This window comes from Coffea eugenioides, chromosome 4 (assembly GCF_003713205.1).
Source record: "Coffea eugenioides isolate CCC68of chromosome 4, Ceug_1.0, whole genome shotgun sequence".
In the NCBI taxonomy this organism is placed as follows: Eukaryota; Viridiplantae; Streptophyta; class Magnoliopsida; order Gentianales; family Rubiaceae; genus Coffea; species Coffea eugenioides.
This window is the reverse complement of record NC_040038.1, coordinates 27,840,307-28,128,664: the sequence shown is the minus strand read 5'-3', so window position 1 is coordinate 28,128,664 and position 288,358 is coordinate 27,840,307. Positions and strand designations below refer to the sequence as shown.

Here is a 288,358-nt window from a genome sequence, read left to right as displayed (position 1 = left end):
CCGACAGAACCCAACCGAAAAAGCACGCAAACATTCACATCTGAACTTTAGCGATTACAATCCAAAATGACATACAAAAGTTTTGAAAAGTTAATACATATACACGGTTTGCCAAATCAAAAGAGAAAACGCCCCAAAAGTACACTTAGGGTTTTACTACATGAGCTATACAAAAGATATGTTCAACTAGCTCAATTTGGCAGCCATTTGTCAAATCCAGACCAAAAGGGTTTATTTTCCTGTAAGGAAAACAAAAGGAACAGAAAGGGGTGAGCTTGCGCTCAATGAGGTACCAAACATATAGCAGAAAAATCATGGCATTTCACATTTAACAAATCAGATACACATGCCAGATGTAAAGCAAAGGAACCAATGATTCAAATCAGAAGGATACGGGTGGCTCTCAGGAGCCAAATTTCCAGCGCAGTACTTGATCCAAACCGGTTGACTCTCCGTCAACGTATATAGAACCAAAACGTCCGTAGACTCCTCTTTACACCGAATTCCGTCCACCAAACACCCCTTTACCGGGCCCGCTCACCTCAAACGAACAAAATGGTAATACTCGAGTATACCGGAATCAAGGGTCTCAATACCCAAAAATCTCCGAACAGACTACCGTGGTTCGTTATCTAATCGTCCAGGCCCTTGCCGGCCCGACTCGAATAACTTAGCCACAGGATTGAGCTCATAGGTCATAGAAATCCGAACAGATGCAGACACAGATAACAGATTCAGATACAGATACAGAATAGCAGATTCAGATAGCAGATTCAGACGGCAGATTCAGATAGGCATTAAAAAGTGGCATATGAACAGATAGAAGAACGAGTGTGATAAAGTACACCCTCGCCTCCATTTTATCAAAACAGTATTTGGCTTCAATAGTCATAAATCAAGTATTCAGATATTCAGATATTTCACATAATGGGTAGCAGGTAGTGGAACACTCACCGGCTCAACTTCAAAAGTTTTCACTTCAGATTGGCCGTAATCGCCAAGAAATCCTAAAATAATCAAAATAAACCAATTGAAGGTTTTACTTCCAGAATCGAGTAAACGGAATGCACAAGTGAGGCTCGACTACACGTCGTACGCCTTGTCAAATAAATACTAATGCAAGGGTGCAAAAACATGATTTTCTTGGAAACGAAAAGGTAACATGGAGGCCTAGGCGGAAACAACCCAAAAGCCCTTTGCTCAAATCACAAGTAAATCCAACTAGCCTTCAAGTAAAATTTCGGCAACATATCCCTTGTTTTTACCTATTTTCCAGCCATCATGGCTTCATTATTTCCTCGAATCAGTCCCAACATCTCACACAAAATTCACCTCATTTCCAAAAGCCATTCACTAGGCCCAAAGTAAAAGTTAACTAGGAAATGACCGGAATAAAAGTAAGCCTTAAAACACACAAACAAGTACAATGAGACTCGATAACGCATCATAAAGCCATGCCAACCACAACCCCAATAGGGTTTCATATGCATCTATAGACATATAAGCAAACCAGAAAATCAGGAAATGGAACTCATTTGTCCCAACACCAAAAACAGTTTTGGCCTCCTAATGCGGTAATGGCACTAAATGCACTACGTTTATCGGATGGGGGTGTAAGACCCACCGTCTCGAAGCTAAAAGACAGAGCTACAACAATGTAGAAGGCCTCTCAGTCCCAATCCTAGCACAACTAGGTCAAAAATGCAGAAAACCCAGCCAGACCCGCAATTGCAGGTTCCCAAATCACACAACACTGTAATACGTCTATCTCAGCCTACACAGGTCCAATTGCATTGATTCCAAAGGCACATGAAAGATACGACATCAAGCTACATTTCATCAGAAGACACCAACAACCAAATCCAAACCAATTCCAGTCAAAACAGACAATTACTATCGCAGTTCGCACATTCTGTTCACCAAAAACAGCAACAGTAAAAACGGCATAACTCACTTTATACTACTCCAAATGCCCTGAAATTTTGTAGGCACTACAAACTCATCAATACCTACAACTTTCATGTTTTGAGAAAAGTCCAATTCGGCCTCTATCTATGACCTAAAATTTCGGACAGATTAGGGGTTCATGAACCCTAACTTTTCACATTTCATTCCAAATCCAAAATTGATTGCATTTATCATCAATTCACACCTACTAGAGTCAAAGCCCCTTATTACCAACCATCAAAAACAACCACACCATCAAGATCATATGAAACCAGAAAATTCCTCATAAAATTGAAAACTTCACCAAATCAAGTCAAATAAAGAAATAAATCACCAAATACTTCACTATCACTTCCAATAGGCACAATTTAAGCATCATTAAGTGTAAGGGAGTAGGCAAACATCACTTACCTAAGAGACAAGAGATGTAGAGATGTTGGCCACCTTAAACCTTCAAATAAACTTCACTAAGACACTTAGTAGCACTAGAAGAAAGGATGTTATGGAGTAGAAATGGATGTAAGCAAATGTTTTTGGGTGATTTGCACCAAGTAGTAGCTAGAACTTGAAGAGTTTCTTCTTCCTTCCTTGCACAAGATGGCCGGCCAACAAGAGGTAAGAAATGGTAATTTTTTTGTGATTTTTGAAGATATTTAACCAATTTTGGTCCAAGGTCAAAATAGTGAATAGTAAATCTTAAAGTAAAACCAATGAGATAGTGACACTTGTCACCACCATAAATGTATTCCTATCCTTTCTTTTCTCTCTCACATCAATCAAATCTCACTCTCTACTTATCTCTTAACACCCGATAAATTTTGCACAGTATCCGAAACTTAACCTTATTGGCCGAATTTTTCCGAACTTTTCACACTAGTGGGTCCCACGTCCGATATACGTTCTTAATTTCTCAAAATCTATTCGATACTAGAAAAATCATCTAAAAACTATATTTACTCGTAAAATAATCTAGAAAATTTTCCGGATACAGAAAGTGTAGAAAACAAGCCATTGAAAATAAGAAAGCCTAGAAAGATTATAAAACCTAACAAATGGAAAAGTTACGGGTTCTCACACTCTCTCCCCCTTAAAAGAATTTCGTCCTCGAAATTCCTTATCATATATACAGCCAGTTAAGTCAAGTACAAACATAAACGATCCACCGAGGAATGGCCTTTCTAGTTCACCAAATCCTTTCTAACCTAGGCCCTCATATCTTTCGTATTCGGGCGCAAGAATCCCATCTAAGATAATTCACAACTCGAGCCGGCCGGTCCCAAGCGTAAATCATCCTTATTAAAGTTTCCTACCCGACATGCATACTTAACTTCCTCATGTCCCATGTTAATGATCCTTACACTAATGACATGCACAGTTCATAGCTTACGCTCAAAAGAGCACTGATACCTTTAAACACTTTCACCACAAGCAGGACCATAACATCCCTTGGCCCCAAGCTCGCTCCGCGCAGAGACCACGCGATGTGGCTCTGATACCACTTGTAACAGCCCCACCTTCCCCTAAGGCGAACCAAAGGGGTTAGCGGACTGCCTGCCCAGCTCTCGCCAGGACTATGGATCCGTTTACGTCAATCTAACACGTTCCGAAACTTACCAACGAGCGTAAGCAAGTCAAAATGGCAACATAACCCAAAATAAGAAAATGAAATCCGGAGTCGGCCATGATAGTAACCGCCCCGACAGAACCCAACCGAAAAAGCACGCAAACATTCACATCTGAACTTTAGCGATTACAATCCAAAATGACATACAAAAGTTTTCAAAAGTTAATACATATACACGGTTTGCCAAATCAAAAGAGAAAATGCCCCAAAAGTACACTTAGGGTTTTACTACATGAGCTATACAAAAGATATGTTCAACTAGCTCAATTTGGCAGCCATTTGTCAAATCCAGACCAAAAGGGTTTATTTTCCTGTAAGGAAAACAAAAGGAACAGAAAGGGGTGAGCTTGCGCTCAATGAGGTACCAAACATATAGCAGAAAAATCATGGCATTTCACATTTAACAAATCAGATACACATGCCAGATGTAAAGCAAAGGAACCAATGATTCAAATCAGAAGGATACGGGTGGCTCTCAGGAGCCAAATTTCCAGCGCAGTACTTGATCCAAACCGGTTGACTCTCCGTCGACGTATATAGAACCAAAACGTCCGTAGACTCCTCTTTACACCGAATTCCGTCCACCAAACACCCCTTTACCGGGCCCGCTCACCTGAAACGAACAAAATGATAATACTCGAGTATACCGGAATCAAGGGTCTCAATACCCAAAAATCCCCGAACAGACTACCGTGGTTCGTTATCTAATCGTCCAGGCCCTTGCCGGCCCGACTCGAATAACTTAGCCACAGGATTGAGCTCATAGGTCATAGAAATCCGAACAGATGCAGACACAGATAACAGATTCAGATACAGATACAGAATAGCAGATTCAGATAGCAGATTCAGACGGCAGATTCAGATAGGCACTCAAAATTGGCATATGAACAGATAGAAGAACGAGTGTGATAAAGTACACCCTCGCCTCCATTTTATCAAAACAGTATTTGGCTTCAATAGTCATAAATCAAGTATTCAGATATTCAGATATTTCACATAATGGGTAGCAGGTAGTGGAACACTCACCGGCTCAACTTCAAAAGTTTTCACTTCAGATTGGCCGTAATCGCCAAGAAATCCTAAAATAATCAAAATAAACCAATTGAAGGTTTTACTTCCAGAATCGAGTAAACGGAATGCACAAGTGAGGCTCGACTACACGTCGTACGCCTTGTCAAATAAATACTAATGCAAGGGTGCAAAAACATGATTTTCTTGGAAACGAAAAGGTAACATGGAGACCTAGGCGCAAACAACCCAAAAGCCATTTGCTCAAATCACAAGTAAATCCAACTAGCCTTCAAGTAAAATTTTGGCAGCATATCCCTTGTTTTTACCTAATTTCCAGCCATCATGGCCTCATTTTTTCCTCGAATCAGTCCCAACATCTCACACAAAATTCACCTCATTTCCAAAAGCCATTCACTAGGCCCAAAGTAAAAGTTAACTAGGAAATGACCGGAATAAAAGTAAGCCTTAAAACACACAAACAAGTACAATGAGACTCGATAACGCGTCATAAAGCCATGCCAACCACAACCCCAATAGGGTTTCATATGCATCTATAGACATATAAGCAAACCAGAAAATCAGGAAATGGAACTCATTTGTCCCAACACCAAAAACAGTTTTGGCCTCCTAATGCGGTAATGGCACTAAATGCACTACGTTTATCGGATGGGGTGTAAGACCCACCGTCTCGAAGCTAAAAGACAGAGCTACAACAATGTATAAGGCCTCTCAGTCCCAATCCTAGCACAACTAGGTCAAAAATGCAGAAAACCCAGCCAGAACCGCAATTGCAGGTTCCCAAATCACACAAAACTGTAATACGTCTATCTCAGCCTACACAGGTCCAATTGCATTGATTCCAAAGGCACATGAAATATAAGACATCAAGCTACATTTCATCAGAAGACACCAACAACCAAATCCAAACCAATTCCAGTCAAAACAGACAATTACTATCGCAGTTCGCACATTCTGTTCACCAAAAACAGCAACAGTAAAAACGGCATAACTCACTTTATACTACTCCAAATGCCCTGAAATTTTGTAGGCACTACAAACTCATCAATACCTACAACTTTCATGTTTTGAGAAAAGTCCAATTCGGCCTCTATCTATGACCTAAAATTTCGGACAGATTAGGGGTTCATGAACCCTAACTTTTCACATTTCATTCCAAATCCAAAATTGATTGCATTTATCATCAATTCACACCTACTAGAGTCAAAGCCCCTTATTACCAACCATGAAAAACAACCACACCATCAAGATCATAAGAAACCAGAAAATTCCTCATAAAATTGAAAACTTCACCAAATCAAGTCAAATAAAGAAATAAATCACCAAATACTTCACTATCACTTCCAATAGGCACAATTTAAGCATCATTAAGTGTAAGGGAGTAGGCAAACATCACTTACCTAAGAGACAAGAGATGTAGAGATGCTGGCCACCTTAAACCTTCAAATAAACTTCACTAAGACACTTAGTAGCACTAGAAGAAAGGATGTTATGGAGTAGAAATGGATGTAAGCAAATGTTTTTGGGTGATTTGCACCAAGTAGTAGCTAGAACTTGAAGAGTTTCTTCTTCCTTCCTTGCACAAGATGGCCGGCCAACAAGAGGTAAGAAATGGTAATTTTTTTGTGATTTTTGAAGCTATTTAACCAATTTTGGTCCAAGGTCAAAATAGTGAATAGTAAATCTTAAAGTAAAACCAATGAGATAGTGACACTTGTCACCACCATAAATGTATTCCTATCCTTTCTTTTCTCTCTCACATCAATCAAATCTCACTCTCTACTTATCTCTTAACACCCGATAAATTTTGCACAGTATCCGAAACTTAACCTTATTGGCCGAATTTTTCCGAACTTTTCGCACTAGTGGGTCCCACGTCCGATATACGTTCTTAATTTCTCAAAATCTATTCGATACTAGAAAAATCATCTAAAAACTATATTTACTCGTAAAATAATCTAGAAAATTTTTCGGATACAGAAAGTGTAGAAAACAAGCCATTAAAAATAAGAAAGCCTAGAAAGATTATAAAACCTAACAAATGGAAAAGTTACGGGTTCTCACACTCTCTCCCCCTTAAAAGAATTTCGTCCTCGAAATTCCTTATCATATATACAGCCAGTTAAGTCAAGTACAAACATAAACGATCCACCGAGGAATGGCCTTTCTAGTTCACCAAATCCTTTCTAACCTAGGCCCTCATATCTTTCGTATCCGGGCGCAAGAATCCCATCTAAGATAATTCACAACTCGAGCCGGCCGGTCCCAAGCGTAAATCATCCTTATTAAAGATTCCTACCCGACATACATACTTAACTTCCTCATGTCCCATGTTAATGATCCTTACACTAATGACATGCACAGTTCATAGCTTACGCTCAAAAGAGCACTGATACCTTTAAACACTTTCACCACAAGCAGGACCATAACATCCCTTGGCCCCAAGCTCGCTCCGCGCAGAGACCACACGATGTGGCTCTGATACCACTTGTAACAGGCCCACTTCCTAAAGGCGAACCAAAGGTTAGCGGACTGCCTGCCACTCATCGCCAAGGACTACGGATCCGTTTAACGTCAATCTAACACGTTCCAGAAACTTCCAACGGCGTAAGCAAGTCAAATGGCAACATAACCCAAAATAAGAAAATGAAATCCGGGTCGGCCATTGATAGTAAACCGCCCCGCAGAACCCACCGAAAAAAGCACGCAAACATTCACAGTCTGAACTTTAGCGATTACAATCCAAAATGACATACAAAAGTTTTGAAAAGTTAATACCATATACCACGGTTTGCCAAATCAAAAAGAAACGCCCCAAAAGTACACTTAGGGTTTTACTACAGTGACCTATAAAAAAGATATGGTTCAACTAGCTCAATTTGGCAGCCATTTGTCAAATCACAGACAAAAGTGTTTTATTTTCCTGTAAGGAACCCGAAAAGGAACAGAAAGGGGTGAAGCTTGCGCTCAATGAGGTACCACCCAACATATAGCAGAAAAATCATGGCATTTCACATTTAAAATCAGAATACACATGCCAGATGTAAAGCAAAGGAACCAATGATTCAAATCAGAAGGATACGGGTGGCTCTCAGGAGCCAAATTTCCAGCGCAGTACTTGATCCAAACCGGTTGACTCTCCGTCAACGTATATAGAACCAAAACGTCCGTAGACTCCTCTTTACACCGAATTCCGTCCACCAAACACCCCTTTACCGGGCCCGCTCACCTCAAACGAACAAAATGGTAATACTCGAGTATACCGGAATCAAGGGTCTCAATACCCAAAAATCCCCGAACAGACTACCGTGGTTCGTTATCTAATCGTCCAGGCCCTTGCCGGCCCGACTCGAATAACTTAGCCACAGGATTGAGCTCATAGGTCATAGAAATCCGAACAGATGCAGACACAGATAACAGATTCAGATACAGATACAGAATAGCAGATTCAGATAGCAGATTCAGACGGCAGATTCAGATAGGCATTAAAAAGTGGCATATGAACAGATAGAAGAACGAGTGTGATAAAGTACACCCTCGCCTCCATTTTATCAAAACAGTATTTGGCTTCAATAGTCATAAATCAAGTATTCAGATATTCAGATATTTCACATAATGGGTAGCAGGTAGTGGAACACTCACCGGCTCAACTTCAAAAGTTTTCACTTCAGATTGGCCGTAATCGCCAAGAAATCCTAAAATAATCAAAATAAACCAATTGAAGGTTTTACTTCCAGAATCGAGTAAACGGAATGCACAAGTGAGGCTCGACTACACGTCGTACGCCTTGTCAAATAAATACTAATGCAAGGGTGCAAAAACATGATTTTCTTGGAAACGAAAAGGTAACATGGAGACCTAGGCGCAAACAACCCAAAAGCCCTTTGCTCAAATCACAAGTAAATCCAACTAGCCTTCAAGTAAAATTTTGGCAGCATATCCCTTGTTTTTACCTATTTTCCAGCCATCATGGCCTCATTTTTTCCTCGAATCAGTCCCAACATCTCACACAAAATTCACCTCATTTCCAAAAGCCATTCAATAGGCCCAAAGTAAAAGTTAACTAGGAAATGACCGTAATAAAAGTAAGCCTTAAAACACACAAACAAGTACAATGAGACTCGATAACGCGTCATAAAGCCATGCCAACCACAACCCCAATAGGGTTTCATATGCATCTATAGACATATAAGCAAACCAGAAAATCAGGAAATGGAACTCATTTGTCCCAACACCAAAAACAGTTTTGGCCTCCTAATGCGGTAATGGCACTAAATGCACTACGTTTATCGGATGGGGGTGTAAGACCCACCGTCTCGAAGCTAAAAGACAGAGCTACAACAATGTATAAGGCCTCTCAGTCCCAATCCAAGCACAACTAGGTCAAAAATGCAGAAAACCCAGCCAGAACCGCAATTGCAGGTTCCCAAATCACACAAAACTGTAATACGTCTATCTCAGCCTACACAGGTCCAATTGCATTGATTCCAAAGGCACATGAAATATAAGACATCAAGCTACATTTCATCAGAAGACACCAACAACCAAATCCAAACCAATTCCAGTCAAAACAGACAATTACTATCGCAGTTCGCACATTCTGTTCACCAAAAACAGCAACAGTAAAAACGGCATAACTCACTTTATACTACTCCAAATGCCCTGTAATTTTGTAGGCACTACAAAATCATCAATACCTACAACTTTCATGTTTTGAGAAAAAAATCCAATTCGGCCTCTATCTATGACCTAAAATTTCGGACAGATTAGGGGTTCATGAACCCTAACTTTTCACATTTCATTCCAAATCCAAAATTGATTGCATTTATCATCAATTCACACCTACTCGAGTCAAAGCCCCTTATTACCAACCATCAAAAACAACCACACCATCAAGATCATATGAAACCAGAAAATTCCTCATAAAATTGAAAACTTCACCAAATCAAGTCAAATAAAGAAATAAATCACCAAATACTTCACTATCACTTCCAATAGGCACAATTTAAGCATCATTAAGTGTAAGGGAGTAGGCAAACATCACTTACCTAAGAGACAAGAGATGTAGAGATGCTGGCCACCTTAAACCTTCAAATAAACTTCACTAAGACAATTAGTAGCACTAGAAGAAAGGATGTTATGGAGTAGAAATGGATGTAAGCAAATGTTTTTGGGTGATTTGCACCAAGTAGTAGCTAGAACTTGAAGAGTTTCTTCTTCCTTCCTTGCACAAGATGGCCGGCCAACAAGAGGTAAGAAATGGTAATTTTTTTGTGATTTTTGAAGATATTTAACCAATTTTGGTCCAAGGTCAAAATAGTGAATAGTAAATCTTAAAGTAAAACCAATGAGATAGTGACACTTGTCACCACCATAAATGTATTCATATCCTTTCTTTTCTCTCTCACATCAATCAAATCTCACTCTCTACTTATCTCTTAACACCCGATAAATTTTGCACAGTATCCGAAACTTAACCTTATTGGCCGAATTTTTCCGAACTTTTCGCACTAGTGGGTCCCACGTCCGATATACGTTCTTAATTTCTCAAAATCTATTCGATACTAGAAAAATCATCTAAAAACTATATTTACTCGTAAAATAATCTAGAAAATTTTTCGGATACAGATACAGAAGTGTAGGAAACAAGCCATTGAAAATAAGAAGCCTAGAAAGATTATAAAACCTAACAAATGGAAAAGTTAGGGTTCTCACACTTCTCCCCTTAAAAAGAATTTCGTCCTCGAAATTCCTTATCATATATACAGCCAGTTAAGTCAAGTACAAACATAAACGATCCACCGAGGAATGGCCTTTCTAGTTCACCAAATCCTTTCTAACCTAGGCCCTCATATCTTTCGTATCCGGGCGCAAGAATCCCATCTAAGATAATTCACAACTCGAGCCGGCCGGTCCCAAGCGTAAATCATCCTTATTAAAGTTTCCTACCCGACATGCATACATAACTTCCTCATGTCCCATGTTAATGATCCTTACACTAATGACATGCACAGTTCATAGCTTACGCTCAAAAGAGCACTGATACCTTTAAACACTTTCACCACAAGCAGGACCATAACATCCCTTGGCCCCAAGCTCGCTCCGCGCAGAGACCACGCGATGTGGCTCTGATACCACTTGTAACAGCCCCACCTTCCCCTAAGGCGAACCAAAGGGGTTAGCGGACTGCCTGCCCAGCTCTCGCCAGGACTACGGATCCGTTTACGTCAATCTACCACGTGTCCGAAAACTTACAAAACGAGCGTATGCAAGCAAATGGCACATACCAAATAAGAAAATGAAATCCGGAGTCGGCCATGATAGTAACCGCCCCGACAGAACCCAACCGAAAAAGCACGCAAACATTCACATCTGAACTTTAGCGATTACAATCCAAAATGACATACAAAAGTTTTCAAAAGTTAATACATATACACGGTTTGCCAAATCAAAAGAGAAAATGCCCCAAAAGTACACTTAGGGTTTTACTACATGAGCTATACAAAAGATATGTTCAACTAGCTCAATTTGGCAGCCATTTGTCAAATCCAGACCAAAAGGGTTTATTTTCCTGTAAGGAAAACAAAAGGAACAGAAAGGGGTGAGCTTGCGCTCAATGAGGTACCAAACATATAGCAGAAAAATCATGGCATTTCAAATTTAACAAATCAGATACACATGCCAGATGTAAAGCAAAGGAACCAATGATTCAAATCAGAAGGATACGGGTGGCTCTCAGGAGCCAAATTTCCAGCGCAGTACTTGATCCAAACCGGTTGACTCTCCGTCAACGTATATAGAACTAAAACGTCCGTAGACTCCTCTTTACACCGAATTCCGTCCACCAAACACCCCTTTACCGGGCCCGCTCACCTCAAACGAACAAAATGATAATACTCGAGTATACCGGAATCAAGGGTCTCAATACCCAAAAATCCCCGAACAGACTACCGTGGTTCGTTATCTAATCGTCCAGGCCCTTGCCGGCCCGACTCGAATAACTTAGCCACAGGATTGAGCTCATAGGTCATAGAAATCTGAACAGATGCAGACACAGATAACAGATTCAGATACAGATACAGAATAGCAGATTCAGATAGCAGATTCAGACGGCAGATTCAGATAGGCATTAAAAAGTGGCATATGAACAGATAGAAGAACGAGTGTGATAAAGTACACCCTCGCCTCCATTTTATCAAAACAGTATTTGGCTTCAATAGTCATAAATCAAGTATTCAGATATTCAGATATTTCACATAATGGGTAGCAGGTAGTGGAACACTCACCGGCTCAACTTCAAAAGTTTTCACTTCAGATTGGCCGTAATCGCCAAGAAATCCTAAAATAATCAAAATAAACCAATTGAAGGTTTTACTTCCAGAATCGAGTAAACGGAATGCACAAGTGAGGCTTGACTACACGTCGTACGCCTTGTCAAATAAATACTAATGCAAGGGTGCAAAAACATGATTTTCTTGGAAACGAAAAGGTAACATGGAGACCTAGGCGCAAACAACCCAAAAGCCCTTTGCTCAAATCACAAGTAAATCCAACTAGCCTTCAAGTAAAATTTTGGCAGCATATCCCTTGTTTTTACCTATTTTCCAGCCATCATGGCCTCATTTTTTCCTCGAATCAGTCCCAACATCTCACACAAAATTCACCTCATTTCCAAAAGCCATTCACTAGGCCCAAAGTAAAAGTTAACTAGGAAATGACCGGAATAAAAGTAAGCCTTAAAACACACAAACAAGTACAATGAGACTCGATAACACGTCATAAAGCCATGCCAACCACAACCCCAATAGGGTTTCATATGCATCTATAGACATATAAGCAAACCAGAAAATCAGGAAATGGAACTCATTTGTCCCAACACCAAAAACAGTTTTGGCCTCCTAATGCGGTAATGGCACTAAATGCACTACGTTTATCGGATGGGGTGTAAGACCCACCGTCTCGAAGCTAAAAGACAGAGCTACAACAATGTATAAGGCCTCTCAGTCCCAATCCTAGCACAACTAGGTCAAAAATGCAGAAAACCCAGCCAGAACCGCAATTGCAGGTTCCCAAATCACACAAAACTGTAATACGTCTATCTCAGCCTACACAGGTCCAATTGCATTGATTCCAAAGGCACATGAAAGCTAAGACATCAAGCTACATTTCATCAGAAGACACCAACAACCAAATCCAAACCAATTCCAGTCAAAACAGACAATTACTATCGCAGTTCGCACATTCTGTTCACCAAAAACAGCAACAGTAAAAACGGCATAACTCACTTTATACTACTCCAAATGCCCTGAAATTTTGTAGGCACTACAAACTCATCAATACCTACAACTTTCATGTTTTGAGAAAAGTCCAATTCGGCCTCTATCTATGACCTAAAATTTCGGACAGATTAGGGGTTCATGAACCCTAACTTTTCACATTTCATTCCAAATCCAAAATTGATTGCATTTATCATCAATTCACACCTACTAGAGTCAAAGCCCCTTATACCAACATTAAAAACAACCACACCATCAAGATAATTGAAACCAAAAAATTCCGCAATTAAATTGAAAACTTCACCAAATCAAGTTCAATAAAGAAATAAATCACCAAATACTTCACTATCATTCCAATGGCACATTTAAGCATCATTAAGTGTAAGGAGTAGGCAAACATCACTTACCCTAAGAGACAAAGATGTTCAGAGATGTTGGCCACCTTAAACCTTCAAATAAACTTCACTAAGACACTTAGTAGCACTAGAAGAAAGGAATGTTATGGAGTAGAAATGGATGTAGCAAATGTTTTTGGGTATTTTGCACAAGTAGTAGCTAGAACTTGAAGAGTTTCTTCTCGCTTCCTTGCACCAAGAGGGACCGGCACAAGAGGTAAGAAATGGTAATTTTTTTGTGATTTTTTGAAGCTATTTAACCAATTTGTCCAAGGTCAAAATAGTGATAGTAAACTAATGTAAAACCAATGAGATAGTGACCACTTGTCCACAATAAATGATATTTCCTATCTTTCTGTTCTCTCTTCACATCAATCAAATCTCACTCTTACTTAATCTTTAACACCCGATAAATTTTGCACAGTATCCGAACTAACCTTATTGCCGAATTTTTCCGAACTTTTCACACTAGTGCGGTCCCCGATCCGATATCGTTCTTTTTAAATTTCTCAAAAATCTATTCGATACTAGAAAAATCAGTCTAAAACTATATTTACTCGTTAAATAATCTAGAAAATTTCGGATACAGAAAGTGGGGTAGAAACAAGCCATTTGAAATAAGAAAGCCTAGAAAGATTATTAAAACTAAAAAATGACAAGTTACGGGTTTCACACTCTCTCCCCCTTTAAAAGATTTTCGTCCTCGATTCTTATCATATTATTACAGGCAGTTAAGTCAGTACAAACATTAACGATCCACGAGGAATGGCCCTTAGTTCACAATCTCTTTCAACCTAGGCCCTCATATCTTTCGTATCCGGGCAGCAAGAATCCATCTAAGATAATTCACAACTCGAGCGGACGGTCCAAGCGTAATCATCCTTAATTAAAGTTTCCTACCCGACATACATACTTAACTTCCTCATGTCCCATGTTAATGATCCTTACACTAATGACATGCACAGTTCATAGCTTACGCTCAAAAGAGCACTGATACCTTTAAACACTTTCACCACAAGCAGGACCATAACATCCCTTGGCCCCAAACTCGCTCCGCGCAGAGACCACGCGATGTGGCTCTGATACCACGCGATGTGGCTCTGATACCACTTGTAACAGCCCCACCTTCCCCTAAGGCGAACCAAAGGGGTTAGCGGACTGCCTGCCCAGCTCTCGCCAGGACTACGGATCCGTTTACGTCAATCTAACACGTTCCGAAACTTACCAACGAGCGTATGCAAGTCAAAATGGCAACATAACCCAAAATAAGAAAATGAAATCCGTAGTCGGCCATGATAGTAACCGCCCCGACAGAAGCCAACCGAAAAAGCACGCAAACATTCACATCTGAACTTTAGCGATTACAATCCAAAATGACATACAAAAGTTTTGAAAAGTTAATACATATACACGGTTTGCCAAATCAAAAGAGAAAACGCCCCAAAAGTACACTTAGGGTTTTACTACATGAGCTATACAAAAGATATGTTCAACTAGCTCAATTTGGCAGCCATTTGTCAAATCCAGACCAAAAGGGTTTATTTTCCTGTAAGGAAAACAAAAGGAACAGAAAGGGGTGAGCTTGCGCTCAATGAGGTACCAAACATATAGCAGAAAAATCATGGCATTTCAAATTTAACAAATCAGATACACATGCCAGATGTAAAGCAAAGGAACCAATGATTCAAATCAGAAGGATACGGGTGGCTCTCAGGAGCCAAATTTCCAGCGCAGTACTTGATCCAAACCGGTTGACTCTCCGTCAACGTATATAGAACTAAAACGTCCGTAGACTCCTCTTTACACCGAATTCGTCCACCAAAACTTTACCGGGCCGCTCACTCAACGAACAAATGATAATACTCGATATACCGGAATCAAGGGTCTCAATACCCAAAAATCCCCGAAAACAGACTCCGTGGTTCGTTATATCTAACGTCCAGCCCCTTGCCGGCCCGACTCGGTAACTTAGCAGGATTGAGCTCATTAGTGTCATAGAAATACCGAACAATATGCAGACCACAGATAAAAGACTTCAGTACAGATACAGAAATAGCAGATTTCAGATAGCATTCAAGACCGGCAGATTTCAGATAGGCATTAAAAAGTGGCATATGAACAGATAGAAGAACGAGTGTGATAAAGTACACCCTCGCCTCCATTTTATCAAAACAGTATTTGGCTTCAATAGTCATAAATCAAGTATTCAGATATTCAGATATTTCACATAATGGGTAGCAGGTAGTGGAACACTCACCGGCTCAACTTCAAAAGTTTTCACTTCAGATTGGCCGTAATCGCCAAGAAATCCTAAAATAATCAAAATAAACCAATTGAAGGTTTTACTTCCAGAATCGAGTAAACGGAATGCACAAGTGAGGCTTGACTACACGTCGTACGCCTTGTCAAATAAATACTAATGCAAGGGTGCAAAAACATGATTTTCTTGGAAACGAAAAGGTAACATGGAGACCTAGGCGCAAACAACCCAAAAGCCCTTTGCTCAAATCACAAGTAAATCCAACTAGCCTTCAAGTAAAATTTTGGCAGCATATCCCTTGTTTTTACCTATTTTCCAGCCATCATGGCCTCATTTTTTCCTCGAATCAGTCCCAACATCTCACACAAAATTCACCTCATTTCCAAAAGCCATTCAATAGGCCCAAAGTAAAAGTTAACTAGGAAATGACCGTAATAAAAGTAAGCCTTAAAACACACAAACAAGTACAATGACTCGTAAGCGGTCATAAAGCCACATGCCAACCACAACCCCCAATAAGGTTTCATATGATCTCTTAGACATATAAGCAAACCAGAAAACTCAGGAATGGAACTCATTTGTTCCCAAACACAAAAAAAGTTGCCTCTAATCGGTAATGGCACTAAATTGACTACGTTTATCGATGGGTGTAGACCCACCGTCTCAAGCTAAAAACAGCGTAAAACAATGTATAAGGCCTCTCAGTCCAATCTAGCACACTAGGATCAAAAAATGCAGAAACCAGCCAGAAACCGCAATTGGCAGGTTCCCAAATCACACAAAACTGTATAGCTATTCACCTACACAGGGTCCAATTGCATTGATTCCAAGGCACATGAAATATAAGGACCAAAAGCTACATTCATCAGAAGACACCAACAACCAAAACCAAACCAATTCCAGTCAAAACAGATAATTTAACTATCGCAGTTCGCAACATTCTGTTCACCAAAAAACAGCAACAGTTAAAAAACGGCATTAACTCCTTTATACTACTCCCAAATGCCCTGAAATTTGTAGGCCTACAAAATCAATCAATACCTACAACTTTCATGTTTTTGAGCAAAGTCCAATTGGCCTTATCTATGACCCTAAAATTTCGGACAGCATAGAGTTCATGACCCTAACTTTTCACATTCATTCCAAAGATTCCAAAATTGATTGCATTTATCATCAATTACACTACTAGAGTCAAAGCCCCTTATTACCAAACATCAAAAACAACCACACCTCAAGATCATAGGAAACCAGAAAATTACCTCATTAAAATTGAAAAACTTACCAAATTCAAGTCCAAATAAGAAATAAATCCACCAATACTTCACTATCACTTCAATAGGCACAAATTTAAGCATCATTTAAGTGTAAGGGAGTATGGGCAAACATCACTTACCTAAGAGACAAGAGATGTAGAGTGCTGGCCACCTTAAACCTTCAAATAAACTTCACTAAGACACTTTAGTAGCACTAGAAGAAACGGATGTTATGTGAGAGAATTGATGTACAGCAAATGCTTTTTGGGTTGATTCTGCCGACCAAGTAGTAGCTAGAACATTGAGGAGTTTCTTACTTCCTTCCTTGCACAAGATTGGCCGGCCAACAGAGGTAGAAATGGTAATTTTTTCTGTGATTTTTGAAGATATTTAACCAATTTTGGTCCAAGGTCAAAATAGTGAATAGTAAATCTTAAAGTAAAACCAATGAGATAGTGACACTTGTCACCACCATAAATGTATTCATATCCTTTCTTTTCTCTCTCACATCAATCAAATCTCACTCTCTACTTATCTCTTAACACCCGATAAATTTTGCACAGTATCCGAAACTTAACCTTATTGGCCGAATTTTTCCGAACTTTTCGCACTAGTGGGTCCCACGTCCGATATACGTTCTTAATTTCTCAAAATCCATTCGATACTAGAAAAATCGTCTAAAAACTATATTTACTCGTAAAATAATCTAGAAAATTTTCCGGATACAGAAAGTGTAGAAAACAAGCCATTGAAAATAAGAAAGCCTAGAAAGATTATAAAACCTAACAAATGGAAAAGTTACGGGTTCTCACACTCTCTCCCCCTTAAAAGAATTTCGTCCTCGAAATTCCTTATCATATATACAGCCAGTTAAGTCAAGTACAAACATAAACGATCCACCGAGGAATGGCCTTTCTAGTTCACCAAATCCTTTCTAACCTAGGCCCTCATATCTTTCGTATCCGGGCGCAAGAATCCCATCTAAGATAATTCACAACTCGAGCCGGCCGGTCCCAAGCGTAAATCATCCTTATTAAAGATTCCTACCCGACATATATACTTAACTTCCTCATGTCCCATGTTAATGATCCTTACACTAATGACATGCACAGTTCATAGCTTACGCTCAAAAGAGCACTGATACCTTTAAACACTTTCACCACAAGCAGGACCATAACATCCCTTGGCCCCAAGCTCGCTCCGCGCAGAGACCACACGATGTGGCTCTGATACCACTTGTAACAGCCCCACCTTCCCCTAAGGCGAACCAAAGGGGTTAGCGGACTGCCTGCCCAGCTCTCGCCAGGACTACGGATCCGTTTACGTCAATCTAACACGTTCCGAAACTTACCAACGAGCGTAAGCAAGTCAAAATGGCAACATAACCCAAAATAAGAAAATGAAATCCGGAGTCGGCCATGATAGTAACCGCCCCGACAGAACCCAACCGAAAAAGCACGCAAACATTCACATCTGAACTTTAGCGATTACAATCCAAAATGACATACAAAAGTTTTGAAAAGTTAATACATATACACGGTTTGCCAAATCAAAAGAGAAAACGCCCCAAAAGTACACTTAGGGTTTTACTACATGAGCTATAAAAAAGATATGTTCAACTAGCTCAATTTGGCAGCCATTTGTCAAATCCAGACCAAAAGTGTTTATTTTCCTGTAAGGAAAACAAAAGGAACAGAAAGGGGTGAGCTTGCGCTCAATGAGGTACCAAACATATAGCAGAAAAATCATGGCATTTCACATTTAACAAATCAGATACACATGCCAGATGTAAAGCAAAGGAACCAATGATTCAAATCAGAAGGATACGGGTGGCTCTCAGGAGCCAAATTTCCAGCGCAGTACTTGATCCAAACCGGTTGACTCTCCGTCGACGTATATAGAACCAAAACGTCCGTAGACTCCTCTTTACACCGAATTCCGTCCACCAAACACCCCTTTACCGGGCCCGCTCACCTCAAACGAACAAAATGGTAATACTCGAGTATACCGGAATCAAGGGTCTCAATACCCAAAAATCCCCGAACAGACTACCGTGGTTCGTTATCTAATCGTCCAGGCCCTTGCCGGCCCGACTCGAATAACTTAGCCACAGGATTGAGCTCATAGGTCATAGAAATCCGAACAGATGCAGACACAGATAACAGATTCAGATATAGATACAGAATAGCAGATTCAGATAGCAGATTCAGACGGCAGATTCAGATAGGCATTAAAAAGTGGCATATGAACAGATAGAAGAACGAGTGTGATAAAGTACACCCTCGCCTCCATTTTATCAAAACAGTATTTGGCTTCAATAGTCATAAATCAAGTATTCAGATATTCAGATATTTCACATAATGGGTAGCAGGTAGTGGAACACTCACCGGCTCAACTTCAAAAGTTTTCACTTCAGATTGGCCGTAATCGCCAAGAAATCCTAAAATAATCAAAATAAACCAATTGAAGGTTTTACTTCCAGAATCGAGTAAACGGAATGCACAAGTGAGGCTCGACTACACGTCGTACGCCTTGTCAAATAAATACTAATGCAAGGGTGCAAAAACATGATTTTCTTGGAAACGAAAAGGTAACATGGAGACCTAGGCGCAAACAACCCAAAAGCCCTTTGCTCAAATCACAAGTAAATCCAACTAGCCTTCAAGTAAAATTTCGGCAGCATATCCCTTGTTTTTACCTATTTTCCAGCCATCATGGCTTCATTATTTCCTCGAATCAGTCCCAACATCTCACACAAAATTCACCTCATTTCCAAAAGCCATTCACTAGGCCCAAAGTAAAAGTTAACTAGGAAATGACAGGAATAAAAGTAAGCCTTAAAACACACAAACAAGTACAATGAGACTCGATAACGCGTCATAAAGCCATGCCAACCACAACCCCAATAGGGTTTCATATGCATCTATAGACATATAAGCAAACCAGAAAATCAGGAAATGGAACTCATTTGTCCCAACACCAAAAATAGTTTTGGCCTCCTAATGCGGTAATGGCACTAAATGCACTACGTTTATCGGATGGGGGTGTAAGACCCACCGTCTCGAAGCTGAAAGACAGAGCTACAACAATGTAGAAGGCCTCTCAGTCCCAATCCTAGCACAACTAGGTCAAAAATGCAGAAAACCCAGCCAGAACCGCAATTGCAGGTTCCCAAATCACACAAAACTGTAATACGTCTATCTCAGCCTACACAGGTCCAATTGCATTGATTCTAAAGGCACATGAAATCTACGACATCAAGCTACATTTCATCAGAAGACACCAACAACCAAATCCAAACCAATTCCAGTCAAAACAGACAATTACTATCGCAGTTCGCACATTCTGTTCACCAAAAACAGCAACAGTAAAAACGGCATAATTCACTTTATACTATTCTAAATGCCCTGAAATTTTGCAGGCACTACAAACTCGTCAATACCTACAACTTTCATGTTTTGAGCAAAGTCCAATTCGGCCTCTATCTATGACCTAAAATTTCGGACAGATTAGGGGTTCATGAAACCTAACTTTTCACATTTCATTCCAAATCCAAAATTGATTGCATTTATCATCAATTCACACCTACTAGAGTCAAAGCCCCTTATTACCAACCATCAAAAACAACCACACCATCAAGATCATATGAAACCAGAAAATTCCTCATAAAATTGAAAACTTCACCAAATCAAGTCAAATAAAGAAATAAATCACCAAATACTTCACTATCAGTTCAATAGGCCAATTTTAAGCAGTCATTAAAGTGTAAGGGAGTAGGCATAACATCACTTACCTAAGAGACAACTAAGAGATGTAGAGATGTTGGCACCTTAAACCTTCAAAATAAACTTCAACTAAGACACTAGTAGCACTAGAAGAAAGGATGTTATGGAGTAGAAATGGATGTAAGCAAATGTTTTTGGGTGATTTGCACCAAGTAGCTAGCTAGAAACTTGAAGAGTTTCTTTCTTCCTTCTTGCACAAGATTGGCCGGCCAACAAGAGGTAAAGAAATGGTAAATTTTTTGTGAATTTTTGAAGATATTTAACCAATTTTGGTCCAAGGTCAAAAAAGTGAATAGTAAATCTTAAAAGAAAACCAATTGAGATAGTGACACTTGTCACAACGCATAATGTATTCCTATCCTTTCCTTTTCCTCTCTCACATCAAATCAAATCTTCACTCTCTACTTATCATCTTAACACCCGATAAATTTTGCACAGTATCCCGAAACTTAACCTTATTGGCCGAATTTTTCCAACTTTTCGCACTAGAGGTGGGTCCCACGTCCGAATATAAACGTTTCTTAATTTCCTCAAAATCTATTCAGATACTAAGAAAAATCATTCTAAAAACTATATTACTCGTAAAATAATCTAGAAAATTTTCCGGAAACAGGAAAATGTAGAAAACAAGCCATTGAAAATAAGAAAGGGCATAGAAAGATATAAAACCTAAAAATGGAAAAAGTTACGGGTTCTCACACTCTCTCCCCCTTAAAAGAATTTCGTCCTCGAAATTCCTTATCATATATACAGCCAGTTAAGTCAAGTAACAGAAACAATAAAACGATCCACCGAGAAGGCCTTCTAGTTCACCAAATCCTTTCTAAACTAGGCCCTCATATCTTCGTATCCGGGCGCAAGAAATCCATTTAAGATAAATTCAAACTCGAGCCGGCCGGTCCAAAGCGTAAATCATCCTTATTAAAGTTTTCCTACCCGAACATACATAACTTAACTTCCTCATGTCCCCATGTTAATGATCCTTACACTAATGACAATGGCACAGTTCATGACTTAAACGCTCAAGAAGCACTGATATCTTTAAACACTTTCAACCACAAGCAGGACAAACATCCCTTGGCCAAGCCTCGCTCCGCGCAGAGACCCAACGATGTGGCTCTGATACAACTGTAACAGCCCCACCGTTCCCTAAAGGCGAAACCAAAGGGGTTAGCGGACTGCCTGCCAGCTCTCTGCCCAGGAACTACGGATCCGTTTACGTCAATCTAAACGTTCCAAACTTACCGAACGGAGCGTAAGCAAGTTCAAAATGGCAACATAAACCCAAAATAAGAAAATGAAATCCGGAGTCGGCCATGATAGTAACCGCCCCGACAGAACCCAACCGAAAAAGCACGCAAACATTCACATCTGAACTTTAGCGATTACAATCCAAAATGACATACAAAAGTTTTCAAAAATTAATACATATACACGGTTTGCCAAATCAAAAGAGAAAACGCCCCAAAAGTACACTTAGGGTTTTACTACATGAGCTATACAAAAGATATGTTCAACTAGCTCAATTTGGCAGCCATTTGTCAAATCCAGACCAAAAGAGTTTATTTTCCTGTAAGGAAAACAAAAGGAACAGAAAGGGGTGAGCTTGCGCTCAATGAGGTACCAAACATATAAGCAGAAAAATCATGGCATTTCACATTTAACAAATCAGATACACAATGCCAGATGTAAAGCAAAGAACCAATGATTCAAAATCAGAGGATACGGTGGCTCTCAGGAGCCAAATTTCCAGCGCAGTACTTGATACCCACGGTTTTACTCTCAGGAGCCAAATTTCCAGCGCAGTACTTGATCCAAACCGGTTGACTCTCCGTCGACGTATATAGAACCAAAACGTCCGTAGACTCCTCTTTACACCGAATTCCGTCCACCAAACACCCCTTTACCGGGCCCGCTCACCTCAAACGAACAAAATGGTAATACTCGAGTATACCGGAATCAAGGGTCTCAATACCCAAAAATCCCCGAACAGACTACCGTGGTTCGTTATCTAATCGTCCAGGCCCTTGCCGGCCCGACTCGAATAACTTAGCCACAGGATTGAGCTCATAGGTCATAGAAATCCGAACAGATGCAGACACAGATAACAGATTCAGATACAGATACAGAATAGCAGATTCAGATAGCAGATTCAGACGTCAGATTCAGCTAGGCATTAAAAAGTGGCATATGAACAGATAGAAGAACGAGTGTGATAAAGTACACCCTCGCCTCCAATTTATCAAAACAGTATTTGGCTTCAATAGTCATAAATCAAGTATTCAGATATTCAGATATTTCACATAATGGGTAGCAGGTAGTGGAACACTCACCGGCTCAACTTCAAAAGTTTTCACTTCAGATTGGCCGTAATCGCCAAGAAATCCTAAAATAATCAAAATAAACCAATTGAAGGTTTTACTTCCAGAATCGAGTAAACGGAATGCACAAGTGAGGCTCGACTACACGTCGTACGCCTTGTCAAATAAATACTAATGCAAGGGTGCAAAAACATGATTTTCTTGGAAACGAAAAGGTAACATGGAGACCTAGGCGCAAACAACCCAAAAGCCCTTTGCTCAAATCACAAGTAAATCCAACTAGCCTTCAAGTAAAATTTCGGCAGCATATCCCTTGTTTTTACCTATTTTCCAGCCATCATGGCTTCATTATTTCCTCGAATCAGTCCCAACATCTCACACAAAATTCACCTCATTTCCAAAAGCCATTCACTAGGCCCAAAGTAAAAGTTAAGTAGGAAATGACCGGAATAAAAGTAAGCCTTAAAACACACAAACAAGTACAATGAGACTCGATAACGCGTCATAAAGCCATGCCAACCACAACCCCAATAGGGTTTCATATGCATCTATAGACATATAAGCAAACCAGAAAATCAGGAAATGGAACTCATTTGTCCCAACACCAAAAACAGTTTTGGCCTCCTAATGCGGTAATGGCACTAAATGCACTACGTTTATCGGATGGGGGTGTAAGACCCACCGTCTCGAAGCTGAAAGACAGAGCTACAACAATGTAGAAGGCCTCTCAGTCCCAATCCTAGCACAACTAGGTCAAAAATGCAGAAAACCCAGCCAGACCCGCAATTGCAGGTTCCCAAATCACACAAAACTGTAATACGTCTATCTCAGCCTACACAGGTCCAATTGCATTGATTCTAAAGGCACATGAAATCTACGACATCAAGCTACATTTCATCAGAAGACACCAACAACCAAATCCAAACCAATTCCAGTCAAAACAGACAATTACTATCGCAGTTCGCACATTCTGTTCACCAAAAACAGCAACAGTAAAAACGGCATAATTCACTTTATACTATTCTAAATGCCCTGAAATTTTGCAGGCACTACAAACTCGTCAATACCTACAACTTTCATGTTTTGAGCAAAGTCCAATTCGGCCTCTATCTATGACCTAAAATTTCGGACAGATTAGGGGTTCATGAAACCTAACTTTTCACATTTCATTCCAAATCCAAAATTGATTGCATTTATCATCAATTCACACCTACTAGAGTCAAAGCCCCTTATTACCAACCATCAAAAACAACCACACCATCAAGATCATATGAAACCAGAAAATTCCTCATAAAATTGAAAAACTTCACCAAATCAAGTCAAATAAAGAAATAAATCACCAAATACTTCACTATCACTTCCAATAGGCACAATTTAAGCATCATTAAGTGTAAGGGAGTAGGCAAACATCACTTACCTAAGAGACAAGAGATGTAGAGATGTTGGCCACCTTAAACCTTCAAATAAACTTCACTAAGACACTTAGTAGCACTAGAAGAAAGGATGTTATGGAGTAGAAATGGATGTAAGCAAATGTTTTTGGGTGATTTGCACCAAGTAGTAGCTAGAACTTGAAGAGTTTCTTCTTCTTCCTTGCACAAGATGGCCGGCCAACAAGAGGTAAGAAATGGTAATTTTTTTGTGATTTTTGAAGATATTTAACCAATTTTGGGTCCAAGGTCAAAATAGTGAATAGTAAATCTTAAAGTAAAACCAATGAGAATAGTGACACTTGTCACCACCATAAATGTATTCCTATCCTTTCTTTTCTCTCTCACATCAATCAAAATCTCACTCTCTACTTATCTCTTAACACCCGATAAATTTTGCACAGTATCCGAAACTTAACCTTATTGGCCGAATTTTTCCGAACTTTTCGCACTAGTGGGTCCACGTCCGATAATACGTTCTTAATTTCTCAAATCTATTCGATACTAGAAAAATCATCTAAAAACTATATTTACTCGTAAAATAATCTAGAAATTTTTCCGGATACAGAAAGTGTAGAAAACAAGCAATTGAAAATAAGAAAGCCTAGAAAGATATAAAACCTAACAAATGGAAAAGTTACGGGTTCTCACACTCTCTCCCCCTTAAAGAATTTCGTCCTCGAAATTCCTTATCATATATACAGCCAGTTAAGTCAAGTACAAACATAAACGATCCACCGAGGAATGGCCTTTCTAGTTCACCAAATCCTTTCTAACCTAGGCCCTCATATCTTTCGTATCCGGGCGCAAGAATCCCATCTAAGATAATTCACAACTCGAGCCGGCCGGTCCCAAGCGTAAATCATCCTTATTAAAGATTCCTACCCGACATACATACTTAACTTCCTCATGTCCCATGTTAATGATCCTTACACTAATGACATGCACAGTTCATAGCTTACGCTCAAAAGAGCACTGATACCTTTAAACACTTTCACCACAAGCAGGACCATAACATCCCTTGGCCCCAAGCTCGCTCCGCGCAGAGACCACGCGATGTGGCTCTGATACCACTTGTAACAGCCCCACCTTCCCCTAAGGCGAACCAAAGGGGTTAGCGGACTGCCTGCCCAGCTCTCGCCAGGACTACGGATCCGTTTACGTCAATCTAACACGTTCCGAAACTTACCAACGAGCGTAAGCAAGTCAAAATGGCAACATAACCCAAAATAAGAAAATGAAATCCGGAGTCGGCCATGATAGTAACCGCCCCGACAGAACCCAACCGAAAAAGCACGCAAACATTCACATCTGAACTTTAGCGATTACAATCCAAAATGACATACAAAAGTTTTCAAAAGTTAATACATATACACGGTTTGCCAAATCAAAAGAGAAAACGCCCCAAAAGTACACTTAGGGTTTTACTACATGAGCTATACAAAAGATATGTTCAACTAGCTCAATTTGGCAGCCATTTGTCAAATCCAGACCAAAAGGGTTTATTTTCCTGTAAGGAAAACAAAAGGAACAGAAAGGGGTGAGCTTGCGCTCAATGAGGTACCAAACATATAGCAGAAAAATCATGGCATTTCACATTTAACAAATCAGATACACATGCCAGATGTAAAGCAAAGGAACCAATGATTCAAATCAGAAGGATACGGGTGGCTCTCAGGAGCCAAATTTCCAGCGCAGTACTTGATCCAAACCGGTTGACTCTCCGTCGACGTATATAGAACCAAAACGTCCGTAGACTCCTCTTTACACCGAATTCCGTCCACCAAACACCCCTTTACCGGGCCCGCTCACCTCAAACGAACAAAATGGTAATACTCGAGTATACCGGAATCAAGGGTCTCAATACCCAAAAATCCCCGAACAGACTACCGTGGTTCGTTATCTAATCGTCCAGGCCCTTGCCGGCCCGACTCGAATAACTTAGCCACAGGATTGAGCTCATAGGTCATAGAAATCCGAACAGATGCAGACACAGATAACAGATTCAGATACAGATACAGAATAGCAGATTCAGATAGCAGATTCAGACGGCAGATTCAGATAGGCACTCAAAATTGGCATATGAACAGATAGAAGAACGAGTGTGATAAAGTACACCCTCGCCTCCATTTTATCAAAACAGTATTTGGCTTCAATAGTCATAAATCAAGTATTCAGATATTCAGATATTTCACATAATGGGTAGCAGGTAGTGGAACACTCACCGGCTCAACTTCAAAAGTTTTCACTTCAGATTGGCCGTAATCGCCAAGAAATCCTAAAATAATCAAAATAAACCAATTGAAGGTTTTACTTCCAGAATCGAGTAAACGGAATGCACAAGTGAGGCTCGACTACACGTCGTACGCCTTGTCAAATAAATACTAATGCAAGGGTGCAAAAACATGATTTTCTTGGAAACGAAAAGGTAACATGGAGACCTAGGCGCAAACAACCCAAAAGCCCTTTGCTCAAATCACAAGTAAATCCAACTAGCCTTCAAGTAAAATTTCGGCAGCATATCCCTTGTTTTTACCTATTTTCCAGCCATCATGGCTTCATTATTTCCTCGAATCAGTCCCAACATCTCACACAAAATTCACCTCATTTCCAAAAGCCATTCACTAGGCCCAAAGTAAAAGTTAACTAGGAAATGACCGGAATAAAAGTAAGCCTTAAAACACACAAACAAGTACAATGAGACTCGATAACGCATCATAAAGCCATGCCAACCACAACCCCAATAGGGTTTCATATGCATCTATAGACATATAAGCAAACCAGAAAATCAGGAAATGGAACTCATTTGTCCCAACACCAAAAACAGTTTTGGCCTCCTAATGCGGTAATGGCACTAAATGCACTACGTTTATCGGATGGGGGTGTAAGACCCACCGTCTCGAAGCTGAAAGACAGAGCTACAACAATGTAGAAGGCCTCTCAGTCCCAATCCTAGCACAACTAGGTCAAAAATGCAGAAAACCCAGCCAGAACCGCAATTGCAGGTTCCCAAATCACACAAAACTGTAATACGTCTATCTCAGCCTACACAGGTCCAATTGCATTGATTCCAAAGGCACATGAAATCTAAGACATCAAGATACATTTCATCAGAAGACACCAACAACCAAATCCAAACCAATTCCAGTCAAAACAGACAATTACTATCGCAGTTCGCACATTCTGTTCACCAAAAACAGCAACAGTAAAAACGGCATAAATCACTTTATACTACTCTAAATACCCTGAAATTTTGCAGGAACTACAAACTCATCAATACCTACAACTTTCATGTTTTGAGAAAAGTCCAATTCGGCCTCTATCTATGACCTAAAATTTCGGACAGATTAGGGGTTCATGAACCCTAACTTTTCACATTTCATTCCAAATCCAAAATTGATTGCATTTATCATCAATTCACACCTGCTAGAGTCAAAGCCCCTTATTACCAACCATCAAAAACAACCACACCATCAAGATCATATGAAACCAGAAAATTCCTCATAAAATTGAAAACTTCACCAAATCAAGTCAAATAAAGAAATAAATCACCAAATACTTCACTATCACTTCCAATAGGCACAATTTAAGCATCATTAAGTGTAAGGGAGTAGGCAAACATCACTTACCTAAGAGACAAGAGATGTAGAGATGCTGGCCACCTTAAACCTTCAAATAAACTTCACTAAGACACTTAGTAGCACTAGAAGAAAGGATGTTATGGAGTAGAAATGGATGTAAGCAAATGTTTTTGGGTGATTTGCACCAAGTAGTAGCTAGAACTTGAAGAGTTTCTTCTTCCTTCCTTGCACAAGATGGCCGGCCAACAAGAGGTAAGAAATGGTAATTTTTTTGTGATTTTTTGAAGATATTTAACCAATTTTGGTCCAAGGTCAAAATAGTGAATAGTAAATCTTAAAGTAAAACCAATGAGATAGTAACACTTGTCACCACCATAAATGTATTCCTATCCTTTCTTTTCTCTCTCACATCAATCAAATCTCACTCTCTACTTATCTCTTAACACCCGATAAATTTTGCACAGTATCCGAAACTTAACCTTATTGGCCGAATTTTTCCGAACTTTTCGCACTAGTGGGTCCCACGTCCGATATACGTTCTTAATTTCTCAAAATCTATTCGATACTAGAAAAATCATCTAAAAACTATATTTACTCGTAAAATAATCTAGAAAATTTTCCGGATACAGAAAGTGTAGAAAACAAGCCATTGAAAATAAGAAAGCCTAGAAAGATTATAAAACCTAACAAATGGAAAAGTTACGGGTTCTCACAATTTTGATAATGACTCTTTCTGATGAAATGTAGAATTTTGAACCTAGTTTACAACGCCATAAACCATTCTTAATTTGAACTTGTATTGAGTGAGATGTGGTCTGATTTCGAAAGTGCAACAAAGCTGGAAACTGGAAAGTTTTTCCCTTCTTGCTAGCCGAATGGTCACCTTGTTTTGGGATGTTTTGTTTCAAAAATTTTGATGTCAATTACCCATCAATTGCTTATTAAATGTTTTTAGAACCTTGGTTTCAAAAATAGAGTGAATTGGGGTTGAGTTCATTAGATAAAACCTTTGGAAAGGGAGAAGGAGTGGGTTGGCAGATTTGCTTTGAAAAATTCACGAACTTTAGTCGCTTCGTTAACCACCTTCCCACGTGAGTTTTTGCCTATAATTTGATAGAAAAGTAGTCCACATATGGACGTCTAAGTGTACCAAATTTGGTGTAATTTCAATACCATTTCGGTACCCAAATAACGCCCCAAATATTGCTCTTCAAATCTGGAAATTTACCGACCAGTTTGCAAGATTCAACTGACTTTAAACTATTATATCTTGATGCTCAAGACTATGAATTTAGTTCTGTTTATTGTGTCTGAAAGCTTGTTTGGAACTCTTATTGTGTTACGAATTTCAAGGTCTGATTCACTATCTGTGAATTTTACCGAATTTCCAAAGATGGCTGGAAAACCAAGACTGATTCAAACCTGTCTTCTTGGAACTGAAACTTTGAGCTGAAAAATGAATACTTTTCGTTTAGAATCTTGAAAAAATATCTTCTAGGAACTTTTTGTGACGCCCCCACTTCTCCCTATGGCGAACCAAGGGGTATCGGCGGGACGCCTGCTCAACTCTCGCCAGGATTCAGTACAATTCCAGTTCAAAATTAAAGGATAACGACTAATAACGAAAGTCGAAATAAAGACAAGAAGTCATTTCCATGCATGAATATTCAATCTTTCATCATAAGTTTCAAAATACAACCACTTTCCCAAAATATACAACTTCCAAAAAATGTCTAGTCAAATACATTCAAAACCCTAATCAAAAGTGCCTCAAGTCGGCTTCTCCATAACTCTTTCCATCTCGGCCCCTGCTAAGGAAAACAAATCTAATGGGATGGGCTAATGCTCAGTGAGGCCAAGGAAACATACAAATACATAGTTCAAGTACCAATAGCATTTAAGCGAGAAATAAAGCTGTAACATTCAAGCAATTCACAATTTTCAATTAAACACATTCAATAAGGATACAAGAGCTCTTAGGAGCTATGTTCCACTTTCTTTGCGAAGGATTGATCAAATACCTCCCCGCGATGACACTTCGTCAACCGTCAGCATTAAGTCCGTAGAATTCCACTTTCTTCACAATTCCCATTCACCATTTCAACCCCTGTCCCGGGCCCGCACTTCTATAAAAGGCACTACTACTCGAGTAGGCCAAGCGAGATCTCTTAATAGATCAAACTTACAGTTATCTCATGGTTCACCAAGGTTCTCGACCAAGCCCTTGCTGGCTCGAGTCACAAGGTCGGCCAATTGAGATTTGGGCGTCCACCTGTTCAGTTATAGGTCGAGTAGATTCACTCCAAATGACATCCAGTCAATCAATTACAATTCAGACATGGGCAATTCAGTTATACAATCAATTAAAAGAGAATGAGTGCGATAACGTACACACTCGACTCAACAATTATCAATCATTCAATCCATAATAAGCAATTCACATAATTGCAATAAGTCATGCACTTGACACTTACCAAATCACAATAAGGGAGTAAGTGCACAAGATCTTTAATGGTCGGCTCCGGGATTCTCTTCGAGATCCTCTTGAGTGCCTGAAAACATAACAATTAACTATTACCCATAAATACTTACAAACTCCTTGCCAAACAAGGAAGAATGTACGTTCGTTTTCAAATTAAAACAATGTCTCGAAAAGCCTCAATATCTCGAAAATCGAGATTCAAAAGTGAGGGTTTAACAACACAAGAGAAACTGATTTCCTTCATGAAATCGAGTTTAAAACGATCAATCAATATCCAGAAAGAGTAACGAGTTCCCAAAAGCTCATTTTCATAAGAACTCGGGAAATTTCAGCTTTGCACGATAATTTTTGGAAAATTGAATCTTGAGTTTGGGAAGCCCAAAAATGAAAAATTTTATACCGTTGGAAACTAGGTTCAAAGTTCTAAAAGTTCCTAGAAGACAATTTTCCAAGATTCTAAATGGAAGGCATTCAATTTTCAAATCAAAGTGGCTGTTCTGAACAAGCAAGGCAGTTCAGTCATGTTTTTTGGCAATATTTGGAAATTCGGCAAAATTCACAGAAAGTGAACTAGCGTTTGAAATTTGTAACACAATATGATTTCCAAACAAAAGTTTCAAACAAAACTAACGAAACTAAATTTGGAGTTTTGAGCGTAAAGATATAGTAGCTTAAAGTCGGCTGAAATTTGAACACTGATCAGGAATTTTCCAGATTTGAAAAGCAAACTTTGGGATATCATTTGGGTATCGAAATGATCTTAGAATAACACCAAATTTGGTACACTTAAACTTCCATATGAGGACTACTTCTCTCTCAAATTTCACACAAAAAATCATGTGGGAAGGTAGTTAACAAAACTACCAAAGTTTAGGAAATTCACAAAGCAAATCTGTCCTCTTGCTTTTCTTTCCTTTTCCAAACATTTTGCACCATGAAATCAGTCCCAATTCGGTTCATTTTCAAACCAAGGTCCTATGAAAATCTAATAAGAAATTGGTAGGTAATTGACACCAAAATTTTTGAAACAAAACGTCCCAAATCAAACCTAACCATTCGGCTAGCAAGAAGAGAAAGATTTCCAGATTTCCAGCTTTGTCACTGTTTGGAAATTGAACCATATCTCACTCAATACAACTTGAAATTAAGAATGGTTGGTGGCGTTAGAAAATAGATTCAAAAATCTACATTTCATCAGATTAAGTTGTTTTCAAAATTGTGACGCCCCCGCTTCTCCCAAGGGCGAACCCTAGGGTATCGGCGGGACGCCTGCCTAGCTCGCACCAGGACTCGAAATTTTAAAACAATAAAAACTAGATAAACCAAAAGCGTACGATTCACAATAGCCAACTCCAAAAAAAATTCTATTTACATCCCCAAAAGCAGCTAGTCAATCCACTATATTACATTGTGATAACAACTAGCAGAAACTAGACCCTAAGGAGGGTCCTTATACAAACCACCAAAACAATAACAACCATCTTAATTGTCCAACTATTACAAGCAAACCTAACTATACTAGTGAATGTGCCAAAGAGTTCCCCGCGTCAGCCCCTGCTAAGGAAAACAAAGGAAACGGGGTAAGCTATGTGCTTAGTAAGTAAACAGGGGTAAAATCATAAATTACACATTTAGATAAACAACTATTTCACAAAATGTCAAGTCAAGTGCAAAAGTAACAATACAAATGAAGGATACAGGTTGGCTCCAAAGCCAAGTCGTTTGCCATGCGTGACCTCCTGCCGACACTCCGTCGACCACAAATAAGGTCCGTAGAACTCCACTTGTACTCCCACCTAACACCTTATCACCCTCACTGGCCAGTCACCTCACAAACTTGCTCGAGCGAACGAAATCACAAACTTGAGCTTGAGTCACAAGCTCGGGTCGCAAACTTGGTTCACATTCTCGGTGAACCGGATTCACAAACTTGGTGACCTCATACTAAGTTGGACTGGCTTCGACCAAGCCCTGACCGGCTCGAATAGTCTATCTAGGTCGGAAGATCAACCCCAACTTACAAACGTCACCCCGAGCTACAAGCTCAAGGGGTTCAAACCCAAAATAATTCATGTATACACATCTCATAAAGAAATATAGGTACAAACTAGAGTTTAGGTTGAGTGTGATAAAGTACACCCTCGCCTAAGTCCCACTTTTATTCACATCAAAACACATAAGCAGTTTATACACATAAACGGTCTGAATACTTACAACGAAAGTACGTATAGCAAAAATGCAAGGATCACGTCACGTATACAGCTAGTAGGCCCCACTGGCACCGTCTAACCCGTCACCGTCTGAAATAGAAGATTGCATCACAATATATCACAAACGGCCACTAACATGCATAACTCAAGTAAAACGGCAAAATTGGCACATGCAAGTGCGGAAACGGCACACGGAAATGGAGACGGACACGGAAACGGAAACGGAAACGGCCAGATTTGCCATCCCAAACCATTTTGATCAAAAGTTAGGCTAGGAATGTCGGATCAAGGTGGCTGAGACACCTTTTTGAAGCTACGAGGAAGGGCTACAACTTTTATTTAGACATCTCAACCCAGATCTCAATAGGTATTGGTCAAAAATGCACAAAATAGTTCCAGCCATTTCATTTCGGGTTACCAAACAGGCCCTGTTTGAAAGACCGTAACTCACGACTCAGAAATCAAAATCAAGAAATTCTAGAGGCGTTAGAAATCTCATTCATAAGGCTATAACTTTCATGTTTTGACCAAAGGCTGAATCAATACGGAGCATGGGGAAAAACGGGTCCAAACATCCCTGTCAGAACTGTCCAAATTCGAAGGCAGTTCTGACAACTGATCTTGTTTTGGTCATAACTGGAGCTATGGAACTCGGATTGGAATGCACTTTATACTGTTTCTAAGCTAAGACCAATATCTACATTTCTTATGAAGGAATCAACACCCAGTTCGCACGTTATCAAAACGGACAGAGCATGGTCAGAAGCAAAATTCAAAAACGTAACACAATCCAGTGTACAAAACAGGTGCAAGTGTTTTGGCTATAACTCGGGTTACACTGATCCGTTTGACCTGACATTTTGCAAGAATATTCAGGACTTAAGAGGCTACAACTTTCATGTTTTGAGAAACTTCTGAATCAGCACGCAGCATAAAGAAAAATGGAACTCAAATTCGGATTTGTGGACTGCCTTGTTTTTCCAGATTTGCCGGTTTTGCGCGCCGCAACCGCATGGTCCGTTCTATGATTGTTATGCAGGTTTTCTAACCAAGTTCATACCAAAGAAACACATATATACCAGCTTCTAAAAGACCTACTAATGGTTCGAAACTTTCCCTCTAAGACATCATAAAATTCTCAAACACTAACCATAATCCCTAACCTTACTTCAATTGCACCAATGAACTTATTCTAACAACTTATTAACCAAACCCTAACCAAGTTAATCCTTAACCAAGCTTATACTCCTTGCTTTAGCCTAGGGTTTCTTAACCCAAATCAGTTTTTACCATTCACTCACCAAACAAATGAAGCCAATCATCAAACACAACCACTATAAGTTCACTAACACAAGATTAGAGCTAACTAAAATGTTTAGCATGAAACCCTAATTCTTTCTTATCTTAACCGAAATTCCAGCAGCAATAAATCACTAAAATTAACATTGAACAACTCAATAATCACTACATAAACCACACAAGTTCATCATCATAACAAAACATCACTTTCATGGCTTCAAAGCTTAATCACTAATCTTTAACTTCCAAGAGAGAGATATTTACCTTCAAGCAAGCTTTGTTGATGATCAAACCTCAACAATCAAGTACCCAAGATGTTGTCTTAAACTCCAAGACCAAGATGGAAGCTAGATGAAGTTGGATTTGGAAGAGATTTTCCTCCTTTCTTTCTTTCTTTCTCTCGGCCCTCTCTTTCTTTTTTTCTCTTAGTTTTGTTTTGTTTTGTTTCTCTTGTTTCTCTTATAAATCCTATGATAACATGTTAGTCAAAGCTTTGGGAGATATTTTCTAACACCACCAATCACATAAAAGCTCCCAATTTTCCTCTTTAGCCCTTACTCTCCAACTTTGTATATAATCAACTCTAGCCCTTAAACATTTGAAAAGCTTTCAATTAACTCCATAGGTTATAACTTACTTTAGTCCAAAACATGTAATTACACTTAATTGCTTCACTAATCACTTTCCTTTCTTAATCACCTATACTTAATCATACTTTATCCATAATGGAACCCACTAACCAACAACCTTTATAACATTGGCAAAATTAGGGTTTTAAACCCAACTTAAGCTTTCTAATGGATTGTAACACTAGAGGTTTGACTAGTTTGGGATTTTCTATCTCTCAAACCTACCTAATGTGACAGCCCCACCTCCCCCTAAGGCGAACCAGAGGGTTCGGCGGGCCGCCTGCCTAGCTCTCGCCGGGACTCAGTCGTTCACTACAATCCTCAAATGAATTACAATATAAATCTCAAATATTACATCAAATTCTCCAATAATTACATGTCAAAAGCAAAGCGGAAATAATTCCCAACTATACCTAAAATGATTCCAAATCCAAACTGTACAAGATATAGGCCATCCAGACATGTGAATAAGCACAACAAGACCTTCCTTCGCTTTGAGCCTTGTGGAGGGGAATAAAATATTTTTGGGGTGAGCTAGAAGCTCAGCGAGTAATCAGTAAAATCCTTAAACAAATATATTTCACAATGTTGCATTTCGATCATTTCGATGATGTCATGATTCAGAGATCAAATGTTCGTTTAGTGCTCTCGTGAGCCAGGGAAATCATAGCACTTGAACACCCAACGCTCAAATAGATCATTTAACATTAACATTAACATTCAGAGGGAGCCCCTTCTTGAGCTCCAGATAAACATGAACATGAACCATAAACAGAGTGGAGACGTTGGTGTCCAGCACAAGACTTTCCCAGAACTCATTGAAGCCAAACATGTCATGAACTCACATGCAAGCACGCATGATATGCAATCGAGTACATAATGCAAGAAACATTTCACAAGTACTTTGGAAATAGTTTAGGGTCACTCACCTCCACGGCTCAGAAATCATCCAGCATATAACATTGCCTTACTCAAATCCAAGTCTTAGATCACAAACTCAATGCAAACAAATCCCTTCAAAGTTCAGACAGCACTTCCCCTGAATTTGCTAACTTTTCCAGCCATCATGGCTTCATTATTTCCTCATTCCAACCCAAAGGTACACACACAACAACAAGTTCATCCAATAGCCATTCAGCAAGCTCCAAGTAGTACTAGTACAAGTCAGGCTAGAGAAAAGTCCGGAAATGAAAGTTAAGCTCAAAACCAGAAAAATAGTTTTGACGTCATTTTGCGGTAATGGTACCAAAGGCGCTACGATTGTCGGATGAAGGTGCAAGATACACCGTTTCGAAGCTAAAAGACAGGGCTACAATATTGTAGAAGGTCACTCAACCCAGTTTCGAGTGTAACCAGGTCAAAAATGCAAGATACCATACCTGAATCACAAAAACAGATTCACAGAACGCATTCTAGCGGAAACATCATAAAGCAGGCTATCCAAGTCCAAATCCAGAAATTCCAAAACCAGCTGAAAGCTAAGAAACAGGGATAAATTTCATCAGAAGGCCTCAACAACCAATTCGGAAGAAATTCCAGCCAAAACAACCAATTACATACGCAATTCTTACATTCGGGTAAAACCAGAACAGCAATAGTAATTTTGACTTTTCTCACTCTACGGTACTCCGATTGACCTGAAATTTTGCAGGAACATCTAAAATATCATTCCCTAAAACTTTCATGTTTTAATCCAAGGTCAATTCGGCCTCTATCTAGGAGCTAAAAATTCGGGCAGAATGTTCCTTCACAAAACCTAATTTTCTGAAATTTCTTCCAAAACAGAAATTGATTGCAATTGTCCACTTTTTCCACCTTCCAGAATCATTATATACCATTTCCAATCATCATAGATAGCCACACAACCATGCTTATATTAAAACTGAAAAATCCCCAAAAATAATAAAACTTCATCAAGTCAACCACAACTCAAGATATAATCCATCAAACCATCTCTTTAGCCATCACAAGTCACTAATTTAGCATAATCAAGAACAAAGAAAGGATTGCTAGACATGAACCTTGAAATATCAAGAAAGTTGATGGCTTAGTCCTTTGCCTTCTCTAATCACTCCACCACAACCTTCAATCTTCCTAAACAAGTGACTTTTGTGGAGGAATTTGAAAGTTTAACGGTTGATTCACAAGATTGAGCAAGAAATGGAGTTGGAGTTGAAGGCTTTCTTCTTGTATTTTTGCTCCAAGAGGTTCGGCCAAGACAAGCTTAAAATGGAGAGAAATTGGTCAATTTTTGAGGTTTAGTAAAGGTGATGCAAATTAGTCAAAGTCCAACTTTGAATAAGAAGGTGACACATGTCACCTTTTGGTTTAAAACTTATCTTTTTATCTCTCCAATACAAATATCTTAACACTTTGTCAAATAATATCACTTAATACAAAATTCCAACAAGTTGTCAAAAATATAATGCATTTACCGCACTAGCGGGTCCCACGTCCAAAATACGCTCTTAATTTCTCAAAAACTAACTGATACTAGAAAAATAATTTTAAAACTATCTTTGCTCATAAACTTTATCTGGGGAATTTTTCTAATAAAGAAAATGTAGAAAAGGCGGGCGATTAAATAAAATAAACCCTAGAAAATTAGAAAATTTCCGGGTTCTCACTCTCATTCTTTTCGGGGCGTCACACCTAACCTTTGCTAAAAGAATCGAAACCGATACTGACCTGCATGAGAACATATTGTGGCATGCCTATTACTGTAATAGCACAACTTGTAATTCATTACAAAAACTAGGGTTTTGATAATAACCCAAATTAGGGTTTTCATAGTATATAGATGAAATAACCTTTTAAAGTATCACCACCAACCTTAAAACCAAATTTTATAGCAAAATAATGATAATACTGCTTATTCACATACTATCAAAATTAAGGACCAACCGGGGTCTCACAAAAATTAGTTCACAAGTGAGAGAAAATAGAGCCACAAAATACAGTTTCTACCTTTCTCTAGGATAGACAGTCAGAACAGGACAACAACTTTGATGAATCACTACGGTTTACTCAGTTCGAACTAGAAAGTGATTTTTATACTGTTAGAAATCTACAAATGTCTAATTTAAAATGCCACAAATGGCACTCGATTTTGACTTTTGTACAAAGAGATACGTTCGATCAAAGAGTTACTGTTCGGACAGCCAAAACCCATTTGTAGATTTCTTCCAAATTTCGAAAATTCAAGTTTTGCTCAACCAAATCAAATGATTTTTGGTAGACACTCTCTACACACAATATACAACATATGCCAACCAATTTCACAGCCAAACAACCAATAAAAATTTGAAATACATGCATGATAACAACAGGGCAGTTTCGACCATCTTCATGCACCAACTTCCTTCGATTTTTCCGTCACTTTCTAACCATATTCACCTCAAATAACACATAAACAACCACAATCAACTAATTACACCTCAAGTCAACTACCTAAAGGCATCACCAAGTCCGCTAGCCTAGTGTTAAAACAAGATAAAATAGATTTCCTCAAGTGCTCTACCTATATCATGCTTAGGGTTTCAAACCCTTGCACAACCAACCATAAATCTTAAATTAAATAGAAGGATTGGATGAGTTGATGGGTTTACCTCTAGCCTTGGATGAAACCAGAAAATTTCACCACTAAACCTCCAAGAAATCCCCCAATATGAAGCCTTTCTCCAAGCTAAAGTTAATCTCCAAGGTGTTTAGGAGTTGGGTGATGAATTTCAAGTGGAATGGAAGCCAAAATGGTGCAAGATGAAGAAGCTTTCTTCTCTTCTTTTTCCCTATACTGTTCGGCTGAGAAAGGTGAGGAGAGAGAGAGAGTTTTGTGTTGTGTGAAGCTTCTCTTGGAAGCTTGTTGAATTTGTGGCCAAAAGTTGTACAAAAGTCAACTAGGAATAGTGCGCGTATAGTGTCCCGAACTACCACTTTTCTCTCTTGTTTGCTATACTTGTGCACTAATCCTCAAATGTAATTCCTTTATTACTATAAGTATTCACTCTTAGTAGTCTAGTATAAATTTCTCAAATCTTCACTTAGTCGTTTTGACGCGAAATACGCGAATTTCCAATTCGAGCGTGATAAGGCGAAATTTAAAAGGAATTCATGTAACGATAATATAATTAACTAATACTAGGATAATTAATTGTAGAAATAAAACATGAGTCCTCACATCCTCTCCCCCTTAAGAGAATTTTGTCATTGAAATTTATACCTTGATTTGGGAATAGATCTGGATATTTTCCTCGAATTTCTTCTTCTACTTCCCAAGTTGGTTCCTCTAGTCCGTGGTTTCTCCAAAGAACTTTCACCAATAGAATTTACTTATTCCTCAATTCTTTCACCTTACGATCTAGAAGTTTTATCGGTTTCTCCTCATAGGTCAGTGCCTCATCGATCTCGATATTTTCCGATTGCAAAACATGAGACGGATCCAGATGATATTTCTTGGGCATCTATACATGAAAAACATTATGGATCCGAGATAGACTTGATGGCAATTCCAACTTATAAGCCACATTCCCTACACGTTGAATAATCTTGTACGGTCCTACAAATCTCGGTTGCAACTTCTTTCCTTTACCTGCCAACAAACTCGCTTTAAGAGGAGTAATCTTGAGAAACACTTGGTCTCCAACCGCAAACTCTAAATCCTTCCTTCGATTGTCGGCATAACTCTTCTGATGACTCTGTGCGGTTTGTATCCTCTGGCGTATTAACTTCACTTTTTCTCGCACCTCATCAATCCAAGGAACTGCAGTTGGGTCTAAAATCTTTCTTTCACCTACTTCATCCCAACAGATCGGAGATCTACACTTCCGACCATATAGAGTTTCGTACGGAGCCATTTGAATGGATGAATGGAAACTATTATTATAGGCAAACTCTACCAAAGTCAAATACTTACTCCAACTTTTCCCAAAATCCAAAATACAAGTTCTCAACATGTCCTCAAGAGTTTGAATCGTCCTCTCAGACTGTCCATTGGTCTGGGGATGGTAAGTAGTGATAAAATTCAATTTAGTCCCCAACACTTCTTGCATCTTTTGCCAGAACCGCGAGATAAATCTAGGGTCTCGATCGGACACAATACTTACAGGTATCCCGTCTAGCCTTATAGTCTCATCCAAATATAACATAGCTAACTTTTCCAACAGGTATTTCATACTAATCGGCAGAAAGTGAGCCTATTTGGTCAACCTATCCGCTATTACCCAAATGGCATCATGACCCCTTTGTATTCTAGGTAATCCAGATACAAAATCCATGGTGATATTTTCCCATTTCCACTCGGGTATCGCTAAAGGTTGCAAAAGACCTGATGGTTTCTAATGTTCAGCTTTAACCTGTTGGCAAATCAAGTAGGTTTGGACAAACTGAGCAATTTCCTTCTTCATTCTCTCCCACTAGTACAAACTCTTCAAGTCCTGGTACATTTTATTCCCTCCAAGATGTACCGTATACTTAGATCGGTGTGCTTCCTCCAAAATTTCCTTCTTAAGCCCTTCGTCCTTAGACACTACTATACGATTCCGAAACCTTAATATACCATTCACTTCCAAATTAAAATCTGACTTTTCTCCCTTTTTGGCTCTTTCCAACCACTTTTGCACTTCAAGGTCCTTTTCCTGAGTTTCCTTGATACATTCCAACAAATTGGATTTCACGACAATATTCCCAAGGATCACTTTTCTCGGATCAAGTCAGGGATTCCAATACCTAACCTCTTCCAACAAGTGCAATTCTTTAATCATCAATCCTGCCACTTGCACTTGACGACTTAAAGCATCAGCCACTATATTGGCTTTTCCTGGATGGTACTTTATCGTGCAATCATAGTCTTCCAAGAATTTCATCCACCTACGTTGTCTCAAATTCAGCTCCTTATGAGAAAATAAATACTTAAGGCTCCTGTGGTCTGTAAAAACCTCAACCGTCACTCCATATAGGTAATGCCTCCACTTCTTTAATGCAAACACCACAGCCGCTAACTCCAAGTCATGAGTTGGATAATTTGTGATGCCCTACTTCTCCTAAGGGCGAACCCAAGGGTATCCGCGGAACGTCTGCCCAACTCTCGTCAGGACTCGGTACAAATTTAACTCAAACTTAAGAATAACCAATCGATACTTAAAGTCGAAGATAAAAAAAAGAAGGTCAATTTCTTAATATCGTTCAAGTCTTACATCATGAGCTACCAAAAATATCTTACATTCCCAAAATATATAGCTTCCAAAAGTTGTCTAAACAAATACATTCCAAATTCTAATCAAAAGGGCCACCAAGTCGACCTCTCCATAATTCCTTCCATTTCAGCTCCTGTTAAGGAAAACAAATCTAACGGGGTGAGCGAATGCTCGTGAGGTCAAGAAAACATGTAAAACACGTAGTTCAAATAACAATAGCACTTACACAATAATGAAAGCTATAACATTCGAGTAATTCACAATTTATAATAAAATACACATGAGTAGGATGCAGGAGCTCTCAGGAGCTAATTTCCAATTGCTTTGCCCAAGCTCAATTCAATACCTCCATTTATGGTTCTGAGTCGACATGAGAGGTACCTCTCACCCGAATTGGTGTGGCACATGCTATCACTCAGGGAATCGACTATGTGTTTACAGTTCTAAGGTGTGGATCGGTGTGGCACATACTATTGCTCAGTGGTCGATGAGACATCGCTCCAATCGATTTATATTTTGTTTATGATTCTGAGTCGACATGAGAGGTATCTCCCACTCGAATCGATGTGGTACATACTATCGCCCAGTAGTCGATGAGACATTGCTCCAATGGACTTAGAAAGGTTTATGGTTCTGAGACGACATGAGAGGTACCTCCCACCTGAATCAGTGTGGTACATGCTATCACTCAGAGAACCGATCATTTATTTAGGGTTTTGAGCCGACATGAGAGGTACCTCCCACCCGAATCGGTGTGGTACATGCTATATCTCAGAGACCCGATTATACGATTATAATTATAAGGGTTAATGACATTCAGTCCAATCGACAAATACCTTTATAAGCCGACGAGCGCACTCCAATCGGCAATCATACAGTTCAATTACGAGTCGAGGAGATTCACTCCAACGACATATGCAGCCATAGCATATAATTCAATTAAATTTAGGCAATTCAATTACAATTCATTTAAAAGAGAATGCGTTCGATAAGGTACACACTCGACTCGGCAGTTATAAACCATCCATTTCATAATGAGCAATTCACATAATTTCCAAATATTCATGCACTTGACACTCACCTAGGCAAAATAAGAGAGTGTGGTGCACAATTCAAGTGTCTAAGCGTCCGTTGTGAGGTCCTCTTGAAGGTCTCCTTGAGTGCCTGAGTAACTAATAATTATCTATCACACACAATCCCTTAAAAACCCCTGGTTATCAAGGTAGATTGTACACTTGTACATCCTAAGAAAATATCATGAAAATGAGCATTAATTATTCATAAATCGAGGCTCAAAAGTGGGGTTTAATAATACAAGAAAAAACTAATTTTCATCTTTGAAATCAAGTGTAAAACGGTCAGGCAATATCGAAGGAAAATGGAGAGTTTCTAAAAACTTAATTCCCTTTAAGTTCAGAAATTCCAGATTTGAGGTGCAATCTTTGAAAAATCATATCTCACTCTCCGTAGGTCCAAAATTAAAAAACTTAGTACCGTTGGAAACTCCTTCCAAAGTACTAAAAGTTCCTAGAAGACAATTTTCCATGATTCTAAATGGAAGACACTCAAATTTTGGTTTAAAGCTACTAATTTGAACTCCCAAGACAGATTTGGGGTTAGTTTTTGGTAAACTTTGGAAATTCGAAAAAATTTACAGAATACGAACTAGCCTCTGAAATTTGGGACTCAATTAGAGTTACAATCAAAGTTTAAAACTCAACAAACGGAACAAGAATCGGAGTTTTGAGCGCCAAGATATAGCAGCTCAAAGTTGCTGAAACTTTCTCACTGAACAAGAATTTTCCAGATTTGAAACATGAATTTTGAGACTTTGGTTGGGCATCGAAATGGACTTGGAATGGCACCAAAGGTTTAACAAGAACAGGGCAGATTCGGCCCTTCTGAATGCATCACTTCCTTTGATTTTCTTTTCACTTTTTCCACTTATCTCTACTAGATTAACACTTAATCAACAAAAATAAAATCCAAACTCATCAAATCAGATCATCAAGTCCATTGTGGGATTTCATAGAGCCCACTCACATGATTTTCAATAATCCAAAGCTACCCACATGAAGCTACAAGCTTCTAAGTGTAATCTAACTTACAAAAGCTAAGATTCAAGTGTTGGATGATTAGCTACCTCCTTAGATGATGAACTCAGAAATTTTTGGTCCTTTGAGCTCCAAGAAAACTGTGAGAATGAATCTCTTCCGTGAGAATGAATCTCTTCTCCTAGCCCAAGATGATCTCCAAGTTATTTGCAAGGTGTGGTAGGAATTTGAGATGATTTGGTGCAAGATTGAGTGAGATGAGATGAAGAAATTTTTGCTCCTTCTTCCTTGGTGTTGCACGGCTGCTTAGAGAGAGAAAGGAGAGAGTTGTGGCTGATGGAAAAGCTTCTAGAGTAAGCTTGGTAGTTGGCTCTAAGGTGTACAAAAGTCAACTCTCCAATAGTGCGCGTACACGCGCGTTTCGTGTCTGTTTCCTCTCGGGTTTGTTTCACTTGTGCACTAAACCTCTAATGCACTTCCATTGACATTATTATTATTCACTCTTAATATTTTAAAAATAAATGTCCAAAGTCCCTCAATTAATCACGCGCGCGAAAACGCGTACTTCCGATTTATGCGCGATAGAGTGAAATTTCAAAAAAATTCTTGTAACGATGATATAACTAACTAATACTAGGGTATATAATCATGAAAATAACTATTTTCGAAATAAAAACATGATTCCTCACATGAGTCTAGTATTAATTTCTCAAATCTCCAATTAATTTGTACCAGCGCGTCTTTCGGAAAGCTTTCGACGCGCGCACGGTGTAAGCTTGATTTTAACTTACTCACATCTAATCTCTCAATTAATTTTTCTTAATCTACTATTGATCATTCTTAATTCTCCAAGACTAATGTACTTCGGATCGAACATAGACTCGAAAAATGTGTACTCCTTATTTTCCATTAAACAAGCCCTAGAAAAAATTAATTTTACTAACAAGACGTGTTAAAAATATAATTAAGATATTATTCCATGTAAATAAGTTTAAAATGATTGAAATAAATTATTTGAAGAAAACGGGTGAGTAAATAATTAATTAAGCCAGTAAAATAAAATAAAATGAGAAAAATTCAGGTCCTCACAACCTTCCCTCCTTAAAATGAATTTCATCCTCGAAATTCATACATTGATTTATGAATAACCCCAAATACTTTTTTTTTTGGTCTCCTCTTTAACTTCTCAAATTGCTTCCTCGATTCCATAATGTCTCTATAAAACCTTTATTAGAGGGGTCTACTTGCATTTTAACTTTTTCACTTTTCTATCAAAATCTTTACCGGCCCTATCCTCATGTGAACAATTTTCATCACTTTTATTTCTTCCCTTCAAAACTCACACTTATTGAACTCAACTACTCTCAGGTGCCATTCATGAGCTTATTACAGGTCTAGAGGCTTGGAGCAATAGATTACATATACATATAAACTATAAAATCAATTAAAATCAAGGTAAATTTTCATATGCCATAAAAGATCATAATGGTTACACTAAATTATAATAAGTTTATCAAATCATTTCAAAAGAATATGGCAAACAACAGGATCAAAATGTGCTAAGTCGCAATATACCACAAAAGGATGTCATCCTCTATACAAAAGATTACCACCTCTAAAAGTGTCAGTCTATGCTAGGGTAAAACTACGATCCCTATTTGTCGAGTGGAGTTAGATTCACCCATACTCGTAGAGTTTCCACTACTTGGATTCGGTGTTCTACAATCATCAGCGTTAATCACTCCTTCTGGCACTTGAATGATTTGCAGTGGATTTAGCAGGTTGTTGAGAATTTCCTTCTCCCTTAGAAGCTCTAGGGCAATTCGAAAACTTATGCTCGGTACTACCGTACCTTAGACATTTTCCTTGCTTTCTCCAGCACTCGGCCTCAGTGTGGTTAATCTTGCCACAGTATCCACAAGTTACGTGAGGAGTCACGGCTTGACTAGTTTGAGATTTTCCCTTTTGTTGACCTCGCCTACTCTGATTTCCTTCTAGCGGGTCTTCGTTTGATGGAGTTTCTCCAAGTTTTTCGGGCATCTTCACTCCTCCAACCCCTTTTCTCATTTTAAGGGGTTGGGTAGACCTCTCGGACTGTTTATGGGTATCGCTTGGGTTACCCCTCTTTCTAGCATGAAAACCTTTAGATTGAAATTTAGCACTTTCTACCCTCTGTGTCTTATCCAAGGCATCAGTAAAAGTGGTAATCTGGGCTGCTACTAGGGATTCTTGGATTACTACATTTAACCCCTGAATAAACCTCCTTATCCTTTTCCGTTCGGTGACTACAAGCTCAGGGGCAAATTTGGAAAGTTTGGTGAACCGCTCCTCATATTCGGCCACACTTAATAATCCTTGTTTCAACTTAATAAAGTCATCCTCCCTCTTTTCTTGTATAATTGGCGGGAGGAACTTGACATTAAACTCCCTCCCAAAGTTTACCCAAGTCCAAGGGGTTTGTTCTCTTTCCCACTTTGCACTAACAACATTCCACCACGAGCGTGCCATCCCCTCAAATTGGAAAACGGTAAAATTCACTTGCCTTTCCTCGGTATAATCTAAAGCATCAAAAATATCAACCATCCTTTGAAACCAATTTTCCGCTACCTCGGGATCAGACTGTGAGAACTCGAAAATTTTCACATTTTCTAGGCATTATTTTATTTTTGCCTACATTTTTATACTTGTCTTTAAAATATTAAAGTTTCTATGCATTTTTATAAGCAAGTACAGTTTTAAATCATTTTCCTAGCATAAGTTAGTGTACGTTAAATTTGAAACGCATTATAGACGTGGGACCCGCTAGTGCGATAAAATTTTGGTGATTAAGTGATTTTTGTGCTAAGTGTTATTATTTTACAAGGTGCTAGGAGACAATTAGAAGTTAGCTAGATAAATTACCATTGGTAGACAAAAGGATAGGATTGAAACCCTAAAGGACCATTTGTCACAAAACTATTGGAACTTGGACTTTGACCAACCTTTCTTACCTTTCTTAAAATCAATTTTGACCAACATTTCTGTTCATTTTTTTGAGCTTGCTTGGCCGAAACTTTGAGGGAGAGAAAGGGAGAGAAACCATCATCTTCTACTTCAAATTCTTGTCCAAATCTTAAGTTCCAACCGATTAAATCACAAACTACTCCATAAAAGTGCTAGTTAGGGTAGTTTCCAAGGTATTTGTAGAGCTAATTTGGGAAGAAGAACTCTAAACCACCATATTTCTTGAGGATCCAAGGTACTTTGCTTGCAAGATCCCTCTTTGTTTCTAATAGTTGCCAATTAGTGGTTTAAAGTTGTAGTTTTGGTAGTTTTATGAGCATATTTCATAGTTTGAAGTAGTATTATGGAAATTTCAGTTTTTATGGTGATTTTTCTGCCTCATGAGATGAGTAATGGTTGGCCATGGAATGATAGCTTTATATTGGGTCAAATGAAGCTTTGGTATGCTAGTTTTGGTTACCTAAAGAAATTTCAGCTTATGTGCACAAATTCCAGCTTAGGGTTAGTAATCTACCCTGATTTTTCACTGCATGTTCGTCCTTGAGAGAGACCGAATTAGACCTTTCTCAAAACATAAAAGTTGTAGGTAATTGAGTTACCTAGCTACCTGTAAAGTTTCAGTTCAATCGGAGCACTGTATCATGTGAAATGACTGAAATACCCTTGACTGGCCATAAGCCCTATTTCGCGGACAATTTTCTATTTTTGTGGAGATTTCCATTTTTTACCATGAAAATGCATGATTTGGCTTTGAAGGTCTTCATAAGGAATGTAGGTATATGTCTTGGCTTCGAAACGCCATAAGATTCGTTTCAATCCGATAAGTGTAGCTTCAGTTGTGGTTTTTATGCCGAAAGGTGTGTTTTATCCCCTATGATTTGTATATGTGAAATTGTGGTTGAATTGGGATGAGATTCGGTGTTTGATTGTAGGATGGAAAGTGAAGAAACTAAGGGGAAATGCTGTCCGTTTATTTTTTTGAAGTTTGAGTGAGTAAAAGTGAGATGTGAAATGTGATTTGGTGATGCGTTGGACTTACTTTGCTTGGACATACTTAGGTCCACTTTAATGGTGTTATTTGAGCTAGATTTCATTTGAACTTGTACATTTTCGCATGGTGAATGTGACAACCATTTTAAACATGATACTTAGATACAAATGTCAAGTTTTGAACTTCAAACGTTTACTCATTTCCTTTCGAAGGCAAAGAAGAGTTGCATAAGGTTTCTCGGCCGCAAAACCTAATTTTATCAAGCGAGGCTTTGGGTGTGAATTTAGGGTTTGTTTATCTTCCTTTTCATATGATTTTACCCAAAACACTTGTTATACGTTATTTCTTTCCATATGTGTTAGTTTTGAGTCAAACAAAAAGCTTTACGAAAATTTGAAAAAAAATGTTTCTTCAAATCCGGCAGTGTATCCGGCCAAGTCTTGGCCAGATTGCTGGCCGGATTGACAGGGGAAGAAGAAAAAAAATTGGGATTGCTCACTGCCTTGAATCCGGCCGAATTCTCGACCGGATATCCGGCCAAGTTCTGGCCGGATTGTGACGTGACACTGTTCATTTGTTTTCCACGGGAATTTTCTAAAAACATTTTTTGAGTATAGTTCCATGTTTGGTTTAGAAAACCCTTAGTTACTCATATCCTTTGATCTAAAGGTACTCTTTTCATCCCAACAACCATGTATATACATTGTACTTCAGATTTCCTTCGAATCACCTAACTTTTGCTAGATGAACTGTAATATATGCTCTTGATTAATTTTAGGATTCATCGGTGATTGAGGGTATTATCCGGAAGGATACTTTGGTTGTTATTTTGCGTAAATAGGTGAGTGTTCTTGGTATGTTATGTTTCCATTGACTATGTGGCTTGTTGTGGATGTATGATTAAATGATAAATGTTTGTTAAAAATGAATTTTTCTAGGCGAGTGTGTACTTTATCGCACTCGACCTAATTGAATGTGAAATTTTCAATGATTAAATGATTAAATGCTGGTTGCTCATGAATGTAAGCCGTTTGGCTGAACTGGGCCCTTGCCCTTTGTTACCTATCGACTCGAGCTAGAAGCGGACTCGGTCGGGCGATTTGGTGACCCTGGGTGAAAGTTTGTATACTCGAGTATTACCACGTTGTCGGGTGGAGTCTGGCCAATGTCCAGAAGGGGGAAGAATGAAATGAATGAACGAGTGACAATGTCAACGGAGGGGTTTTCACTTACAAAATGCATTTTAAAATGATTGGAGGAATAAGGAAATGAAAGGTGAATGAACGAACGAAAGGCTCCATGTGAGCATGTATCCTTCTAGTGAATGTGTTATCATTGTTTTATATTGTAAATGTTTCCTGGATTACTTGTTATTACATGACTGATGTCCTTGTTTAAGTTGATTATGTGTCTGGAACCTCACTGAGCTTTTAGCTCATTCCGTTAGTTTTGTTTTCCTAAACAGGGGATGCGAACAAGGACGAGAGATCTGTACAGACTAGCCTAGTCTAGTTCTTTTGAATTTTTGTAATGGTTCTCGCCCTAGCGCTTGGCAATGGTTGGATGTATGAAGAATTGAGAACCTTTGTATATTTGAGTTGTATTCCTTTTGAGATCGATGTTCTTGTGGTATTATTTTCATTTTTTTTACTTGAGGTATATGATTGAGTCTCGGCGAGAGCTGGGCAGGCGACCCGCAGAACCCTGGGGTACGCCCTAGGGGGAGATGGGGCCGTCACACAGACCCTCCATGGAACTTAGGTGGAGTGAACTTCAAGAATCGCTCTAGGGCTCTATCCTCGCCCCTCTCTTGGTTCTTAGGTTGGTTGACTGGTTCAGGTCCTTGGCGCTCAGCTAAGCGCTCAAGAATATCGGTCATGCGGTTAATGGCCATAACCACTTGGTTACCCTCTTCATTTCTAGGGTTTTGGTTTGGTCCAGTCACGGATCCCTCACCTCTCTCGGGAGTGCGGGGTTGCCGAAACCCACTTCCACACCCCCATCCACGTCCTCGCCGATCCATTTAGCAAGATTCTAAACGCATAATAAAAGTGGAAAGTATAAGCGCATGAATTGAAAAACATGTACACATTGCAAGAACACTTTAAATCAAAGCATAGCTATTTGCATAAGCTAAAGTCATGTCACATGTCAATGTGTATACAAGGAGTTAATAATATCAAATACAGGTCATAGGCAACTAAGTGCCACAAATATAGGAGTGCATACAGGCAAAATACAAAAGGTCTCACGGCGAGCCCCGCCCCTACTATACTAGGCAGGATCAAAAGAAAAACCATAAACCTAGTTAGGGACAAAACTAGAAGAATCCATGATACCAAACCACATCATTCAAATGATTATAAACTCCAAATTCCATCCAAAAGCCTAAGCTACTTTCTAAATTCTTAGCCTCCTCACTAGATTCAAGGTGAAAGTTCTTATACAGCCTATGGTAATAAGTCAAACCAAACGGAATGCAATAGATGTCTCATTTTCAAGTTCAAAGTGGAGCCCAAAATTGTTCAAATGATTCAACCTTTCTTTCGGAAAGTTCGGCAAGCAAAATAATGGAGGAAGCAAGGTTTCTAACCCTTAAACTCACCAAATGGCTATTTAAATTTCCTAAATTTGACTCACCTCCAACCTAACTTAAAGAGTAAAGTCTTATAGTATTTTGTGAGCAAAAATGGTGCTACAACCTCAAGCACCAAGATCACATTGCACACAATACACAATCAAATCCCACAGTCCGACATCCTAAACTTTTAAGCCTAGGACTCTCTACAAAGATCTGAAGCCTAAGCTCTAATACCAACTGTGACGCCCCACTTCTCCCAAGGGCGAACCCAAGGGTATCCGCGGAACGCCTGCCCAGCTCTCGCCAGGACTCGGTACAAATTCAATTCAAACTTACAAATAACCAATCGATACTAAAAGTCGAAGATAAAAAAAAAGAAGGTCAATTCCTTAATAATCGTTCAAGTCTTACATCATGAGCTACCAAAAATATCTTACATTCCCAAAATATATAGCTTCCATAAGTTGTCTAAACAAATACATTCAAAATTCTAATAAAAAAGGGCCATCAAATTGACCTCTCCATAATTCCTTCAATTTCAGCTCCTGTTAAGGAAAACAAATCAACGGGGTGAGCGAATGCTCGAGAGGCCAAGAAAACATGTAAAACACGTAGTTCAAATAACAATAGCACTTACACAATAATGAAAGCTATAACATTCGAGTAATTCACAATTTATAATAAAATACACTTGAGTAGGATGCAGGAGCTCTCAGGAGCTAATTTTCAATTGCTTTGCCCAAGTTCAATTCAATACCTCCATTTATGGTTCTGAGTCGACATGAGAGGTACCTCCCACCCGAATTGGTGTGGTACATGCTATCACTCAGGGAATCAACTACGTGTTTAAATTTCTGAGACGACATGAGAAAAACCTCCCACCTGGATCGGTGTGGTACATACTATCGCTCAGTGGTCGATGAGACATCGCTCCAATCGACTTATACTTTGTTTATGATTCTGAGTCGACATGAGAGGTACCTCCCACCCGAATCGGTGTGGTGCATACTATCGCCCAGTAGTCGATGAGACATCGCTCCAATCGACTTAGAAAGGTTTATGGTTCTGAGACGACATGAGAGGTACCTCCCACCCGAATCAGTGTGGTACATTCTATCGCTCAGAGAACCGATCATTTATTTAGGATTTTGAGCCGACATGAGAGGTACCTCCCACCCGAATCGGTGTGGTACAAGCTATCGCTCAGAGACCCGATTATACGATTATAATTATAAGGATTAATGACATTTAGTCGAATCGACAAATACCTTTATAGGCCGATGAGCGTACTCCAATCGGCAATCATACAGTTCAATTACGAGTCGAGGAGATTCACTCCAACAACATATGCAGCCATAGCATATAATTCAATTCAATTTAGGCAATTCAATTACAATTCATTTAAATGAGAACGCATTCGATAAGGTACACACTCGACTCCGCAGTTATAAACCATCCATTTCATAATGAGCAATTCACATAATTTCCAAATATTCATGCACTTGACACTCACCTAGGCAAAATAAGAGAGTGTGGTGCACAATTCAAGTGTTTAAGCGTCCGTTGTGAGGTCCTCTTGAAGGGCTGGAAGAGTGAAGAGGTCTACCCAACCCCTTAAAATGGGAAAAGGGCTGGAAGAGTGAAGATGCCTGAAATACCCGGAGAAACTCCATCAAACGAAGCCTCGCCAGAAGGAAATCAGAGTAGGCAAAATCAACAAAAGGAAAAATCTCAAACTAGTCAAGTCGTGACTCCTCACGTAACTTGTGGATACTGTGGCAAGATTAACCACACCGAAGCCGAGGGCTGGAGAAAGCAAGGAAAATGTCTGAGGTGCGGTAGTACCGAGCATAAGTTTTCGAATTGTCCTAGAGCTTCTAAGGGAGAAGGAAATTCTCAACAACCTGCTAAATCCACTGCAAATCATTCGAGTGCCAGAAGGAGTGATTAATGCTGATGATTGTAAGAGGAATCCAAGTAGTGGAAACTCTACGAGTAGGGGTGAATCTGACTCCACTCGACAAATAGGGATCGTAGTTTTACCCTAGCATGGACTGGCACTTTTAGAGGTTATAATCTTTTGTATAGGGGATGACATCCTTTTGTTGTATATTGCGACTTAGCACATTTTGATCTTGTTGTTTCCCCTTTTTTTTTGAATTGGTTTGAGGAACTTATTATAACTTAGTGTAACCATTATGATCTTTTTGGCATATGAAAATCTACCTTGCTTCTAATTGATTTTACAGTTTATATGTATATGTAATCTATTGCTCCACGCCTCTAGACCTGTAATAAGATCATGAATGGCACCTGAAAATAGTTAAGTTCTATAAATGTGAGTTTTGAAAGGGAGAATTAAAAGTGATGAAAATTGGTCACGGGAGGAGAAAGTATTTGGGGTTATTCATAAATCAAAGTATGAATTTCGAGGACGAAATTCTTTTTAAGGAGGGAAGGATGTGAGGACCCGAATTTTTACTTATTTTAATGGCTTAATTAATTATTTATCCACCCGTTTTCTCCAAATAATTTATTTCAACCATTTTAAGTCCATTCATATGGAACAATGTCTTCCTTATATTTTGAAAACGTCCCGTTAGCAAATTTAATTTTCGGAGGTTCGTTTAAGTGAGAAATAATGAGTACATGTGTTTCGAGGTGATATTCTATTCGAGAGTGTAATTATCTTGGGGAAATTAAGAATGATCAATAGAAGATTAAGAAAAGTTAATTGAGGAGTTAAAGGTGAATGAGTTCTAATTAAGTGCATACCGCTCGCGCGTCGTTAGTTTTCCGAAAGACGCGCTAATACAAATTTATTGGAGATTTGAGGAGGTAATACTAGACTCATGCGAGGACCCGCAAATTCTCCTTATTTTAAATTCCTATTGCTACCTTATTTAAATATTTAATTGCCCGTTTGCTCTGAATATTTTATTTCAATCTTTTTAGACCCAATTGCATGGAACTATGACTTGCTTATATTTTTAAAAATGACTCGTTTCAAAATTTAATTTTTGAAAGCTCGTTAAGTGAGAATAGTGAATACGCGTTTGGAGACAATAATCGATTCGAGGATACAATAAGCTTGGAAAATTGGAGACTTGCACATTAGTCTTCAAATAGGTATTTTTATGTTTATGTTTAAGTCTTGAAAGAGGATACATTAGTCTTGTACATTACTGTCTCGGGCCCGCATTTCTATAAAAGGCACTACTACTCGAGTAGGTCAAGCGAGATCTCTTAATAGATCAAACTTACAGTTATCTCATGGTTCACCAAGGTTCTCGACCAAGCCCTTGCTGGCTCGAGTCGCAAGGTCGGCCAATTGAGATTTGGGCGTCCACCTGTTGAGTTATAGGTCGAGTAGATTCACTCCAAATGACATCCAGTCAGTCAATTACAATTCAGACATGGACAATTCAGTTATACAATCAGTTAAAAGAGAATGAGTGCGATAACGTACACACTCGACTCAACAATTATCAATCATTCAATCCACAAGAAGCAAATCACATAATTACAATAAGTCATGCACTTGACACTCACCAAATCACAATGAGGGAGTAAGTGCACAAGATCTTTAATGGTCGGCTCCGGGATTCTCTTCAAGATCCTCTTGAGCGCCTGGAAACATAACAATTAACTATTACCCAAAAATACTTACAAACTCCTTGCCAAACAAAGAAGAATATACGTTCATTTTCAAATTAAAACAATGTCTCGAAAAGCCTCAATATCTTGAAAATCGAGATTCAAAAGTGAGGGTTTAATAACACAAGAGAAACTGATTTCCTTCATGAAATCAAGTTTAAAACGATCAATCAATATCAAGAAAGAGTAACGAGTTCTCAAAGACTCATTTTCATAAGAACTCGGGAAATTTCAGCTTTGCGCGATAATCTTTGGAAAATTGAATCCTGAGTTTGGCATGTCAAAAAATGGAAAAATTTACACCGTTGGAAACTAGGTTCAAAATACTAAAAGTTCCTAGAAGACACTTTTCCAAGATTCTAAATGGAAGGCATTCAATTTTCAACTCAAAGTGGCTGTTCTGAACAAGCAAGGCAGTTTCAGTCATGTTTTTCGGCAATCTTTGGAAATTCGGAAACATTCACAGAAAGTGAACTAGCCTTTGAAATTTGTAACAAAATATGAGTTCCAAACAAAGTTTCAAACAAGACAAACAAAACTAAATTCAGATTTTTGAGCGTAAAGATATAGTAGCTTAAAGTCGGCTGAAATTTGAACACTGATAAGGAATTTTCCAGATTTGAAAAGCAAACTTTGGGACATCATTTGGGTATCGAAATGGTCTTAGAATAACACCAAATTTGGTACACTTAAACGTCCGTATGAGGACTACTATTTTATCAAATTTCACACAAAAAATCACCTGGGAAGGTAGTTAACAAACTACCAAAGTTCAGGAAATTCTCAAAGCAAATCTGTCCTCTTGCTTTTCTTTCCTTTTCCAAACATTTTGCACCATGAAATCAGTCCCAATTCGGTTCATTTTGGAAACCAAGGTCCTATGAACATCTTATAAGAAATTGGTAGGTAATTGAAACCAAAAGTTTCGAAACAAAACGTCCCAAATCAAGCCTAACCATTCGGCTAGCAAGAAGAGAAAAATTTCCAGATTTCCTGCTTTGTCACAGTTCAGAAATTGAACCATATCTCACTCAATACAACTTGAAATTGAGAATGGTTGGTGGCATTGGAAAATAGATTCAAAAGTTTACATTTCATCAGAACAAGTCATTTTCAAAATCAGTTCACAAGTGAGAAGAAATAGAACCACAAAAATGCAGCTTCTACCTTTCTCTCGGATAGACAGTTAGAACAGGACAGCAACTTTGATGAATCACTACGGTTCACTCAGTTCGAACTAGAAAATGATTTTTATACCGTTAGAAAGGTATAAATGTCTAGTTTCAAATGCCAGAAACGGTACTCAATTTTGACTTTTGTACAAAGAGATACGTTCGATCAAAGAGTTACTGTTTGGACAGCCAGAACCCATTTCCAGACTTCTTCCAAATTTCGAAAATTCAAGTTTTACTCAACCAAATCAAATGATTTTTGGTAGACACTCTGTGAGACCCCGAAAATTTTCTTATTTTCCGGGCAGTTATTTTGGGACTTTTGAGTATATTTTAGGGTTTTCTATTATATGTAGGTTTTCTGGGGAATTTTATGGTAAAATGTGAATTTTATAGCATATTCTGGGTTTAGGTCAAGTTTGGGCTATTAGAGGTGTACAGTGCATGTGGGACCCGCTAAAATGATCGGTACCGGGAAAGGTAACTTTGGGAAATTTTATTTACGGAAGCCTAGTACTTAGTGTTAGGAGTTAATTAGATGTGAGTCTTTAATTAAGTGTTACAAGACACAAGTTGAGATAAGCTTGAAGAACACATGTTGCAATTTCATTGGCCCTTGAATTTTTGACTTTTCCTACACCTTTACTAAAACAAAAAAATGTACCCAAAATTCTTTATTTTTCTCCTCCTCTTTGCCGACCAACAAGGAAGAAAGAAAGAAAGAAAGTTCTTCAATTTTTGCTTCAATCTCTTGCCAAATCTTGAAATCTAACCGGTTAATTCACAAATTCTTCCATAAAACTTGCTTGCTAGGAGTGTTTGAGGTGTTTGGTGGATTTGGTTTGAAGAGAGAGGCCTCATCTACCTTGTATCCAACATTTGTAAGGTAAGCAAGTTAGGAAATGCTTATTTCTTGGTTGTAAGATGAAATTTATTGGTGATAGAGGTTAAAGATGCAATTTTATGGGCTATTTGAAGAGTTATGGTTGAGTGGTGGAAATTTTCTATTTATGGAGGAATTTTCTGTTTTATATGATAACTTATGGTTGAGTTGGGTGTGGTGGATTTATATGGCTTGATTTAGAGCCTTGGTGTGTTAATGGTGTTTAATTGTAGAAAATTTCGGCATTTGTAGGATTTTCGGTTTTTAGGTTTTGGTATAATTGGGGTTTTTCTATATATGGTATATATGCTAGTAATTTGATTGTATTGTGGCTTAAATGGGATGAATGGACTAAATTGTGAGATATAAGTGTATTGGTATCAGTTGAATGTTTGTGGTTAGGTTGGAAATGTGAAGAAATTAAGGGGTTATGCCGTCCAAATGGTTAGAAATATAGATGGTTTTGTCTTGAGAAGGATTTGAGTAGAAATGGATAAGTTTTGGGCTTTTACTCACATTCCACACCTTAATGTTTCATTGTATTGGCTTTTGAGCAACTTGCATTAGTAAGTTAAACTTGTACGTTGAATTGTATTTGAGTCTTCAATATGGTTATTTGCTTGTTTTAGGTCGTACCGGTGGGCCGAGACCTACACCTGATTCAAACGTGTGACTTGCTTGAAAATTTGGTGAGTGTACCAGTATATGATGAACATACTTGTTATGTGATTATAAATGTCTTGATTTGGGTCGAGAGTGTACTTGATCGCTTTTGACCACTTACTTGCCTTTACCATTATTGTTTGGAGGTGAAGTGGTATATATACATGCTTTGACATTTGATGGGGCAATGCCTTAATATTAATGTGAAATTGAGCTCATGCCCTTAGACCGTTATTCGAGTCGAGCCGGCAAGGGCTTGGGCGATTCGTTAATGAGCCTTTGGGTTCTTGATAGGCGAGTGGAGTGTTAACTCCTCGACCTTGTGGTATACTCGAGTAGTACCCTTTTGGAGCTATGAGGCGGCGGGCCCGAATAGGGGGTGAATGGTGGAAGGAAATGGTGCGAAGTGGTGTCTACGGATCTTGGTTTGTTTAAATGGTTGACGGAGTGTCAACATGTGCGATCAAGTATGGCAAACGGAAACCGGCCCTTGAGGGTCACATGTATCCTTTTATATGTGTATGGTTGTATGAAGGTGTTTATGTATGTGTTACTAGTTGTATCATGAAATTGTACATTTGGTACCTCACGAGCGTAAGCTCACCCCCGTTGTTTTGTTTTCCTTACAGGAGCAGGATTGGAAACAAGTTTTGATTGAGTTGAGCTAGATAGATAGCTAGTTTTGTAAAGCTCCTCTAGAACTTGCAACTTGAATGTATTTGAATTCAAGTATCTTTTGGACTTGTATAAGTGATTCCTTTTCTTGTATATATGCCTTTATTAAGTCTTGGCTTAACTGTATTCTGTGTTTGGTGTGTTTGGGGCGAACAACGATTTTCGAACGAAGGAAGAAAAGATTTTAGCAAAACTGTCGCCCAGAATCCGGCCAAGAATCCGGCCAGTTTCTGGCCGGATACAAGGCCGGATATGCAGGGGGGAAAAAAAAAATTTGGCATTTTGGCCACTGGACGCAATCCGGCCAGTGTAATCCGGCCAACTTCCGGCCGGATTGCCGGCCGGATTGACAGGGGAATTTCGACCCCTTCGGGGTCCAGCCACTGCCTCCTATCCGGCCTAGAATCCGGCCGGATAGTGACGCAGTCAGTTACTGTTCATACGCGGCAAATTTTTCTGTTTCCTTTTCTTGACCAATTCAAGTGCTCGCGAGCTATACTTTCTTCCGTGATGACTTTGTGGTGATAAGAACCTTTTAAGAAGGTTTGTACGCTTGTTTTATTGATTTTTCTCTTTGCAAGTTCGGTTCGTTTTGCTTGTTTTGGGTTGGTAGTCCTGGCGAGAGCTGGGCAGGCGGTCCGTCGACCCCTCTGGTTCGCCTTAGGGGAAGATGGGGTCGTCACAAGTGGTATCAGAGCCTAGGTTTAGATTAACCTGGGCATGCTTGTATTTGCTTGTTTTCCTGAGAGTGTTTGAGTTTGACTACGCTTTTGTGTAGGATGGATGCGCCTAGTGGATCTAGTGGGAGGCCGACTGTGAAGCAGGGCCGGAGAGTACTTCCTATGATCAAGTACCAGATCCGGTCGAGAGGGGCAGCGGTACGTTGGAGTCCTGCTAGTCGCCTTCGGCGTTGTGAGTGTCGTGACAGGTTTGCCTACCCCACTACCCTCGTATTGGCTGTAGATAAAGAAAGGAAGGAGTTGGCCAAGGATTGTACAAGGCTAGAGGCCGAAGTGAAGCAACTAAGAGAGGCCAACAAGAGGCAAGCTGAACGAATGAAGGAATTGGAATATGACCTGGGAGAAGGTCAAGCTAGGGTGGACGACCTGTGTACGCAACTGGGAGAGGCACGTGAGCGAATGGTTAAGAGGGCAAGGCAACTGAAGGAGAGAGCCGGATCGATTCTGAACCTTTGTGATGACCTATTAGAGGACGAGAGTGACGAGTGCTCTAGTGTACGAGGCGGGGTTGGTGGTGGATCCACTCAAGCGAGTGGGTCCTCTAGTCCCACGGTAGGCTAGGGCCTGGCTTTCAAGCCATTTTGGATGTTTTTGACTCTTGTATATATAGGAACGACGGAATGGTAGGTCGGGAAGAACCTTAGCTAGTCATGTTGCATAGTGGACTAGTTTTGTGTATATGACTTTTGTATGGCCATTCCGCAAGAGGCTTTCCTCGTTTGTACTTGAACGACTGTTTTGGTATATATATGGTTAATCTTGGTGAAAATGTTATGACTATGTGTTATGTGTTTAAGTGTTTTATGAAGTACCTATTGGCTAAGTGTTCATGTTTATTGTTATGCACAGGAATGTGTACCTTTTCATGTTATATTTCTACTTATGTGTTTATCTTGGTTATTTGGTTAAGCTAGAACGATGGAAGGCACGCGTAGTGGCCGAGGTAGAGGACGTGGGGGTAGACAGCCCACCCCTGAACAGGGTACGGGAACTACAGTGCCCGAACCCAATCCTGAACTCCAAGTCGATCCCAATATTCAGGTAGCCGCTGCTATCCAGCGGATGACCGATCTATTAGCCCAGGTAGTACAGCAACAGGGCCCCAATCCTAATCCTCCAGTTGGAAACCCCGGAAACCCTGGAAATCATGTCGAGAGCGAAGATCGAGCTCTCGAACGATTCCAAAAATTTTCTCCACCTAAATTTCTCGGAGGGCCCGATTCGGATGTGGCAGAACAATGGTTGGAGAAGATGATAGACATTTTTGCCGCCCTACGCTACTCGGAAGAGAGACAAGTGACCTTTGCGGTTTTCCAACTCGAAGGGGCTGCTCGCTCGTGGTGGAACCTTATCCGGACAAAATGGGAGCGAGAACAGACACCAAGGACTTGGACGAATTTTGTAAGGGAATTCTATGCCAAGTATTTTCCGCCGTTGGTTCAGGAGAAAAAAGAAGACGAATTTATTCGTCTACGCCAAGGCGCACAATCAGTGGCCGAATATGAGAGCCAATTTACGCGCTTGTCTAAGTTTGCCCCTGAGCTCATCTTGACGGAACAAAGAAGGGCGAGGCGTTTTCTTCAAGGGCTTAATGTAGAGATCCAAAAGGATTTGGCCGTGGCCCAAATCACTACTTTTAGTGATGCTGTTGAGAAGGCCTTACGATCCGAGAATGCGAGGCTCCAGGTAAGAAACTTCCAAAATCGAAAGCGGGGAGCTGCTGGGAGTAGCTCAACTCAAGGGGATAAGAGTACCCCCCCTCCTAAATTTGGAAGGGGAGCTGGAGGGGGACGGTTTTCGAGTCCTGCTAGAGGGGCTTCTTTCCGAGGAAGCCAACCAGGTCGAGGGCCGCCGAGAAACACCACCCAAGGGAGTTCCGCCACTGTAGCGCGTGGTCCGTGTAACTTCTGTGGAAAACCCAATCACACGGAGGACGACTGCTGGAGGAAGCAGAATAAATGTTTGCGGTGCGGAAGTGCGGAGCACCGGTTCGCCAACTGTCCGGTCCAGGCACGTGACGCGAGAGGAACTACCCCGGTGACATCTAAGGCTACCTCAAGCCAATCCCGGGTAGACAGTACCAAACCAAAGGTACCTGCACGGGTGTACTCCATTGAACAACGGCCAGTCCCTGACTCCGCCGAGGTAGTGGAAGGTACGATTCCTGTCTTCCACCGCCTAGCTAGAATTTTGATAGATCCTGGAGCTACCCATTCTTTCGTTAACCCCGAGTTTATGTGCGGACTTGATATAAACCCTGTTATTCTTCCCTTTGAGCTGGAAGTTAGTACTCCTACGGGGGACCAATGTTTGATTTCTAGCAAGATGTATACGAATTGTGAGATCTGGGTAGGTGAGAGGAAGTTACTGGGAAATTTGATAAGTTTAGCCATAAAGGGATACGATGTGATATTGGGCATGGATTGGTTGGCTCGCTACGATGCCCAACTGGATTGTAAGAGGAAAATAGTAGAATTTCGTATTCCTGGGGAGGCAACTTTGAGGTTAGATGTGAGGGGTAGTCTAGCCTCATCCGCTATGATCTCGGGTATTCGCGCTAGGAAATTATTGAGTAGAGGGGCGCAAGGGTTCCTAGCTTTTCTTATAAACACGCCGGTCGACAGATTGAAAATAGAAGATGTTCCAGTAGTGAGTGAGTACCCCGATGTCTTTCCTGACGAGTTAGTGAATCTGCCTCCAGAACGAGAGATTGAGTTTGAGGTCAACCTTTTGCCAGGGGTTTCCCCTATTTCCAAAACTCCTTACCGAATGGCACCTGCGGAACTCAAAGAGCTGAAATTACAGCTGCAAGACCTTCTGGAGCGAGGGTTTATTCACGAGAGTGGATCACCTTGGGGGGCACCTGTTCTTTTTGTGAAGAAGAAGGACGGGACCTTGAGACTATGTATCGACTACCGAGGGTTGAACAACGTGACCATTAAGAATAAGTACCCCCTTCCCCACATTGACGAGTTATTTGATCAGTTACAAGGTGCAGTGATCTTCTCGAAATTAGATCTTCGACAGGGGTATTACCAACTATTGATTAGAAAAGAAGATGTGCCTAAAACCGCCTTTAATTCTCGGTATGGGCACTACGAATTTGCCGTGATGCCTTTTGGACTGACCAATGCCCCTGCTGCTTTCATGGACCTCATGCATCGAATTTTCAAACCTTATCTCGACCGATTTGTCGTTGTTTTTATCGATGACATATTGGTTTATTCAAAAACCCGTGAGGAACATGAAAAACATTTGAGAGAGGTCCTACAAACCCTGAGGGAGCACCGGTTGTATGCCAAATTTAGCAAATGTGAGTTCTGGTTAGAAAGAGTTGCTTTTCTGGGGCACGTGATTTCAAAGGAAGGGATTGCTGTGGATCCGGCCAAGGTAGAAGCGGTAACTGAGTGGAAGAGACCCAATAACCCTACGGAGATCCGGAGTTTCCTAGGGTTGGCAGGTTATTACCGGCGATTTATCCAAGATTTTTCGAAACTTGCCAGTCCCTTAACCGATCTAACCAAAAAGGGTGGACAATTCCTGTGGAGTGATAAGTGTGAGATCAGTTTTCAAGAGCTGAAAAGGAGATTAACTATGGCCCCTATTCTAGCTTTACCTAACGGTCCGGACGGTTTTACTGTTTACACTGACGCCTCCAAAGAAGGTTTGGGGTGTGTATTAATGCAACATCAAAATGTAATAGCTTACGCTTCCCGGAAGTTGAAAACTCATGAGCAAAATTATCCCATTCATGACCTAGAATTGGCCGCAGTTGTCTTCGCTCTGAAAAAGTGGAGACACTATCTGTACGGAGTAACTTTTGAAGTTTATTCGGACCACAAGAGCCTTAGATACCTCTTCTCCCAGAAGGAGTTGAACATGAGACAACGTCGTTGGATGGAATTCTTGGAGGATTACGATTATACGATTAATTACCATCCTGGTAAGGCTAATGTGGTAGCCGATGCCTTAAGTAGAAAAATTCAAATTTCTGGATTGATGGTGAAAGAATGGGAATTATTGGGAGCTGTAGGAGAATGGAATCCAAAGCTGGAGCCTAATCGGATAATCTTTGGGAACATCCAAGTGACGTCGGTGTTTTTGGAAAAGATCAAGGAAGCTCAAATTAAAGATCCGACGGTTCAAAATTGGATAGAAAAGGTGAAGAAAGGGGAAATTTCCGATTTTAATTTGAGCTCTGAAGGGATTTTAAGATTTAGAAATCGAATCGTAGTACCTGATGATAGAGATTTGAGAAGGGAAATTTTGGAGGAAGCTCATCGATCTAAGTATACGATCCATCCAGGAAGTAACAAGATGTATCGTGACTTGCGGCAATTGTACTGGTGGGACAAGATGAAGAAAGAGATAGCTCAGTACGTGCAAACCTGCCTAGTGTGTCAGCAAGTTAAGGCTGAACATCAGAAGCCTTCGGGATTGCTACAACCTTTGGAAATACCTGAATGGAAATGGGAACATATCACTATGGACTTCGTTTCTGGACTACCTAGGACTCAAAGAGGACATGATGCCGTATGGGTGATCGTTGATCGATTGACCAAGTCGGCTCATTTCCTACCTGTGAATATGAAGTATTCCATGGATAAGTTAGCCCAAGTATATCTGGAGGAGATTGTGCGATTACATGGAGTACCCGTGAGTATCGTTTCTGACCGAGACCCTCGTTTCGTGTCTAGATTTTGGCAAAAGTTTCAGGAGACCTTAGGGACGAAGCTGAATCTGAGTACTACTTACCATCCTCAGACGGATGGACAGTCAGAGCGGACGATTCAGACCCTCGAAGATATGTTACGCACGTGTATCCAAGATTTCGGGGGCAATTGGGGACAACACATGACTTTAGTTGAGTTCGCCTATAATAACAGTTACCATTCGTCAATCCAAATGGCACCGTACGAAGCTCTTTATGGGCGAAAGTGTCGTTCACCAATTTATTGGGATGAAGTTGGAGAGAAAAGGATCTTAGACCCTACCATTATCCCTTGGATGGAGGATGCTCAAGAAAAGGTCAAGTTAATTCGTCAAAGACTCCAGACAGCCCAAAGTCGTCAGAAGTGCTACGCCGATAATCGAAGGAAAGATTTAGAATTCGAAATAGGAGACCAAGTATTCTTGAAGATTACCCCGTTGCGGAGTGTCACTGCTGGCAGAGGAAAGAAACTCCAACCCAGATTCGTAGGACCTTTTCCGATCCTCCAGCGGGTTGGAAAAGTAGCATACCGACTTGAGTTACCGCCGAGCCTGTCACGGATTCACGATGTATTTCATGTGTCCATGCTCAAAAAGTATTACCCCGATCCCACTCACCTGGTTCAGCCGGAAGAGATTGAAATTGACGAGGCCCTTACTTACGAAGAAAAACCTGTGCAAATACTGGATAGGAAAGTTAAGGAGCTGAGGAATAAACAAATTCCCTTGGTGAAAATTCTGTGGAAGAACCACGGAGTTGAGGAGGCAACCTGGGAGATGGAAAACGAGATGAAAACCAAATATCCAGAGCTGTTTACTGACTCAGGTGAGAAATTTCGAGGACGAAATTCCTTAAGGGGGAAAGAGTGTGAGACCCCGAAAATTTTCTTATTTTCCGGGCAGTTATTTTGGGACTTTTGAGTATATTTTAGGGTTTTCTATTATATGTAGGTTTTCTGGGGAATTTTATGGTAAAATGTGAATTTTATAGCATATTCTGGGTTTAGGTCAAGTTTGGGCTATTAGAGGTGTACAGTGCATGTGGGACCCGCTAAAATGATCGGTACCGGGAAAGGTAACTTTGGGAAATTTTATTTACGGAAGCCTAGTACTTAGTGTTAGGAGTTAATTAGATGTGAGTCTTTAATTAAGTGTTACAAGACACAAGTTGAGATAAGCTTGAAGAACACATGTTGCAATTTCATTGGCCCTTGAATTTTTGACTTTTCCTACACCTTTACTAAAACAAAAATTGACCCAAAATTCTTTATTTTTCTCCTCCTCTTTGCCGACCAACAAGGAAGAAAGAAAGAAAGAAAGTTCTTCAATTTTTGCTTCAATCTCTTGCCAAATCTTGAAATCCAACCGGTTAATTCACAAATTCTTCCATAAAACTTGCTTGCTAGGAGTGTTTGAGGTGTTTGGTGGATTTGGTTTGAAGAGAGAGGCCTCATCTACCTTGTATCCAACATTTGTAAGGTAAGCAAGTTAGGAAATGCTTATTTCTTGGTTGTAAGATGAAATTTATTGGTGATAGAGGTTAAAGATGCAATTTTATGGGCTATTTGAAGAGTTATGGTTGAGTTGTGGAAATTTTCTATTTATGGAGGAATTTTCTGTTTTATATGATAACTTATGGTTGAGTTGGGTGTGGTGGATTTATATGGCTTGATTTAGAGCCTTGGTGTGTTAATGGTGTTTAATTGTAGAAAATTTCGGCATTTGTAGGATTTTCGGTTTTTAGGTTTTGGTATAATTGGGGTTTTTCTATATATGGTATATATGCTAGTAATTTGATTGTATTGTGGCTTAAATGGGATGAATGGACTAAATTGTGAGATATAAGTGTATTGGTATCAGTTGAATGTTTGTGGTTAGGTTGGAAATGTGAAGAAATTAAGGGGTTATGCCGTCCAAATGGTTAGAAATATAGATGGTTTTGTCTTGAGAAGGATTTGAGTAGAAATGGATAAGTTTTGGGCTTTTACTCACATTCCACACCTTAATGTTTCATTGTATTGGCTTTTGAGCAACTTGCATTAGTAAGTTAAACTTGTACGTTGAATTGTATTTGAGTCTTCAATATGGTTATTTGCTTGTTTTAGGTCGTACCGGTGGGCCGAGACCTACACCTGATTCAAACGTGTGACTTGCTTGAAAATTTGGTGAGTGTACCAGTATATGATGAACATACTTGTTATGTGATTATAAATGTCTTGATTTGGGTCGAGAGTGTACTTGATCGCTCTTGACCACTTACTTGCCTTTACCATTATTGTTTGGAGGTGAAGTGGTATATATACATGCTTTGACATTTGATGGGGCAATGCCTTAATATTAATGTGAAATTGAGCTCATGCCCTTAGACCGTTATTCGAGTCGAGCCGGCAAGGGCTTGGGCGATTCGTTAATGAGCCTTTGGGTTCTTGATAGGCGAGTGGAGTGTTAACTCCTCGACCTTGTGGTATACTCGAGTAGTACCCTTTTGGAGCTATGAGGCGGCGGGCCCGAATAGGGGGTGAATGGTGGAAGGAAATGGTGCGAAGTGGTGTCTACGGATCTTGGTTTGCTTAAATGGTTGACGGAGTGTCAACATGTGCGATCAAGTATGGCAAACGGAAACCGGCCCTTGAGGGTCACATGTATCCTTTTATATGTGTATGGTTGTATGAAGGTGTTTATGTATGTGTTACTAGTTGTATCATGAAATTGTGCATTTGGTACCTCACGAGCGTAAGCTCACCCCCGTTGTTTTGTTTTCCTTACAGGAGCAGGATTGGAAACAAGTTTTGATTGAGTTGAGCTAGATAGATAGCTAGTTTTGTAAAGCTCCTCTAGAACTTGCAACTTGAATGTATTTGAATTCAAGTATCTTTTGGACTTGTATAAGTGATTCCTTTTCTTGTATATATGCCTTTATTAAGTCTTGGCTTAACTGTATTCTGTGTTTGGTGTGTTTGGGGCGAACAACGATTTTCGAACGAAGGAAGAAAAGATTTTAGCAAAACTGTCGCCCAGAATCCGGCCAAGAATCCGGCCAGTTTCTGGCCGGATACAAGGCCGGATATGCAGGGGGGAAAAAAAAAATTTGGCATTTTGGCCACTGGACGCAATCCGGCCAGTGTAATCCGGCCAACTTCCGGCCGGATTGCCGGCCGGATTGACAGGGGAATTTCGACCCCTTCGGGGTCCAGCCACTGCCTCCTATCCGGCCTAGAATCCGGCCGGATAGTGACGCAGTCAGTTACTGTTCATACGCGGCAAATTTTTCTGTTTCCTTTTCTTGACCAATTCAAGTGCTCGCGAGCTATACTTTCTTCCGTGATGACTTTGTGGTGATAAGAACCTTTTAAGAAGGTTTGTACGCTTGTTTTATTGATTTTTCTCTTTGCAAGTTCGGTTCGTTTTGCTTGTTTTGGGTTGGTAGTCCTGGCGAGAGCTGGGCAGGCGGTCCGTCGACCCCTCTGGTTCGCCTTAGGGGAAGATGGGGTCGTCACACACTCTCTACACACAATATACAACATATATCAACCAATTTCACTGCCAAACAATCAACAAAAATTCAAAATGCATGCAAGATAACAACAGGGCAGTTTCAGCCATCTTCATGCACCAACTTCCTTCGATTTTTCCGTCACTTTCTAACTGTATTCACCTCAACTAACACATAAACAACCACAATCAACTAATTACACCTCAAGCCACTACCTAAAGGCATCACCAAGTCTGCTAGCCTAGTTTTAAGACAAGATAAAATAGATTTCCTCAAGTGCTCTACCTATTTCAAGCTTAGGGTTTCAAACCCTTGCACAACCAACCATAAATCTTGAATTAAATAGAAGGATTGGATGAGTTGATGGGTTTACCTCTAGCCTTGGATGAAACCAGAAAATTTCACCACTAAACCTCCAAGAAATTCCCCAAGACGAAGCCTTTCTCCAAGGTGTTTAGGAGTTGGGTGATGAATTTCAAGTGGAATGGAAGCCAAAATGGTGCAAGATGAAGAAGCCGTCTTCTCTTCTTTTTCCCTATGCTGTTCGGCTGAGAAAGGTGAGGAGAGAGAGAGAGTTTTTTGTTGTGTGAAGCTTGTCTTGGAAGCTTGTTGAATTTGTGGCCAAAGGTTGTACAAAAGTCAACTAGGAATAGTGCGCGTATAGTGTCTCGAACTACCACTTTTCTCTCTTGTTTGCTATACGTGTGCACTAATCCTCAAATATAATTCCTTTATTACTATAAGTATTCACTCTCAGTAGTCTAGTATAAATTTCTCAAATCTCCACTTAGTCGTTTAGACGCGAAATATGAGAATTTCCAATTCGCGTCCGATAAGGCGAAATTTAAAAAAAATTAATGTAACGATAATATAATTAACTAATACTGTGACGCCCCGAAAGAATGAGAGTGAGAACCCGGAAATTTTCTAATTTTCTAGGGTTTATTTTTTTTTTAATCGCCCGCCTTTTCTACATTTCTTTATTAGAAAAATTCCCCAGATAAAGTTTATGAGCAAAGATAGTTTTAAAATGATTTTTCTAGTATCGGTTAGTTTTTGAGAAATTAAGAGAGTATTTTGAACGTGGGACCCGCAAGTGCGGTAAATGCATTATATTTTTGACAACTTGTTGGAATTTTGTATTAAGTGATATTATTTTACAAAGTGTTAAGATATTTGCATTGGAGAGACAAAAAGATAAGTTTTAAACCTAAAGGTGACAAGTGTCACCATAAGATTTAGTCTTGAGTTTGACTACTATTCATAACTTTACCATTTAATTGAAATTGACCAAAAATCTCTTCATCTTGCAAGCTTCTTGGCCGAATTCTCTTGCTCAAAAAAGGGAAGAAAAGCTCTCAATTTTCTAGTCTCCAATCTTGCCCAATCTTTCAATTAAACCGATTAATCTTCCAATTACTCCATAAAACCTCTTAGTTTGGTGGAGTTGAGCTTGGTTGTGAAGTTGTTTGGAAAGCTAAGGTGACTAGTTGCTCTATCTCTTGTATTGCTAAGGTGAGTTGTGAAGGACCCCTCTCCTTCCTCTAATGATGTTCAATTCATGATTGGTGGTGGTATAAGATGCACTTTTATGGATTATATCTTGAGTTTGGTTGAATTGGTGAAGTTTTATAATTTTTGGGGATTTTTCTGTTTTAATATGAACATGATTGTGTGGCTATGTATGATGATTGGAAATGATATAGAATGAAGCTAGAAGGTGTATTTGGTGGTTAATTGCAACCAATTTCCGTTTTGGAAGAAATCTTGGAAAGTTAGGGTTTGATGTTCTTCATTCTGTCCGAATTTGTAGCTCCTATTTAAAGGCCGAATTGGCCTTATATTAAAACATGAAAGTTATAGGGAATGACATTTTGGAGGTTCCTACAAAATTTCAGCTCAATCGGAGTAGTGTAGAATGAGAAAAGTCGAAATTACTATTGCTGTTCTGGTTTTACCCGAATGTAAGAATTGCGCCTGTAATTGGTTGTTTTGGCTGGAATTGCTTCCGAATTGGTTGTTGAGGTCTTCTGATGAAATTTATCCCTGTTTCTTATCTTTCAGCTGGTTTTGGAATTTCTGGATTTGGACTTGGATAGCCTGCTTTATGATGTTTCCGCTAGAATGCGTTCTGTGAATCTGTTTTTGTGATTCTGGTATGGTATCTTGCATTTTTGACCTGGTTAAAATCGAAACTGGGTTGAGTGACCTTCTGCAATATTGTAACCCTGTCTCTTAGCTTCGAAACGGTGGGTCTTTAACCTTCATCCGACAATCGTAGCGCCTTTGGTACCATTACCGTAAAATGACGTCAAAAACTGTTTTTCTGGTTTTGAGCTTAACTTTCATTTCCGGACTTTTCCCTAGCTTGACTTGTACTAGTACTACTTGGAGCTTGCTGAATGGATATTGGATGAACTTGTTGTTGTGTGTGTACCTTTGGGATGGAATGAGGAAATAATGAAGCCATGATGGCTGGAAAAGTTAGCAAATTCAGGGGAAGTGCTGTCCGAACTTTGAAGGGATTTGTTTGCATTGAGTTTGTGATCTAAGACTCGGATTTGAGCAAGACAATGATATATGATGGATGGTTTCTGAGCCATGGAGGTGAGTGACCCTAAACTATTTCCAAAGTACTTGTGAAATGTTTCTTACATTATTTACTTTTGAACTGTTTCCAAAGCTACTTTTGAACTGTTTTCTTGCATATCATTCGTGCTTATATGAAAGTGTTCCTTGTTTGATATATTTCCTTGACTTCATGACTTGTATTATTGATTGATAACGTGTTACGTGCTTTGAATGATTTCCAAAACGAGCTTTCTAGGCGAGTGTGTATTTTATCGCACTCGACCTAAATCAATGTGAAATTTTCATGATAAATGATTAAATGCTACTTGCGCATGAATGTAAGCCTTTTGGGCTGAACTGGCCATTGCCCCTTGTTACCGGTCGTCTCGAGCCAGAAACGGACTCGGTCGGGCGATTAGGGACCTGGGTGAACGTTTGGTATACTCGAGTATTACCTTTGTAGGTTGGTGGAGGTTGGTGGAAAATGATGCAATTTCAAATGAGAAAAAAGAAAAGGAAATGACAGGAGAACGAACGTATCTTTTTCATGAATGTTACTATCGCTTTCCATTGTACATGTTTCTTGAATTATTGATACTCCATATTTAATGTTTTGTAAATGTCGTAATTGTTTCTGGACTCATCATTTGATTTATGACATCATTGAAAAGAAATATTGTTAAACCGATTTGATTACTGATTTTCTGGTTACTCGCTGAGCTTCTAGCTCACCCCAAAAATATTTTATTCCCCTCCACAGGGCTCAAAGCGAAGGAAGGACTTGTTGTGCTTATTCACATGTCTGGATGGCCTATATCTTGTACAGTTTGGATTTGGATGGCCTAGTTGGGAATTGTTTCCGCTTCGCTTATGACATGTAATTAGTGGAGAATTTGATGTACATTGGAGATTTATATTGTAATATTTGAGATTTATCTTGTAATCTGTTTGAAGAATGTAGTGAACGACTGAGTCCCGGCGAGAGCTGGGCAGGCGGCCCGCCGAACCCTCTGGTTCGCCCTAGGGGAAAGTGGGGTCGTCACAAATACTAGGATAATTAATTGTATTATTTTAGAAATAAAAATGAGTCCTCACACTTTTAGTATTTCGAACCTAGATTCCAATCATATAAAGTTTTTCATTTTTGAACGTGTCAAACTCAAGATTTGATTTTCCAAATATTGTCGCGCAAAGCTGAAATTTCCCGATTTCTTAGGGAATGAGTTTTTAAGAACTTGTTACTTTCTTTTGAGATCGATAGACCATTTTAAACTCGATTTCATGGAAGAGGCAAGTCTCTCTTGGGACTTTAACTCCTCACTTTTGAACCTCGATTTTCGAGAGTTAAGGTTCTCTTTTAAGACATTGACTTAGTCTAAACAAGTATACATTCTTCCTTGGTTGATGCATGGTTGTGAGTGATAGAAAATCGTTATTTCTTCAGGCGCTCAAGGGGATCTTCAAGAGAATCTCAGAGCGGACGCCTAAAAGCTTGTTTAATCACTTACTCACTTTTGACTTGGTGAGTGTCAAGTGCATGATTTGTTGTGGAATACGTGAATTGCTTCTTGTTAATTATGTGAATTTGAATTGTCCAGACAAGTGTGTACTTTATTGCACTCGTTCTCTTTTAAATGAAATTATGATCGAATTTCGCTATGTGAATTGATATTCGACTTGTGTGAATTGATATCAGACTCGTGTGAAGTGATGTGGTTGTGAATTGTATTTGTGATCGTCGATTGGAACGTTGTCGCATCGACTTATATTCGTATTTGGGGGACGCCCAAACTCATAGGCTAACCTTGTGACTCAAGCCGGCATGGGCTTGATCGAGAAGTTTGGTGAACCATGAGATATTCGTAAAGCTTGATCTATTTGAGAGATCTCGCTTGGCATACTCGAGTAGTATCGCCTTTCTAAATGATGAGTGGGCCCGGGAGAGGGGGTGTAACGGTGAACGGGATTCGTGAAGTAAAGCGGTGTTCTACGGACTAAATATACTTACCCGGTTGATGGAGTATCATCATGCGGCGGTATATGATCGAGACTCGGCAAAGCAAGTGGAATCTAGCTCCTGAGACCTCCTGTATCCTTATTGAGTGTGTTTTATGTTAAATTGTGAATTACTTGAATGTTATAATTTTATTTCTCGCATAAGTGCTATTGCTTAAACTACATGTTTGCATGTGTCTTTCTTGGCCTCACGAGCATTCGCTCACCCCATTAGCTTTGTTTTCCTTAACAGGAGTCGAAATGGAAAGAATTATGGAGAAGCCAACTTGATGGACTTTTGGTTAGGGTTTGAATGTAATTGTTTAGACAACTTTTGGAGGTTGTATATTTTGGGGAATGTTGATGTACTTTTGGTAATTTGTAATGTAAGATTTGAATGTTTATTAAGGAAGTGACCCTTTCTTTATATTTTTGACTTTTAATATTGATCGATTAACCATAAGTTGAATTCGTCTCGTAGTAAGTCCTGGCGAGAGTTGGGCAGGCATCCCACAGATACCCTTGAGTTCGCCTTTGTGAGAAGTGGGGGCGTCACAAGTTATACCTTTTCAAAAAATGTCCACAAAGTTGGAAATTTGTTTGAAACTGGTTGAGAGAGAGAGAGCAATTGCGTTTGGCTTTTCTCTTGGTTTTATATGGTGAAATTCTCTTGCTAATGCCCTAAATGCTTGATTATACCATAATCCTAGCATGAGAGTGAAAATGATAAGTTTTAGGAGGTAACAATTTTTCTTGTTTCAAGTTTTAAATTTTCAGCTTAGATATATGTTGAAGATATGCTTGGTACATGCCTACTTTAGTTGGTTTTGTAGCTTAGAATAAGAACCTCTTGTATCTTATCACTTGTGAACTTGTTTGGGGCTGTTTGGCTATTAAAGTTAGCTTTGAAATTGGAGGGAAAATGTAAGAAAAAATAGGGGAAATGCTATTCGTTTATTTTCTTGTAGTATAAGTGAGTGAAAGTGAAAGTGAGAATGTGATTTTTGGATGACTTGGACTTAGTTTGCTTAGGGATGCTTGAGTCCACTCCAGTGGTGGTATATGAGCTGAAATTTGCCAAAATCCATACATTTTACATGGTGAACGCGATGACCCATTTAAACATGATTTCTAGTTGCATATGCCAAGTTTTAAACTCAAAGATTTTAATCGTTATCTTTCCAAAGACAAAAAGAACTTGTACATATCTTGCATAGGGTTACTAATCCATGAGGTCTATTTATATAAGTTCTATTTACATGATTTTCCTTTGATATTAACAAGCGAGGGTTGAGGTGTGAATTTAGGGCATTTTTGTTTTCCCTTGTATATGATTTTACTTAAAACCCTTGTTACAATCTCTTTCTTTACATGTGTTTTAGTTTTGAGCCAAGACAAGAGATTTAAATGAATGGAAATGAATTTCTTCAAATCATTTTCTAGTCGGACAATGTCCAACGTTGCACTTTGAAAGTCTTAACCTAATTTCTTCAAACGTTTGACTATAATTGATGCTTGTGTGCTTCAAATGCCTCTTGAAACATTGATTTAGTGTACACATGAGGATCTCTCCTTGATTTGAACACGAAAATGTTATATTTTTGATAAGTTATATGGGCATAAAATTTGTAAATTGATACATTTTTTAAATGAAGTTTTGAAACCTCAATTTCTTCATGTAATTTGGCTTTGTATTGCTAGTCTTTTAATATAGTATATAACCACAGGATTCGAGAGAGTTCAAGAGGACGAACCAGGGTTAAAGTGAAGGATTGCGATTGATTGGTGAGTGTTCCTTGCATGTTGTGCTTCCAATGACTATGTGGAATGTTATGAATATTTGCTTGAATGTTAAATGCTTTTCAATGATTGTTAAATGGATTTACAATGGATGAGTGTGTACTTTATCGCACTCGACCTAAGTGAATGTGAATTTTCAATGATCAAATGATTTAATGTTACTTGTGCATGAATGTAAGCTTTTGGCTGAACTGGGCCCTTGCCTTTGTTGCCAGTCGACTTGAGCCAGAAGCGGACTCAGTCGAGTAGCTGGTGATCCTAGGACACTGTTTGGTATACTCGAGTATGACCACGAAATCTGGTGGAGTATTGGCCAATGAATGAAATGCAATGAATGAAATGATTGATTGAATGAAATGATAACTGTTGGAGTTTTATTTCAAATGTTTTCACATGTTGAAGGTATAAAGGAGAAATGGTTGGAGACTGAATGACTGAATGAATGAATGACTCCAAGTGAGCACGTATCCTTCCAATGATTGAATGTTTACTTTTTGAATGACTGCTTATTATTGTGCAAAGCGTGTGAAGTGTTAAATGTAATATTTCCGTGCTTTACCTACTTGACTGTTGGTTTGGGAACCTCACTAAACTTTTAGCCCATTCTTTTAGTTTTGTTTTCTTTACAGGAATGGAGGCTGGAGCAAGTAAGCGTGAAATAGTGTGTATAATCTTCATGTACTTGTACTTTTATAGATGAAATGTAGTTGGGATCTTTGTTAATGAAATCCTATGTTACACTTTTGGATTGTAAATTAAGTTGGAATTTTTGGATGAATGGAGCTTTTATGTTAATCTAGAGACGTGAAAGAATATTTCAAGAATGTTAGTGAGTGAGTCCTGGCGAGAGCAAGACAAGCAGTCCGCTGAATCCTTTGGTTCGCCTTAGGGGGAGGTGGGATCGTCACATATATAACTTGCAACTAGGCTATGCACTTCATGTACCAAAACTGGAAATTGATTAGTTAACTTGAAAACAACATGAAACCTTCCATAGAAATCCTTCCTTCTTATCCTAGACCAACATACATCAAGCAAACTCAAAACCTAGTAAGAAAACCTAGTAGATCATCATACATCAAGAAAACCTAGGAGTTCCATAAGTACATCTAGTAGATCATCATGTAAATATCAAGAAAAATAGGTTTCCTAGCAAAATTTACCTCTTTACCTCCAAACCCAAGAATGGTAAGCAAATCAACAAAGATACAAGGTTTTCTTCCTCCAAAAACTTCACCAAGAGCTTCCCTCTAAACTTGATTGAAAGTTCTACAGAGTAGATTTAGGTTTTTCTTTTGTTTTCTCACCAAATAAGCAAGAATCAAGGCTTGAAATTGAGTTCATTTTCTTTCCTTTTCCTCTCTCATATTTCGGCCAAGAAGAAAGAAAAACACGGAGCTTTATGTGATATAAAAGCTTGATTTGGATAAGGATGAACTCTTAATCTTGGTCAGGGTTTCATGGATAAGCGACAAGTGGCACAACAAGGTGAATGTCTATCTATTTGTCTCTAATCACCAAGATATTTATTGCTTCTCCAATTAATTCTTAACACTTCTTGTCATATAATTCCTTTTGCACAAAATTCCCTCTAATTCACCAAATTTGTTGCACACACTTCACTAGTTGGTCACATTAGCATAACACTCTATGAAATTCAACATGCACCAAATTAAATAAGGTAAATATGACGCCCCCACTTCTCCCAAGGACGAACCCAAGGGTATCTGCAGGACGCATTCCCAACTCTCGCTAGGACTCAAGACAATTCAATCCAAACTTAATGATACATACCAAATAATACAAGTCTAAAATGAAGAAAAGTCACTTCCTTAACTGAATATCCAAATCTTACATCACGTTCTCAAAATATACATCAAGTCCCAAAATACAACCATTAAAAGTCGACTAAACATTTACAACCAAGATTCCAATAAAAAATATAACCTAGTCGGCTTTTCCAAAATCTTCCAATCCACCTGTTAAGGAAAACAAATCTACGGGGTGAGCGATTGCTCGTGAGGCCAAGAAACACACATGCAGGCACATAATTCAAGTAGCAATCACAATTTAGCAAGTAAAACAGTAATATTCAGGCAATTAACAATTCGAGTGAGAAAAGTAAACAGAAACAATTCAAGGATATAAGAGCTCTCAGGAGCTAATTTTCACTTGCTTTGCCAATGCTCGATCAATCACCTCCCTGCCATGACACTCCGTCAACCGGGTCGGTATTTAGTCCGTAGAAACTCCACTTACCCATTCCCCGTCCACCATACATACCCCACCGGGCCCGAACAGCTATAAAGGCACTACTATATGAGTAGGCCAAGCATGATCTCTTGTGATAGCCCCACCTTCCCTTAAGGCGTACCAAAGGGGTTAGCGAACTGCCTGCCCAACTCTCGCCAGGACTACTAGACGGTAATACACAAACAAAATGATCTAAAATATATATATTAGTGCTCCTAAACAATTCACCAATCACAAAGCGGAAAAACGAAAGTCGAAACTAAAAGTGAATAGTGACTGCCACGTCACAATCCGGCCGGAACCCAATCTAATACAGATAATGTTACATAACTCTAGAGAATGAACATTTCCAAACCAAATACAATGCATGAACATGATTAAACATTTTTATATGCATACGTTTGTAATTTACAACCCAAAAGGGAACTATTTGAATCAAGGTACATTTAGGGTTTTCCAACTCCCGAGGAGCTATACAAAAGTATTTATACTAGCTCAATTCACTCTTCAAAATGATCATTGGTCCAAAAGAGGGTTCCCTATAAGGAAAACAAAGGTAACGGGGTGAGCTTTCGCCCAATGAGGTACCATCACTCAAGCATTCAAGGATCACCAAAATACAATGCTATTTCAACTGCAACTGCAATTTCAACTCCTTTAGTTCAGCAGTTGCCATTCGATAGGGGGTCTTAGAGATAGGTGACGTCCCCGGTAATAAGTCAATCTTAAACTCTATCTCTCTCTCTGGAGGTAAAGCTACTAATTCATCAGGAAATATATCCGGATATTCACTCACTACCGATACATCTTCTACCTTCAACTTATCAGTGGGGGTGTTTATAAGAAAAGCTAGGAACCCTTGTGCCCCTTTATTAAGTAGTTTCCTTGCCCGAATACCCGAAATCATTGCAGATGAGGCTAAACTACCCCTTATATCTAGCCTTAAAGTCGCCTCCCCCTGTATATGAAATTTCACTACTGTCCTCTTACAGTCAAGTTGTGCATCGTATTTAGCTAATCAGTCCATACCCAATATAACGTCGTATCCCTTAATAGCTAAACTTATAAGATTCCCGAAAAGATTCCTCTCTCCTACCCAAATTTCAAAATTAGCATACATTATACCAGTAATCACACGTTGATCCCCCGTAGGAGTACTAACTTCTAAGTCATAAGGCAAGCTAACAGGTTTTATATCAATTCCGCACATAAAATCGGGGTTAACAAAGGAATGGGTAGCACCAGGGTCTATCAAAATCCTTGCTAGACGATGGAAGACATGGATCGTACCTTCTACGACCCCAGATGAATCATGGACTTGATGTTGCTCAAGGGAGTATACCCGAGCTGGCACCTTCGGCTTTGTCCCTTCCACCTTGGACTGTCCCGAGTTGGCCTTCGATGATTGGGTGGTTACTCTTGCCTCCCGAGGTAATACCGGGCAGTTGGCTATTTGATGCTCCGCACTCCCACAGCGTAAGCATTTTCTTTCCTTCCTCCAACAATTGTCCTCGGTGTGGTTTGGTTTTCCACAAAATCCACAAGGTCCACGAGAAACTGAGGCCGAACTTCCCTGTGAGGCACTTCTCTGTAGGCCCCGTCCATTTTGACCACCTCTTGGCGGAGTACCTCGTGCCATTCCCGGTAGCCTTCCTCCTCCGGCTCCCCTTCCAAACTTGGGAGGGGTACTTTTATCCCCTTGAGTCGAACTACTCGCAGAAAATCCCCGTTTTTTCACCTGGAAGTTCCTAACTTGAAGCCTTGCATTTTCAACTCGCAAATCTTTCTCCACGGCTTCACTAAAGGTATTGATCTGGGCTAGGGTTACAAACGAGTCGAGTCGAGTCGAGCTTTGGGCTAATCGAGTCGAGCCTCGACTAAATTTTACCAAGCTCGAACTCGAGCTCGAGCTCGACGAGCCGGCAATTTCGAGCTCGAGCTCGGCTCGAACTGAGCTAGGGCTGCAAACGAGTCGAGTCGAGTCGAGCATTGGGCTAATCGAGCCGAGCCTCGACTAAATTTTACCATGCTCGAACTCGAGCTCGAGCTCGACGAGCCGGCAATTTCGAGCTCGAGCTCGACTCGAATCAATTCGAGCCGAGCCCCAGCTCGAAAAAAATAAAAAAATAATTATTTTATTTTTTAAAAATAAATAAAATAATATTTTTTAACAAATAATAAAAATATTAAGGATATATATGTAATTTAACTAAAAAAAATAAAAAATATATATATACTTAAAATAGAAAAATAAAAAATATTATATATATATATACTCGAGCTCGCGAGCCGGCTCGCGAGCTAACGAGTTTAATATTTTGAGCTCGAGTTCGAGTTCGATTTCGACTCAAGCCAGCTTGAGTCGAGCTTGAATCGAGCCGCTCGCGAGCGGCTCGATTCGTTTGCAGCCCTAATCTGGGCTACCGCCAGATCCTTTTGAATTTCCACATTTAACCCCTGAATAAAACGCCGAACCCTCCTTTGCTCTGTCAGAATGAGTTCAGGAGAGAACTTGGATAATCGAATAAACTGGCTCTCGTACTCAGCCACCGTTTCAGTCCCCTGACGGAGCCTATTGAACTCGTCCTCCTTCTTTTCCTAGTTTACAGGTGGAAAGTATTTCGCGTTGAAGTCCCTCATGAAATTCACTCATGTTCTTGGTGTTTGCTCCCGGTCCCACTTCATCCGTATCACGTTCCACCAAGAACGGGCGGCCCCTTCCAACTGGAAGACAGCGAAAGTAACCTATCTTTCCTCTGAATAGTGTAGGGCGGCGAAAATGTCTATCATTTTCTCCAACCACCTTTCGGCCACGTCCGGATCTGGCCCTCCCAGAAATTTTGGTGGAGAGAACTTTTGAAATCTCTCGAGGGCCCGATCTTCACCCTCTACTGGATTGCCAGGGTTCCCAGGTTGCTGGACAGGATGTTGGCCCTGGTGTTGCACTACGTGGGCTAACAAGTTAGTCGTTTGCTGCATAGCAGCAACTATTTGAACATTAGGATCAATCCTAGGTTCAAGGTTTGGTTCAGACGTAGTTTCCCTATTACCCCCTTCAGTTGCGGGTTGTCACGGCCCCACCTCCCCCTGAGGCGAACCAGAGGGTTCGGCGGGCCGCTTGCCCGGCTCTCGCCGGGACTCAGTCGTTCACTACAATCCTCAATTGAATTTCAAGATACAATCTCAAATATAAATCAAATATTCCAACATTTACATATCAAAAGCGAAGCGTCCACGCTTCCGCAGCGCCACTCTGATCCTTGATCACAATTAATACAGGAGGAAGTCCAAAACTAGACTATTACACATCCAAGCAATTCTAAACGTTCAATACAATCGCAATATGAACGATTACACAAAAAGGAAATCCAAATTCAATCCATACATGAGATAATCCATGAATAAACACTACAAGCCCTTCCTTCGCCTTGAGCCCTGTGGAGGGGAATCAAACATTTTTGGGGTGAGCTAGAAGCTCAGCGAGTAACCAGTAAAATCAGTAATCAAATCTGTTTAACAATAGTTCATTTCAATGATGTCATTTCAATATGGAGTATCAATAATTCAAGAAACATTTACAATGGAAAGCGACAGTAACATTCATGAGAAGGATACGTTCGTTCTCCTGTCATTTCATTGCATTTGGTTTCATTCGTGCATTCATTCACCCTGTCCCTGGCTTTTGGCCAGGCTCCACCAACCTACAAGGTAATACTCGAGTATACCGAAACGTTCACCCAAGTTCCTAGTCGCCCGACCGAGTCCGCTTCTGGCTCGAGACGACCGGTAACAAGGGGCAATGGCCAGTTCAGCCCAAAAGGCTTACATTCATGCACAATTAACATTTCAATCGCTCAATCATTAAAATTTCACAATCACTTAGGCTAAGTGCGATAAAGTACACACTCGCCTCGAAAACTCGTTTAGCAATCATTGAAGAAAAATCAATAATAACAAGACACTGATATGCAAGCACGCATGATATGTAAGAAAACAGTTCCAAAATTAACTTGAAAACAGTTCAAAAGTAAATAATGCGGGAAAGCGGTTCAAGAGTAAATTTGGAAACAGTTCAAAAGTCACTAATGCAAGAAACGGTTCATAAATAATTTTAGAAAGAGTTTGAGGTCACTCACCTCCACGGCTCACAATCCTCGTCCAATATAGCCAATTCCATCATTCAAGTCCAAGCCTTTCACTTGAAACTTAAGGTAACCAACGCTATTAAAAAATCGGACAGCATTTCCCCTTAATTCCTTTATTTTCCAACCTACAATCAAACCCAATCACATAGCAATTAACCACAATTGCTCAAAACCAGTAAACAGTTTTGACGTCCTTTTGCGGTAATGGCACCAAAGGCGCTACGATTGTCGGATGAAGGTGTAAAACCCACCGTTTCGAAGCTAAGAGATAGGGTTACAACAATGTAGAAGGCCACTCAGTCCAAATCCCAGCACAACTAGGTCAAATATGCAAAATACCAATCCAGAACCGTAATTGCAGGTTTACAAATCACACTATGCTGTAATTAGTCCAACTCAGTCTATACAGGTCCAAATGCATTGATTCCAAAGGTATACGGTAGCTAAGACATCAAGCTACATTTTATCAGAAGACACCAACATCCAAATCCAAAGAAATTCCAGTCAAAACAGACGATTACAAGCGCAGTTCGCACATTCTGATCAACCCAGAACAGCAACAGTAAAATCGACATATCTCATTCTACACTACTCCAATTGCCCTGAAATTTAACAGGCACCTCAAACACATCAATACCTACAACTTTCATGTTTTAAGGAAAGGCCAATTCGGCCTCTAACCATATGATAAAAAACCGGACAGAAAGGGGGTTATGAAACCCTAACTTTTCACATTTCCTTCCAAATCCAAAATTGGTTGGAATTTCCAATCATTTACACCTACTAGAGTCATTAACCATCAATTCCCATCATCAAAGATATCCACAACATCACATTCATATTAAACCAGAAAATTCCTCAATAAATTGAAAACTTCACTATCAATTCCTTCAACCCATGAAATACTCCACAAAATAACACACATGGCCACCACAAACCATTAATTAACCAATACTAGAACAAAAGTAACTTGTATATTCAACTCACCTCAAATTCAAGAGAGCTACCAACTTAGAGCTTCCCTTCAAAAACCAATCCATCCAAAGCTTTAAACCACCATAGAGAGCACTTGTGTGAAATATTTGCCAAAACCACCGATTAAAACTCAAGATTCAAAGAAGGAAATCAAAGGAAAGAAATGGAGTTTTTTCTTTTCTCTCAAAGCTCACGGAAGAACCAGGGAAGAAATGAGATATTTTGGGTGCAAAAGTGGAATAAAAAGGGAGGAAACAGCCGGTCAAAGCTCATGACCGACTCTGCCACGTCAGAATCCGGCCGGAATCTGGCCGGATTCTTGGCCGGATTCAAGGCAGTGGCCAATTCAATTTTTTTTTCAAAACTGCAAGGCAATCCGGCCAGCTATCCGGCCAGAAACTGGCCGGATTTCCGGCCGGATTTGGCCCCTGTCGTTTTTCAAAACGTTTCTTTTCTTTTCCAAGTTGAAAAACTGTGCCACTCCGCTCGAACAACAACGATATATATAAAATGAAAACCCTCCTTCATACGGGGCGTCACATGGGTTGCCTAGTACCGCCCCCACGGCCTCGTCCACTACGAGTGCCCTCCATTGATTTAAGTCAATCGAAGGTCGAGGCACAAATATAATATTAAAGGGGCATATAAACATAGTCATATAAGCATGAACAAATAACCAAGAGTAAACACCACATAAGGCATGTATACACATAGAGCATTTATACATAGAACACATAATTGTTTCAAACAGTCATACAAGAGCGGTCAAGCAAGTATATACAAAAGTAATCCCAGGAAGCTAAAAGAGGGTCTTCCAAAATACAATGTACAACTTAGGTCCCAAAAGTGCAAAACAACTAACCAAAAGCTTTTCCTAGGTATCCCTCACACGGGATCAAAACATGGCCCAAAGAACTCTAACCTAGTTCTCACCTGAGCCAACCGACTCCTCCCCAGAGCTAGAGCTAGGGGCGCCTCCCTCGCCTAGAGCTCCGTCACCCGGAACTCCCCCTGGCACATTAGCGCCAATCACTCCCTGGATTAGCGCCTCACACTCGTTGATAATACCACCGGACCGGTCTCTAACCTCCCGGACCACCCTGGTGAGACGGCCGTTGACTACGTGTAACTGCTCTCTAAGAGCATTCATCCACTCCTGCTCCATGGCTACGTCCCCCGGAAGCTTCTGAATCCGATTCGCCTGCATCCTCATGATGCACCTCACACGCTGCAGCTCAGTGTGATCTCTGGCGGCGGCACGCCTGAGCCTCCTCCTCTCATCCAACACGACCACGACCACATGGTCAGCGTAGGAGTAATGCTGGCAACGACCACAGCGCCTAGTCTGACTGGCCGTGCTCCAGCGCCGAATCGGTCCTCTGGGCCTCTCCTCATAATCGACGACGCGAAAACGCCTCCGAGGCAGCCCACCTCCGCTCCCACTAGCTCGGTCCATGACCTATAAGGATATCCACAGTTTACAACTTAGACAGAGTAATCATACTTAAACATACCGTAACACAATCCCCAAAAGTTCTAAGAATTAGGTTTCGAGTTCGCCCAGGTTATTTCTAACCTAGGCTCTGATACCAACTGTGACAGCCCCACCTTCCCCTAAGGCGTACCAAAAGGGTTAGCGACCTGCCTGCCCAACTCTCGTCAGGACTACTAGACGGTAATACACAAACAAAATGATCTAAAATATACATATTAGCGCTCCTAAACGATTCACCAATCACAAAGCGAAAAAATGAAAAACGAAACTAAAAGTAAATAGTGACTGCCACGTCACAATCAGGCCGGAACCCAATCTAATACAGATAACGTCATATAACTCTAGAGAATGAACATTTCCAAACCAAATACAATGCATGAACATGATTAAATAGTTTTATATACATACGTTTGTAATTTACAACCCAAAAGGGAACTATTTGGATCAAGGTATATTTAGGGTTTTCCAACTCCCGAGGAGCTATACAAAAGTATTTATACTAGCTCAATTCATTCTTCAAAATGATCATTGGTCCAAAAGAGGGTTCCCTGTAAGGAAAACGAAGGTAACGGGATGAGCCTTCGCCCAATGAGATACCATCACTCAAGCATTCAAGGATCACCAAAATACAATGCTACTCATGTCAAATACATTCATCAAATAAGCAGGAACAACCATTGTACATCATTTAGAGAGTAAAAGGATACGGACGGCCCTCAAGAGCCCTCTTCCTCTTTTGTCGTACTTGATCTCATCTCGTTGACTCTCCGTCAACGCTTAAGAGTAACCATTACCGTAGACCCCACTTTACTCCGATTTTCGTCCACCACACATACCCCTTAATACTCGAGTATACCGGAATCAAGAGTTTCATACCCAAAGATCCCCAAAACAGTCCCCATGGCTTGTCAATTTCCTTCGACCAACCCCTTGCTGGCTCGAGTCAATTGACTACCAGTGAGGTTGAGCTCAAGTACAATCAAGAGAATTCCAAGTGATACAGTAAACGGTCAAATAAGCCATAGAGTACGAGAGTGGTAAAGTACACCCTCGTCTCATCTATCATAAACAGTAATCACAAGTAATCCAATCACAGATTTCAAGTACAATGAAGCTACAGAATAACAATCATGTGAGTAGTATACTCACCAAGTCAAACAAAGCAATTTCACAAGTTTTCGCCCGACGTAAGCCTCAGATCACCGGCACGCCCTATAACAATCAAGAAAGCACAATTGAGACTGAGACACGAGTCGAATACCTCTTAAATGAACTATTAAGGCAAAACCAAATATAGCTTGGAAATGGAAAATACATAACATTTAGGGCTAAAAGTAGAAACAAACCCCAAAACCTTTCATTTCTATCCAACCTCAACCTAAACTCACAAGAATCCAATATCTTACAAACAACCATTTAAATTCATCCAAAACAACCACAAGCACACTAACAATTCATAGGCCATTCAACACACTTCATCAGGGTCACAATACCCCTCAATCATAGCCAATTAGAAGCTCAACAACCAACCATAATAAAGCCCTAATTAAAAGCCCTAAATCTGAAATTTTCTGTACAAGCTGAAATTTTTCGTAAATAATCGCAATTAACGCACAAAGGCTCCATTTAACACAATTTAAAGCTATCAATCCAAAGCCAACCATAACCATCATATGAAAACAGAAAAATTCCCAAAAAAATCAGAAATTTAGCTAACTCCACTTTAATCTATGAAATCTTCCATAAAACAACCTATTTAGCCACCATAAATCACTAATTTACCATTATTAGGAACAAAGAGTGAGTTTCCAAGCAAAATACCTTAACTCCTCAAGAAAGGTAGTAGCTTAGGGGTTTCTCCTCCAAAACAACTCCACCAAGACCTTTAATCTTCCTTAGCAAATCACTTTTGTGGGCAAATTCAAGATTTAATCGGTTGGATTGCAATATATAAGCAAGAATTGGAAGCCAAAAGTTGAAGCTCACTCTCTTTTCTCTCCTTAAGAGGTTCGGCCAAGAAGGGTAAAAAATGAAGATGATTTGGGTCAAAATTGATCTTTTAGTAAAGGTAAGAAAGTTAGGCAAGTCCAACTTCGAATAAAAAAAGGACAAGTGGCACCTTTTATGCTTTAAAGTTATCTTCTTGTCTCCCCATGGTTAATCCATCTAGGTAACCTCTAATTATCTCCTAACACCTAGTAATTAACCCCCTTTATGCACAACTTAACCTAATTGGCCGAATTTCTCTCACTTAACGCACTAGCGGGTCCCACGTCCAATATACACTTCTAATTTCTCATGAACTAACTTATACTAGAAAAAGATTTAAAAACTATATTTACTTATAAAAATATCTATAAAATTAATATAATAAAGCAAATATAGAAAATGTGTGCAAAGAAATAAAATAATGCCTAAAATTTTTTTTTTCCGGGTTCTCACATCTCTCTAATAGATTATGCTTTTAGTTTTTCTCAGGGCTCACCAAGCTTCCCGACCAAGCCCTTGCCGGCTCGAGTCGCAAGGTCAGCCGATGAGTTTGGGTATCCCCCAGTTCAGTTATGTATCGAGGAGATTCACTCCAACGATATGTATACAGTTCAGTTAAAGGTCGAGGAGATTCACTCCAATGACATATGCAGCCATAGCATATAATTCAGTTCAGGTAATTCAATTCAGTTCAGGCAATTTAATTTCAATTCATTTAAATGAGAACGAGTGCGATAAAGTACACACTCGACTCAGCAGTTATCAATTATTCAGTCCAATAGGAGCAATTCACATAATTGCAACAAAACATGCACTTGACACTCACCTAGTCAAAATAAGAGAGTGGTGCACAATCAAGTATTTAGGCGTCCCTTGTGAGATCCTCTTGAAGGTCTCCTTGAGTGCCTGAGCAATTAATAATTGACTATCATACACCATTGTTTAAAACCCCTAGTTAACAAGGGAGATTGTGCACTTGTACAATCTAAGAAAATATCATGAAAGAGAGCCTTAATTACTCGTAAATCGAGACTCAAAAGTGGGGTTTAATAATACAAGAAAAAACTGTTTTCCTTCAAGAAATCAAGTCTAAAACGGTCATTCAATATCGAAGGGTAGTGAAGAGTTTCTAAAATCTCAATTCACTTCAAGTTCAAAATTCCAGATTAAAGGTGGAATTTTTGAAAAATCATATCTTACACTCCGTAGTTCCAAAATTGGAAAACTTGGTACCGTTGGAAACTAGTTTCAAAGTACTAAAAGTTCCTAGAAGACACTTTTCTAAGATTCAAAATGAAAGACACTCAAATTTTGGCCTAAAGGGGCTGACTTGGACTCCCAAGACAATTTCAGCCTTAGTTTTCGGTAATTTTGGATATTCGATAAAATTCACAAAAAGTGAACTAGCCTCTGAAATTTGTACTCAATTAGAATTCCAAACAAGGTTTAAAACACAACAAGTTGAACTAAAATCGGAGTTTCGAGCATCAATATATAGCAGTCCAAAGTTAGCTAAAAAAATGAGGATTGATTGAACATTTTCCAGATTTGAAAGGCTATCTTTGAAATATCATTTGGCCATCGACTTGGCATTGGAACTACACCAAACTTGGTACGCTAAATCGTCCATGTATGAAAAATATTTCTACCATGTTTCATGGAAAAACTCCCACGGAAAGGCAGTCATTAAAACAACTAAAGTTCAAGAAATATTCTAAGGCTAAACTGCCTTCTCACGTTTCCTTCCTTTTTCAAAAGCTTTGTTCCACACAATCAACCTCGATTAATTCAAATATTGAAACCAATGTTCCATAAACATCCGATAAGCAATTTAGAGGTAATTAACATCAAGGTTTTTGAAATATAACCTCCCAAATCAGGTTTGACCATTCGGCCAAGAGAAAGGAAGAGTTTTCCAGTTTCGAAAAGCAAATTTGGGACATCATTTGTATATCAAAATGGCCTTCGATTAACACCAAAATTGGTACAATTCAACTTCCATATGAGGACTACTCCTCTACCAAATTTCATTTGAAAATTCACACGGGAAGGTAGTGAACCAAACTACCAAAATTCAAGAAAATCCCAAGACCAATCTGTCTTTTGCTTTCTTCTTCCTTTTCAAACATTTCGCCCAATGAAAACGACTCAAATCTGGCTCATTTGTGAAACAAAAGTCTAAGAAACATCCAATATGCATTTGGTAGGTGATTGATGTGACAGCCCCACTTCCCCCTTAGGCGAACCAGAGGGTTCAGCGGACCGCCTGCCCAGCTCTCGCCGGGACTCAGTCGTTCACTCACACAAATCAGAAATAGAACCACAAGAAAGAGCAAAACGAGGATCCACAACTTAAAACAAAACTTATATATATTGCTATCTCAGAAAGAAGTACAACCATCGAGAATACAAAAGTTCTCAAGTCACCATACAACCAACCCGTGCCAAGCACTAGGGGGAGAACCAAAACAAAACCAAAACTAGACCCAGCCAGTCGGTACAGAGTTCTAGCCCTTGCTCGCCTTCCCCTTTTAAGGAAAACAAAATTAAAGGGATGAGCTAAAAGCTCAGTGAGGTTCCGAACATAGAATCAAGTCATAAATCAAATGATAAATCAAGAAACAGTTACATCATTTACAATAAACTATACATGAAAAAGATACGTTCGTTCGTTCATTTGTTCGTTCGTTCGTTCTCCTGTCATTCCCCTTTCCTTCATTCATTTGAAAATGCATTTTTCGTTTATACATAAAACCCTCGTTCGTTCGTTCATTCGTTCTTTTCATTCACCTTCTCCTGGACATTGGCCAGGCTCCACCAACCTCCACCAACCTACAGGGTAATACTCGAGTATACCAAACGTTCACCCAGGTCACCAAATCGCCCGACCGAGTCCGCTTCTGGCTCGAGTCGATCGGTAACAAGGGGCAGGGCCTAGTTCAGCCAAAAGGCTTACATTCATGCACAAGTACGTTCCAATCATTCAATCTTTGAAAATTTCACATTTATTTAGGTCGAGTGCGATAAAGTACACACTCGCCTAGAGAACTCGTTTTGGAAATCATTGAAAGCACTTAACACGTTATCAAACAATAATACAAGTCATGAAGTCAAGAAATTACAACAAACAAGGAACACTCACCGAATTATGCTAAATAACGTCCAAAATGTCCTATCGGATCTTACCCTCGGTCACCGAGAAAACCTATGATTCAACGAGAAAGAATATTTCAATTCATCTAGCAAAACAAGTAAGTGGAATCAAGGGACTCGACTAGTTACGAGTAAAACGGATAAAGGTGACTTTAAAGTGAAAATAAAGCCATTTGGATCTGTGGACGGAAACAACTAGGGTGTCATAAACCAAACTCAAAGGGTTATAACAGTTCCAATGGAAAACACTTGAATCAAAGTCAAGTCGGAATCCAACCAGATAGGCTCAGAAATATTATTTTTCGGAATCGTTTATGTGGTTCAAAATCAATATACATTCAAGTAGGTATTATGGGCTACATGTCTTGACTGAGAAAACCTTAGGTCATACCTCGATATTTTGGTATGAAGTAGTAAATAAACATTTGAAGGTTCAAATGGAAAAGGTATCATGTTTTAAGATGGAAAACGGGCATAGTATTTGCCAAACGAAAATATACAAGTTCAAATAGAAGCTTAGCCCTTGAGCGAAAATTTGGGCAGCACCTTTGTATTTTTCCTATTTCCAGCCATTTATGGCTTCATTATTTTTCTTATTCAAACCCAAAGGTGCACACACAACAATTTAATTTCAATAGCCGTTCAGTAAGCTCCAAGTAGTACCAGTACAATTCAAGCTAGGGAAAAGTCTGGAAATGAAAGTTAAGCTCTAAACCATAAAACAGTTTTTGACATCATTTTTGCGGTTTTGGCACCATTGGCACTACGATTATCAGATGGAGGTGCAAGATACACTGTTTCGAATCTAAGAGATAGTGGTACAATGTTGAAGAAGGCTACTCAGTCCAGTTTCTAGTAAAATCAGGTAAAAAATTCAATATAGTAAACCAGAACCGCAAAAACAGGTTCACCAACCGCATTCTGGTTGAAACATCATAAGTGAGGCTACCTAAGTCCAAATCAAGTGATTCCAAAGCCATACGAAAGCTAAGATACAAGGATACAATTCTTAAGAAGACATCAACAACCAAATCAGAAGCATTCCCAATCAAATTAGCCAATAACAGAAGCAATTCTCAAGTTCGGGTAGAAACAGGGCAGCAGGGGTATTTCAGTCTTTTCTCAAGCTACATTGCTCCGATTGACCTGAAATTTTGTAGGCATCTCTAAAATATCATTCCCTACAACTTTCATGTTTTAATCAAAGGCTAATTCGGCCTCTAACTATGATGAACAGTGCCAGGCAGAATTGGGGAAAATGAAACCCTAATCTCGAAATTTTTGCTTCAAACCAGAAATTTTCCACTAATCATTACAATTATCATACCAAAGCTTCATTCTAACCCATACTAGACCATCATACATGATCAAACAATATTAATCATATGAAAACAGAAAAATTCCCAATAAATAGAAAACTTAGACAACACAACCATAGTTCATGAAATACTCCACAAAATTGCATCTTTAACTACCAACCTCTACTAATTTCACATCAAAACCAACAAAGGGATAATTTCTTAACCACTCACCTTTGTAACCTCAAGAAACAAGATAGCTAGGGCTTGTTCTTCCCAAATGGCTCCACCAATCCCCTTAAACTAGTTTAGCAACTCACTTTTGTGGAGAATTTTGGAATTTAAACGGTTGATTTGTGAGATTCAAGCAAGAAATTGAAGAAAGAAGTTGGGAGTTTTTCTCTTCTTTTCCACCAAGAAATTCGGCCAAAGAGGGAGAAATGGAAGATGATTGTTGGTCAAAATTAGTTTTAAGAAGGAAAGAAAATATCTTTGTCAAAAGTCCACCCTCGAATAGAAACGCGACATGTGGCGCCTTTTATGTGTAAGCTTATCTTCTTGTCTCTCCACTCTCATCCATATAACAACCTTCAATTATCTCTTAACACCTGATAAAATAAATCCGATATCCAAAACTTAACCTAACTGGCCGAATTTTTTCGAACTTTCCGCACTAGCGGGTCCAACGTCCGGTATACGTCCTTAATTTCTCAAAAACTAACCGATACTAGAAAAATAATTTTAAATTACTATTTGCTCATAAAAATTATCTAGAAAATTTTCCTAATAAAGAAAATGCAGAAAATATGCCATTAAATAGAATAAAACCCAGAAAATGAGAAAATGAGAAAATTACGGGGTCTTACAATTAACATCAAAATTTGGAAAACAACAAGTCCCAAGTCAAGCTAGGCCATTCGGCTAGCCAAAATTAGGGTTTTCTATCATTGGTGCAGTTCGGTAATTTGACCACATCTCACTCAATTCAACTTGAAATTCAGCATGGTTGGTGGCGTTAGAAGCTACATTCATAAGGCTACAATTCATCAGAGAAATCATTTTGAAATTCAGTTCATAACTAGCTCAAATTCAAGCAACAAGCCTCAGCTCATCACTGACCCTCTAGCAAAGCCATAAAACAGAACAGGTAATTTTTGTGAACTAGTACGGCTCACTCACTTCGAATCAGGGCATGCATTTTATACCGTTAGAAATTTATGGATGTCTAGTTTCAAATGCCACTAACGGCACTTGATTTGAACATCTGAGGAAAGAGTTATGATCGTTCAAAATTTACTGCTAGAGAGCCCTTGTTACCTATTTTCCAGATTTGAAGATTTTCGAAATTCTAACTTTTATCCAACCAAATCAAGTGATTTTTGGTGGAACATTTCCACACATCCTATACAACATATCTACATTAGATTCAAGGTCATTTGATCACAAAAAATTCGAGTTATGGCTTCAAGAAAAACAGGGCAGAATTCGGCCTCTCTCCATGCAACTTCCCTTTGATTTTTCTTCCACTCTTCCAACTTATATCCACTTATTTAACACATAATTAACACCAAAAACACACATAATCACCATATCAGTCCAATATATCCATTGTGGGATTTCATAGAGCCCACTCCAATCATTTTCAACCAAATAACAACACCCACATGAAGCTACAAGCTCCAAGGCCAAATTTAACTCACTAAAACCAAGTTTCAAGGGTTGGATGATTACTACCTCTTAGATGATGAAAAACCAGAAATTTTGGGTCACCAAAACCTCCAAGAAACCGTGAGAACGATGCTTCCTTCCTAGTCCAAGTGAATCTCCAAGTGAAGTGTGTGACACCCCAACTTTTAAGATGCTATTGTTTCACGGTTTCTTTAGTTCATTTTATTTTAAAACATTATTTTGTTTTAGGGAAGATACTAAAGTTATTTCTTTGGGTTTGATTTAAAACCTTGTTTGTTTTGAAAGACTAGAAACCCTAAAAGTTAATCAAAACCCTAGTTTCACTTGTGACTAACCGTTTTCTCAAATTTCTCATATTTCAACTGAAACCCTAAATTCAATTTATGGAATTGTAAAATCCCTCACGTTTTCTTAAAAATGCCCTTTTTATTAGAAATTATGATTTTATAATAGCCCTACCACCCAATCATCTCACAATAAGTGCAAATGAACATGAAAGTAAAGGTTTTCACTTTTGGTTTCAAGATTGGAGCAAAATTAGGGTTTTCGCGATTTTCGCCGGATGAATTTTTGGTACGGAGCAAGGATAAAATTTGGTGATTAAAAGTGGCTTTTAAGTGAGAAATAATATGTGATTAGGAGCAATGATACAAGGGTAGCAAATAGGAAGTAAAAACCCTAGTACATGTGTTTTTAAGAAAAACGGCGCGAACCGACGAGTCCCGCGCACTACCGTTTGAACGCACCACTTGACCACCACTTTCTTACCATACAAACTCATTAATACTTGAGCAAAATATCTTCTCATTTGCCAGCTAGTTTGACCGAAATTTAGGGCTCAAAATAGCAAGGAAAAGAAAGAGAAAAATGAAAGGTGGTGGTGGCGACACTTGTCGTCACCTAAGAGTTTCTTGACCAAGAGAGTAACCATCCTTCTTATCCCATTTTTTGCACCTTTCCTCTTCATTATTTCAGCAGCTTGGCCGACCAAAGAGAGAGAGAAAAGAGAGAACAAGAACAACTTTCTTCTTCTTGATCTTAGCTATCCAAGTGAGAAATCAAACTTCCAAACCGATTAAAGTGCTAGTTGTGGGCTTAAGAAGCTAGGGCAAACAAAAATTTCCAAAGGAAGTGGAGTATCACTCTTGCAAGCTTGTCTTTGAGGTATAAGATCTGATTATGGTTTTTGGTCTTTTAAATTTTGGTTTAAGATGACATCTAGTTCATGTTTTGGCTTGATTACAAGATATGCAGGTGGATGTGATGATTTTTGGATGATATATGCAAGTTAGGGTTTAATAAATTTCTACCTAAACTTGTTGTATAGTTAGTATATGTTGTATATAAGCTTATATAAGGGGTTTTGGTAGCAAGTGTAGCAAGAAATTAAGAAAACTATCATTGAAACCAAAAGATTTCAGATTTCTGGAAATTTTCACCCTATTCTGCCCGGTTTTGGTACTCATATTTAGAGGCCAAATTAGGCTTGGCCTAAAAAATGAAAGTTGTATAGAATAGTATTTTATAGGTGCCTACAAAAGTTCAACTCAATCGGAGCATCGTAGCTTATGAAAAGATGAAAATACCCTCACTGTTTTAAGGTTTTTCCCAGTAGTCCGTTTGGTCAGTTTATCCAGTTTATCACGTTTATTCACTAGGATCCGTACTGATTTAGCCTTTTTCCAAAACATGAAAGTTTTAGTACTCTGCCTAATATTTTCAACGCCTACAAGAACACCCTAAATGGACCTTGGTAGCTTGAGATATGACCATTCTAGTATAGTGCGGTTAATTAGCCGTCAAGTTGGAAGTTGATTCTGTAAATTGGGAATTTGACCAGGTTACCCTGGAACTCTGACTAAGTGACCTTCATGAAAGTTGTATACCTTTGTCTTAGCTTCGAAATGGTATAATTTACATACTAATCCGATAAGCGTAGCCTCAGATATGCCTGTTCCGTAAAAACCCGTCAAAACTGTTTTTTTGTAAACGTTGTTTCCGCACTTGATATTAGCTTAAGTGTTGTTCTCGTATTGTTTTTGAGCCTATGGAATGGCTATTGAAATGGAATTGTGTTATGGATAACTTTGGGTTGGATTGAGTAAAATATTGAAGCCATAAATGGCTGGAAAATGGGTAAACACAAGGGGCATGCCGCCAAATTTTCACGAGAAAGATAAACTAGTCTTCGGAGTCCTAGTTTTATATTTTGCAAATTTAACTTGGATACACTGAAAAATGGATTGAGTTATCTTCATGGAAGTTGTAACCTTTTGTCTAAGTTGAGACACTATCTAGTACATTTTGATCCGATAACCCTAGCTCCCGTTATGGACAAGATCGTGTAACTGTTTTGGTTATTTTGACCGTTTTCAACTGTATTCGATCGTTTCAGTTATAAATTGTTGTTGTATGGCCGTTTCATTCATGTGTGTATATAATCTGCCCATACAGATCTTGAGGCTTTTGACGGTGACGGTGAAGCTCCGTGAATTGTATCATTTTCGTGCCAAGTTGTATCAAGTGAGTAATTGGGTGGTTATTGATGTGAAATTGTTAAAGTGTTTTGTACATGTTAAATGGGTACATAGGCGAGGGTGTACTTTATCTCACTCGACCTAAGCCCATCCTTTGTTTTGATTTCCTATGTGAGAATACATGCTTTATGTTGAGTATCACCCTCTTGCTGTGTGCTGAGGAGGGGAATTACATGACTTGAGTATCACCCTTTTGCTGTGTGCTGATAGGGGTGATCTCATGACTTGAATTAAACCCCATTTGCTGTGTGCTGTTTGGGGTAAGTATCTTGTTGTGCACTTGTTGAGAGATACCATCTATTGAGAGATCGGATATCTCAGGGCTTGGTTCCAGCCCGGTTCCAAGGGTTAGATGAACTATTCGAGCCAGTTGGGGCTTGGTCGAAAATAGTTCCATGCTAAACTTGGGATTTAGTTTCTTGTTATAGCTTTGACGAAAGCTAAGTTACTTTATTTCGCTCGAGCTGCTGTGTGCTGTTGACTGGCCAGCGGGGGTTGATAAGGTGAACGGGGAACGTTTAAGTGGAGTCTACGGACCATGAGTACTTGGTTGACGGAGTGTCAACAGGCGTTCAAGTTCGGGGAATTGAACTGGCTGTGGAGCCACCCGTATCCTACACTTGTGATGTTACTTTTCTGTTATTGATGTGAAATATCCTGATTTACTTGTTTAATTATGTGAGTTTTATTTTTCCCCCTGATTGCTCACTAAGCATATAGCTTACCCCATTCCATTTGTTTTCCTTAGCAGGGGGCCGACGCGGGGGATCGCTCGGGAAGGTGTTTAGTGTTTCGATTTTAGATGAGTGAGCTTGTACTTGTTATAAGTTAACTGGCTAGATGTATATAGTTGTTGTGGTGGTTATAATTATCAACTTTTCTAGGGTTTACTTTCTGGTACTCGGGGTATGTATGATTTGATGTATATTTGACATTTATATTGCAATTTGTTTGAGGTTTGTAGTGAGGGAATGAGTCCCGGTGAGAGCTGGGCAGGCGACTCGCCGAACCCTGGGGTACGCCCTAGGGGGAGGTGGGGCCGTCACAAAGTGGAAGTTGTGTGGTGAATTTGGAGTGAAATGGTGAGAAGATTTGAAGTAAAATGAGGTGGAATGATGAAGAGTTCTTCTTCTTCTTTGCCTTGAGAATTTCAGCCAGCTTGAGAGGGAAGAGAGAGAGTGTAAAGGCTGATGGTGAAGCTTCTCTTGGAACCTTGGTAGTTGGTGGTTTAAATTTGGCACAAAAGTCAACTTTGAATAGTGCGCGTACGCGCGCGTTTCGTGGCCATTTTTTTCTTGGGTTCGTTTCACTTGTGCACTAAACCTCTAATGCACTTCCTTTAACACTAATATTATTCGTTCTTAGTAGTCTAGAATAAATTTCTTAAATCTCCAATTAACTGCTCCGGCTCTATATACGCGAACTTCCAATTCGCACGCGATAAAGTGAAACTTAAAAGAAATTCCGATAACGATAGTATAAGTAATTAATACTAGGGTAATTAATCATAAAAATAACTAATTTAGAAATAAAAACATGAGTCCTCACATCTCCAAGATCACTGTACTCTCAAATCGAATATTGCCTCCAAACGCATATTAGCTAAATCTCACTAAATGGCTTCCGAAAATTAAATTTATTAACGGAACATTTTAAAAATATATGCAAGTCATAGTTCCATGTAAATGGTTCTAAAAGGGTTGAAATAAATTATTCGGAGAAAATGGGTAATTAATTATTTAAATAAGCCAGTAATATGAGTTTAAAATAAGTAAATTTTTGGGTCCTCACATCCTTCCCTCCTTAAAAGGAATTTCGTTCTCGAAATTCACACTTAGGACAATATCATTCCCTTAATGGTTAAGCCTATCAGATCACTCACTAACTTACTTTTCCAACCCATACTCTGCAATTTCTATTCATCCAACTAGCAATCAAACCTTGATTTTTCCCCAATAAGCATTTTAACTTCCAAGTCATAGAATAACTTAATCGACCTCATGTCTACCTTACTCATGAATTTAGGGTTTTCAAAAGAATGTGTCATATGATAGTTACTTAGAATCTTAGCTAAGCAAATTCCACCGATGTCAATTACTTTCTCCAAAATCCAAGATACATGATCCCAACATGTCCTCAAGGTTCTGAATTGCCTTTTCTGACTGTCCATTAGTCTATGGGTGGTAAATGATCGTACAGTCATAGTCCTCCGAAACCCCACCCATCTTCGTTACCTCAAGTTCAACTCTTTTGGGGAAAACAAGTACTTAAGACTCTTGTGATCCATGAAATCCTCAAAAGTCACTCCATTCAAATAAGATCTTCATTTTTCAATCTAAAATCTTTACCGGCCCCTTGTCATAGGTCAAATTCTCATCAAGTCCTATTTCTTTCATTCAAACTCACGCTTATTGAACTTAACAAAAATTGGTGCTCCCTCGGGGTTTGTAAAACTGTCATCAGGTGTCTTTCATGATTTTCTCTAACCTTAGAGTATACCAATATAACATTAATAAATGCCACCACAAACTGATCCAAATACGGTTTAAAACCTTGATGCGTTAAGTCCATAATTGCTGCTAGTGCATTAGTCAGCCCAAAGGGCGTAACTGTGAATTCAAAATGTCATGTTTTAAATTGAAAGCGGTCTTGAGTACATCAGTTTCTAGGATCCTCAATTGGTAACAACTCTACTTTAAATCCGACTTGAATAATACTACGGTCTTAATGGTCACATTGTTCAAGTCTCGGGAGTCTATGTATAGCCTCAAACTTCCATTCCAAATATTATATCATGTCTCTTAATTGTTAGGCTTATTAAATCTATCAAATATTTCCTTTCACTGACCCAAATCTCACAATTTTAATATATCAAGTATGATCTCAGGGTTGTCTATATTCTTAAGTATGATCACGATCATGTCTACTACCGTTCATGTCTTATTATAAATCTAAAAGTGTGGGGCAAAGTTTAAATTTACCTGTAAGTCATAAAATCAATTAAAAACGAAGTAAATTTCCATATGTCATAAAGATCATAATAGTTACATTAAGTTGGAATAGGTTTATCAAATCAGTTCAAAAGGGAAAAGGGAAACAACAAGATCCTAACGGAACGTGCCAAGTTGCCAAGATACAAACAACAAAGGGACTTTCCCTTATACAAAAGATTATCACCTCCAAAAGTGCCAGTCTAGACTAGGGTAAAACTACAACCTCTATCCCTCGAGCGGAGTCAAACCATCTCGACTTGTGAAACCTTCGCTACTTGGACCCTTCTCACATCCATTATCCGGTACTCGATGGCTTTATAGCGGATCTAGTTGGTTGCTGAGTATTTCTTCTTTTTATTAGGGTTACTAGGGCAACTTGCAATCTGATGTTCAGTACTACCACATTGTAGACATTTTTCTTGTTTTCTTCAGCACTCGGCCTCAGTGTGGTCAACCTTGCCATAATGTCCACAAGTCACACGAGAAGTTACGGCATGACCAGTTTGAGAATTTCCTTTGTATTTCTTCTCTAGTTCCACATTCTTGCATAGCATGTGAGAACCCGTAAATTTTCGTATTTTCTAGGGTTTTATTTTATTTAATCGCACGTTTTTCTGTAATTTCTTTATTAGGAAATTTTCTAACTCGTTTTATGAGTAAATAGGATTTTAAATCATTTTTCTAGTATAAGTTAGTTCATGAGATTTTAGAAGTGTATACCGGGCATGGGACCTGCTAGTGCGGAAAGTTCGATAAAATTCGGCGTGTTCGGTTAAGTTTCGTATACCGGGATTAATTTAGCAGGTGTTAAGAGATAACTAGAGGTTACTAGATGAATTGGTGTGAGAGGGACAAAAGGATAGCCATGCATTAATTAAGGTGACAAGTGTCACCTCCCTATTTCATCTTGGACTTTGACTAATTGGCCAACTTTACCAAATAATCCCAAAATTCACCAAAAATTTATCATTTCTCTCCCTCTCTTGGCCGACTCTCTCCACAAGAAAAGAAAAGAAAACTCTCAACTCTTTGGCTTCCAATCTTGCTTAATCCTCAAATCTAACCGATTAAACTTGGATTCTCTCCATAAAAACCCCTAGTCTAGTGGTTGCAATGTTGGTTATCAAGTGGTTTGGAAGATTAAGGTGCTAAGTTGCTTCCTTTCTTGGGTTGGTAAGGTGAGTAGCCAAGAAATTCTTTCTTTTTCATGATAATGCTAAATTGGTGCCTTGTGGTAGTTGAATAAGTGATTTTTTGGATGATTTCATGACTTGTGGTGAAGATTGATGGATTTTTATTTTATGCTTGATTTTTATAATTTCATATGTTTAGTGTTGGTTAGTCATGGATTGTTGGTTAGTTATTGTGTAAAATGGGGTTGATATATGTTGGATATGGTTGATTGTGCAAAAATTCTGGTTTGGGGCAAAATTTCCAGGTTAGGGTTGCAAACAGGCCTGTTCTGTCTGAATTTATTTGAGCAGGTTAGAGGCCGAATTAACTTAAGGTTAAAACATGAAAGTTGTAGAAAATGATGTTTTATAGTTGCCTACAAAATTTCAGCCCAATCGGAGCAATGTAGCATATGAAAAGACTGAAATATCCCTGCTACCCTGTTTCTGTCCGAAACTGATAATCAGCTTTGGTAATTGGTTAGGTTGTCTCGGAATACTGCTGATTTAGTTGTTGATGTCTTCTTAACATTTATAGATTGGTATCTTAGCGTTCAGATGGCTTTGGAATCACTTGAATTGGAGTCGTAGGTACTGAGATATGAGTGAATGAATCAGGACTACTGGTTGCATTTCGTAGTAAACTTCAAACTGGAAGTTTTGGTATATTTGACCTAGATACATTGCAAACTGGACTGAGTGGCCTACTTCAACATTGTAACCCTTTCTCTTAGCTTCGAAATGGTATAAATTACACCTCAATCTGACAAGGATAGCTTTAGTTGTGTTAATTCCGCTAAGCAACAGCAAATCTGCCTTTTGTTTCCCAACCCAAACTTCGTTTCCGCATATGTCCTAGTTTGATTTTGCACTTATACGTTACATAAGATTTTACTCTAGTGATATGTGGATTCGGTTTATGACTCATATTCGAGCCTTATTGTGGCTTTAATTAAAGGTGTTTGATAGCTTGTGATTTGTGGGTGTTGAGGTTTGGTTGGAAAGTAAAGAAAGACAAGGGAAATGCTGTCAAAATTTTCGCGGAGCTTCTGCACAGTCTAGGGAAATTTGCTATATCTTGATGTAGGAATGTCGGAATTGAGTTCCGTTTGTTGTATTTTAAACTAGATTCATAGGAATATAAACCATGTAAATTTCAGACTCTGTTTATGTCTGTACCATTTATGGTGATTTTTCAAAATTGACTAAAATATTGTACCTGTTCTGTCTTTCACTGGATAAAGTAGCAATTTGAGGCTTGAATTTGACTGACTTACGTTCTGAATCTTATGAGGGTGTTCTCTGGAAAGTTATAGCCCTTTGAAGGTATTTTCCAACGGTATAACTTTTACTAATTTTGGACTTACAAAACTTGAGATATGATTTTTCATATAGGGTTGTGCGAAACTGGAAAATCCTGTTTTCCTAGTATCGATCTTACTTTCATTTTCTACTTCAAATTTGGAGTTGGTCAGTCATTGTAGGTAGGGTTTTGAGGTTGTTCATACCTTTAGGACTAATCGTTATCATTTCACTCCAAAGTCACCTCTTCGCTTTACATTAATGGTTCATTTGGATAGGCACCTGACTTGTAATCGAGTTTTACTTGCGAATTCCCCTTATTAGGTCTTGGAGTCCAGCCTTAAGTGTTTGCCTTGATTGTTCTAGGAGGTGCCGGCGAGTAAAGCCATACTTGGGATGAAAACTTTTGAAATTATCCTTGTTTGATCAGGTGAGTGTCCCACTCCCCTGCCTTGTTGCTTAATTGGTCCATCTATACTTGAAATGTGTGACCTGGATACTATGAACTCTGTTATTTTGAATGAGATGAGAGTGTACTTTATCACACTCGTTCTCTTGCCTGTGTTGTATAAACTGAAATCTATTACTTGTACTTGTTATGAATTTGAACCTGTTACTTGCACTTGTTATAAGAGCGTTTGGAAGTGTGTCCAACGACCTTCTTGTTAAACCTGAGCTCAACCTCATGGGGAGTTAATTAAATCGAGCCAGCAAGGGCTTGGTCGAGGTGTTTGACAATCCATGAGTGCCTGTTTCTAGGGAATCTTTGAGTATTGAGACTCTTGATTCTGGTATACTCGAGTATTACCAGTTTCATTCTTGTTTAGCGTTCGGGCCCGGTAAGGGGGTATGATTGGTGAACGGGATTTGGCGTTAAAGTGGTGTTCTACTAGACTGGTTTCCTTATTTGAAAGTTGACGGAGGGTCAATGTAGTCGGATCAAGTACTGCAACGGGGATTTGGCTCCTGAGAGCCACCTGTATCCTTTCTATCTAAGATGTTTGGCTCCTCTCCTTATTTGGTACACCTATGTGATTAATTGAGCATGAAGTTCCTTGGTTCTTGCCTGTTATTATTTTGGGTACCTCATTGAACGTAAACTCACCTCCTTCCCATTATCTTTGTTTTCCTTACAGGGAACAAACTATGAACTCATGGGTTTGGAAGAAAAGGGTCGAGCTATTGTATATGAAATTTTGTTAAGCTCTTTCGCAACCGAAACCCTAATTGTATTTTGAATAGTAGGAATACTTTGGCTTGTACTTTCGTTAATTTGTTCAAGACTCTAATGTAAATATATGTAAGCAAGTATTTAACCTTGTTTCTTAATTGTATTTGTTTGAGATTCTATGTTTTATAGCTCTGGTGAATTTTTATGTCACTGTTGGGAAGATCGGACGGGCGCGGCTTTTGAGCGAGGGAAAAAGAAAATTTTGGCGGTTACTGTTCATTTTCGTTTCTATTTTTCTTTCGTTGCAGTACTTAATTAAAGCATCATTGTACCTGAAGGTTAGGAATCATGTCTCCAATGTAATAGTTTCTGACGGATTGTTTCTTGGGTTTCTATCATGCGTGCTCTAGGGTTTACGAGATTTGATTCCGTAGTTCTGGCGAGAGCTGGGCAGGCGGTCCGTCGAACCCTTTGGTTCGCCTTAGGGGAAGGTGGGGCCGTCACAGGTGGTATCAGAGCTGCTTCGCGTGGTCTCTGCGCGGAGTGAGCTTGGGCCAAGTGGTGTTATGGTCCTGATTCCGTGAATGTGTACGAATGTATAAGTGCTCTTTGAGCATAAGCTATGGATCGTGAAGTGTTATAATATATAAACCTTTATCATGGTGCTTTGGGATAGTAGATCTGTAGGTCAGGTAAGAATCTCGATTGTAGATGAATTACTCTTTGGACTGGCCAGCCCGAGTTGTGAAGTTATCTTATTTTGGGATTCTTGTACCCGACTATTAAATAGATAAGAGCCTAGGTTAGAAATGACTTGGGCAGACTTGAAATTTTATTCTATGGAACGTCTTGTGATGTGTTAGGGTAAAACTAAGGATGATTGACCCTGCCTAAGACATAAGTTAGGTTATTCTCGTAAATTGTGCCTGGAACCCTAGAGAGGGACAGCTCTTAGTTGGTTGGTCTTGTACCATTGGCCTAGTTAGCAATATTCAGGATGATTCCTTGTGCTTGTATCTAATTGACTACTACTGTGTGATCTGTCTGTGTTAGATATGCTATATGTATATTGCCTACTTTTATCACTTATACCTGCATACTTTGTTTTAATATTGTATTCGCGCTTCATCCCTAGACTGGTTAAGCCGAATGGACGGTCCTCGTAGTGGACGGGGACGGGGCCGTGGAACCTCAAATGAAGGAGGAAATCGGGAACTAATGCCTGGACTTAATCCCGAACTTGGAATGGACCCTAACGTTCAGGTAGCTGCCGCTATCCAACGTATGACTGACCTTTTGGCACACGTAATAGAACATCAGGGTCAAAATCCTAATCATCAGCCGGGAAACCCTGGTAATCACATAAAGGGTGAGGATAAAGCCCTCGAAAGATTTCAGAAGTTCTCGCCGCCGAAATTCCTGGGGGGACCAGACCCTGATGTGGCCGAGAGATGGCTAGAGAAGATGATTGATATATTTGCCGCCTTACATTATACTGAGGAGCGACAGGTCACATTTGCTATCTTCCAACTGGAGGGAGCGGCCCGTTCTTGGTGGAACATCATAAGACTGAAATGGGAAAGAGAACAAACCCCAAGGACGTGGGTGAATTTCATGAGAGAGTTCAAGATGAAGTATTTTCCACCCCTGATCCAGGAAAAGAAAGAAGATGAGTTTATTAGGCTCCGTCATGGAACTCAAACCGTCGCCGAATATGAGATCCAGTTCACCAAGTTGTCCAAGTTCGCTCCCGAACTAATCGTGACTGAGCAAAGGAGGATAAGGCGTTTTGTCCAAGGATTAAACGTTGAGATCCAGAAAGACCTGGCTGTAGCCCAACTCAATACCTTTAGTGATACGGTAGAGAAAGCTCAACGAGTTGAAAGCGCAAGATTTCAAGTTAGAAACTTTCAAGCTAAAAAAAAGGGATTTCCTGGAAGTACCTTAGTGCAAGGGGATAAGGGTACGCCTCCTAAGATTGGAAGGGGAAACGGGGGAGTACAATTACCGAGAATGTCAAGTGGTGCCTCACAGAGAGGCTCAGTCTCTGCTTCTCGTGGTCCCTGCGGGTACTATGGGAAGCCGAATCACACGGAGAACATCTGCTGGAAGAAAGGAAGAAAATGCCTGCATTGTGGAAGCGCAGACCATCAAATTACAAATTGCCCAGGCCGATCTTGAGAAGGGAGTAGGAGCCAACAGCCAACCACCACCAACCCTGACCAGTCGAAGGGGGAAAAGAATGGATCAAAAGTGTCAGCTCGGGTGTACTCCTTAGAATAACATCAAGTCTCTAACCCATTTGAGGACGTGGAAGGTAAGATTCTAGTATCCCACTGTTTGCCCGCTAGAATGGTGTATAAGAATTGCAATTTGGCAAGGAAGTAGAAACTATACCAAAGAATTCAATGAACCTGGTTAGTGAAGGGGTACAGATTGGTTAGCTAAGTATGATACTCAATTTAACCGTGAGAAGGAAGCAGTAAAATTTTTGTATTCCGAAGAAGGCGATGACAAGGAATTTCGAGGACGAAATTCTTTTAAGGGGGAGAGAGTGTGAGAACCCGTAAATTTTCGTATTTTCTAGGGTTTTATTTTATTTAATCGCACGTTTTTCTGTAATTTCTTTATTAGGAAATTTTCTAACTCGTTTTATGAGTAAATAGGATTTTAAATCATTTTTCTAGTATAAGTTAGTTCATGAGATTTTAGAAGTGTATACCGGGCATGGGACCTGCTAGTGCGGAAAGTTCGATAAAATTCGGCGTGTTCGGTTAAGTTTCGTATACCGGGATTAATTTAGCAGGTGTTAAGAGATAACTAGAGGTTACTAGATGAATTGGTGTGAGAGGGACAAAAGGATAGCCATGCATTAATTAAGGTGACAAGTGTCACCTCCCTATTTCATCTTGGACTTTGACTAATTGGCCAACTTTACCAAATAATCCCAAAATTCACCAAAAATTTATCATTTCTCTCCCTCTCTTGGCCGACTCTCTCCACAAGAAAAGAAAAGAAAACTCTCAACTCTTTGGCTTCCAATCTTGCTTAATCCTCAAATCTAACCGATTAAACTTGGATTCTCTCCATAAAAACCCCTAGTCTAGTGGTTGCAAGGTTGGTTATCAAGTGGTTTGAAAGATTAAGGTGCTAAGTTGCTTCCTTTCTTGGGTTGGTAAGGTGAGTAGCCAATAAATTCTTTCTTGTTCATGATAATGCTAAATTGGTGCCTTGTGGTAGTTGAATAAGTGATTTTTTGGATGATTTCATGACTTGTGGTGAAGATTGATGGATTTTTATTTTATGCTTGATTTTTATGATTTCATATGTTTAGTGTTGGTTAGTCATGGATTGTTGGTTAGTTATTGTGTAAAATGGAGTTGATATATGTTGGATATGGTTGATTGTGCAAAAATTCTGGTTTGGGGCAAAATTTCCAGGTTAGGGTTTCAAACAGGCCTGTTCTGTCCGAATTTATTTGAGCAGGTTAGAGGCCAAATTAGCTTAACGTTAAAACATGAAAGTTGTATAGAATGAAGTTTTATAGTTTCCTACAAAATGTAAACCCAATCGGAGTAACGTAGCCTGTGAAAAGACTGAAATACCCCTGCTGCCCTGTTTCTGTCCGAAACTGATAATCAGCTTTGGTAATTGGTTAGGTTGACTGGGAATACTACTGATTTAGTTGTTGATGTCTTCTTAACATTTATAGCTTGGTATATTAGCATTCATATGGCTTTGGAATCACTTGAATTGGAGTCATAGGTGCTGAGATATGAGTGAATGAATCAGGATTGCTGGTTGCATTTCATAGTAAACTTCAAACTGGAAAAACTGGGGGTTGTTTTGGTAAATTTGACCTAGATACATTGCAAACTGGGCTGAGTGGCCTTCTTCAACATTGTAGCCCTTTCTCTTAGCTTCGAAATGGTATAAATTACACCTCAATCTGACAAGGATAGCTTTAGTTGTATTAATTCCGCTAAGCAACAGCAAATCTGCCTTTTGTTTCCCAACCCAAACTTCGTTTCCGCATATGTCCTAGTTTGATTTTGCACTTATACGTTCCATAAGATTTTACTCTAGTGATATGTGGATTCGGTTTATGACTCGTATTCGAGCCTTATTGTGGCTTTAATTAAAGGTGTTTGATAGCTTGTGATTTGTGGGTGTTGAGGTTTGGTTGGAAAGTAAAGAAAGACAAGGGAAATGCTGTCAAAATTTTCGCGGGGCTTCTGCACAGTCTCGGGAAATTTGCTATATCTTGATGTAGGAATGTCAGAATTGAGTTCCGTTGGTTGCGTTTTAAAATAGATTCATAGGGCTATAAACCATGTAAATTTTAGACCCTGTTTATGTCTTTACCATTTATGGTGATTTTTCAAATTTGACTGAAATATTGTACCTGTTCTGTCTTTCACTGGATAAAGCAGCAACTTGAGGCTTGAGTTTGACTGACTTGCATTCTGAATCTTATGAGGGTGTTCTCTGGAAAGTTATAGCTCTTTGAATGTATTTTCCAACGGTATAACTTTTACTAATTTTGGACTTACAAAACTTGAGATATGATTTTTCATATAGGGTTGTGCGAAACTGGAAAATCCTGTTTTCCTAGTATCGATCTTACTTTCATTTTCCACTTCAAATTTGGAGTTGGTCAGTCATTGTAGGTAGGGTTTTGTGGTTGTTCATGCCTTTAGAACTAATCGTTATCTTTTCACTCCAAAGTCACCTCTTCGCTTTACATTAATGGTTCATTTGGATAGGCACCTGACTTGTAATCGTGTTTTACTTGCGAGTTCCACTTATTAGGTCTTGGAGTCCAGTCTTAAGTGTTTGCCTTGAGGCTTGAGTTTGACTGACTTGCATTCTGAATCTTATGAGGGTGTTCTCTGGAAAGTTATAGCTCTTTGAATGTATTTTCCAACGGTATAACTTTTACTAATTTTGGACTTACAAAACTTGAGATATGATTTTTCATATAGGGTTGTGCGAAACTGGAAAATCCTGTTTTCCTAGTATCGATCTTACTTTCATTTTCCACTTCAAATTTGGAGTTGGTCAGTCATTGTAGGTAGGGTTTTGTGGTTGTTCATGCCTTTAGAACTAATCGTTATCTTTTCACTCCAAAGTCACCTCTTCGCTTTACATTAATGGTTCATTTGGATAGGCACCTGACTTGTAATCGTGTTTTACTTGCGAATTCCACTTATTAGGTCTTGGAGTCCAGTCTTAAGTGTTTGCCTTGATTGTTCTAGGAGGTGGCGGCGAGTAAAGCCATACTTGGGATGGAAACTTTTGAAATTATCCTTGTTTGATTAGGTGAGTGTCCCACTCCCCTGCCTTGTTGCTTAATTGGTCCATCTATACTTGAAATGTGTGACCTGGATACTATGAACTCTGTTATTTTGAATGAGACGAGAGTGTACTTTATCACTCTCGTTCTCTTGCCTGTGTTGTATAAACTGAAATCTATTACTTGTACTTGTTATGAATTTGAACCTGTTACTTGCACTTGTTATAAGAGCGTTTGGAAGTATGTCCAACGACCTTCTTGTTAAACCTGAGCTCAACCTCATGGGGAGTTAATTAAATCGAGCCAGCAAGGGCTTGGTCGAGGTATTTGACAATCCATGAGTGCCTGTTTCTAGGGAATCTTTGAGTATTGAGACTCTTGATTCCAATATACTCGAGTATTACCAGTTTCATTCTTGTTTGGCGTTCGGGCCCGGTAAGGGGGTATGATTGGTGAACGGGATTTATTGTTTGGCTATATGAAGTGTTGTTACCCATTTCTTGACTTGTTTTGCTCGCTATTTCACTATTATGCTACTTTTACTTTATTTGATGGACAATTTGATATTTGGAACTTCATTGAGCTTTAGCTCACTCCATTAGTTTTGTTTTCCTTACAGGGGTACGAGCGAGGCGTGAGACGTGTACAGACTAGCATAGGCTAGTTGTTTTGACTTTTGATTTGTACTCGCGCTATCACTCTCTTAGGATGATTTGTACTTGGACCGTATACATTTTGAAGTATTTTGGGTATACAGAAGCTTTGTATCTTGATTTGTGTTGTGCATCGATGTATATTATAAGTGTGAATTGTGATGTTATTTATTACCTATGGATGAATGTGTGAGGTACGAGTGAGTGAGTCCGGCCGAGAGCTGGGCAGGCGGTCCGCCGAACCCTTTGGTACGCCTTAAGGGGAGGTGGGGTCGTCGCAGGTGGTATTAGAGCTCTTATCGAGCTCCTGCCGAGCGAGGGTTCTCGAACTGTGAGGATTGACTTGTTAAGTGTGGAACAAATGTCTATTGTTGGGGACATTAGATATGTATGTTGGGTAGGAATCTCAAAAGTGGTTGATTTTCTCTTGAACTTGGCCAGTTCGAGTGGTGAATTATCACATTTTTGGATTCTTGTACCCGAGTACCAAAGAGTGATACCTTTCTGATAAGTCGATATCTCGAGTACTATTTGGATAAGTTTGGATGGCGAAAGCCAAGGCATGGGGAATGCAAATACTCTGGACGTGAGATATTAGTGAGAATTGGAACCCTTAGCATGCAAGTGTACATACTTGGTTGTACTTCTTCAAGTTTGATTAAGTGTAGTGCCTGAGCAATATCTAGGGTTAATGTCCCATAGGATATGTGAATTACTATGATATGTATATAAAGAAAGTATGTTTTTCAATGTGTTTTATGATTTGACAATGCTTTTATCGAACTTTATAGTTAATTTATTTTGCTTGTACTCCTATAGGTTATTAAAGAGGTATGGAGGGTAGACGGAGTCAAGGACGTGGAACTACCCTAGGACGCGGCTCTAGCCGTGGCCGTGGGGGTAGACAGGCACAGGAACCAATGCAAGAACCGAGAGGGGAAAGAGGTGAAACGGTTGGACTGCAACCTGGACCCCGGATGGACGGGGGGGATCAGGTGGCAACCGTAATTCAGCAAATGACTAATATCCTGGCCCATTTGGTAGAGCAACAGGGTCAAGCCCCTGTAAATCAACCTAGGGATCCTGAAATGGGGCAAGATAGGGCCCTCGAGAGATTTCAAAAGTTCTCTCCTCCTAAGTTCTTGGGAGGACCGGACCCTGAGGGAGAGGAGAAATGGTTTGAAACCATGATCAATATATTCGCCGCTCTAAACTATGCGGAGGATAGACAAGTGCAATTCGTTGTCTTTCAGTTTTAGGGTCCAGCCAGGGCTTTGTGGAATGTAGTTAGAGCTAAGTGGGAGAGAGAGGGAACCGCATGGACCTAGTTGAATTTCGTGCGGGAGTTTAACGAAAAATACCTCCCACCTATCGTCCAAGAGAAGAGAGAGGATGATTTTATTAAACTCCATCAAGGAACTTCGAGTGTAGCTGAGTATGAGACTCAGTTTACAAAACTATCCAAATTTGCTCCCGAATTGATAACTACGGAGCAAAGGAAAGTAAGGAGGTTTGTGCAAGGGCTCAATGTAGAGATACAAGAGGCCTTGGCGGCAGCCCAGATTAACACTTTTACGGAGGTTTTGGAAAAGGCCCAAAGAATAGAGACTGCCAGGGCACAAGTGAGAAATTTTCATGCAAAAAGGAGAGGTGCGCCTAGTGGAAGTCAAGGGCAGGGACAAGGTGATCTAGATATGCCACCCTCTAAGATGAGTCGAGGAGCTGGTGGTGTACGAATTTCGGGGACACCCAAGGAAGTTACTTGAAGAGATACCTCACAATTAGACCAAACCTCAACCCCTCCCTTATTTTGTGCATATTGTGGGAAGACGAACCATACCGAAGATAACTGCTGGAGAAAGGCTCCGAAGTGTTTAAGGTGTGGGAGTACGGAGCACCAGATTGCCAATTGCCCACTAATCAGCGATACTCAGTCGGCTGGCAAATCAAACCCGAAACCGACCAATGTAAGAGGGACCAGGTCAAGGGTGCCAGCCAGAGTGTATTCGTTGGACCAGCAATCGGTACCTGAACTGACGGAGGTAGTGGAAGGTACGATTCGTGTTTTCCATTGTTTAACTAAATTTTGATTACGGTGAGACCTGGGATGTGATACCCCGAATTTTAGGACAATGTTTTTCCCTCGTTCTTTTAAAATTTTCATTTATTTCTTTTGTTTTGTTTAAAAACATTATTTTTTTTCTTGGACACTTTAAATTTAAATCAAAACCCTAGTTTTATTTGTTACTAAAAGGTTATTATGTAATTGAGTTTATGTATGACAATACATATTTTATTATAGGTAATTATAGTGATTGGGTGATTAGTGGAGTTGTGACGCCCCCACTTCTCCCTAAGGCGAACCATAGGGTATCCGTGGGACGCCTGCCCAGCTCTCGCCAGGACTCACGCAAAACATTCAAGCTTATAACTAATCTAATAGTCACAAGTACAAAACATAAATACAGTGATGCGGAAGCGTTCAACTTAACAAGTCACTTAACATGTAACCAGTACATCGGGTAGTCATAATACGACTTAAATTCTAATTACACGTCAGGGCCCAAAATTTTACATTTCAATTCCAAAAGTACAGTCCAAACCAGGGCCTCGCCAAAATATAGAAGAAATCCTAAACAAAAGTACAACCAAAGGTTTCTTCATACTTCTCCGAGATTCGGTCCTGTTAAGGAAAACAAAACTATGGGGTGAGCTAAACGCTCGTGAGGCCAAGAACACACATTCAAGCATATTGTTCAAATAGCAATCTCAAATTTATTAAATAAAACCGTGATAATTCCAATAATCAACCATTTGAGCAGGAAAAGTAATCAGAAACAATTCAAGGATATAGAAGCTCTCAGGAGCTAAGTTCCACTCGCTCTGCTGATGTCATTCGTATACCTTCCCGCGATGACCCTCCGTCAACCGGGTCGGTATTTCCATTTCCGTAGATCACCACTTACTTCCCTCCGTCCACCGTACACCTCCAGGGCCCACAAGTCATTTATAAGGCGATACTCCACGAGTATGCCAAGCAAAACCTCTCATTAGGTCGAGCTTATATATCTCATGGCTCGCCCAGGTTCCCGACCAAGCCCATTGCCGGCTCGAGTCCAAGGTCGGCCTATGAGTTTGGGCGTCCCCTATTCATTTGAAAGTCGAGGAGATTCACTCCAACGATGTATGTAGTTATAACATACCATTGCATTTAATTCATTCATTCAATACATTTCATTCATTCATTTGAAATTAGAACGAGTGTGTGATAAAGTACACACCCGCCCTTATTTTTAAAATGTCCTACAATTATCACAATTAAGCAAGTATCAAGGATTCACACACTTGACACTCACCGAGCAATTCAATAGAATTATTTTCTGGAAGTTCAAGTGTCCACTGTGAGATCCTCTTGAAGGTCTCCTTGTGCGCCTGGCAATTAATAGTGGATAATCACTCAAATATCCCAATTATCAAGGAAGACTGTACACTAGTACAATCTAAGGAATATTACACAAAAATGAACCTCAATTACTCGTAAATCGAGGTTCAACTTGCATTTTTTTAAGTACAATATTATTTGAGTTTTTATGATGAAAATCGAGGGCAAAACGTTTGAATGATACTAAGAGAATTAAGAGTTTTGGAAAAACTCCTTTGCCTTGAAAATTGAAAATTTTCAGTTTTATTATAACTCTTTGAAAATTCGTATCTCTCTCGATATAAGTCCAAAATTAGAAACCTTTATACCGTTGGAAACCTTTTGGAAAGTGTTAAAAGTTCTTAGAAGACACTTTTCCATGAATCTAAGTGGAAAGTGCTCAAAAATGAGCTTGAAGGTACAGGCTCGGTTTACAAGGCAGAATTAAGTTGGATTTCGGCCAACTTTGAAAATTCGGCACGATTCACACGTTGCAAACTGGCCTCTGAAACTTGTAACTCAATTAGAGTTGCAAGTGAGGTTTATAACAAAGCAAGCGGATCAAGAATCGGAGTTTCGAGTACCGAGATACGGTAGCTCAAAGTTGGGGAAATTCAAGACTGGAGAAGAATTTCCAGATTTGAACCTCCAACACTTGAAATTTAATTAGGTATCGAAACGAACTTGGATTGGTACCAAAATTGGCAGTATTTTACTCCAATATGAAAGGTATCTCTCTATCAAATTTCAGGGAAAAATACCCTCGGAAAGGTAGCTAACTAATCATCCAAAGTTCCGGAAAATTTCTAAGGCAATCTGCCTTTTGACTTTCATTTCCCAATTCAAATCGTTTAACCAAGAAAGCTATCCAACCATGGTTCATTTGTGAAATAAAGATCTAAAATACATCCATGATACCTTTGGTAATGGTTTAGTATCAAAAATTTCAATTAATAAGATCACTCCCGGGTTTTGTCCCAAATCAGTCCAAATATTACGTTTTTCCAAAACAGGGCAGTCCTCTTGTTTTGGTCACAACTCAGTCAAATTAGCTCGGATTTGAGCATGGTTTATGGCGTTGGAAAATACGTTCATAGGAATAAAAATTCACAGAAGGAAACGTTCTGAAATTTGGCAAGCAACCAGCTCGAAATTGAGCCTCAAGTTGCTGCCTCTACAAACCATTCCAGCAGATCCGAGAGACAGGACAGCTATCTTAAAACGAATGGTTTGGCTCCTACACATGGAATCAGAATATAAATTTTACATCGTTGGAAAGGTATGGATGTCTAGTTTCGGATTCCACCGACGGCACTCAATTTCGACGTCGGAGGACAAAATTATGGTCAAACTGCTACCGCTGGGCAGGGTTATCCGAAAATAATTTTCCAGCTTGCCTAGTTCACGAATAAATTCATTTGCCCATCTAAACGTTAATGTTTTCCAATGAAAATTTTTACACATATAACATAACATATAAGCATCAGGTTCACGCCAATAAATCACCAAAAATTGGCCTTATCATGGCCGAACAAAACAGGGGCAGTTTCGGAAATTTCTTGTCATGTCCTCAACTTTGAGTTTCCAACAATAATACTCCATAAATCCATCATTTTAACCACTAAACTACCATTAAATCCAACATCAATCCTCTAATCAGCAACAACCCAAGTGTGGCAATTCATAGAGCCCACTTTTCAAATTTTCCAACAATATCAAGCCATCCATACACATGCAATAGCTTAAAGATGTATTTCTACCATCATAATCCAAGTTTAAGGTGTAGGATGAGGTTATACCTCCTTAGTGCTTTAAACCAGAAATTTTCGGTCCTCAAGAGGCTCCAAGAAACCGTGAAATGCAGCCCTTTAGTTAGCTAGATCCAACCTCCAAGTAGTTTGCTAGATGGTCTTCAAGTTTGGTGAAGATTGATTGAAGTTTTGTGGTTAATTTGATGAAGAAATTTGTGAAGCAAGGGAGTGAGAGAGAGGGAAGGCTGGCCGGCTGTTGGTGAGAGAAGAAAGAGTGAAATTTGATCAAGGTTAGCTTCCAAGAGAAGATTAAAATGAGTGGTGTAAATTCACTCCAAAGTCAACCCTCATTAGGGCTCGTTTGGTGCGTTTAGGGCTCGTTTTCTCCCGCGTTTGGTTCACTAGTGCACTAAACCTCTAATGTACTTATGTTCATATAAATATTATTCACTCTTAATTGTCTCGAAATAAGGGTCTAAAGTCCCTCAAATAAAGCCGCGCGTATGAAAACGCGTACCGACAATTTTAACGCTATTACGCGAAATCCCCAAGAAATTCTTATAACGATAATATTATTAACTATCACTTAAGTACTTAAATCTAAAATTACCTATTTTAAAACCATAGGACAAGTCTCCAATATTCCAAACTTATTGCACTCTCAAGCGGATAAAATCTCCAAGCACTATTCACTATTTTTACTAAACGCACTCCAGGAAATTAATTTTTGAGACGGGTCACTTTAAAAATATAACGAAGTTATATTATCATGTATTTAGGTCTAATAAGACTAGAAAATATTCCTCGTGGTAAAAATCCAATTAAATAATTTATTAAGCCATAAGTTAGGCCTAAAAAAAAAAATTGTTTTCACGAGTCCTCACAGGAGTAATTGAGGTGTAATTAGGTTTTTGGCATATATCAAGTATGTAAATTGTGGAGTAAATTCGTAGGATTGTGAATTTAATTGGGCCATAGTGTGACTTGTGGTTAATTACAAGTTGCTAGACTTCCTAAAGGTTCCATGATATTCCTAAGCTTAATTTTGATTGGCTAATCAAAAAGGTAGTGGACTTTGACCAAGGGACTTAGTATTAATCTTCTTAGCAAGACAAAAGGCAAAAGAAACAAGCAAAGTTTCGGCCAGCTTGTGGAAGAAATGAAGAAAGGAAAAAATCGAGAGACATAAGAGGAAGAACAAGAGAAAAATTATGGTTTTGTGCAACTCATCCAACAAGCTTGGGAGTTAGAGCAAAAGAAAGCTAAGGAACTTGGTTCTTGAAGTGCAACCTTGTGAACCCATCTTTGGAAGGTAAAGCAGCCTTGAACTCTTGTAAAAGCTTATAGCAATTGAGTAGAAATGTTGATTTTGATGTTGTAAGATGCTAATAAGGGTTAATGATGGTTTATATATCACTTTTGTGGGTTTGTGTGGAGGATTTGGTGATTTCTATGGTGGTTTGAGAAAATTCCAGAATTGAGATTTCTTATGGTTCAGTTCTGCCTGTTTCTGTTTGAGTATGTTAAAGACCGAATTAGCCTTAGCTCAAAACATGAAAGTTGTATGGAATTATGTTTTATAGTCTCCTGTAAAATTTCAGCTCAATCGGAGCAACGTATCCTGTGAAAAGACCGAAATACCCTGATTGCCAAAGGAGTAAAGTCAGTGGACAGTTTTGACAGTGCACCAAGTTGGTCGTATTTTTTCACCTTGATACGTACTGAACTAGCATTTAGTCAAAACACGAAAATTGTAGTACTATGTCTTAGCTTTCCAACGCCCCTAGAATCACCTCAATCGGACTTTGGTAACCTGAGTTATTATCATTTACGCATAATACAGTTAACTAGCCCGAATGTGAGATTTTGGTTCTGTAATCCGGACCTTTGACTTAGATACACTACAAAATGGACTGAGTTGTCTTCACCAAAGTTGTAGGCCTTTGTATTAGCTTCGAAACAGTATAAATTTCACCCCAATCCGATAAGCGTACCTTTGGTTGTGCCCGTTACGCTAAGTGACGGCAAATCTGTCTTTTAGTTTGTAACTTCAACTTCATTTCCGGACATTTTCCTAGTTTGATTTCGTACTTGTATGACTTTGGGCCTATTGAACGGCTATTGAAATAAGATGATTTTGTGTATGACTCTGGGGCTTTATTGTGATTGAGTTGAGATGTGATTTGTAATGTCTTGTAGGATGGAAAATAAGGAATTTAAGGGGAAGTGCTGTCCAATCATTGAGAACGTTTAATCGCTGTGAGTTTGGGTTAATTCTTGGTAGAATGAAGAGCTTGGACTTGATCGAGGAAAACTGTCTATGATGGATGAGGATTAAGAGCCGTGGTTGGTGAGTGACCCCAAACTATTTCCAAAGCTCCTTATGAACTGTTTCTTGCATTATTTACTCGATTGCATATCATGTGTGCTTGCATGTGAATTCATGACATGATTTGGCTACAATGAGTTCTTGGGAAGTCTTGTGCTGAACACCAACGTCTCCACCACTGTTTACTTGGAGCAAGTGGCTCCCTATCATTGTTTCACTGTTACTGAATCAATTTGAGCGTTGGATGTTTAAGTACAATGATTTCACTGGCTCACGAGAGCAATAAACGTACATTGGATTACTGATTCATGACATCATTGAAATGAACTATTGAGAAACTGATTTGATGACTGCTTTTACTGGTTACTCGCTAAGCTTCTAGCTCACCCCAAAACGTTTTATTTCCCCTCCATAGGGCTCGAGGCGAAGGAAGCGCTTGTATCACGTTATTCGTGTGACTGGAATCTTGTATAGTTTAGATTTGGACTCATATGTGTAATAGTTGGACCAGTGTGACTGTTTGGAATTGAAGTGGATGTATGTGTACGTTCCACGCTTACAATTAGTTTCCGCTTCGCTTATGATATGTGAATTTATGGAACATTTCATGTGATATTGGAGTTTAATTTGTAATTTATTTGAGGATTGTAGTGAACGACTGAGTCCTGGCGAGAGTTGGGCAGGCGGTCCGCCGAACCCTTTGGTTCGCCTTAGGGTGAGGTGGGGCTGTCACATTGGAGCTAGAAACGAATAGGCAAGGAAAATACCTTGAGTTATTTATGAATACATGTATGAATTTCGAGGTCGAAATTCTCTTAAGGGGAAGAGAGTGTGAGAACTTCCAAATTCCTTATATTTTTCTTAAAAATTCCCTTTTATTTGGAACTTATTACTTTATAATAGCTCGACCACCCAATCACCCCACAATAAGTGCAAATGAATATAGAATTAAGGGTTTGCCCTTTTCGTTTTCAAGGTAGGCGCGAATTAGGGTTTTTTCGCTTATCCGTAGTGTGACTATCCGGTACGGAGTGTGGATCAAATCTGGTGATTAAGAGTGAGTTTTAAATGATATTAAGTGTGTGATTAGAAGTGATAATAATAAGTTAGTGAATTATAAGTTAAAACCCTAGTATACGCGATTTAAGAAAAAATCGGCTTGAACCGACGGGTATCGCTCACTATCGATTGAACACCCCACTTGACTACCACTTCCCTACCTTAACATATCCTTGATATTGTTGCAAAATATCTCCCTCATCCTCAGCTCTCTTGGCCGAAATTTTTGACTCAAAATACAAGGAAAAGAAAAAAATTGAGATGGATTTTGGTGGCGACAAGTGGCGGCCATCCATGGATTCTTGCCTAACTAATTTTCCTCCATATTTATCATCACAAAACACACAATTGCTCCTCATTTCTTCCTACCAGCCGTGAGCATAAGAGAGAGACAGCAAGAGAAAGCAACTTCAATTCATCTTGAGTTTGAACCATTTGAGTGAAAAAAAAAACAAGATTCTAAACCGATTAAATCCTTCTTTGAGCACTTGGAAAGCTTGGGGTGCAAAAGGTTTACAAAGGAGGTGGTGGATAACTCTTATAAGCATTTTTGAGAGGTATATGGGCTGACCATCACATTTATTTCCCTTAGTCTTGTCTAAGTTGAGTAGTAACTTGTAATCATGCTTGTGATGCTTAATTCATGTGATTTTGGATGATTGTAATAATGAATTTTGAGTTAGGGTTTTGAATGGTTCACTTGAAATTCCTATTGTTTGGATGGTATATGGTATATGTAATCTTGTATAAGAGGTTGTGGTAGTGATTTAAGCAAGAAATGAAGAGATTTTCCTTTGAAACCCCAAATGCCGGATTTCAGTTTTTCACCTCCCCTGTTCTGACTGGTTCTGTTTGACTAGGTTGGAGGCCGAACTAGGCTTGGCATAAAACATGAAAGTTGTAAAGAATGATGTTTTATATCTTCCTATAAAATATCATCTCTATACGAATATTGTAGCATGTCAAAAGATAAAAATACCCCTGACTGCCATAGGTAGAACTTTAGGGACACTTTTGACATTTCACCAATCTGACCGCGTCTGTGCGTACTGACTTAGCATTTGGCCGAAACACAGAAGTTGTAGTGCTATGTCTTAGCTTTCCAACGCCCCTGAAATGCCTCAATCGGACTTCGGTAGCCTGAGTTATTGTCATTTAACCATAGAGCGGTTAGCTAACCTGTTAGTGAGATTTTGGTTTTGTACATTGCAATTTTGACCTAGCTACACTACGAACTGGACTGAGTGGTCTTCACCAAAGTCGTAGCCCTTTATCTTAGCTTCGAAACGATATAAATTTCATCCCAATCTGATAAGCGTAGCCTTGGTTGTGCTCGTTAGTCTAAGTGACGGCAAATCTGTCTTTTGATTTATGCCTTAAACTTCATTTCCGGACATTTTCCTAGTTTGATTTTGTACTTGTATGACTTGGAGCCTATTGAACGGCTATTGAAATGAGATGATTTTGTTTATGACTTTGGAACTAACTGAGGAAAAGAATAAAGCCATAAATAGTTGGAAAATAGGCAAATACAAAGGGCGTGCTGCCCAAATTTACGCTCAAGCCCTAGGTAGATATACTTGCGACTTGAGTAAGGTTTTGAAGCGAATATCACTTGAACCATCTAGGATCTTTGCGTCTTCTTTTATCGAGGGATATAAGTTAGAACTTGGCCGAGCTTGTACCCTTGGGAAATGAAACAACGACTACTAAAAATATGTTTTTCCTCGTTCTTTCAACTCCAATGGTATTTCCAAATATAATTGCTACAAAAGTTCACAGTTTGAAAAGCGAGCAAGTGTTTCACGAATATTCTCCAAATGAATTTCAATTACTTGAATCTTATTGAAAGAAACGTTTCAGTTTCGAACCATAGTCGCTTTTCAAAGTTCTTAAACAAAGTTTTATCGCAGATTTGGACTCCAAACCCGGAGTACAACCCGGACGTGATCACTGAGGCACTACATTTTGGTGAGTGCTTCCAAATATCTGATTGAAATTGACATTTGTGTGTAACACTTGTCCAATGTGATTACATGATATATATAAGTGAATTGATAGGGCAAGAGTGTACTTTATCGCACTTGCCCTAATGTGATGTGTTCTTGTTCATAGATTGCAATTAACTTGCTATATATGCATATGGACTGTATCTTGCTTGGAATTCCAGAAACCCTGTGGCTAGTTAGTCGAGTCGAGCCGGCAAGGGCCTGGTCGATTAGATAACGAACCCTGGGTAGTTAGTGATGTTGAGTGGAGTGTTATCTCCTCGACTAATCGGTATACTCGAGTATTACTACAAGTGTTTATTATGGAGTTCAGACCCGGTAAGGGGTTTGGTCGGTGGATGGAGATTGGAGTTAAGTGGTGTTCTACTGGACTAGTTTCTTACTTGAAAGTTGATGGAGTGTCAACTACCAATCGATCAAGCTATGGTGGAGCCAATATATGAGCAACTGTATCCTTATATGTGAAATGCGAAAAATTTATTGTTTGGTTATATGAATTGTTGTTACCCATTTCTTGACTTGTTTTGCTCGCTATTTCACTATTATGTTACTTTTACTTTATTTGATGGACAATTTGATATTTGGAACTTCACTGAACTTTAGCTCACTCCATTAGTTTTGTTTTCCTTACAGGGGTACGAACGAGGCGTGAGACGTGTACAGACTAGCATAGGCTTGTTGTTTTGACTTTTGATTTGTACTCGCGCTATCACTCTCTTAGGATGATTTGTACTTGGACTGTATACATTTTGAAGTATTTTGGGTATACAGAAGCTTTGTATCTTGATTTGTGTTGTGCATCGATGTATATTATAAGTGTGAATTGCGATGTTATTTATTGCCTATGGATGAATGCGTGAGGTACGAGTGAGTGAGACCTGGTGAGAGTTGGGCAGGCGATCCGCCGAACCCTTTGGTACGCCTTAGGGGGAGGTGGGGTCGTCACAAGTCCTCTGGCAATCATATGGGGTCCTAATTCAGTGAGTTGGATTATATCTTCAATGAATTTCCCCTAGGCTTTTCTTGATAACGGATCACCGGAAGGCGTCCCCGAGACGGCTCAATACCATCATTACCTTCCCTAAATTACAATTAAAGTTAAAAGCTTAGATGGATCCAAGTATACTAAATAAACTAGGTCCGATCATTTTCTACTATCCCACATATCTCTTACAAGATCGAGACTCCAAATTATCCACTAATTCAAACCTAGGTTCTAATTTTCATCCCTACAAGCGGTCACTTAACTTCCAAATCAGTTCCACAGTCCGGCATCCTAAACTTTTAAGCCTAGGATACACTACAAAGATCTGAAGCCTAAGCTCTGATACCAACTGTGACACCCCCACTTCTCCCAAGAGCGAACCCAAGGTATCCGCAGGACGCCTGCTCAACTCTCGCCAGGAATCAAGACAATTCAATCCAAACTTAATGATACATACCAATTAATACAAGTCTAAAATGAAGAAAAGTCACTTCCTTAACTAAATATCCAAATCTTACATCACGTTCTCAAAATATACATCAAGTCCCAAAATACAACCATTAAAAGTCGACTAAACATTTACCACTAAGATTCCAATAAAAAATATAACCTAGTCGGCTTTTCCAAAATCTTCCAATCCACCTGTTAAGGAAAATAAATCTATGGGGTGAGCGATTACTCATGAGGCCAAGAAACACACATGCAGGCACATAGTTCAAGTATCAATCACAATTTAGCAAGTAAAACAGTAATATTCAGGTAATTAACAATTCGAGTGAGAAAAGTAAACAGAAACAATTCAAGGATATGGGAGCTCTCAAGAGCTAATTTCCACTTGCTTTGCCAATGCTCGATCAATTACCTCCCCGCGATGACACTCCGTCAACCGGGTCGGTATTTAGTCCGCAGAAACTCCACTTACCCGTTCCCCGTCCACCATACATACCCCATCGAGCCTAAACTGCTATAAAGGCACTACTATATGAGTAGGCCAAGCATGATTTCTCCAATAGATCATACTTTTAGTTTTTCTCAGGGCTCACCAAACTTTCCGACCAAGCCCTTGCCAGCTCGAGTCGCAAGGTCGGCCGATGAGTTTGGGCGTATTCCAGTTCAGTTGTGTATCGAGAAGATTCACTCCAATGATATGTATACAGTTCAGTTAATGGTCGAGGAGATTCACTCCAACGATATATGCAGCCATAGCATATAATTCAGTTCAGGTAATTCAATTCAGTTCAGGCAATTTAATTTCAATTCATTTAAATGAGAACAGGTGCGATAAAGTACACACTCGACTCAGCAGTTATCAATTATTCAGTCCAATAGGAGCAATTCACATAATTGTAAGACTTACTTGGAAAATTATCCAAAGATTTGCCCCAGTGTGATAGATTGGTCAGTGGGATTAAACCCGAGCCTGCCATGGTGATCGGTCAGTGGGATTGAACCCGAGTCTGCCTTGATAATCGGTCAGTGGGATCAACACCCGAGCCTGCCACCCTCTTGATCATTCACTTGGTCAGATTGGTCGGTCAGTGGGATAGCACCCGAGCCTGCCATTCGCTTGATCATTCACTTGGTCAGATTGGTCGGTTAGTGGGATAGCACCCAAGCCTGCCTTCACTTGGTTGGTCACTTGGCAAATTGGTCAGTGGGATAACACCCGACCTGCCATTCGCTTGATCATTTACTTGGCAAATTGGTCAGTGGGATCAACACCCGAGCCTGCCTTCAATTGGTTGGTCAGTGGGATCAACACCCGAGCCTGCCGTCACTTGGTTGGTCAGTGGGATCAACACCCGAGCCTGCCGTCACTTGGTCAGTGGGATGAATACCCGAGCCTGCCTTTGACAAATTGGTCAGTGGGATTAAACCCAAGCCTGCCTTTCAATTAGCCCCAAAAATGAAGTGTGATTGTCAAAAGGGGAAGATAGAAGGGAGCGCGGCGGATGCTGAGACATCGCCAACAAGAATTCAATTTGATTTTTCAAGAAACAAGAAATTGAATTTGATGATTTTTTTTGATTTTTTTTTTGATTCTTGATTTTTCTGACTTTTGATTTTGATTTTTTTTGGATTTTCTATTTTTTTATTTTTTTGGTTTTTTCCTTTGATTTTTGAAAATTTTTTTTTTTTGGAATCTTTTTCAAAAATAATTTGCCCCAGTGTAGGGCCCTTCTTTCTTTTCTTTTTCCGGTATCGGTCTTCCACATTACTTGATGCTTCTCCATCGATTTCAGCTATGAATACCTGCACAGGGGGCTTGTCAAAGTACAATATGCACTTGAACTTCTTATTTTGAAAATTAATGCAACTACTACTCATGAAAAGAGCAGCGTGATTGATTCGAAATTCTCAAATGTATGACAAAAAATCTGCCCCAGTGTGAGCTTATTTTGTGAAGTCTCATGAATAAAAATTTGCCCAAATGTGGGCCCCTTTTGCAAAATCTCTCAAATGAAAATTTGCCCCAGTGTGGATCCATTTAATTGCAAAAAATTTGTTTGGATGACTCTCCATTTATTTGAACAAGGTAAGAAACTATGTTTCCTAACAGACAAATTCATGATGACTTTCTCAAAATAATACCAAATTACAAATGATTCCTTCCTTATTTTTAGCATCTGTGCTTAGAGTAGCGGGTCACCACTCCTTGTTGGCTCATCTTTCCGGACCAATCAAGTGGGGCGTTATTTCTGATTGGAAAATGGGAGGTCAAGATTTGTCTTATTTTTGTGCCCAAATTGTATGTAATCCCTTCAATACCACATCTTAGTGAAAGCAAATAGTTTGTCACCCCTATTTCTTAAGAAAATTTAGTCAACATATAAGCTTTAAGCTTGCAACAAATGGGTAGAAACGATAGCTAAACATGTGAAAACTGGTTATACCCTTATGATCATGAGTGATTGATGGATTTCTTATGAGCATAATCCTCACTTTGGGTTGTCATGAAGGAATAAGTCAACGATGGACTTTATGAGCTTGTAATGTGGCTTGAAAATGATAGTTAAAGAAATAAGATTCTCAAGGACATTGCACCGAAGATCGCACTTTTCCAAAATTGCCCATATTTTGAACTCAAAGATCTCAGACTTTGTTTGCATTTTTCTCATCATTCCCCAGGGACTTCAGCGTCGAATTTTTCTGTATTTTTCTTGCATTTACTTTTCTTGCTTTGCTTTTGCTTCTTTTTTTTCTTTTTCCTCGACCTGGTGGGTTTTCACATGATGAGTAGCGTCAACCCCATACCCAAGCAATTCAGAAATACAGTTAAAATTTTTCGACATCAGAAATTTTCTTGACATGGCCATTGCAAAGAACAGAAGTCAGGACTTTCGGCTTTTGTAATCGGGTCAGGTGAGGTGTTTAGAAAAGTTAAGGCTTGAAAGCAGATTTCAAAAGCGGTTTGAAGAATCCGAGATCGCATTGTTGCGCCAACCCTATTTTAGGGCTAAATCAGAATTTGCCCCAGTTTATGCTCAATTGAGGCTTTTCTCTTTCATTTTCTTTCTTCTTTTGATTTTTCGGCCTTCTGCCATTCTTTTGAACTTTTCACAAAATTTATCCCAATTTATTTTTGAACTGAGGTTCTTTTTTCTTCTTTTGTCTTTTGATTTTGTTGCATTATCACTTTTCACTTCTTGAAACTTTTTCCTTTTCAACTCAAACTTGCCCCAGTGTGGGGTTTACGATTCTCAGGGGTTGCCAAACGAAATAATTTATTCTGAAGGCTCAAAAGGGATAACTAGGGATAGAATGTCTGATTGGAAAAGAAAAGGGCCTGACTTTTATTCCGTTCCTTACATTAACTCTGAAAGGAAACTTTCATTAATGGGAAATTTCTTGCTTGTATCTGAATTAACTGACTGAGGAAGACCCTTGTTCACCCATATCTGTGACACATAGGTGATCCACCGGACAAAACTCTTCCTTTTCTTTTCCCTTTCTTCTTCTTTTCTTTTCTTCTCTTTTTTATAATTGAAGCCCAGGTAGAGTCAAATTTCTCCAATTTGTGATTCCCTCTTTTCTTTTAATTTTAGCATTTTCTCTTTTTTGGAAAATTCTCCAATCTCCCACCCCAATATGGGGTGCGATCGTAAGTGCTTTTGAAAACAACCACCAATTTTAGCTCAAATGAGGATGCAAGGGATAAATGGTGTTTAGGTTGTAGAAACGATGGCCAAAGTATCATTCTTACGTTTCATGACAACCATAGAAAAGAATAGCTCATTGAGAACCCACTCCCTTTTGAAAATTTCCCAATGTAGGGTAATGATCATTAAGGCTCTTATTTGAAAGGAAATTATTCTTTTAAAGGCTCAAATGGGAGAGCAAATGATAAAGTCTGTATAGATAGAGAAACGAAAGTTTGAAGTGTCATTCCAAATTTTCAAAACAAACAAGAATAATGTACATTTTTGCTTTCACTGAGATGTGAATTGAATCTGGTTGGACCAGTGGGCATTTTTCCAAGCAAAGATTGCCCCAATTTGCAATTTATCAATCAATGCGACTACTTTTAGGGAAGCTAATAGAAGTGGGCAAAAATATGAATTGTACAGTAAAGGAGGAAAAGGTATCATGACCTCTTTTAATTTTGAGCACTCTTATTGTGTAGCTCGGATCACCAATCTAGTGTACACGAGGATTTTAGAAAGCATACACTTGCGAATTTTCAGGCTGGAGGTTGGAAAAATCTCAATTTAGTCTTATTTCTTAAAATTCATCACGAAATCTCCAATGAGCAAAAATAAACAATGAAATGTACATGAATATATACAAAACAATAATTGTCCAAAACTTTATTGCTGAAAAAGTTTAAAACAAAAATTCTCGTTCAATTATAATACAAATGAGAAGAGAAAAACTTCTAAAAAGCTCCACATATATACACTTTTTGTCTCCATTTCTTTTGGAACAAAATGTATTAATAAATCAAATAAACAGAATTTCCCTTTGAACAACCATTATAAAGTCTCTCAGAGACTTTAGCCTAGAGCTTTCAGATGGATCTTTCATGTTTTCATTGCAAGGTCTGCCCAAGAATCAAGTAATACTTGTAATTTTCAAACTTTATTAGATCAAAATTATCATCAGATATAGAAAAATGTTTTCGCCTTATTGAAACATTTTTTATGAATGCAGGGGAGGGGGAAAGCAAAAGAAAAAAATATCATGAGTTAGTAAGCAAGACCATAAAATCGGTATGCATGTCCTATGGGGGAACCCTTTTATGCCAAGGGTAAGCCTAACATGAAAATGCAATCCTCTAGGGTAGGCACCATACAATACCTGATGGATCCGATCAACTTATTTGAGTGAAAAATAATTTAAAAAAATTTGGTCAATTGAAGTGACGAGAGACATTTGTCACAATGAGGACAATGTCCGAATGGATCGATCACTTCGATCGATCCTAGAATTTGCAAAAAAATGCACCGGTTTGACCCTGACGAACTTCCTATCAGAGAGATTGAAATTCGTTGACAAATTTTCTCATAAAGCACGAGTCAAAACCCCAACCGATCAAATGACTGGATACAATGGATGGTTTTCTCAAAATCGACTAGGTTTTCCAATTTGAAATTTGACATTGAAACCCTAATTGGTCAAGTGGATTGAATGAAATTGATGATTTATTAAAAAATTGACCAGATCACCTTAAAAAGGGTAAAATGGTCAAATGTGTCGAATGAAATTAATTATTTATTCAAAATTGAATGGATAACCCTATAAATGAATTAAACTAATCAGATGAATTGAATGAAATCAATTGATCAAACAGATCGAGTGAAATGATGATTTATTCAAAATCGATAAGATTGCCCTAAGAATAGGTAAACTAATCAAATGTATTGAATGAAATTAGTGATCTATTCAAAATCGACTAGATTGCCCTAAAATAGGTAAACTAGTCAAATGAATTCAAAATCGACTATGTTGCCCTAAAAATGAACAAATTGATAAAATGAATTGGATGGAATTGATGAATAAATTGGTCAAATGGATTGAATGAAATTGACAGCTTATTTAAAAAAAAATCAATCTATCCATTGGTAGTTTCAAAAATTTATTGCTATGCATTAGTCTATGAGCCTTCTAAAATTCAATTTTGGCCTCAATTTATTTATCGTCTCAACAGTGACAAATTATTCGTAAATTTATTCAAATTAACGTCCTTTATGCCAGGGAATTTTTACCAATTTTGCTTAGAATGGCCAAAAGATGATTGTTAGATGCCCATATTCTATTGTGCAAAAATCGCTTTGCCGTCTTTGAAAAGATCGGATACTACCTTACCTTGTGCACTACCCCTTTTGGATGGGACAGGAAATATAAACGTGCAAGTCTCATTGGATTATATATCCGAGACACATGGCGATTTATTCCTAACGTGGGATCCCCTAAATGGCATTCCCTTTCTATGGTTTATGCATGATGCCAGTTCATTAAAACGGTAAAACATATAATTTAAATGAAATCATGACCTAAAAAAGGTTTATACGCCAGGATAGGCCTAGGATGATATGCAATTATTAATCCAAAATCTTTAAACGTGCAATAGTCCATTTTCAAGGGTAGGTTCTAAAAGAAGGTCATGCCAGACCTCTTATTTGCTAGGGTTTGTGAATGCAATGGGGACAAAACCAAGAAAAGTTAGTTCAGCCAGATAAATACACATAACACATTGTAGCAACGAGATAAAGCAATAAAATCAATACAAAGAAATAAAGCAATAAAAGGGAAAAAGGGGTTGGATCCCTCCCCTCGTGAATAGTGTCCCTAATAAGGCAAGGCAGACTTTACCCTAGGCAAGCTATCATGGATGCATGAGGTATTGGCTCACTAATGCATCTAGACTCGATAGGTTTTAGGTCCCCGAGCCTTCAGACTTAGAAACCAAAGGTCATCAATCCCAAGGTTCTTTGTCGGTGGCTCGAACGATTCCCCAGACATTGCTACGCACACGTCGTGTCACGGCCACATGTCTGAGCGAATCTATCAAAAATCCTAAACCTTCGACTAAAAGCTAAAGGCTATTAACCCAAAGCTTAAAGCGGAAGATTGAGTGACCCCTCGGACCATGCTACGCACACGTCGTGTCACGGTCACACGTCCAAGCGGGTCGCCTAAAATCCTAATAAGATGGAGTGGCGTGACAAGCCACTAAAAGAAAAATAAATGAGGGGTAAAGAATAATAAAAAGCGTATGCACGTATGCTAGTGCTCGTTTGGAGGGGAGGGATCAAGAACCCAATGCAAGGCTCTAGGGAAATATCCCCCCACCCAAATGCAATGCAAAGCGCGGGATCACATAAACCATCTATACATCAAATCAATCGTACGCAAATGGGCGAGGGTGTGAGTTGATATGCGCGAAATGTAAAACCCTAAAAAAGAAAAAATGCAACCCTAAACATCCAAATGCGATATATGGAAAGGTTAAAAGAAGAAAAAGATTGACTAAATCAAATTTGCTCAGACTCTCTAAATCCCCAGTGGAGTCGCCAGCTGTCGCGCCCCATTATTTATATGAAAAATAAATGGTTTAAAAAAGTGAATTTCAATTTGATTTGAAAAATGAATTTTTGATTTATGAAGAAAAATATGGGTCTAAATGGGACTTGAAAATGCGACGATTTGACCCAAAATATAGTTTAAAAAGGGTTTTTTGAATGAAAAATGGAGTCGCCACTTGGTATAGAGTTAAGGTGTACCAAGTCACCTAAAAATGAATTTTTTAAAGGAAAAGGTAGAAAGAAACCCCTTTTAAACGACTCCTAGTCTACGTAAACCAACGAAAAAGGTTCGAGAGTCACATTTGATGAAGGGGAAGGCAAGGATAAAAATCCAAGGCACTCCTTCGACCTAGCCAAGGCTAGTTGCGTGATTTAGTCAAAGATTTTCTTAATTTAACCTAAAATTTATCACATTTGGATGTACTATATGAATGCAAACCCTAGACCTAGGAGGGTGTCGAGGGGTCGAAATGTAACTTCAAAGCTCGAATGGTGCCAATCACATTAATTGTGATACCCAATAGTGACTCTTTGGAGAGGTCACGAATAATGTAAAAATACGAGACTCTAAGAAAAAAAAGGAAAATAAAAATAATTATACAAATATACATGACCTAAAGGAATGCATCATGTCGGGTGCGGGGGACTAATGTTTGTGACTCAATTTTCCCTTTAATAGAGGGAATACGAGCGTGCTAAGGCTAGAGAGCCAAACTCGTCCATATCCCATATCCAAGGGGTGTTCCCTAATCTAATCAAGCAAATGCACTACCCTAATCCTAATTCTAAAATGAAATGCAAGTCTAATGTTATGTATCATGCAAAGGGGCAAGTAATATACATATAAGGGAAAATAAGGGGGAAGGGGTATACATATATAAGGAAAGTGTCATGCAATATGGTGAAAGAGGCCCTAAAAAATAAAGGTATGCATGAGATGAAGTGATTTTATCACACAATCATGATCTAACGCGTGAATGGGCTCCTAAGGGTCTAGCATTGGACTAGCCCATATTTCTACTTTCTCACTAGCGTTGGACTAGTGAGAAATCGGACAAGGAAACCACGACTAGTGTGACAGCCCCACCTCCCCCTAAGGCGAACCAGAGGGTTCGGCAGGCCGCCTGCCCAGCTCTCGCCGGGACTCAGTCGTTCACTACCTTCCTCAAACAGATTACAAGATAAAACTCAAATATTACATCAAATTCTCCAATAAATAATTACATATCAAAAGCGAAGCATCCATGCTTCCACTGCGCCACTCTGATCCATGATCCAACTATTATACAAGAGGAAGTCCAAATTCAAAGTACACATGAGATAATTCATCCGATCACAGGAATAAGTACTACAAGCCTTCCTTCGCCTTGAGCCCTGTAGAGGGAATAAAATATTTTTGGGGTGAGCTAGAAGCTCAGCGAGTAACCAGTAAAATCAGTAATCAAATCGGTTTAACAATAGTTCATTTCAATGATGTCATAAATCAATGATGTCATAATTCAAATGATGATAAGTCAAGAAACAATTACAACGTTTACAATGCCGTATCAATAATTCAAGAAACATTTACAATGGAAAGCGATAGTAACATTCATGAAAAGGATACATTCGTTCTCCTGTCATTCCCCTTTTCTTCATTCATTTGAAATTGCATTTTTTTCATTCAACCTTTCCCGGACATCGTCCAGGCTCCACCAACCTCCACCAACCTACAAAGGTAATACTCGAGTATACCAAAACGTTCACCCAGGTCACCATATCGCCCGACCGAGTCCGCTTCTGGCTCGAGTCGATCGGTAACAAGGGGCAATGGCCAGTTCAGCCCAAAAGGCTTACATTCATGCGCAACTAGTATTTAATCATTAATCATGAAAATTTCACATTTATTTAGGTCGAGTGCGATAAAGTACACACTCGCCCAAAAAACTCGTTTTAACAATCATTGAAAGCACTTAACACCTTGTCAATCCATAATCACAAGCCAATAAGTCAAGGAAATATAACAAACAAGGAACACTCTCATATAAGCACGCATGATATGCAAGAAAACAGTTCAAAAGTAACTTTGGAAACAGTTCAAAAGTAAATAGTGCAAGAAACGTTTCACAAGTACTTTGGAAATAGTTTAGGGTCACTCACCTCCATGGCTCAGAAATCATCCATCATATAACATTGCCTTGCTCAAATCCAAGTCTTAGATCACAAACTCAATGCAAACAAATCCCTTCAAAGTTCGGACAGCACTTCCCCTGAATTTGCTAACTTTTCCAGCCATCATAGCTTCATTATTTCCTCATTCCAACCCAAAGGTACACACACAACAAAAAGTTCATCCAATAGCCATTCAGCAAGCTCCAAGTAGTACTAGTACAAGTCAAGCTAGGGAAAAGTCCGGAAATGAAAGTTAAGCTCAAAACCAGAAAAACAGTTTTGGACGTCATTTTGCGGTAATGGTACCAAAGGCGCTACCATTGTCGGATGAAGGTTCAAGACCCACCTTTTCGAAGCTAAGAGATAGGGCTACAATATTGCAGAAGGTCACTCAACCCAGTTTTGTGACACCCCAACTTTTAAGATGCTATTGTTTTACGGTTTCTTTAGTTCATTTTATTTTAAAACATTATTTTGTTTCAGGGAAGATACTAAAGTTATTTCTTTGGGTTTGATTTAAAATCTTATTTTGTTTTAAAAGACTAGAAACCCTAAAATTTTAATCAAAAAACCCTAGTTTACTTGTGACTATGTTTAAATCCCTCATATTTGACTCAAAACCCTAATTTTATTCTATGGAATTGTAAAATTCATCACACTTTTCTTAAAATTCCTTTTATTTGGAAATTATTTATTTAATATGATCCTCCTACTCAAGTACTCCACAATAAGTGTAAATAAACCTAGAAAGTAGGGTTTCACTCTTCGTTTTCAAGATTGGAGTATTAGGGTTTTCGCGATTTTTCGTCGGATGATTTTTCGATACGGAGCAAGGATCAAATTTGGTGATTAAAAATGACTTTTAAGTGAGAAATAATATGTGATTAGAAGCAATGATACAAGGTTAGTGAATAGGAAGTAAAAACCCTAGTACGTGTGTTTTTAAGAAAAACGGCGCGAACCGGCGGGTCCCGCGCACTACCGATTGAACGCACCACTTGACCACCACTTTCTTACCATACAAGCTTATTGATATTTGAGCAAAATATCCTCTTAATTTTCAGCTGCTTTGACCGAAAATAGAGGTTAAAAATAACAAGGAAAGGAAAGAGAAAAATGAAAGGTGGTGGTTGCGACAAGTGTCGCCACCCTAGAGTTTCTTGGCCAAGAGAGCAACTAACCTTCTTATTTCCAATTTTGCACTTTCCTCTTCATCTATTTTCTGCATCTTGGCCGAGTAAGGAGAGAGAGAAAGGGAGAGCAAGAGTTGCACCATTTTCTTCTTGAATTACACCAACCAAGTGCTGAAATCGAATTCTAAACCGATTGATCGTAAGTTTGGAAGCTTGGGAAGCTAAGGGAACCAAAAATTTCAAGAAATAGTGGAGGATCACTCTTGCAAGCCTTCTTTTTGAGGTATAAAATCTGATCTATGGCTTTGATCCTTTTATTCTTGTTTAAGATGTTAAATAGTTCATGTTTTGGTTAGATTACAAGTTATGCAAGTTGATGTGATGATTTTGGATGAGATAGGTAAGTTAGGGTTTGATTAATTTCTGCCTATACTTGATGTATGATTGATATATGTTGTATCCAAAGTTATATAGGGGGTTTTGGTAGCAAGTGTAGCAAGAAATTAAGAAAACTATCATTGAAACCAAAAGATTCCTGATTTCTGGAAAATTTTTCCCCTTTCTGTCCGTTTTTGTTGCACCATGTTAGAAGCCGAATTTGTCTTAGCTTAAAACATGAAAGTTGTAGGGAATGACATTTTAGATGTGCCTACAAAATTTCAGGACAATCGGAGTAGCGTAGAATGAGAAAAGTTGAAATTATCCTTGCTGTCCTGTTTCTACCCGAACCTGAGAACTGCGATTGTAATTGGTTATTTTGGTTTGGACTGTTTCAGAATTGGTTGTTGAGGCCTTCTGATAGAATTTATCCCTGTTTCTTAGCTTTCAGCTGATTTTGGAATTTCTGTATTTGGACTTATGTAGGCTGTTTTATGATGTTTGTACTAGATTACGGTTTGTGAACCTGTTTTGCGATTCTGGTGTAGTATGTTACATTTTTGACGTAGTTACACTCGAAATTTGACTAAGTGGCCTTCTTCAACATTGTAGCCTCTTAATTCCTGAATATTCCTGTAAAATTTCGGGTCAAACGGATTAGTGTATCATGAGTTATAGATGAAATACTCAAGCCTGTTTTGAACATCAGGTTCTGTGCGTTTTTAGTTTAGCTTCTGTCCGTGACTTTTTCGGTTTTGATCCCGTACGATCTGGGTTTTGACTCCTTCATAAGAAATGTAGATCTTGGTTTTGGCTTCGAAACGGTATAAAGTGAATCGAAATCCGAGTTCCGTAGCTCCTGTTATGACCAAAACAAAATCGATCGTCAGAACTGCCTTGAATCTGGACAGTTCTGACGAGTACTTTGACACTCAAATTTCGTTCTGTTCTGAGTGGATTCAGGTCTTGGCCAAAACATCAAAGTTTTAGCCTTATGTCTCAGCTTTCTAATACCTTTGGAATTTCCTGATTTGGATTTGTGAACTGGGAGTTATAGTCCAGCAAACATACCCTGTCCGTTACTCTGGAGTGCAAATTCCTGGAACAGTTTTCTGCACTTTCGACCTATTTCTGTTCAGATCCGGATTTAGGTGTCTTCATGAAAATTGTAGACTTTTCTCTTAGCTTCGCAACGGTACCACATGTACCTTGATCCGACACTTGTAACCTCGATTGTGCTCAAAACAGTTTTGACGGCAAAACGGCTAGGCCGCCATTCCCGTTTCCGTATGCCGTTTCCGCACATGCATGTGCCAATTTTGTCGTTTTGCTTGTTTTAGGCATATTAGTAGCCGTTTGTGATACTATGTGATGCAATCTTCTATTTCAGACGGTGGTGAGCTAGGTGGAGCCGGTGCGGCCTACTAGCTACTTTTCGCGACGAGAATTTCGTCCTTTTGTTATCCTTGTTCGTTGTGTAAGTATTCAGGCCGCTCTTGTGTGTTAGTTGCTTATGTGTTTCGATATGTATGAAGAGGGTACCTAGGCGAGGGTGTACTTTATCGCACTCGACCTAAACCCTAACTTGCGCACATATTTGTACATGGCTTGTGTATATGAGCAATTTTGAAACTAAAACCCTTGAGCTTGTGGCTCGGGGTGACTTTTGAATAATTTTGTGAAGTTTGTGAGTTTGGGGTTGATCTTCCGACCTAGATGGACTATTTGAGCCGGTCAGGGCTTGGTCGAAGCCAGTCCAACTTAGTCTGAGGTCACCAAGTTTGTGAATCCGGTTCACCGAGAATGTGGACCAAGTTTGTGACCCGAGCTTGTGAACCAAGCTCAAGTTTGTGATTTCGTTCGCTCGAGCAAGTTTGTGAGGTGCCTGGCCAGAGAGGGTGATAAGGTGTACGGTGGGTGTACAAGTGAAGTTCTACGGACCATTATTTGAGGTCGACGGAGTGTCGGCAGGAGGTCACACATGGCAAACGATCTGGCTTTGGAGCCACCCGTATCCTTACTATGTGATGTTATCTTTCTGCTTTTGCTTTACTCTTACCATATAATTGGTTGATACGTGAAAATTTACGCTTTTGCTCCTGTTTACTTACTAAGCATATAGCTTACCCCGTTCCATTTGTTTTCCTTAGCAGGGGGCCAACGCGGGGATCGCTCGGGAAGGTGGTTAGATTTTGAGTTATAGAATACTTGAATTTGTATTTGTTAAAAGTTGACGAGTAAGATGTACATAGTTGGCGTGGTGGTTGTAGTTATCAGTTTTTCTAGGTTTTACTTTCTGGTACTTGTGATATGTAATTCTTGGAGAATTGAATGTAATATTTGAGATTTATCTTATACTTCATTGGATGAACTTGTTGTTGTGTGTGTACCTTTGGGTTGGAATGAGGAAATAATGAAGCCTTGATGGCTGGAAAAGTAAAGAAAGATAAGAGGAAGTGCTGTCCGAATTTTGAAAGGACTTGTTTGCATTGAGTTTGTGAACTAAGACTTGGATTTGAGCAAGGCAATGATATATGATGGATGGTTCCTGAGCCATGGAGGTGAGTGACCCCAAACTATTGTTAAAGCTTCTTATGAAATGTTTCTTGCATTATTTACTCGACTGCATCTCATGCGTGCTTGCATGGGAATTCATGATATGAGTTTGGCTTCAATGAGTTCTTGGGGAGTCTTGTGCTGGACACCAACGTCTCCACCTCTGTGTACTTGGAGCAAATGGCTCCGGAGCTCAAAAAGGGGCTCCCTCTAAATGTTAATGTTAATGTTAATGTTAAATGATCTATTTGAGCATTGGGTGTTCAAGTGCTATGACTTCACTGGCTCACGAGAGCAATAAACGGACATTTGTTCTTTGAATCATGACATCATCCAAAGGATCGAAATGCAATATTGTGAAATATATTTGATTACCGATTTTACTGGTTACTCGCTGAGCTTCTAGCTCACCCCAAAAATGTTTTATTCCCCTCCACAGGGCTCGAGGCGAAGGAAACGTTGGTATTAAAGTTCTCCGTGTGAATGGTTGGTATCAAGGGTCAGAGTGGCGCAGCGGAAGCGTGGACGCTTCGCTTTTGATATGTAATTATTGAAAAATTTGATGTAATATTTGAGTTTTATCTTGTAATCTGTTTGAGAAATGTAGTGAACGACTGAGTCCCGGCGAGAGTTGGGCAGGCGGCCCGCCGAAACCTCTGGTTCGACTTAGGGGGAGGTGGGACTGTCACAAGTTTCGAGTGTAACCAGGTCATAAATGCAAGATACTATACCAGAATCACAAAAACAGATTCACAGAACGCATTCTAGCGAAAACATCATAAATCAGGTTATCCAAGTCCAAATCAAGAAATTCCAAAACCAGATGAAAGCTAAGAAATAGGGATAAATTTCATCAGCATACCTCAACAACCAATTCGGAAGCAATTCCAGCCAAAACAACCAATTACAGGCGCAATTCTTACATTCGGGTAAAACCAGGACAGCAAGGGTAAATCCATCTTTTCTCAAGCTACGCTGCTCCGATTAACCTGAAATTTTGTAGGAACCTCTAAAATATCATTCCCTACAACTTTCATGTTTTCATACAAGGCCAATTCGGCCTCTATCTATGAGCTATAAATTCGGGCAGAATGCACAATCATAAACCCTAACTTTCCAAAATTTCTTCCAAAACAGAAATTGTTTGCAATTTACCACTTTTTCCACCTCATAGAGTCCTTAAATATCATGTCCAATCATCATATATAACCACACAATCATATTCATATGAAAACAGAAAAATCCCCAATAATTATAAAACTTCACCAATTCAACCAAAACCAAGATATAATCCATAAAAGTGCATCTTATACCACCACCAATCATGAATTGAACATCATTAGAGGAAGGAAAGTGGTTCTTCACAACTCACCTTAGCAATACAAGAGATAGAGCAACTAGTCACCTTAGCTTTCCAAACAACTTCACAACCAAGCTCAACTCCACCAAACTAAGAGGTTTTATGGAGTAATTGGAAGATTAATCGGTTTAATTGAAAGATTGGGCAAGATTGGAGACTAGAAAATTGAGAGCTTTTCTTTCTTTTTTTGAGCAAGAGAATTCGGCCAAGAAGCTTGCAAAATGAAGAGATTTTTGGCCAATTTTACTTAAATGGTAAAGTTATGAATAGTAGTCAAACTCAAGACTAAATCTTATGGTGACACTTGTCACCTTTAGGTTTAAAACTTATCTTTTTGTCTCTCCAATACAAATATCATAACATATCTTAACACCTTGTAAAATAATATCACTTAATACAAAATTCCAACAAGTTGTCAAAAATATAATGCATTTACCGCACTAGCGGGTCCCACGTCCAAAATACGCTCTTAATTTCTCAAAAACTAACTGATACTAGAAAAATCATTTTAAAACTATATTTGCTCATAAACTTTATCTGGGGAATTTTTGTAATAAAGAAACTGTAGAAAAGGCGGGCGATTAAATAAAATAAACCATAGAAAATTAGAAAATTTCCGGGTTCTCACTCTCATTCTTTCGGGGCGTCACAAACTTCCCTCCTTAAAAGAATGTCGTCCTCGACATTCCATCTTGTACCAATCAAGTCAAGACATCCCGCAAAAATCACTCAAGCATTCCAAGCAAACACTAAGAGTCAAACCAAACCCACAGTCCGGCATCCTAAACTTCAAGCCTAGGATACACTACAGAGATCTGAAGCCTAAGCTCTGATACCAACTGTGACAGCCCCACCTCCCCCTAAGGCGAACCAGAGGGTTCGGCAGGCCGCCTGCCCAGCTCTCGCCGGGACTCAGTCGTTCACTACCTTCCTCAAACAGATTACAAGATAAAACTCAAATATTACATCAAATTCTCCAATAAATAATTACATATCAAAAGCGAAGTGTCCATGCTTCCACTGCGCCACTCTGATCCATGATCCAACTATTATACAAGAGGAAGTCCAAATTCAAAGTACACATGAGATAATTCATCCGATCACAGGAATAAGTACTACAAGCCTTCCTTCGCCTTGAGCCCTGTGGAGGGAATAAAATATTTTCGGGGTGAGCTAGAAGCTCAGCGAGTAACCAGTAATTTCAGTAATCAAATCGGTTTAACAATAGTTCATTTCAATGATGTCATAATTCAAATGATGATAAGTCAAGAAACAATTACAACATTTACAATGCCGTATCAATAATTCAAGAAACATTTACAATGGAAAGCGATAGTAACATTCATGAAAAGGATACATTCGTTCTCCTGTCATTCCCCTTTTCTTCATTCATTTGAAATTGCATTTTTTTCATTCAACCTTTCCCGGACATCGTCCAGGCTCCACCAACCTCCACCAACCTACAAAGGTAATACTCGAGTATACCAAAACGTTCACCCAGGTCACCATATCGCCCGACCGAGTCCGCTTCTGGCTCGAGTCGATCGGTAACAAGGGGCAATGGCCAGTTCAGCCCAAAAGGCTTACATTCATGCGCAACTAGTATTTAATCATTAATCATGAAAATTTCACATTTATTTAGGTCGAGTGCGATAAAGTACACACTCGCCCAAAAAACTCGTTTTAACAATCATTGATAGCACTTAACACCTTGTCAATCCATAATCACAAGCCAATAAGTCAAGGAAATATATCAAACAAGGAACACTCTCATATAAGCACGCATGATATGCAAGAAAACAGTTCAAAAGTAACTTTGGAAACAGTTCAAAAGTAAATAATGCAAGAAACGTTTCACAAGTACTTTGAAAATAGTTTAGGGTCACTCACCTCCATGGCTCAGAAATCATCCATCATATAACATTGCCTTGCTCAAATCCAAGTCTTAGATCACAAACTCAATGCAAACAAATTCCTTCAAATTTCGGACAGCACTTCCCCTGAATTTGCTAACTTTTCCAGCCATCATGGCTTCATTATTTCCTCATTCCAACCCAAAGGTACACACACAACAAAAAGTTCATCCAATAGCCATTCAGCAAGCTCCAAGTAGTACTAGTACAAGTCAAGCTAGGGAAAAGTCCGGAAATGAAAGTTAAGCTCAAAACCAGAAAAATAGTTTTGGACGTCATTTTGCGGTAATGGTACCAAAGGCGCTACCATTGTCGGATGAAGGTTCAAGACCCCCCATTTTGAAGCTAAGAGATAGGGCTACAATATTACAGAAGGGCACTCAACCCAGTTTCGAGTGTAACCAGGTAAAAAATGTAAGATACTATACCAGAATCACAAATACAGATTCACAGAACGCATTCTAGCGAAAACATCATAAATCAGGCTATCCAAGTCCAAATCCAGAAATTCCAAAACCAGATGAAAGCTAAGAAACAGGGTTAAATTTCACCAGAAGACCTCAACAACCAATTCGGAAGACATTTCAGCCAAAACAACCAATTACTGGCGCAATTCTTACATTCGGGTAAAACCAGGACAGCAAGGGTAAATCCTTCTTTTCTCAAGCTACGCCGCTCCGATTAACCTGAAATTTTGTAGGAACCTCTAAAATATCATTCCCTACAACTTTCATGTTTTCATACAAGGCCAATTCGGCCTCTATATATGAGCTATAAATTCGGGCAGAATGCACTATCATAAACCCTAACTTTCCAAAATTTCTTCCAAAACAGAAATTGTTTGCAATTTACCACTTTTTCCACCTCATAGAGTCCTTAAATATCATGTCCAATCATCATATATAACCAAACAATCATATTCATATGAAAACAGAAAAATCCCCAATAATTAGAAAACTTCACCAATTCAACCAAAACCAAGATATAATCCATAAAAGTGCATCTTATACCACCACCAATCATGAATTGAACATCATTAGAGGAAGAAAAGTGGTTCTTCACAACTCACCTTAGCAATACAAGAGATAGAGCAACTATACCAAAACGTTCACCCAGGTCACCATATCGCCCGACCGAGTCCGCTTCTGGCTCGAGTCGATCGGTAACAAGGGGCAATGGCCAGTTCAGCCCAAAAGGCTTACATTCATGCGCAACTAGTATTTAATCATTAATCATGAAAATTTCACATTTATTTAGGTCGAGTGCGATAAAATACACACTCGCCCAAAAAACTCGTTTTAACAATCATTGAAAGCACTTAACACCTTGTCAATCCATAATCACAAGCCAATAAGTCAAGGAAATATAACAAACAAGGAACACTCTCATATAAGCACGCATGATATGCAAGAAAACAGTTCAAAAGTAACTTTGGAAACAGTTCAAAAGTAAATAATGCAAGAAACGTTTCACAAGTACTTTGGAAATAGTTTAGGGTCACTCACCTCCATGGCTCAGAAATCATCCATCATATAAAATTGCCTTGCTCAAATCCAAGTCTTAGATCACAAACTCAATGCAAACAAATCCCTTCAAAGTTCGGACTGCACTTCCCCTGAATTTGCTAACTTTTCCAGCCATCATGGCTTCATTATTTCCTCATTCCAACCCAAAGGTACACACACAACAACAAGTTCATCCAATAGCCATTCAGCAAGCTCCAAGTAGTACTAGTACAAGTCAACCTAGGGAAAAGTCCGGAAATGAAAGTTAAGCTCAAAACCAGAAAAATAGTTTTGGACGTCATTTTACGGTAATGGTACCAAAGGCGTCACCATTGTCGGATGAAGGATCAAGACCCACCGTTTCGAAGCTAAGAGATAGGGTTACAATATTGCAGAAGGTCACTCAACCCAGTTTCGAGTATAACCAGGTCAAAAATGCAAGATACTATGCCGGAATCACAAAAACAGATTACATTGTTTCAAAGTATAAGGATACGGATGGCTCTCAGGAACCAAGTTCCCATTGCTTCACTAGAGCTTGATAAAGTAGTAGTTGACACTCCGTCAACTTTCAAGCAAAGTAACCATTCCAATAGAGCACCACTTAGCTACAATCTCCGTCCACCATCCAAACCCCCTACTGGGCCCAAAATCCTCGATAAACACTGGTGGTAATACTCGAGCATACCGATTAGTCGAGGAGATAACACTCCACTCGACAACACTAGATATCCATGGTTCGTTATCTAATCGACCAAACCCTTGCCGGCTCGACTCGATTAACTAGCCAGTGGGGTTTGGGGTCCCCAAGAAGTCGATGAGATAACATCTCCAATCGACTGAATCAAGATTAAAGTACGGAGACGGGAATGAGAGGCACCTCCCACTCGGATTGTGTGGTACATACTGCCATTCAGCACTTACAAATCAAGCACAAGTATATCAAGTCAATTGCAACAATAAACAAGTACATATCACATTAGGGCAAGTGCGATAAAGTACACCCTTGCCCGACCATACCAATCAAATATCATTCGATCACATTGGTCAAGTATTGAAAACAAGTGTCAAGTTCAATCAGGTATTTGGAAGTATCAGCAAAGATGTAGTGCTTCTACGGATCACGTTCAGGTATTACTCCTTGTTGGAAGTCCAAATCTGCGATAAAACATCGTTTAAGAGCTTTGAAATCACTAAGGTTCGAAACTTAAACGTTTCATTTAACGAGAATCAAGTGATTGAAACTCATTTGGAGAATATTCGTAAAACTCATGCTCGCTCTTAAAACTTTGAAACTTTGAAGCGATTAAACTTTGAAATCACCATTTGAGTCAAAGAGACGAGGAAAACGTATTTCTATTAGTCGTTACTTTCATTTTTCCAAGGGTACAAGTTTCGGCCGAATTCTAGCTTACATACCTCCTTGAAAGAGGACTTGAATAACCTAGACAATTCAAGCTCAATTCAACTCCAACTCTTCGCTCAAACTACAAGTGCACACGTCTAGTCCTCGAATGAAAATTTGGGCAGCACGCCCTTTGTATTTACCTATTTTTCAGCCATTTATGACTTTATTATTTTTCTCAGATCAGCTCCAAAGTCCACACAAGTAATGTTACCATCATAGCCCTTTAATTAGGCTCCAAAATCATCCAATTATAACACAAGTCTAATAATACAACCAGAAATCAATTTTGAAGACAAAGGCTAAACAATAGATTTGACATCTTATAGTATTTTGGTCAGAACTAGAGCTACGTTTATCGGATTTGGATACACTTTATATCATTTCGAAGCTAAGACAAAGGGTTACAACTTTTATGAAGACAAGTCAACCCAGTTCACATTTGATCCCGGTCGAATTTGCAGATTACAGAACCAGAATTTCAATGTCAGTCTGGTTGTCAGCACTGGATTTGAATGGTAATAACTCAAACTACAAAATTTTGATTGATGTGTTTTTAGATGCGTTGGAAAGCTGAAACATAGGGCTAAAATTTTCATGTTTTGACCAAATGCCGATTTGATACGGATCAAAGTGAAAAATGAAACAAAAAATGTGAAATCTCAAAATTGTTCGTAAAACAGTACATTTGGCAGTTAAGGGTATTTTTGTCATATCACATGATACAGTGCTCCGATTGAGCTGAAATTTTCAGGCAACTATATAACACCATTTCCTACAACTTTCATGTTTTGACCTCAGCCTGATTCGGTGCCTCTAACATGGACGAATTAAACGGGTCAGAAGCAGGACAGTTTCAATCTTAAAGCTGAAAATTTGATGAATTCAAGGTTTAAAATTCTCATGCATGTCTTGAACCACTATGCCAACTCCCTATCCAAGCTTATAAACATCATATGCTATATAAACAACAAGAAATACAATTGAACAACTTAAACCCTAGCTCAAAAATTCACCACATCCATCAAACTACTTAAATAACCATCCTTAGCCAAGAGTATGAATTGCTAGCCAAACTTAAACAAGATTAAGGGAGAGAAATAGAAAAAACAGCCATAATACCTCACCAAGATGCTTGCAAGAGAAATCCACACCCTTTCCTTCAAAAACTTTGCCACACAAAGCTTTAAACTTCCCTAAAGAGCAACTTATATGGAGTGGTTTGCAAGATTTGTGGTTGGAGTTCAAGATTGAAGCAAGAAAGGATGGTGCAAGATGAAGTCTTTCCTCTCTTTTCTCTTCCTCAAGAATTCAGCCAAGCAAGGAAAGAAATGAAGAAAATTGGGTCAAATTGTTGTTTTAGGAAAGTTAAAACAGTTGGTCAAAGTTCAACTTCCATAGGTGTCATGACACTTGTTTTTTTTTCTAGACTTTTCTCTCATTTCTTTTGGTCAAATATTGTGGCTGATTTAAGAGATATTCTTAGGGTTAATTAGCTGAAATAAAGTGAGAAGATTAAGGTAATAAAATAGTGGTCAAGTGGTGTACACACTCGGTAACAAACGGTACACTTCGGTTCACACCGTTTTTCCTTAATTCGCACGTACTAGGGTTTTCACTTATAATTCACTAACTTATTATTATTACTTCTACTCAAACACTTTTTCTCATCTAAAACTCACTCTTAACTACCAAATTTAGTATACACTCTATACCGAGTAATCACACTACCGAAAGACGTAAAAACCCTAGTTTACGCTAACGATGAAAGTAAAGGGGAAACTCTTCATTCTATTCTATATTCCAACTATTGAGGGAGTAAATAAGTAGTAAAAATGTTATAAAGTAATTTAATAAAAATAAGAAGGCATTTTAAGAAAATAGAAGTGAATTTTCCAGTCGTCACAACCCATAACATCATTTGTGTTTTTCTTGTATAACCTAAATGATGTTAACCTATATTTGGAAACCTACACGACCCATAACCTTATTAGTTGCATATATTTGTGTTACACAACCCATATTTGGAAACCTACACAACCCATAACCTAATTCCTTGTATAAACAGTTCAAATATTGTGCTCTATTGTCCATGCAATTCATGTCAAAGAACTCTATAAGCATTATGCTAAGTGCTCTTAAAACTAAGAAAGTACTTGAATTACAATAGCCACAATCCTTGGGCAATAGTATTAACTATTACAGCCATAATATTTCAAATACAAATGGAATCTACACTTCTAACTGTCCAAAAGTCGCTCAGGGAATTACACTAGTTCTAAACAAAAGCTAGATAGTCTAGTGCCTCTAATTCTTCACTTCAAATTCATGTTAAGGAATAACAAACTTAAAGGGATGAGCGGATGCTCAGTGAGGCTAAGAAAGCATGCAAATAAGTAAAGCAAGTACCATAAATCAACTCAAGTAGCACATGTATAGAATAACAATAATAGTTTCACGTAAAGCCAAAAAATGACTAAAATACGTTCATTAAGAGGATACAGGAGCTCTCAGGAGCTAATCCACAAGCTTGCCATTTTCACGATCTTGGATATCATTTTCTTTTGTTGACACTCCGCCAACCACGCAAGTAAAAAGTTCATAGAATTCACTTGACACGAATTCCCATCCACCGTTTCACCCTCTACCGGGCCCGAACGTCCATAAGGGTTTTGGTAATACTCGAGTATACCCACACAAGAACAAGTATGGTCGATGCGATAACTCTCCAATCAACTTAATCAAGATAATGGTACTGAGACCGGATGAGAGGCACCTCTCACTCGAATTGAATGTGGTACATGCTGCCGCTCAGAACTTACAAATCAAGCACAAGCACAAGTCAAGCAAGTTCAAGAAAGTACATGATCATTCAAGAAGGAGAGGATGGGTGTGATAAAGTACACCCTCACCTCATCAAGTTCAATATTCCAACACATAACACGTGGCAACATGTATCATTCAAATCAAGATATCAAGAAACATGCACTTGACACTCACCAACGAGTTACTGCTTAGCAACATCAAGGTTAGACCTTACACCTTGGTCACTCTGAAATCTGCGAGTGAAAATCATATAGCAAGTTACAATCAAACAGTGTTTCAAAATGTCCAACTTGTCTCGTCAATATCAAAGGAAAGATTTATGAAAAAGAATAACCCATACAGCTTAGCAAAACATAAGTGAGGCATACTCACTATTTTGGTAAAAAACCAATTAGAGTGTTCAAGTTAACCATTGGGTACAAGTTACTAGAACCCATCGTTTTTCCCTCCTTGTGAAAATGCACAATTTTGGTACACAAAATCAAGCTTATGGTTCAAACAAGGTGAATTCAAACAACTTTAAACAAGCTTAGGCCAAACCAGCCTAAATCCACACTACAACCCTCGTCTTTACTCATCTATGCTGCATTAAAGAAAACGGACAACACCTCCCCTTGTTTGGCCTTGACTTTCCCTTCCAATTCCCAGGCTAAACATCATGGTAAAACAGTTTCAACCAAAGCCACAAATGATAGGAGGCACTTGACACATATTCTAGGTTACAAGGCTATCCAAGTTCACATATATATATATATATATATGTTACACAAACAATCACACCAAGCTGGAATTTTGTAACTAAGGTTGGATATTTGGTACTAAAGCTGGAAAATCCTTATTTAGAAACTAAAAACAGTCATATTAAAGCTAGAAATCCTCATACCAACTCATTCAAGTCTATATCAAAACTAGATATCAACATATCATGGCTGAAAATACAAAGCAAAGTTGGAAAATTTCATTTTGAGGAAAAAAAATGCATACTCTAACTAGAAGTTCCCATGTTAAATTAAAAGAGCAAATCGAGGATGAAAGTAACATCCCAAGGCTGCCATATACATAACAAGGTTGGAAATTTGAACATATCCTATCACAACCTCACCAAACCCTAACAAATCCCTAAAACTGCCATAGACATGCTTCTTATCCACATATATAGGATAAACAGCCCAAAACAATTGGAGAAAAGGAGATTTTCTAGCAAAATACCTCAAACCTCAAGAATAAGGAACAAAACAAGGCAGCCTATTCCAACTCTCTTCACCTCAAGCTTCCTTTCTGTGAGGACTCGCAAATTTCTTATATTTTTCTCAAAAATGCCTTTTTATTTAGAAATTATTCATTTATTATAGCCCTACTACCCAATCATTCCCCAATAAGTGCAAATGAACCTAGAAAGTAGGGTTTCACTTTTCGTTTTCAGTTGGAGCAAGTTAGGGTTTTCGCGATTTTCCGAAGGATGATTTTTCGGTACGGAGCAAGGATTCAAATTTGGTGATTAAGAGTGACTTTTAGGTGAGAAATAATATGTGATTAGGAGCCATGATAAAAAGTTAGTGATTGGGAAGAAAAAAACCCTAGTACGTGTGATTTAAGGAAAAACGGTGCGAACCGACGTGTACCGCGCACTACCGATTGAACGCACCACTGGACCACCACATTCTTACCACATGAGCTCATTGATATTTGAGCAAAATATCCCCTCATTTCCAGCTTCCTTTGACCAAAATTTGTGGCCAAAAATGCAAGGGAGAGAGAGAAAAATTTGCATGGCTTTGGTGGTGCCAAGTGTCACCACCTCATGGCTCCTTGATTAATTTTTTTTCTTGCCTTTTTATCCTTCATTTCAGCCATCTTTCTTCTTCATTTTTTCTGGTCTTGGCTGAGAGAGAGAGAGAGAAAAACCCCAAGAGAGAGTTCACCATTTCTTCTTGAAATCTAGTCACCAAGTGAGGAAGAAAGAAAACTAAACCGATTAAAGTCATCCTTGAGTGTTTATCTAGTGAGGTGTTGGTGAAATTTTGAAGGGGAAAGCAAGAGTTGCTCTTGGTAGACACTAAGCAAGGTAAGGATGATGATTTCCCCATTTCTTACTCTTAATCTTGTTTAAATTAGCTTAGCATCTCAAATTTGTGGTGAATAATGGTTGTTATCATGTCTTGGGTGTTGTTTTCCTTGTGGATACATGAATTAGGGTTTGATGAATTGCTGCCAAACTTGATGTATGATTAATATATGTTGTATCCAAGATTGTATAGGGGGTTTTGGTAGCAAGTGAAGCAAGAAATCAAGAAAGGTTGCATTGAATCCCAAAATTCCAGATTTCTGGAAAATTTCAGCTCTATTCTGTCCGGTTTTATTGCACCATGTTAGAGGCCGAATTACGCTTGGAATAAAACATGAAAGTTGTATAGAATAGTATTTTATAGTTGCCTACAAAATTTCACCTCAATCGGAGTAACGTAACCTGAGAAAAGACCAAATTACCCCTGCTGCCCTGTTTCTACCCGAATTTGAGAATTGCTTCTGTAATGGGTTATTTTGGTTGGGAATATTTCTGAATTGGTTGTTGAGGTCTTCTGAAGAAATGTAGCCTAATGTCTTAGATTTCTAATGGCTTTGGAATCACTTGATTTGGACTTAGGTATCCTGACTTACAGTTTATTAACCAGAATGCGGTTTGTTCACCTGTTTTTGCGGTTCTGGTTTAGTCTCCTGCATTTTTGGCCTAGTTGCATTAGAAACTGGACTGAGTGGCCTTCTTCAACATTGTAGCTCTATCTCTTAGATTCAAAACAGTGTGTATTGCACCTCCATCCGATAATCGTAGTGCCAATGGTGCCAAAACCGCAAAATGATGTCAAAACTGTCTTTTGTAAACTTCATTTCCGCACTTGATATTAGCTTAATTTTGTTCTTGTATTGTTTGAGCCTATGGAATGGCTATTGAACTGAAATTGTGTTATGGATAACTTTGGGTTTGATTGAGGAAATAATTAAGCCATAAATGGCTGGAAAATTAGGTAAACACAAAGGGCGGGCTGCCCAAATTTTCGCTCAAGGACTAAGTTTCTATTTGAACTAGTATATTTTCGTTTGGCAAATACTATGACCGTTTTTCCATTTTAAAACATGGTCCTTCTTCAATTGGAAACTCCAAATGTTTACTTACTCTTATCAAATAAAGAAAAGTGGTTTAGGGTTTGCTTGGGTATTTTGACCAAATACTAGTATAATTGTCGCGTTTCTTTGATTGCACCTAATTGTTGTGCTAGATGAGCTGTAATATTCTTTCTCGTTTAATTTAGGTTTTCTCGGTGACTGAGGATAATATCTGGAAGGATATTTTACCCGTTGTTTTGCGTACATAGGTAAGTGTTTCTTGTTTGTTATATTCTCCATAACTTCATGACTTGTTGTTGTTGTTTGATGATGTGTTAAGTGTTTTCAATGATTTCCAAAACGAATTTTCTAGGCGAGCGTGTACTTTATCGCACTCGACCTAAATGAAATGTGAAATTTTTAATGATTTAACGATTGAAACATTAGTTGCGCATGATGTAAGCCTTTTGGCTGAATTGGGCCCTGCCCTTCGTTACCGATCGACTCGAGCCAGAAGCAGACTCGGTCGAGCGATATGGTGACCCTGGGTGAATTTGGTGTACTCGAGTATTACCTTGTAGTCCGGCCACGTCCGGATGGGTAGAGTCCGGCCAACGTCCGGATGGGTGGAATCCGGTCAACGTCCGGAAGGGGATGAATGAACGAACGAAGGCACGAGGGTTTTACTTCTCAAAAAGGAAATTTTCAAATAATTGGAGGAATAAGGGGAAATGTTAGGGGAACGAACGAACGAACGAATAGCTCCATGTGAGCCCGTATCCTTTTAATGAATGTGTTATTATCGCTTTCCATTGTAAAAATTTCTTGAATTATTGATACTCCATGTTTAACGTATTGAATTGACTATCTGACTATGTGTTCGGAACCTCACTGAGCATTTAGCTCACCCCTTTAGTTTTGTTTTCCTTAACAGGGGACGGCGAGCGGGATGAGAGCATAGACTAGCCTAGTCTAGTTCTTTTGTTATTCTTTGTAATGGTTCTCGCCCTAGTGCTTGGCACGGGCTGGACGTATGAAGGATTGAGAACCTTTGTATATTCGATCTTTATACTCCCTTTTGGGATGACAATGTATATAAGTTCCGCTTTAAGTTTGAATCGCTGCCCTATTTATTCTTGTGATTTATTCTGATTTTAATTGAGGACTATAGTGAACGACTGAGTCCCGGCGAGAGCTGGACAGGCGACCCGCCGAACCCTGGGGTACGCCCTAGGGGGAGGTGGGGCCGTCACACTTTCTCCCTTGTTGCAAGTTTCTCTGGAGTAAATCAAGAGTTCATGTGGATTTCTCTCCAAATCAAGCAAAACCAAGATGAAATTTGAAGTTTCGCCTCTCATTTCCCCTCTCTCCAGTTCTACCAAAAAGGGGAAAGAAATGAAGGCTAACGACTACTATTAGGAAGATAAATACTAGAAGGCATCTTGGTCAAAGTTGGTTTGGATGATCAACACTTGTCACTTACTCATTTCTTCTCGCTTTGTTGTGTTTTTTTTTCTTTTCTTTCCTCTCTTTTTTCTTCTAAAATTCAGCCAGCACCTCTCAAAATAAGAAAGGAATGTTTTAAAACAAAAAATGAAGGAATTAAAGAAAGAAAAATCTTGGTCAAGTAAGGGTTTTGACCGGTGTCAAATGATACGGTTTGGTTCAATCTTGTTTCCTTGTTTCTTTTGTGTTTTTAACTTATGTTTCACTAATGTACTCTTAGCACTTTTAATCCCATAATTCCTCTTACCTAAAACCCCTCTTCAAATTTAGTGCACACACATCACCAATTAATCACACTACCACTATGTACCATAATTCCTAGCATGCACCATTCCTTTAGAAAAATCATAACTTGAGTTTCGCAAGTCTAAAAATCATAAATCTTATACCGTTAGAAAATAGATTCAAAAGAGTACAACTCTCTAAATACACCTTTTAAAATTCAGCCTATAAATTAGTCAAATCTCCGTCTCAATTCACTGCTCAACTAAGTGCAAAAATAGGACAGTCTTGGATTTTCAGTCAAATTTGAAATTTTGCTGGTATTTATAGAAAGTGAACCAAACCATGAAGTTTATACAATTAAAAGAGCTATGAGTCTAGTTTCAAAAGCAATAAACAGGACTCAATTCAGATTTTTCTACACCAAGATATAATAGATTTTCCAAGACTGCTCAGAGTCTCCTGTGGGAAAAATTTTCAGCAAGCATCACTCGTTTGAAAAATCAAAACTTGAGTTACAAATGTCAAAAAATCATACAACTTCCCCCGTTCAAAATTAGACTCGAAGTACTAACAATCCTTAAAAGACTCCTCAAAGAGATTCAGTTCATAAATTGGTCCAAATTGAGCCGCAAGCTACTACAACATTCCAGTTTTTTACTTGTGCAGAGCAGAATTTTCAGTCAACTTTGCTGATTTTGTGGTGTGCATATAAAATAAACCACAACCCTAATTTTATACCGATAGAAAGATCTCTGAGTCTAGTTTCAAACACAATTGATAGAACTCAATTTTGATTTTTCTATACTAAGTCATGATCATTTTACTAAACCTGTCCAGGGGTAACTGTCATCCAAAATTTCAACCTTTCAGTTGTTTAAAAACACCAAATGCAGCACCTTTCTTACTTTCATCCATATATGACACAATAACATGTTTATAACATAAAGTGAGGTATTAATCAAGTATTTCATAGCAAAACTCAACAAAAGTTGCAACTAAGAGCTAAAAATTCACAGCTCAACTCTCTCAGCTTCCTCCTGAAAATTTCAGCAGCCAAAAACCTTGCCTATATGCCATATTTCTGCCAACCTTTATCTATCAAAGGAATAATTCATTCCCTACAACTTGCAGCAAAACAAGATCCAATATCTGGAAAAAAATGGTCATCTCTAGCTTGGTTCAAGTTGGGAAATTTTCAGCTATAAAACAAGTTTCTACTACCAATTTCTTCTTCAATCCAACCTCAACCAAACATACATCAAAAGCACTCTAAAATATATGAAAAGAAATGAAATTTTCAAGTCATGTTACCTTTAAAACTGTTGATCTTGATTGTGACGCCCCCACTTCTCCCAAGGGCGAACCCAAGGGTATCCACAGAACGCCTGTCCAGCTCTCGTCAGGATTCGAAACAAATTCAATTCAAACTTAAGAATAACCAATCTATACTAAAAGTCGAAGATAAAAAAAGAAGGTCAATTCCTTAATAATCGTTCAAGTTTTACATCATGAGCTACCAAAAATATCTTACATTCCCAAAATATACAGCTTTCAAAAGTTGTCTAAACAAATACATTCAAAATTCTAAACAAAAGGGCCATCAAGTTGACCTCTCCATAATTCCTTTCATTTCAGCTCTTGTTAAGGAAAATAAATCTAACAGGGTGAGCGAATGCTCGTGAGACCAAGAAAACAAGCAAAACGTGTAGTTCAAATAACAATAGCACTTACACAATAATGAAAGCTATAACGTTCAAGTAATTCACAATTTATAATAAAATACACTTGAGTAGGATGCAAGAGATCTCAGGAGCTAATTTCTAATTGCTTTGCCCAAGTTCAATTCAATACCTCCATTTATGGTTCTGAGTCGACATGAGAGGTACCTCCCACCCGAATTAGTATGGTACATGCTATCGCTCAGGGAATCGACTATGTGTTTATAGTTTTGAGGTGACATGAGAGGTACCTCCCACCTGGATCGGTGTGGTACATACTATCGCTCAGTGGTCGATGAGACATCGCTCCAATCGAATTATACTTTGTTTATGATTCTGAGTCGACATGAGAGATACCTCCCACCCGAATCGGTGTGGTACATACTATCGCTCAATAGTCGATGAGACATCGCTCCAATCGACTTAGAAAAGTTTATGGTTCTGAGACGACATGAGAGGTACCTCACACCCGAATCAGTGTGGTACATGCTATCGCTCAGAGAACCGATCATTTATTTAGGGTTTTGAGCCGACATGAGGGGTACCTCCCACCCGAATCAGCGTGGTACATGCTATCGCTCAGAGACCCGATTATACGATTGTAATTATAAGGGTTAATGACATTCAGTCCAATCGACAAATACCTTTATAGGCCGATGAGTGCACTCCAATCGGCAGTCATACAGTTCAATTATGAGTCGAGGAGATTCACTCCAACGACATATGCAGCCATAGCATATAATTCAATTCAATTTAGGCAATTCAATTACAATTCATTTAAATGAGAACGCGTTCGATAAGGTACACACTCGACTCGGCAGTTATAAACCATCCATTTCATAATGAGCAATTCACATAATTTCCAAATATTCATGCACTTGACATTCACATAGGCAAAATAAGAGAGTGTGGTGCACAATTCAAGTGTTTAAGCGTCCGTTGTAAGGTCCTCTTGAATGTCTCCTTGAGTGCCTGAGTAAATAATAATTAACTATCACACACAATCCCTTAAAAACCCCTGGTTATCAAGGTAGATTGTACACTTGTACATCCTAACAAAATATCATGAAAATGAGCCTTAATTATTCGTAAATCGATGCTCAAAAGTGGGGTTTAATAATACAAGGAAAAACTGATTTTCATCTTTGAAATCAATGCCAAGTTCCTAGAAGACAATTTTCCATGATTCTAAATGGAAGACACTCAAATTTTGGCTTAAAGATACTAATTTGAACTCCCAAGACAGATTTGGGGTTGGTTTTTGGCAAATTTTGGAAATTCGGCAAAATTTATAGAATGCGAACTAGCCTCTGAAATTTGAAAATCAATTAGAATTATAATCAAAGTTTAAAACACAACAAATGGAACAAGAATTGGAGTTTTGAGCGTCAAGATATAACAGCTCAAAGTTGCTGAAAACTTTTCACTGAACAAGGATTTTCCAGATTTGAAACATGAACTTTGAGACTTTGGTTGGGCATCGAAATGGACTTGGAATGACACCAAATTTGGTAGTACTTTACTAACATAAAAGGGCTATTCCTTTGTCAAATTTCATGCAAAAATTCGTACAGAAGGTCAGTTAACAAAGCCACTAAAGTTCCAAGAATTTCCAAGGCAAATCTGCCTTGTACTTCCATTTTCCTTTTTCTAACTTTTGGCCAATGAAATCATTTCAAAACTGGTCCATTTATAAAGGAAAGGTCTCAAACACATCCAATACACATTTGGTAGGTGATTGACATCAAAAGATTCAAAATATCAAATCCCAATTTGAGCTAAGCCATTCGGCTATCCAAAATGAGGGTTTTCCATCACTGAGACAGTTTCGTAATTCGGCCACAACTCACTCAATTCAACTTGGAATTGGCGTGGTTGGTGGCGTTGGAAACTACATTCATAAGGCTGCAATTTCTCAGAAGAAATCGTTCTGAAATTCTATCCATAGCTAGCTCAAATTCAAGCAACAAGTTCCAGTACCTCACTGTCTCTCTAGCACAGTCGTGAAACAGGACAGGTAATTTTGAAGAGTTGGTACGGTTCACTCAGGTCGAATCAGGGTATGAATTTTATACTGTTAGAAAACTGGAAGTGTCTAGTTTCTAATGCTGCAAACAACACTCGATTTTGACATTGGAGCAAAGAGTTATGGTCATTTAAAATTCGCTGCCAGAATAACTCTGGACACGTTTTCCAGCCATGAAGAAATTTCAAAATCCAAACATTTACCCAACCAAATCAAGTGATTTTTGATGGAAACTTTCCACACAACATATCTACATCAAAATCAAGGCCATTTAACCACAAAAAAAATCGCACCAAAGGTTTAACAAGATCAGGGCAGATTCGGCCCTTCTTCATGCATCACTTCCTTTGATTTTCTTTGCACTTTTTCCACTTATCTCTACTAGATTAACACTTAATCAACACAAATAACATCCAAACTCATCAAATCAGATCATCAAGTCCATTGTGGGATTTCATAGAGCCCACTCACATGATTTTCAACAATCCAAAGCTATCCACATGAAACTACAAGCTTCTAAGTGTAATCTAACTTACAAAAGCTAAGATTCAAGGGTTGGATGATTAGCTACCTCCTTAGATGATGAACTCAGAAATTTTCGGTCCTTTAAGCTCCAAGAAAATCGTGAAAATGAAGCTCTTCTCCTAGCCCAAGATGATCTCCAAGTTATTTGCAAGGTGTGGTAGGAATTTGAGATGATTTGGTGCAAGATTGAGTGAGATGAGATGAAGAAATTTTTGCTCCTTCTTCCTTGGAGTTGCACGGCTGCTTAGAGAGAGAAAGGAGAGAGTTGTGGCTGATGGAAAAGCTTCTAGAGTAAGCTTGGTAGTTGGCTCTAAGGTGCACAAAAGTCAACTCTGTAACAGCCCCACTTTCCCCTAAGGCGAACCAAAGGGGTTAGCGGACTGCCTGCCCAGCTCTCGCCAGGACTACGGATCAGTTCACGTCGATCTAATACGTTCCGGAACATACCCACGCGCGTAAACAAGTCAAAATCACAAAATAAAAAAAAATGAAAATCGAAGCCGATGATGAACAGTACCGGCCACGTCAGAATCCAGATACTAGGCCGAGAGTAGCCAAAATTTTTCTTTTGCCGTTTGAAATACGAGTTGATCCGAAATTCAACCAAATTGCAACCAAACATACATACATTGAAATGTAACATTTACAAGCCAAAACGGCATATCAAAAACCATTCATTACGAATATACATGTTCGGTTTGCCAATCAAAAGAAAGTGAACCCAATACACATTAGGGTTTCATTCAAAGAGCTATCCAAAAGATACATTTACATGAGCTCAACTTGACAACCAACAAGTATAACCTTTCCAAAAGTGGTCATTTTCCTGTAAGGAAAACAAATGGAATGGAATGAGCTTAAGCCCAGTGACTTACTACCACATAAGCAACAAAGATCACATAAGCATAATCTTTCATTTCAAGTACACAATTAAGAAGTAAAACAAGTCGGTAAAAGGATACGGACGGCTCTCAAGAGCCCATTTCCACGCTTACATTCTTGATCCAATCTCATTGACTCTCCGTCAACGTTTATGAGTACCAACTGTAGAACCCACTTCACTCCCATCCCTTCCACCAAACATACCCCAACCGGGCCCGCACTCCAATCAGTAGCTTTTGGTAATACTCGAGTTTACCGGAATCAAGAGTCTCATTACTACAAGATTCCCCAGTACAGTCCCCGTGGCATGTCAATTTTCATGACCAAGCCCTCGCCGGCTCGATTCAATTGACTACCAACGGGGTTGAGCTCAGTAGTACAGTAAGGCCGTTGGATACTCGTCCAAACGACACCAAATCAGTTTTTTCATGAAGTGAATTCAATATCTCATATAGCAAGTGCAGTATATCAGTGAAGCGGTAAACAGTCATTAACGGTATCACAAGGGGTGAGGGCGGTCAAGTACACCCCCACCTCAATCAATTCCAATAGCCAAATAAGCCTTCAAGGCATCAAAATCACATATAGCAAAGCCACATTGTAACATTCAAGTGAGTAGTATACTCACTACTCAAGTAGGTGATGTTTCATGCACCGTCGTTAAAAGGTCGTCGTGAACCCTCGTCACGTCCTAAAACACGTAAACAAATACAATGAGACTCGATAACGAGTCATAAAGCAATGCCAATCACAACCCCAATAGGGTTTCATAAGCATGTATAAGCATCATAGGCAACCAGAAATTGCGGAAATGCAACTAATGTGGCCCTAACAAAAAAAACAGTTTTGTCCTCATTTTGCGGTAATGGCACAAATTGCACTACGATTATCGGATTAGGGTGTAAGACCCACCATTTCGAAGCTAAGAACCAGGGATACAACAATGTAGAAGGTCACTCAGTCCAAATCCCAGCACAACTAAGTCCAATATGCCAAATAATAAACCAGAACCGTAATTGCAGGTTTACAAATTACACTATGCTGTAATCAGTACAACTCAGTCTAAACAGGTCCAAATGTAGAAATTCCAAAGGAATATAGTAGCTAGGACATCAAGCTACATTTCATCAGAAGACCTCAACACCCAAATCCAAAACAATTCCAGTTAAAACAACCCATTTCAGACGCAGTTCTAACATCCTGATGAACCCAAAACAACAATAGTAATTTCGGCTTATCTCATTCTACACTACTCCAATTGACCTGAAGATTTACAGGCACCCTTAAAACATCAATAGCTACAACTTTCATGTTTTGAGCCAAGGCCAATTCGACCCATAACCATGAGATACAAAACCGGACAGAATTGGGGATATAAAACCCTAACTTTCTCAAATTCCTTCCAAACCCAAAATTGGTTACAATTACCAATCATGTACACCTACTATAGTCATTAGCCATCAATTCCAACCATCATAGATAACCACAACACCATGATCACAATTAAACCAGAAAATTCATCAATAAATTGAAAACTTCACCAATTCATCTCAAACCAAGAAATAAACCACAAATTCATCACTTTAGCTACCATTAAGCACAACTTAAGCTTCATTAAGTGTAGGAGGAAGTTCAATCACCACTCACCTAGTAAACAAGAGAGGGAGAGTTGTTGGACACCTTAGCTTCCTTAAACACTTCACCAAATCACTTTCTAGAACCAAATGGAGAGATTTTATGGAGTAGAAACAAGATCAAATGGTTGGATGATTACACTCAAGCAAGATGGAAGCAAGAATCTTGGAGAGTTTTTCTTTCTTCTTAGCTAGAGAGGGCCGGCCACAATGGTGAAGAAAAGAGTGATTTTTGAAAATCTAGTCAGTCCACCAAATAACCAAAGAAATTAGCCATGCCAGTCCTAGCAAAAGTAATCTACCAGCTACTCATAATACAAAAGCGACCTAATCACCTTCCCTCGGGCCCCGGTTCCCAACGGAACCTAAAGTATCTATCTCGCCTATCTGCTCTGGACCAGTAGCTCGTGGTGGTGCCTCCGCGGCCATGTCTAGTAAAACCCCACAGTCAAACGTAATACTCCGGGCCCTCTCCCTAAGCTGCATCCTCATAGTGAAGAGGTGCTGGTGTGTGTGTCGAAGATCCCGCTCCAGGTCCCTAACGCGCAACGCCTGCCAACGGCTAAACTCTCTAGCCTCCTCCAGCTGCGCCCTCAAAGTCTCAACTGTCCTGCCTAGGTAATAACGCTCGTCATCCATCGCTAAAACAACCTCGTCAGGATAGCCATAGGTATACCAGCACTCACAGGGTTGGCGCGACACCTGTCCAAAAGGGGAATACAAACTATAAGGCTCCCCAAGCCTCCTCCGATATCGGATCGCCCGCTTACGCAGCACCCGGTCCTCTGGGCCCCTCGCACTCGGAGGTCTCGGTCCCGGTCCCATGCCGCTAGAACTACCCGGATCCATACCTACAAACATTAATTCGTTAGTTAACTGACATTTCAACTTAAAATATATCATTCATCTTAAAGAGAATAATGTATTCCTAAGGCCTATCACGTATGTCCCACAATTGCCCAAGTCCTCTAACCTAGGCGCTCTTATTTCGTTCGTATCCGGGCCCAAGAATCCCATCCAAGATAATTCACAACTCGAGCCAGCCGGTCCCAAGAGTAAACCATCTTTATCAAAGATTCCTACCCGACATACATACCTAGCTTCCTCGAGTCCCATGATAATGATTCGAACACTTATCACATGCCCGGTTCATAACTTATGCTCAAACGAGCACTTAGAAATATTCATGAAATTAGGACCACAACACCACTTGGCCCAGTCTCACTCCGCGCAGAGACCACGCGAAGTGGCTCTGATACCACTTGTAACAGCCCCACTTTCCCCTAAGGCGAACCAAAGGGGTTAGCGGACTGCCTGCCCAGCTATCGCCAGGACTACGGATCAGTTCACGTCGATCTAATACGTTCCGGAACATACCCACGCGCGTAAACAAGTCAAAATCACAAAATAAAAAAAAACGAAAATCGAAGCCGATGATGAACAGTACCGGCCACGTCAGAATCCAAATACTAGGCCGAGAGTAGCCAAAATTTTTCTTTTGCCGTTTGAAATACGAGTTGATCCGAAATTCAACCAAATAGCAACCAAACATACATACATTGAAATGTAACATTTACAAGCCAAAACGGCATATCAAAAACCATTCATTACGAATATACATGTTCGGTTTGCCAATCAAAAGAAAGTGAACCCAATACACATTAGGGTTTCATTCAAAGAGCTATCCAAAACATACATTTACATGAGCTCAACTTGACAACCAACAAGTATAACCTTTCCAAAAGTGGTCATTTTCCTGTAAGGAAAACAAATGGAATGGAATGAGCTTAAGCCCAGTGACTTACTACCACATAAGCAACAAAGATCACATAAGCATAATCTTTCATTTCAAGTACACAATTAAGAAGTAAAACAAGTCGGTAAAAGGATACGGACGGCTCTCAAGAGCCCATTTCCACGCTTACATTCTTGATCCAATCTCATTGACTCTCCGTCAACGTTTATGAGTACCAACCGTAGAACCCACTTCACTCCCATCCCTTCCACCAAACATACCCCAACCGGGCCCGCACTCCAATCAGTAGCTTTTGGTAATACTCGAGTTTACCGGAATCAAGAGTCTCATTACTACAAGATTCCCCAGTACAGTCCCCGTGGCATGTCAATTTTCATGACCAAGCCCTCGCCGGCTCGATTCAATTGACTACCAACGGGGTTGAGCTCAGTAGTACAGTAAGGCCGTTGGATACTCGTCCAAACGACACCAAATCAGTTTTTTCATGAAGTGAATTCAATATCTCATATAGCAAGTGCAGTATATCAGTGAAGCGGTAAACAGTCATTAACGGTATCACAAGGGGTGAGGGCGGTCAAGTACACCCTCACCTCAATCAATTCCAATAGCCAAATAAGCCTTCAAGGCATCAAAATCACATATAGCAAAGCCACATTGTAACATTCAAGTGAGTAGTATACTCACTACTCAAGTAGGTGATGTTTCATGCACCGTCGTTAAAAGGTCGTCGTGAACCCTCGTCACGTCCTAAAACACGTAAACAAATACAATGAGACTCGATAACGAGTCATAAAGCAATGCCAATCACAACCCCAATACGGTTTTATAAGCATGTATAAGCATCATAGGCAACCAGAAATTGCGGAAATGCAACTAATGTGGCCCTAACAAAAAAAACAGTTTTGTCCTCATTTTGCGGTAATGGCACAAATTGCACTACGATTATCGGATTAGAGTGTTAGACCCACCATTTTGAAGCTAAGAACCAGGGCTAAAACAATGTAGAAGGTCACTCAGTCCAAATCCCAGCACAACTAAGTCCAATATGCCAAATAACAAACCAGAACCGTAATTGCAGGTTTACAAATTACACTATGCTGTAATCAGTACAACTCAGTCTAAACAGGTCCAAATGCAGAAATTCCAAAGGCATATGGTAGCTAGGACATCAAGCTACATTTCATCAGAAGACCTCAACACCCAAATCCAAAACAATTCCAGTCAAAACAACCCATTTCAGACGCAGTTCTAACATCCTGATGAACCCAGAACAGCAATAGTAATTTCGGCTTATCTCATTCTACACTACTCCAATTGACCTGAAATTTTACAGGCACCCTTAAAACATCAATACCTACAACTTTTATGTTTTGAGCCAAGGCCAATTCGGCCCCTAACCATGAGATACAAAACCGGACAGAATTGGGGATATAAAACCCTAACTTTCTCAAATTCCTTCCAAACCCAAAATTGGTTACAATTACCAATCATGTACACCTACTATAGTCATTAGCCATCAATTCCAACCATCATAGATAACCGCAACATCATGATCACAATTAAACCAGAAAATTCATCAATAAATTGAAAACTTCACCAATTCATCTCAAACCAAGAAATAAACCACAAATTCATCACTTTAGCTACCATTAAGCACAACTTAAGCTTCATTAAGTGTAGGAGGAAGTTCAATCACCACTCACCTAGTAAACAAGAGAGGGAGAGTTGTTGGACACCTTAGCTTCCTTAAACACTTCACCAAATCACTTTCTAGTACCAAATGGAGAGATTTTATGGAGTAGAAACAAGATCAAATGGTTGGATGATTACACTCAAGCAAGATGGAAGCAAGAATCTTGGAGAGTTTTTCTTTCTTCTTAGCTAGAGAGGGCCGGCCACAATGGTGAAGAAAAGAGTGATTTTTGAAAATCTAGTCAGTCCACCAAATAACCAAAGAAATTAGCCATGCCAGTCCTAGCAAAAGTAATCTACCAGCTACTCATAATACAAAAGCGACCTAATCACCTTCCCTCGGGCCCCGGTTCCCAACGGAACCTAAAGTATCTATCTCGCCTATCTGCTCTGGACCAGTAGCTCGTGGTGGTGCCTCCGCGGCCATGTCTAGTAAAACCCCACAGTCAAACGTAATACTCCGGGCCCTCTCCCTAAGCTGCATCCTCATAGTGAAGAGGTGCTGGTGTGTGTGTCGAAGATCCCGCTCCAGGTCCCTAACGCGCAACGCCTGCCAACGGCTAAACTCTCTAGCCTCCTCCAGCTGCGCCCTCAAAGTCTCAACTGTCCTGCCTAGGTAATAACGCTCGTCATCCATCGCTAAAACAACCTCGTCAGGATAGCCATAGGTATACCAGCACTCACAGGGTTGGCGCGACACCTGTCCAAAAGGGGAATACAAACTATAAGGCTCCCCAAGCCTCCTCCGATATCGGATCGCCCGCTTACGCAGCACCCGGTCCTCTGGGCCCCTCGCACTCGGAGGTCTCGGTCCCGGTCCCATGCCGCTAGAACTACCCGGATCCATACCTACAAACATTAATTCGTTAGTTAACTGACATTTCAACTTAAAATATATCATTCATCTTAAAGAGAATAATGTATTCCTAAGGCCTATCACGTATGTCCCACAATTACCCAAGTCCTCTAACCTAGGCGCTCTTATTTCGTTCGTATCCGGGCCCAAGAATCCCATCCAAGATAATTCACAACTCGAGCCAGCCGGTCTCAAGAGTAAACCATCTTTATTAAAGATTCCTACCCGACATACATACCTAGCTTCCTCGAGTCCCATGATAATGATTCGAACACTTATCACATGCCCGGTTCATAACTTATGCTCAAACGAGCACTTAGAAATATTCATGAAATTAGGACCACAACACCACTTGGCCCAATCTCACTCCGCGCAGAGACCACGCGAAGTGGCTCTGATACCACTTGTAACAGCCCCACTTTCCCCTAAGGCGAACCAAAGGGGTTAGCGGACTGCCTGCCCAGCTCTCGCCAGGACTACGGATCAGTTCACGTCGATCTAATACGTTACGGAACATACCCACGCGCGTAAACAAGTCAAATTCACAAAATAAAAAAAAATGAAAATCGAAGCCGATGATGAACAGTACCGGCCACGTCAGAATCCAGATACTAGGCCGAGAGTAGCCAAAATTTTTCTTTTCCGTTTGAAATACGAGTTGATCCGAAATTCAACCAAATATCAACCAAACATACATACATTGAAATGTAACATTTACAAGCCAAAACGGCATACCAAAAACCATTCATTACGAATATACACGTTCGGTTTGCCAATCAAAAGAAAGTGAACCCAATACACATTAGGGTTTCATTCAAAGAGCTATCCAAAAGATACATTTACATGAGCTCAACTTGACAACAAACAAGTATAACCTTTCTAAAAGTGGTCATTTTCCTGTAAGGAAAACAAATGGAATGGAATGAGCTTAAGCCCAGTGAGTTACTACCACATAAGCAACAAAGATCACATAAGCATAATCTTTCATTTCAAGTACACAATTAAGAAGTAAAACAAGTCGGTAAAAGGATACGGACGGCTCTCAAGAGCCCATTTCCACGCTTACATTCTTAATCCAATCTCATTGACTCTCCGTCAACGTTTATGAGTACCAACCGTAGAACCCACTTCACTCCCATCCCTTCCACCAAACATACCCCAATCGGGCCCGCACTCCAATCAGTAGCTTTTGGTAATACTCGAGTTTACCGAAATCAAGAGTCTCATTACTACAAGATTCCCCAGTACAGTCCCCGTGGCATGTCAATTTTCACGACCAAGCCCTCGCCGGCTCGATTCAATTGACTACCAACGGGGTTGAGCTCAGTAGTACAGTAAGGCCGTTGGATACTCGTCCAAACGACACCAAATCAGTTTTTTCATGAAGTGAATTTAATATCTCATATAGCAAGTGCAGTATATCAGTGAAGTGGTAAACAGTCATTAACGGTATCACAAGGGGTGAGGGCGGTCAAGTACACCCTCACCTCAATCAATTCCAATAGCCAAATAAGCCTTCAAGGCATCAAAATCACATATAGCAAAGCCACATTGTAACATTCAAGTGAGTAGTATACTCACTACTCAAGTAGGTGATGTTTCATGCACCGTCGTTAAAAGATCGTCGTGAACCCTCGTCACGTCCTAAAACACGTAAACAAATACAATGAGACTCGATAACGAGTCATAAAGCAATGCCAATCACAACCCCAATAGGGTTTAATAAGCATGTATAAGCATCATAGGCAACCAGAAATTGCGGAAATGCAACTAATGTGGCCCTAACAAAAAAAACAGTTTTGTCCTCATTTTGCGGTAATGGCACAAATTGCACTACGATTATCGGATTAGGGTGTAAGACCCACCATTTCGAAGCTAAGAACCAGGGCTACAACAATGTAGAAGGTCACTCAGTCCAAATCCCAGCACAACTAAGTCCAATATGCCAAATAACAAGCCAGAACCGTAATTGCAGGTTTACAAATTACACTATGCTGTAATCAGTACAACTCAGTCTAAACAGGTACAAATGCAGAAATTCCAAAGGCATATGGTAGCTAGGACATCAAGCTAAATTTCATCAGAAGACCTCAACACCCAAATCCAAAACAATTCCAGTCAAAACAACCCATTTCAGACGCAGTTCTAACATCCTGATGAACCCAGAACAGAAATAGTAATTTCGGCTTATCTCATTCTACACTACTCCAATTGACCTGAAATTTCACAGGAACCTTAAAACATCAATACCTATAACTTTTATGTTTTGAGCCAAGGCCAATTCGGCCCCTAACCATGAGATACAAAACCGGACAGAATTGGGGATATAAAACCCTAACTTTCTCAAATTCCTTCCAAACCCAAAATTGGTTACAATTACCAATCATGTACACCTACTATAGTCATTAGCCATCAATTCCAACCATCATAGATAACCGCAACATCATGATCACAATTAAACCAGAAAATTCATCAATAAATTGAAAACTTCACCAATTCATCTCAAACCAAGAAATAAACCACAAATTCATCACTTTAGCTACCATTAAGCACAACTTAAGCTTCATTAAGTGTAGGAGGAAGTTCAATCACCACTCACCTAGTAAACAAGAGAGGGAGAGTTGTTGGACACCTTAGCTTCCTTAAACACTTCACCAAATCACTTTCTAGTACCAAATGGAGAGATTTTATGGAGTAGAAACAAGATCAAATGGTTGGATGATTACACTCAAGCAAGATGGAAGCAAGAATCTTGGAGAGTTTTTCTTTCTTCTTAGCTAGAGAGGGCCGGCCACAATGGTGAAGAAAAGAGTGATTTTTGTGGTAATTTTGAGATATTTAATCAATTGGTAAGAAAGGTCAAAAAGTCAAATAAGTCAAATAAGTGACCACCACTCTTAAGATGACACTTGTCACTTCATTAATGCATTCCTATCCTTCTTTTTCCCTCTCACATCAATCACTTCACCTCCTCTATTTATCTCTTAACACCCGATAAATTTCACCCAGTATCCGGAACTTAACCTAATTGGTCGAATTTTTCCGAACTTTTCGCCCTAGTGGGTCCCACATCCGGTATACACTCTTAATTTCTCAAAACCTATTTGATACTAGAAAAATCATCCAAAAACTATATCTGCTCATTAAAAATATCTAGAAAATTTCCCTACTAAAGAAAATGCAGAAAACAAGCCATTAAATAAATAAAACCCTAGAAAATGGGAAAAGTACGGGTTCTCACAAACTCTCCAATAGTGCGCGTACGCGCGCGTTTCGTGTCCATTTCCTCTCGGGTTTGTTTTACTTGTTCAGTAAACCTCTAATGCACTTCCATTAACATTATTATTATTCACTCTTAATAGTCTAAAAATAAATGTCCAAAGTCCCTCAATTAATTGCGCACGCGAAAACGCGTACTTCCGATTTGTGCGCGATAAAGTGAAATTTCGAATAAATTCTGGTAACGATGATATAACTAAGTAATACTAGGGTATATAATCAAGAAAATAACTATTTTAGAAATAAAAACATGAGTCTAGTATTAATTCCTTAAATCTCCAATTAATTTGTACCAGCGCATCTTTCGAAAAACTTTCGACGCGCGCACGGTATAAGCTTAATTTTAACTTACTCACATCTAATCTCTCAATTAACTTTTCTTAATCTACTATTGATCATTCTTAATTCTCCAAGAGTAATGTACTCTCGGATTGAACATAGTCTCGAAAAATCCTTATTTAGAAACTGGATGTTTGGTACTAAAGCTGGAAAATCCTTATTTAGAAACTAAAAACAGTCATATTAAAGCTAGAAATCCTCATACCAACTCATTCAAGTCTATATCAAAACTAGATATCATCATATCATGGCTGAAAATACAAAGCAAAGTTGGAAAATTTCATTTTGAGGAAAAAATATGCATACTCTAACTAGAAGTTCCCATGTTAAATTAAAAGAGCAAATCGAGGATGAAAGTAACATCCCAAGGCTGCCATATACATAACAAGGTTGGAAATTTGAACATATCCTATCACAACCTCACCAAACCCTAACAAATCCCTAAAACTGCCATAGACATGCTTCTTATCCACATATATAGGATAAACAGCCCAAAACAATTGGAGAAAAGGAGATTTTCTAGCAAAATACCTCAAACTTCAAGAATAAGGAACAAAACAAGGCAGCCTATTCCAACTCTCTTCACCTCAAGCTTCCTTTCTCCCATGTTGCAAGTTTCTCTGGAGTAAATCAAGAGTTCATGTGGATTTCTCTCCAAATCAAGTAAAACCAAGATGAAATTTGAAGTTTCGCCTCTCATTTCCCCTCTCTCCAGTTCGACCAAAAAGGGGAAAGAAATGAAGGCTAACGACTACTATTAGGAAGATAAATACTAGAAGGCATCTTGGTCAAAGTTGGTTTGGATGATCAACACTTGTCACTTACTCATTTCTTCTCGTTTTGTTGTGTTTTTTGTTCTTTTCTTTCCTCTCTTTTTTCTTCTAAAATTCGGCCAGCACCTCTCAAAATAAGAAAGGAATGTTTTAAAACAAAAAATGAAGGAATTAAAGAAAGAAAAGTCTTGGTCAAGTAAGGGTTTTGATCGGTGTCAAGTGATACGGTTTGGTTCAATCTTGTTTCCTTGTTTCTTTTGTGTTTTTAACTTATGTTTCACTAATGTACTCTTAGCACTTTTAATCGCATAATTCCTCTTACCTAAAACCCCTCTTCAAATTTAGTGCACAGACATCACCAATTAATCACACTACCACTATGTACCATAATTCCTAGCATGCATCATTCCTTTAGAAAAATCATAACTTGAGTTTCGCAAGTAGAAAAATCATAACTTGAGTTTCGCAAGTCTGGAAATTTTCAGCTCTATTCTGTCCGGTTTTATTTCACCTTGTTAGAGGCCGAATTAGGCTTGGAATAAAACATTAAAGTTGTAGAGAATGGTATTTTATAGGTGCCTACAAAATTTCAGCTCAATCGGAGTAACGTAGCCTGAGAAAAGACCAAATTACTCCTGCTGCCCTGTTTCTACCCGAATTTGAGAATTGCTTCTGTAATGGGTTATTTTGGTTGGGAATACTTATGAATTGGTTGTTGAGGTCTTCTGAAGAAATGTAACCTGATGTCTTAGCTTTCGAATGGCTTTGGAATCACTTGATTTGGACTTAGGTAGCCTGACTTACAGTTTATTAACCAGAATGCGGTTTGTTCACCTGTTTTTGCGGTTCTGGTTTAGTCTCCTGCATTTTTTACCTAGTTGCACTAGAAACTGGACTGAGTGGCCTTCTTCAACATTGTAGCTCTATCTCTTAGCTTCGAAACGGTGTGTATTGCACCTCCATCCGATAATCGTAGTGCCAATGGTACCAAAACCGTAAAATGATGTCAAAACTGTCTTTTGTAAACTTCATTTCCGCACTTGATATTAGCTTAATTTTGTTCTTGTATTGTTTGAGCCTATGCAATGGCTATTGAACTGAAATCGTGTGATGGATAACTTTGGGTTTGATTGAGGAAATAATGAAGCCATAAATGGCTGGAAAATTAGGTAAACACAAAGGGCGTGCTGCCCAAATTTTCGCTCAAGGACTAAGTTTCTATTTGAACTAGTATATTTTCGTTTCGCAAATACTATGACCGTTTTTCCATTTTAAAACATGGTCCTTCTTCAATTGGAAACTCCAAATGTTTACTTACTCTTATCAAATAAAGAAAAGTGGTTTAAGGTTTGCTTGGGTATTTTGACCAAATACTAGTATAATTGTCGCGTTTCTTTGATTGCACCTAATTGTTGTGCTAGATGAGCTGTAATATTCTTTCTCGTTTAATTTAGGTTTTCTCGGTGACTGAGGATAATATCTGGAAGGATATTTTACCCGTTGTTTTGCGTACATAGGTGAGTGTTTCTTGTTTGTTATATTCTCCATGACTTCATGACTTGTTGTTGTTGTTTGATGATGTGTTATGTGACGCCCCGAAAAGTATAAGTGTGAGAGCCTGTAATTTTGTTTTAAAGTACTCGGTTTTATTTTTTTTTTAAATTGCACGTTTTTCCACATTTTATTGATGTGAGAAATTGGGAAAATAATTTTTATGAGTAAATATAGTTTTTGGATGATTTTTCTAGTATCGGATAGTTTTTGAGAAATTAAGAGCATATACCGGACGTGGGACCCACTAGTGCGAAAAGTTCGGAAAAATTCGGCCAACTAGGTTAAGTTTTGGATACTGGAATTAATTTATCGGGTGTTAAGAGATAAGTAGAGGATGCTAAGTGGATTGGTATGAGAGAGACAAAAGTTAGGCAAGCATTAAATTAAGTGACAAGTGTCACTTGGCTATTGGGTGGACCATTTGACTACTATTCCATGTCTTACCAATTGACTTAAATAACTAAAAATTCACCAAAATTCCTCATTTTTGTCTTCCTCTTGGCCGACTTCTTCAAGGCAAGAAAAGAAAGAAAACTCTTCAATTTTTGGCTTCAATCTTGCTCAAGTTCAACAATCTAACCATTTAATCTTGCAATCTCTCCATAAAACCTCTTCACTTAGTGTTTGTGAGTTGATTTGTGGAGTTATTTGGAAAGCTAAGAGAACCTATTGCCCCTCTCTCTTGTTTCTAAGGTGAGTAGTGAAGAACCACCCTCCTCCCTTAATTGATGCTTAAATCATGATTAGTGGTAGTATGAGATGCAAGTTTACGGATTATTTCTTGATTTGTGGTTGAAGTGATGAAGTTTTATAATTTTTCGGGATTTTTCTGTTTTAATATGAACATGATTATGTGGTCATGTATGATGATTGGAAATGATATTTAAGGAAGCTAGAAGGTGGAAAAAGTGGTTAATTGCAAGAAATTTCTGTTTTGGAAGAAATTTTGGAAAGTTAGGGTTATGATGAATACATTCTGCCCGAATTTATAGCTCCTAGTTAGAGGCCGAATTGGCCTTGGATTAAAACATGAAAGTTGTAGGTAATGATATTCTAGAGGTTCCTAAAAAATTTCAGGTCAATCGGAGTAGCGTAGAATGAGAAAATTCGAAATTACTATTGCTGTTCTGGTTCTATCCGAATGTAAGAATTGCGCCTGTAATTGGTTGTTTGGGCTGGAATTTCTTCCGAATTGGTTGTCAAGGTCTTCTGATGAAATGTATCCCTGTTTCTTAGCTTTCATCTGGTTTTGGAATTTCTGGATTTGGACTTAGGTAGCCTGATTTATGATGTTTCCGCTAGAATGCGTTCTGTGAATCTGTTTTTGCGGTTCTGGTGTAGTATCTTGCATTTTTGACCTGGTTACACTCGAAACTGGGTTGAGTGACCTTCTGAAATATTGTAGCCCTATCTCTTAGCTTCGAAACGGTGTATCTTTCACCTTCATCCGACAATCGTAGCGCCTTTGGTGCCATTCCCGTAAAATGACGTCAAAAACTGTTTTTTTCAGGGTTAAAGCTAAATCATTTCTGGATTTTTCCTGGTTTACTCTAGTGCTTATACATTCTTATGGAGCCCTATTTTGGTGGTATTTGGAATTGGTTTATGACTTGTAATCGAGTCTTATTGTGCTTATTGGAATATTTTAGAACTTGAATTGTACTTGTACTATTGGGAGCCTATTGAACGGCCGTTGTGAAGAATTTATACTTCGTGTGACTTTGGGACTGGCTGAGGAAATAATGAAGCCATGATGGCTGGAAAAGTTAGCAAATTCAGGGGAAGTGCTGTCCGAACTTTGAAGGGATTTTTTTGCATTGAGTTTGTGATCTAAGACTTGGATTTGAGCAAGGCAATGTTATATGATGGATGATTTCTGAGCCATGGAGGTGAGTGACCTCAAACTATTTCTAAAGTTATTTATGAACCGTTTCCTGCATTATTTACTTTTGAACTGTTTCCAAAGTTACTTTTGAACTGTTTTCTTGCATATCATGCGTGCTTACATGTGAGTGTTCCTTGTTTGTTAAATGCTTCTTGACTTCATAACTTGTATTATTGATTGATAACGTGTCAAGTGCTTTTAATGATTTCCAAAATGAGCTTTCTAGGCGAGGGTGTACTTTATCGCACTCGACCTAAATAACTGTGTAATTTTCAAGGATTTAATAATTGAAATGCTAGTTGCGCACGAATGTAAGCCTTTTGGCTGAACTGGCCACTGCCCCTTGTTACCGATCGACTCGAGCCAGAAGCGGACTCGATATGGTGACCTGGGTGAACGTTTTGGTATACTCGAGTATTACCTTTGTAGGTTGGTGGAGGTTGGTGGAGCCTGGACAATGTCCAGGAGAGGGTGAATGAAATGAACAAATGAACGAACAAACGAGGGTTTATTCACAAAATGAAATTTTCAAATAATTGGAGGAATAAGGGGAAATGGCAGGAGAACGAGCGAGCGCGCGAATTTTTGGCTCCATGTGGGCCCGTATCCTTTTCATAAATGTTACTATTGCTTTCCATTGTAAATGTTTCTTGAATTATTGATACTCCATATTTAATGTTTTGTAAATGTTGTAATTGTTTCTGGACTTATCATTTGAATTATGACATCATTGAAATGAACTATTGTTAAACCGATTTGATTACTGATTTTACTGGTTACTCGCTGAGCTTCTAGCTCACCCCAAAAATATTTTATTCCCCTCCACAGGGCTCAAGGCGAAGGAAGGCTTGTAGTACTTATTCCTGTGATCGGATGAATTATCTTATGTGTACTTTGAATTTGGACTTCCTCTTGTATAATAGTTGGATCATGGATCAGAGTGGCGCAGTGGAAGCATGGACGCTTCGCTTTTGATATGCAATTATTTATTGGAGAATTTGATGTAATATTTGAGTTTTATCTTGTAATCTGTTTGAGGAATGTAGTGAACGACTGAGTCCCGGCGAGAGCTGGGCAGGCGGCCCGCCGAACCCTCTGGTTCGCCTTAGGGGAAGGTGGGGCTGTCACATGTTAAGTGTTTTCAATGATTTCCAAAACGAATTTTCTAGGCGAGCGTGTACTTTATCGCACTCGACCTAAATGAAATGTGAAATTTTTAATGATTTAACGATTGAAACATTAGTTGCGCATGATGTAAGCCTTTTGGCTGAATTGGGCCCTGCCCTTCGTTACCGATCGACTCGAGCCAGAAGCAGACTCGGTCGAGCGATATGGTGACCCTGGGTGAATTTGGTGTACTCGAGTATTACCTTGTAGTCCGGCCACGTCCGGATGGGTAGAGTCCGGCCAACGTCCGGATGGGTGGAATCCGGTCAACGTCCGGAAGGGGATGAATGAACGAACGAAGGCACGAGGGTTTTACTTCTCAAAAAGGAAATTTTCAAATAATTGGAGGAATAAGGGGAAATGTTAGGGGAACGAACGAACGAACGAATAGCTCCATGTGAGCCCGTATCCTTTTAATGAATGTGTTATTATCGCTTTCCATTGTAAAAATTTCTTGAATTATTGATACTCCATGTTTAACGTATTGAATTGACTATCTGACTATGTGTTCGGAACCTCACTGAGCATTTAGCTCACCCCTTTAGTTTTGTTTTCCTTAACAGGGGACGGCGAGCGGGATGAGAGCATAGACTAGCCTAGTCTAGTTCTTTTGTTATTCTTTGTAATGGTTCTCGCCCTAGTGCTTGGCACGGGCTGGACGTATGAAGGATTGAGAACCTTTGTATATTCGATCTTTATACTCCCTTTTGGGATGGCAATGTATATAAGTTCCGCTTTAAGTTTGAATCGCTACCCTATTTATTCTTGTGATTTATTCTGATTTTAATTGAGGACTATAGTGAACGACTGAGTCCCGGCGAGAGCTGGACAGGCGACCCGCCGAACCCTGGGGTACGCCCTAGGGGGAGGTGGGGCCGTCACACTTTCTCCCTTGTTGCAAGTTTCTCTGGAGTAAATCAAGAGTTCATGTGGATTTCTCTCCAAATCAAGCAAAACCAAGATGAAATTTGAAGTTTCGCCTCTCATTTCCCCTCTCTCCAGTTCGACCAAAAAGGGGAAAGAAATGAAGGCTAACGACTACTATTTGGAAGATAAATACTAGAAGGCATCTTGGTCAAAGTTGGTTTGGATGATCAACACTTGTCACTTACTCATTTCTTCTCGCTTTGTTGTGTTTTTTTTTCTTTTCTTTCCTCTCTTTTTTCTTCTAAAATTTGGCCAGCACCTCTCAAAATAAGAAAGGAATGTTTTAAAACAAAAAATGAAGGAATTAAAGAAAGAAAAATCTTGGTCAAGTAAGGGTTTTGACCGGTGTCAAATGATACGGTTTGGTTCAATCTTGTTTCCTTGTTTCTTTTGTGTTTTTAACTTATGTTTCACTAATGTACTCTTAGCACTTTTAATCCCATAATTCCTCTTACCTAAAACCCCTCTTCAAATTTAGTGCACACACATCACCAATTAATCACACTACCACTATGTACCATAATTCCTAGCATGCACCATTCCTTTAGAAAAATCATAACTTGAGTTTCGCAAGTCTAAAAATCATAAATCTTATACCGTTAGAAAATATATTCAAAAGAGTACAACTCTCTAAATACACCTTTATAAAATGAATCCTATAAATTAGTCAAATCTCAGTCTCAATTCACTGCTCAACTAAGTGCAAAAACAGGACAGTCTTGGATTTTCAGTCAAATTTGAAATTTTGCTGGTATTTATAGAAAGTGAACCAAACCATGAAGTTTATACAATTAAAAGAGCTATGAGTCTAGTTTCAAAAGCAATAAACAGGACTCAATTCAGATTTTTCTACACCAAGATATAATAGATTTTCCAAGACTGCTCAGAGTCTCCTGTGGGAAAAATTTTCAGCAAGCATCACTCGTTTGAAAAATCAAAACTTGAGTTACAAATGTCAAAAAATCATACAACTTCCCCCGTTCAAAATTAGACTCGAAGTACTAACAATCCTTAAAAGACTCCTCAAAGAGATTCAGTTCATAAATTGGTCCAAATTGAGCCGCAAGCTACTACAACATTCCAGTTTTTTACTTGTGCAGAGCAGAATTTTCAGTCAACTTTGCTGATTTTGTGGTGTGCATATAAAATGAACCACAACCCAAATTTTATACCGATAGAAAGATCTCTGAGTCTAGTTTCAAACACAATTGATAGAACTCAATTTTGATTTTTCTATACTAAGTCATGATCATTTTACTAAACCTGTCCAGGGGTAACTGTCATCCAAAATTTCAACCTTTCAGTTGTTTAAAAACACCAAATGCAGCACCTTTCTTACTTTCATCCATATATCACACAATAACATGTTTATAACATAAAGTAAGGTATTAATCAAGTATTTCATAGCAAAACTCAACAAAAGTTGCAACTAAGAGCTAAAAATTCACAGCTCAACTCTCTCAGCTTCCTCCTGAAAATTTCAGCAGCCAAAAACCTTGCCTATATGCCATATTTCTGCCAACCTTTATCTATCAAAGGAATAATTCATTCCCTACAACTTGCAGCAAAACAAGATCCAATATCTGGAAAAAAAATGGTCATCTCTAGCTTGGTTCAAGTTGGGAAATTTTCAGCTATAAAACAAGTTTCTACTACCAGTTTCTTCTTCAATCCAACCTCAACCAAACATACATCAAAAGCAATCTAAAATATATGAAAAGAAATGAAAATTTCAAGTCATGTTACCTTTAAAACTGTTGATCTTGATTGTGACGCCCCCACTTCTCCCAAGGGCGAACCCAAGGGTATCTACAGAACGCCTGTCCAGCTCTCGTCAGGATTCGAAACAAATTCAATTCAAACTTAAGAATAACCAATCTATACTAAAAGTCAAAGATAAAAAAAGAAGGTCAATTCCTTAATAATCGTTCAAGTTTTACATCATGAGCTATCAAAAATATCTTACATTCCCAAAATATACAGCTTTCAAAAGTTGTCTAAACAAATACATTCAAAATTCTAATCAAAAGGGCCATCAAGTTGACCTCTCCATAATTCCTTCCATTTCAGCTCCTGTTAAGGAAAATAAATCTAACGGGGTGAGCGAATGCTCGTGAGACAAAGAAAACATGCAAAATGTGTAGTTCAAATAACAACAGCACTTACACAATAATGAAAGCTATAACATTCAAGTAATTCACAATTTATAATAAAATACACTTGAGTAGGATGCAAGAGATCTCAGGAGCTAATTTCTAATTGCTTTGCCCAAGTTCAATTCAATACCTCCATTTATGGTTCTGAGTCGACATGAGAGGTACCTCCCACCCGAATTAGTATGGTACATGCTATCGCTCAGGGAATCGACTATGTGTTTATAGTTTTGAGGTGACATGAGAGGTACCTCCCACCTGGATCGGTGTGGTACATACTATCGCTCAGTGGTCGATGAGCTCCAATCGAATTATACTTTGTTTATGATTCTGAGTCGACATGAGAGGTACCTCCCACACGAATCGGTGTGGTACATACTATCGTTCAATAGTCGATGAGACATCGCTCCAATCGACTTAGAAAAGTTTATGGTTCTGAGACGACATGAGAGGTACCTCCCACCCGAATCAGTGTGGTACATGCTATCGCTCAGAGAACCGATCATTTATTTAGGGTTTTGAGCCAACATGAGAGGTACCTCCCACCCGAATCAGTGTGGTACATGCTATCGCTCAGAGAACCGATCATTTATTTAGGGTTTTGAGCCAACATGAGAGGTACCTCCCACCCGAATCAGCGTGGTACATGCTATCGCTCAGAGACCCGATTATACGATTGTAATTATAAGGGTTAATGACATTCAGTCCAATCGACAAATACCTTTATAGGCCGATGAGTGCACTCCAATCGGCAGTCATACAGTTCAATTATGAGTCGAGGAGATTCACTCCAACGACATATGCAGCCATAGCATATAATTCAATTCAATTTAGGCAATTCAATTACAATTCATTTAAATGAGAACGCGTTCGATAAGGTACACACTCGACTCGGCAGTTATAAACCATCCATTTCATAATGAGCAATTCACATAATTTCCAAATATTCATGCACTTGACATTCACCTAGGCAAAATAAGAGAGTGTGGTGCACAATTCAAGTGTTTAAGCGTCCGTTGTAAGGTCCTCTTGAATGTCTCCTTGAGTGCCAGAGTAAATAATAATTAACTATCACACAATCCCTTAAAAACCCCTGGTTATCAAGGTAGATTGTACACTTGTACATCCTAACAAAATATCATGAAAATGAGCCTTAATTATGCATAAATCGATGCTCAAAAGTGGGGTTTAATAATACAAGGAAAAACTAATTTTCATCTTTGAAATCAATGCCAAGTTCCTAGAAGACACTTTTCCATGATTCTAAATGGAAGACACTCAAATTTTGGCTTAAAGATACTAATTTGAACTCCCAAGACAGATTTGGGGTTGGTTTTTGGCAAATTTTGGAAATTCGGCAAAATTTATAGAATGCGAACTAGCCTCTGAAATTTGAAACTCAATTAGAATTATAATCAAAGTTTAAAACACAACAAATGGAACAAGAATTGAAGTTTTGAGCGCCAAGATATAACAGCTCAAAGTTGCTGAAAACTTTTCACTGAACAAGGATTTTCCATATTTGAAACATGAACTTTGAGACTTTGGTTGGGCATCGAATGGACTTGGAATGACACCAAATTTGGTAGTACTTTACTAACATAAAAGGGCTATTCCTTTGTCAAATTTCATGCAAAAATTCGTACAGAAGGTCAGTTAACAAAGCCACTAAAGTTCCAAGAATTTCCAAGGCAAATCTGCCTTGTACTTCCATTTTCCTTTTTCTAACTTTTGGCCAATGAAATCATTTCAAAACTGGTCCATTTATAAAGGAAAGGTCTCAAACACATCCAATACACATTTGGTAGGTGATTGACATCAAAAGATTCAAAATATCAAGTCCCAATTTGAGCTAAGCCATTCGGCTATCCAAAATGAGGGTTTTCCATCACTGAGACAGTTTCGTAATTCGGCCACAACTCACTCAATTCAACTTGGAATTGGCGTGGTTGGTGGAGTTGCAAACTACATTCATAAGGCTACAATTTCTCAGAAGAAATTGTTCTGAAATTCTATCCATAGCTAGCTCAAATTCAAGCAACAAGTTCCAGCACCTCACTGTCTCTCTAGCACAGTCGTGAAACAGGACAGGTAACTTTGAAGAGTTGGTACGGTTCACTCAGGTCGAATCAGGGGATGAATTTTATACTGTTAGAAAACTGGAAGTGTCTAGTTTCTAATGCTGCAAACAGCACTCGATTTTGACATTGGAGCAAAGAGTTATGGTCATGTAAAATTCGCTGCCAGAATAACTCTGGACACTTTTTCCAGCCATGAAGAAATTTTAAAATCCAAACATTTACCCAACCAAATCAAGTGATTTTGTGACGGCCCCACCTCCCCCTAGGGCGTACCCCAGGGTTTGGCTGGTCGCCTGCCCAGCTCTCGCCGGGACTCAGTAGTTCACTACAGTCCTCAATTAAAATCGGAATAAATCACAAGAATAAATAGGGCAGCGATCCAAACTTAAAGCGGAACTTATATACATTGCCATCCCAAAATGGAGTATAAAGATCGAATATACAAAGGTTCTCCATCCTTCATACGTCCAGCCCGTGCCAAGCACTAGGCGAGAACCATTACAAAGAATAACAAAAGAACTAGACTAGGCTAGTCTATGCTCTCATCCTGCTCGCCGTCCCCTGTTAAGGAAAACAAAACTAAAGGGGTGAGCTAAAAGCTCAGTGAGGTTCCGAACACATAATCAAACAATCAATTCAAGATATTAAACATGGAGTATCAATAATTCAAGAAACATTTACAATGGAAAGCGATAGTAACACATTCATTAAAAGGATACGAGCTCACATGGAGCTATTCGTTCGTTCGGTCGTTCCCCTAACATTTTTCCTTATTCCTCCACTTATTTGAAAATTTCCTTTTTGAGAAGTAAAACCCTCGTGCCTTCGTTCGTTCATTCATCCCCTTCCGGACGTTGACCGGACTCCACCCATCCGGACATGGCCGGACTACAAGGTAATACTCACCTATGTACGCAAAACAACGGGTAAAATATCCTTCCGGATATTATCCTCAGTCACCGAGAAAACCTAAATTAAACGAGAAAGAATATTACAGCTCATCTAGCACAACAATTAGGTGCAATCAATGAAACGCGACAATTATACTAGTATTTGGTCAAAATACCCAAGCAAACCCTAAACCACTTTTCTTTATTTGATAAGAGTAAGTAAACATTTGGAGTTTCCAATTGAAGAAGGACCATGTTTTAAAATGGAAAAACGGTCATAGTATTTGCCAAACGAAAATATACTAGTTCAAATAGAAACTTAGTCCTTGAGCGAAAATTTGGGCAGCCCGCCCTTTGTGTTTACCTAATTTTCCAGCCATTTATAGCTTAATTATTTCCTCAATCAAACCCAAAGTTATCCATAACACAATTTCAGTTCAATAGCCATTCCATAGGCTCAAACAATACAAGAACAAAATTAAGCTAATATCAAGTGCGGAAATGAAGTTTACAAAAGACAGTTTTGACATCATTTTGCGGTTTTGGCACCATTGGCACTACGATTATCGGATGGAGGTACAATACACACCATTTCGAAGTTAAGAGATAGAGCTACAATGTTGAAGAAGGCCACTCAGTCTAGTGTTTAGTGGAACTAGGCCAAAAATGCAGGAGACTAAACCAGAACCGCAAAAACAGGTGAACAAACCGCATTCTGGTTAATAAACTGTAAGTCAGCCTACCTAAGTCCAAATCAAGTGATTCCAAAGCCATTCGAAAGTAAGACATCAGGCTACATTTCTTCAGAAGACCTCAACAACCAATTCAGAAGTATTCCCAACCAAAATAACCCATTACAGAAGCAATTCTCAAATTCGGGTAGAAACAGGGCAGCAGGGGTAATTTTAGTCTTTTCTCAGGTTACGTTACTCCGATTGAGATGAAATTTTGTAGGCACCTATAAAATACCATTCTATACAACGTTTATGTTTTATGCCAAGCCTAATTCGGCCTCTAGCATGGTGTAATAAAACCGGACAGAAAGAGGGGAATTTTTTCCAGAAATCTGAAATTTTTGTTTTCAATGCAACCTTTCTTGATTTCTTGCTCTAATCATCACTAAAACCACTTATATAAGCTTAGATACCACATATCTCATCCATATAGCAAGCATAGGCAGCAAGTACCTCAAATCCTAACTCACATATATCACTTTTAAATCATCATAACAACTTGTTTCACTACTAATCCAACCACAATCATGCATGATGCAACAACTTAAACCACAATAAAGAACCAAAGCCATGGTTTAGCCTTATACCTCAACAATTGAAGCTTGCAAGAGTAATACTCCACCTCCTCTTGGAATTCTTGTTTCCCCTAGCTTCTCAAGCCCACAACTAACACTTTAACCGGTTTAGAAGTTTAATTTCTCACTTGGATGGCTAAAATCAAGAAGAAGGAAGTTGTTTCTTGCTCTCTCTTTCTCTCCTCTCTTGTTCAGCCAAGCAACAGAAATAATGAAGGGAAAATGAGCTAATTTGCAAGATAAGAAGGTAAGAAAACTAAGTTTAGTCAAAGCCACAAGTTGCCGACACTTGGCACCACCACAACCATCCAAATTTTCTCTTTCTTTCCTTGCATTTTTAGCCCTAACTTTTGGTCAAGCTAGCTGGCAAATGAGAAGATATTTTGCTCAAGTATTAATGAGCTTGTATGGTAAGAAAGTGGTGGTCAAGTGGTGCGTTCAATCGGTAGTGCACGGTACCCGTCGGTTCGCACCGTTTTTCTTAAAAACACATGTACTAGGTTTTTTCTTCCTATTCACTAACCTTATATCATTGCCCCTAATCACATATTATTTCTCACTTAAAAGTCACTTTTAATCACCAAATTTGATCCTTGTTCCATACCGAAAATTCATCCGGCGAAAATCGCGAAAACCCTAATTTTGTCCCAATCTTAAAACCAAAAGTGAAACCCTACTTTCTAGGTTTATTTGCACTTATTGTGGAATGATTGGGTAGTAGGGCTATAATAAATGAATAATTTCTACATAAAAGGCATTTTTGAAAAAAAAATATAAGAAATTTGCGAGTCCTCACAGATTTTCGGTGGAAACTTTCCACACAACATATCTACATCAAAATCAAGGCCATTTAACCACAAAAAAAATCGCACCAAAGGTTTAACAAGATCAGGGCAGATTCGGCCCTTCTTCATGCATCACTTCCTTTGATTTTCTTTTCACTTTTTCCACTTATCTCTACTAGATTAACACTTAATCAACACAAATAACATCCAAACTCATCAAATCAGATCATCAAGTCCATTGTGGGATTTCATAGAGCCCACTCACATGATTTTCAACAATCCAAAGCTACCCACATGAAACTACAAGCTTCTAAGTGTAATCTAACTTACAAAAGCTAAGATTCAAGGGTTGGATGATTAGCTACCTCCTTAGATGATTAACTCAGAAATTTTCGGTCCTTTGAGCTCCAAGAAAATCGTGAAAATGAAGCTCTTCTCCTTGCCCAAGATGATCTCCAAGTTATTTGCAAGGTGTGGTAGGAATTTGAGATGATTTGGTGCAAGATTGAGTGAGATGAGATGAAGAAATTTTTGCTCCTTCTTCCTTGGTGTTGCACGGCTGCTTAGAGAGAGAAAGGAGAGAGCTGTGGCTGATGGAAAAGCTTCTAGAGTAAGCTTGGTAGTTGGCTCTAAGGTGCACAAAAGTCAACTCTCCAATAGTGCGCGTACGCGCGCGTTTCGTGTCCATTTCCTCTCGGGTTTGTTTTACTTGTGCAGTAAACCTCTAATGCACTTCCATTAACATTATTATTATTCACTCTTAATAGTCTAAAAATAAATGTCCAAAGTCCCTTAATTAATTGCGCACGCGAAAACGCGTACTTCCGATTTGTGCGCGATAGAGTGAAATTTCAAATAAATTCTGGTAACGATGATATAACTAAGTAATACTAGGGTATATAATCATGAAAATAACTATTTTAGAAATAAAAACATGAGTCTAGTATTAATTCCTTAAATCTCCAATTAATTTGTACCAGCGCATCTTTCGAAAAACTTTCGACGCGTGCACGGTATAAGTTTAATTTTAACTTACTCACATCTAATCTCTCAATTAACTTTTTTTAATCTACTATTGATCATTCTTAATTCTCCAAGAGTAATGTACTCTCGGATTGAACATAGTCTCGAAAAATCCTTATTTAGAAACTGGATGTTTGGTACTAAAGCTGGAAAATCCTTATTTAGAAACTAAAAACAGTCATATTAAAGCTAGAAATTCTCATACCAACTCATTCAAGTCTATATCAAAACTAGATATCATCATATCATGGCTGAAAATACAAAGCAAAGTTGGAAAATTTCATTTTGAGGAAAAAATATGCATACTCTAACTAGAAGTTCCCATGTTAAATTAAAAGAGCAAATCGAGGATGAAAGTAACATCCCAAGGCTGCCATATACATAACAAGGTTGGAAATTTGAACATATCCTATCACAACCTCACCAAACCCTAACAAATCCCTAAAACTGCCATAGACATGCTTCTTATCCACATATATAGGATAAACAGCCCAAAACAATTGGAGAAAAGGAGATTTTCTAGCAAAATACCTCAAACTTCAAGAATAAGGAACAAAACAAGGCAGCCTATTCCAACTCTCTTCACCTCAAGCTTCCTTTCTCCCATGTTGCAAGTTTCTCTGGAGTAAATCAAGAGTTCATGTGGATTTCTCTCCAAATCAAGCAAAACCAAGATGAAATTTGAAGTTTCGCCTCTCATTTCCCCTCTCTCCAGTTCGACCAAAAAGGGGAAAGAAATGAAGGCTAACGACTACTATTTGGAAGATAAATACTAGAAGGCATCTTGGTCAAAGTTGGTTTGGATGATCAACACTTGTCACTTACTCATTTCTTCTCGTTTTGTTGTTTTTTTTTTCTTTTCTTTCCTCTCTTTTTTCTTCTAAAATTCGGCCAGCACCTCTCAAAATAAGAAAGGAATGTTTTAAAACAAAAAATGAAGGAATTAAAGAAAGAAAAATCTTGGTCAAGTAAGGGTTTTGACCTGTGTCAAGTGATACGGTTTGGTTCAATCTTGTTTCCTTGTTTCTTTTGTGTTTTTAACTTATGTTTCACTAATGTACTCTTAGGACTTTTAATCACATAATTCCTCTTACCTAAAACCCCTCTTCAAATTTAGTGCACACACATCACCAATTAATCACACTACCACTATGTACCATAATTCCTAGCATGCACCATTCCTTTAGAAAAATCATAACTTGAGTTTCGTAAGTCTAAAAATCATAAATCTTATACCGTTAGAAAATATATTCAAAAGAGTACAACTCTCTAAATACACCTTTATAAAATTCAGCCTATAAATTAGTCAAATCTCAGTCTCAATTCACTGTTCAACTAAGTGCAAAAACAGGACAGTCTTGGATTTTCAGTCAAATTTGAAATTTTGCTGGTATTTATAGAAAGTGAACCAAACCATGAAGTTTATACAATTAAAAGAGCTATGAGTCTAGTTTCAAATGCAATAAACAGGACTCAATTCAGATTTTTCTACACCAAGATATAATAGATTTTCCAAGACTGCTCAGAGTCTCCTGTGGGAAAAAGTTTCGGCAAGCATCACTCGTTTGAAAAATCAAAACTTGAGTTACAAATGTCAAAAAATCATACAACTTCCCCCGTTCAAAATTAGGCTCGAAGGACTAACAATCCTTAAAAGACTCCTCAAAGAGATTCAGTTCATAAATTGGTCTAAATTGAGCCTCAAGCTACTACAACATTCCAGTTTTTTACTTGTGCAGAGCAGAATTTTCAGTCAACTTTGCTGATTTTGTGGTGTGCATATAAAATGAACCACAACCCAAATTTTATACCGATAGAAAGATATCTGAGTCTAGTTTCAAACACAATTGATAGAACTCAATTTTGATTTTTCTATACTAAGTCATGATCATTTTACTAAACCTGTCCAGGGGTGACTGTCATCCAAAATTTCAACCTTTCAGTTGTTTAAAAACACCAAATGCAGCACCTTTCTTACTTTCATCCATATATCACACAATAACATGTTTATAACATAAAGTGAGGTATTAATCAAGTATTTCATAGCAAAACTCAACAAAAGCTGCAACTAAGAGCTAAAAATTCACAGCTCAACTCTCTCAGCTTCCTCCTGAAAATTTCAGCAGCCAAAAACCTTGCCTATATGCCATATTTCTGCCAACCTTTATCTATCAAAGGAATAATTCATTCCCTACAACTTGCAGCAAAACAAGATCCAATATCTGGAAAAAAAATGGTCATCTCTAGCTTGGTTCAAGTTGGGAAATTTTCAGCTATAAAACAAGTTTCTACTACCAGTTTCTTCTTCAATCCAACCTCAACCAAACATACATCAAAAGCACTCTAAAATATATGAAAAGAAATGAAATTTTCAAGTCATGTTACCTTTAAAACTGTTGATCTTGATTGTGACGCCCACACTTCTCCCAAGGGCGAACCCAAGGGTATCCGCAGAACGCCTGCACAGCTCTCGTCAGGATTCGAAACAAATTCAATTCAAACTTAAGAATAACCAATCTATACTAAAAGTCGAAGATAAAAAAAAGAAGGTCAATTCCTTAATAATCGTTCAAGTTTTACATCATGAGCTACCAAAAATATCTTACATTCCCAAAATATACAGCTTTCAAAAGTTGTCTAAACAAATACATTCAAAATTCTAATCAAAAGGGCCATCAAGTTGACCTCTCCATAATTCCTTCCATTTCAGCTCCTGTTAAGGAAAATAAATCTAACGGGGTGAGCGAATGCTCGTGAGACCAAGAAAACATACAAAACGTGTAGTTCAAATAACAATAGCACTTACACAATAATGAAAGCTATAACATTCAAGCAATTCACAATTTATAATAAAATACACTTGAGTAGGATACAAGAGCTCTCAGGAGCTAATTTCTAATTGCTTTGCCCAAGTTCAATTCAATACCTCCATTTATGGTTCTGAGTAGACAAAAGTGGTACCTCCCACCCGAATTAGTATGGTACATGCTATCGCTCAGGGAATCGACTGTGTTTACAGTTTTGAGGTGACATGAGAGGTACCTCCCACCTGGATCGGTGTGGTACATACTATCGCTCAGTGGTCGATGAAACATCGCTCCAATCGAATTATACTTTGTTTATGATTCTGAGTCGACATGAGAGGTACCTCCCACACGAATCGGTGTGGTACATACTATCGTTCAATAGTCGATGAGACATCGCTCCAATCGACTTAGAAAAGTTTATGGTTCTGAGACGACATGAGAGGTACCTCCCACCCGAATCAGTGTGGTACATGCTATCGCTCAGAGACCCGATTGTACGATTGTAATTATAAGGGTTAATGACATTCAGTCCAATCGACAAATACCTTTATAGGCCGATGAGTGCACTCCAATCGGCAGTTATACAGTTCAATTATGAGTCGAGGAGATTCACTCCAACGACATATGCAGCCATAGCATATAATTCAATTCAATTTAGGCAATTCAATTACAATTCATTTAAATGAGAACGCGTTCGATAAGGTACACACTCGACTCGGCAGTTATAAACCATCCATTTCATAATGAGCAATTCACATAATTTTCAAATATTCATGCTCTTGACATTCACCTAGGCAAAATAAGAGAGTGTGGTGCACAATTCAAGTGTTTAAGCGTCCGTTGTAAGGTTCTCTTGAATGTCTCCTTGAGTGCCTGAGTAAATAATAATTAACTATCACACACAATCCCTTAAAAACCCCTGGTTATCAAGGTAGATTGTACACTTGTACATCCTAACAAAATATCATGAAAATGAGCCTTAATTATTCGTAAATCGATGCTCAAAAGTGCGGTTTAATAATACAAGGAAAAACTGATTTTCATCTTTGAAATCAATGCCATGTTCCTAGAAGACACTTTTCCATGATTCTAAATGGAAGACACTACTCAGTGAGTCAGTGTCTTCCCTTCATTTGTATTCAGCGCTTTCTCACTGGTTGAGATATCTACTATAAGAAATTTCTCTCTCCTATGAGAACTTTCTCTCTCTTCATTGAAAGCTGCTCTCCTTTTTGGTGGGAGCGCTGAAAAATTACACGTTTTTCAAAATTTCAAACTTCAAATCCCAAAACTTCAATGTCTGAATCAAACACAAACCTAAACCAGCTTCTTTCTCCGAATTAATGCATATGGAGCTTTGATGCATGCAACAATACCTACTATACGTACGCGGTAATTTTGCTGTGTCTCCTACCTGGCAGCAGGGGCAAAAAAAGAAAAGAACAGGAGAGTGAACCAGATATAAGAGTCGCTTCAAATGGGTTGAGTAAGCTTTAGATTCTCTGGTCTTAACAGTATGGATCCGACTTACCTTGCTTTTTAGCTTTTCTTGTGCTTTTCGTTTTTGCGTTTCATCTTTCTTTTCTTTTTCTCTGTGTGGCTCCGGTTGTTTCGTGTTTCTGCTTTCTTTTACAGCTCCAGTCAGTAACATAGTGCTCGGCAACTCTTGGTTGGTGGAATACCCAAGGATCCCTTAGTGACTCCATGGCTGAGGATCTGGCTGAGATCCTAGGGAAGTTCGTGCTCTCAAGCAAGGAGCTAGGAGGGGCTTGTTTGGACAGAGAGGAAGTTAACTTAGGGGTGAAAGAATGCCAGTCGAGCCTCTTTGGGAAATTTAAGGGTGAAAAAATAGTGAACTACACGGGAGTGAAAAGCTTTGTCACAGTAGCTTGGGGTTATCCTAAAGACCTCAAAGTTGTTGAACTAGGGCCTAATTTCTTTCAGTTTTTCATTCATGGGGAGCAAGAAAGGGAAAGGATTCTAGAGGAAGGGCCATGGATGATGGATAGCCAGCTTCTAGTTTTGAATAGGTAGTATGAAGGGATCGAAGAGGATGAAAAGGCTTTTAATGAGGCCCCTCTGTGGCTGCAAGTCTGGAACCTCCCGGTCCATTGGATGTCAAAGGAGGTGGGAAGAAAAATTGGAGCTGTGTTCAGTCGAGTTAATGAGATTATCATCCCCCAGACGGGTAGCAAAGAAGGAAGACATATTAAGCTACTGGTTGTAGCTGACATCTCTCAACCCTTACTGAGGGGGACAATAGTCAAGATGGAAGGGTCTACAAAATGGGTGAATTTTAAGTACGAGAGGTGTCCAGATTTCTGTTACAACTGTGAAATTATGGGACATAGCGAGAGAAATTGCAAGAGATTAGTCCTGGTAGACAGAGGGCATCTATAAAATCAGTATGGTACGTGGATGAGAGCTGGGAATGGTAGAAGTTCACCTCAAAAAGAACCTCTGGCTAAGAGAGGAACCAGTGACAAACACCACTGGAGGCTACATAATGGGAACTGGGTGGAAGTGGTGAAACAAAGACAACAGGACCCAGGGCTGAGCAGTCATGTTCCATCAGCAGTTTAGGTAGGCTCACCAAGTCAGGCAATAGAGATGCAGGAACAAGTTAACAAACATGGAAAAGAGGACAGCTATGTTGTAAGTCAGCCAGTTATAGCCCCTAAGGCGATGGGTAATAGGCAGGACAAGGAAGCAACTATTGTAGCATCTCTCCATAAGATGAACATGGAGGCTGAGACGACAGAGGTAAGGGGACAAAACATGGTCTCAAGTAGGAAGGAGGTTACTGCCAGTACGGAGATGAAGGAACCCCCTCAACAAGAGGAAATAATAGATGAGAAGGATAATATGGTGGAAAAGGTAAAAGGTATTGAGAACCAGGGGGTAGGAGGAACCATTGAGGATAATACAAGTGAAATCACCTTACTGGACCTTATGGTTGAGGATAAGAAGAAAGAAGCTGTGACAGCCCCACCTCCCCATGAGGCGAACCAGAGGGTTCGGCGGACTGCCTGCCCAGCTCTCGCCGGGACTCAGTCGTTCACCACTACAATCCTCAAATGAATTACAAGAATAAACCTCAAATATTACAATAAATTCTCCACTAATTATATGTCAAAAGCGAAGCGGAAACAATTTCCAACTATACATAAAATGATTCCAAATCCAAACCGTACAACATAACGGCCATCCAATCACGCGCACAAGTACTACAAGCCTTCCTTCGCTTTGAGCCCTGTGGAGGGGAATAAAACATTTTTGGGGTGAGCTAGAAGCTCAGCGAGTAACCAGAAAATCAGTAATCAAATCGGTTTAACAATATTTCTTTTCAATGATGTCATAAATCAAATGATAAGTCCAGAAACAATTACAACATTTACAAAACATTAAATATGGAGTATCAATAATTCAAGAAACATGTACAATGGAAAGCGATAGTAACATTCATGAAAAGATACGTTCGTTCTCCTGTCATTTCCCTTTTTTTTCATTTGAAATTGCATCATTTTCCACCAACCTCCACCAACCTACAAAGGTAATACTCGAGTATACCAAACGTTCACCCAGGTCCCTAATCGCCCGACCGAGTCCGTTTCTGGCTCGAGACGACCGGTAACAAGGGGAAATGGCCAGTTCAGCCCAAAAGGCTTACATTCATGCGCAAGTAGCATTTAATCATTTATCATGAAAATTTCACATTGATTTAGGTCGAGTGCGATAAAATACACACTCGCCTAGAAAGCTCGTTTTGGAAATCATTCAAAGCACGTAACACGTTATCAATCAATAATACAAGTCATGAAGTCAAGGAAATATATCAAACAAGGAACACTTTCATATAAGCACGCATGATATGCAAGAAAACAGTTCAAAAGTAGCTTTGGAAACAGTTCAAAAGTAAATAATGTAAGAAACATTTCACAAGTACTTTGGAAATAGTTTAGGGTCACTCACCTCCATGGCTCAGAAATCATCCATCATATATCATTGCCTTGCTCAAATCCAAGTCTTAGATCACAAACCCTATACAAACAGGTCCCTTCAAAGTTCGGACAACACTTCCCTTGACTTTACTAACTTTTCCAGCCATCACGGCTTCATTATATTTCTCATTCAAACCCAAAGGTACACACACAATAATAAGTTCATCTAATAGTCATTCAGCAAGTTCCAAGTAGTACTAGTACAAGTCAAGCTAGGGAAAAGTCCGGAAATGAAAGTTAAGCTCAAAACCAGAAAAATAGTTTTGACGTCCTTTTGCAGTAATGGCACCAAAGGTACTACGAGTATCGGATGGAGGTCCAAGACCCACCGTTTCGAAGCTAAGAACCAGGGCTACAACAATGTAGAAGGTCACTCAGTCCAAATCCCAGCACAACTAAGTCAAATATGCAGAATACCAAACCAGAACCGTAATTGCAGGTTCACAAATCACACTATGCTGTAATTAGTCCAACTCAGTCTATAAAGGTCCAAATGCATAAATTCCAAAGGTATATGGTAGCTAGGACATCAAGATACATTTCATCAGAAGACCTCAACATCCAAATCCAAAACAATTCCAGTCAAAACAACCCATTTCAGACACAGTTCTAACATCCTGATGAACCCAGAACAGCAATAGTAATTTCGGCTTATCTCATTCTACACTACTCCAATTGACCTAAAATTTTACAGGCACCCTTAAAATATCATTCCCTACAACTTTAATGTTTTAAACCAAGGCCAATTCGGCCTCTATCTATGACCTAAAAATTCGGACAGAATGTTCATCACAAAACCCTCACTTTTCAATTTTTGGTCCAAAACAGAAATTCGTTGCAATTAATCACTTTTTCCATCTCCTAGAGTCATTAAACATCATTTCCAATCATCATACATGACCCCATAACCATGTTCATATTAAAACAGAAAAATCCCCAAAAATTATAAAAGTTCATCAATTCAACCACAACTCAAAATATAATCCATCAAACCATCTCTTTAGCCATCACAAGTCACTAATTCACCATTATTGGAAACAAACAATGAATCTTTACACACCATACCTTGATACCTCACAAAAGATAGTAGCTTAGTTGTTCCTTCTCCAAAATAACTCCACCAAGACCTTGGAATCTCCTTAGTAACCAACTTTTATGGAGTGATTTGCAATTCCATCGGTTAAAACTCAAGATTGAAGTAAGAAATTGGAGTGAAAGATGAAGGTTTTTCTCTCTCTCTTGCTCTCCAAGTTTCAGCCATGAGAAGGAAGAAATGGCTTGATTTTTGGTCAAATTGTGGTTTTAGTAAAGTTAAGGTAAGATGGTCAAAAGTCCAATAGTGAATAGGATGGTGACACTTGTCACCTTTTGATTTAAAACTTATCTTTTTGTCTCTCCAATACAAATATCTTAACACTTTGTAAAATAATATCACTTAATACAAAATGCCAACAAGTTGTCAAAAATATAATGCATTTACCGCACTAGCGGGTCCCACGTTCAAAATACGCTCTTAATTTCTCAAAAACTAACCGATACTAGAAAAATCATTTTAAAACTATTTTTGCTCATAAAATTTATTTGGGGAATTTTTCTAATCAAGAAAATGTAGAAAATGCGGGCGTTTAAAAAAAATAAACCCTAGAAAATTAGAAAATTTTCGGGTTCTCACACTCATACTTTTCGGGGCGTCACAGAAGCTGTCACAAGACAGAATAGGAGATTGAAGAAGCAGTTAAGATCCCCGTCGAAGAGAAGAACTCCTCTAAAGGAGATTTGCATCAATATCAAAGACTCAGGAGGTCAGGGAAAAAGGAAATTTCAGTTATGCGATGAGGAAATGGAAGATGCTGAAGGCAGGGAGATAGGGGGAAAAAGAAACAAAGGATGTACTGAGGTTTGCTATATTGCTCAGGAAAAAGAGGAGGAGGGGACCAGCCTACTCTGGGCCCCCAAACCCCAATGAAAGTTCTGGTGTGGAATTACCAAAGTGTTGGGAGCACCTTGACAATTCCCCAGCTGAGGGAGGTCTCCAACCTCCTCTCCCCTAATATGTTGTTCCTGAGTGAAACGAAAAATAGAGAAAGGTACATGGATAGAGTAAGGGAAAAGTTGAATTTTGAAAATAGTTGTATAGTAGAGTCAATGAATAGGTCGGGGGGCATGGCATTGATGTGGAAAGATGAAGTAAAAATCATAGAGATACTCAAAACTGCCTTTACTATAGAAGCTCACGTGGAAGATTTTGAGACAAAGACAACATGGTGGTTCATTGGAATATACGCAAGCTGTGATAATCTGGTTAGGAAAAGTCAATGGAAGGTGATCCAGGATAGGAAAAGGCTGTGGGGAGGGAAATGGATTATAGCAGGAGACTTCAATGATATCCTCTCAAATGAGGAGAAGTGGGGAGGTAGATGGAGGGAGGAGAAGAGTTTTTCTGACTTCAAAAACTTCATAAATGACAACCAAATGGTTGACATTGGTTTTGAGGGGAACCCCTGGACCTGGAGCAACAATTGGGAGGAGATAGGGGAGGTCAGAGAGCGACTGGATAGAGGCTTATGTAGCTTAGACTAGTCCTTAGTTTTTGACAAAGTAAAATGCACACATGTGGATACCTTCGCGTCAAATCATAGTATGCTGATGATAGATACAAAGCCAGAGGCTAGGCAAAGGAAAAAAAGGTTTTACTTTGACAGGAGCTGGCTGAAGAAAGAAGGTGTCCAGGATGTGATCAGAAATGCATGGGAACAAGATTTTGAGGGATCAAGAATGTTCAGGGTCAAGTGCAAAATCAGAAATTACAGGATTGAATTATTAAAGTGGAGGAACAACTCCAATTGTAATGCTAAAAAGAAAATTGATCAGCTCAAAACTCAGCTGGAGAAGCTTTAGTATAACACTCAAGCAGACACTAGAAGAGAGACAGTGGACCTAAAAAATCAATTGAAGGTGGCGTACAAGGAGGAGGAACTGTTCTGGCACCAAAAAGCAAGAATAAACTGGATGAAGGAGGGGGATAAGAACACTAAATTCTTTCATGCTCATGTGAAAGGGAGGAGGGGGAGAAACAGAATGTTGAATCTACAAAGAGAGGATGGTTCCTGGACTGAGAATGAGCAGGAGTTAGGTGAGGAAGTTGCAGGTTTCTACAGACAGCTGTTCACTAGCAAGAGGAATGGTAGTACTGAGGACATCCTTAGAGGTATTCCACCCACTATTACAGCGAGCATGAATGATCAACTGACTAGAGGTGTGGATGAAGAAGAAATCAGATCAGCCCTTTTCTCTATGTCTCCTGATACAGCACCTGGAATGGATGGTATGTCCCCCATTTTTTCCAGAAATTCTGGTGTATTATTAAACATGATGTAATCCAGGCTATCCAAAGCTTTTTTCATTCCAATTCCTTGCCTAGAGCTCTGAATCATACCTTAATCTCCCTTATACCAAAAGTTAAAGATCCAGTAAACCTGAAGCATTATAGGCCTATTAGCTTGTGTAATGTGTTATATAAAGTGATTTCCAAAATACTAGCTAATAGGCTTAAAGGGGTGTTAAATTTCTGCATCAGTAAAACCCAATCTACATTCATTCCTGGTAGGCAAATCCTAGACAATGTCATCATAGCCCATGAATACTTGCATTTTCTGAAAAACAAAAGGTATGGGAAGGAGGGATACATGGCTGTTAAGCTAGACATGTCTAAAGCTTACGATAGAGTGGAGTGGCACTTTTTGAGGGACATGATACAAAAAATGGGCTTTAGCAGCAGATGGATTAGCTGGATCATGAAACGTGTTGAATCTGTCTGTTACTCCTTCAATATAAATGGTGAGGTGAAAGAGTTTGTAGTACCAAAAAGAGGAATAAGACAGGGTGACCCCCTCTCTCCATATCTCTTCCTACTGTGCTCAGAAGGATTCTCAAACCTGCTGAAAAGTGCTGAAGAGAACAAGCAGATTACTGGACTCAAAATCAGCAGGAATGGACCTAGACTAACACATCTATTTTTTGTAGATGACTCGTTAATATTTTGTAAGGCAGACACCAAGCATGCTGAGCAGTTAAGGAGGATCCTGGAGGCTTATGAGAAGAGCTCTGGACAGTTGATCAATCTAGAGAAGTCTTCTGTCTTCTTCAGCAAAAACATGGAGCATAGCAAAAAACTAGAAGTATGCTGCAGATTGGGAAATATCCAGATGGTCAACCAAGGCAAGTACCTAGGTCTTCCAATGGTGATAACAAGAACGAAGGACCAAATCTTTGGTTTCATCAGAGACAATATTAAAAAGAATTTGGGAAGCTGGACGCAGAAGTTGTTAAGCCAAGCAGGGAAGGAGGTCTATTTAAAAGCAGTGACTCAAGCAATGCCTACATATGCTATGTCATGCTTCAAATTGCCTCTGAAACTATGCAAGGAACTCAGTGCAATGATGGCAAGGTACTGGTGGGGAGACAATAATGGAAAGGATAAGATGCATTTATGCTCCTGGAAGAGAATTACTCAAGAAAAGAACCAGGGAGGACTTGGATTCAAAGATTTGGTCAACTTCAATAGAGCTTTGCTAGGTAAGCAGATATAGAGATTGCTTGTTAACCCAAATTTGCTTGCCTCCAAGGTTCTGAAAGCCAAATACTATCCTACTGGTTCCATATTCAAGAGCAAGTGCCCTCAGAATGCTTCCTGGATTGGCAGAGTCTAATGGGAGCTACGCAGCAGGTTAAGGAAGTCACCTGGAGGAAAATTGGAAATGGTCTTAGTACTGATATTTGGGAGGATAAGTGGATAGTAGGAAACAAAGATGGAAGACCCTCAACAACTAAACCTCCAGAATGCAAAGTGCAGAAAGTTCAGGACCTAATCACTCATAAGAGATGGAATAGAGTGGTAGTGCTCCGAACGTTCAATGGCAGGGATGCAGAAAAGATCTTAAGCATTCCTATCAGCTTAGCAGGAAAGGAGGATAGCAATTTCTGGATACATTCTCCAACGGGGCAATACACAGTGAACACAGGCTACAAGGTACTTATGAAAGAGAAGGAAATCCAGGAAAGGAATGGCTATGATGGGGCAGGTACAAGCCTACACAGTTCATCAAAACAGATGTGGTCTTGCCTATGGAATTTAAACATCAAGCACAAACTAAAGACCTTCATGTGGAAATGCATCAACAATGCTCTCCCAGTCAATGAAGTAATCTTTAGTAGAACGCAAAAAGGAGATCCCATCTGTAAAGTCTGTGGAGAAGGGGTGGAGACTGTGGACCATGCATGCGCTCCTGAACTGCAGACAGGCCAAGCTAGTATGGCATATAGCACCAGTGCAATGAGAGCGTGCTAGGGATAAACAAGGCTGTTTCAAGGACTGGTGGAATGAAATTGCAGGAGCCAGATCTGTGAGAACCCGTAATTTTTCCCATTTTCTAGGTTTTATTATCTTTCATGGCTTGTTTTCTGCATTTTCGTGATTAGGAAAAATTCTAGATACTTTTAAGGAGCAGATATAGTTTTTAGATGATTTTTCTAGTATCGAATAGGTTTTGAGAAATTAAGAGCGTATACCGGACGTGGGACCCACTAGTGCGAAAAGTTCGAAAAAATTCGGCCAACTAGGTTAAGTTTTGGATACTGAAATTAATTTACCGGGTGTTAAGAGATAAGTAGAGGTTGCAATTTGGATTGGTGTGAGAGGAAACAAAGTGATAGACTTGCATTAAATAGGTGACAAGTGTCACCTTATGAGTAGATTTTGCTTTATGACTACTATTCATTTTCTTACCATTTGACCAAATAAATCAAACAAAAACTACCAAAAATTCACCATTTTCTCCTTCATCTTGGCCGACCGCTTCAAGCAACAAAAGAAAGAAAACTCTTCAAGTTTTTGGCTTCAATCTTGCTCCAATCTACCAAATCAACCATTGAATCTTGTTTTTGCTCCATAGAAACACTTAAGGGAGTGATAGTGAGTTGTTTTGTGGAGTTGTTTGGAAGGCTCAAGTGATTAGTTGCTCTCCCTCTTGTGTTGCTAAGGTAAGTTGAGAAGGACCCCTCTCCTCCCTCTAATGATGCTTAAATCATGATTGGTGGTAGTATAAGATGCACTTTTATGGATTACATCTTGATTTTGGTTGAAGTGATGAAGTTTTATAATTTTTGGGGATTTTTCTGTTTTCATATGAATATGATTATGTGGTTATGTATGATGATTGGAAATGGTATTTAAGGAAGTTAGAAGGTGGAAAAAGTGGTTAATTGCAAGCCATTTCTGTTTTGGAAAGAAAACTGGAAAATTAGGGTTCTTGGAATTACATTCTGCCCGGTTTTGTAGCTCATAGTTAGAGACTGAATTGGCCTTGGGTTAAAACATGAAAGTTGTAAGGAATGATATTTTAGAGGTTTCTCCAAAATTTCAGGTCAATCGGAGTAGCGTAGCTTGTGAAAAGACGGAATTACCCTTGCTGCCCTGGTTTTACCCGAATTTGGGAATTGCTTCTGTAATTGGTTATTTTGGTTAGGAATGCTTCCGAATTGGTTGTTGAGGTCTTCTGATGAAATGTAGACCTGTTTCTTAGCTTTCATATGGCTTTTGAATTTCTGGATTTGGACTTAGGTAGGCTGATTTATGATGTTTGCACTAGAATGCATTCTGTGAATCTATTTTTGCAATTCTGGTGTAGTAGATTGCATTTTTGACCTAGTTACACTCAAAACTGGGCCAAGTGACCTTCTGAAATATTGTAACCCTATCTCTTAGCTTCGAAATGGTGGGTCTTTCACCTTCATCCGATAATCGTAGTACCAGTGGTACCAAAACCGCATAATGATGTCAAAAACTGTTTTTTTCCGGGTTAACACTTACTCCATTTCCGAATTTTTCTGGTTTCCTCTATTGCTTGTGTGTACTTATGGAACCCTATTTTGGGAATATTGGCATTGGTTTATGACTCGTTATCGAGTCTCATTGTACTTGTTTGCATGTTTTAGGGCGTGACGGTGGTTCACGACGTTCCTTTGACGGAGGTGCATGAAATATCACTTTCAAGCTTGGTGAGTGTACTACTCACTTGTGTGTTACTATATGGCTTTGATACTTGAACTTGATGAGTTAAATGTTATTGCACCATCGATATTGATTGAAGTGAGGGTGTACTTTTTCACTCTCACTTATTTCTCATGTTATTGGAATGTTACATGGAATGTTACATGAAATGAAAAGTACTTGACTTGGTGTCGATTGGACGAGTATCCAACGACCATGATTGTTACCATTGAGCTCAACCCCATTGGTAATTGATTGAATCGAGCCAGCGAGGGCTTGGTCGTACCAATTAATGAACCTTGGAGACTGTTATATGGAATCTTGTAGTATGAGAGACTCTCGATTCCGGTATACTCGAGTAATACCACAGTGCAAGTGTTTGGAGTTCGGGCCCGGTAGGGGAATGTTAGGTGGAAGGAATGGAAGTAAAGTGAAGTCTACGGTTGGTTACTTTTAAACATTGACGGAGAGTCAATGAGATCCGATCAAGAATGCAAACGAGGAAAAGGGCTCTTGAGAGCCGCCCGTATCCTTTTATCATCATTATTGATGTGTTTCTTTATTTACTTTTGATGAATTAGACTGAAAAGCTTGATGCATCTATGAACTTGGTTGCTTGAGTAGTATTATCTAACTGGGCAATTAGCTCACTTTATTCCTTTTGTTTTCCTTACAGGAAAATAAATACTTTTGGACTGCAATTGATAATTGGTTGCCGAATTGAGCTAGTTGGACATATCTTTTGTATAGCTCATTTGTTGAAACCCTAAATGTACTTTTGGGACCGTTTCTCTTTTGATTTGGCAAACCAAACATGTATCCACTTTTGAATACTTTTGTATGCCACTTTGGCTTGTAAATGCTAAATTTCAAGATGTGAATGTTTGCTTGATATTTGGTTGGGTTCTGACGGGTCGGTTACTATTCATAGCCGACTCCGATTTCATTTTTTTTTATTTTGACATTTTGACCTGTTTACACGCGTTTGTAAGTTTCGGAACGTATTAGTTCGCTCTATACCGAACCGTTAGTCCCGGTGAGGGTTGGGCAGGCAGTCCGCTAACCCCTTTGGTTCGCCTTAGGGGAAGGTGGGGCTGTCACAAGATCTAGACAGGCTGGTGATGAACATCTTGGTCTAACAGTGAATATCTTATGGCAAGTATGGAAAAGCAGGAATGAGTGGGAATTCAACAACAAACAAAGGCATGCTATGACAACAATTCAGAAAGCTCAAGAGGAGCGGTTAGAGTTCTGCGAAGTGTATAAAGACAAAGAGCAGTTGAGCACAGTAGAAACAGCTACTAACCAGATTCAAAGAATAGAAGCGGAGAATGCAGAGGTGATCCAAGTGAAGATTGCAGCTATAAGAAAACCGAACAGTAAAGAGGTGGGAATAGGGGTGACTGCTATGACAGAAGGAAATGTTGTGGTGGCGGCTTGGACAATGCATGAAAGAAGCTACAATTGTCCACAATTGGACGAAGCTGAGGCTATCAAGCTAGCTATGAGTAAATTAGCAGTCAAAGGCTGGAGGAAAGTCATCATACAGAGCTGCAACAAGCAACTCATTCAGCAAATCTGTTCCGGAAGAGCTTCCAATATCAAACTGTATACTCTAGTTGATGATATTCTTAGCCTGAAAGCCCTGTTTCACATGTGCTCTTTTTGTGCAATATCTAAAGTTGACAATCATATTAGCATTAGAGTGGGAGATTATGCATTAGGCATTATACATGATGAGGAATGGTTCAATCCTCTGTGCTGTTGAGCACTTTTGTAAAGAAATGAGGGGCCTTTGCCCCAAATGTAAAGTTTAGATGTTGATCAATATATTACTAATATCGTTTCAGAAAAAAAAAAAATGGAAGACACTCAAATTTTGGCTTAAAGATACTAATTTGAACTCCCAAGACAGATTTGGGGTTGGTTTTTGGCAAATTTTAGAAATTCGGCAAAATTTATCGAATGCGAACTAGCCTCTGAAATTTGAAACTCAATTAGAATTATAATCAAAGTTTAAAACACAACAAATGGAACAAGAATTGGAGTTTTGAGCGCCAAGATATAACAGCTCAAAGTTGCTGAAAACTTTTTACTGAACAAGGATTTTCCAGATTTGAAACATGAACTTTGAGACTTTGGTTGGGCATCGAAATGGACTTGGAATGACACCAAATTTGGTAGTATTTCACTAACATAAAAGGGCTATTCCTTTGTCAAATTTCATGTAAAAATTCGTACATAAGGTCAGTTAACAAAGCCACTAAAGTTCCAAGAATTTCCAAGGCAAATCTGCCTTGTACTTCCATTTTCCTTTTTGTAACTTTTGGCCAATGAAATCATGTCAAAACTGGTCCATTTATAAAGGAAAGGTCTAAAAAACATCCAATACACATTTGGTAGGTGATTGACATCAAAAGATTCAAAATATCAAGTCCCGATTTGAGCTAAGCCATTCGGCTATCCAAAATAAGGGTTTTCCATCACTGAGACAGTTTCGTAATTCGGCCACAACTCACTCAATTCAACTTGGAATTGGCGTGGTTGGTGGCGTTGGAAACTACATTCATAAGGCTAAAATTTCTCAGAAGAAATCGTTCTGAAATTCTATCCATAGCTAGCTCAAATTCAAGCAACAAGTTCCAGCACCTCACTGTCTCTCTAGCACAGTCGTGAAACAGGACAGGTAACTTTGAAGAGTTGGTACGGTTCACTCAGGTCGAATCAGGGGATGAATTTTATACTGTTAGAAAACTGGAAGTGTCTAGTTTCTAATGCTACAAACAGCACTCGATTTTGATATTGGAGCAAAGAGTTATGGTCATTTAAAATTCGCTGCCAGAATAACTCTGGACACGTTTTCCAGCCATGAAGAAATTTCAAAATCCAAACATTTACCCAACCAAATCAAGTGATTTTCGATGGAAACTTTCCACACAACATATCTACATCAAAATCAAGGCCATTTAACCACAAAAAAAATCGCACCAAAGGTTTAACAAGATCAGGGCAGATTCGGCCCTTCTTCATGCATCACTTCCTTTGATTTTCTTTTAACTTTTTCCACTTATCTCTACTAGATTAACACTTAATCAACACAAATAACATCCAAACTCATCAAATCAGATCATCAAGTCCATTGTGGGATTTCATAGAGCCCACTCACATGATTTTTAACAATCCAAAGCTACCCACATGAAACTACAAGCTTGTAAGTGTAATCTAACTTACAAAAGGTAAGATTCAAGGGTTGGATGATTAGCTACCTCCTTAGATGATGAACTCAGAAATTTTTGGTCCTTTGAGCTCCAAGAAAATCGTGAAAATGAAGCTCTTCTCCTAGCCCAAGATGATCTCCAAGTTATTTGCAAGGTGTGGTAGGAATTTGAGATGATTTGGTGCAAGATTGAGTGAGATGAGATGAAGAAATTTTTGCTCCTTCTTCCTTGTTGTTGCACGGCTGCTTAGAGAGAGAAAGGAGAGAGTTGTGGCTGATGGGAAAGCTTCTAGAGTAAGCTTGGTAGTTGGCTCTAAGGTGCACAAAAGTCAACTCTCCAATAGTGCGCGTACGCGCGCGTTTCGTGTCAATTTCCTCTCGGGTTTGTTTTACTTGTGCAGTAAACCTCTAATGCACTTCTATTAACATTATTATTATTCACTCTTAATAGTCTAAAAATAAATGTCCAAAGTCCCTCAATTAATTGCGCACGCGAAAACGCGTACTTCCGATTTGTGCGCGATAGAGTAAAATTTCAAAGAAATTCTGTTAACGATGATATAACTAAGTAATACTAGGGTATATAATCATGAAAATAACTATTTTAGAAATAAAAACATGATTCCTTACATGAGTCTAGTACTCATTCCTCAAATCTCCAATTAATTTGTACCAGCGCATCTTTCGAAAAACTTTCGACGCGCGCACGGTATAAGCTTAATTTTAACTTACTCACATCTAATCTCTCAATTAACTTTTCTTAATCTACTATTGATCATTCTTAATTCTCCAAGAGTAATGTACTCTCGGATTGAACATAGTCTCGAAAAATGTGTACTCCTTATTTTCCACTAAATGAGCCCTCGAAAAATTAATTTTAGTAACGAGACATGTTAAAAATATAATTAAGACATTATTCCATGTAAATAAGTTTAAAATGATTGCAATAAATTATTCGGAGAAAACGGGTGAGTAAATAATTAATTAAGCCAGTAAAATAAAATAAAATGAGAAAAATTCAGGTCCTCACAACGATCCCTGTCTTTTGTTGATTACAAAACAAATGGATAGTACTAATATTTTTTCTATGAAATCCTTTCAGCCATGAAGCAATTTAATTCAAAGAACAAGAGCATTTAAAAGAAGATAAAGGAAGATGAAAGCTGTCGGACGCTCACAAAGACAACCAGACGTCCGATAAACTGTGCAGATCTTATCAGAAAAAAACATCCTCACCGGACGTCCGAAAGAATTAAAATAATCTTTCAAACTCTCTGTTTGCTGTCGGACGCACAAAGAACCTGCCACCGGACATCCGACAGAAATAAAATGATTTTTCAAACTCTCTGTCTGTTGCCGGACGCATAAAGAACCTGTCACCGGACGTCCGATAGAAATAAGATGATTTCTCAAAACTCTCTGTTTGCTATCGGACGCACAAAGAACCTGTCACCAGACGTCCGATAGGAATAAGATGATTTCTCAAAACTCTATGTTTGCTATCGGACACCGGACGTCCTACAAAAATAAGATGATTTCTCAAATCTCTCTATCTGCTGTTGGATGCAATCATCGACTGTATCGGACGTCTGACACTCCTTGTGACAGCCCCACATCCCCCTAAGGCGAACCAAAGGGTTCGGTGGGCCGCCTGCCCAGCTCTCGCCAGGACTCAGTCGAGTCGTTAAAAGAAATCGAAAACGTTCAGGAAGGTAATAGCATGCTCAAACGATTCAGAGTCGCCAAATGGTAAAACGAAAAGCAACACCACAATGAATAGTGGTTGCCACATCACCACCCAGCCAGGAGCCCAACGAATACAGATATGGCTATATGACTCGGGAAAACATTTCCAATCCAAATAGTATACATGAACAGGGTAAATAGTTTTATACACATACGTTTGTAATTTACGGAACAAAAGAAGATAATTAGATCAAAATACATTTAGGGTTTTCCAACTATCGAGGAGCTTTACAAAACTATAATAAAACTAGCTTGACTCGTGCGTCAAAACATCTTAGCCCCAAAAGTAGTTCCCTGTAAGGAAAACAAAGATGACGGGAAGGGGTGAGCTTACGCTCAATGAGGTACCAAAACTAATAGCAAATAAGAAACATGGAACTTCATATTCAATTAATCACATATGTGCATCAAATAAAGAAGTGAACAAACACCATAGACAGAAAGGATACGGGTGGCTCTCAAGAGCCAAATTCCCATTTGCTTCACCGAAACTTGATCGAAATAACAGTTGACACTCCGTCAACATTACAGAAGTAACCAATACCGTAGACTCCACTTTCTTCGATTCCTTCCACCTCACATACCCCCACTGGGCCCGAAATCCAATCAGATCAGAAATGGTAATACTCGAGTATACCGGAATCAAGGGTCTCAATAACCAAAGATCCCAAAACAGACTACCGTGGTTCGTTATCTAATCGACCAGGCCCTTGCCGGCCCGACTCGAGTAACTAACCACAGGGGTTGAGCTCAGAGGTCCCAGAAAGGCCGTTGGATACAAGCTTCCAAACGACGTCAGAACAGATACAGATACAGATACCAGATATAGATAGCAGATTTAGATACGCACTCAAAATTGGCATATGAACAGACAAGAGAACGAGTGTGATAAAGTACACCCTCGTCTCAAATAGAATAAACAGATAGTTCAGTCGTTCATATCACAGATTGCATGTACAGAAATCGAGTTAAACAACAACAAGTGAGGGGAGTGGTACACTCACCGGTGTCAGTACAGATACCTCAAAAGTTTTTGCCCACAAGAGAGCTTTAATCACCAAGAAACCCTAAAATAATCAAAGTAAAACAATTGAAGGTTCCACTGTCAAAAATCGTGTATACAGAATGCACATGTGAGGCTCGACTACCAGTCGTATGCCTCGCCAAATAATTACTAATGCAAGGGTGCAAAACATGATTTTTGGAAACGAAAAGGTAACATGAAGACCTAGGCTCAAACAACCCAAAAGCCCTTCATTTCTACCAAAAGGTAATTCAAACTTAAAGGAACCAAACGGCCTAGAAAATTGGACAGCATTTCCCCTAAATTTGCTTACTTTTCCAGCCGCCATGGCTTCATTATTTCCTCAAATCAGTCCCAACATCTCGTACAAAAATAATCTCATTTCCAAAAGCCGTTCACTAGGCTTAAAGTCATTCAAGTACAAAATTTAGCTAGGAAAATGACCGGAAAGGAAAGTCAAGCCCTAAAATATGCCAATAAGCACAATAAGACTCGATTACAAGTCATAAACCAATGCCAAATACTACCGAAATAGGGTTCCATAAGCATACATAAGCATTAGAGGAAACCAGAAAAATCCGGAAATGTAGTTAAGTGTTAACCCAAAAAAAAATAGTTTTTGACATCATTTTACGGTTTTGGTACCACTGGCACTACAATTATCGGATGGAGGTACAAGAGACACCGTTTCGAAGCTAAGAGATAGGGCTACAATGTTACAGAAGGTCACTCAACCCAGTTTCGAGTGTAACCAGGTCAAAAATGCAATATACTACACCAGAACCGTAAAAACAGATTCACAAATCGCATTCGGGTGCAAACATCATAAATCAGGCTACCTAAGTCCAAATTCAGTAATTCCAAAGCCATACAAAAGCTAAGAAACAGGAATACAATTCATCAGAAGGCCTTAACAACTAATTCCGAAGCATTCCCAACCAAAATAACCCAGTACAGAAGCAATTCTCAAATTCGGGTAGAAACAGGGCAGCAAGGGTAATTCCATCTTTTCATAAGCTACGTTACTCCGATTGACCTGAAATTTTGTAGGAATCTCTAAAATATCATTACCTACAACTTTCATGTTTTAATCCAAGGCCAATTCGGCCTCTAACTATGAGCTATAGTGCCAGACAGAATGTAAATCAAAGAAACCCTAACTTTCCAATTTTCTTTCCAAAACAGAAATTGCTTGCAATTAACCACTTTTTCCACCTTCTAGCTTCCTTAACTATCATTTCCAATCATCATACATGACCACATAATCATATTCATATGAAAACAGAAATATCACCAATAATTATAAAACTTCACCAATTCAACCAAAAATCAAGATATAATCCATAAAATTGCATCTTATACCACCACCAATCATGAATTAAACATCATTATATGGAGGAGAGGGGTTCCTTCACTACTCACCTTAGCAACACAAGAGAGGGAGCAACTAATCACTTTAGTATTCCAAACAACTCCACTAAACACCTCACAATCACTCACTTAAGAGTTTCTATGGAACAAAAGCAAGATTAAATGGTTGAGTTCTTGGATTTGAGCAAGAGTAGAGCTACGAATTTGGAGAGGTTTTCTTTCTTTCTTCCTTGGAGAGAGCCGACTTCAAGAGCTTGAAATAAGGGTGAATTTTGGTAATTTTTGTTTTATTGGTTTAGTTGGTCAAATGGTAAAAGAATGAATAGTGGTCTTATAGCAAGATTGAATCATATGGTGACACTTGTCACCCTAAATAATGCATCTCTATCTCTTTGTTTCCTCTCTCACCAATCCACTTGGGTAACCTCTAATTATCTCTTAGCACCCGATAATTTAAACCCAGTGTCCAAAACTTAACCTAGTTGGCCGAATTTTGCCGAACTTTTCACCCTAGCGGGTCCCACGTCCGAAATACGCTCTTAATTTCTCCAAACCTATTCGATACTAGAAAAATCACCTAAAAACCTCTATTTACTCATACAAATTATCTAGAAATTTTCCTAATCAATAAAATGCAGAAAACATCCCATTAAAGATAATAAAACCTAGAAAATGGAAAAGTTACGGGTTCTTACACTCCTAATGGCTAGTTGACTCTTCAGCTACTTTCTATCCTTTGAAAATCATAATGAGCACCTATTTGGTCTCATATAAATAGTATATGATTAGAATAAAAAAGGTAACTTTTGCACGCTGAGAATACAAAAGATCAAGAGTAGTTTTAGTGAGAAAACACTCTACAAGGAAGATTTGTACTCTTTGTGGTGTAAGATTCGTGTAAGCTTTTCTTGTGTGAGAAAAATATTTCAATAGTGTAGCTTTGTGAGGGTTATCCTATGTGATTGTAAAACTTCCTTGGTTAACCGAGTGTAGCTTGGGGCAAGGAGGAAGTGAGCCTTCCTCTGTACACAAGATTGGTTGTATTTCATCAACTTGAAAAAGCTTGTTCTATAAATTGATCTTCAAGCTCAGGAGGAGCTTGGCAGTCAAATTGGTTTGTAATTCTTCCCCTTTTATTTATTATCTTGTGGGCCTTAATTGCTTATCTTCCATACTCCCAAGTGATATTGCTCTCTTGCTAATTGTTTCATTGAGTGGTCACCTAGAAAAGAAGGTAAATTTCACATTGACCAAAAAAGTGTCCTTTAACTTGTTTAGTTTTTAAATAACCTAATTCATCTAGAAAAGATATTTGGATGATTGTTGATGATTTGAAGTGATTTAAAGAAGATATGAAGTGCAAAATGTTGAAAGAATGAAATACAAGTTAAGATAGTTTTGATACCTTTTGGTATTTCGGCTATATCTTGAGTTATAAGTATCGAATTGAGGTGATTCTTATGCCACTTTGAAGATAACACATAGCTATACATTTATTATTAAAATATTGAAATCCAGTTTATGAGCTTTCCTAGTCAATATGTCAAAATATTGTCAGTCATTTCTGTTGTTAAAAGCTAAAATGAGATTGATCAGTCAAGGGTATTGTGGTCATTTATCAGACTACAGTGCTCCAAATTGTATGATTTTGAGGTATTGGAAATCTAACTCAAAGGCCTACAACTTTCATGTTTTGCAAAAGAGCCAGTTAAACTTCATCATCAAGAAAATATCAGTTGAATTGGTCCTAAACTTGCAGAAGTGAAAACGTGAGCTCTGAAAACGTGGCATCAAGTTGCATATTCAGAGCATGAGTATTCTTCCCTGTTTTTCTACAACTTGCGCATCAACTTGTTCTACATTCACACGGTTTATCCATCTATTCCCAACTCAAAATTTTGGCTACAGTTGTAAATTAAATGCATGGAAACTTGTAGAAATAACCTTTGTATGTTTCAAGAGGCAATTTGCAACTAGAAACAACTCATCTTGAGATTTATTTCCTCTATAAATAGGGCCTTTGGAGAGCTTGTTTTATAACTTTGGAAGGCTAGATACACCACCAAAATATAGTTTTCACTAGTTTTTCTTAGTTCATTAGTTTAGCTTATTAGTTTACTATAGAGTAATATAGTTTCCATCCACTCTTATACTAGCTAAACTTGGATGAGATAGAGGATGAAGATGAAAATGCTTGGAACTCATGTGACAAGGGTAACTTCTCTCCTACCTTTTTGTTTCTTGTATTCATTCTTATATTTAGTTATAATACAAGTTTGGTGTTTATCTTCATCTTTTGATAGAGTTTATGTCTAGAGTTATGGATAAACTTTCTATTGTGATATTTACTTGGTTATTTGATGATATTATTTTGAGCAAGTTATTTAGCACTTTTACTTATTTAATCATGATTAATTGGCCATTAATTGTGATAATCTTAAAGTGTTAATTCTGTAATGAGAATTAAGATTTGACACTAGTTCAAGGAAGTGCTAAATCTAAGGAGTACACTCACGAGAGTAGAGGTGCACCTTTGTGGCTTTGACTTATTCATGTAATTTCATAGAAGAAATGAGCTTGTAGTTCATTTCATAACCACGAGAGTAGTATGATTTAGTTACAAATATAATTGATTCACTACGAGAGTAGGTTTCATATACATGAGGAAATTATGCCATAACTAGCCAAGATAAGACCATTCAACTAACCGGTAATTTCATTTGCAAGATTAGTAAGAAATTTCATAGCTCTAGGAGCTTTCTATTATTATTTGTATTACTTTTATCTCATGTTTATAGTGTAGATTTAATTTTTTGCACTTATGATGGTCTAAATAATAAAAAATTTCAAAAATCATCTGTAATTAACAATCTTCCCTGTGAGTTCGATCCTTAATACCTTATACTCAATCTTGACCTGTATACTTGCAGAAAATCATGTGCAGGGTATTTAGAAATTTATAAATGTAAAACTTGACTGTGAATTGAGTCTAATTATTATATGCAAACCCGCACTCGTCAATTTGGAACCAAAAAACACTCAATGATGGAAAAACTATCAAAAGGCACATCATTTGATAATATCCTAGTAATTAAAAGGCATACCAAGACGGATGGTTGAAGACACCTTGTGAAGTGTATCAACCATAGAGTTATCATAAATAGTAATTTGGAGAGCAAGGTGACCACTAGTTGAAAAAATAGCTATCAGAAGAAATAAAGCAAAACAAAATCACATTGCCAATAATGGGTTATCTAGATATAGGATAAAAGTAAATAACGCTAAAGATGCTATTAGAGTACTTTGATTACTACTCTAACGAATAGGATCTGATGAAATAATACAGAGATAGTGGTTTTTTCTAGTATATAAATTTGAGCAAAAACATTGCTGCTAATATGAAGAAGTATCCAATGCATAAAGAGGTAAATGGATAAAGGAACTGGCATTTGTATGGTAAGTATGAGAGGAAGTATTGGTTGATTGATACACATTAACATCATTTTGTTTCTATTTTTTGAGTACCTTTGTTGCATTACATTCCCTATGATGACAATTATTTTTCATACGTCACTCATCATCTATGAAAAACTTTCGCTTATGTGCTTGTTCAAATACACCTAAGTATGTAACTATAGTACGCATGTCGCTGTTTTTTTTTTTTAAATAGAAAAAAGAAAGAAGGCAAATCTGTGTTAATATGATAAAAAGATCCTTGAAAAAATGTACAATAGTATTAATGTTATAAGAAAGATGTTTAAATAAATATACAATATGAGATAAGTAACAGTGAGTGTCTATAATCTATTAAAATTTATGAACAGAACAAAATGGTAAAGAAAACTAGAATAAATACAAATCCACATGACACGTATTGAAAAATAAAGAATACTAAAATATAGAACCATGATTAAAAAAATAACTGAAAAATGTAAATCAAGCTAGAACACAGCAGACAAGAGGTGATGACTATGAATACCTGCTAGACAGAAATGAGCAGCACCTATCAACAGGGAGAACTTATATACTAGAAAAATCTATACGCAAGTAAAAATAGTAAAATCAAGAAATGAAAACAACAAGCTAAATATAGTTGCAACACAGTGGAGTCAAATCCTACACGCTCTATTAAATTTTGTTGCGGAGTCGAAAGACGTGCTGGTACAAATTAATTGGAGATTTGAGGAATTAATACTAGACTCATGTGAGAACTTATGTTTTTATTTCTAAAATAGTTATTTTCATGATTATTTACCCTAGTATTAGTTATTTATATTATCGTTACAAGAATTTCTTTGAAATTGCGTTTTATCGCGCACGAGTCGGAAGTTCGCGTTTTCACGCGGGTGACTAATTGGAGGACTTTAGAAAATTATTGGAAGACTACTAAGAGTGAATAATAATAGTGTTAAAGGAAGTGCATTAGAGGTTTATTACACAAGCCAAACAAACCCGAGAGGAAACGGGCACGAAACGCGCGCGTACGCGCACTATTGAGAGTTGACTTTTCCCAAACTTTGGCCCCAAGTTTCCAAGCTTCCAAGGGAAGCTTTAGTTATCAGATCTCCCTCACTCTCCTCACCATTCTTGCCGGCCGAAACTTAGCTCCAAAGAAGAAGAAAAGAGCTCTCTTCATTTTCACTTCATTTCTACCTCAAATCCTACTCCAAATCACCACAAATTTTGCATCCAACTTGCAAATCACTTGGAGATTCACTTGGACTAGGAAGAGAGCATCATTTCCACGGTTTCTTAGAGCTTCTAGGTGACCAAAATTTCTGAGTTTCAACACCCAAGAGGTAGTAAATCATCCAAACTTTGAAACTTGATTCTAGTGAGTTAGATTTCACTTGGAAGCTTGTAGCTTCATGTGGGTATCTTTATTTTGTTGGAAATCATTTGAGTGGGCTCTATGAAATTCCACAATGGACATGTTGGACTGATATGATGATTTTGGGTGTTATTTATGTTGATTAAGTGTTAAACTAGTGGATATAAGTTGAAAAAGTAGAAAGAAAATCAAATGAAAGTTACATGAGAAAGGGGCCGAATTCTGCCCAGTTTTTGCAGAGCACTTGGTATGATTTTTTTGTGACCAAATGACCTTGATTTTGATGTAGATATGTTTTATAGGTTGTGTGGAAAGTTTCCACCAAAAATCACTTGATTTGGTTGGGTAAAAGTTGCATTTTCAAAAATCCTTCAAAGCTGGAAAACGGGTAACAAGGGTTGCCTGGCAGCGAACTTTGAACGATCATAACTCTTTGCTTCGAAGTTGAAATCAAGTTCCATTTGTGGCATTTGAAACTAGACACTTCCAGTTTTCTAATGGTATAAAATGCATCACTTGATTCGACTTGAGTGAGCCGTACCAGTTCTTCAAATTTACCTGTCCCGTTTCACTCCTGTGCTAGAGAGTCAATGATGTGCTGGGACTTGTTACTTGAATTTGAGCTAGCTATGTACTGAATTTCAAAACAATTTCTTTTGATGACATGTATCCTTGTGAATGTAGTTTCCAAAGCCACCAACCATGCCCAATTTCAAGTTGAATTGACTGAGTTATGGCCAAATTATAGAACTGCACCAATGATAGAAAACCCTAGTTTTGGCTAGCCGAATGGCTTAGCTCGAATTGGGACTTGTTATTTTGAAACTTTTGGTGTTAATAACCTACCAAATGTATGTTAGATGTTTCTTAGATCTTTACTTCATAAATGAACCATGTTTGAGATGATTTCATTGGCCAAAGTTTCGAAAAAAGGAAAACGGAAGCATAAGGCAGAATTGCCTTGGAAATTACTGGAACTTTAGTGGTCTTGTTAACTGACTTCCCGTACGAATTTTTCCATAAATTTGACAGAGGAGTAGCCCTTATATGGTAGTGTAATCATACCAAATTTGGTGCCCTTCCAAGTCCATTTCGATGCCCAACTGAAGTCCCAAATTTTATGTTTCAAATCTGGAAAGTTGCCGAATGGTCTTCATTTTGAACCAACTTTGAGCTGCTATATCTTGGCACCCAAAATGCCGATTCTTGTTCCATTTCCTGTGTTTTAAACTTTGATTGTAACTCTAATTGAGTTTAAAATTTTAGTGGCTAGTTCACATTCTGTGAATTTTGCCGAATTTCCAAAGTTTACCAAAAACCAACCCCGAATCTGTCTTGGAAGTGCAAGTCTGTAGCTTTAAGCCAAAATTTGAGTGTCTTCCATTTAGAATCTTGGAAGAGAAGTTTCTAGGAACTTTTAGTACTTTGAATCGAGATTCCAACGGTATAAGATTTTCCATTTTTGAACCTACTGAGTGCAAGATATGATTTTTCTAAGTTTGATACACAAAGCTAAAATTTGCCGATTTCTTAGAAAATGAAATTTTGGAAACTTGACTTCTTATCTTGATATTAATCTATCGTTTTGAACCTGATTTCGTGGAGAGTATGAGTTTCTTCAGTAACTTTAAAACCCAAATTTTGAATCTTAACTTTCGATAAAATGAAACCCTTATACAGACATTGACTTCAATTCTAAAGCAAGTGTGCATTCCTTCTTGTTTGATAAGAAATTTGTGAAATTGTGAGGGTGATTATTGGTCACTTTTCTTCAGGCGATCAAGAAGGTCTCGAATAGAATTCCGAAGTGGTTCATTGTCAACTTTCTTTACTCACTTATTTTGATTGGTGAGTGTTCCATATAGGAGTACGTGATTTGAATAGTTTTATGACATGTTTTGTGAGGACCCGAAAATTTTGCTTATTTTATTGGCTCAAATAAGTATTTACTCACCCGATTTCTCCGATTATTATTTTCTAACCTTTTTTAGGCCTAATTAAATGTATCCATAGCTTAGTTATATTTTTAAAGTGATTTGTTTTGAAAATTAATTTCTGAAGGCTCGTTAAGTGAAAATAGTAAATACGCGACTGGAGTAAATAATCGATTTGAGAAATTACATATATTTTGAATTTATTTTATTTTCTTGAGTTATTAAAAATAATAATAATAATAATAATTTTATGTGAAAAATAATATAATTGTGCTAAACTATTAAATTACTTGGTTTTGTTTTACTAAATTAATATTTCTAAGGTAAAATATTTATTGCCTTAATATTAATTCTTTGAATCTCAATAACTAGTTTTAATCATTAATAATGTTAAAGTGTTAATAGGAACCTTAATATTAAGATAAAGCCGACAAGTTTAGATAAAATTGTTACAAGTATACTTAGTATACTTAGGACGTTAAAACTTCGATACTCGAACCTTTGCAAGATTAGTATAGTATTGGGCAGTCAATTATATTTGGGGTAAAACGTTGGAATTAGTTTACAAATGAGAACTTAAGTGGAAATTCGGACAAGATGTCAAAAGACCAAATTAACCTTCCTACATCTTAAAATTAATCATGCAACCATGGAATTCTCTCGGAAGCTTAAAATTTTCAGCACTTCTAATCCTCTAGCCGGCTCCATTATCCACTCCAATCCCTCCAGCTCTTCTCACTGTCAGCTCACCACCACTACTTACACAACTACAATACATTCACTTCCCTCATCCGCGACTTAGCTTCCCATTTCAGCAACCCCAGCATTCCACAACACCATTCCAATTCACTTCACCATCTGCCTTGGTATCATCGACAAGAGGAACCAGAGAGAGAGCCGTGCGAGCTTCGGTTCTTGAACTGTCCGAGAGAGGGTGAGAGCAAGAGATAATCGTGTGAGCTTCATTGCTTCCTTCATCATTTGAAAGCTGCCATTTCATTCTTCACCTCAACCAGCCGTGATCACTTCAACCTCAATCACCACAGCTGCAATTACTGAACTCAGACCAACCATCCCCGAGTGCGTGAGCAAAGCCGTGAGGGAAGAAAATATTTCTGCTGTGGGCCGAGTATGTTAAGCTTCAGGCTGAGGTAATTTCTAGACTTAAATGAGTTGTTTATGGGTTAATGAAGCTGGTTATAAGCATGCATGTGGGGTTGTGCGGTTGGATGACAAAATTAAGTTACAAGAAAACTGATTTGGAAAGAATTGGAGTTGCCGAGAGTTAGAGCTGGAATTGCAGCTTTAGTTTGTTAACTTGTGATGATCTGAGCTTAACCTTGGGCCAATTTGATAGATAGCCTTTTATTTGGTGTTGCATGTGAACCATATGGCCAGGATTTCGGTTGCATGGCTGGAAATTTTCACTAGAAGTTGCTGGACTGCTTAATCAATTTTCCAGTTTGCCGATGGAGTTGTTTTGGGAGTTGTATGAATATTTTAGTATGTGATTTGCTGGAAAGTGTTTGATTCTCTCTTGGTGGTGTGTTTAGCTAACTAAATGCTGGATGATTAAGCCCCGCATGAGATTAATTAGCTATGTGTAAATCAGAAAAATAAAATGAAAACCAAAAGTCTGCTGCGGGCATGTCATCCGTAGTTAGTTGAGCAGATCCTAGAATTTTGAATGAATGTTGTTGGTGACCGACCCTGTTTTGGACTAGAATTAATAGTAACTTCATTTATTAGTAATGCATGTTAGCTTTGAGTACTTAATACCATGATCTGACCGAGGAAAAAAATTGGTTCTATGACCAACTAGCTGCTGGAAATTCTGTTTAGCCGAGGACAGATTTATTGTGGTGGAATTATTTGCCAAAATCACATGCTATTTGTTTTATTTCATGTCAGAAAATTTTGATGGTGGGCTCTATGAACTCCCACCCTTGGATTGATGATGGATATAATGCTAGTTAGTGTTTAAATAGGTAGATTAATGATACCTAGCTAGTCTAGACTCCAAGAGATGCATAGTTCAAAAATGTTCAGATTTGCCCTGTTTTAATCGCACCCCTTTTTGCAAAATTTTGAGGGTTTCATGACTTTTATATCACATTGATATGTTGAATATACGGTGTACAAAGTTTCATTGAAAAATATTGAGGTTTGGTTGGTCAAATAAATTGATTTCACAAAGCTAGTAAATCTGGAACTATTTCCGAAATGCTTTGACCAGCTTTCGTATTTCGGCCATAATTTTGAGCTCCGATGTCAAAATCGAGTGCCGTCAGCGGCATTTGAAACTAAACATTCCAACCTTTCCGACGATATAAAATTCATGTTCTGGTTCCATGTACGTGAGCCGAACCAACCATTTTAATTCGGCTGTTCTGTTTCTCTGTTTTACAAGAACAAAATGCTGAGGCTGCAACTTGTGGCTCGAATTCAAGCTAGTTGCGCGCTGAATTTCAAAATGATTTCTTCTGTAAAATTATATCTTTATGAATGTATTTTCCAACGCCTTCAACCATTCCCAATTCTGAGTTAATTTGAGTGACTTGTGATCAAAATACGGAACCTGCCCTGCTCTTGAAAAACCCTGATTTTTAGACAGATTTGATGCAAGGCTTGGAATAGACTTGATAATTAAATTTCTTGGAGTTAGACACCCACCAAAGGTACCATGAATGTTCTTTAGACTGCGCCTAAACAAATGAACCATGTTTAGAGGATTTTCCCTTGGTCAAAAGTTTGGAAAAGGAAATTTTAATATACAAGGCAGCTTTGCCTTAAAATTTTGGTAACTTTGAGTTGCCATATCATAGTACTCAAAACTCCATTTCTCATTCCGCTTGTTTTACTATAAACTTGGATTGCAACTCTAAAAGAGTACCAAATTTCAAAAGCTAGTTCCAATCAAGTGAATTTTGCCGAATTTTCAAAGTTGGCCAAAAACCAACTTAAATCTGCCTTATGAACCAAAACAGAGACTTTGAGCTTATTTTTGAATGTTTTCTATGTGGAATCTTAGAAAAGTGTATTCTAAGAACTTTTAGTACTTTCAAAGAGGTTTTCAATAGTACCAAGTTTTCCAATTTTGGACTTGCAGAGAGTAAGATATGATTTTTCAAAGATTACTTGTTAAATCTGGAATTTTCTAACTTAAAGGAAACTAAGGGGGTTTCGAACTCTTCACTTCTTTCAATATCATTTGATTGTTTTACATTTGAATCCAGAGATGGAAATCAGATTTGTCTTGTATTTTAAAACCCCACTTTTGAACCTCGAGTTACACGAATTCTTAGGCTCGTCTCCGCGTTAATTTCTTAGATTGCACTAGCGTACAATCTTCATCGAAAACTAGAGAATTCGTAGCGATATTGAGTGGTACTTGAATTATTGTTTGCTCAGGCAATCGAGGAGATCTCCAAGAGGAACTCGGAGCGGATGCCTAAAACGCTTGTTTGAGACCTATTGCGCTTGTTTGACTAGGTGAGTGTTCCATATAGGAATACGTAATTGAATAAGTCTAGGACATGCTCATTTCATGATTATTAAGTGTTAAGTTTTTACCATATTCATGTCTATATAAATAATGAATACTTGCATTGTATACCAACAGGAATTGGTTAAATGATTAACCATATCAAATGACTATATGAACTCGATACATGTTTAATTTGCTAGATTACTTGCTTAACCTACTTGGTTTTGTAAAATGAGTATCCCTGCTTGTTCTATGCTTATTTGGTTAAAGTGCTTTCTTGACTCGATATGTGATAATTTGGAAAACGATTTTTGATCCATCGAAGTGAGCAGTGTGTACTTTATCACACTAGCCTTTCGAGTGGTGACTTGTGTGAAATGTTTTCGTGAATATCTTACGTGTTGTGACGTCGTTGGGTGAATCCCTCGACCAGTTTACGTGTTGTGAATCTCCTCGACTCTCGCGTGATAAAAATAAGATAACGGCCAATGATGGCCTATTAATATAGCAAATGCACGTCAAATAACCGCCACTACTCAACCGTTAACCGTGAACCGTGAACCGTGAACCGTTTACCAACCCACATGACTATTCGATATCCGTGAATTACATGCTTCCATGAAATCAACTTGTATTGCTTACGTGCTTACGTGCTAAGTATCCACTTGATTACTTGATTATCATGAATCACATGTTATATGAAGTTGTCCATCATTGATAGGCGAGTGTGTACTTTACCTCACTCGACCTACTCAAATGATGAATTTTACCTTTTGTCGAATTACTTGGTTACCTGTGCATGTTGTAAGCTCCAAGCTGAACTTGGGCCCTGCCTCGGTTACTGACCTACTCGAGCCAGGACTGGGCTCGGTCAGGTAGGTTGGAACCCTGAACAACCGTTTCGGTATACTCGAGTACTACCACTGGAGGGATAAGGTGATGGCCAGTCAACCGAAGGAGTTACCGATGGGAGTTATAAGGACGGGAAGTGGACCGAATACTGTATCATTTTGTGTTTGCTTTACTATTAATACTGTTATTGCTCTCCTAGTCGACATTTCTCGGGTAAGACTCCTCATGAGCATTATCTCTGAGACGAAGCAATCCTTGTAATGTTCTTCTAGTCGGACGAGCCACTATTTGTTTGACTAAAATTCATGAAAATATATGTATATGGTCATTCATTCCAAAAATACGTTAGTGGTTTTAGATAATTTATGAGTTGTACTCATAGTAAAGTTACCAGCAAAAGTACTACTACTACATGTGTTTTCAAAGTAGCAATTACCCGAGTAATGATTATCACCTCATGATAACCTGCCATTGTGTAACCTCGAACCATGCATATGACATGCACAACTTTCTTGATTTGTTTGAACTGTTAGAGTGTCTTGGAACCTTACTGGGCTGTGTAGCTCATTCCACGTTGTGATTTTCTTTTACAGGATTTGAGACCAAAGGTGCCCGGAAGTAGTACTAGGTTGTTTACTTTTAGGATTGTAATTCGAGTTAAACAATGTAGTTTTGCCTTGGGTTGCCACTTGAAGTGGGAAAAGTGTAAACCCTGGATTTGTATGTGGCTTGTATGAATTTGTTACTTGGCTTGTAAGGATGTATTTGAATTGTATGTTTTGTTACTTGGGTTGTAATCGGGAAGGTATTTCAAGAATCGACGTTGGCTATCTTAAGGCACTGTTATCTCTGAAGTTAATGTGATTCTAGAAACTGGCCTATTTGGAGGGAAACGATGTTGTAATAGATTAGGTTATGCTTCGGAAGGATTTTTGCTAGCTTGCTTGCGTGAGTCCTGGCGAGAGCTAGGCAGACGGCCCGCCAACCCTCTGGTTCGCCTTAGGGGGAAGTGGGGTCGCCACATGTTTACCCCATGGTCATTATATGTTTAACTGTTAAGTGCTGCCCATAATTGCTCCTATGAACTTTTCCACCATTTTAAGGCGAGTGTGTACTTTATCGCACTCGACCTACTAAAATGATAAATGTCTACCGATTAACCCTGAACTACTACCGTTTACCATTTACCGTGATTACTTTCCGTTTATCAATTTACTTGATTACCTGCTTACTTGATTACTTGATTATCGTAAATTACATGTTCATATGAAATTACCGCATATTGCATACGTGTTTAAGTGTTAAGTGTTACTAATAATTGCTCATATGAAATTGCCCACCGTTTTAAGGCGAGTGTATACTTTATCTCACTCGACCTACTAAAACGATAGATTTTTTACCAATAACCGAGAACTATTACCGTTTACCGCTTACCGATTTACTTGATTACTTGTGCATGTTGTAAGCTCTAAGCTGAACTGGGCCCTGCACTTGGTTACTAACCTGCTCGAGCCAGGACTGGACTCGGTCGGGTAGGTTGGAATCCTGGGACACCGTTTCGGTATACTCGAGTATTACCACTAGAGGGATAAGGTGATGGCCAGACAAACCGAGGGGATCTAGAGTTATAAGGTGAAGTTGACCGAAATGGTTTCTCTGGAACACCATATCCTTCAATATATGTTTATTTCTGTATCATGATAATTGTCAGATGGATGCTATGTGTAAGGGAGAGTTTTTCTAAAATTATAAGTTTTGGATGCAATGATTGAGGGGGAGTTTATACTTATTTTTGTTTCTTTCCATCCATTGTTTTGTCATCATCAAAAAGGGGGAGAATGTTGATCTTGATCCCTATCTTTTGATGTTTACAAAACAAATGGATGATACTAATATTTCTTCAAGATATACTTTCAGTTTTGAAGTTATTTGATTCCATGAACAAGTGCAATTGAAAGGGGACAAAGTATGCTGAAGCTGTCGGACGCTCCAGAAGTCAGGATCGGACGTCCGATAATCGTTGCGTCACTTCGGACGCAGAAAACCAACATACCGGACGTCCGAAAGAATTGAAGAAAATTTCTCAAACTCACTGCCTGCTGTCGGACGCATAAAACAGGGCTATCGGACGTCCGACACTCCAACGGCTAGTTGACTCTTCAGCTACTTTCTATCCGTTGGAAGCACTAATGAGGCACTTTCTTGATCCTATATAAATAGTGGTTTGTCAGATACTTCAAACAACTTTTGCACACTGAAGATACAAAAGATCTAGAGTGATTTTAGTGAGAAAATACTCATCAAAGAAGATTTGTAGTACATATTCTTTTGGATTGTATTAAGCTAGAAAGCTAACTAATTGTAAGTATGAAATATTTTGGAGTACTTAAATTATATAGTGAAAATATTTGAAATATTTCGAGCTTTTGAATTATAGATTGTAGTGAGTCCCGGCGAGGGTTGGGCAGGCGTTCCGCGGATATCCTAGGGTTCGCCCTAGGGAGAAGTGGGGGCGTCACAGTTGGTATCAGAGCTTAGGTTTCAGATCTTTGTAGTGTATCCTAAGCTTATAAGTTTAGGATGTCGGACTGTGAGACTGGTTTGAAAGTTAAGTGACTAATTGTAAGGATGAAAATTAGAGCCGTTTCGTGTAGTCTCTGCGCGGGGTGAGCTTGGGTCTAGTGGTGTTATGGTTCTTATTGTGTGAATGAGTAAAGACTTAAGTACTCTTCCAGAGTGAAACTATGAATCATGAATGTGATAGGTATAAACCCTTTATCTTGATACTTGGGGAAAATTAGATATGTATGTTGGGTAGGAATCTCAAATGTGGTGATTTACTCTTGGGACCGGCCGGCTCGAGTTATGAATTATTTTATTTCGGATTCTTGTACCTGAGTACTTAAGAGTTGAGGGCAATGCTAAGGATTTGAGATCTCCATTTGCGAGAAATCAGAATGGACTAATGTTTTGTGAGAGCGAGTGCAAGAGATCAACGGACGTCAAGTTCGGGTAGTAAGAGAAGTGAGACATCAGACGAAAAATATTTTAACCTAGTGTGGGACAATATCGGCCAGAGATAAGTGGAATATAGTTGAGCTTAAGAGAGAGAGGTGGAGAAGATTGTAGCCCAGAAGACACTAGTGTTGGGAATGAAGTTGAACGTGTTAGGACCGGGAATCATCTAGTTCCACTTAATCTAGTGAAGCACAACTTGTGATATTTTATAGTGGGACAATGGGAGTAGAACTTAAGAGTTTGTGCCTTGGAGATATATGTACTTTTGATAATCACCTGTTTACTTTTGTTTACTGACTTTGATTTGGTATGAAATTTACTTGACTATAACTTGTATTATAATTTCATGGGCTCTAGTTTGTGTTTACTTGTATGGTGATAATGTTATTTGTGCAAGTGATTTCATTTTTCTTTAAAAGATGTTACTGGTATGTGTGTAGTTCAATTATGGCTTAGTGTGAGATTTATGCATATGCATATAGATTAGCTGTGAACATGGAAACTAGAGGACAACGAAAGGGACGTCAACCTAGACAACCCCGAAATCAAAGAGTAGATAATGGGTCTGATATTGATCAAAATGTCGAGCCAAGAACTGAGGGAGGAGATGACCAAATGGGATTAGTTTTAACTCATATGACGGATGTACTAGAACTCTTAGTAGCTCAACAGGGTCAGGGGGTTGGACAAGGAAATCAATGTCGAAACCAAGAGATGGGGGAGGATCGAGCTTTGTAGCGGTTTCAGAAATTCTTCCCGCCCAAATTTTTTGGAGGACTAGACCCAGAAGTGGCTGAGAATTGGTTAGAAAATATAAGAAATATATTAGATGCCTTGGACTACACAGAAGAAAGACAAGTCACTTTAGCTGTATTTCAACTTGAAGGAGCGGCCCGAGCCTGGTGGAATGTTATAAGAAACAAGTAAGAAATGGATCAAACTCCAAGAACTTGGATAAACTTTGTACGAAAATTTAATGAGAAATTTCTTCCTCCACTTGTCCAAGAAAAGAGAGAAGACGATTTTATAAATCTTCGTCAAGAAACTTTGAGTGTGGCTGAGTACTAAACACGATTCATGAAATTATCTACGTATGCTCCAGAATTGGTGGCTATGGAACGGAAGAGAATAAGACGGTTTATCCAAGGATTAAATTTAGAAATCCAAGATGCCCTTGTCGCAGCACTGATTGAAACATTTAGTGACGCTCTCGAGAAAGCGCAAAGGATGGAAAGCACAAAATCCCAATTGAGAGCCTTTCAAGCGAGGAAAAGAGATGCATCCGATAGTAGACTAAGAGAAATTGGACCACCACCCAAAATTAGAAAAGAAGTGGATGGAGTAAGACTATCACTTCCTTCACCACTCATGATAAAGGAACCAGAAGGGACTACGTCACGAATAGCTCCAGTAGGACAGATACAATCAAAGAAAACCTCGCAAGCAAGTCAAGTCGCAACGCCTCGTCCGACCTGTGGATATTGTGGAAGGACGAATCATACTGAAGAAAACTGCTGGTTAAAGGGGCGAAAGTGTATGGGATGTGGGAGCACCAACTATAAAGTTTACGACTGTCCAAAGCGGTATCCACGAGAAACTACTACTCCACAAGAAAATAGAACTATCCCTCGACAAGTCAATGGAGGTGGAAACCGACCAGTGGCATCTGCAAGAACATATGAAATGATCACAAAACAAGGTTCATGGTTATCTGAGATTACGGAAGGTATGAATTTCAAGGACGAAATTCCTTTTAAGGAGGGAAGGTTGTGAGAACCCGAAATTTTCATATTTTATTTTATTTTTCTGGCTTAATTAATTATTTACTCACCCGTTTTCTCTGAATAATTTATTTCAATCATTTTAAACTTATTTATATGGAATAATGTCTCAATTATATTTTTAACACGTCTCGTTAGTAAAATTAATTTTTCTAGAGCTCGTTTAGCGAGAAATAAGGAGTACATGTTTTTCGAGACTATGTTCGATCCGAGAGTACATTAGTCTTAGAGAATTAATAATGATCAATAGTAGATTAAGAAAAGTTAATTGAGAGATTAGATGTGAGTAAGTTAAAATTAAGCTTATACCGTGCGCGCGTCGAAAGCTTTCCGAAAGACGTGCTGGTACAAATTAATTGGAGATTTGAGGAATTAATACTAGACTCATGTGAGAACTTATGTTTTTCTTTCTAAAATAGTATTTTCATGATTATTTACCCTAATATTAGTTAGTTATATTATCGCTACAAGAATTTCTTTGAAATTGCATTTTACCGCGCACGAGTCGAAAGTTCGTGTTTTCACGCGCGTGACTAATTGGAGGACTTTAGAAAATTATTGTTAGACTACTAAGAATGAATAATAATAGTGTTAAAGGAAGTGCATTAGAGGTTTATTGCACAAGTGAAACAAACCCGAGAGGAAACGGGCACGAAATGCGCGTGTACGCGCACTATTGAGAGTTGACTTTTCCCAAACTTTGGCCCCAAGTTTCCAAGCTTCCAAGGGAAGCTTTAGTTATCAGATTTCCCTCTCTCTCCTCACCATTCTTTCTGGCTGAAACTTAGCTCCAAAGAAGAAGAAAAGAGCTCTCTTCATTTTCACTTCATTTCTACCTCTAATCCTACTCCAAATCACCTCAAATTTTGCATCCAACTTGCAAATCACTTGGAGATTCACTTGGACTACGAAGAGAGCATCATTTCCACGGTTTCTTGGAGCTTCTAGGTGACCGAAATTTCTGAGTTTCAACACCCAAGAGGTAGTAAATCATCCAACCTTTGAAACTTGATTCTAGTGAGTTAGATTTCACTTGGAAGCTTGTAGCTTCATGTGGGTATCTTTATTTTGTTGGAAATCATTTGAGTGGGCTCTATGAAATTCCACAATGGACATGTTGGACTGATATGATGATTTTGGGTGTTATTTATGTTGATTAAGTGTTAAACTAGTGGATATAAGTTGTAAAAGTCGAAAGAAAATCAAATGAAAGTTGCATGAGAAAGGGGCCGAATTCTGCGCTGTTTTTGCAGAGAACTTGGTGCGATTTTTTTGTGACCAAATGACCTTGATTTTGATGTAGATATGTTGTATAGGTTGTGTGGAAAGTTTTCACCGAAAATCACTGGATTTGGTTGGGTAAAAGTTGCATTTTCAAAAATCCTTCAAAGCTGGAAAACGGGTAACAGGGGTTGCCTGGCAGCGAACTTTGAACGATCATAACTCTTTTCTTCGAAAATGAAATCAAGTGCCGTTTGTGGCATTTCAAACTAGACACTTCCAGATTTTAACGGTATAAAATATATCACTTGATTCTACTTGAGTGAGCCGTACCAGTTCTTCAAATTTACCTGTCTTGTTTCACTCCTGTGCTAGAGAGTCAATGATGTGCTGGGACTTGTTGCTTGAATTTGAGCTAGCTATGTACTGAATTTAAAAATAATTTATTCTAATGAAATGTAGCCTTATGAATTTAGTTTCCAATGCCACCAACCATGCCCAATTCCAATTGAATTGCCTGAGTTATGGCCAAATTACAGAACTGCAGCAGTGATAGAAAACCATAGTTTTGGCTGGCCGAATGGCTTAGCTCAAATTGGGGCTTGTTATTTTGAAACTTTTGGTGTTAATCACCTACCAAATGTATTTTGGATGTTTCTTAGATATTTTCTTCATAAATGAACGATGTTTGAGATGATTTCATTGGCCAAAGGTTCGAAAAAAGGAAAACTGAAGCATAAGGCAGAATTGCCTTGGAAATTCTTGGAATTTTAGTGGTCTTGTTAGCTGACTTCCCGTACGAATTTTTTCTTGAACTTTCACAGAGGAGTAGGCCTTATATGATAGCATAATCATACCAAATTTGGTGCCATCCCAAGTCCATTTCGATGCCCAATTGAGGTCCCAATGTTTATGTTTCAAATCTGGAAAATTGCCCAATGGTCTTCATTTTGAACCAACTTTGCGCTACTATATCTTGGCGCTCAAAATGCCGATTCTTGCTCCGTTTGCTGTGTTTTAAACTTTGATTGTAACTCTAATTGAGTTTCAAATTTTAGTGGCTATTTCACATTCTGTTAATTTTACCGAATTTCCAAAGTTTACCAAAAACCAACCGCGAATCTATCTTGGAAGTGCAAGTCTGTAGTTTTAAGCCGAAATTTGAGTATCTTCCATTTAGGATCTTGGAAGAGTGGTTTCTAGGAATTTTTAGTACTTTGAAACGAAATTCCAACGGTATAAGATTTTCCATTTTTGAGCCTACTGAGTGCAACATATGATTTTTCTAAGTTTGACGCACAAAGCTGAAATTTGCCAATTTCTTAGAAAATGAAATTTTGGAAACTTGACTTCTTATCTTGATATTAATCTATCGTTTTGAACCCGATTTCATGGAGAGTATGAGTTTCTTCAGTAACTTTAAAACTCACACTTTTGAATCTTAACTTTCGATAAAATGAAACCCTTATACAGACATTGACTTGAAATCTAAAGCAAGCGTGCATTCTTTCTTGTTTGATAAGGAATTTGTGAAATTGTGAGGGTGATTATTGGTCACTTTTCTTCAGGCGATCAAGAAGGTCTCGAAGAGAATTCCGAAGTGGATCATTGACGACTTTCTTTACTCACTTATTTTGATTGGTGAGTGTTCCATATAGGAGTACGTGACTTGAATAGTTTTATGACATGTTTACCCCATGGTCATTATGTGTTTAACTGTTAAGTGCTACCGATAATTGGTCCTATGAACTTTTTCACCATTTTAAGGTGAGTGTGTACTTTATCGCACTCAACCTACTAAAATGATAAATGTCTACCGATTAACCGTGAACTACTACCATTTACCATTAACCGTAATTATTTACCGATTACCGATTTACTTGATTACCTGCTTACTTGATTACTTGACTACTTGATTACTTGATTATCGTAAATTACATGTTCATATGAAATTACCGCATATTGCTCACGTGTTTAAGTGTTAAGTGTTACTGATAATTGCTCATATGAAATTGCCCATCGTTTTAAGGCGAGTGTGTATTTTATCTCACTCAACCTACTAAAATGATAGATTTTTTACCGATAACCGAGAACTATTACCGTTTACCATTTACCGATTTACTCGATTACTTGTGCATGTTGTAAGCTCTAAGCTGAACTGGGCCCTACCCTTGGTTACTAACCTGCTCGAGCCAGGACTAGGCTCGGTCGGGTAGGTTGGAGCCCTGGGACACCGTTTCGGTATACTCGAGTATTACCACTGGAGGGATAAGGTGATGGCCAGACAAACCGAGGGGATCTGGAGTTATAAGGTGAAGTTGATCGAAATGGTTCCACCGGAACACCGTATCCTTCAATATGTGTTTATTTCTGTAACATGATAACTGTCTTATTGTAAATGTGCCAATGTGAAATCTTGAACCGTATATGTATCATTCTTAACTTACATGAGTTATTAGAACTGCTAGAGTGTCTTGGAACTTCACTGGGCTATTTAGCTTATTCCACGTTTTTGTTTTCCTTAACAAGGTTCGAGACCAAGGGTGCTCGTGAATAGTACTAGATTGTTTTCTTTTGAAGACCTTAAGTTGTATTATAACGGATGGTTGTAGTACATTTTCTTTTGGATTGTATTAAGCTAGAAAGCTAACTAATTGTAAGTATGGAATATTTTGGTGTACTTAAATTATATAGTGAAAATATTTGAAGTATTTCGAGCTTTTGAATTATAGATTGTAGTGAGTCCCGGCGAGAGTTGGGCAGGCGTTCCGCAGATACCCTAGGTTCGCCCTAGGGAGAAGTGGGGGCGTCACATATTCCTTGCACCCTCCTCTGCTTGAGGAAGCATGAAAAAACTTGGAATTGCAATCACCATGGCGTAACCATTTAACCCGAGACTTTTGCTTGCAAAATTGCTCTTCAATTGCCAATGCATGTCTAAGCTGTGCATGAGCCCTATTAAGTTCCACCTGGGCATCGACTAAGGTATCATTTTCCCGCCTTGCTTCTGCTCTAAGAACTGAAGCCTCCACCTCACGAGAAGCGTCCAAGATATTCCCAAAAGTTTGCTCTTGAATGGCCCTTCTAGCAAATAGCAGTTTGGAGCAATAAAGGGGAATACACAAGTTTAAACAATAAGAAAGCAATAAATAAAAACTAAGACCAAAACCACAAGCCACCTTAATATATATATATGATGAAACTAACTATAAGTAGTCATTTATTCTTCCGTATAAGATTACAGCTTTATCCCTCTATACAACCATATATATATTTACTATATTCATGTATTGATGAATATAAAAACAAATCTACATTAGTGTAGATGCATGGTTGTATAAAGAGAGACCCACGGACACAAAGCTGTAAATGCAGATATATACACACACTCATAAACAAACACACATACCACACACACACATATATATAATATAACATATAAACAAAATAATCAATATTTATACTATAAATATGTGTTCCTAACTACATATAGATAATTTCTATCAAAGATGCATTAAATAACACAGAGAATGACGCAAAACTGTAAAAAAAAAAAAAAAAAAAAAGAAAGGATCATGTTATAGCATCCAAGAAATTAATTATCTCTATTTATTGCATGTAAAACATCTGTATAGCAAATTAGAAAACCATCTTCAAGTAATGAAAATCACTGTCAAAGATGCATTAAATAGTAGACAGAATGATGCAAAAGTGTAAAAAAAAAAGGAAGGATGATCTTGCAGTAGGCAAGAAAATCAACTCTCTCTATTTATTGCATGCAAAAGACCTGTATAGCAAAACAAAAAGCCATCTTGACTAATGAAAATTGAGGGAAAAATGAAAAAAAAACAAAGCTAACTAGATTCAAATGAATGTTAGGTAAATTCTACGTAGATGGAGTTGAATGCAGCAAGCAAAGAAAGCAAGTAGGCTTTCGGAAGCCAAGAAGAAATATAATATGTATATATGTATACAAATAGATGTATAGTGGCAACCATGTGCACGTCTTGTCCAAATTTTATATATATCCTTATACAAAATACGGATCAAAGTCAATAGGATCATAATGGAACTGTAAACATGCTAATTGGCAAAATGAACAATCAGATATGTGAATTGCCTTTAAATGAACAATACACCTTTAGTTCTAAAAAGGCTAAACCAAGTAAGGCTATAAAAAGGCTATTTTTGAGTTTTATTGCCCGAAAGAAGAAAAAAGGAAATTTCTGGTGAACAGTGAGAATCCAGCCGGAAACCCGGCCAGTTCTTGGCCGGATTCTTGGCCGGATTGGCAGGGGTTTTGGAAAAAATTGGATTTCGCCACTGCCACGAATTCGGCCAGCAATCCAGTAGGAAATCCGGCCAGATCTTGGCCGGATTGTGACGTGGCACTTCAGTAGCCAAGTTTGACCGGCTGATTCCTACATTCTTATCTTGCTTTTGGGCTGAAATTTCTTCATTCTTTTCTCTAGCTTGGCCGAACCATTTTTGAGAGGCAGAACAAGAGAGAAACTCCATTTATTTCCCTTTGATTTCCTTCACCAAATCTTGAGTTTTAACCTCTAGTTTTGCAATCTGTTCCATACAAGTGCTCACTAAGGAGGTTTAAAGCTATTGGTGGCATTGTTTTGGAGGAGGAAGCACTAAACTACCAATTTTCTTGGGGTTTGAAGATATCTTGACAAGAACTTCCTTTCTATTTCAATTAATTGTTAATTGGTGGGTTAGAGATGTGATATATGTGGTTTATGAGGAATATTTCATGGGTTGAAGTAGTTTTATGGTGAATTTCAGTTTTATGATGAAATTCTGCTCAAATGTGATGCTTGAGGATTAGCCATGCATTGATAGTTTTGTTATGTGTAATATTGAGCTTATATGTGCTAGTTTCACTTGCCTACGAAAATTCCAGTTTGTGTAGGTCAATTTCAGTTTTAGGGTTTCGAATTAGGGCTTAATTGTGATTGGTTTTGAAGTTTTTGATTGGCTCATATTGAAGGGGCATTGTGGCCTAATTAGATATGTGGTATATCTTATGATTCGTATGTGTAATTGTGGTTCTATACAAAGGTTAGTTTAGAAGTGTAATTTCAGTTTTACCTTGTTTCTGGACTCAACTTGGACTGCAAATGTATCCATGTTTTAGGCTGAACCAGCTTTTGGACAAAACATGAAAGTTGTAGATATGTGAGTTAGCTATCTACCTGAAAAATTTCAGACCGATTGTAGTACTGTAGCATGTGAAATGACCGAAATTCCATTGACTGCCCTTAAGCCCTGTTTCGCGGACAGTTTCCATTTTTCTCTAAGATGTCAATTTTTGTTCATGAAAATGTATGATTTGGCTTTGGAGGTGTTCATAAGAAATATTGGTATATGTCTTGGTTTCGAAACGCCTTAAGATTTGTTTCAATCCGATAAGTGTAGCTTCAATTGTGATTAAAATGCCAAAAGGTGATAGGAACTTGATGATTTTAGTTTTCCCTTTTGCTTGACATGATATTTGTGATCTAGGGTTTGGACTTGAGCAAGGCAATGATATATGATGGATGAGGTTCATGAGCTGTGGTTGGTGAGTGATTCCACATCTATTTCCAAAGTTACTTTTCGAACTAATTCATGCATTGGTTACTCGATTACATATCATGTCTGCTTGTGTGTGTGCCATGAAATGTTTTGGCTCTAATGAGTTATTGGGAAGTCTTGTACTTAGAACCAACATCTCCACCATTATTTATTTGGAGCACCGATGGCTCCCTTGTACTGTTTGACTGTTACTGGATCTGTTTGAGCGTTGGAGTTCTACGTACGATGATTTCCCTAGCTCACAAGAGCAACATACATATATTTGATCGCTGATTCATAATCTCATTTAAATGCATTTGTGTGGAAGCACTGGTATTAAGTTCTTCGTGTGACTGGATGGATTATCTCATGTACAGTTTGTTTTAGATTCATCTTATGTAACAGTTGGGCTTGTATGAATGTTGGGAATTGAATTGGATGTATGTGTACGATCCACCGCTTGGGAACTAGTATTCGCTTCGCTTGATATGTAAATTCTTGGAGAATTTGATGTAATATTTGAGATGTGCATTGTAATTTAATTGAGGACTGTAGTGAGCAAGTGAGTCCTGGCGAGAGCTGGGCAGGCGGTCCGCCGAACCCTTTGGTTCGCCTTAGAGGGAGGTGGGACTGTCACAGTTGGTATCAGAACTTGGGCTTCAGATCTCTGTAGTGTATCCTAGGCTAAAGTTTTGGATGCCAGACTATGGGATTGGTTTGAAAGTTAAGCGATTACTTGTAGGGATAAAACCCAGAGTTGCTTTGCGTGATCTCTGTGCGGAGTGAACTTGGGTCACACGGTGTAAAGGTCCTAATGTGAAAATGTGTATAGGATTAAGTGCTCTTTTGGAGCATAAGTTATGAATCATAAAAGTGGTAAGCATAAGATATGACTTGGTTGCTCCCAAGCGTACATCAATCAATTCTGGTACTAGCGTACGGCCTGAGTTGTACAGTTTCTTAGTTTTGGATTTTTGTACTTGAGTACTCGATACTTTTCCTGGGGAAATGCTTGTGAATTTGGAAGGAACATGGTCTAGTGTATGATGATGTGTGAGTTTGAGATAGGTTGTAATGGCACAGGGTAGAGCACAGAGGATTTTGTATTGAACTCGAGACTTAACCGAATGACGAGCACAGGGCATAGGCTAGACGAGTGAGTTCTTATTCATACCCGTGCTCTATGAACTTGAAGTACTTGATTCTGCTTGCGGACTTGCATGTTTATATGTGTGGTTGCAGCGGTTGAGCTGAACCTCTCTGGTGGGGCATTGCCTGTTGTGTTATCAAGCACTGCCATTCTTCTGGCGAGGAATGCCTATTGTGTTATCAAGCACCGCCATTCTTTTGGCGAGGCATGCCTGTTGTGTTATCAAGCACCACCAGGGACAAAATTCTTGAACTGAGACTCTTTGGCGAAGTATAGCCATTGTGCTAGCTTGTTGTGTTGTCTAGTACCTGTGACGCCCCCACTTCTCCCAAGGGCGAATCCAAGGGTATCCGCGGAACGCCTGCCCAGCTCTCGCCAGGACTCGAAACAAATCGATTCAAACTTAACAATATACAACAATTTGTACTAGTCTAATAAGGAAAAGTCGCTTCCATAATCGAATATCCAAGTCTTGCACCACGAGTTCAAAATACATCAGTTACCCAAATATATACAACAGCCAAAATGTCTAGTCAATTACATTTGAAACCCTAATACAAAAGTACATCCAAAGGGGTTCCACTGAGTTTCACTTCATCCATTCCTGTTAAGGAAAACAACTCTACGGGGTGAGCAATTGCTCGTGAGGCCAAGAAAACACACATGCAAGCACATTGTCCAAGTAACAATCCCAATATTCAAGTAAATTACAATTCGAGCCAGAAAAGTAAACAAAAACAATTCAAGGATATAGGATCTCTCAGGAGCTATTTTCCACTTGCTTCGCCACAGCTCGATCTGGTACCCCCTCGTGATGACACTCCGTCATCCGGGTAGGTATTATATCCGTAGAAACTTCATTTATTACTTTCTCCAGCCAACATTCCACCCTCTCGGATCCGTAACCAAACACGCACGAAAAGGGCGATACTCGTCGAGTATGCCGAACGAGATCTCAAGAGATCAAGTTTTGATTTTTAGAACACGCACGAAAAGGGCAATACTCCACGAGTATGCCGAACAAGATCTCAAAAGAGAGCGAGTGTGATAAAGTACACACTAGTCTCATCAAGTGATATTCACGTATATAAATGGGTAAATCAAGTAAACACGACAAGTCATGCACTTGACACTCACCAATTCAAAGTAATTCGAGCGAGTAAAATCTTTAGTTGTCCCCTTCGGGATTCTCTTCAAGACTCGCTTGAGTACCTGAAGCAATTAACAAGCATTTTTCACTCATAATCACGCATTAATCAAGAAAGGAGTTATACTCATCTAGACTAGTCAATACCTCAAACCAAGAACCTTAGCCACTCAAAATAAAGGTTCAAAAGTGAGGTTTTATTAACACAAGGAAAACTGATTTCCTTCATGAAATCGAGTTTAAAGCGACCAATTATCATCAAGAAGGAATAACGAGTTCTCAAAATCTCATTTTCTAAGAAATCGGTAAATTTCAGCTTTGCGCGTCAAACTTAGAAAAATCAGATCCTGCACTCAGTTGGTCCAAAATTGGAAAACTTAGTACCGTTGGAAACTTCTTCCAAAATACTAAAAGTTCCTAGAATACACTTTTCCATGATTCCAAACGGAAGATATTCAAAATTTGGCTCAAAGTTACTGTTCTAGACTATCGAGGCAGTTTCGGGGTTGGTTTTTTGCCAAATTTGAAAATTCGGAAAAATTCACAGAATTGGAACTAGCCTCTGAAATTTAAAACTCAAGTAGAGTTGCAATCAAAGTTTAAAACACAACAAGCGGAACAAGAATCGGAGTTTTGAGCACCAAGATATAGTAGTTCAAATTTGCTTGAAATTTGAGACAATTGTGCAATTTCGACGTTTAAAGTACCAACTTTGGGATTTTGTTCGAGTATTGAAATGGACTCGGAATGGCACCGAAATTTTCTGTATTTCACTACCCTATAAGGGTTATTCCTCTACCAAATTTCATAGGAAAATTCATTCGGGAAGTTGGTTAACAAAATCATCAAATTTTCTAAATCTTCAAGGCAAAGCTGCCTTGCACCACTAGTTTTCTTTTTCTCAAACCTTTGGCCAATAAAATGCTTAAAACATGTCTCATTTATGCTAACCAGGTCTAATAAGGATCCAAGATACATTTGGTAGGTGATTTAAACCAATAATTTGAAAACAACAAATCCCAATAAAGATTAAAGCTTTAAACTAACCAAAAGAGGGTTTGAATTCACCAAGTCAGTTTTGGATTTCGGCCACAAATCACTCAATTCAACTCAGAATTGAGCGTGGTTGGTGGCATTGAAAAACACATTCATAAAGCTACAATTTCACAGAAGAAATCAATTTCAAAATCTGTCAACAACTAGTCCACATTGGAGCCTCAATTTGTAGTTCATGTTCTGTCTTCCAGGGAACTAATGAAACAGGGCAGCCAAGTTCAAACGGTTGGTACAGATTACTCATATGGAATCAGGACGTGCATTTTATACCGTTGGAAAGCTGGGAATGTCTAGTTTCTAGTGCCACAAACAGAACTCGATTTTGACATCGGAGTAAAAAGTTATGGCCAAAAGAAAAGGACTGCCGGGGCAATCCGGGAAAATTTTCCAGTTTTGCTAAACCTTTGAAATCACTACAATTGACCAACCAAATCATGTTATTTTTCAATGCAACTTTCTACACCATTCATATAACATGTATACATCACAAACAAGTCATTAGAACCTCAAAATTTCGCAGTAAAGTGCACGAACATGGCAGGGGTAAAAAGGTCACTTTTGTTCATTGCACCTTCCTTGAATTTCTACCAACAACCCAACATTATTCCACTAATTTAAGCATTAAACCAACATTAATAGCATCATCATTCATCAAATCAGTCCATCCAATCCAAGTGGGAGTTCATAGAGCCCACACAACAATTTTTCCAACATAAACAAGTAACCCACATGCAGTGTGTTATATGGGTGATAAAGTTTTACATATGGCAGATGAGGAATTTAACAAAAATATGGCTTGGTTTAGTTTGTACATAAAGTAGATAACAACGGAATGTGATTGATAGTTCCAGGGAATCAAAAGCATGAACATGCATGGATAGCTGGTTAGAGGTGGTCTTTTGAGTAGTCTATGATTGCTGAGCTAGCAAAATTCTTGCGATCTTCTGATGCTTAGATTCTTTGTCAAACTGTTCATCCAAGCTGCGTTTGGCAGATGGCAGTGCTATTGTAGCCTCAGATTCAGCTAGTGCAGTTACCTGAGATGTGGAAGATCCACCGGAAGAAGTTTTTTGGTAGATTGAGCTAGGAGTGGCAACAGGTGGAGATTGATCAGTTGGAGTTGCCAGTTCCTAAGGTGCAGCAATTGTTTGAATCAATCCTTCTTGCTCCAGTTCTAGTATTTTTGTGAGATCCCAATTCGTCCTTACTTTTGAATAAGGAATATTAGTGCTAAATTTTGCTATAAAATTTGATTTTAAGGATGATGGTAATTCTTTACATGTGATTTTGTTTTTTAGAATCGAAAAACGTTAATTTGGAATTTTATTAAAACCCTAATGGATTTACACCTTTGATATTTTTACACAAAACCCTAGTTTACGTATTAATCATAAGTTTATGTGGTAGTAAATATAATGCATGCTAATGTATGTTTTCGTATGAGTAGATACCGGATTCGATTTCTTTTATAAAGGTTAAGTAGGATTAGGAAGCTAAAAAGTCTTACACTAGTAAATTCCCTAGTGTTTTGCTAATTGAACAACCTTAAGTTGGGTTTAAAACCCTTAATCTAGCTAATGTAAAAAGATTGTGGTTTAGTTACTTTTATGTGGAATAAGGAATAATTAAGGTGGGTGATTAAGATAATAAGGTGATTAGTGAAATGATTAAGTGTGACAAAGTATTTTGGTTAGAATAAGTTGTATCCTATGGAGTTAAGTGCAAGAGTTCCAAACATTTGTGGGCAAGAGTGTGAGAAAACAAAAAGGAAGTTGCAAGGACTAGGAAGTGAATAATCATCTTTTATGTGATTGGTTGGTGGAAAATATCTACTAATGGTCTTGACTAAATATTAATTCTAGAACATCCAAGAGAACACAAGACATAAACCAAATCAAAAACTAAACAGAGAGAGAGGGGGAAGGCCGAGAGAGTGAGAGAGCAAGAGAGGGGGATGATTTCTTCCACAATTTTTCAAGTTTCACCATTAATCTTGAGCTTGGAGCCTAGAACAACAACTTTGGAACTTGATTGGGATGGTTTGATCATCCACAAAGCTTATTTGAAAGGTAAATCATCTCTCTTTGAAAGGTAAAGTTGGGTGCTTGAGTTGTGAAGCCATGAAAGTGATGTTTCTTGTTGAGGATATGAACTTGTATGGTTTGTATGGTGTTTATGGTGTGGTTTAATGGTTTATGTTGTTGATTTCTGGTTGCTTAAATTTCGGTTGAGCTATGTAGAATTAGGGCTTTTGGTCTCATGAGCTATTAAGTTGATTTGGTTGGTTTTGAGCTTGTAAATGGAATCCTTGATATCTTAAATGCACTTGTATGTTGGTTTTTAGCAAAAATCAGATTTGGTTATGAAACCCTAATGAAAAGGGAAATTAGTTTGGTTTAATTGGAACTTGGAAAGTTAAGGTTTGATTGATTAGGGTTTTGAAGTTAGTAAAGAACTAGTGGAATTGGAATCTAAATGGTGGTTAGTATTTGGTAATTTTATGATAATTTGCGGAGAAAATTTCGGACCATTGTTAGGTCTTTTAGAATCTGATATATGTAATATTATTTGCTATGAAATTGGTTAGAAGACTTGTATAAGAATTAGAGAAACGGATCACACGGTTGCAATACACAAAACCGGCAAAACTGGAAACAGGGCAGTCCACAAATCCGAATTTGGCTCTGATTTTATTTCTTCTGCGTGCTGATTTGGAAGCTACTCAAAACATGAAAGTTGTAGCTTCTTAAGTCCTTGTTATTCCTACAAAATTTCAGGTCAAACGGACGTGTGTAGGCTGAGTTATAGCCAAAACCCTCACTCAGCTTTCAAATTCTGGTTTGTTCACATTTTGTAAATTAGCTTCTGACCATGCTCAGTTCGCATGGATAACGATGGAACTGGGTGTTGGTGTCTTCATAAGAAATGTATAGCTTTGTTTTAGATTCAAAACGGTATAAATTTTGTCCAAAAGCGAGCTTCGTAGCTCCCGTTATAGCCAAAACAAGATCATGAGTCAGAACTGCCTTGAACACTGGACCGTTCTGACAGGTAATTTGGCACTCATTTTTCGTTCTGTTCTGAGTTGATCAAGGTATTGGCTAAAACATAAAAGTTTTAGCCTTATGTCTTAGCTTTCCAATGCCTTTGTAATTTCTTGATTTGGGTTTGTGAGCTGTGAGTTATGGTCCGGAAAACATACCCTGTCCGTCACCCTAAAGTGCGAACTTCTGGCACTATTTTCCATACTTTCGACCTATTTCGGTTCAGATCCGGATTTAGGTGTCTTCACGAAAGTTGTAGATTTTTCTTTTAGCTTCGAAACGGTATCTCATATACTTTAATCTGACATTCCTAGCCCAACTTATGGTGAAAACAGTTTGGGATAGTAACTATGCCCATTTCCGTTTGCCGGCCGTTTCCATTTCCATTTGCCGATTCCGCACATGCATGTGCCAATTTTGCCGTTTTGCTTAATTTATGCACTTTAGTAGTTTTTTATGTGATAATATGGCTCGATAATATGGCTCAACCTTCTGCTACAGGCGGTGACGGGCTAGACGGAGCCGGTGAGGCCCACTTGCTGATGACTTGAATTCATTTCCGTACTTTCTCTCGTTATACTTGCTCTTTAGGTGAGTAATCAGGGTTTCTATGAAACTCAATACTAATATGAGTTTACTATGAAAAATGGGCACTTAGGCGAGGGTGTACTTTATCGCAATCGATCTAAACCCCATTAGTTGCTATTGATACCTGTGAAATATGATTTTGTGATTTGTTATCGAGCATTTATTGCTTGTGATGCAATTTGGGAGCATTTATTGCTTGAACTAGAGCATTTAATGCTTGAACTACGATTTTAGAGCATTTATTGCTTGAAAAATATTTTAGAACATTTATTGCTCGTGACTTGAGCTGAGGCTCATGGTCTCTCTATGTGGGATCCTTTAAGAGAAGCGAGCTGTGTGGCTTAGGATCTCAAGGGTCAACCAGTGATCAAGCTCGACAAATGAGTTGGCTTGGGAGCCACCCGTATCCTTACCATGTGGTGTTACTTTTCTTGTGACGCCCCGAAAAGTATAAGTGTGAGAGCCTGTAATTTTGTTTTAAAGTACTCGATTTTATTTTTTTTTATAATTGCACGTTTTTCCACATTTGTTTTTGATGTGAGAAATTGGAAAAATAATTTTTATGAGTAAATATAGTTTTTGGATGATTAAGAGCATATACCGGACGTGGGACCCACTAGCGCGAAAAGTTCGGAAAAATTCGGCCAATTAGGTTAAGTTTTGGATACTGGAATTAATTTACCGGGTGTTAAGAGATAATTAGAGGAGGCTAAGTGGATTGGTATGAGAGAGACAAGTTAGGTAAGTATTTAATAAAAGGTGACAAGTGTCACCATTTGAGTGGGTTTACCTTTAAGACCACTATTCATGGTCTTACCAATTGACTAATTAAAAAAAAAACAACCAAAATTTCTCCATTTTGCTCTTCATTGTGGCCGACTCTCTCTCTCCAAAAGAAAGAAAGAAACTCTTCAAGTTTTGCTTCCATTTAGCTCAAATCCATCCAACCAACCATTGAAACTTGCAATCTCTCCATAAAACCTCTTCACTTAGTGTTTGTGAGTTGATTTGTGGAGTTATTTGGAAAGCTAAGAGAACCTATTGCTCCCTCTCTCTTGTTTCTAAGGTAAGTTGTGAAGAACCACCCTCCTCCCTTAATTGATGCTTAAATCATGATTAGTGGTAGTATGAGATGCAAGTTTATGGATTATTTCTTGATTTGTGGTTGAAGTGATGAAGTTTTATTATTTTTGGGGATTTTTCTGTTTTAATATGAGCATGATTGTGTGGCTATCTATGATGATTGGAAATGGTATATAATGACTCTAGGAGGTGGGAAAAGTGGTTAATTGTAACCAATTTCTGTTTTGGAAGAAATTTTGAAAAGTTAGGGTTATGATGAATACATTCTGGTCGAATTTATAGCTCCTAGTTAGAGGCCTAATTGGCCTTGGCTTAAAAAATTAAAGTTGTAGGGAATGATATTTTAGAGGTGCCTAAAAAATTTCAGGTCAATCGGAGTAGCGGAGAATGATAAAAGTCGAAATTACCCTTGCTGTCCTGGTTTTACCCGAATGTAAGAATTGCGCCTGTAATTGGTTGTTTTGGCTGGAATTGCTTCAGAATTCGTTGTTGAGGTCTTCTGATTAAATGTAGCCCTGTTTCTTAGCTTTCAGTTGGTTTTGGAATTTATGGATTTGGACTTTGGTACCCTGATTTATGATGTTTCCGCTAGAATGCGTTCTGTGAATCTGTTTTTGTGATTCTAGTGTAGTATCTTGCATTTTTGACCTGGTTACACTCGAAACTGGGTTTAGTGACCTTCTGTAATATTGTAGCCCTATCTCTTAGCTTCAAAACGGTGTATCTTGCACCTTCATCCGACAATCCTAACGCCTTTGGTGTCATTACCGCAAAATGACGTCAAAAACTATTTTTTTTCAGGGTTAAAGCTAAATCATTTCCGGATTTTTCCTGGTTTACTCTAGTGCTTATACATTCTTATGGAGCCCTATTTTAGTGGTATTTGGAATTGGTTTATGACTTGTAATCGAGTCTTATTGTGCTTGTTGGAATATTTTAGAGCTTGAATTGTACTTGTACTATTGGGAGCCTATTGAACGGCCGTTGTGAAGAATTTATATTTCGTGTGACTTTGGGACTGGCTGAGGAAATAATGAAGCCATGATGGCTGGAAAAGTTAGCAAATTCAGGGGAAGTGCTGTCCGAACTTTGAAGGGATTTGTTTGCATTGAGTTTGTGATCTAAGACTTGGATTTGCGCAAGGCAATGTTATATGATGGATGATTTCTGAGCCATGGAGGTAAGTGACCTCAAACTATTTCTAAAGTTATTTATGAACCGTTTCCTGCATTATTTACTTTTGAACTGTTTCCAAAGTTACTTTTGAACTGTTTTCCTGCATTATTTACTTTTGAACTGTTTTCCTGCATTATTTACTTTTGAACGGTTTTCCTGCATTATTTACTTTTGAACTGTTTTCTGGCATATCATGCGTTCTTGCATTTGAGTGTTCCTGGTTTGTTATATTTCCTTGACTTATTGGCTTGTTATTATTGATTGATAATGTGTTAAGTGATTTCAATGATTGTTAAAACGAGTTTTCTAGGCGAGTGTGTACTTTATCGCACTCGACCTAAATAAATGTGAAATTTTCAATGATTAATGATTAAATGCTAGTTGCGCATGAATGTAAGCCTTTTGGCTGAACTGGCCACTGCCCCTTGTCACCGATCGACTCGAGCCAGAAGCGGACTCGGTCGGGCGATATGGTGACCTGGGTGAACGTTTTGGTATACTCGAGTATTACCTTTGTAGGTTGGTGGAGGTTAGTGGAGCCTGGACAATGTCCAGGAGAGGGTGAATGAAATGAACAAATGAACGAACAAACGAGGGTTTATTCACAAAATGAAATTTTCAAATAATTGGAGGAATAAGGGGAAATGGCAGGAGAACGAGCGAGCGCGCGAATATTTGGCTCCATGTGGGCTCGTATCCTTTTCATGAATGTTACTATCGCTTTCCATTGTAAATGTTTCTTGAATTATTGATACTCCATATTTAATGTTTTGTAAATGTTGTAATTGTTTCTGGACTTATCATTTGAATTATGACATCATTGATTTATGACATCATTGAAATGAACTATTGTTAAACCGATTTGATTACTGATTTTACTGGTTACTCGCTGAGCTTCTAGCTCACCCCAAAAATATTTTATTCCCCTCCACAGGGCTCAAGGCGAAGGAAGGCTTGTAGTACTTATTCCTGTGATCGGATGAATTATCTCATGTGTACTTTGAATTTGGACTTCCTCTTGTGTGATTGTTGGATCATGGATCAGAGTGGCGCACTGGAAGCATGGACGCTTCGCTTTTGATATGTAATTATTTATTGGAGAATTTGATGTAATATTTGAGATTTATCTTGTAATTCATTTGAGTTATATTGAGATTTATCTTATATTTGTTTGAGGACTGTAGTGAGCGATTGAGTCCCGGCGAGAGCTGGGCAGGCGGCCCGCCGAACCCTCTGGTTCGTCTTAGGGGGAGGTGGGGCTGTCACAGTTGGTATCAGAGCCTAGGTTTCAGATCTCTGTAGTGTATCCTAGGCTTGAAGTTTAGGATGCCGGACTGTGGGTTTGATTTGACTCTTAGTGTTTACTTGGAATGCTTGAGTGATTTTTACGGGATGTCTTGACTTGATTGGTACAAGAGGGAATGTCGAGGACGACATTCTTTTAAGGAGGGGAGATTGTGACGCCCCGAAAAGTATAAGTGTGAGAGCCTGTAATTTTGTTTTAAAGTACTCGATTTTATTTTTTTTTATAATTGCACGTTTTTCCACATTTGTTTTTGATGTGAGAAATTGGAAAAATAATTTTTATGAGTAAATATAGTTTTTGGATGATTAAGAGCATATACCGGACGTGGGACCCACTAGCGCGAAAAGTTCGGAAAAATTCGGCCAATTAGGTTAAGTTTTGGATACTGGAATTAATTTACCGGGTGTTAAGAGATAATTAGAGGAGGCTAAGTGGATTGGTATGAGAGAGACAAGTTAGGTAAGTATTTAATAAAAGGTGACAAGTGTCACCATTTGAGTGGGTTTACCTTTAAGACCACTATTCATGGTCTTACCAATTGACTAATTAAAAAAAAAACAACCAAAATTTCTCCATTTTGCTCTTCATTGTGGCCGACTCTCTCTCTCCAAAAGAAAGAAAGAAACTCTTCAAGTTTTGCTTCCATTTAGCTCAAATCCATCCAACCAACCATTGAAACTTGCAATCTCTCCATAAAACCTCTTCACTTAGTGTTTGTGAGTTGATTTGTGGAGTTATTTGGAAAGCTAAGAGAACCTATTGCTCCCTCTCTCTTGTTTCTAAGGTAAGTTGTGAAGAACCACCCTCCTCCCTTAATTGATGCTTAAATCATGATTAGTGGTAGTATGAGATGCAAGTTTATGGATTATTTCTTGATTTGTGGTTGAAGTGATGAAGTTTTATTATTTTTGGGGATTTTTCTGTTTTAATATGAGCATGATTGTGTTGCTATCTATGATGATTTGAAATGGTATATAATGACTCTAGGAGGTGGGAAAAGTGGTTAATTGCAATCAATTTCTATTTTGGAAGAAATTTTGGAAAGTTAGGGTTATGATGAATACATTCTGCTTGAATTTATAGCTCCTAGTTCGAGGCCGAATTGGCCTTGGCTTAAAACATGAAAGTTGTATGGAATGACATTTTAGAGGTGCCTACGAAATTTCAGGTCAATCGGAATAGCGTAGAATGATAAAAGTCGAAATTACCCTTGCTGTCCTGGTTTTACCCGAATGTAAGAATTGCGCCTGTAATTGGTTGTTTTGGCTGGAATTGCTTCCGAATTGCTTGTTGAGGTCTTCTGATGAAATGTAACCCTATTTCTTAGCTTTCAGTTGGTTTTGTAATTTCTGGATTTGGACTTAGGTAGCCTGATTTATGATGTTTCCGCTAGAATGCATTCTGTGAATCTGTTTTTGTGATTCTGGTGCAGTATCTTGCATTTTTTATCTGGTTACACTGGAAACTGGGTTGAGTGACCATATGCAATATTGTAGCCCTATCTCTTAGCTTCGAAACGGTGTATCTTGCACCTTCATCCGACAATCGTAGCGCCTTTGGTGCCATTACCGCAAAATGACGTCAAAAACTATTTTTTTTCAGGGTTAAAGCTAAATCATTTCTGGATTTTTCCTGGTTTACTCTAGTGCTTATACATTCTTATGGAGCCCTATTTTGGTGGTATTTGGAATTGGTTTATGACTTGTAATCGAGTCTTATTGTGCTTGTTGGAATATTTTAGAGCTTGAATTGTACTTGTACTATTGGGAGCCTATTGAACGGCCGTTGTGAAGAATTTGTATTACGTGTGACTTTGGGACTGGCTGAGGAAATAATGAAGCCATGATGGCTGGAAAAGTTAGCAAATTCAGGGGAAGTGCTGTCCGAACTTTGAAGGGATTTGTTTGCATTGAGTTTGTGATCCAAGACTTGGATTTGCGCAAGGCAATGTTATATGATGGATGATTTCTGAGCCATGGAGGTGAGTGACCTCAAACTATTTCTAAAGTTATTTATGAACCGTTTCCTGCATTATTTACTTTTGAACTGTTTCCAAAGTTACTTTTGAACTGTTTTCCTGCATTATTTACTTTTGAACTGTTTTCTTGCATATCATGCGTGCTTGCATGTGAGTGTTCCTGGTTTGTTATATTTCCTTGACTTATTGGCTTGTTATTATTGATTGATAATGTGTTAAGTGATTTCAATGATTGTTAAAACGAGTTTTCTAGGCGAGTGTGTACTTTATCGCACTCGACCTAATTAAATGTGAAATTTTCAATGATTAATGATTAAATGCTAGTTGCGCATGAATGTAAGCCTTTTGGCTGAACTGGCCACTGCCCCTTGTCACCGATCGACTCGAGCCAGAAGCGGACTCAGTCGGGCGATATGGTGACCTGGGTGAACGTTTTGGTATACTCGAGTATTACCTTTGTAGGTTGGTGGAGGTTGGTGGAGCCTGGACAATGTCCAGGAGAGGGTGAATGAAATGAATAAATGAACGAACAAACGAGGGTTTATTCACAAAATGAAATTTTCAAATAATTGGAGGAATAAGGGGAAATGGCAGGCGAACGAGCGAGCGCGCGAATATTTGGCTCCATGTGGGCCCGTATCCTTTTCATGAATGTTACTATCGCTTTCCATTGTAAATGTTTCTTGAATTATTGATACTCCATATTTAATGTTTTGTAAATGTTGTAATTGTTTCTGGACTTATCATTTGAATTATGACATCATTGATTTATGACATCATTGAAATGAACTATTGTTAAACCGATTTGATTACTGATTTTACTGGTTACTCGCTGAGCTTCTAGCTCATCCCAAAAATATTTTATTCCCCTCCACAGGGCTCAAGGCGAAGGAAGGCTTGTAGTACTTATTCCTCTGATCGGATGAATTATCTCATGTGTACTTTGAATTTGGACTTCCTCTTGTGTGATAGTTGGATCATGGATCAGAGTGGCGCAGTGGAAGCTTGGACGTTTCGCTTTTGATATGTAATTATTTATTGGAGAATTTGATGTAATATTTGAGATTTATCTTGTAATTCATTTGAGTTATATTGAGATTTATCTTATATTTGTTTGAGGACTGTAGTGAGCGACTGAGTCCCGGCGAGAGTTGGGCAGGCGGCCCGCCGAACCCTCTGGTTCGCCTTAGGGGGAGGTGGGGCTGTCACATTTCTGCTATTGCTTTGCTCTCACTGTGCAAATGTTGACATGTAAAAATTACATTTTTACCCCTGGTTAGCCACTAAGCTTCTAGCTTACCCCCTTTTCTTTTGTTTTCCTTAGCAGGGGCCGACGCAGGAAAATTTTGGCACCATCACTAGTATAGTTGGATTTTGTTTGTAATAACCGAATAGTTACTATGTTTTTCCCTATTATAGTGATCCGTGTAAGGACCCTTCTTAAGGTCTACTCTTTGGTTTTGGTTACAATCATAAGGATGTAATGGTAGGGGTAGTTACTTTTGGGGATGTAAATAGAACTCTTTTGCCGATGTATATAATGTGAATAGTACTCTTTTAGTACTTTTAGCTTTTATTTGCTTTTGACTTCGAGTCCTGGCGCGAGATGGGCGAGCGACCCGCTAAGCCCTCTGGTTCGCCTTAGGGGGAGGTGGGGTCGTCACAGTTGGTATCAGAACTTAGGTTTCAGATCTTTGTAGTGCATCCAAGGTTTCAACGTTTAGGATGCCGGACTGTGGGGTACTTGGCTATTAAGGTAAATATTGAATGCTAGGATTTTGATATTAGACTTTTGTAATTTTCCCATAAGGCAAAGTGGGGATTGAGTGGCTTGCATTTGGAGATAGCCAGTCGCAGTGTGAACCAACTTGGTTCTTACTTAATGTTGAAGTTATCTATTTGGACCTATTCTTTAGGTTTCCACCCTAGGGCCGTCGGGGCGGTGTTGGTGGATTGGGTGGGCTCCGCATGGGAGTTGCGTTTGGGCCATTGACATGAATTCCTTTGTTGTCCTATTGATTTATTTTGAAATCGATGTGTTCAGTGTTTTGGTACTAATTGCATTTTGGCTAATTTGTGCATATCTTTGGTGTAAACCTGTATATGCATGTCCAAAAATTTTGATCATTTAGTGTGCTTTATATGATGTTTTATATGGTAAAGTTTTCAAAACAAATGGAAGCCGGTGGCCGAGGTGGAGGTAGGGGACGAGGCCGAGGCCGAGGAAATGGTAAGGGACGGAGACTAGAACCCGAAAGGATAGAAAATGAAAATGCGAACCACTAAGCTGATAACCAAGTAGCTACAGCCATACAACGGATGGCAGATTTGCTGGCACGAATAGTGGACCAACAGGGTCAGGGTCATGGGAATAATGCCGGAAACCCTGGAAATAATCCGGGCAATCACGAGGGAGTGGGCCGTGCCTTAGAACGGTTCCAAAAATTTGCACCCCCGAAATTCATAGGTGGACCTAGCCCTGACTTAGCTGAGGGATGGATGGACCGCATGATGGATATATTCGCTGCGCTCGGGTATCCAGAGGAACGGCAGGTATCTTTTGCTGTCTTCCAATTTGAGGGACTAGCCCGAGTATGGTGGAATGTAATAAGGCTAAGTGGGAACGAGAGCAGACCTCCTGGACTTGGGTCAATTTCACCCGTGAGTTTAACGAGAAGTATTTGCCACCGATTGTTCAAGAAAGGCGGGAAGAGGACTTTATCTGCCTGCGTCAGGGGCCGTTAAGTGTGGCAGAGTACGAGACACAATTTACCAAACTCTCTCGTTTTGCTCCAGAGTTAGTACTAACAGACCGAAAGAGAATTCGTCGGTTTGTCCAGGGGTTAAACGTGGAAATACAAGAGGCACTGGCGGCTGCCCAGTTGGATACATTCAGCCAGACCCTGGAAAAGGCACAGCGAATAGAGACTGCAAGGAGTCAGGTGAAAGTTTTCCGTGACAAGAAGAGAACACCATCTGACACCTATACCTACACTGGTGGGCAAAGCTCGGGAAGCGAGCCACCTAGTAAGAGGAGTAAGGAAGCCGATCGTACATGACCAGTGGGGACTTCGAATCAAGGTAAAACAAGGGAAGATCAGGCAGGAAAAGGGCCCCAAAGTGGTGTCTCACATGAGGAATCGATGTTCGGAACCAGAAAAGTATGTGATATCTGTAGGGCCACTAACCATACGGAAGATACCTGTTGGAAGAAAGAGAAAAATCGGCGATGTTTCCGATGTGGTAGCAATGAACACCTAGTTGCTCAGTGCCCTCAGAAGTCGAGAGGAGGAAATAAATCAAGGACGAAGGGAACAATTTCTAGGCCGATCATGGACACCGAAGGTATGAATTTCGAGGACGAAATTCTTCTAAGAAGGGGAGGTTATGAGATCCCGATTCGTCTTTAATTTTGAATAAGGAATATTAGTGCTAAATTTTGCTATAAAATTTGATTTTAAGGATGATGGTAATTCTTTACATGTGATTTTGTTTTTTAGAATCAAAAAATCTTAATTTGTAATTTTATTAAAACCCTAATGGATTTACACCTTTGATATTTTTACACAAAACCCTAGTTTACGTATTAATCATAAGTTTATGTGGTAGTAAATATTATGCATGCTAATGTATGTTTTCGTATGAGTAGATACCGGATTCGATTTATTTTACAAAGGTTAAGTAGGATTAGGAAGCTAAAAAGTCTTACACTAGTAAATTCCCTAGTGTTTTGCTAATTGAACAACCTTAAGTTGGGTTTAAAACCCTTAATCTAGCTAATGTAAAAAGATTGTGGTTTAGTTGCTTTTATGTGGAATAAGGAATAATTAAGGATGGGTGATTAAGATAATAAGGTGATTAGTGAAATGATTAAGTGTGACAAAGTATTTTGGATTAGAATAAGTTGTATCCTATGGAGTTAAGTGCAAGAGTTCCAAACATTTGTGGGCAAAAGAGTGAGAAAACAAAAAGGAAGTTGCAAGGACTAGGAAGTGAATAATCATCTTTTATGTGATTGGTTGGTAGAAAATATCTACTAATGGTCTTGACTAAGTATTAATTCTAGAACATCCAAGAGAACACAAGACATAAACCAAATCAAAAACTAAAGAGAGAGAGAGAGGGAAGGCCGAGAGAGTGAGAGAGCAAGAGAGGGGGGAGATTTCTTCCACAATTTTTCAAGTTTCACCATTAATCTTGAGCTTGGAGCCTAGAACAACAACTTTGGAACTTGATTGGGGTGGTTTGATCATCCACAAAGCTTATTTGAAAGGTAAATCATCTCTCTTTGAAAGGTAAAGTTGGGTGCTTGAGTTGTGAAGCCATGAAAGTGATGTTTCTTGTTGAGGATATGAACTTGTATGGTTTGTATGGTGTTTATGGTGTGGTTTAATGGTTTATGTTGTTGATTTCTGGTTGCTTAAATTTCGGTTGAGCTATGTAGAATTAGGGCTTTTGGTCTCATGAGCTATTAAGTTGATTTGGTTGGTTTTGAGCTTGTAAATGGAATCCTTGATATCTTAAATGCACTTGTATGTTGGTTTTTAGCAAAAATCAGATTTGGTTATGAAACCCTAATGAAAAGGGAAATTAGTTTGGTTTAATTGGAACTTGGAAAGTTAAGGTTTGATTGATTAGGGTTTTGAAGTTAGTAAAGAACTAGTGGAATTGGAATCTAAATGGTGGTTAGTATTTGGTAATTTTATGATAATTTGCGGAGAAAATTTCGGACCATTGTTAGGTATTTTAGAATCTGATATATGTAATATTATTTGGTATGAAATTGGTTAGAAGACTTGTATAAGAATTAGAGAAACGGATCACACGGTTGCAATACACAAAACCGGCAAAACTGGAAACAGGGCAGTCCACAAATCCGAATTTGGCTCTGATTTTATTTATGCTGCGTGCTGATTTGGAAGATGCTCAAAACAGGAAATTTGTAGCTTCTTAAGTCCTTGTTATTCCTGCAAAATTTCAGGTCAAACGGAGGTGTGTAGGTTGAGCTATAGCCAAAACCCTCACTCAGCTTTCAAATTCTGGTTTGGTCACATTTTGTAAATTAGCTTCTGACCATGCTCAGTTCGCATGGATAACGATGGAACTGGGTGTTGGTGTCTTCATAAGAAATGTAGAGCTTTGTTTCAGATTCAAAACGGTATAATGTTCGTCCAACTGCGAGCTTCGTAGCTCCCGTTATAGCCAAAACAAGATCATGAGTCAGAACTGCCTTGAACACTGGACAGTTCTGACAGGTAATTTACCACTCATTTTTCGTTCTGTTCTGAGTTGATCATGGTCTTGGCTAAAACATAAAAGTTTTATCCTTATGTCTTAGCTTTCCAATGCCTTTGGAATTTCTTTATTTGGGTTTGTGAGCTGTGAGTTATGGTCCGGAAAACATACCCTGTCCGTCACCCTAAAGTGCGAACTTCTGGCACTGTTTTCCATACTTTCGACCTATTTCTGTTCAGATCCGGATTTAGGTGTCTTCACAAAAGTTGTAGCTTTTTGTCTTAGCTTTGAAACGGTATCTCATACACTTTAATCCGACATTCCTTGCCCAACTTATGGTCAAAACAGTTTGGGACCATAACTATGCCCATTTCCGTTTGCCGGCCGTTTCCATTTCCATTTGCCGTTTCCGCACATGCATGTGCCAATTTTGCCATTTTGCTTAATTTACGCACTTTAGTAGTTTTTTATGTGATAATATGGCTCGATAATATGGCTCAACCTTCTGCTACAGGCGGTGACGGGCTAGACGGAGCCGGTGGGGCCCACTAGCTGACGACTTGAATTCATTTCTATACTTTCTCTCGTTATACTTGCTCTTTAGGTGAGTAATCAGGGTTTCTATGTAACTCAATACTAATATGAGTTTACTATGAAAAATGGGCACTTAGGCGAGGGTGTACTTTATCGCACTCGATCTAAACCCCATTAGTTGCTATTGATACCTGTGAAATATGATTTTGTGATTTGTTATGGAGCATTTATTGCTTGTGACGCAATTTGGGAGCATTTATTGCTTGAACTAGAGCATTTATTGCTTGAACTACGATTTTAGAGCATTTATTCCTTGAAAAATATTTTAGAACATTTATTGCTCGTGACTTGAGCTGAGGCTCATGGTCTCTCTATGTGGGATCCTTTAAGAGAAGCGAGCTGTGTGGCTTAGGATCTCAAGGGTCAACCAGTGATCAAGCTCGACAAATGAGTTGGCTTGGGAGCCACCCGTATCCTTACCATGTGGTGTTACTTTTCTGCTTTTGCTTTGCTCTCACTGTGCAAATGTTGACATGGAAAAATTATATTTTTATCCTTGGTTAGTCACTAAACTTCTAGCTTACCCCCTTTTCTTTTGTTTTCCTTAGCAGGGGCCGACGCAGGAAAATTTTGGCACCATCACTAGTTTGGTTGGATTTTGTTTGTAATAACTGAATAGTTACTATGTTTTTCCCTATTATAGTGATCCGTGTAAGGACCCTTCATAAGGTCTACTCTTTGATTTTGGTTACAATCATAAGGATGTAATGGTAGGGGTAGTTACTTTTGGGGATGTAAATAGAACTCTTTTGCCGATGTATATAATGTGAATAGTACTCTTTTAGTACTTTTAGCTTTTATTTGCTTTTGACTTCGAGTCCTGGCGCGAGATGGCCGAGCGACCCTCTAAGCCCTCTGGTTCGCCTTAGGGGGAGGTGGGGTCGTCACAGTTGGTATCAGAACTTAGGTTTCAGATCTTTGTAGTGCATCCAAGGTTTCAATGTTTAGGATGCCGGACTGTGGGGTACTTGGCTATTAAGGTAAATATTGAATGCTAGGATTTTGATAGTAGACTTTTGTAATTTTCCCATAAGGCAAAGTGGGGATTGAGTGGATTGCATTTGGAGATGGCCAGTCGCAGTGTGAACCATCTTGGTTCTTACTTAATGTTGAAGTTAGCTATTTGGACCTATTCTTTAGGTTTCCACCCTAGGGCCGCCGGGGCGGTGCTGGTAGATTAGGTGGGCTCCGCAGGGGAGTTGCGTTAGGGCCATTGACTTGAATTCCTTTGTTGTCCTGTTGATTTGTTTTGAAATCGATGTGTTCAGTGTTTTGGTACTAATTGCATTTTGGCTAATTTGTGCATATCTTTGGCGTAAACCTGTATATGCATGTCCAAAAATTTTGATCATTTAGTGTGCTTTATATGGTGTTTTATATGGTAAAGTTTTCAAAACAAATGGAAGCCGGTGGCCGCGGTGGAGGTAGGGTGTGAGAACCCGTAAATTTTCGTATTTTCTAGGGTTTTATTTTATTTAATCGCACGTTTTTCTATAATTTCTTTATTAGGAAATTTTCTAACTCGTTTTATGAGTAAATAGGGTTTTAAATCATTTTTCTAGTATAAGTTAGTTCATGAGATTTTAGAAGTGTATACCGGGCGTGGGACCCGCTAGTGCGGAAAGTTCGGTAAAATTCGGCCAGTTAGGTTAAGTTTCGTATACCGGAATTAATTTAGCAGGTGTTAAGAGATAACTAGAGGTTAATAGATGAATTGGTGTGAGAGGGACAAAAGAATAGCCATGCATTAATTAAGGTTACAAGTGTCACCTCCCTATTTCATCTTGGACTTTGACTAATTGGCCAACTTTACCAAATAATCCCAAAATTCACCAAAAATTTATCATTTCTCTCCCTCTCTTGGCCGACTCTCTCCACAAGAAAAGAAAAGAAAACTCTCAACTCTTTGGCTTCCAATCTTGCTTAATCCTCAAATCTAACCGATTAAACTTGGATTCTCTCCATAAAAACCCCTAGTCTAGTGGTTGCAAGGTTGGTCATCAAGTGGTTTGGAAGATTAAGGTGCTAAGTTGCTTCCTTTCTTGGGTTGGTAAGGTGAGTAGCAAGAAATTCTTTCTTGTTCATGATAATGCTAAATTGGTGCCTTGTGGTAGTTGAATAAGTGATTTTTTGGATGATTTCATGACTTGTGGTGAAGATTGATGGATTGTTATTTTATGCTTGATTTTTCTGATTTCATATGTTTAGTGTTGGTTAGTCATGGATTGTTGGTTAGTTATTGTGTAAAATGGAGTTGATATATGTTGGATATGGTTGATTGTGCAAAAATTCTGGTTTGGGGCAAAATTTCCAGGTTAGGGTTTCAAACAGGCCTGTTCTGTCCGAATTTATTTGAGTGGGTTAGAGGCCGAATTAGCTTAAGGTTAAAACATGAAAGTTGTATATAATGATGTTTTATAGTCTCCTACAAAATTTCATCCCAATCGGAGCAACGTAGCCTATGAAAAGACTGAAATACCCCTGCTGCCCTGTTTCTGTCCGAAACTGATAATCAGCTTTGGTAATTGGTTAGGTTGACTGGGAATACTACTGATTTAGTTGTTGATGTCTTCTTAACATTTATATCTTGGTAGCTTAGCATTCAGATGGCTTTGGAATCACTTGAATTGGAGTCGTAGGTGCTGAGATATGAGTGAATGAATCAAGACTGCTGGTTGCATTTCATAGTAAACTTCAAACTGGAAAATCTGGGGGTTGTTTTGGTAAATATGACCTAGATACATTGAAAACTGGACTGAGTGGCCTTCTTCAACATTGTAGCCCTTTCTCTTAGCTTCGAAACAGTGTAAATTACACCTCAATCCGACAATGATAGCTTCAGTTGTGTTAATTCCGCTAAGCAACAGCAAATCTGCCTTTTGTTTCCCAACCCAAACTTCGTTTCCGCATATGTCCTAGTTTGATTTTGCACTTATACGTTCCATAAGATTTTACTCTAGTGATATGTGGATTCAGTTTATGACTCGTATTCGAGCCTTATTGTGGCTCTAATTAAAGGTGTTTGATAGCTTGTGATTTGTGGGTGTTGAGGTTTGGTTGGAAAGTAAAGAAAGACAAGGGAAATGCTGTCAAAATTTTCGCGGAGCTTCTGCACAGTCTCGGGAAATTTGCTATATCTTGATGTAGGAATGTCGAAATTGAGTTCCCTTTGTTGCGTTTTAAACTAGATTCATAGAGCTATAAACCATGTAAATTTCAGACCCTGGTTATGTCTGTACCATTTATGGTGATTTTTCAAAGTTGACTGAAATATTGTACCTGTTCTGTCTTTCACTGGATAAAGCAGCAACTTGAGGCTTGAATTTGACTAACTTGCGTTCTGAATCTTATGAGGGTGTTCTCTGGAAAGTTATAGCCCTTTGAATGTATTTTCCAACGGTACAACTTTTACTAATTTTGGACTTACAAAACTTGAGATATGATTTTTCATATAGGGTTGTGCGAAACTGGAAAATCCTATTTTCCTAGTATCGATCTTACTTTCATTTTCTACTTCAAATTTGGAGTTGGTCAGTCATTGTAGGTAGGGTTTTGAGGTTGTTCATGCCTTTAGGACTAATCGTTATCTTTTCACTCCAAAGTCACCTTTTCGCTTTACATTAATGGTTCATTTGGATAGGCACCTGACTTGTAATCGAGTTTTACTTGCGAATTCCACTTATTAGGTCTTGGAGTCCAGTCTTAAGTGTTTGCCTTGATTGTTCTAGGAGGTGCCGGCGAGTAAAGCCATGCTTGGGAAGGAAACTTTTGAAATTATCCTTGTTTGATCAGGTGAGTGTCCCACTCCCCTGCCTTGTTGCTTAATTGGTCCATCTATACTTGAAATGTGTGACATGGATACTATGAACTCTGTTATTTTGAATGAGATGAGAGTGTACTTTATCACACACGTTCTCTTGCCTGTGTTGTATAATCTGAAATCTATTACTTGTACTTGTTATGAACTTGAACCTGTTACTTGCACTTGTTATAAGGGCGTTTGGAAGTGTGTCCAACGACCTTCTTGTTAAACCTGAGCTCAACCTCATGGGGAGTTAATTAAATCGAGACAGCAAGGGCTTGGTCGAGGTATTTGACAATCCATGAGTGCCTGTTTCTAGGGAATCTTTGAGTATTGAGACTCTTGATTCTGGTATACTCGAGTATTACCAATTTCATTCTTGTTTGGCGTTCGGTCCCGGTAAGGGGTATGATTGCTGAACGGGATTTGGCATTAAAGTGGTGTTCTACTAGATTGGTTTTCTTATTTGAAAGTTGACGGAGGGTCAACGTAGTCGGATCAAGTACTGCAACGGGGATTTGGCTCCTGAGAGCCATTTGTATCCTTTCTATCTAAGATGTTTGGCTCCTCTCCTTATTTGGTACACCTATGTGATTAATTGAGCACGAAGTTCCTTGGTTCTTGCCTGTTATTATTTTGGGTACCTCATTGAGCGTAAGCTCACCCCCTTCCCGTTATCTTTGTTTTCCCTATAGGGAACAAACTATGAACTCATGGGTTTGGAAGAAAAGGGTCGAGCTATTGTATATGAAATTTTGTTAAGCTCTTTCGCAACCGAAACCCTAATTGTATTTTGAATAGTAGGAATACTTTGGCTTGTACTTTAGTTAATTTGTTCAAGACTCTAATGTAAATATATGTAAGCAAGTATTTAACCTTGTTTCTTAATTGTATTTGTTTGAGATGCTATGTTTTATAGCTCTGGTGAATGTTTATGTCATTGTTGGGAAGATCGAACGGGCGCGGCTTTTGAGCGAGGGAAGAAAGAAAATTTTGGCGGTTACTGTTCATTTTCGTTTTGTTTTCGTTTCCATTTTTCTTTCGTTGCAGTCAGTACTTAATTAAAGCATCATTGTACCTGAAGGTTAGGAATCATGTCTCCAATGTAATAGTCTCCGATGGATTGTTTCTTGGGTTTCTATCGTGCGTGCTCTAGGGTTTACGAGATTTGACTCCGTAGTCCTAGCGAGAGCTGGGCAGGCGGTCCGCCGAACCCTTTGGTTCGCCTTAGGGGAAGGTGGGGCCCTCACATAGGGGACGAGGCCGAGGCCGAGGAAAAGATAGGGGACAGAGACCAGAACCCGAAAGGGTAGAAAATGAAAATGCGAACCACCAAGCTGATAACCAAGTAGCTACAGCCATACAACGGATGGCAGATTTGCTGGCACGAATGGTGGACCAACAGGGTCAGGGTCATGGGAATAATGCCGGAAACCCTGGAAATAATCCAGGCAATCACAAGAGAGTGGACCGTGCCTTAGAACGGTTCCAAAAATTTGCACCCCCGAAATTCATAGGTGGACCTAGCCCTGACTTACCTGAGGGATGGATGGACCGCATTATGGATATATTCGCTGCGCTCGGGTATCCAGAGGAACGGCAGGTATCTTTTGTTGTCTTCCAATTTGAGGGACCAGCCCGAGCATGGTGGAATGTAATAAAGGCTAAGTGGGAACGAGAGCAGACCTCCTGGACTTGGGTCAATTTCACCCGTGAGTGTAACGAGAAGTATTTGCCACCAATTGTTCAAGAAAGGCGGGAAGAGGACTTTATCCGCCTGCGTCAAGGGCCGTTAAGTGTGGCAGAGTACGAGACACAATTTACCAAACTCTCTCGTTTTGCTCCAGAGTTAGTACTAACAGACCGAAAGAGAATTCGTCGGTTTGTCCAGGGGTTCAACGTGGAAATACAAGAGGCACTGGCGGCTGCCCAGTTAGATACATTCAGCCAAACCCTGGAAAAGGCACAGCGAATAGAGACTGCAAGGGAGTCAGGTGAAAGCTTTCCGTGACAAGAAGAGAACACCATCTGACACCTATACCCACACTGGTGGGCAAAGATCGGGAAGCGAGCCACCTAGTAAGAGGAGTAAGGAAGCCGATGGTACATAACCAGTGGGGACTCCGAATCAAGGTAAAACAAGGGAAGATCAGGCAGGAAAAGAGCCCCAAAGTGGTGTCTCACATGGGAAATCGATGTTCGGAACCAGAAGAGTATGTGATGTCTGTGGGGCCACTAAGCATACGGAAGATACCTGTTGGAAGAAAGAGAAAAATCGGCGATGTTTCCGATGTGGTAGCAATGAACACCTAGTTGCTCAGTGCCCTCAGAAGTCGAGGGGAGGAAATAAATCAGGGACAAATGGAACCATTTCTAGGCCGATCAGGGACACCGAAGGTATGAATTTCGAGGACGAAATTCTTCTAAGAGGGGGACGTTGGGAGATCCCGATTCGTCCTTAATTTTGAATAAGGAATATTAGTGCTAAATTTTGCTATAAAATTATATTTTAAGGATGATGGTAATTCTTTACATGTGATTTTGTTTTTTAGAATCGAAAAACCATAATTTCGAATTTTATTAAAACCCTAATGGATTTACACCTTTGATATTTTTACACAAAACCCTAGTTTACGTATTAATCATAAGTTTATGTGGTAGTAAATATTATGCATGCTAATGTATGTTTTCGTATGAGTAGATACCGGATTCGATTTCTTTTATAAAGGTTAAGTAGGATTAGGAAGCTAAAAAGTCTTACACTAGTGAATTCCCTAGTGTTTTGCTAATTGAACAACCTTAAGTTGGGTTTAAAACCCTTAATCTAGCTAATGTAAAAAGATTGTGGTTTAGTTGCTTTTATGTGGAATAAGGAATAATTAAGGATGGGTGATTAAGATAATAAGGTGATTAGTGAAATGATTAAGTGTGACAAAGTATTTTGGATTAGAATAAGTTGTATCCTATGGAGTTAAGTGCAAGAGTTCCAAACATTTGTGGGCAAGAGTGTGAGAAAACAAAAAGGAAGTTGCAAGGACTAGGAAGTGAATAATCATCTTTTATGTGATTGGTTGATAGAAAATATCTACTAATGGTCTTGACAAAGTATTAATTCTAGAACATCCATGAGAACACAAGACATAAACCAAATCAACAACTAAAGAGAGAGAGAGAGGGAAGGCCGAGAGAGTGAGAGAGCAAGAGAGGGAGGAGATTTCTTCCACAATTTTTCAAGTTTCACCATTAATCTTGAGCTTGGAGCCTAGAACAACAACTTTGGAATTTGAATGGGGTGGTTTGATCATCCACAAAGCTCATTTGAAAGGTAAATCATCTCTCTTTGAAAGGTAAAGTTGGGTGCTTGAGTTGTGAAGCCATGAAAGTGATGTTTCTTGTTGAGGATATGAACTTGTATGGTTTGTATGGTGTTTATGGTGTGGTTTAATGGTTATGTTGTTGATTTCTGGTTGCTTAAATTTCGGTTGAGCTATGCAGAATTAGGGATTTTGGTCTCATGAGCAATTAAGTTGATTTGGTTGGTTTTGAGCTTGTAAATGGAATCCTTGATATCTTAAACGCACTTGTATGTTGGTTTTTAGCAAAAATCAGATTTGGTTATGAAACCCTAATGAAAATGGAAATTAGTTTGGTTTAATTGGAACTTGGAAAGTTAAGGTTTGATTGATTAGGGTTTTGAAGTTAGTAAAGAACTAGTGGAATTGGAATCTAAATGGTGGTTAGTATTTGGTAATTTTATGATAATTTGCGGAGAAAATTTCGGACCATTGTTAGGTCTTTTAGAATCTGATATATGTAATATTATTTGGTATGAAATTGGTTAGAATACTTGTATAAGAATTAGAGAAACGGATCACACGGTTGCAATACACAAAACCGGCAAAACTGGAAACAGGGCAGTCCACAAATCCGAATTGGGCTCTGTTTTTATTTATGATGCGTGCTGATTTGGAAGCTATTCAAAACACGAAAGTTGTAGCTTCTTAAGTCCTTGTTATTCCTACAAAATTTCAGGTCCAACGGACGTGTGTAGGCTGACTTATCGCCAAAACCCTCACTCAGCTTTCAAATTCTGGTTTGGTCACATTTTGTAAATTAGCTTCTGACCATGCTCAGTTCACATGGATAACGATGGAACTGGGTGTTGGTGTCTTCATAAGAAATGTAGAGCTTTGTTTCAGATTCAAAACGGTATAAAGTTTGTCCAAATCCGAGCTTCGTAGCTCCCGTTATAGCCAAAACAAGATCGTGAGTCAGAACTGCCTTGAACACTGGACAGTTCTGACAGGTAATTTGGGACTCATTTTTTGTTCTGTTCTGAGTTGATCCAGGTCTTGGCCAAAACATAAAAGTTTTAACCTTATGTCTTAACTTTCCAATTCTTTTGGAATTTCTTGATTTGGATTTTTGAGCTGTGAGGTATGGTCCGGCAAACATACCCTGTCCGTCACCCTAAAGTGCGAACTTCTGGCACAGTTTTCCATACTTTCGACCTATTTCTGTTCACATCCGGATTTAGGTCTCTTCATGAAAGTTGTAGCCTTCTCTTTTAGCTTCGAAACGGTATCTCGTACACTTTAATCACACATTCCTAACCCAACGTATGGTCAAAAAAGTTTGGGATAGTAACTATGCCCATATCCGTTTGCCGGCCGTTTCCATTTCCATTTGCCGATTCCGCACATGCATGTGCCAATGTTGCCATTTTGCTTAATTTACGCACTTTAGTAGTTGTTTGTGTGATAATATGGCTCGATAATAGGGCTCAACCTTCTGCTACAAGCGGTGACGGGCTAGACGGAGCCGGTGGGGCCCACTAACTGACGACTTGAATTCATTTCTGTACTTTCTCTCGTTATACTTGCTCTTTAGGTGAGTAATCAGGGTTTCTATGTAACTCAATACTAATATGAGTTTACTATGAAAAATGGGCAATTAGGCGAGAGTGTATTTTATCGCACTCGATCTAAACCCCATTAGTTGCTATTGATACCTGTGAAATATGATTTTATGATTTGTTATGGAGCATTTATTGCTTGTGACGCAATTTGGCAGCATTTATTGCTTGAACTAGAGCATTTATTGCTTGAACTACGATTTTAGAGCATTTATTGTTTGAAAAATATTTTAGAGCATTTATTGCTCGTGACTTCAGTTGAGGCTCATGGTCTCTCTATGTGGGATCTTTTAAGAGAAGCGAGCTGTGTGGCTCAGGATCTCAAGGGTCAACCAGTGATCAAGCTCGACAAATGAGTTGGCTTGGGAGCCACCCGTATCCTTACCATGTGGTGTTACTTTTCTGCTTTTGCTTTGCTCTCACTGTGCAAATGTTGACATGTAAAAATTATATTTTTACCCCTGGTTAGTCACTAAGCTTCTAGCTTACCCCCTTTTCTTTTGTTTTCCTTAGCAGGGGCCGACGCAGGAAAATTTTGGCACCATCACTAGTATAGTTGGGTTTTGTTTGTAATAACCGAATAGTTACTATGTTTTTTCCTATTATAGTGATCCGTGTAAGGACCCTTCTTAGGGTCTACTCTTTGGTTTTGGTTATAATCATAAGGATTTAATGGTAGGGGTAGTTACTTTTAGGGATGTAAATAGAACTCTTTTGCCAATGTATATAATGTGAATAGTACTCTTTTGGTACTTTTAGCTTTTATTTGCTTTTGACTTTGAGTCCTGGCGCGAGCTGGGCAAGCGACCCGCTAAGCTCTCTGGTTCGCCTTAGGGGGAGGTGGGGTTGTCACAGTTTTTTGGCTCACTTAGGTGCTCAAGAAGAGGATGATTTGATGATTTATTGGGAACAAAATCAGTGAGAAAATAAAGAGGTGTAAATTGTCTGTGAGATGTCAGATATGACCTTATCTCACAAAACAATGTATGCTGCTGGATTTTTTCACTGATAAGATCAACAGGGATTGGGATTTTCTACGTTATTGAAAAAATATAGAATAAGTAATAAGGAAAATGAAGTGTGTTAACTATTTTATGTATATATATCAAATGATTTAATATACCTTGATATATCTATCATATTTCAGTAGCAGTCATGTTAAGTAAAATTTCTGCATACTTGTCTTCAATAGTAGCAACCAGGTAGTTGATGTCATCATGTATGTTCAGTTGGAACTTTGCTCTATAAAAGTAATAAGATTGAATTTAGTATATTGTACATTGGTAATGGTGATAAAAGGACAGTTATGTAATTTATTGAAGTAAAATAGATACTTTGGTGTTGGCTTTCTGTCTTTTGCTTCACAGAACCTGCAATCAAATTCAATGTCCATCATTGCCCTCATTGATTTACCACATGTAGCATAGCTATGAATAAAAAATTTGTGAGGACCTGAATTTTTTTTCTTATTTTATTTTATTTTACTGGTTTAGTTAATTATTTATTCACCCGTTTACCCCAAATAATTTATTTCATCCGTTTCAAATCCATTTGTATGCAAAAATGTCCCTTTTATAATTTTAAAACGTTTCGTTAGTAAATTTAATTTTTCTACGGCTCGTTTAGCGAGAAATAGCGAATACACGTTTTTCGAGGTAAATTCGACCCAAGAGTACATTAGTCTTGGAGAACTAAGGATGATTAATAGTAGACTAAGAAAAGTTAATTGAGAGATTAAATGTGAGTGAGTTAAAATTTAAGCTTTTACCACATGCACGTCGATAGTTTCCCGAAAGTTGCGCCGGTACGACTAATTGGAGATTTGATGTTAATTCGGTTAATTCTGTATGCCTCTTGACTAGTTGCGCCGCTAGATTAACTGAGCACTAGCGCGAGTACAATCACAAAATTTTCAAAAACTAGACTATGCTAGCCTGTACCAGTCCCACGCCCTCACTCGTATCCCCTGTAAGGAAAACAAATTTAACAGAATAGGGTGAGCTAAAGCTCAGTGAGGTTCCAAATAGTAAGTTGACCATTATTTAAAAGTGCACGTATCAAAGTAGCAAAATAGCGAGCATAACAAGTTCATAAAAGTTAGCAATAACACTTCAAGTAGCAAATCTCAAAATGAGCGAGTGTAAAATTCTTTTTCTAAAAGAAACAATAATACTACGAATAACAATCAAAGTGTAAGGATACAGATGGCTCTCAGGAGCCAAATTCCCGTTGCTTCACCTGAGCTTGATCCAGTATTAGTTGACACTCCGTCAACTTTCAAGTTAAGTAACCAATCCAGTAGTGCTTCACCTCACACCAATCCGTCTACCATTCAACCCCCTTACCGGGCCCGAATACCAACTAAACACTGGTGGTAATACTCGAGTATACCGATCAGTCGAGGAGGTATCACTCCACTCGACAAAATAAGAGACCCATGGTTCGTTATCTAATCGACCAAGCCCTTGCCAGCTCGACTCGATTAACTAGCTAGTGGTGTTTGGGTTCCCAAGTAGTCACTATAGTCGATGACCAATCGACTTAGTCGAGAAAAGTACGGAGACGGGAATAAATTTGCTTGGTAAGATTAGATAGTACGGAATCAAATCGACCATGGTTCGTTATCTAATCGACCAAGCCCTTTTGAAGTATCTGTACTTGAATCGGTGAGTGTACCACTCCCCTCACTTGTTGCTTAACTTGATTTCTGGGCTTACAATATGTAATCTGAATGATTGTACTATCTGTTTAATCTGTTTGAGACGATGGTGTACTTTATCACACTCGTTCTCTTGTCTGTCTGTATGCCTCTTGACTATATGTAAGCTGTTATCTGTATCTGAATTTGTTATCTGTATCTGAGTCTATTCGGATGTCGTCTGGAGACTGGTATCCAACGACCTTTCTGTGACCTCTGAGCTCAACACCTGTGGCTAGTTACTAAAGTCGGGCCGGCAAGGGCCTGGTCGATTAGATAACGAACCACGGTAGTCTGTTTCAGGAATCTTTGGGTATTGAGACCCTTAATTCCGGTATACTCGAGTATTACCACTTCTGTTCTGTTCGGCGTTCGGGCCCGGTAGGTGTATGTGTGGTGGACGGAAATTGGTGTAAAGTGGAATCTACGGATATGTTGGTTCTATGTACGTTGAAGGAGAGTCAACGAGTTCGGATCAAGTACTGCAAATGGAAATCTGGCTCCTGAAAGCCACCTGTATCCTTCCTATTTGAATCATTGTGTCTAACTACTTTACTTTACATCTGGCATGTGTACCTGATTTGTTAAACGTGAAATGCCATGATTTTACTGCTATATGTCTGGTACCTCATTGAGCGCAAACTCACCCCTTTTTGTTACCTTTGTTTTCCTTACAGGGAACCACTTTTTGGGAACTGTGACTATGAAGCATGAGTTGAGCTAGTTTAAATATTTTGTATAGCTCCTCAATGGTTGGAAACCCTAATTGTACTTGCTCTTTCGAAAACGAAGCCTTAATTGTATTTTGTGTAGTATGAATACCTCGGATTGCACTGTATCTGAATTTGTTCAAGACTCCAATGTAAATATTTGTAGTTTCCGTTTTCTTTGGATCTTATCGCGCGTACTATGTTGGGTTTGTGTGAATCGACTCTATAGTCCTAGCGAGAGCTGGGCAGGCAGTCCGCCAAACCCTTTGGTTCGCCTTAGGGGGAAGTGGGGCTGTCACAGGTGGTATCAGAGCTGCTTCGCGTGCTCTCTGCGCGGAGTGAGCTTGGGCCAGTGGTGTTATGGTTCTGATTTCGTGAATGTGTCTAAGTGCTCGTTTGAGCATAAGCTATGAACCGTGCATGTCATAAGTGTAAAGACCTTTATCATGGGACTTGAGGAAGTTAGGTATGTATCTCGGGTAGGAATCCTTAATATGGATGATTTACTCTTGGGACCGGCCATCTCGAGTTGTGAATTATCTTCGATGGGATTCTTGCGCCCGGATACAAAAGAAATGAGAGCCTAGGTTAGAAAGGACTTGAGCGAACTAGACATGTGATTCTATGAAACTTCGCGCGGTCTGTTCGGGTATTGTTAAGCATGATCAACCTTGATTAAGATATAAATGGTGTTGTTCTCGTAGATTTGGATGACTCCGCTACTTCCATGGATTTCTCATATTTGTATCTAATTGATTGCTACTGTGTGACTGGTTCAGTACAGTTGTGTATGTATATATGCTTTTGATCTGTGCATACCTCTTGCTACTTGCTTTTGCCTACCTATGTTTAATATTATATTCCCACTTCGACCCTAGATTGATTAGACCAATGGAAGGCTCTCGTAGTGGACGGGGCCGTGGGCGTGGAATTAGGCAGCCTACATCTGAGAGGGGCACTGGAGAAACCTCATATGGACCAAACCCTGAACCTAGGGTTGACCCCAACGTCCAAATAGCTGCTGCCATGCAACAAATGACTGATTTGCTAGCCTAAGTGGTGTACCAACAGGGTCAAAACCCTAACCCCAACCCTGGGAACCCTGGTAATCACATAGAGGGCGAGGATAGAGCCCTTGAGAGATTTCAGAAGTTCTCCCCACCCAAATTTCTTGGAGGCCCTGATCCTGACGTGGCTGAGAAATGGTTGGAGGAGGTGATAGATATCTTTGCTGCCTTGCACTATACCGAGGAGAGGCAGGTAACCTTTGCCGTCTTCCAGCTAGAAAGGGCGGCCCGTTCCTAGTGGAACGTCATTCGACAGAAGTGGGAACGGGAGCAGACGCCCCGGACCTGGGTGAACTTCATGCGAGAGTTCAACGCTAAATTCTTCCCTCCTCTAGTCCAGGAACGGAAGGAATATGAGTTTATCCGACTTCGCCAAGGGGCCCAGTCTGTAGCGGAATATGAGAGTCAGTTCACCTGCCTGTCCAAATTTGCTCCTAAGCTGATCATGACCGAGCAGCGGCGAATAAGGCGTTTTATCCAGGGCTTGAACGTAGAAATTCAGAAGGACCTCGCGGTGGCCCAGATTAATGCTTTTAACGAGGCCGTAGAGAAGGCACAACGAGTAGAGAATGCTAGGCTGCAGGTGAAAAACTTCCAAGCCAAAAAAAAGGGCTTTCCTGGGAGTAGCTCTGAGCAAGAAGGTACAAGTACGCCTCCTAAGATTGGAAAGGGAAACGGGGGAGTGCGACAACTAGGGATGTCGCGTGATGTCTCTCAGAGGGGACCGGTCTCTGCTACTCGTGGTCCCTGTGGATATTGCGGAGGGCCAAATCATACGGAGCCAAATTGTTGGAAGAAAGAGGGAAAATGTCTGCGCTGCGGAAATGCCGATCATCGGATTGCTGACTGCCTAGTTCGATTGCGAAAAGGAAAAGGGACCCCGCAACCCATTAAGACTAACCCTGGACAGTCGAAAAAGGAAGGGACTGGATCCAAGGTACCGGCTCAGGTGTACTCTTTAGAACACCATCAGGGTCCTGACTCGTCTTAGGACGTAGAAGGTATGGTCCGTTGGGTACCTTAGATTTTGACAAATTCCGTTGATAAGAAAATTTCGAGGTCGAAATTTCTTTAAGGGGGAGAGAGTGTGAGGACCCGTAATTTTCTTAATTTCTAGGTTTTAATTTCTTTTAATTGCACGTTTTTCCATATTTTATTTATTCAAAAATTTTAAAAATAAATTTTATGAGTAAATACAGTTTTAAAATGATTGTTCTAGTATCGGTTAGTTTTTGAGAAATTAAGAGTGTATACCGGACGTGGGACCCGCTAGTGCGGAAAGTTCGGTAAAATTCGGCCAATTAAGTTAAGTGTTGGATATCGGGTTTATTTTATCAGGTATTAAGAGATAATTAGAAGTTACCTAGATGGATTATCATTGGAGAGACAAAAGGATAAAGTTGTATTAAATGAAGTGACAAGTGTCACTTGGAGATTAATTCTTGCTTTGACCACTATTCACTACTTTACCAATTTAAGCAAAAATGACCCAAAAATAATCCTTAATTTTGCAAGCTTTGGCCGGCCCTCCCTAAGGGAAAAAGAAAAGAAAGCTCTCCAATTTCTTACCTCCACTCTTGTTCAATCTTCAATTCCAACCGATTAATCTTGAATCTTTTCCATAAAACCTCTTAGTTTAGTGATTGTGAGGTGATTAGTGAAGTGGTTTGAAAGGCTAAGGTGCTAAGTGGTCTCTTTTCTTAAGTTGCTAAGGTGAGCATCTAAGGAACTCCTCTTTTGTTCTTGATGATGTATAATTAATGGCTTGTGGTAGCCTAAGAGGTGTTTTTGTGGGATATTTCATGATTTTAGTGAGATTGATGACATTTTTCTATTTATTCATGATTTTTCTGTTTTAATATGATTACCATTGTGTGGTCATGTATGATGGTTGGAAATAATCTAGAATGGAGCTAGAATGCATAAATTGTGGTTGTTGCGGAAAATTTCCGCATTTGACGGAAAATTTCAGAAGTTAGGGTTTGATGTAATCACATTCTGCCTGGTACTGTTCCTCATAGTTAGAGGCCTAATTAGCCTTGGATTAAAACATAAAAGTTGTAGATAATGATGTTTTATAGTATCCTGCACAATTTCAGCTCAATCGGAGCAACGTAGCCTATGAAAAGACTGAATTACCCCTGCTGCCCTGTAGTTACCCGAAACTGAGAATCAGCTTCTATAATTGGTTCTTTTGACCAGGAATACTACCGAATTGTTTGTTGATGTCTTCTTAATAAATATAGCCTAGTATATTAGCTTTCGGATGTCTTTGAAATCAAGTGAATTGGACTTTGGTAGCCTGAATTATGGTTATTTAACCAGAATACGGTTTGTTAACCTGTTTATACGGTTCTGGTTTGGTACCTTGAACTTTTGACCTAGTTGCACTACAAACTGGACTGAGTGTCCTTCTGTAACATTGTAGCCCTTTCTGTTAGCTTCGAAATAGTGTATATTTTACCTCCATCCGATAATCGTAGCACTGGTTGTGTCCAATACGCTAAATGACGTCAAAACTGTTTTGGGTTTTAGGGCTTAACTTTCATTTCCGGTCATTTTCCTAGCTAAATCTTGTATTTGAATGACTTTGAGCCTATTGAACGGCTGTTGTGATGAATTTATATTGCGTATGACTTTGGGCTTGATTGAGGAATATAATGAAGCCATGATGCCTGGAAAAGTAAGCAAATTCAGGGGAAATGCTGTCCAATTTTTCTAGGCCGTTTAGTCTCTTTAGGTTTGAGTTGCCTTTTGAAAGAAATGAAGGGCTTTTTGGGTCGTTCAAACCCTAGGTCCTCTCATTACTTTTGTTTCCAAAATCATGTTTTGCACCCTTGTATTAGTAATTATTTGGCGAGGCATACGACTAGTAGTCGATTCTCACTTGTGTATTCTGTTTACTCGATTTTGGAGGTGAAACCCTCAATTGTTTTACTTTGGTTCTTTTAGGGTTTCTTGGCGATTAAAGCCAGTTTGAAGTGAAAACTTTTGAAGTATCCGTACTTGAATCGGTGAGTGTACCACTCCCCTCACTTGTTGCTTAACTTGATTTCTGCGCTTGCAATCTGTAATCTGAATGATTGCACTATCTGTTTAATCTGTTTGAGACGAGGGTGTACTTTATCACATTCGTTCTCTTGTCTGTCTGTATGCCTCTTGACTATATGTAAGCTGTTATCTGTATCTGAATCTGTTATCTGTATCTGAGTCTGTTCGGACGTCGTTTGGAGACTGGTATCCAACGACCTTTCTGTGACCTCTGAGCTCAACACCTGTGGCTAGTTACTCAAGTCGGGCCGGCAAGGGCCTGGTCGATTAGATAACGAACCACGGTAGTCTGTTTCAGGAATCTTTGGGTATTGAGACCCTTAATTTCGGTATACTCGAGTATTATTACTTCTGTTCTGTTCGGCGTTCGGGCCCGGTAGGGGTACGTGTCATGGACGAAAATTGATGTAAAGTGGGGTCTACGGATATGTTGGTTCTATGTACGTTGACGGAGAGTCAACGGGTTCGGATCAAGTACTACAAATGAAAATCTGACTCCTGAGAGTCACCTGTATCCTTCCTATTTGAATCATTGTGTCTAACTACTTTACTTTACATCTGGCATGTGTACCTGATTTGTTAAACGTGAAATGCCATGATTTTACTGCTATATGTCTGGTACCTCATTGAGCGCAAGCTCACCCCTTTTTGTTACCTTTGTTTTCCTTACAGGGAACCACTTTTTGGGAACTGTGACTTTGAAGCATGAGTTGAGCTAGTTTCGATATTTTGTATAGCTCCTCAATGGTTGGAAACCCTAATTGTACTTGCTCTTTCGAAAACAAAGCCTTAATTGTATTTTGTGTAGTATGAATACCTCGGATTGCACTATATCTGAATTTGTTCAAGACTCCAATGTAAATATTTGTAGTTTCCATTTTCTTTGGATCTTATCGCGCGTACTATGTTGGGTTTGTGTGAATCGACTCTGTTGTCCTGGCGAGAGCTGGGCAAGCAGTCCGCCAAACCCTTTGGTTCGCCTTAGGGGGAGGTAGGGCTGTCACAGTAAACTAAGGTTTTTACGTCTTTTCGCAGTGTGAATAATCGGTGCGGGGTGTGCACTAGATTTGGTGATTAAGAGTGAGTTTTGGATAAGAAAATGTGTGTGATTAGAAATAATAATAATAAGTTAGTGAATTATAAGTTAAAACCCTAGTACATACGAAATAAGAAAAATCGGGTTGAACCGATGTGTACCGTTTGTTACCAACCGAATACACCACTTGACCACCACTTTATTACCTTAATATTCTTGTCATTATTATACAAATATCAGCCCTACATCAGCCTCAAGAGGGCCGAAAATATTGACTAGGAAAAGGGGGTAAAAGAAAAAAATTGAGATTGAATACTACGGTGACACTTGGCGGTAATCCACTTAATTTTGACCCAAACTAATTACTATCTTCTTAACCTTCTTGAAGCTTCATTTTCTCCTCATTTCCATCAGCTTGGCCGAGCTTAAGGGAGAGAAAACAACCAAGTGAGGAAACTCCATGTTTCACCTTGAATCATCTTCCTTTGAGTGAAAATCTAAAATCCAGACCGATTAAACTTTCATTTTAGTGCTTAGATAGTTGTGTGTGGTAAAAGTTTGGAAAGAAAGTGTTTGGTTTCACACCTACAAGGAGATTTTGGAAGGTACCATGGCTGCCTATCTGTAAGGCCCAAAGACAACCTAAGAGGGGGGGTGAATTAGGTTGATTAAAACTTAATTGAGTTTAGGCACTTTTTACTTAATAAAAAATTTACCTTCTTTTCTAGTAGAGATCAATCAAGTAAATTTAAAGAAGAGAACAATGTTGATCAGAAATAAGAATATATATAAGCAATGAGAATTTTATTAAACAAAAAAGAATAAGATAGAGTATCAAACCGATTGTCTACCAAGCTTTCCTCAAACTTGAAAACCAATCACAAAGATGAGCACCTTCTCTTTGATGAACAATAATCAACTCAATGTACAATGGAGGAATCACTTCCTCCTTGCCCCAAGCCTCACTTAGTCAAGCTAGGAAGTTTTACTATCACTCAGATAACCCTCAACAAAGCTACACTATTGAAAATTTCAAACACAAGAGAAGAGCTTACAAGAACTTCACACAACTAGAAGAACAAATCTTGCTTGGGAGACTATTTTCTAGCTAAAATATCTCTTTAGATCTTGTTGTCAAAGTGTGTAAAAGTTTCTTTCTCGTTCAAAATCGTTTGTATTTGAAGGGGACCAAAAATGGGCTTCATTAATGCTTCCAACGGATAGAAGGCAGATGAAGAGTCAGCTAGCCGTTGGGGCTGTCGGACGTTCGATAGCTTAATCATCGTCCGATCACATCGTCCGAAAATCACCAAGTTGTCGTTCGGACGTCCGATGGGATTTTATCGTCCGAAAGCATCTGCGTCCGAACGTCGTCCAGAGAGTCATCAAAACTTTGCGAAATTTTTCGGAAGTCCAACGCGATCGATATGCATCCGAAGAGTGCGTCCGATCCTCCCGGACGTCCGATGCTTCCTCACGAGCGTCCGAAGGAGTTTCCTTCTTGATGTTCTTCATCCTTTCGGACGTCCGACAGTTTCCTTTAGGACGTCCGACATGAGTGCCCTGTTTTTGCTTCTTCTTTTGATTGATTTTCTTTCCTTGACACCTTTGTACCTGATTCTCTAAAAAGCAAAACACTTATATTTGAAGAGAATTAGATAAACATTTCAAAGTGCTTTGTGATCATCAAAATCAAGAATAACATTCTCCCCCTTTTTGATGATGACAAAACAATGGTTTGAAATGAAATTTGATGATTACAAATAGGCTCCCCCTTTCTCATTTGACAAAAGCTCCCCCTTACTTAGTCAATCGTAGAACAAAAATTGAAAAACTCCCCCTCACTTGGCTACTACACAAATTTATTCAATCATCCAGCAACCAACATTTTACCAACTGTCCAGCCAATTTTACCAACATATCTCTTCATATCTCTCCCCCTTTTTGTCATCACAAAAGTCAAAGGGTATGAAAAAGAACTAAACATTCTTAACAAAATATCACAACCATTACATCCACATATCCAGTTTTGAACATTACAAGCACCAGAATCAAAGAAACAAAACAAAAACAAAAAAAAAATCCGATGCAACCATCTAACATCCAGCAAATAGAAATCAGGCAAACAGAATGCAAATGATCCTAATAGGGCTAGTGATCCTAAATGGTAAACTAAGTGGATCCAGGCGTCCTTCGAGTAAGCAGATACTGAGAGAGATCCTCCTCCTCAGTGTCTTCATCATCTTCAGCATCTTTACTAACTGGTTTCTTGCCTTTGTCAGATGTGGAAGGATCATGAGGTGCCACGGGAGTAGAGGTGAGGTCGATGGGAGCAGGACTCATAGAGCGAGTAGGAGCTGATGAACTTGGATCATTAGAGCGTGGCTCTTTGCCATGAGGAACTTCCTCAACCACAGGTGGGGGAAAGAGAAGATTCTTTTTATCCAGGAAGTCTGCTTGTTGCTCAGATGACATGGTGAGCATGAGACCATGTTCAAGAAGTAGAACATGTTGTTTAAGATCTCGAAGGAGCTCAACCACTTCAGAATTTGAAGAAGAAGATGCCTTAGTGGCAGTCTTCCTAGGATGAATAGAAGTCAGTGCAACAGAGGATGAAGTGTGAAGGGGATCATGTGCAGCCTTAGATCTAGGTTCATTAGACGTGGCCCCCTTATAAGCCCACATATTATCCCTAAAGACAAGATTCTTGCGCTCAAAATAAGCCTTAGTAAAGGCAGAAGAAAACATTTCTTTGGGACAAACACCAAGGATGGGTACTTTGTAAAACTCAAAAATTTTCTGAAGAAATTTTCCATAAGACAATTTTCTACGAGAATCAGTGGTAAAGCGAAGTAAAAACTTGCACATGACAAAGCCAAAGTCAATGCGAATTTTTTCTCGAAAATAATAAAACAGATACTGCTCCATTTTATTGGCATCTGTCCTATGACCATCGGTAGGCACAAGCAAATTTGAAATGATTGAGAAAGCAATGAGATTCACAGGAGCAAGGTCATTTAGTTTTGCATCAGCAGGGGCAGAAAACTTCTTTTGAAAATAAGACAACATCTTAGCACTATCAAAGTGATTATCAGCAGTGGGATGCTCTTCATAAGAAAAGAAATTGGCAATTTTACTTTTGCATCCTGGTTCTATAACAGTATTTAAAACAGCATTCACAATCTCAGGATCAAACACTAAATCTACCCCATTTACCCTGGACATAATTTCAGTGTGATCAGTGCCTTTCCTAAGATTGGCAAAGAATTGATATAGCATTTCAGGGTAATAAACGTTAGGCATGGAAATGATATGTGACCATTTCTGAAATTCAAAGAGACGCAGAATGAACTTAAACCTATTTTGCGAAACTCAGAGGGATTTATGGTACGTTGAGGAATGAAACCTTTTTGGGATATCCAGGAGTGTTTTTCTTTGGCAGCATCATCAAAGAATGGGGAGACAGTGGTTGATTTGGAGGGCGGTTGAGAAGAAGTTCCTTGTCCGGATTCTGGCTGAGCGGAAGGCTGTGAAATTTGAGCCTTTACTGTCCCCTTTTTGACACGTTTGGATGATCTTTTGGCCCTAGGAGAATCAGCATCTTCATCCCTGAGTGTGTGTTTGCGTCCGGCAGTCACCTTTCCTCCTCTTAGTTTCACCATTGTGTGAAATGCGTGAGATGTATGATGCTAATGATGCACACAGTAGTATGGGAGTGAATCGCACAAGAATTTTGGGATAAACAAGCCTTGAAGATGATTGAACAGAATGGCTAGGAGAAAATAGGGTTTTGAGGAAAATTTGGGAACTGTCGAAATGTGATGAGATTTGGTGAAAGAATCAGGAAAATGAACTCGCAATGATCCGAAAAGGTTTTTGGTTGAATCAATTTTGGAATAAGTGCTTCAGAATAGCAGGAATTGAGAGTGAAAGGGAAGACAGTTTTCGTCCTAGTGAGAAGAGAAGAAGAAGAGTCTGAAGCAAATGAGGAGGGAAGTTACTTTAAAAAGTATACCGTTGCACTGTCGGACGGCCGAATGAAGTCTTGCGTCCGACAGTTTCGTCCGAACAGGTGCTTTCTGGGAAAACAGCTGAAGAACATTATCGGACGTCCGTTCATCTGCTATCGAACGTCCGAAAGCTTTGAAAGAAAAATTTAAGATGATTTTTCGATAATCCCTAATTTTGATTTTAGATGAATGAATTGATCCAATGGCAAAGCTTTTGTAAAAATGTCAGCAATTTGATCTTTGGAACAAACATAATTCACACAAACTTCACCTTTTTGAACAAGATCGCGAATAAAGTGGTGCTTTATATCTATATGTTTTTTCCTAGAATGCTGAATTGGATTTTTGGTCAAATTGATTGCACTAGTATTATCACAGAATATAGGCATGCAGTCATATAACAATCCAAAATCATTCAAGGTATGCTTCATCCATAAAAGTTGAGCACAACATGCACTAGCAGCAATATATTCCGCTTCGGTTGTAGACAAAGAGATTGCATTTTGTTTTTTACTAAACCAAGAAACTAAGCAATTACCAAGAAAATGACAAGTTCCACTAGTACTTTTTCTGTCCACACGACAACCACCAAAATCTGCATCCGAATATCCATATAGAGCAAATTCACAAGATCTAGCATACCAAAGACCATAATCTAATGTACCTTTCAAATACCTAAAAATCCTTTTAACAGCGTTCAAATGTGATTCTTTTGGACAAGATTGAAATCTAGCACACAAGCAAATAGCAAACATAATATCGGGTCTACTTGCGGTTAAATAGAGTAGGCTTCCAATCATACCTCTATAGTGCTTTTCATCCACATGTTTACCTTCTTTATCTTTGTCAAGTTTTGTAGAAGTGCACATTGGAGTTCCAACTTTCTTTGAGTCCTCCATGACAAATCTTTTTAGCAATTCCTTGGTGTATTTTGTTTGATTTATAAAAATTCCTTCTAGGGCTTGATGTATTTGAAGTCCAACGAAGAAATTTAATTCTCCCATCATACTCATTTCAAATTCACTTTGCATAATGGTGGAAAAATCCTTGCATAGATACTCATTAGTAGCACCAAAAATAATATCATCTACATATATTTGCACAATAAGAAGATCATTTAACACTTGCTTAGTAAAGAGTGTGGTGTCCACAATGCCTCTTTTGAAACCATTTTCAATCAAGAAACCACTCAATCTTTCATACCAAGCTCTTGGAGCTTGTTTTAGTCCATATAATGCTTTGAAGAGTTTAAACACATGACTTGGAAATTTTGTATTTTCAAAACCGGGGGGTTGATCCACATATACTTCTTGATCAATAAAACCATTTAAGAAGGCACTTTTAACATCCATTTGAAACAATTTGAAACCTTTGAAGCAAGCAAAAGCAAGAAGCATTCTAATTGATTCTAATCTAGCTACGGGAGCAAATGTTTCATCAAAATCAATTCCCTCTTCTTGTGCATATCCTTTAGCAACTAATCTAGCTTTATTTCTTACAACTACACCTTTATCATCCAACTTATTTCTAAATATCCACTTCGTGCCAATGATAGGTTGATTTTGAGGTCTATCAACAAGTGTCCAAACCTTATTTCTCTCAAATTGATTAAGTTCCTCTTGCATTGCCAAAATCCAGTTTTCATCCTTTAAGGCATCATTGATATTTTTAGGTTCAAAAAGAGAGACTAAAGCAAAATTGTCTATCAATTTCTTAGATGAGGAACGAGTCTTTACCTTCTCGGATGAATCACCAATTATAAGCTCTCTTGGATGATTTTGGCTAAATTTCCAAGCTTTGGGAAGGTCATTGAATGAATCATTATTCTTGTCTTCATCTTTCTTTTCTTGATCTTCATGAGCTTCATCCTCCATTTCCTTTGCTTCCGGTTTAGAGGTTCCTTCATCTCCAATTGTTAGCTTTTTCATTCCTTCACGAACACCTACATCATCATCCTCACTCGAACTTTTGGAATTATCATCATTAGTTTCATCAAATGTTATGTGTATAGCTTCTTCTATCACAAGAGTTCTTCTATTAAAGATTCTATATCCTCTTTTGTTCTCACAATACCCCAAAAATTTTCCTTCATCAGATTTTTTGTCAAACTTACCAAGATGTTCCTTTAAATTCAAAATAAAACATTTACAACCAAAAACTTTGAAGTATCCAACCGTAGGTTTCTTATCAAAAATCAGTTCATAAGATGTTTTATTCAAAATAGGTCTCAATAGGATTCTATTCATCACATAACATGCGGTGTTTACCGCTTCAGCCCAAAGATATTTTGGCAAATTACATTCACTCAACATAGTTCTAGCAGCCTCTTGGAGTGTCATATTTTTCCTTTCTACAACACCATTTTGCTGTGGAGTCCTTGCAATAGAAAACTCATGTGTTATGCCATTATGATCACAAAATTCTGGAAAATCATAAAACTTGAATTTCGTCCCATTATCACTTCTAATCCTAACAATTTTTAAACCAAACAGATTTTGCACTTTAGCAAATAATGAAGTGAAATTCTTGAAAGCATCATCTTTATGAGCATGGAATATCACCCAAGTATATCTAAAATAATCATCAACAATCGCAAAACAATATCTCTTACCTCCCAAAGCTAGTAATTTGAGTAGGACCAAATAAATCAAGATGCAAGAGTTCCAAAGGTTTAGAAGTAGATACATACCTCTTTGGTTTAAAGGAAATCTTTGTTTGCTTCCCAAATTGACATGCATCACAAATTTTGTCCTTTTCAAAACTGATTTTTGGCAAGCCCCTAACCAGCTCCGTTTTCTAGATTTTCTTTAGTAATTCCATGTTAAAATGACAAAGTCTCCTATGCCACAACCAAGGATCTTCATTTGAGGCTTTAAGACATTGGAAGCTAGATGAATCAAGTTTATCAAGAACAACAATATAAATATCGTTAAACCTCTTACCTTTGAACACAACATTATATTTAGAGTCAAGAATAATGCATTCATGCTTTTTGAACAACACATTCAAGTCTTTATCACATTATGAACAAAAGTTTCACCATCCTTATCAACATCACCTATTCCAATTGTCTTAGCTTTCACGTCATCACCAAATGTCACCTTTCCACTTGATTTTGATTTTAGCTTTTTGAACAAAGAAGGATCACCGGTCATATGCCTTGAACAGCCACTGTCAATGAACCATTTGGACTTGTTTGAGCCTTTTCCCTGAAAAGAGAGAGTGTTTGGTACCCTTTAACTTTTGGGTCCACAATAGTTAGAATTGTATCTAACTAACCACATGCATCTCATTCCTCTGTTCAGATTTCTTTTCACATAACAATCTTCTTTCAAATGCCCTCTTTGACAACAAAAACTACACATAATGGAAGAGTCTTTAACATGTAATGATTTGATAAATCTCAATCCACTCCTTCTATATGTTGTAAAATCATGTGCATTTCTGTTGTGTGGTAATGTTCTTTCATGAGCAGTAAGAAAGGTGGTTGACATGTTCTTTTTGAGATAATCTTGTTTTCTAGCTTTTAAAGTCTCATCCAAATTGTCCATCCTTTTATTCAGATCATAATGTCTTTTCTTCAGCATTTCACAAACACTTATCTTTCTATCAAGTTCATTTTGAACATCAAATCCTGCTCTTACAAGGCACTCATTGTCAGCCTTTAGTTGTTTATTTTGTTGAAAAAGACTTGCATTATTTTGAATGAGAAAGACAATTTTCTGTTTTAGCTGCTTGTTTTTATCATAAGATTCCTTCAAGGCATTATGCAATTTTTCAACAAAGGATTCAAGATCATCATCATCTTTATCATCACTTTCAGATTGAGAGTGTATGGAAGTTACCTCATTATCTCCAATAGCCATGAAGGCCATTTGAGCTGATTTTTCTTCTTCTTCAATTTCGCCTTCGGAGTTACATTCATTCCATGTAATCTGGAAGTTGTTGAACCTTGGCTTTCGATCAGCTTTTCCATCTTTCTTTTTCTTCAGGGAGCATTCGTTTGCGTAGTGTCCAAGCTGTCCACATTCGTAGCATTTGTCCAATTGTTTCTTGTTGAATTCTTGTTTTCCTTTGTTCCTTGCGATTGGAGACTGATTTTGGAATTGATTGCTAGGTCCTCCCCTTCTAAACTTCCTTTTATTCAAGATTCTCTTGAAACTTTTTGTGATGAGAGCAAGATCGTTGTGATCACCATCCGAGTCCTCATCATCCAACAGAGCTGGATCATCTTCACCTTGAGCTGCCTTTAAAGCTATGTTTCTCTTTGCTCTCGCGTCCTCTTCCTCCTGCACTTTAGTTTTCAACTTCAACTCATAGGAGGTTAGCGAGTTAATGAGAGATTCAATAGGCACAGAATTCAAATCCTTAGCCTCTTCTATTGCAATCACTTTACTTTCCCATTCTTTGCCCAACGCATTGAGAATTTTCCTATTTTTCTCTCCCAAGGTGTACTCTTTGCCCAACACCTCGAGATCTTTGATCAAGTCATTGAACCTGCAATACATTTTGTCAATATCCTCAAGAGGTTCTATTTTAAATGATTCATACTTTGTGACCAAGATAGACTTTTTCTGTTCTCTCACGTTGTCACTACCCTCATGAATTTCTCTTAGCTTATCCCACATTTCTTTGACAGATTTACATCCTTTTACTCTAATTGATTCATTTGAGTCTAAGGCACTATAAAGAACATTCATGGTTTTGGCATTCAATGTGAGATTGGTTCTATCTTGAGCATTGAACTCAGCTCTTGTTTTTGGCCGAAACAAACCTGTATCTGCATCAAGAACGTTAGCATCATACGGTCCTTCATTCACAATAAACCATAGCTCGATATCAATGGATTGCAAAAAGATAATCATTCTTTCTTTCCAACTAACATAATTGGAACCAGTAAACATGGGAGGCCTAGTGACAGATTGCCCCTCAACAAACATCCCTTAACAAACATGGCATGATTGGTTGTCATCTTTACTCCAAGCCGTTTGAGCTTAATCTCTAGGAGACAAGCTCTGATACCAATTGTAAGGCCCAAAGACAACCTAAGAGGGGGGTGAATTAGGTTGATTAAAAATACTTTATTGAGTTTATGCACTTTTTCTTTAATAAAAATTTACCTTCTTTTCTAGTAGTGATCAGCCAAGTAAATTTAAAGAAAAGAGTAATGTTGATCAGAAATAAGAGTATATATAAGTAATGAGAATTTTATTAAACAAAAGGAATAAGATAGAGTATCAAATCGATTGTCTACCAAGCTTTCCTCAAACTTGAAGACCAATCACAAAGATGAGCATCTTCTCTTTGATGAAAAATAATCAAATCAATGTACAATGGAGGGATCATTTCCTCCTTCCCCCAAGCCTCACTTAGTCAAGCTAGGAAGTTTTACTATCACTCAGATAACCCTCAAGAAAGCTACACTATTGAAAATTTCAAACACAAGAGAAGTGCATACACGAACTTCATACTACTTCGAGAACAAATCTTGCTTAGGAGACTATTTTCTAGCTAAAATATCTCTTGAGATCTTGTAAACAAAGTGTTCAAAAGTCCTTTTCTCGTGCAGAATCGTTTGTATTTGAAAGGGACAAAAAATGGGCTTCATTAATGCTTCCAACGGATAGAAGGCAGATGAAGAGTCAGCTAGCCGTTGGGGCTGTCGGACGTCCGACAGCTTAATCATCGTCCGAAAATCACCAAGTTGTCGATCGGACGTCCAATGGGATTTATCGTCAGAAAGCATCTGCGTTCGAACGTCGTCCAGAGAGTCATCAAAACTTTGTGAAATTTTTCGGATGTCCAACGCGATCAATATGCGTCCGAAGAGTGCGTCCGATCTTCCCGGACGTCCGATGCTTCCTCACGATCGTCCGAAGGAGTTTCCTTCTTGATGTTCTTCATCCTTTCGGACGTCTAACAGTTTCCTTTCGGACGTCCGACATGAGTGCCCTGTTTTTGCTTCTTCTTTTGATTGATTTTCTTTCCTTGACACCTTTGTACCTGATTCTCTAAAAAGCAAAACACTTATATTTGAAGAGAATTAGATGAACATTTTAAAGTGCTTTGTGATCATCAAAATCAAGAATAACATAATTGGTCCTCATAAACTTGTGTAGGTGTGGGTGGTGTGAGGACCTTACGTTTGACATCGTGCAAAAGTGTGTACTTATTTGCCCTTCCATCGAATGTGATGTGTTTGTCGAATTACCAAGGCCTCCCCAAGATGACATGTTTAGCATGCATAGGCACTACATCACACACTACTTCATCAATGTAAGTACCGATTGAAAAAGGAACGCGTACCTGTTTGAAGACACATACCTCGCCATCCTCACTTAGCCATTGGAGACGGTAGGGGTGTGGATGTCTAGTAGTTGGGAGACCCAAGTTCTCAACCATTAGCAAACTCGCCACATTGGTGCAGCTTCCCCAATCAATAATGAGACTACACACTTTCTCGCCTATTTTACAGCGGGTGTAAAATAAGTTCTCTCGTTGCAACTGCTCATCTTCCTTGACTCGAGAGGTTAGCACTCGTCGGGCCACCAAACAACCTACATCGTCTTGTGTAGGAGAGCAATCTTCCTCAGCCGAGTCATCCCTAGGCAATCATTCATGTGTAACTCAGGCACCTCCTCACAATCGTCGTAATAGGACACGATTCCACCGTTGTGAGTGATTAGTATCACTCGTTGGTTTGGACATTGGGATTGAATATGTCCAAACCCTTGGCACTTGAAGCACTTGATATCCCTACTCCTAGTCTTAAGAGTCTCATGTGGTGCATTCGAGGTGGATCTGGATGCATCGGTAACTTTGTTAGGGGTGGAATAGGAATTTTGATTAGGAGTATTTGTGAGAACCAAGAAAAAAAAAAGAGAAAAGAGAAAAAAAAATTTAGGCATTATTTTATTCCTGTGCACCCGTTTTCTTTTATTTTCTTTATGATATTACTTTTATCAACATTTTATCAGTAAATATAGTTTTTAAATCATTCTTCTAGTATAAGTTAGTTCATGAGAAATTAGGAGTGTATATTGGACGTGGGACCCGCTAGTGCATTAAGTGAGAGAAATTCAGCCAATTAGGTAAATTTTGCATAAAGGGATTTAATTACTAGGTGTTAGGAGATAATTGGAGGTTACCTAGATGGATTAACCATGAGGAGACAAGAAAATGACTTCTAGCAACAACAAAGTGCCAAGTGTCCATTTCTTATTGGAATAGACTTGCCTAACTTTCTTTAACTTTACTAAAAGACTAATTTTGACCCAAATCATCTTCATTCTCTATCTCCCTTGGCCAAACCTCTCTAGAAGGAAAAGAAAAGAAAGCTTCAACCTTTCATCTTCTATTCTTGCACAAATCTTGAAAATCAACCGATTATTTCGTGAATTAGTCCACAAAATCAACTTGCTAAGGGAGTTTGAAGGATTTGGTGGAGTTGTTTTGGAAGAAAAAGCCCTAAGCTACTACCTTTCTTGAAGAGTTAAGGTATTTTGCTTGGAACTCACTCTTTGTTCCTAATAATGGCCAATTGGTGCCTTATGGTAGCTAATTAGTTGATTTTATGGAAGATTTTTATGGATTAGAGTGAAGTTAGCTAATTTTCTGATTTTTGTGGGAATTTTTCTGTTTTCCTATGATGGATATGGTTGGGCTTGAATTGATGGTTCTAAATGGTGTTAAATAGTTCTCTTGTGCGTTAATTGCGGTTATTTGCGAAAAATTTCCGTTTGTGCGGAAAATTTCAGATTTAGGGTTTCTAATTGGGGGTTTTCTATGGTTGATTGTTGAGCTTCTAATTGGCTATGATTAAGGGGTATTGTGACCCTAATGAAGTATATTGAATGGCCTATGAATTGTTTGGATGCTTGTGGTTGTTTTTGGATGCATTTTAATGGTTGATTGTAGGTTGGAAAAGCTGAAATTTTAGGAGAAATGCCGTCCAAATGTCTAGGGTATTGGATTCTTGTGAGTTGGGTTGAGATTGGATAGAAATGAACGGTTTTAGGGTTTGTTTCTACTTTTAACCCTAAATGTTATATGTTTTTTGTGACGGCTCCACCTCCCCCTTAGGCGAACCAGAGGGTTCGGCGGGCCGCCTGCCCAACTCTCGCCAGGATTCAGTCGAGCCGTTAAAAGAAATCGAAAACGTTCAGGAAGGAAATAGGGCGCTCAAACGATTCAAAGTCGCCAAATGGCAAAACGAAAATCAACACCAAGTATGATTAGTGGTTGCCACATCACCACCCAGCCAGGAGCCCAACGAATACAGATATGGCCATATGACTCGGGAAAACATTTTCAATCCAAATAGGTTACATGAACAGGGTAAATAGTTTTATACACATACGTTTGTAATTTACGGAACAAAAGAAGATAATTAGATCAAAATACATTTAGGGTTTTCCAACTATCGAGGAGCTTTACAAAAATATAATAAAACTAGCTCGACTCGTGCGTCAAAATATCTTAGCCCCAAAAGTGGTTCCCTGTAAGGAAAACAAAGATAACGGGAAGGGGTGAGATTACACTCAATGAGGTACCAAAATAATAGCAAATAAGAACATGGAACTTCATATTCAATTAATCACATATGTGCATCAAATAAAGAAGTGAACAAACACCATAGACAAAAAGGATACGGGTGGCTCTCAGGAGCCAACTTCCCATTTGCTTCACCGAAACTTGATCGAAATAACAGTTGACACTCCGTCAACTTTACAGAAGTAACCAATACCGTAGACTCCACTTTCTTCGACTCCTTCCACCTCATATACCCCCACCGGGCCCGAAATCCAATCAGAACAGAAATGGTAATACTCGAGTATACCGGAATCAAGGGTCTCAATACCCAAAGATCCCAAAACAGACTACCGTGGTTCATTATCTAATCGACCAGACCCTTGCCGGCCCGACTCGAGTAACTGGCCACAGGTGTTGAGCTCAGAGATCACAGAAAGGTCGTTGGATACAAGCTTCCAAATGACGTCAGAATAGATACAGATCCAGATACAGATAACAGATACAGATACAGATAGCAGATTCAGATACGCACTCAAAATTGGCATATGAACAGACAAGAGAACGAGTGTGATAAAGTACACCCTCGCCTCCGTTTTATCAAAACAGTATTTGGCTCTAACAGTCATAAATCAAGTATTTCAGATATTCAGATATTTCACATAATGGGTAGCAGGTAGTGGAACACTCATCGGTGTCAGTACAGATACCTCAAAAGTTTTTGCCCAAAAGAGAGCTTTAATCACCAAGAAACCCTAAAATAATCAAAGTAAACCAATTGAAGGTTTCACATCCAAAATCGAGTAAACGGAATGCACAAGTGAGGCTCGACTACACGTCGTATGCCTCGCCAAATAATTACTAACGCAAGGGTGCAAAACATGATTTTTGGGAACGAAAAGGTAACATGAAGACCTAGGCTCAAACAACCCAAAAGCCCTTCATTTCTACCAAAAGGCAATTCAAACTTAAAGGAACCAAACGGTCTAGAAAATTGGACAGCACTTCCCCTAAATTTGCTTACTTTTCCAGCCTTCATGGCTTCATTATTTTCCTCAGCCAGTCCCAAAGTCACACACAAAATAAGTTCATTCAATAGCCGCTCAGTAAGCTCCAAGTAGTACAAGTACAATTCAAGCTAGGGAAAAGTCCGGAAATGAAAGTCAAGCCCTAAGATAGTCAAATAAGCACAATAAGACTCGATTAAAAGTCATAAACCAATGCCAAATATTACCACAATAGGGTTCCAGAAGCATACACAAGCATTAGAGGAAACCAGAAAAATCCGGAAATGAAGTTAAGCGTTAACCCGAAAAAAATAGTTTTTGACATCATTTTACGGTTTTGGTACCAATGGCACTACGATTATCAGATGAAGGTGTAAGACCCACCGTTTCGAAGCTAAGAGATAGGGATACAATGTTGAAGAAGGTCACTCTGTCCAGTTTTGAGTGTAACCAAGTCAAAAATGCAATCAACTACACCAGAACCGCAAAAACAGATTCATAGAATGCATTCTAGTGTAAACATCATAAATCAGCCTACCTAAGTCCAAATCCAGAAATTACAAATCCATCCGAAAGATAAGAAACAGGGCTACATTTCATCAGAAGACCTCAACAACCAATTCGGAAGTATTCCTAACCAAAATAACCAATTACAGAAGCAATTACCAAATTCGGGTAAAACCAGGGCAGCAAGGGTAATTCCGTCTTTTCTCAAGGTACGCTGCTCCGATTGACCTGAAATTTTGTAAGCACCTCTAAAATATCATTTCCTACAACTTTCATGTTTTAACCTAAGGCCAATTCTGTAACAGCCCCACTTTCCCCTAAGGCGAACCAAAGGGGTGAGCGGACTGCCTGCCCAGCTCTCGCCAGGACTCACGATGCAGACTAGAACTATCTATAGCGATCCGGAACTTACGAACGAGCGTAAACGAGTCAAAATGGTAAAATAACCCAAAATTTAAAAAAAAGAAATCCGAAGTCGGCCATGAGTAGTGACCGACCCATCAGAACCCAACCGAAATAGCCAACAAACATTCACATCTGAACTTTAGCGTTTACAAATCAAAATGACATACAAAAGTTTTCAAAAGTTAATATATACACACGGTTTGCCAAATCAAAAGAAAAAACGCCCCAAAAGTACACTTAGGGTTTTAATACATGAGCTATACAAAAGATATGTTCAACTAGCTCAATTTGGCAGCCATTTGTCAAATCCAGACCAAAAGGTTTATTTTCCTGTAAGGAAAACAAAAGGAACGGAAAGGGGTGAGCTTGCGCTCAATGAGGTACCAAACAGATAGCATTAAAATCATGGCATTTCACATTTAACAAATCAGATACACATGTCAGATGTAAAGCAAAGGAACCAATGATTCAAATCAGAAGGATACGGGTGGCTCTCAGGAGCCAAATTTCCAGCGCAATACTTGATCCAAACCGGTTGACTCTCCGTCAACGTATATAGAACCAATGCGTCCGTAGACCCCTCTTATCACCGAATTCCGTCCACCAAACACCCCTTTACCGGGCCCGCTCACCTCAAACGAACAAAATGGTAATACTCGAGTATACCCGGAATCAAGGGTCTCAATACCCAAAATCCCCGAACAGACTACCGTGGTTCGTTATCTAATCGTCCAGGCCCTTGCCGGCCCGACTCGAATAACTTAGCCACAGGATTGAGCTCATAGGTCATAGAAATCCGAACAGATGCAGACACAGATAACAGATTCAAATTTTGCATAGTAAATTGGCATATGAACAGACTAGAGAACGAGTGTGATAAAGTACACCCTCGTCTCGAACAAATAAACAGATTGCAGAGCAGAAATCACGTTAAATAGCAATGGAGGGGAGTGGTACACTCACCGGCTCAACTTCAAAAGTTTTTACTTCAGATTGGCCTTAATCGCCAAGAAACCCTAAAATAATCAAAATAAACCAATTGAAGGTTTCATATCCAAAATCGAGTAAACGGAATGCACAAGTGAGGCTCGACTACACGTCGTACGCCTTGCCCAAAAATACTAATGCAAGGGTGCAAAAACATGATTTTCTTGGAAACAAAAGATAACATGAAGACCTAGGGTCAACAACCCAAAAGCCCTTCATTTCCATCAAAAGGCAAATCCAACTTAAAGAACCAAACGGCCTAGAAAATCGGACAGCATTTCCCCTAAATTTCTTACTTTTCCAGCCATTTAGGCTTCATGATTTCCTCAAATCAGTCCCAAAACCTCACACAAAAGTCATCTCATTTCCCAAAAGCCGTTCACTAGGCTCAAAGCAATACAAGTACAAAAGTTAGCTAGGAAATGACCGGAATAAGAGTAAGCCTTAAAACATGCAAACAAGTACAATGAGACTCGATAACGAATCATAACGAGCCATGCCAATCACAACCCCAATAGGGTTTCATATACATATATAAGCATAATAGCAAACCAGAAAATCAGAAAATATAACTCATTTGATCAATCAACAAAAACAGGTTTGGCCTCCGTATGCGGTAATGGCACAAAATGCGTTACGCTTATCGGATGAGGGCGTAAGACCCACCATATTGAAGCTAAAAGACTGGGCTACAACAATGTAGAAGGCCTCTCAGTCCAAATCCTAGCACAACTAGGTCAAATGTGCCAAATACTAAACCAGAATTACCAAAACAGGTTTACAAAACACACAAAACTGTAATGAACACATCTCAGCCTGTACAAGTCCAAATGCTGAAATTCCAAAGGCATAAGCTAGCTAAGACATCCAGATACATTTCATCAAAAGACACCAACTTCAAAATCCAAACCAATGCCAGTCAAAATAGACAATTACTATCGCAGTTCGCACATTCTGTTCACCCAGAACAGCAACAGTAAAAACGGCATAACTCACTCTACACTACTCCAAATGCCCTGAAATTTTGTAGGCACTTCAAACTCATCCATACCTACAACTTTAATGTTTTGAGCAAAGTACAATTCAGCCTCTATATATGACCCAAAATTTCGGACAGAATGTTCAACCAAGAACCCTAATTTTCCAGAAATTCTTCCAAATTCAAAATTGATTGCAATTTCCTATCATATGCACCTACTAGAGCTAAAGCCCCTTATTACCAACCATCAAAAAACAACCACACCATCAAGATCATATGAAACCAGAAAATTCATCATAAAATTGAAAACTTCACCAAAACACTTCAAATCAAGAAACAAGTCACATAATCCATCACTTTAGGTCCCATTAAGCACCATATAAGCATCAATAAGTGTAGTAGAATGTTTAATCATCACTTACCTAAGAAATAAGAGAAGAGGAGCTGTAGACCACCCTAGCTCTTCAAGAAAACTTCACCAAACAACCTCTATCACCAACTAGAAAGATTTTTATGGAGTAGAAATGGATGTAAGCAAATGTTTTTGGGTGATTTGCACCAAGTAGTAGCTAGAACTTGAAGAGTTTCTTCTCCCTTCCTTGCACAAGAGGTTCGGCCAACAAGAGGTAAGAAATGGTAATTTTTTGTGCATTTTTGAGATATTTAACCAATTTTTTGGTCAAAAGTCAAAATAGTGAATAGTAACTCTTAAGTCAAAAACCAATGTAGTGGTGACACTTGTCACCTACATTAATGCAATCTTATCTTTCTTTTTCCTCTCACATCAATCAATCTCACTCTCTACTTATCTCTTAACACCCGATAAATTTTACACAGTATCCGAAACTTTAACCTTATTGGCCGAATTTTTTCCGAACTTTTCGCACTAGTGGGTCCCACGTCCAATATATATTCTTAATTTTTTCTAAAAACTCTCCAATACTAGAAATTATCTAAAAACTATAATTGCTCATAAAATTTATCTAGAAATTTTCCGGATACAGAAAGTGCAGAAAACAAGCCATGAAAAATGCGAAAACCTAGAAAATGCAATTACGGGTTCTCACACTCTCTCCCCCTTAAAAGAATTTCGCCCTCGAAATTTTACCTTTTCAAATTTAAAGTAACCAATGGCCTGTACCTTCTTCGTCTTCAGAGTCAGAAGAAACGAGATTCTTCATTCCAGTCCCTTTTCCACTTGACGGTCCAGGGTCGGTCTTGGTTGGTTGCTGGGTTCCTTTCTTTTCACGCGCTTTACTCGGGCAATGAGCAATTCGATGCTCGGCGCTCCCACAGCACAGACATCTCCCTCCTCTTTTCCAACAATTCTCTTCAAAATGATTGGATTTTCTACAATAGCCATAATATGGTAGAGGAATTGGGGTCTGATCTCCTTGTGAGATATCCCTCAGTGGTCCTTTTTCCCTTGAGTTTCCTCCCGGCGTATCCTCCTTAAGTGTCTCCAGAATTGTCACACCCCTAGCTCCACGACCCTTCTTCGCCAAGGGCCTACCTTGCTCACCCTGTTCTGGCAATTTACCCCTTTTCTTGCCCCTTTTCTTGGCATAGAAGATCGTCCCCTGTGGCCTTACAATTCCTGCCCTTTGAGCTTCCTCTGGCGTCCCCATAGAAGTATTACCTTGTGCCATTGCTACAGTCTCCTTGGAAATCTCTTCGTATTTCCTCTTTAACTCCATGTTTTGGTATAAGAGCTCAAGTTTCTCCGAATACTCTTGCTTCCATTGCCTTTCCCAGTACTCGGTCAGCCTCCCTTGAACCTCTAGTTCATCTCGGAGAACCGAAATTTTCTGATACGGATCAATCCAATGTGTCATCTTACGGAAGTGCTGGAACTCGGGTACTAGCCTGTCGGGCAAAACAATGAGTCATAATACATTCCTAAGTACAAGTGGCATTCTCGATCCTCGTACAGTTATTGTTTCCCTTTTCTTCTCTTGATTCTTGGCCTCGCTTAGTTCCACGACCACGACCACGTCCACGACTGCTTACTCCTTACATATATATATATTTATATTTTTTTTTTCTCTCTTTTCTTTTTCCCCTTTCCCCAAGGTAATTCAACGCATAACCACAGTAAAGTGACAAAAGTAATCAAAATCTAGCACACTAATTACACCAATGACATATGCACATATAACACACCATGTATCAAGAAAACGGTTAATCAGATACACCAATACATGCCAAATTAGACAGATAATCCTATGCACAAAACTCAAACCACTGTTATGTCATAGCGGTATCAAAGCAAATCAAGAGTAAAGGCGATATAGTCCCAGACCCAATTAAAATAACCCCGTCCGATCCCTCACGTCACTTACCATGCAAACTAGATATCCAATAACCTCATGGACTCATTCCAGCCAAACAAAGCCTATTCATGTTCCCAATATGCAAATCTCACATACTTAACACCGTTTCAACTCTGAAGTACTCAGGCACAAGAATCCGAAATAAGACAATTCACCTCTCGAGCTGGCCAGTCCCAAGAGTAAATCATCTATATTACAGATTCCTACCCGACATACATATCTATCTTCCTCGAATCCCATGATAAAGATCTTTACACTTATGGCATGTCTGGTTCATAACATACGCTCAAACGAGCACTTAGACATATTCATGAAATCAGGACCATACGACCACTTGGCCCAAGCTCATTCCGCTCAGAGACCACGCGAAGTGGCTCTGATACCAATTGTAACAGCCCCACTTTCCCCTAAGGCGAACCAAAGGGGTGAGCGGACTGCCTGCCCAGCTCTCGCCAGGACTCACGATGCAGACTAGAACTATCTATAGCGATCCGGAACTTACGAACGAGCGTAAACGAGTCAAAATGGTAAAATAACCCAAAATTTAAAAAAAAGAAATCCGAAGTCGGCCATGAATAGTGACCGACCCGTCAGAACCCAACCGAAATAGCCAACAAACATTCACATCTGAACTTTAGCGTTTACAAATCAAAATGACATACAAAAGTTTTCAAAAGTTAATATATACACACGGTTTGCCAAATCAAAAGAGAAAACGCCCCAAAAGTACACTTAGGGTTTTAATACATGAGCTATACAAAAGATATGTTCAACTAGCTCAATTTGGCAGCCATTTGTCAAATCCAGACCAAAAGGGTTTATTTTCCTGTAAGGAAAACAAAAGGAACGGAAAGGGGTGAGCTTGCGCTCAATGAGGTACCAAACAGATAGCATTAAAATCATGGCATTTCACATTTAACAAATCAGATACACATGTCAGATGTAAAGCAAAGGAACCAATGATTCAAATCAGAAGGATACGGGTGGCTCTCAGGAGCCAAATTTCCAGCGCAATACTTGATCCAAACCGGTTGACTCTCCGTCAACGTATATAGAACCAATGCGTCCGTAGACCCCTTTTATCACCGAATTCCGTCCACCAAACACCCCTTTACCGGGCCCGCTCACCTCAAACGAACAAAATGGTAATACTCGAGTATACCCGGAATCAAGGGTCTCAATACCCAAATCCCCGAACAGACTACCGTGGTTCGTTATCTAATCGTCCAGGCCCTTGCCGGCCCGACTCGAATAACTTAGCCACAGGATTGAGCTCATAGGTCATAGAAATCCGAACAGATGCAGACACAGATAACAGATTCAAATTTTGCATAGTAAATTGGCATATGAACAGACTAGAGAACGAGTGTGATAAAGTACACCCTCGTCTCGAACAAATAAACAGATTGCAGAGCAGAAATCAAGTTAAATAGCAATGGAGGGGAGTGGTACACTCACCGGCTCAACTTCAAAAGTTTTTACTTCAGATTGGCCTTAATCGCCAAGAAACCCTAAAATAATCAAAATAAACCAATTGAAGGTTTCATATCCAAAATCGAGTAAACGGAATGCACAAGTGAGGCTCGACTACACGTCGTACGCCTTGCCCAAAAATACTAATGCAAGGGTGCAAAAACATGATTTTCTTGGAAACAAAAGATAACATGAAGACCTAGGGTCAACAACCCAAAAGCCCTTCATTTCCATCAAAAGGCAAATCCAACTTAAGGAACCAAACGGCCTAGAAAATCGGACAGCATTTCCCCTAAATTTCTTACTTTTCCAGCCATTTAGGCTTCATGATTTCCTCAAATCAGTCCCAAAACCTCACACAAAAGTCATCTCATTTCCCAAAAGCCGTTCACTAGGCTCAAAGCAATACAAGTACAAAAGTTAGCTAGGAAATGACCGGAATAAGAGTAAGCCTTAAAACATGCAAACAAGTACAATGAGACTCGATAACGAATCATAAAGCCATGCCAATCACAACCCCAATAGGGTTTCATATACATATATAAGCATAATAGCAAACCAGAAAATCAGAAAATATAACTCATTTGATCAATCAACAAAAACAGGTTTGGCCTCCGTATGCGGTAATGGCACAAAATGCGTTACACTTATCGGATGAGGGCGTAAGACCCACCATCTCGAAGCTAAAAGACAGGGTTACAACAATGTAGAAGGCCTCTCAGTCCAAATCCTAGCACAACTAGGTCAAATGTGCCAAATACTAAACCAGAATTACCAAAACAGGTTTGCAAAACACACAAAACTGTAATGAACACAACTCAGTCTGTACAAGTCCAAATGCCTAAATTCCAAAGGCATAAGCTAGCTAAGACATCCAGCTACATTTCATCAGAAGACACCAACTTCAAAATCCAAACCAATGCCAGTCAAAATAGACAATTACTATCGCAGTTCGCACATTCTGTTCACCCAGAACAGCAACAGTAAAAACGGCATAACTCACTCTACACTACTCCAAATGCCCTGAAATTTTGTAGGCACTTCAAACTCATCCATACCTACAACTTTAATGTTTTGAGCAAAGTACAATTCGGCCTCTATATATGACCTAAAATTTCGGACAGAATGTTCAACCAAGAACCCTAATTTTCCAGAAATTCTTCCAAATTCAAAATTGATTGCAATTTCCTATCATATGCACCTACTAGAGCTAAAGCCCCTTATTACCAACCATAAAAAACAACCACACCATCAAGATCATATGAAACCAGAAAATTCATCATAAAATTGAAAACTTCACCAAAACACTTCAAATCAAGAAACAAGTCACATAATCCATCACTTTAGGTCCCATTAAGCACCATATAAGCATCAATAAGTGTAGTAGAATGTTTAATCATCACTTACCTAAGAAATAAGAGAAGAGGAGCTGTAGACCACCCTAGCTCTTCAAGAAAACTTCACCAAACAACCTCTATCACCAACTAGAAAGATTTTTATGGAGTAGAAATGGATGTAAGCAAATGTTTTTGGGTGATTTGCACCAAGTAGTAGCTAGAACTTGAAGAGTTTCTTCTCCCTTCCTTGCACAAGAGGTTCGGCCAACAAGAGGTAAGAAATGGTAATTTTTTGTGCATTTTTGAGATATTTAACCAATTTTTGGTCAAAAGTCAAAATAGTGAATAGTAACTCTTAAGTCAAAACCAATGTAGTGGTGACACTTGTCACCTACATTAATGCAATCTTATCTTTCTTTTTCCTCTCACATCAATCAATCTCACTCTCTACTTATCTCTTAACACCCGATAAATTTTACACAGTATCCGAAACTTAACCTTATTGGCCGAATTTTTCCGAACTTTTCGCACTAGTGGGTCCCACGTCCAATATATATTCTTAATTTTCTAAAAACTCTCCAATACTAGAAAAATTATCTAAAAACTATAATTGCTCATAAAATTTATCTAGAAAATTTTCCGGATACAGAAAGTGCAGAAAACAAGCCATGAAAAATGCGAAATCCTAGAAAATGCAATTTACGGGTTCTCACAAATTCGGCATCTAACTATGAGCTACAAAACCGGGCAGAATGTAAGAACATAAACCCTAGTTTTCCAATTTTCCTTCCAAAACAGAAATTGCTTGCAATTAACCACTTTTTCCACCTTCTAGATTCCTTAAATATCATTTCCAATCATCATACAAAGCCACACCATATGAATCATATTAAAACAGAAAAATCATGAGTAAATAGAAAAAGTCATCAATCTCAACCAAAATCATGAAATCTTCCACTAAAGCATCTCTTTAGCCACCACAAGTCACTAATTTAACATCATCAAGAACAAAGAAAGGATTGCTAGACATGATACCTTGAAATATCAAGAAAGGTGATGGTTTAGTCCTTTGCCTTCTCTAATCACTCCACCACTACCTTCAATCTTCCTAAGCAAGTGACTTTTATGAAGGAATTTGGAATTTTAACGGTTGAATCCCAAGATTGAGCAAGATTGGAGACTAGAAAATTGAGAGCTTTTCTTTCCTTTTTGCTTGATAAGGGCCGGCCAAGAAGCTTACAAAATTGAAGTAATTTTGGTCAATTTTTAGTTTAAATGGTAAAGTCATGAATAGTGGTCCAAAGGTCAAAAGGTAAGAATGAATCTTCAAGTGACACTTGTCACTTCATTTAATGCTAATCTATCCTTTTGTCTCTCCAACTCTTATCCATCTAGGTAACTTCTAATTATCTCTTAACACCTGATAACTTAAACCCGGTATACACAACTTAACCTAATTGGCCGAATTTTACCGAACTTTCCGCACTAACGGGTCCCACATCCGGTACACGCTCTTAATTTTTTTAAAACCTATTCGATACTAGAAAAATCATCTAAAAACTCTATTGACTCATTAAAATTATCTAGCAATTTTTCCTAAGCAAGAAAATGCAGAAAACATGCCATTAAAGATAATAAAACCTAGAAAATGGAAAAGTTACGGGTTCTCACATTTTTAATTTCCAAGCTATATTTGATTTTTGCCTTAATAGTTCGTTTAAAAAGGTATTCGACTTGTGTTCGAGTCTTAATTGTACTTTCTTGATTATTATAGGGTGTGCCGGTGATCCGAGGCTCACGTCGGGCGAAAACTTGTGAAATTGCTTTGTTTGCCTTGGTGAGTGTACTACTCACATGTTTGTTATTCCGTGGCTTCCTTGTGCTTGAATTCTGTGATTAGACTAGTTGTGATTATTGTTTGGGCTAGATGAGACGAAGGTGTACTTTACCACTCTCGTACTCTCTGGCCTACTTGACTGTTTACTATACCATTTGAAATACTCTTGATTGTACTTGATTTGGTGTCGTTTGGACGTGTATCCAATGACCTTTACTGTTCACTTTGGACCTTTACTGTTAACTCTGAACTCTACCTCATTGGAAGTCAATTGACTCGAGCCGGTAAGGACTTGGTCGAGGACATTTGACAAGCCATGGGGACTGTATTTGGGAATCTTTGGATATGAGACCCTTGATTCCGGTTTACTCGAGTATTACCAATTCAGTACTGCTTGGTGTTCGGGCCCGGTAAGGGGAATGTATGGTGGACGGAATATTGGAGTAAAGAGGAGTCTATGGTTATGATTACACTGTATACATTGATGGAGAGTCAATGAGATGAGATCAAGCATGGCAAAAGAGAAAAAGGGCTCTTGAGAGCCGTCCGTATCCTTTTATTCTCTATAGTTGTGTGGTGTTGATTTTACTCACTTGACGAACTTATTTGGATTGAATATTCTTGTGTTTATGTGATCCTAGTATATTTACGTGATAGTACCTTATTGGGCGAAAGCTCACTCCGTTAAATTTTATTTTCCTTGCAGGGAATTATCTTTTGGACTTTTACTTTTGAAGAATGAGTTGAGCTAGTTTAGAGATTTTTGTTTAGCTCCTCCATGATTGGAAACCCTAATTGTGTTTGGATTCAAATATTGCCTTTTGGATGTGTAAATATACGAATGTGATTTTCTAAAAGTGTGTATTTATGTTCATGTGATGTATTTGGTTTGTATATGTCCTTTTCAAGGATTATCTGAAGTTACTTGTCTTCGATTGAGTCTTGGTCGGATTGTGACGTGGTAGTCACTATTCACTTTCCGTTTCGATTTTCGTTTTCCGTTTCATGATTGTTGGTTTGGGTAAGCGCGCCAATAGATTCCGGATCGACTTGAGTTTGTGTTTTACCGTCTTAGTAGTCCTGGCCAGAGCCGGGCAGGCAGTCCGCTAACCCCTTTGGTCCGCCTTAGGGGAAGGTGGGGCTGTCACAGGTGATATCAGAGCCTAGGTTAGAAATAACCTGGGCGAACCTGAAACTTGATTCTTAGAACTTTTGGAGATTGTGTTAGGATATGTTTAAGTATGATTATTCTGTCTAACTTGTAAACTGTGGATATCCTTATAGGTCATGGACGGAGCTAGTGGGAGCGGAGGTGGGCCGCCTCGGAGACGTTTTCGTGTCGTCGACTACTAGGAGAGACCCGGAGGACCGATTCGGTGCTGGAGCACGGCCAGTCGGACTAGGCGTTGTGGTCGTTGCCAGCATTACTCCTACGCTGACCATGTGGTCGTAGCCGTGTTAGATGAGAGGAGGAGGCTCAGGCGTGCCGCTGCTAGGGATCACACCGAGCTGCAGCGTGTGAGAGGTATCATGAGGATGCAGGCGGATCGCATTCGGGAGCTCCAGGGGGACGTAGCTATGGAGCAGGAGCAGACGAACGCTCTGAGGGAGCAGCTGCAGGTAGCCAATGGTCGTCTCACTAGGGTGGTCCGGGAGGTTAGAGACCGATCCGGTGGCATTATTAACGACTGTGAGGCGCTAATCCAAGGAGTGATTAGCTCCAATGTGCCAGGGGAAGTTCCGGGTGACGGAGCTCCAGGCGTGGGAGGCGCCCCTAGCTCTAGCTCTGGGGAGGAGTCGGTTGGCTCAGTTGAGAACTAGGCTAGAGTTCATTGGGCCATGTTTTGATCCCGTGTGAGGGATACCCAGGAAAAGCTTTTGGTTCGTTGTTTTGTACTTTTGGGACCTAAGTTGTATAGTGTATTGTGGCAGACCCTCTTTGGGATTTCTTTTGTATATATTTGCTTGACCGCTCTTGTATGACTATTTGACACAGTTATGTGTTCTATGTATAGCTGCTCTATGTGTATACATGCCTTATGTGGTGTTTACTTTTGGTTCTTTGTTCATGCTTATATGACTATGTTTATATGCACTTTTAATATTATCTTTGTGCCTCGCCCTTAGACTGACTTAGATCTATGGAGGGCACTCGTAGTGGACGAGGCCGTGGGCGCGGTACTAGGCAACCTACAACTGACGGGGGTACTAGGGACACTACGTCTGAACCAAACCCTGAACCTAGGGTTGATCTCAATGTCCAAATAGCTGCTGCTATGCAGCAAATGACTGACTTATTAGCCCACGTAGTGCAACACCAGGGCCAACCTCCTGTCCAGCAACCTGGGAATCCTGGTCATTTAGTAGAGGGTGAAGATCGAGCCCTAGAGAGATTTCAGAAATTCTCTACCAAAGTTTCTGGACGGGCCAGATCTGGACGTGGCCGAAAAGTGGTTAGAGAAAATGATAGATATTTTTGCCGCCCTACACTATTCAGAGGAGAGACAGGTTACTTTCGCTGTCTTCCAATTGGAAGGGGCCGCACGTTCTTGGTGGAACGTGATACGAATGAAGTGGGACCGAGAACAAACACCAAGAACCTGGGTGAATTTCATGAGAGACTTCAACGCGAAATACTTTCCCCCTATAGTCCAGGAAAAGAAGAAGGACGAATTTATTAGGCTCCGTCAGGGAGCTCAATCGGTGGCTGAGTATGAGAGCCAGTTTACGCGATTATCTAAGTTCGCCCCTGAACTCATTTTGACAGAGCAAAGGAGAGTTCGGCTTTTTATTCAGGGGCTAAATGTGGAAATTCAAAAGGATCTGGCGGTAGCCCAGATCAGTACCTTTAGTGACGCCGTGGAGAAAGCTTTGCGAGTTGAAAATGCAAGGCTTCAAGTGAGGAATTTCCAGGTGAAGAAACGGGGATTCTCTGCGAGTAGTTCGACTCAAGGGGATAAAAGTACCCCTCCCAAGTTTGGAAAGGGAGCCAGAGGAGGAAGACTGCCGGGAATGGCACGAGGGACTCCGCCAAGGGGTGGTCACAATGGACGGGGCCCACAGAAAAGTGCCCCACAGGGAAGTTGAACCTCGGTCTCTCATCGACCTTGTGGATTTTGTGGGAAACCAAATCACATCGAGGACAACTGTTGGAGAAAAGAGAGGAAATGCTTACGCTGTGGGAGTGCGGAGCATCAAATAGCCAACTGCCCGGTGTTACCTCGGGAGGCGAGAATAACCACCCAATCGTCGAAGGTCAACTCGGGGCAATCCAAGGTGGAAGGGACAAAGCCGAAGGTGCCAGCTCGGGTATACTCCCTTAAGCAACATCAAGTCCTTGATTCCTCTAGGGTCGTAGAAGGTACGATCGCTGTTTTCCATCGTCTAGTTAAGATTTTGATAGACCCCAGTGCTACCCATTCTTTTGTTAACCCCGATTTTTTGTGCGGCATTGATATAAAACTTGCCTTATGACTTAGAAGTTAGTTCTCCTACGGGGGATCAACGTTTGATTACTGGTATGATGTATGCTAATTGTGAAATTTGGGTAGGAGAAAGGAAGCTATTGGGGAATCTTATAAGTTTAGCTATTAAGGGGTTCGACGTTATATTGGGTATGGACTGGTTAGCTAAATATGATGCACAATTTGACTGTAAGAGGAAAGTAGTGAAATTTCGTATACCGGGGGAGGCCACCTTAAGGCTAGATGTAAGGGGTAGTTTAGCCTCATCTGCATTGATTTCGGGTATTCGGGCTAGAAAACTACTACATAGAGGGGCACAAGGGTTCCTAGCTTTTCTTATAAATACTCCTACTGATAAGTTGAGGATTGAAGATGTGTCTGTAGTGAGTGACTATCCGGATGTATTTCCTGATGAATTAGTAACTTTACCTCCAGAGAGAGAAATAGAGTTTAAGATTGACCTATTACCGGGGACATCACCTATCTCTAAGACCCCCTATCGAATGGCACCTGTTGAGCTCAAGGAGTTGAAGTTGCAGTTGCAAGACCTGTTGGAGCGTGGGTTTATTCGTGAGAGTGGATCTCCTTGGGGGGCACCCGTACTATTTGTTAATAAGAAGGATGGAACTTTAAGATTGTGTATCGACTATCGGGGATTAAACAATATGACCATTTGCAAGGTGCAGTGGTCTTTCCAAAGTTAGATCTTCCACAGGGGTATTATCAGTTGCTAATTAAGAAAGAAGATGTACCCAAGACTGCCTTCAATTCTAGATATGGGCATTTTGAGTTTGTGGTCATGCACTTTGGGTGGACCAATGCCCCTGCCGCCTTTATGGATTTGATGCATCGAGTTTTCAAAACCTACCTGGACCGATTTGTTGTAGTGTTTATTGATGACATTTTGGTCTATTCCAAAACCCGTGAGGAACATGAGCAGCATTTGAAGTTAGTTTTGCAAACCCTAAGAGATCACCAGTTGTATGCTAAATTTAGTAAGTGTGAATTTTGGCTGGAGAAAATCTCTTTCTTGGGACATGTAATTTCCAAAGAAGGTATTACGGTAGACCCCGCGAAAGTAGAGGCAGTGGCTGAATGGAAGAGGCCAGAAAACCCCATTGAGATTTACAGTTTTTACGGGTTGGCTGGGTACTATAGATGCTTTATTAAGGACTTTTCCAAACTGGCCGGCCCTTTAACCGACCTGAAGAAGAAAAATGGTCGTTTCGTGTGGGATACTAGGTGTGAAGCCAGTTTTCAGGAATTGAAGCGAAGGTTAACCATGGCTCCTATTCTGGCCTTGCCTAATGGGAATGATAGTTTCGTTGTTTATACTGATGCTTCGAGGGAAGGATTGGGATGTGTGTTGATGCAAAACAAGAACGTGATTGCTTTTGCCTCTAGGAAACTGAAAACCCATGAACAAAACTACCCTACCCATGACTTGGAGCTAGCTGCTGTGGTCTTTCCTCTGAAAAAGTGAAGGCACTATCTTTACGCGGTTACCTTTGAGGTTTATTCAGACCATAAGAGCCTTAAGTATCTCTTTTCCCAGAAGGAGTTGAATATGAGGCAACGCTGGTGGATGGAACTCTTAGAAGATTATGACTGCACGATCAACTACCATCCGAGTAAGGCTAATGTAGTAGCTGACGCCCTAAGTCGAAAGGCTCAAATAGCGAGGTTGATGGTCAAAGAGTAGGAGATGTTAGGGGCAGTTAATGAATGGAACCCTAATTTGGAACGTCAAAGGGTGACCTTTGGGAATATCCGGGTAACATCTACTCTTCTTGATCGAATTAAAGAAGCCCAAGAGATGGATCCGATGGTACAAAAGTGGAAGGAAAAGGTAGAAAAGGGAGCATTACCTGATTTCAATTTGAGTCCTGAAGGGATTTTAAAGTATAGGAACCGAGTAGTGGTGGCCAATGATGAAAACCTGAAAAGAGAGCTTTTGGAGGAAACCCATTGATTGAAATACACGATCCATCCTGGTAGTAATAAGATGTATCAAGACTTGCGACGGTTGTACTGGTGGGATAAGATGAAGAGGGAGATTGCTCAATATATTCAAACCTGTCTGATTTGCCAGCAAGTCAAGGCTGAACACCAAAAACCCTCTGGACTTTTACAACCTCTTGAGATACCTGAATGGAAGTGGGAAAATATCACGATGGATTTTGTTTCTGGATTGCCAAAACTCAAAAAGGACATGATGCCGTTTGGGTAATCGTTGATCGGTTAACCAAATCGGCTCATTTCTTATCTGTGAATATGAAGTATTCCATGGATAAGTTGGCTCGGTTGTACATGGATGAAATTGTGAGGTTACATGGGGTCACAGTGAGTATAGTTTCGGACCGAAATCCTCGTTTTGTATCGAGGTTTTGGCAGAAGTTTCAGGAGAACTTGGGGACCAAAATCAACCTTGGTACCACTTATCACCCCCAGACGGATGGACAGTCAGAGCGAACAATTCAAACCCTCGAGGATATGTTACGGACTTGTATTCTAGACTTTGGGGGTAATTGGGGCCAGTATATGACTTTGGTAGAGTTCACCTATAATAACAGTTACCATTCGTCCATTCAAATGGCACCGTATGAAGCTTTCTACGGACGGAAGTGTCGTTCGCCCATTTATTGGGATGAAGTAGGGGAAAAGAAGGTTCTAGATCCAACAACCATTCCCTGGATGGAGGATGCACAAGAAAAGGTTAAGTTGATCTGTCAAAGACTCCAAACAGCTCAAAGCCGACAAAAGAGCTACGCAGATAACCGAAGGAAAGATTTGGAGTTCGAAGTTGGAGACCGTGTTTTTCTTAAGATCACGTCACTACGAAGCGCCACTGTGGGTAGAGAAAAGAAACTTCAACCATAGTTCGTAGGACCTTACACGATTCTACAACGAGTTGGGAAAGTAGTGTACCGACTCGAGTTACCGCCAAGTTTATCTCGAATTCATGACGTTTTCCATGTCTCGATGCTTAAAAAGTACTATCTTGATCCAACCCACATTGTGCGACCAGAGGAGATTGAGATAGATGAGGCACTCACCTATGAAGAGAGACCTGTACAATTACTCTATCGAAGGATTAAGGAACTGAGGAATAAACAAATCCCTTTAGTGAAGGTCTTGTGGAGGAATCATGGAATAGAAGAGGCAACTTGGGAGGTGGAGGAGGAGATGCAAAAGAAATACCCTGAGCTGTTTAGTAACCCAGGTGAGCAATTTCGAGGGTGAAATTCTTTAAGGGGGAGAGGGTGTGAGAACCCAGAAAAAAAAAGAGAAAAGAGAAAAAAAAAATTTTAGGCATTATTTTATTCATGTGCACCCGTTTTCTTTTATTTTCTTTATGATATTACTTTTATCAACATTTTATCAGTAAATATAGTTTTTAAATCATTTTTCTAGTATAACTTAGTTCATGAGAAATTATGAGTGTATATTGGACGTGGGACCCGCTAGTGCATTAAGTGAGAGAAATTCGGCCAATTAGGTAAATTTTACATAAAGGGATTTAATTACTAGGTGTTAGGAGATAATTGGAGGTTACTTAGATGGATTAAGCATGAGGAGACAAGAAAATGACTTCTAGCAACAACAAAGTGCCAAGTGTCCATTTCTTATTGGAATAAACTTGCCTAACTTTTGCCTAACTTTCTTTAACTTTACTAAAAGACTAATTTTGACCCAAATCATCTTCATTCTCTATCTCCCTTGGCCGAACCTCCCTAGAAGGAAAAGAAAAGAAAGCTTCAACCTTTCATCTTCTATTCTTGCACAAATCTTGAAAACCAACCGATTATTTCGTGAATTAGTCCACAAAATCGACTTGATAAGGGAGTTTGAAGGATTTGGTGGAGTTGTTTTGGAAGAAAAAACCCTAAGCTACTACCTTTCTTGAAGAGTTAAGGTATTTTGCTTGGAACTCACTCTTTGTTCCTAATAATGGCCAATTGGTGCCTTATGGTAGCTAATTAGTTGATTTTATGGAAGATTTTTATGGATTAGAGTGAAGTTAGCTAATTTTCTGATTTTTGTGGGAATTTTTCTGTTTTCCTATGATGGATATGGTTGGGCTTGAATTGATGGTTCTCAATGGTGTTAAATAGCTCTCTTGTGCGTTAATTGCGGTTATTTGCGGAAAATTTCCGCTTGTGCGGAAAATTTCAGATTTAGGGTTTCTAATTGGGGGTTTTCTATGGTTGATTGTTGAGCTTCTAATTGGCTATGATTAAGGGGTATTGTGACCCTAATGAAGTATATTGAATGGCCTATGAATTGTTTGGATGCTTGTGGTTGTTTGTGGATGCATTTTAATGGTTGATTGTAGGTTGGAAAAGCTGAAATTTTAGGGGAAATGTTGTCCAAATGTCTAGGGTATTGGATTCTTGTGAGTTGGGTTGAGATTGGATAGAAATGAACGGTTTTAGGGTTTGTTTCTACTTTTAACCCTAAATGTTATATGTTTTTCGTTTCCAAGTTATATTTGGTTTTTGCCTTAATAGTTCGTTTAAAAAGGTATTCGACTCGTGTTCGAGTCTTAATTGTACTTTCTTGATTATTATAGGGCGTGCCGGTGATCCGAGGCTCACGTCAGGCGAAAACTTGTGAAATTGCTTTGTTTGCCTTGGTGAGTGTACTACTCATATGTTTGTTATTCCGTGGCTTCCTTGTGCTTGAATTCTGTGATTGGACTAGTTGTGATTATTGTTTGGGCTAGGTTAGGCGAGGGTGTACTTTACCACTCTCGTACTCTCTGGCCTACTTGATTGTTTACTATACCATTTGAAATACTCTTGATTGTACTTGATTTGGTGTCGTTTGGACGTGTATCCAACGACCTTTACTGTTCACTTTGGACCTTTACTGTTAACTCTGAGCTCTATCTCATTGGAAGTCAATTGACTCGAGCCGGTAAGGACTTGGTCGAGGACATTTGACAAGCCATGGGGACTGTATTTGGGAATCTTTGGATATGAGACCCTTGATTCCAGTATACTCGAGTATTACCAATTCTGTACTGCTTGGTGTTCGGGCCCGGTAAGGGGAATGTATGGTGGACAGAATATTGGAGTAAAGAGGAGTCTACGGTTATGATTACACTGTATACATTGACGGAGAGTCAATGAGATGAGATCAAGCATGGCAAAAGAGAAAAAGGGCTCTTGAGAGCCGTCCGTATCCTTTTATTCTCTATAGTTGTGTGGTGTTGATTTTACTCACTTGACGAACTTATTTGGATTGAATATTCTTGTGTTTATGTGATCCTGGTATATTTACGTGATAGTACCTCATTGGGTGAAAGATCACTCCGTTAAATTTTGTTTCCTTACAGGGAACTATCTTTTGGACTTTTGCTTTTGAAGAATGAGTTGAGCTAGTTTAGAGATTTTTGTATAGCTCCTCCACGATTGGAAACCCTAATTGTGTTTGGATTCAAATATTGCCTTTTGGATCTGTAAATATACGAATGTGGTCTTGTAAAAGTGTGTACTTATGTTCGTGTGATGTATTTGGTTTATATATATCCTTTTGAAGGATTATTTGAAGTTACTTGTCTTCGATTGGGACTTGGTCGGATTGTGACGTGATAGTCATTATTCACTTTCCGTTTCAATTTTCATTTTCCGTTTCATGATTGTTGGTTTGGGTAAGCGCGCCAATAGATTCCGGATCGACTTGAGTTTGTGTTTTACCGTCTTAGTAGTCCTGGCCAGAGCCGAACAGGCTGTCCGCTAACCCCTTTGGTCCGCCTTAGGGGAAGGTGGGGCTGTCACAGTATTACCTTGAATTCGGCTGGAAGAAGTAGGTGTGGCCGAATTTCCAGCTTCGTGGGTCACCCTCCGTGGTTGGTTGGCCCTCCATGAAGTCGAGTTGGAAGATTGGAAGGAACGGGCTCCTCGCCTTAATTTCTTGCCCCTCTCGGCCTTGATAGCGAGTTCAAGAAGGTCTTGCATGTCCAAATAGTGTTGGAGCTCCAAGGCTTCTTGAAGGTCAGGGTTGAGACCTCGAAGAAACCTAGCCATGGTTGCTTCACTATCTTCTTGATGGTTCGCCCTCATCATGGCCGTCTCGATCTCCTTGTAGTAATCCTCCACACTCATGTTACCTTGAGTGAGGGTCTGAAATTTAGAGTGGAGATCGCGGTTATAGGAGCTAGGAACAAATCTCTTGCGCATTAAAGCCTTGAGTTCTCGCCAAGTCCAGACTTGTGGTTCTCCCATCCTCCTTCGATGAGTCCTTACTTGGTCCCACCAGACTAGTGCGTAGTCGGTGAAATCGACAGTGGCTACCTTAACCTTTTGTTCCTCGCTATAGTCATAGCAGTTGAAGACCATCTCGATACGGCCTTCCCATTCATTAGTAAGCTTCAGGGTCGCTTTTGCCTTTGAGCGCGGGAACTTGAATTTTAAGTCCCTTGAGTTCGTTCTTAGGCGTGTCCCTTCTAGGCTTCTCGGGTCGTTCCTCATCCTCACTAGCGGAGTAGTCCTCGCTATTTGCCTCTTTGGTGCCATGGTTACTCCGGTTGTGAGACCTTGAACGAGAGCCTCGGGTGAGACTCTTGGATAGCTCGTCAAACCGAGTGTGCAATTCCTCCATTTGTTGCTCACTAACTCGCCTGAGCTCGTTCTTCATGGTGGTGAACATCAAGGAATAGTCTGTAGGGGGTTTCTCTTTCTCCATGCCTACAGAATGGTTAGTAACAAAAACAATGCAAGTATAACCTCACTTCACTCCCTTAGTGTATCACTCACTCTTGTGTGTATTACTCAAATTAAACACTCTAATGGACTTACCAAATACCTTTACCTGTTGGTTTAGGTAGTTGATGAATGCCACTCAAGTCCAGTAATTGTCACCAACTTTTTCCACAAGAGTAATCAAGAAGCAAGACACGAAATGGGATGCAAAAATAAGACGGAAATAGACGAATTTCGAAGGTTAATGGCGGCGGACAGAAATGGGAATAGCGCAAACGGGAGCTCAAAAGTAAGAAACCCTAGCTTCCTAAAATGTAGGAGTGAGTTCCTAAAACGTAGGAGAGAATATAGAAGGGTAGCGAAGTGGGAAACAAAGGAGTTATCCAAGTGTTTTAGTTAGTTTCCTAAATTGATTTGGAAAACAAGTTGGTTTTGGAAACTCTTTAGAAAACCTTTCTTGCACAACCTTTAGAAACTTCCAAATCCCTCTCCAAGTAGACTTGCAAATCAAATTTGGTTTCTACCTATGCCAACCGAAATTTCCAGATTTTTTTCTCCTTCCAAATCACTTTACCAATGTTGGTTGGGATTCTATAAAGATCCCCAAGGCAGCCGACTCCTCTCACACACAACCCGAGCTCTCACACACACAAACCAGATTCGGCTTCCCTCCCACCTTGCGCAACAACCAAGACAGTTTCGGCTATGGCTTCGCGGCAAGAAGATGCAAGTGCCCTCATGCAAGCTTCACCCCTATGGTTTGCTCAAGACTCTCCCAAGAATTTTACTCCTAGGCCAAGGAAGCCCTTCACCACCGCAAGAGAGTATAGGAAGTTGTTTATTTGAAGGGAGGTTCAAGTTCAATGTGTTGCTAATCTGCCCGTTCTTGTTGCGCCTTGTTACAAAAAAGAAAAAAAAAATAATTCTGCCCGGATAGTTCTTGTCCGTTGTTCACAACTTACGTGTTGTGTGGAGTCGCTAGTTGCTTATCAAATCTGACCGTATCACCTTGTTCCTTATTTCATCAAATCTGTCCGCGGGCTTTGTGAGCATTTGTGACATGCAAGGTTCTGTTTTGAACTGACCCAATTCGATTTTGCTTACGTAGTGTCTCTTGGGTAGCAAGAAAGTCGGAACTAGAGGCGGCTAGGGTTTCTTGTGCGGCTAGGGTTTGAGTCTTGCGCTAGGGTTCTCGCTTCCAATTCTGTTCAAGTTTATTTCGGTTAACCAAGTTGTTTTATTTAATTTTCCTAATTTGGTTTTTGATAAAAACTTGTTGGGGTTGTGAATCTTGAAAGGAATCTACAAGATTTTAAGGTTCTTGAAGTTCTTGGTTACTACCTTGAAGTTCTTGAAACCTTGGAACGTATCTTGCTAGTTCTTGGAGGATTGAAAGGGTGCATTGGAGAGCCAACCAGATTTCTGGAATCTTACTCATTCGGCCGAGTATTTGTGTGTTCTTTAAATTGAAAAAAAAAACAGAAACGAAAAGAAAAGAAAGAAAGCCATCGAGTGGCAAGAGGAAAAAAAAAAGAAAACAAACGAAACCAAGCGAGGGAGTTGAAATTTATTGCCAAATCCGTCTCTTACATTGTGCTTGTACCCCAAATAGAAAATTCAAACAAAAAGGAAAGAAACTCAAAAGTTTTGGCCTACCTCTTCTTGCAATTCTTGATCACCTTGTGTCTTGATAACTTGAACCACCCTTCGAGGTTCTTGAATTTCTTGACCACCTTGTTTCTTGAAAACTTGAACCTCCCTTCGAATAAACAACTTCCTATACTCTCTTGCGGTGCTGAAGGGCTTCCTTGGCCTAGGAGTAAAATTCTTGGGAGAGTCTTGAGCAACCCGTGGGGGTGAAGCTTGCGTGAGGGCACTTGCATCTTCTTGCCACGAAGCCATAGCCGAAACTGTCTTGGTTGTTGCGTAAGGTGGGAGGGAAGCCGAATCTGGTTTGTGTGTGTGAGAGCTCGGGTTGTGTGTGAGAGGAGTCGGCTGCCTTGGGAACTTTATAGAATCCCAACTGACATTGGTAAAGTGATTTGGAAGGAGAAAAAAATCTGGAAATTTTCGGTTGGCATAGGTAGAAACCAAATCTGATTTGCAAGTCTGCTTGGAGAGGGATTTGGAAGTTTCTAAAGGTTGTGCAAGAAAGGTTTTCTAAAGAGTTTCCAAAACCAACTTGTTTTCCAAATCAATTTAGGAAACTAAGTAAAACACTTGGATAACTCCTTTGTTTCCCTCTTGGCTACTTCCCTATATTCTCTCTTACGTTTTAGGAACCCACTCCTACACTTTAGGAAACTAGGATTTCTTTCTCTTTGTGTTCACATTTGCGCTTTTTACTTGCTGTCCGCCACCCCATCTTTTATAAATTTGCCCTTTCTACTTCATTTTTGCACTCCCATTTGTGTCTTGCCTTCTTGATCACTCTTGTGGAAAAAGTTGGTGGCAATTATTGGGCTTGAGCAGCATTTCTCAAATACCTAACCCAACAGGTAAGGGCATTTGGCAAGGTCATTAGAGAGCTTTTGTCTAATACACACGAGAGTGAGTGATACACTAAGGGAGTGAAGTGAGGTTATACTTGCATTGTTTTTGTTACTAACCATTCTGCAGGCATGGAGAAAGAGCAACCCCCCACAGACTACTCCTTCATGTTCACCGCCATGAAGAACGAGCTCAGGCGAGTTAGTGAGCAACAAATGGAGGAGTTGCACACTCGGTTTGACGAGCTATCCAGAGTCTCACCCGAGGCTCTCGTTCAAGGTCTCACAACCGGAGTAACCATGGCACCAAAGAGGCAAATAGCGAGGACTACTCCGCTAGTGAGGATGAGGAACGACCCGAGAAGCCTAGAAGGGACACGCCTAAGAACGAACTCAAGGGACTTAAAATTCAAGTTCCCGCGCTCAAAGGCAAAAGCGACCATGAAGCTTACTTGGAATGGGAAGGCCGTATCGAGATGGTCTTCGACTGCTATGACTATAGCGAGGAACAAAAGGTTAAGGTAGCCACTGTCGAGTTCA

At 39.0% G+C, this 288,358-nt stretch overlaps 2 protein-coding genes across 2 annotated transcripts; one reads left to right on the top strand and one right to left on the bottom strand.

Annotated features, from left to right (window-relative positions):
• Positions 1-74,971: 74,971 nt before the first annotated feature.
• LOC113769231 lies at positions 74,972-75,592 on the bottom strand. Its single transcript, XM_027313695.1, has one exon. The coding sequence runs from the start codon at positions 75,590-75,592 to the stop codon at positions 74,972-74,974; it is 621 nt and encodes a 206-aa protein (XP_027169496.1).
• A 155,373-nt stretch (positions 75,593-230,965) lies between these two features.
• LOC113769230 lies at positions 230,966-231,705 on the top strand. Its single transcript, XM_027313694.1, has 2 exons — positions 230,966-231,199; positions 231,280-231,705. The coding sequence occupies exons 1-2, from the start codon at positions 230,966-230,968 to the stop codon at positions 231,703-231,705; spliced, it is 660 nt and encodes a 219-aa protein (XP_027169495.1).
• Positions 231,706-288,358: the final 56,653 nt, after the last annotated feature.

What these genes read in the sequence shown, in the direction of transcription:
- LOC113769231 (XM_027313695.1), bottom strand. Translation starts at nt 75,592, where the DNA reads ATGGCACGAGGTACTCCGCCAAGAGGTGGTCAAAATGGACGGGGCCTA.
- LOC113769230 (XM_027313694.1), top strand. Translation starts at nt 230,966, where the DNA reads ATGGCAGATTTGCTGGCACGAATAGTGGACCAACAGGGTCAGGGTCAT. An exon ending in GGTATCCAGAGGAACGGCAG is followed by an intron (nt 231,200 to 231,279) that starts GTATCTTTTGCT and finishes GAACGAGAGCAG; the next exon opens with ACCTCCTGGACTTGGGTCAA.